Source organism: Thamnophis sirtalis, unplaced genomic scaffold (assembly GCF_051295495.1).
Source record: "Thamnophis sirtalis isolate CommonGarterSnake01/CBP01778 unplaced genomic scaffold, rThaSir2_p1.2 scaffold_2, whole genome shotgun sequence".
In the NCBI taxonomy this organism is placed as follows: domain Eukaryota; kingdom Metazoa; phylum Chordata; class Lepidosauria; order Squamata; family Natricidae; genus Thamnophis; species Thamnophis sirtalis.
Window position 1 is genome coordinate 108,935,341 of NW_028261382.1, and position 276,413 is coordinate 109,211,753.

Here is a 276,413-nt window from a genome sequence, read left to right on the forward strand (position 1 = left end):
CCTGTTCTAATAGGTCAGCCTTTTAGTCTCAGCAATCTATTCGCTTGGATAGAATAGACTAGGAATTTATAGACCTTTGTAATCATAGTAGTTAGGTGATCTTATAGCAATAGCAATAGCAGTTAGACTTATATACCGCTTCATAGGGCTTTCAGCCCTCTCTAAGCGGTTTACAGAGTCAGCATCTTGCCCCCAACAACAATCCGGGTCCTCATTTTACCCACCTCAGAAGGATGGAAGGCTGAGTCAACCTTGAGCCGGTGAGATTTGAACAGCCGAACTGCAGAACTGCAGTCAGCTGAAGTAGCCTGCAGTACTCCATTTAACCACTGCGCCACCTCGGCTCTTATCTTAGATAGGAAGCTAAGCAGCCATAGCCCTGGTTGTTATTTGGATGGGAGACTTCCAATGAGTATCCCTACACTTACAAGGTCTAAGGGGCGCAGTGGTTTAGCCGTTAAAGAGATTGTCAGCAGGAGAGATGACAGGTTCGAGACCCAAGCACCATGTGCCCACATGTGTCCCACCCCCATGCATGCATAGCAGAGACTAGAAAATCAGCTGGCCAGCGGGAGGCTCGCGGGCATGCATGGTGGACAGAACTGGGCAATGGCTTATGTGCTCACAGAAAGGGCTCTGCATATCACCTGTGGCACTTGTGTGATAGGTTCGCCATCACAGCCTTATAGTATTGTGCCTCCTTATTTTACTATAGGTGTTGTTTTTCCCAAACTTCTCTCCCTTTACCTACATATTCCTTTCTCTTTAACTTCCATCTTATTCTGTTCTGTTCTGTTTTCTTTTCTTTTCTATTTTCTGTTCTATTCTATTCCTATTCTACTCTACCCTACCCTATCCTTCTAATCAACAGAGGTAACTAAACTTCCTTTTCTTTCTTTCTGTAGCTACATAAGAAAGAATAGATCTGGACAATCAATTTTAGTTTGTTTAATGGTCATCAAATTAAATAAAAACAATTACAAAGAGGAATGTCCAGATTTGCATTGGCTTCTGCTTCGTTTTTATTGTGTCCACAGAACATTCAGTCATCACACAGGGGATTGTTTCATTCCTGAGAAAAGCTTGTGCGTTTGATAATCTACCCTTCTTTAGAAATGATGCTGAAAGAATAAAATATAGCTATTCTTTATATTCCTATAAAAGTCACGATAATGTAGGGGTTCGCTTTTGGTCTCCCCAAATAACTTTGGCTAATACAATTTTAAAATCATTGGATAAGCTTAACTCTGAAAAATACTTCTCTCAGCCTAAGGAGGTTTAAACATTTTGCTACTTCCCAAATATCCTTTTCTAGCAAAGTTCTGCTCCTTTGAGTCAATCAGTTGACTTCAGTCTGATGTTCCATATCATTTAATCCTCCAGAGAATGTTTGTTTGGCGTGTTCTCATCCCAAAGTCATTAGAAAATGTTGCTGACGCTGGGATATTTTTTCCCCTACTGCAGCATTTTACGTTGAAGAGTAATTGTCAAGAAAAGCTAGAAAGAATCATCCCATTGGGAAGAGCTGGATCTTCAGCCAGTAGCTAACCATCAATCATACCAACTATCACCCATATCTCAGTTAAAATCCACGGCAAAGCACGCTAAGACTGTGGAGCTAGCAAATTTTCTCATAGCGAAATTACACTATCTCTTCCATAGATATGAGTAAAATATATGAGGAAATGGGGAAATGTTCAGTTGGGGGGGGCTACACCTTGCCAGAGGTGAGTAGGAGGGCAACATGCTTCAGAAAGAAGAAAGAGACAGATAGGAAAATGGGGGGACAGAGACAGAGAGAGGCAGAGGCAGAGAGAGATAGAGACAGAGAGAGACAGAAAGAGACAGAGAGTTGGAGACAGAGACAGGAAGAGACAGAGAGAGGCAAAGAGATAGAGAGAGACAGAGACAGGGAGAAAATAGCATTTGGGGTTAAGTGATAAGAATACATACATGAAACCCTAGTGTTGCAGAAAATGACAGGCTTTAGACTTCTCAGGATACAGGAAAAGTTTATTTGGCAGCCAGGTTCAGAAAGTTAGCGAAATGGCTAACATTGCAAATTCTGAACAACCTTCATTATCGAAGCACGCGTTCTTATACATTCTCAAAAGCCTTGCAACATGGAAATAACTCATTTCCTATTGGTTATTTAGGAGGAAAAGCCTTATAAGTAGATGAGGGTCTTACTTCTCCTTTTGTTACAGGTATGGACCACATGCCATTAACAAACTTTATCTGAACCTTGTGGTTTGGACTTTTGACATAGGGACGTTGGCTAGAACATCTTGTGGTTAGAGGCTGATGACATTTCCTTTAAGCAAGCTTCTAGCTGCCCCATTTATACCACGTCTTCATTCTTCATTTTTAATCCATATTTTATTCTACTTTATTAGAATTAGAATTAGAATTAGAATAAGTTTATTTATAGGCCGCCCTTTTCCCTGAGGGGACTCAGGGCGGCTAACAACTTATATGGGAGGGGATACATACAATGACATATAACATAACATGTAATTAAAAAAATAAGCAACATTCATTCAGCATTCGGGTGGGGGCGAATTATAATCTTTACCCCCAGGCCTGACGGGATAGCCAGCTCTTGAGGGCTGTGCGGAAGGTCTGAAGGGTGGTGAGGGTACGAATCTCAACGGGGAGATCGTTCCAAAGGGTCGGAGCTGCTACTGAAAAGGCTCTCCTCAGCATAGTGGCCAGCCGGCACTGGCTGGCAGATGGCACTCGGAGGAGGCCTAATCTATGAGATCTAATGGGTCTCGAGGAGGTAATTGGCAGAAGGCGGCCTCTCAAGTACCCAGTATTAGTACAGGAGGCAAAGTGTCACTTAATTCCAGTAGCCAAGTACACTCCCCTCCTCAATTTTGTAGATGCAATTATGGGACTCATGGAACTCCATAAAAGCTTGTACTCCAGTACTCCTAAATTGTCTCCTCCTTAGATAAATACATGAGACAATAATCCTCCATTTCTGAGGAAGGAAAAGTGAGTTTTGCAGATGGCCTAGTACTACCAGTAGTCTGCTCAAGAATATCACACAAAAGAGAACCACTTGCTTTGTTTCTTCAGAGGGAAGGGAGGGAGAGAGAAGAGAAGGAAAAAAGAAAGAGAAGTAAAGTTATGGGGCTGAAGTTTGTCTTCTCTAGAGGAAAACCAGTGTGTTAGACGTGGAGCTTCCGCAACTCAAAACATAATTTTGGGTGAATGCACTGTTCTCGTCAGTGAAGTTCTTTTGGCAGCAATGTGGAAACAGTTTGTTAAAGAAAAAGCAAGCTGCACAAGTGAATGTTTTGGTTCTTTCAAAATTTCATAGCCACTTTTAAAAAGACTGGAGAAAGAATTGCTTGAAACACGATATGCAAGAAACGGTTCACCGACAAATGCGCGCTCGACAAAAGCGCGGCTGACAAAACCGCGGTGAGAAAACCGTGAGGTCGAAATCGTGCCCACAGAAGGGCACCGACAAATGCGCGCTGACAAAATCGTGCTATCAAGAAACAACGCGAAAACAACATAATAACCCTAACCCTAAACCTAACCCTAAACCTAACCCTAAACCTAACCCTTACCCTAACCCTTACCTTAACCCTAATCGCGCTTTTTTCGGTGCGCATTTGTCGTCGCCCTTTTGTGGGCGCGATTTCGAACTCACGGTTTTCTCGCCAAGGTTTTGTCTGCGCGCTATTGTCGAGCGTGCATTTGACGGGTCACGGCACAGCAAGAAACATATAAGAATTCAACGATCACCAATATTGTGCTTCTAAGGCTGCCATCCTCCCTTTTTCATACTACATTTTTAATCACTATTTTCATCATCTTTTGAAGATTCTACATTTTCCACCGTCTTTTGAGGACTTCATTTTTCACCAGAATTGGAGAATTCTTGATGAAACTCTAACAAGAGCTGTTAAGAAATTTGTATCAGCTGTCTAAACTGTGGAGTCTTCTTGGGGTTGTGTAGGATTAGAGCAAACTGGATTTCATTTACCCCCTCTCCTCAACCTCATCCCTGTGGATGGTATCCAAGAGTTGCAGCCAATAAATACTCTGCTTACAATCTTACATTGTTCTTCACAAGATGCAAACAAGTTGCTTCATTGTTCCTACGTTGTGACACATTTGTGTATCTTTTAGGAATCTGTCTTGAACATTGACCACGGAAATCTACTCTTCTTATGGCTCCAAAGACTTAGCTTGACAGGCCTATAGAAAAAAACTACTTGATATTTTCCTATTTTGTCTCTTAGTTTTGGATGAAAATGTATTTTGTTCATGTTACTTCAATCCATCCAATTTCCAAATCTATCAATAATAACACAATAGATGTATGTTTAGAGTTCTTGATGCTGTTTGAACGTTCTCTTTGTAAAATAAGCTTGTATTTTGGAACAAAATAGACAGAAGTAACCATACCTTCAATTGGGAAACTGTGACCATTCTAAACCAAGCCAAGTCCGAAAATGCTAGACAATTTTTAGAAGCCTGGTACTCTGACGAATTAACCAACAATAGACACATAAACATGAACAATATTTATATACTGTGCAAAAGAGACAATTAGCAAGTCAAAAGAAGGAACCAAAACGTCTCCCCACCAGTAATCACCCCGCACCCAGATGAACATAGATTAACTCCCAGATTACCATATTTTTCAGACTATAAAATGCACCGTAGTATAAGATGCACCTAGATTTCGAAGTGGAAAACAAGAAAAAAAATAGTTTTTGCCCTCCCTGGCCCCCTGGAGCACTCTGCAGGCCCCCCAAACCTTCTGCATGTCCCACTTTCACCCCAAAAGGGCCAGTTTTTGTGGAAAATGGGTCCATTTTTGGCCTCCTGAACCGCCCATTCATCCTGTTTTTGTCATCCTCAGCCCCCAGGAGCACTCTGCAGGCCGCCCAAAACCTTCATGTGTCCCGTTTTTGCCACAAACAGGCCTGTTTTTGGCAAAAACGGGACCCGGGGGGGGGGCCTCAGGAGGTCAAAAGCAGGGCCGTATTCGGTCTATAAGACGCACAGACAAGGGGTGGGTTCCAGCTTCTGTTACTGCCAGTTCGCTGAAAGATGTGCTTCACATGCGTAAGCGAGCTACGCGTGCATGAACAATAGTAAAAAAATGAGATGGCGGCGCTGATAGAACTGGTTCAGGGGGGTGGCCAGCTGACTTACTACCTACTCGGTCAAACCGGGCTGAACTGGTAGGAACCCATCTCTAACACAGAGATTTCCACCCACATTTTTTGGAGGGGGGGAATGCGTCTTATAGTCTGAAAAATACAGTAATATCAGACCAACAACCAAGAAGTAAACAATACCCCAATCAAGGATCTGCCAAATAAGCTAACAGTAAAAAAAACCAAACCAAAGACCACTCTCACCAATCCTGACAAGGAAAGCCACTAGAGTATAACCTGAGAGCAAATCCCTCTCCCTCCTAACACTGATGATGTTACCTAGTTGGGTAATGAAATGTCTGCAAGCTCAGAGAGAACACCAAGGGCTCCCTGCTTCTATTTTGTTCTTCATTTTTTTCCATTTGTATATTTCTGGTGGACTCTGTGAATTTTGCAGTTTCGTCTGTGGTGCTCGGATTGAGTCAGATGGAAAAGGTTAACATTCTTGCTCTCGCTATTAAATTAACAATTAGTACCAGATGATCTCCACAATCTTTTGTCACTGAATTGTTTTTCAAAACCATTTTACCAGCTTTGGGGAGGCTCGATCTGTGGCATCATCTCACATATTTACAAGTGGCCACACACAATCTTCACGGCATGTTTTACACACTCATTGCTTCTGCACATCATTAGACAACAGGGCTGTACAGGTTTGTTTGTTTTTTAAAAAAAGATGAAACAAGATTTCAATCAGCCTTGGAACTGGGTGTTGATGATCACACTGAAACTGTAGTGGGAGGCACAGGACAAAAATAAAATTTGATTTCATTCCATTAATATTTAAAAATCAAAATTAGGGTTAAGATGCCATAATTTAATAATAGAACAGAATAAAATGTTCTCCAATAAATGCTCTCCTAACTTCACCAAACCTTGGATCCATTTCCTTTTAAGAGATCCCTGAGTCGTTACGATCCCAGAAGCTGGCCGGCAGGAGGCATGCATGTATGTGCAGTGGAACTGAGCTGGGGTGACAGCTGTTGTGCCCGCAGAGAAGGCTCTGTGTGCCACCTGTGGCATGCGTGCCATAGCTTTGCCATCATGGTCCTGGAACATGGGGGTGCGGTGGCTCATGTGATAAGACGCTGACCCTGTGCTCCACTGAGGTCCGCAGCTTGGCGGCTCGATTCCCGTGAGCGAATAATAGCAATATAGCAATAGCAGTAGACTTATATACCGCTTCATAGGCCTTTCAGGCCTCTCTAAGCGGTTTACAGAGAGTCAGCATATTGCCCCCAACAATCTGGGTCCTCATTTTACCCACCTCGGAAGGATGGAAGGCTGAGTCAACCCTGAGCCGGTGAGATTTGAACCGCTGACCTGCTGATCTAGCAGTAGCCTGCAGTGCTGCATTTAACCACTGCGCCACCTTGGCTCTTAATAAACCATGTAGGGATAGGAAAGGAGCTTCCCCTGATTGCCTACTGGCATTCAGGCATCCCACAGGCAAGATAATACCGCCTTTCACGGAGGCAGCCAGCCACTTCGGTGATCCCTGGCTAGCATGCTCTACGCTAAAAAATAAAAAATAAAATCCTAGAATGTATATATTTGCCTTCAACCTCAGAAGATCAGCCATTTGCAAGAAATCTCAAGAAAGATTAGAGAAGAGTTTGGGGTTAGGGACAGAGCGTTGCTGATCTCCATCTTTAAATCTTGATGAAGGAGGCTTCCGAACAATTCTGGAATGGAACAATGGAAGAATTCTGTTCCATTGGTTGATTAGTTAGTTTATTAGTTAGTTTACTTTATTGTCATTGCACATGGTACAACGAAATTAAATGCCGTCTTCAGTGTACATTGTAGCTATAAAAATTAAAACACAAACACACATACTTCACATGCTATATAATTGAAATTGAAAAGCCGATATTGCACAGAATTCAAGATGGTTACTGCTCGGGGTTAGAAGCTGTTTTTCAGCCTATTTCTCCTTGTTTTTATTATCCTGTACCGTCTGCCAGATGGTAATGGTTTAAAAAAAAATGTTGCCCAAGATGAGATGGATCTTTAGGAATGTTTGAACTTTCTTAAGGCAGCGGGAACTATAAAGCTCTTCCAAAGAGTGGAGAGGGCAACCCATGATCCTCTGGGCAATGGCGTTAACCCTCTGGAGTGCTGTCCTATGTGCCACTTTGCAGTTGGCAAACCATATACAGGTGCAGTCAGTTGAGATACTCTCTGGTATCTTATCTACCGCTATGGTGCAGTGGTAGAAGGTCATGAAGGTTTGAAGGTTTTTCATTCAGTTGTTATTTCCTGAGAAGTCTCAGGTAGCATAATCTCTGCTGGGCCCTTTTGACCAGTGCTGCAATGTAAGTGCTCCAGGTCAGGTTCTCTTTTATGGTAACACTCAGAAACTTAAAACTGGCCACTTGCTCCACTCGGTCTCCACTCGGTCTCACTCCGTGATTGTTCTCACTGTCAGAGAATTTCTCCTTATTCCTAGGTTGATCATGAAGGTGCCTTCACATGGGATCTGAACACGCATCAGTCTTTTCCTTGTATGGACTCGCTGCCCCACTTCGAATGGTATGACTGTTGTGCTTTTTTTTAAACTATGTATGGCTTTATGTTTTCTGTAACTTTGTTTGTTTTTCCCTCCCTTTAAGTTTTGAGCCGCCCTGAGTCCCCTTAGAAGGGCGGCATACAAATAAATTAAAATGAAAAATGAAATGAAATGGTCAAGTGGTGGTTAAGTTTGGGAGATACATTCATCCATTTGTTCCTTCATTCCTGTCTTGGCAGCAGCCTTGGTGAAATCTTAAACGAGCTGGCCTTTTTGTTTCACTCAGAGTAGCTCTGCAAAGCTTGTGTGTGGTTCAAAACATTGCCTGCCCTGTCTTCCCTCTCTGTTCAGCTAGAGTAGGGTTGCTCCTGGTTTTACTACGGGTTCACTTTGTGCGTGCTTCGCATGCATGCCTTCGCCTGCACAGAACAATTTACAGTGAACTGCACACATGCGCACACTAACAACATGCCAGCAACGGCAGCACCGATTGAGCAACCAGTTCTGGGGCGTGGCCAGCCTGGGTCACTGGCAACCCAGGCGACCCAGGCCAAAATACCACTACCGGTTCAGCCAAACTGAGCCAAACTGGTAACAACCCACCTCTGGTTCAGCTGCCATGAGGTTCTTCTTAGCATCTTGGGGTCAATGATAGGGAACATAATGTTTAGCTACCATCCAGCTGAGACATTTGGGGTGCACATTCCACAGAGCAATTCACAGAGCTAACTCTACAGCAGGAAAAGAGAAGCTCTTAGGCAGTGGTGGGATTCAATTTTTTTTTGCTACCAGTTCTGTGGCTTGGTAGGCGTGGTGTGGCTTGGTGGGCGTGGCTTGGTGGGCATGGCAGGGGAAGGATACTGCAAAATCCCCATTCCCTTCCCACCCCACTAACCTGCTCTCCAGCTCCGTTCTCCTGCACAGGGCATCAAAAGAAGACCCAGCCAATCAGCTGAGACTCGGGAGATAGTAATAGACCAACCACGCCAATCAGCTGGGATGGGGGCAAGACCATCCAGAAGTTATATTTGCTGATTCTCCGAACTACTCAAAATTTCTGCTCTTGGTTTGCCAGAACCAGTCAGAACTGGCTGAATATCACCTCTTCTCTTAGAGGCCAAGAGCTTCGGAGGGCAATGATAGCAAACCCACGGTGGAGGTTATGACAAAATCTTTGGGTTGTCTTCTCCAATGGAGAGATGCAGCAGAACAGTTTGTTTCGGTGAGAAAGTAAATTAGACGAGCTCAGGAACTTGGAGACAGAATGTACTTATTTTGTTTTCCATTCCTACAGCTAAGTTGAAAAATTGCCCCGTCAAATGCTGGCAGTGGGCTAGGAAGGAGAGGGAAGTGGAAACAGACTGAAAGTTGCATGCCAATGGCAAAGATTCCTCTGTGTGTCTGTGTGTGCACACGCACATACAAGAGTGGGCGGCATACAAGACAAATAAATAAATAAATAAATAAATAAATAAATAAATAAATAAATTTTATGCTCTTCAAAGGAGAAGGGTTCTGTTCCCCCTTTCTTTCTTTCTTTCTTTCTTTCTTTCTTTCTTTCTTTCTTTCTTTCTTTCTTTCTTCCTTCCTTCCTTCCTTTCTCTCTCTCTCTTTCTTTCTCTGCCAAAATAATTCTCAGAGGAACGTGTGAAAACAATTCGTGCCCTTGGCTCTTTATCAGTTTCTGTAAACAAGTTGCAAACCCTTCAGCTGCAAAGTTATGAAGTCAAATAAAGAAAGAGATACATTGTTTCAAAAAAACTCCAACTGGCAATTAATTTTCACCTTCTGTAGGAAAAAAAGTTCTTTAGATTGCTTTTGGTGTGATTTAATAACAAGTAGTAGGAAGAATTGTTAAAATAAAAAGGAAGGTTTTAATCCAGAAGTTAAAAAATAAAGCAACAAGAAGCAGAAGGAAAAAAAATCAATCCGTTCACTTTACGAGGAGAAATGGAGAACGTGATGAGCATTCCAATCCACAAAAAATAGTTACAATGACAAAGGAAAAAAAAACCTTTCCACAGCGATCCAATTAGGATAATTTTCACCGCTCAGTTCTTTTGTTTAAGGATCAATTTGGCTTTAAAGAAACATTTCTTTGGGCAGTCTTTAGCAAAATAGAAAAAATACCTCACCAGATGGACTCACTTTCTCTTTTCACTTCCTTCCTTCCGGAGCATCCCTACTTCATCAGCCTAGGGGCTGTCTGTTCACCGCGGGCTTGAAACACTTCCCTTGGGACTATCAGGGATTTTGCAAAATCCCTGAGTCCAGCAAGGCTTTGTCTTCCTGATCACCATCTCTACGGGATGGTTTAGGTCTCAATGGACCCCCCAGCGGCAAAAGTGTCAATGGCAGTCTCAGAGTATTGAGACCGCATGTTGTAACATCGTGATATGGCTCCTCCTTCCGTCTTTCCTGTTTCTTAAGGTGTTATGAAAGAAAGGTTAGAGTCATTAACAAAAATGTGAAATACTCAGGGGTGGACTGCTACAGGTTCACCCAGGTTTGGGAGAACCCATAGCTAACATTATGACCAGTTCAGAGAATCTCCAAATCCCATCCCCGGCTGACCCCTCCCACCTTTCCATCAATAGGGAAGCTCAGATTCACTTAACAACCATGTTACTAATTGAACAACTGCATTGATTCGCTTAACAACCATGGCAAGAAAGATCATAATATGGGGCAAAACTCACTTAGCAAAGTGTCTCATTTAGCAACAGAAATTTTGGGCACAGTTGTGGTTGTAAGTCAAGTGTTACCTGTACAGTCAGAATTTCATTTGCTGGCGCTTCCGAATCATGTTGAATTTTATATCAGCTGAAGTTCCCCACTGCTTGGGATTTTTTAAAAATGTTCTTATTTTTCTGCAAACTTAAATATTTGTTCCCACCCCTGTGCTTCTCAGCAGCCCCATTTTGGCCTCAGTTCTGCTCGCTATCAGAGGAAATGATAAATGTCTGGAAGACATTAATCTCTTCTGGCCAAGGGTTCTGTTTCAATTGTACAAATGAAATCCATCGCATTTGCAAACAGTGAAAGGCTTAACGTTCACTTGGAATTCCCTCTTACATCTGTTGGTTCAAGCTTGTTATCCTGGGAGCCACAGAAAAAGAGGTTTACTCTGTTATTTACATGTCTGCCTTTCGAATCCTAGAAATGGATGTCATTTTCTTGTACCTGATTAAGATCGCCTGGAACCTAGTTTTCTTTTCTAAAGTGTTGATTAAACCACCTTTTTGATGTCATTTGAAAATCTGGGGACCATCTGTTCTATGGGGTTTTCTTTTCACCTGAAATGACTTCTGTCTGCTTAAAATAAAATAAATGACCTTTTAGTCTCTTGGCTCCATCATTAAAGGGGAAAATGGCAGGGAAGGGAAGGAGGAAGAGAGAAGAGGAGAGGAGAGGAAAAGAAGGGAAGAAGGGGAGAAGAGGAGAGAAAGAGAAGAAGAGAAGGGAAGTAGGGGAGAAGAGGAGAGGAGGAGAGGAGAAAGAAAAGAGAGAGAGAAAAAAAGATGAAAAGAAAGACAGAGAGATTGGAAGGAAGGAAGGAAGGAAGGAAGAAAGAAAGGAAGAAAGAAAGAAAGATGGAGGGAAGGAAAGGAAGAAAAGGAAGGGAAAGGAAGAAAAGGAAGGAAGGAAGAAGGAAGGAAAGAAGAAAAAAGAAAGAAATGGAAGAAAGAAAAGGAAGGAAAGAAGAGGGAGGGAAGGAAGAAAGAAGGAAAGAAAAAAAGACAATTCAAGTTACTTTTCAACTGCAAGAAAAATATTTCCTGGAAATGTACTTCTGTAACTTGGAAATCTTCTTTCTGCTATATGAGACGTTCACAAACTCTTAATTACGCTGCCAAGAGGCAGAACAACAATTTTAGGTTAAGCATGAAGGGGATATTTCCAAAATTGGCTGGTGGAAATTGGTCTGCAACATCGTAATCCAAACCTCATATTTTAAACAGCTCCAGTTTGCAATCTAGGTGTTCACCCCTTTGGTGACATTTTGGAATGCAATATATCAATGCAAAACAAAACAAAAAAAATCAACGATAAATAAAGTGTTTTTTTTTTTTAAAAAAACACTCACTCCCTATCCTTAAAATCTTAAGAGAAAGCACAGCTTTCATGGCTTCAAGGGCAATGATGGTGAGAAATATTTCTTTCCAAGGAAAATAGAGAAAAATAAAAATCAGACCTGTTCTACTAACGGTTAAATATACAGTAGATGCTCATCAAGACCGTCAAATAGTATCTTATGAAGGTCGTGCTTCATAATGAAGGATGAAATCTAATTATTAAAAGCTTCGCTGCAAATTCTTCGCTGCAAATATACATACATCCATCTTCAGGCTGGTGTTTTGGGCTTAAAGCATGGTTGGAGCTGCCGTCTTTCTATAAATCTTGGTGGTGGGGGTGTATGGAGTGCTGGCTTTGTTTCAGTAAGTGGATTGATTGGTTGTGTGGTTGTATCATGATTGGTAGATTGATGCTGATTGGTGCTGGCTGTGTGTCCGTTGTTGTTTTGTGTTGTAACGGCCTGGGTGGTGGGTAGGGCTCGTTTGTTGACTAGGGCTGGTTTCCAGATGTCTGGTAGGCGGAAGGTATCGTCCTATGTATGTTGCAGGGCAGATTTTGCATGGTATTTCGTAGACTCCTTGATTTTCTAGCTGGATTTGGATTTTGTCTTTGGGGTTTGAAACACTGAACTCCATGGGTGGACTTTCACATTGGATTTGAATTCACGCAATATTCCTTGAGAAGAATCATACTACACCCCTTGTTCACAACCAATGTCAATTTCTAGGGCATTTGAGGAATTAGATTTTTGCATATTATTAACTGTATATTAGCAGTGCACTTCTTAAAATGAAAGTTACTCTCCTCACATCCCATGCAATTCTATTTAGATGGGACTCTGTAAGTCTGATGTAATTGAGTCCATCAATGGTCCTGGAACTCAGTTCAAATGGATGAATAGATAAACAGAATAAAACAGAATAAAATAAGGAGAAACAGGGACCTGGGAAGTCTTCTAATCCAGCTGCCTGCTCAATAGCAATAGCACTTAGACTTATATACTGCTTCATAATGCTATTTGTTGTTTACAGAGTCAGCATCTTTCCCCCAATAATCTGGGTCCGCATTTTACCAATCTCAGAAGGATGGAAAGGTGAGTCAACCTTGAGCCAGTGAGAATCGAACTGCTGGCAGTGAGCTGTAAGTGGTTGTAAGTGTGAAAAATGATCGTAAGTTACTTTTTTCAGTTCCGTTGTAACTTCAAAACGCTCCCTAAATGAACAGTTGTAAATCCAAGACAACCTGTAAAGTAGGAGCTGATTGGCAATCTGTCAAGAGTGATGAAGCTAATAACCCGCCCATCCACTGACCCCCACCCTTTGGCCTCTGCCTCCCACCAATTTGTCCCCTTGCAGCAAACAGCAAACAGCCTGTTTCAGTTTCAGCTTTAGCACAGTCTGCTTAGCACAAGTAGCTGGTTTTCGGTTGGATCGGCCTCCCGTCCATCAGCTGTTTCAGGCTGCAGGGATTGCCATTACCTATTACTGCTTGCCCCATTTTCAGCCTCCACATCCCATTTTGGGTTCTGTGTGCCCCATTATTGGCCTCTATGTGCCCCATTTTCCACCCATTCCAATCCCCGTCACCCAGAACAGGCGGAAAATGGTGGCAATAGTCTATAGCAATCCCTGCAGCCTGAAACAGCTGATTGTTGGGAGACCCAAGAAACAGCTGAATGTGCTAAGCAGGCTGTGCTGAAACTGAAATGGGCTGTTTGCTACAAAGAGGCAAATTGATGGGAGGCTGAGACAGATTTTTTTTTTCTTGTTTTCCTCCCCAAAAGCTAGGCGCGGCTTATATTTTGAAGCGTCTTATACTCTGAAAAATACTGTAACTTAGTTTTAGCTTAACTGTCTATTATCTAATGGAGACAGGATTCTCATTCCATTGTGGATTCGGTTAATGTTTAAGGGAAGATGGAGACAGTATAAGAAATAAAACATATTTTGATATAAATCTTCCCACCCGTGAATAGGAAGATTGGCTTTGCACTTCTTGCAATAGAAGTGTATGAATTGTGTGGATACTTCACTTGAGTGTGTGTGAATCAGGCTAAATCTCCAATTAATGTATGGATCCTTTCTGCTTTTCCACTGAAATATGGAAATTTGGATTGGACTTAGATGATTTTCTATCACTTTTTCAGATGGCTTTCTTCATCAGATCTTACTCCATGTAGCAGCCAGATTCTACTACAAAAACCATAGGGGAATTTGAACTGGCAGCTTAATTTTGGAGGAGGAGAAGGTTGAGGATTCCAGTTTTCTAAGTCACGATACACTTTTTGGAACATTTATGAAAAAAGCCTCAATAAAATAGTTTTGGCTTGGAGACACAATCCTAGATGACTTGTCTACACAATGAATAAAACATGCCAAGGGAAGAAAACTCGTATCCCGCTGTTTGCTGGGTCAAAGGGTTGGTGGGAGTGTGGAATTTCACAAGTTAGCAAAGCAGAAGAGATTTTTTTTTTATTAGAAAACCAGGAAGGAAAACAAGGGAGGCTGAAGCCAAACTAAAGGCTACTTAAATTACCTTTTACAAGTAAGTCCTCGACTTACGACTACAATTCAGCCCAAAATTTCTGTTGCTAAATGAGACAGTGGTTAAGTGAGTTTTGCCTCTCATTTTACGGCCTTTCTTGCCACCGTAGTTAAGCGAACCGCTGTAATTGTTAAGTTAGTAGCACCGTTGTTAAGTGAATCTGGCTTCTCCATTGATTTCGCTTGTCAGAAGGTCGCAAAAAAGAATCACTTGAGCCCGAGACACTTCAAGCGTCATAAATATGAGTCAATTGCCAAGTGGCTGGATTCTGATCATGTAACCATGATGCTGCAGTGATTGGAATAGAATAGAGTAGAGTAGAGTAGAGTAGAGTAGAGTAGAGTAGAGTAGAGTAGAGTAGAGTAGAGTAGAGTAGAGTAGAGTAGAGTAGAGTAGAGTAGAGTAGAGTAGAATAGAATAGAATTCTTTATTGGCCGAGTGTCAGAAGGTCACAAAAGGTGATCACATGATCCCAGGAAATACAGCGGTGAAATGCTACCGGTTCGCACCTGTTCGCACAAAACGGTAGGGACGATTGTTGTTGGTTCTGTGCAACGGTAGTTAAAAAAAAAAAAAAAGCTTCCAAGGATCGTGTGGCTGAGCTGGGAGCCGTGTGATCGTGGAAACCTTTTTTTTCTTCATTTTTTAAAGATTTTTTTTTCCTGCCTATTCGCCCAAACAGGCAGGAACAAATGCTTTAAAAAGTGGGGGGGAAAGGTTCCATGACAATCAGCTGTTTTGCCCCATTTTAGGCACGTTCCAACCAGGGTTGTTAAGTGAATCACTGCAGTTGTTAAGTTAGGAACACAGTTGTTTAAAGTGAATCTGGCTTCCCCATTGACTTTCCCTGACAGACGGTCGCAGAAGGAGGGAATCACGTGACTCCAGGACACTCCAACTGTCGCAAATATTTTATCCCAAGAGGAAATATTAGATGGGGTTTTCTCCAGTGAAACTTAGAATAGAATAGAAATAGAGAATTGAACAGAGATAGAAATAGATAATAGACTAGAAATAGAGAATAGAATAGAATTAAAAATAGAAATGGAGAATATATTAGAAATAGAGAATATATTAGAAATAGAGAATAGAATAGAATTAGAAATAGAAATAGAGAATAGACTAGAAATAGAAATAGAATAGAAATAGAGAATAGAATAGAAATAGAGAATAGAATAGAATAGAAATAGAGAATAGAATAGAATTAGAATAGAAATGGAGAATATATTAGAAATAGAGAATAGAATAGAATTAGAAATAGAAATAGAGAATAGAATAGAAATAGAGAATAGAGAATAGAGAATAGAATACAAATAGAGAATAGAATAGAATTAAAAATAGAAATAGAGAATAGAATAGAAGTAGAAAATAGAATAGAATGGAATAGAATTAGAAATAGAAATAGAGAATAGACTAGAAATAGAGAATAGAATAGAAATAGAAATAGAGAATAGAATAGAATAGAAATAGAGAATAGAATAGAATAGAATTAGAATAGACTAGAAATAGATAATAAAATAGAATAGAAATAGAGAATAGAGTAGAATAGAATTAGAATAGACTAGAAATAGAGAATAGAATAGACTAGAAATAGAGAATAGAGTAGAATAGAATTGGAATAGATAAGAAATAGAGAATAGACTAGAAATAGAGAATAGACTAGAAATAGAGAATAGACTAGAAATAGAGAATAGAATAGAATAGAAATAGAAATAGAGACTAGAATAGAAATAGAGACTAGAATAGAAATAGAGAATAGAATAGAATAGAATCTGGAAGGAACCTTGGAGGTCTTCTAGTCCAGCCCCCTTCTCAAGCAGGAGAACCTATACCATTTCAGGCAATTTGTGTGCACAAAGGAACTGCTCACCATGGAAAAGTTCACTGTAACGTCTCATTTCCCCCCCCCCTTCTTCTTTTAAATTGAATGGTAATGTTAAAAAAGGGGGCAGATGAATTTTTCAGCCCGCTGCTAGTTTTCTTTATCTATGAAAATATTTCAGTGTTTCCAAAAGCTGCCTTGAAGCCAATACTGAAGTCAGGAAACATGAATTTAATTGGTGCAATGCTTTAAGTAACCTCAATCCCATCTCAAAGGGGGAGTGGGGAAAAATAAATGCTTGCAACAACAGTTTTTTTTTTCTGGGTTAGCACGATCATAATTTCATTTGGATGAAAAATGTCTCCTCTGTGCTTAAAAAGAAATAAACAGACTGGGTTGTTTCAGATTATTCATAGTACAGACTCTTTTGATCCCTGCAAACTTGGCCTCCCCAAATATTCATTGAGATTGTTGTGTATTGCTGGGAAAATATAAATCTTGCAGGATAACTGGCATTGCAAAAATGTATCTACAGTGCAATTAAGTTGTTCTAGTAAATGGCACTCTAAAGCAAAAGTTTCCAAGTTCACATCATTTTAATAAAATGCAAACATCATTTAGCAAACTTTTTTTAACTGTACTACTGCAAAGTTTTCATGTTTGCAACTTTGCAAATGTAAATATTCACTCAAAGCACATTCGAATCGGAAACTCATAGTCTTTTATTAACAGGCTAGAGTGTGAATGCTAGTCCTGCCTTAGCCATAAAAGCTGGCTGGGTGACTTTAAGCCAATCACCAGGAGACTGTGAGTTCTAGTTCCGCCTTAAGAATGAAAGTCAGCTAGATGACTTCGAGCAAATCATCAGGAGACTATGAATTCTAGATCCACCTTAGCCATGAAAGCTGGCTGGGTGATTTTAGGCCAATCACCAGGAGACGGTGAGTTCTAGTCCTGCCTTAGGCACGAAAGATGGTTGGATGGCTTTGGGCCAATCACCAGGAGACTGTGAGTTCTAGTTCGGTCTTAAGAATGAAAGCCAGCTAGGTAACTTTGAGCCAATCACCAAGAGACTGTAAATTTTAGGTCCACCTTAGACATGAAAGCTGACTGGGTGATTTTAGGCCAGGAGACACCAGGAAAGTGTGAGTTCTAGTCCTGCCTTAATCATGAAAGACGGCTGCATGACTTTAGACCAGTAACTCTCTCTCAACCCAAATCCCCTCACAGGATTGGTATTGTGGTATGAAGTATTACATATGAAGGAGTGGAACATCTGCCAGTTTGAACTGAGGTAACAGAATGTGAGGCAACTGGCAGTTGGAACAGAGTTCTTTTCAGGTGGGGAGGGGAGTAGAACTCCTTAGCATCAGAGCGTGTTAATTACTGTATAAGAAATACTAATGATCTGATGGTCATGTCAAAAAATCCTTTCTTAGCGAGCACTTCGAAGCCAAGAGGTACACACGTGCCAAATTTCAAATTTGTAGGCTTTACGATTCTGGAGATTTGGTGATGAGTGAGTGGTATTTCCCTTTGATAGATAGATGATAGATAGATAGATAGATAGATAGATAGATAGATAGATAGATAGATAGATAGATGATAGATAGATAGATAGATAGATAGATAGATAGATAGATGATAGATAGATAGATAGATAGATGATAGATAGATAGATGATAGATGATAGATAGATGATAGATAGACAGACAGACAGACAGACAGATGTAGAGGAGAGAGACAGAGAGAGACAGAGAAAGATACGATAGATAGATAGATAGATAGATAGATAGATAGATAGATAGATAGATAGATAGATAGTTAGATAGTTAGATAGTTAGATAGTTAGATAGTTAGATAGTTAGATAGTTAGATAGTTAGATAGTTAGATAGTTAGATAGATAGATAGATAGATAGATAGATAGATAGATAGATAGATAGATAGATAGATAGATAGATAGATAGATAGATAGATAGATGATAGATAGATTGAGTAAAGGCAGGATAAAAATCAAATAAATAAACCGACAATGCTATAATTCATAACAGGTTTCTATTTGGTATAAATTAGTCTTGGGCATTGCTAACAGGCAGAGAAATTGGATGAGCAGTTTTTCTGTTTTTTAAAAAAGAAACTTGGTGGGCCCGAAGGAAATTTTATTAATATCTTTCAGGTGCTCACAGAATGTAAGGTAGTTTTCTCTGTTCTTCTCCCCTACAAGAAGCTCCATATCAGCCCAATATATTTGTCCTTTCTTCACAGGAGGCACTGGTGGACAGCTGCCTTTTCTTTTTAAAAGAACGCCCACATTTTGTCAACATTCTTGGGAAATTAACATGAAGTGGGAGGCTAACGCTCTGCAGTGTGTCAACTTCCTATCTGTTGCAATCAAACTGTTCCTTTCAAACAAATAAAAATGTCAAATGGGACAGGAAGCCAGGCAAACATCCAAAGGGACGTTTGAAGCCCCAAGAAGACTCTCTGGTACTGTGTTGAGGGCCAGAGGTGGGTTTCAGCAGGCATTACTGCCGGTTTGCTCATGCGCGTGGTGCACGCGTATGCACAGTTCAATGGAAATTGTTGTGCGCATGCACAGAACTACAAAAAAAGGTGGTGATGGCGGCAACCGGGGAACTGGTTCAAGGGCGTGGCCAGCCTGCCAGTTCTACGACCCAGGCCAGCACACCACTGCCAGTTCGGCCAAACCAGGACGAACCGGTAGGAACCCACCTCTGTTGAGGGCTACTGGCAAAAACAAACACCGCTGATTTGAAGACATACCATTTTAATAACTAGAAGGCTCCAAGCTTGATTTATCAATCTTTTCCAAAATTTATTCGGTAATTTGCATACAAGTCAATGCATCAAAATTCATTCTTTCATCCCCTAAGATGTTCATCCCCTGTTTATAGTATTTTAACTGTTGAACCTAGCATACTATTACTACTCATCGCCTATTACAGAGACGCCACTACAACATAGCAAAGCCAGTTCTTCCCTCAGATGCGTAGAAGATTCTGATTTCACCACTTCAGTGTAACGTAGAGCAAAACGGTCTGCTCTATTTGCTGTAGGCTGCCTTGTCTTCCAGCAACTTCATTGTGGTGGTCTTAGAGATGGGCGTCACAGCCGGTCCTTGCGTGGGTCTACTCGAGGCAGGTTGCTCTCTTTGGCCTGAAAACGTAACAAAGAAGTTGCATCATTGTCACAAAGTAAAACTCATGCCAGTGAACCAATAGGGTTCCATTGTTATGGTTGGTGGCACAGGAAACAGAGGTTAAATTTGATTTGCAATTTTTGTCAACCTCCAAGTCCTTTCGAAACACTTATTAAGTGCTTACGAGTATCATTGTTATCTTCATTTGTAAGACACCAACTTCTATATTGACTTTGGGCAGCTTATAACTAAAAATCTTTATATCTCTTTCTCTGTCTATCATCTATCTAGTATCCCCCACCTCTCTTATTTATCTCTATCTAAAATATTATCTATTTAACTTCTTTCTATGTATCTATGTATAGTTGGTCTGTCTATCATCTATCTCTATCTATCTATCTATCTATCTATCTATCTATCTATCTATCTATCTATCTATCTATCTATCTATCTATCTAGAATATTATCAACTTATCCTCTTTCTATATAGCTCTAGCTGTCTGTCTATCTATCAACCTGTCTACCTATCTACCTATCCACCTATCTATCTATCTATCTATCTATCTATCTATCTATCTATCTATCTATCTATCTATCTATCCTACCTACCTACCTACCTACCTACCTACCTACCTACCTACCTACCTACCTACCTACCAGTATCTATCTATCTATCTATCTATCTATCTATCTATCTATCTATCTATCTATCTATCTATCTACCTACCTACCTACCTACCTACCTACCTACCTCCATCCATCCATCCATCCATCCATCCATCCATCCATCCATCTATCTATCTATCTATCTATCTATCTATCTATCTATCCATCATCTACTGTATCTATCATCTATCTATTTATCTCTGCCATCTATCTATGGCCTTTATAAATAGATACCAGCACCTCAAATTGTACTCGGAAGTCAACTGGTATCCAGTAGAGCTTGCAAAACAGAGAATCACATTTATTTAAGGCTGCTTCCCATCACTCCCTGTCTTGTTGCATTCTGGACCTGCTGTAGATTCTAAATCTGGGGTATCTAAAGCATGGCTAGCTGGGGAATTCTGGGAGTTGAAGTCCACAGGTCTTAAAGTTGCCAAGGTTAGACACACCTGTTCTAGACAGTCTTCAAAGGCAGCCCAAAGTAGATACTATTTTGATACTATTTTGTCATTGTACCACTATATTTTTACTTATCAAATTTATACACCGCTCATCTCACAGTACACAGCAACACTGAGTGGCTTAGAAATTATTCTTGCATTGTCTTAATCATTTTGCTCGGAGCAGATGGTGCTTAGAGTCAATCTGCAAATGAAGGAGCATATAAGCAAGCCTAAGTAAATAATTGAAATCAACAAGATGGACTTACAACTTGTCAAAGTTTTTACAGTTTTGATGTAATCCCAAAAGGAGCATTCAGATTTTTTCAGTCCTTTGTAATTTGGTAAAGATGCAGTGAACTCTTTATAATTATCTCCACCCGCGTCTGCACGAAACATAGGCCAAGCCGAGAGTCCTTCTAGCTTCTTTCTTGAAAATTCATAAGGGCTATTTGGATTTCTGCAGAAAAGAACAAATATAAGTCTCCAGACTGCAACACAAACATGAAAACTGCCTGAAATTGCAAGGGAAGGGGAAAGAGAAGGAGGAGAAGGAGGAAGAGAAGGAGAAGGAGGAGGTGGAAGGAGGAGGAGAAGCAAGAAGGAAGGAGAAAGAAAAGGAGGGAAAGGAGAAGAAGGAGGAAGAGGAGGAAGAGGGAAGGGGAAAGAGAAGGAGGAGGAGGAAGAGAAGGAGAAAAAGAAGGAAGAGAAGGAGAAGGAGGAGGGGGAAGGAGGAGGAAGAGGGAAGGGGAAAGAGAAGGAGGGGAAGGAGAAAGAGAAGGAAGGAGGAGGAGGAAGAGGGAAGGGGAATGGGAAAGAGAAGCGGGGGGAGGAGGAGGAGGAGGAGGAGGAGGAGGAGGAGGAGGAGGAGGAGGAGGAGGAGGAGGAGGAGGAATGAATGAATTTCCAGGGACATCTCACTGGCTTTTGTAGAACATGAGATCACATAAGTATTAATATGCTAAATAAACGCCTATGTTCTTCTGACTGACAAAGGACTTTACTATCATTTTCCACCCTTGCAGTAATGGCTGAGGTTGAGTCATCATATTCTTTTTCCAGTCAGAGAACATAGACCGATAGAGCTAATTCTCATGATGAGATTGTCGGCCATGGCTTTGATATCTCAAGGATCAAGACTCCCAAATTACAGTAGCATACAGAGATTCAGAGTGCTTCCTGATTGTATCAGCATAATCTAAATCATGCACAGCCAAATTATACGACATTAGCTGAACCACAGGAGACGCCACAATCATCTGCTCTCATTCATCTATTGCTCATGACATTTTAGTTCCCGTTAACATGGGAACAGAACTAAACCAGAACCCGTTGTTTGCTTCTTGTTTCCAGGAAAAACCATCCCATAGTAATCAATGGGTTCATTTAACTGTGATGTTTGCTTAAGAATCACGGCGTTTGCTTTACAATCATCATGTTCACTTAACAACAACCACAAAGAAGGCTCCTGTGGTGACCTGTTTTACAGCCATCCCGACTTACGATCAAAATCACAATACGGTCATAACTTGAGGACTACCTGCATGTACCGTAGAGTTGCATTCAAAAGCAGAGCTCAAACTCTTTATTAACAATCTCATCCTTCAACTTTCAGTGATCAACGCTCTTAGCAGCTACCCAGATTTTATAAAGTTGGACATAAAAACTCTTAGCACATACCCAGATTTTATAAACTTGGACATAAACATGCTTAGCACATACCCAGATTGTATAAAGTTGGACATAAAAACTCTTAGCACATACCCAGATTTTATAAACTTGGACATAAACATGCTTAGCACATACCCAGATTGTATAAAGTTGGACATAAACACGCTTAGCACATACCCAGATTGTATAAAGTTGGACATAAACACACTTAGCACATACCCAGATTTTATAAAGTTGGACAGGTATTGCATAATGACTAAGGAGAGAGTCTTCTCTTCCTGCGTATATCGGTTTTTATACTGAGGATAAAAGGGTAGGCCAAACGCAAGCTGAATATCAGGAACGTATTCCACGCTTGAGCTGAAAACAGAAAGCAAGAGAGTGAGCAAAAACATTATAATTTTACTTAATTTACTAACCACTTCCATTAAAAAAAATGAGGGGGGACAGATATCCCCACAGATTTTGTTTATTTAGTTATCATATTTATGATATGAGCATTTCATGATACATTTGTTAATCTTCAAAATAAACTACAAGACTCTGAATCAAACTAACATAAATATTTCCCTGGGGATGAACGAACAGTTATTGGAGGTGAACATACAATGCTAAATCACAAATCATCATGACATAGATGCAACACTGTGCAATAAACCAAGATTTACAGTTCACCATAGTTACACTTTCACGCCGGCTGATGTTTATTATATTTATGTTTGGGAATAGTTGGAATGCTTAACAAAATTCATTATATACTTTTTAATCTCTTACAGACCACGGATCTTAAAACTTTATTTCACCCTGAGAGTTGGCATTCAGATGTTTTAAAAAATGACTTTTTTTTTAGTGAATGCAACATGGTTGTGTAACCCATAAACTTTCCTCCTTTTTCCACAGCACATTTCCAAACCTCACTGTTTAACATTGAATGATCTCATTAGAAGGCATTCATCTTCTGCCTATTTAACTGCCTTTGTGAATAGTTTGGTTTTAGCTCTTCAAAAAAGAAAGAAAAATACATTGGGAAGCAGTAGAATTGGATGTAAATTATCTTGCGGCTCAAAAGCAGCAAGCCCCAAATTTTGATTTACAATCAAATTTTATGTGTGTGTCAGCATGTGTGTGTGTGTGTGTGAGTCAGGGCGGGGTCTTTTCTGTAGAAACAAAAACTGCTATAATTCATTTCTAATTCAAGAAAGACTAGAAATGCAGTTAAAAATAGAAGCGGGGATCTGGCATACACCTCGTCTTTTTTTGCCTAATTCCCTGAAAATGTCTATTTCTGCCTGTTTTCAAGATCGCGGATACTTTCAGCTAAAATGATGTGTGAATGGCTGAAGAGGATTTAATTTTAAAAACAATGCTGGGAAGTTGAGTAGGCTTTGAATTAGAAATGTCCACAGAGTATGGTACCAAAAACAACAACAACAAGATGGCATCCACAAGGGAGTGAGCAAATCTCCAAGTGGTTGTTAGTCATTTTCCAGATAAATTTGCTTTGCCACTTTATCTGCTGCTGAATTGTGACGCAACGTTAAGTCCACCATTTTGCAATTCTTTGCTACTCCTATGAATTTTCACACTGTTACAACATACACTATATTGCCAAAAGTATTCGCTCCTCCATCCAAATAATCAGAATCAGGTATTCCAATCCCTTCCATGGCCACAGGTGTATAAAATCAAGTACCTAGGCATGCAGTCTGTTTTTACAAACATTTGTGAAAGAATGGGTCGCTCTCAGGAGCTCAGTGAATCCCAGCGTGGAACTGTGATAGGATGCCACCTGTGCAACAAATCCAGTCGTGACATTTCCTCGCTCCTAAATATTCCACAGTCAACTGTCAGCTGTATTATAAGAACGTGGAAGTGTTTGGGAACGATAGCAACTCAGCCACAAAGTGGTAGGCCACGTAAACTCGTCCAACATCAGTGTGTGATCTCACAAATGCGCTTCTGGAAGAATGGTCAAAAATTCCCATAAACACACTCCTGAACCTTGTGGACAGCCTTCCCAGAAGAGTTGAAGCTGTTATAGCTGTGAAAGGTGGACCGACGTCATATTGAACCCCATGGATTAGGAATGGGAAGTCACTTACAGTAAGTTCATAGGCGAGTAAAGGCAGGTGAGCGAATACTTTTGGCAATATAGTGTATCTACAAATATTAAAATTAACTCGGGTACAGCTAATGGGATAATTCTCTCTATTATCTTCAAATCACCGGAGGCAGAATGAGCAAACTGCCTCCCAGAATTCTTAACTTTGAGACTTAAATCATTTAAAAAGAATGTTTGGACAAGACGTGAGTCAATATTTGTGTTTGTACAAAAATTTAAAAAAAGCTCACATCAAACAGAAATTTGAAAGGCTCGATGTAAACAGAAATTTGACTAAATCAGACACTGTGCCAGATTCAAAAGAAAGTTAACTGCCTCCAATGTGATTTCCATTTGCTCACCAAAAAACGCTCACAAACCCTAGTTTTCCCCCCCGCATTTGTTGCAAAACCAGCACAGATGTCACTAAATAAACACTGTATGCGCACATATACCTAAATTGAGATTTAAACTTCGCTGGAGATGTTTCAGTTTTCATTTCATTACTCCGGATTTTAGTCTCTCAACTCAATCCAAAACCTCTTATGAAAATAAAGGAATCCTGGAATTTCGTACAGCTTTCCTAATGACCGCTAGCTAGTTTAGTCTAGGAACCGAAGTCGAGAAATCGTGGAGACAAAAACTTAGATTAAGTTCTCACAGCTGTCAAGGCTGGTGGTCCACAGAGATCTCGTTAATTTAAGTGCAGCTCCGTTTTAGTAATATAAATGTGATAGCTGGCTAGACAGGGAAGTCAAAAATACATCTAAAAAAAAAGGCAGTGATTATTTATTTTGATAGTCTTCAACTTAGTCTTCAAGAAGACTTTTTAGTCTTCTCATCGTTCTTATCACCCATCTCGTCCCACTTGTGACTGCATGACTGTAACTTTGTGGCTTGTATCCTTACGATTAACATTGATTGTTTCCTAGTATGATTTGATGGGCGGGCAAGGATAGTTGATGCGCAAAATATACATTGCAACGCTTATTGCAAAGCCTCTCAACTATCAAACGACAACCCGGCCTTCACGTGGTGCCCCCCGTTCCCACCAATCGGGCTCTGTCGACCCTTGAGACTGGCGTCCCCTTGGGTATATCCAGCCGAAACAGCTTCCATGGATCGCCGTATCCATTCCTTTTTAGGGCTAAACAATATCGGTTGCCTCAATGTGCAAACATTGCTACAAACAGGGAAGCAGGCCCTTCTCGCTATAGAACTTAGACGCTGGCGCTGGCTAGGCCATACATTGAGAAACGGAAAGCGGAAGATATAGTCATGCGCCCATTCAATCTTAGCCGAAAATCATATAATAGCGACTGGCTGCACCACCTGACAACCCTAGCCCAGGACCGAAAACAGTGGCGTCAAATTTCCATGGAAGTCACCTATACCCACGATGGGTGAAGAGGCGTCAAGTGAAGTGAAGGGAAGTATGATTTGATTGCTTATTTGTACCCTATGACTATCATTAAGTGTTGTGCCTTATGATTCTTGACGAATGTATCTTGTCTTTTTATGTACAGTGAGAGCATATGCACCAAAGACAAATTCCTTGTGTGTCCAATCACACTTGGCCAATAAAGAATTCCATTCCATTCCATTCTATTCTATTCTTACTGTCAACTCCTAAAGTTGCCATAGGGAGAGAAGGGGGGAGCGCATTCCACACATACTTTCGGCGAAAGTTGGATCTCAGATTACTGCAGAAGGCTTGGGAAGGGTGCACCTCATTGGGGAATGTGATTTATGATACAGACTGAGGGGAGGGAAGGAACAAGGGTAAATTTCAGCTATAACTCAAACAAAGCTCAGATCTGACTGCGAAAAGGCTTTGCCTAATGGTGCTCCTAATAAATGACTAGTTTTGCATTGAAACTTGGCTCAATACTCATGAATCAATTAGGGCATTTTTAGGAAACCTGACACTTACAACATTTCATTGAGTGGTCATTTGAAGTTACAAAGGCAATGAAAAAAAGTGACATGACCATTTTTCACACTTACAACCGTTACAGCATCCCCATGGTCATGTGATCAGAATTCAGGCGCTGGGCAATTGACTTGCATTTATGACGGTTGCAGTGACCCAGGGTGACATGGTCATTTTTTGCAAACTTTCTGACAATAGGGTAGCCAGGTTCACCTAACAACAGTGTTATGAATTTAACTACTGCAGTGATTCACTTAACATCTGGGGCAAGAAATGTTGTGAAATGGGGTACAATTCACTTACCGTCTCACTTACCAACAAAGTTTTGTGTTCAATTGTGGTCATAAATGAAATACTACCTGTACTACTATGAAACCTGCATGGATGCACTAACCTGGATAGAATTATCTTAAATTTTAATTAACAGAATAGCAGAGTAAAAGAGATCTTGTGCCAGGGTTCCAAATAGCATCCAATATAAAATCAAAGTCCGAGGCAAGAGATTCCTCAACGTTCCAATTTATTACAAGAGCCATGTTGGCACATCTGGGAAAACCTGAATCTGAAAGCTTCCAGGTTTTCCCACCCTGTTAAAAGTTCAAGATCCTGCCCCAATACCCACAAGTCCATTACGTGGTCCAATCTTTCACTGTCACAAAGGCAGATTCCACCCATCCAGTTCCTGCCGGGTGCAGAGATAAAGATGACCTTGACTTTCTAAGAAGAATGTTATTATGGCTACACATCACCCAACTCCGTATAATCTCCCCTCCCATTTTCCCACAGTAGAAAGTGTGGCAGACCTGAAACCTAAAAAAGGAAAAAATGGCTTGCAGGCCTGACACCTTGGAGGTCTTCTAGTCCAACCGCCAGCAGGAAACCCTATACCATTTCCGATGAATTTCTTCTTTAAAACTTCCAGTGCTGCTGGAGCATCCACAACTTCTGGAGGCAAGCCCTTCCACTGTTAGGAAATTTTTCATTAGTTCTAGACTTCTTCTCTCTTTGGTTAGTTTCCATCCATTTCCTCTTAGCCTTCCTTCAGGTGCTTGGCAATTAGGTTGACTCCCTCTTCTTTATGGCAACCCCTTAGATATTGGAACACTGCTCTCATGTCTCCCCTAGTCCTTCTTTTCATTACATTAGACATACTCAACATTAGACATACTCAGCTGTTCTTCATATGTTTTGGACTCCAGTCCCGTAATCACCGGGACCATATGAGCCAGCAGTGTGCAGCAGTTGCCAAAAAAGCCAACACAGTTCTAGGCTGCATAAACAGAGGGATAGAATCAAGATCACGTGAAGTGTTAATAACCACTTTATAATGCCTTGGTAAGGCCACACTTGGAATACTGCATTCAATTTTGGTCGCCACGATGTAGAAAAGATGTGGAGACTCTGGAAAGAGTGCAGACAAGAGCAACAAAGATGATTAGGGGACTGGAGATTAAAACATGTGAAGAACGGTTGCAGGAACTGGGTATGTCTAGTTTAATGAAAAGAAGGACTAGGGGAGACATGATAGCAGTGTTCCAATATCTCAGGGGCTGCCACAAAGAAGAGGGAGTCAAAATATTCTCCAAAGCACCTGAGGGTAGAACAAGAAGCAATGGGTGGAAACTATTCAAGGAGAGAAGCAACTTAGAACTGAGGAGAAATTTCCTGACAGTTAGAACAATTAATCAGTGGAACAGAAGTTGCCTCCAGAAGTTGTGAATGTCCCAACACTGGAAGTCTTTAAGAAGATGTTGGATAGCCTTTTGTCTGAAACGGTATAGGGTTTCCTGCCTAGGCAGGGGGTTGGACTAGAAGACCTCCAAGGTCCCTTCCAACTCTGCTATTGTACTGTATTGTATTGTATAAAGATTGATCCGAATAAAACCTTTACTCTTATCGAAATCATTTTACAAATAAGGTCAAAAGATTGTCCTTACCTGCTCAAGGAATTGCTGTCTGGCACGTGGTACATGAAAATATTTCCTCTCTTGTTGTTAGCCCATTCCTTTGCCATATCTATAGTTGGGCAAATGATGAAGTGGTCTCTAAAAACAGCAAAGAAAGCATCCTTACAATCTGGAAACAATTAACTTTCAAACACAAATAGTTCTGAAGTCTCCGCCTTTCTGTTACAATTCCATATTCACACATTCAGGATCAATTAAAAATAAGAAGACTCAAATTCTCCATAGTTATCCGTTACCCTGTTTCTCTGAAAATAAGACACCCCCGGCTAATAAGCCTAACTGGGCTTTTGAGTGCATGCACAAAAATAAGCCCCCCCCAAAAATAAGCCCTCCCTGAAAACATTGCAACACAGCAGCAGCCATGAAGTGACCACGCTCACCGCCTCCTTTACCTCAAAAATAATAAGACCTCACCAAAAATAAGCCTAGCTCTTATTTCGGGGATCAAAGACGCTATCTTATTTTTGTGGAAAATACGGTATGCAAGGTGGTAATGTAACCAAATGTAACCAAAAGGGATGAGGTGGCTCAGTGCCTAAGACTCTGAGCTTGTCGATCAGAAAGGTTGGCAGTTCAGAGGTTCGAATCCCTAGCACCACGTAACAGAGTGAGCTCCCATTACTTGTCCCAGGCCAGTTCTTGAATACAGCTCATCTGCCTGGAATCCACACTGTATATCAGACATTAATATGATTGAGCAGGTCCAGGTTTCATGAGAAGAGTCCTCCACTCCTCTACTCGAGAGACCGCCTGCTGCCAATTACCTCCCAAAGACCTGTTAGATCACACAGGGTCGGCCTCCTCCGGGTTCTGTCCACCAGCCAATGCCACCTGGCTACCACCCCGGGGGAGGGCCTTCTCTGTGGCAGCCCCAGCCCTTTGGAACGAACTCCCCGCGGAGATTCGGACCCTCACCACTCTCCAGGCCTACCGTCAAAACCTGGCTGTGCCGGCAGGCCTGGGGTTGATGAGTTCCCCTCCCCTCTCGACCTGGGTGGCTGTATGATTCTTGGTTATTTTAATCACGTGTATTGTGTTCTATGTTCCCTTTCCCCCTTTGAGTTGTTCGCCGCCCTGAGTCCCTCCCGGAAAAGGGCGGCATACAAATAAAATAAATCTAATCTAATCTAATCTACTCACAATAGAATTCCCTTATGCCACCAGGCTCGAAATTTTGGGCTTGGACAATCTGGAACTGCGCCGCCTGCAGTCCGATCTAAGCATAGTACCCAAAATTGTCTGCTACAACATCCTACCTGCCAATGACTACTTCAGCTTCAACCACAATAACACACGGGCAAACAATTGATACAAACTCAAGGTAAACCGCTCCAAACTCGATTGCAGAAAATACGACTTCAGCAACAGAGTGGTCAATGCCTGGAATGCTCCACCTGACTCCGTTGTTACATCCTCAAACCCTCACAGCTTCAAACTTCCACTGTCTACTTGTGGACCTCACCCCATTCCTAAGAGGTCTGTAAAGGGGGCATGCATAAGTGCACCAGCGTGCCTACCCTCCCCATTTCTTTGTATTCATTTCCTTTGTTCATGTCCATGTCCATACTCCTACCTGCTATCTTGTACATGTTTGGCAAACTAATAAATAAATAAAGAACTCCCATTTTTCATCTAGGTTGCAACATCGACCAGTAAACAACTGGTCGTAAATAAAAAAATGACTTGTTGATGTTTGGACTCAACCGATGTTTGCAGCTCAAATGACTCTCTTGATCAAATCCATAGTCCCTTTCTTACCAGGCTCTCCATATTGGGAAAAAATATATAGAAGTTTTTGGCTTTGTTCATGCTGCTTAAGAGATCTTTGTGGTTGGATAACAACTTCCGTCATCCAGGTTTCGTTTTTGTTTTGTTTTCGTTTTGTTTTTGTTTCGTTTCGTTTTCGTTTCGTTTTCGTTTTGTTTTTGTTTCGTTTTGTTTTCGTTTTGGTTTCGTTTTGGTTTCGTTTCGTTTTGGTTTCGTTTTCGTTTCATTTTCGTTTTATTGAGCTTGTATGCCGCCCACTCCCGAAGGACTCCGGGCGGCTTACAATAAAACAAGGGAGGGGGATAATACACAAGACAACATATTAAAATATACAACAGTCACAGTTTTCGAGGGGCTGGATATTTCGAAAGCCCCCGGCCTGCTGGAGCAGCCAGGACTTAACGGCTTTGCGGAAGGCCGGGAGGGTAGTGAGGGTCCGGATCTCCACGGGGAGATCGTTCCAGAGGGCTGGAGCTGCGACAGAGAAGGCTCTCCCCCGGGGAGTCGCCAGCCAACACTGGCTGGCAGATGGGATCTGGAGAAGGCCTAACCTGTGTGATCTAATCGGTCTATGGGAGGTAATCGGCAGGAGGCGGTCTCTCAGGTACCCAGGTCCAATGCCATGAAGGGCTTTATAGGTAACGACCAGCGCCTTGAAGCGGATCTGGAGACTAATGGGTAACCAGTGCAGCTCGCGGAGGATAGGTGTGACGTGGGTGTACCTGGGTGCACCCACAATCGCTCGCGCGGCTGCGTTCTGGACCAACTGGAGTCTTCGAACACTCTTCAAGGGCAGCCCCATGTAGAGTGCGTTACAGTAACATTACAGGTTGACTAAAGTGGATGAGATCTGCAGTTCAAATACATCCCGAGTGTTAAGGGATCATCTACATTCCAACATCTACTATTTCCCCCTCTTTATAAAGTTGGAAGAAAATACTCTCCAAAATACGTGTGTGCCTACACCCTGGTTTTCCTGAGAATTCTTAAGAAGTTATTTTAGAGTACAAAAAAATAAATCCTCATTTACTGGAGGCCACAAATCCACAGAGTTGATTGAACCCACACTGATATTTAGCAGTGGCACAGAGCAAATGCTCACGTTACAAACAGATGTTCTCTGTGCTTCCGGAGGTTCAATTTGTTAAAGCTGAAGGTGAGTGAAGATGTAAAAAAAAAATAGCTTTGAAGTCAGACTTCCAACGCTTAAACCTCTGAGGGGTTCTGCATGCCAAGCGCATAAGAGAAAGCCCAAACCACCATTTTGCTTTAGAAATTGAAATACAGATAAAAGTTCTCAATGTAGAAAGAAGAGTGAGTGACAAGAACCAGCACTGGAAGTCTTTAAGAAGATGTTGGAATAAATAAAATTAATTAATTTAAGTATGGGAATGGCTGAAGAGGAACCCTAAAATAACACATGCAGTGGTATGAGCCACGGTGGCACAGTGGTTAGAGTGCAGTACTGCAGGCTGCTTCTGCTGACTGCCGGCTGCCTGCAGTTTGGCAGATCGAATCTCACCACACTCAAGGTCAGTGTTTCTCAACCTTGGCAACTTGAAGATGTCTGGACTTCAACTCCCAGAATTCCCCAGCCAGCGATGCTCTTCCCTTTCGTGGTTGGCTAGCAATGTTGGCTGGGGAAAAGACATATCGTAACAGCTAGCAGTGTTTCTCAACCTTGGCCACTTGAAGATGTCCGGACTTCAACTCCCAGAATTCCCCAGCCAGCGAATGCTGGCTGGGGAATTCTGGGAGTTGAAGTCCGGACATCTTCAAGTGGCCAAGGTTGAGAAACACTGCTCAAGGTTGACTTAGCCTTCCATCCTTCCAAGGTGGGTAAAATGAGGAGCCGGATTGTTGGGGGTGATAGGCTGACTCTGTAAACTGCTTAGAGAGGGCTGTAAAAGCACTATGAAGCAGTATATAAGACTAAGCGATATTGCTATTGCTATCGTACTCCTTCTAACCAGAGAAAAGGGGAAAACATTCATCACAGGGAATCAACAAGAATTGATATCCAGAGGAGCAGATGGAAGTTGGTTCCTTATTTTTAGTCCAATGTGGTAAAGCTGCCAAATTTAAAACTCGAAGAAAAGACATATGAGGAGCCAAAAAAAATGAAAGCAATACTTTTCAACTGCAAAAGACTGCATTTGAACGTTACAGCCTTCTTGCTCAAAATGGGTTTCTTGAATGTGTTGGAAGGTCTGCAGCCCATAATTTAAAACTGAACCCAACTTGATATATTTATCCAAGGGTTCGGTTTTGACTGCTTCTCTTTTCTGTCCATAGACACCTCTGCAGGGTGCGTCGAAGTTAGCATCTCATCCGTGATGCGCTATGACTCTCGTGTTTATCCTGACACCCATGCACGCTAAGCCACAATTTTGATAAGCCACATGTGTCAGAGCACTGAGAAATACAACATGTTTGCCTTGGATGGCTGAGTGGGTGGAGCTGGTGTTTTTCTACAGCAGAAAAGGTGCATTTATTATGACTATAGCACTGGAGATGCAATTTAATATTTTGATACTTAAAAGAAACTCATTTTCAGTACTTCCAACCCACTTTCAGCCACACAGACCCAGAACATGGAACAACAGTGAAAGAATTAACTTCATTTATTTTTATTGATTGATTGAATGATTGGATTGGATTAGATTTGATTTAACCCATCTTTATTACTTCATAGGCTAACTCAAGGAGATGAACATACATAATATTCCTTCCTCCTTCTATTTCCCCACAACTACTACTCTGTGGAGGTGGGTTGGACTGAGATGGAGTCACTGGCACAAAGTCACCCAGCCAGCTTTCATGCCTAAGGCAGGACTAGAACTCACAGTCTCCTGGCAATTGGCCCAAAGGCACCCAACTGCTTTTCATGCCCAAGGGGAAAACTAGAACTCATAGTCTGATGATCGATCCAAAGTCACCCAGCCACGTTTCATGCCTAAAGTGGGACTAGAATTCACCATCCCCTAGTTTCTAAGACCCGTACCTAAGGCAGGACTAGAACTCACAGCCTCCTGGTGATTGGCTCAAAGTTGGCTTTCATGACTAAGGTGCAACTAGAATTTACCATCTCCTGGTTTCTAAGCCAGCATCTTAACCAGATATGAGAACTGTATCCTAGAAGTCACAATTGCTCGTCAGAATAGTAAAATACAATAACCCTTCACTAAGCCCTTATTCATATATAAGAAATCATCTTTTGCTTGTCCTTCCATTCTCCCCCCCCCCAAAAAATGCTTTTCTTTCATGATGATTTCTCTCCAACCTTAACAAAAAAAGGGGAGAAACTTACCGAGTGGCATTTTCTAATGCCCTGGAGAAGGAAGCATACTCAGTGGATGAATGTTCTAGGGAATAAAACCACGTAGCTGCATCCTGGATGAGAAGATTGGACTCCTCGCCACCCAAGGAGTTTTGGAGGGCCTGATAAAAAGCGGTTTTGCTACTGCCCCGGCCTTGTCTTTCTTCAAAACGCTAATAAGAGAGGAAATGTGGTATGGGTGTATTTGCATCAGAGGTGGGTTCCTGCCAGTTCTAGTGCCGTTTAGAAACGGTTCCAGCTCCCTCCCCCTGCCCGTCCACACTTCATCAAGATGAAGAGCAAGAGGAGGAATTCTGGGAGTTGAAGTCCACAAGTCTTAAAGCTGTCAAGTTTGAACACCCCCGGGGTTTTTTTTCTAAAGGGTTAGGGGTGCAAGGGTCTTGTAACTTGACAGCTTTAAGACTTGCATCCTTCAAATGCCAGAGTTTCTGAGCCAACATTTTGGTTGCTAAGCAAGAGCGTTGTTAAGTGAGTTTCACCACATTTTACAAGTTGGCCATGCCCACCCAGTCACATATTTGCCAAGCCACTCCCACTCAGTCACATGGCTGGCAGGCCACTCCCACTCAGTCACACGGCTGGCAAACCACTCCCACTCAGTCACATGGCCAGCAAGCCACTCCCACAAAGCAGGCCACATCCACAGAAGTTCTAAAAATTCTTGAAACCCACCACTGATTTGTGTGTACACGTACACACACACACACACACATATCCCACACAGATGCGCACACACAACCTTCTCTTTTTAAAGACTGTATTGCTTCCATCCCCAGATTATTTTTTCCCACTCCTGCGCTGGCTTACAGAACAATTTCCTGAAAAGCTGGGAATCTAAGAGTTCCCGATGGACACCAACTGCTGATGGTTATTCGCTTAAAAACTCCGTTTGAATCATCCTTTTTCCAAATCGTTTCAGAGTTGACATCTGATCATATATTTTCAAAACTTTCTTAGTGTTGGACTAACTCAGTTTTTTTTCTTTTTTTTTTAAAGGTTCTGGTTTTTCACACTAAAAATGATTATGGACACGTAGGCCCAGGTTTAATTACTACCAGACCTCTTGAAGTCTATTTGCACTTTGATTGAACTCTATAGGCTGATGATGGGATATTAATACAGGAAGTCCTCGACCTTACAACAGTTCATTTTGTGACCTTTCGAAGCCACTGGGAAAAATGTGTGTGTTTGTGCGATTTCTACGGCTGCCGCTCTCAGTCAATGACTCCGAGTGACTTACAATTCAGAATTTTGCTCGTTAAGGAAGGCGGCTGTAACCTGAGTCTAACTATTAAGGCTGGTTCCTGTAATGCAGTGGTGGGTTTCAAAAATTGTTCGAACCTACTCTGTGGGTGTGGCCTCCTTTGTGGGAGTGGCTTGCTACCCATGTGACCGGATGGGAGTGGCTTGCCGCCCATGTGACCGGATATGAAATTATGAATTAGTACTTAGGTCGGTCCAAGTAGCTGTTCAGAAACTCTGGCATTGAAGCATGCAGGTCTTAAAGCTGTCAAGTTACAAGATCCTTGCACCCCTAACCCTTTAGAAAAAAAAATTAGGGGTCTTCAAACCTGACAGCTTTAAGACTTGTGGACTTCAACTCCCAGAATTCCTCCTCCAGTCATGTTGGCTCAGAAACTCTGGCATTGAAGCATGCAAGTCAGTGGTGGGTTTCAAAAAAATTTGGAACCTCTTCTGTAGGTGTGGCCTCCTTTCCGGGTCCACTGGTGGAACCTCTTCTAACCGGTTCGGTAGATTTGACGAACCGGTTCTACCGAATAGGTGCGAACTGGTAGGAACCCACCTCTGCTGTAATGATATTGCCAGCAAAATGTGTACCACAGGTGCTTACACACACTAAAGGTACTTACAAACACACTAAATGTGTAAGTGCCTCGTCTTACAACAGTTCACTTAACAAACGCTTCATTTAGCAACAGATATTTTGGGTCTGGCGTTTCTACTTACCTTAATAGCCTTCGCACGATTAATGAGCCCATCCTGTTGTGCACTTCCAATGAGTAGGTCCAACTTTGAAAGTCGGGACTGTTGCAAAGCAGTTGGAAAAGATTCCTGCAGGTAGGATCCATCAACAACTGGACCCCAATACTGGAATGGCCCACTTATGGCAAGGAGCTACACAAAGAACCACAAAAGGGTTAGCATAGGAGTGGGGAAAAAAACATGGAGTAAACCCTATTAATGCCAGAATGAGTAAGAAGTGGAAAGGCCACTGGTAACTGAGAAGAAAGAAAACACCATTATAATCTTACCGTGACCCGACAAAAGCGCGAACGTCATAAGCGCGCCGACAAAACCGCGGCGCTAAAACCGCGATGTCAAAAGCGTGCCGACAACAGCGCGCCGACAACAGCGCGCCGACAACAGCGCGCCGACAGAAGCGCGATTTAAGTTAAGGTAAGGTTTAGGGTTAGGTTTAGGGTTAGGTTTAGGGTTAGGGTTAGGGTTAGGGTTAGGTTACAGCGCGCTTCTGTCGGCGCGCTTTTGTCGGCGCGCTTCAGGGCTAATTCATCGCTCATTCGTCGCGCGGTTTTGTCACCGCGGTTTAGTCAGGCACGCTTTTGTTGTTCGCGCATTTGTGGTGGAACCAATCTTACTAGTAGCTTTTGCTAGCAGCAGACAAACTAGGGAATTACTTGTGCAAATCACGATTGTATATTAATAGTTCATGCCTAGTTGCACCTACAACAGTTCAAGAACAAGTTCCTTTGTCCTTCACTGCCAGTGTATAGGCCCAGATAAACCATTCAGTGCCTTTAGAAAGTTATTTTTGATAAAAAGAATGGCTTCCCTCCATTCTCAGTTGTTGTTCAGGGGTCTCTCACTCTCTCTCTCCCTCCCTCCCTCCCCCCCCTCTCTCCTTATCAGCTAGCATCCTAACAAAGTTTTTGATAATTTGCATCTTTCTGACCCATCTTCAGCGGCATAAGTACTGTATAATTGAATTGTTCAGACCGGAACTTCTATAATAAACAACAATCCTAAGTTTTAAAGAGACAGCTCTTCCTTCCTTCTTGAGAAAAGCATCCTCTTCTTCGCAACCAATGTTTCTCAACCTAGGCAACTTTAAGATGTATGAACTCCAATTCCTAGAATTCTCCAGCCAACCGTGCTCAAAAGATATCTACCAAAGAACATCCGATGATGAGCTAAATAAATTGCAGCCTGAACGGTTTTCTTTTTCACAAAGGTGAAAGAAAGAAAGAAAGAAAGAAAGAAAGAAAGAAAGAAAGAAAGAAAGAAAGAAAGAAAGAAAGAAAGAAAGAAAGGGGGGAGGAAGGAAGGAAGGAAGGAAGGAAGGAGGATGGGAAGGAGGAAGGGAAGGAAGGAAGAAAAGAAAGAAAGAAAGAAAGAAAGAAAGAAAGAAAGAAAGAAAGAAAGAAGGAAGGAAGGAAGGAAGGAAGGAAGAAAGAAAGAAGGAAGGAAGAAAGAAAGAAGGAAGGAAGGGAGAGAGAGAGAAGGAAGGAAGGAAAGAAGGAAGGAAGGAAGGAGAATGGGAGGGAGGGAAGGAAGGAAGTTAGAAAGAGAAAGAAAGAGAAAGAAAAAAAGAAAGGAGATAGAAGGAAGGAAGGATGGAAAGAAGGAAGGAAGGAGGAAGGAGGATGGGAGGGAGGGAGGGAAGGAAGGAAAGAAAGAAAAAAGAAGAAAGGAAGAAAGGAAAAATAATTTCACGTTCCTTTCCTTTACCTATTGAGACCTTTCTCTAACATTCAACCAGAAGCTGCCTCCTACAACTCAAGACCCATTATCCTGTGCCCTTCCATGCCTGTTCAAAGGTGCACAAGGGAGCTCTTATGACAACAAGGAGTGACACTTTACCACTTTGGCATGTGCACAGCGGTGCATATATGAAAGACATAATTCTCTCCCTTTTCTCTTTTTCTCCTGGAGGAAGTGGAATTAACTTTGTCCAAAATATGAATTGCTTGCTTGCAGAGGGCCTGTGGACCTACAGCTATTGCAGGCCTCGGATTCATTTCCCATTCTCATTTGTTGGTGGGTTTGAGGTTGCGCACAGTTTTCAGGCAACAGACAGTTCTCAACTAATTCATCAAACGTACAGTGCTAGTTTTATTTTTATTTTTTGTTCCACTTCCTTCCGAGCCAAGAGAGAGATTCCTCTAACGAGAAGACATTTATCCCACGTACCAGATGGACTTTTTCCGGCCCCGCTAGATTTGTACACCCGTGGCTTTAAACAGTAGCTCTGAAAATCAACGCACCTTGGTTTGTGCATCGTTAAGTGTTTTGGCAGGCAACTGACGAAGGCACGAGACAATTTCACGACTGCTGGTTGATGGGCAGCCCACTTCGCGAGCCAAAACGGCAGCTTGTGATTGTGCTTTCTCTTTGCTGAGAGTTATGGCTGGAGAGAAAGCAGATCCGCCCTAAGAAAAGAAAAAGGGAGAATTACGTTGGTGGTGGATCTGTTTATATCCTGAATGCATGCTTTTAAAAGGGACATCAAGAATCTAGAAAGGAAGAAAAAAAAACACTCAAAGGGAGTCCAGCAACTTCATTTCACTTCAACCACAGGCCAGAAGCATTAAAAAATAGATATAAAATATAAAATATTGGTAAGCCCACACTTGGAATCCTGTATTCAGTTTTGGTTGCCACGATGTAGAAAAGATGTGGAGACTCTAGAAAGAGTGCAGAGAAGAGCAACAAAGAGGATTAGGGGACTGGAGGCTAAAACATATGAAGAACGGTTGCAGGAACTGGGTATGTCTAGTTTGATTAAAAGAAGGACTAGGGGAGACATGATAGCAGTGTTCCAGTATCTCAGGGGCTGCCACAAAGAAGAGGGAGTCAAACTATTCACCAAATCATCTGAGAGCAGGACAAGAAGCAATGGGTGGAAACTAAACAAGGAGAGAAGCAACTTAGAACTACGGAGAAATTTCCTAACAGTGAGAACAATTAATCAGTGGAATCACTTGCCTCCAGAAGTTGTGAATGCTCCATCCAACTCTGGAAGTTTTTAAGAAGAGATTGGATAACCATTTGTCTGAAATGGTATAGGACCTCCTGCCTACGCAGGGAGTTGGACTAGAAGACCTCCAAAGTCCCTTCCAACTCTATACCAAAAATGCATTATTTTAGCAATTTCCACGAAGGGACGGGTCAAGGTTGACTCAGCCTTCCATCCTTCCGAGGTGGGTGAAATGAGGACCCGGATTGTTGTTGGGGGCAATATGCTGACTCTGTAAACCGCTTAGAGAGGGCTGAAAGCCCTATGAAGCGGTATATAAGTCTAACTGCTATTGCTATAACATGCCCTCATATTGATAGAAGCCAGTCACAAATAATCATATGAACACTGCAACTGTCATAAATACATACCAAGTACCTACATTCTGATTACATGATGGCAGGGATTCTGCAGTGGTCATAAGCATGAGGACTGGCCATTAGTCACTTTTTTTCAGTGCCACCCTAATTTTGAACATTGGCTAAATGAATGGCCATAAGTGGAGGACTACCTGAAAACTGAAAGCATGGGATATCAATAGTCTATAATTCTATGCTTTGAATGGACGAGTGTAGCATTTTTTAAAAAAAATGTCAAGAAAGCCAACTGGGTCAACAATTGGTAAGAGTCCCTCATTTCATCTGGATTTAGTCTTGAGTTAATTTTTTTAAAATCATGTTTGGATTGCATTGTCCACAAAGATAGTATTTGCAAACGAATAAAAGCTTCTCGTGTTGTCTTGCATTTTGCTTCTCCTTTTCTTCATGTTCTTATCTTACTTCCCCATTTTGGCAGCTAGAATTTTGTAAAGTTCATTAGAAGGATGTATTCGCCTTAGATAAAGACTGTGTAATTTTCTTTTGAAAGAAAAAGGAAATATAATCTGAGATATATGGGCTTTGGGACAGCAAGGCTAAACTAGCAAAACTCTAGTTGCAGAAATGATTAAATCAAAGTTTGGAACAAGGGCTAACACAAAAAGTTACTGAAAGTTCTTTTTTTTTTAAAAAAAATGACTCCCTCTCCATCCATCCCAGTCCCACCAACCCTTAATCCATGCAGAGAAATATGACTGGCTACATGGAAAATATCTTTTTCATTGACACCTGGCGTACAGATTTATTGCGCGCAACACAGCTATTGCTACATGCAATCTGGAAAAATAAAGATATGTTCCAAAACTGTTTGACACACAATTTGCTCAACAACTCTTCAATTTAACAAATGCACTTCTGGAAAAAAAAAATATGTTGATAAGTAAAATTTTGGAAAACAAATTTGAAGGTTAAACTGGAACTAGTGGAGCTGATTCCTGACCAGGCATCAACACAGTTAATACAGGTTGTCCTTAACTTACAACAGTTCATTTACTAGTCATTTGAAGTTACAGCAGCGCTGAAAAAAGTGACTTATGACTAGTTTTCACCCTTATGACCATTGCCGCACCCCCGTGGTCACATGATCAAAATTCAGACACTTGGCAACTGACTCATATTTATGACGATTGCATAATTGCGACCTTCTGACAAGCAAAGTCAGATTCACTTAACAACCATGTTACTATCTTAACAACTGCAGGGATTCACTTAAAAGCTGTGGCAAGAAAGGTCGTAAAGCCCACTTAACTAGTTTCTCGCTTAGCAACAGAAATTGCTGTTATATGTTGAGGACTAGCTGCCCAGGGTATTGGTCTTCTGTCCACTAAAGTAAAGTCAATAGCTCTCCTCGCCCCATAACAAAATCAGAATTTTTGCTTCAGGGCTCCAAGTGCTAAAAGTAGACAGACACGTTGTTTTTTCTTTTTTTTTCTAGCAGCAAATTTTCAAGGTCCTTGATATTACACATATTCTACTGGTTTCTGTATTGCTTCCTCCAACTGGTTGGTCTCCAGCAGAGGTGGGTTCCTACCAGTTCGCACCAGTTTGGTAGAACCGGTTCGTGAAATCTACCGAACCGGTTAGAAGAGGTTCCACCAGTGGACCCGGAAAGCAGGCCACACCTACAGAAGAGGTTCCAAAATTCTTTGAAACCCACAACTGATACACACACACACACACACACACACACACACACACACATGCACACACGCACAGACAGACAGACTCACACAGAGAGAGAAAGAGAAAGAAAGGAAGAAAGAAAGAAAGAAAAAAAAGAAAAAAAAAGAAAAAGTGACAGAGAGATGAAAGAAAAAAATGAAAAAGGGACAGAGAGACAAAAGGAAGGGAAGAGAGAGAGAGAGAGAACACATGGCTGGCAAGCCACTCCCACAAAGGAGGCCACACCCACAGAGTAGGTTCGAAAAAATTTTGAAACCCACCACTGGTCTCCAGCAAAGTCTCACAGTTTGCGTTTAAAAGAGTGATACATAGAGAAAACGTCAGAGTAATAAGGAATCTGGGGACATCCGTTTCCCCGCAGGTCTAGTTCCTATACAAAGAGGTTGTGTAGACTAATGTGGCCTAGGATAACCAGGTTGATTGGCGCAAACAAACTTGGGTTGAGCTGAAGAAGCAAATGTACAGCATTAGCGGTTCCAACAATTTCTGTTCCCCCCCTGTAGAAGAACGGAAGCGAGTTCTTCAAATACTCACTGTGGTACAGCAGCAATTACTTGGCAAGAAGTCAGGAACAGATCTTCACCCTAATGAATTGAACTAATGGTCTCCTGCAAATTCCCTCCCCTTTCGCTCCTCTTTATTCCCTCTGGGAGGGGCCATTCACCGTCCACCTGTGGCCTTTCTCCCCAGTCAACCCTTGTTCCTTAGCTATTCCCTTCTCCTTGCAGCTCTGTGCATGTGCACATTGGGAACAGGTTCTAGGTGTTCTTCTGCCCCACTGATATCTGACTCCGAAGGCAGGTGATAACTCTCAGAGGGCCCTGGTCCCATCTCTGCCTCCGACGCAGAGTCTTCTCCAGGCTCCAGGACTGGCCCCCAACCTCCTCACTATCCAAGCCTGCCACCAGCTCCATGGCCTCTGGTGGGCCACAACAGTTACTAAACAACCACATGGATTCCCTTAACAACTGTGAAAAGAAAGGTCATAAAATGGGGCAGGGCTCACTTAACAAATGTTTCGCTTAGCGAAAGAAATTTTCGGCTCTATTATGGCTATAAGTCGAGGGCTTCCTGTATGAATAAGCCAAAAGATATTTTTTAAAACACGATGGATGTAGCCTGAAATATTTGGAAGATATCAGGTTCCTTATCCTATTCTATAGAAGCTGCCTGACATTGTCTCAAGTTCAAAATATTTATTCGAAAGTAGGGTTACAGTAGACATCCAATATGGATTCAGTCTCTAGAAAATTTGGAATATTTGATAATAAAGTGGACTTACAGCAGCATAAAATAGGAGGAGGAAGGCGTAATGTTGGACATGTTTGCTGCCTTGAGTTATTTATAAAAATAACAAAGGAAGGACACAAGCAAACAGTACAACAATTCAGCTCTGTGAAGAAAATATGAATTTTTCCCTAGTGCAAATCACCAAAAATCCCTTTACCGTTTGAGTCAGTTGGTTAGCACTACAATACCTGGTGTATTTTCTATTTTACATATTATTTGCAAGCTTGCAGAACATTTTGGAACACTACACAGCTCACAAGTTCCCTAACACACAGGGCCTTCCTACACATCTTCCTCTAATGTATTTAACTCTTCATGTGACTTGCCCAGTATTGATGGATACCTCGGTTTATACAATACAATACAATACAATACAATACAATACAATACAATACAATACAATACAATACAATACAATACAATACAATACAATACAATACAATACAATACAATAGCAGAATTGGAAGGGACCTTGGAGGTCTTCTAGTCCAACCCCCTGCCTAGACCCTATACTGTTTCAGACAAATGGCTATCCAACATCTTAAAGACTTCCAGTGTTGGGGCATTCACAACTTCTGGAGGCAAGCTGTATTGCTCTATAGCAGTGGTTCTTAACCTGTAGGTCAGGACCCCTTTGGGGGTCGAACAACCCTTTCACAGGGTTATCTAAGACCATCAGAAAACGCATATTTTTGAAAAAATATATTTTGAAAAAAACATAAAATAATTTTATGGTTGGGTGGGGGGGTCGCCACAACATGAGGAACTGTATTAAAGGGTCACGGCATTGGGAAGGTTGAGACCCACTGCTCTATAGAAAAGAAGTTCTAGCAGATGCTGCCCTTATGTTCACCCCTTACTTGTAGACATGATCTCTGCACACTTGAGTTTTTAAGCTATGCAATTGCAGCTGCAGGTCTATGAATCAATGCTGAAGGAGTTATGGAAGTGTAGAACTCACACAGCTTCCCTCTCATCTTATCTGTAGTTCCCCTGTTGAGTTGGCGTCATGTTTCCCCCATCACATTCACTTCCATCATTTTAATCACTTGCATCACTGAGAAATTTCCTTAGGATCTTCCAGAAGAGGTGACGAACCAGACAAAGATTTACGGTACAGAGTCTTAAATGTTGGATGCCGTAAGTTAAAAATATCTATTTCTGAGTTACATACCAGCTTACTTACATAGTCGGTTCTTCTATCATCTGGACAACCAGATGTTGCAACAACATACCTTCCTTCTACCCATCCTTACTCCTGCCGCACAAAAAGCCACATCAGCTGGTAAGATACATTTTCCACATTCTCCCAATTCCTACGACCTGGTGGTGGGGTCACTCCTGGGGGAGGCTCCAAAAATTTTAGCAAAGGGTTCTCTGCTCGGTTTCTGGGTGGGTGTGGCCATGATGGGCGTGGCCTAGTCGGCCTCCTGCACCCCAGGCTCCAGAGATATATCCAATTTCCGCAACTATTTTTCATATGTTTTAGCCTCCAGACCATTAATCCTCCATGGGGCTCTTTTAGAATAGAGAAATATTGATTGATGAACAGATTAAACACACAGAGAGAGAGAGAGAGAGAGAGAGAGAGAGTGAGAGACAATTCTCCATCCATCCACCGCCTCCAATTTCTTGGAGGGGAGGGTTCCTGTAACATGAGCCAAGGTGGCGCAGTGGTTAAAAGCAGCACTGCAGGCTACTGCTAGATCAGCAGGTCAGCGGTTCAAATCTCACCGGCTCAGGGTTGACTCAGCCTTCCATCCTTCCGAGGTGGGTAAAATGAGGACCCAGATTGTTGGGGGCAATATGCTGACTCTCTGTAAACCGCTTAGAGAGGCCTGAAAGGCCTATGAAGCGGTATATAAGTCTACTGCTATTGCTATTGCTATTGCTATTGCTTTCCTGTCATACAATTAGGCAACTTCCCATACAGGAACTACAATTCCCATTATTTCTAATCAGCTCCCTTCTGATCATGCTGGCTGGAAGATGACCCCGGCTGAATTGAGCAAGTTCTCCGAGCCACAAAGTTCTCTAGATTTCTCATAATTTCTAAACTTCTTGTACAGGATTTCAAAAGAACAGATTGTTACCAACCCTGAAATAACAGAAGAAGACTTCATACTGAAGAGAGTTCTCGGACAGAGAGTGCACTACAAACCACCTTTGATGTTCCAAAATGGAAGTCAGCCTCTACCATTGAAACCGGTTTTAATCTCGGTCGTACGTGTCTTCTTGACTTCTTCGGTGGAGACTTTTGGGTCCAAGGCCTTGTCCCCTATGGCTACTTGGAATCTGCTTATCAGTCAACATTCTGATGTTACAGGCCACATGGAGCTATCAAGTGGTAACCAAACAACTTTATAAATACATCAGCAACATAAACAAGAGATGACCATCTGTGGCTCATTCTATAGGAAGCACAAACTCCGCTTTTCTCACAGCCACGTCTGTCACTCACCACACAGACACCCATAACTACATGAAAAGGCCTCATCAACAGTTTCGCCCTCCTCCAAAACCAACTCCCTTTTAGCCATCGTCCTCCGTTGCAAGCGACAGGAACCACATCTCTTGCAAGTACGCAGAAGCCTTCCGTATTTCTAAAAGGAAGTGTGTGGTCTGCTTAACCAATGCTGCACTACAAGATAGACCGAACTTCCCCAAAGTCCTATTTTGGGGTCAGCTGCTGTCAGCTCTGAAGCTGCAGTTCCTTCTGAGTAGACTTCTCACACTGAGGGACAGCTGTTTCCCAGCGGTATAGAGAGACAGAATAAAAACATCGAGAGGAGGACACCATGGTTGACATCTGAAGACAAGGTAAGGATCCATTTTACCCATCTCCAGGTAGAAAGATTCCCTCCCTCTACTCATAACATAAAGATCTCTGGCTTAAATCCAAAGATGTTGGAAAAGATTTATCTCTAACAAGAGTTCAGAGCTTAAGTAACCGTTTCGCGTTTTGCAAAGAGTTTTGGATCTGAGATACTTCGGTAGAAGGTCCTACTCATTAAAAGCAACCAGAGATGTGGGAATGTGGTGTTTTTTTTTTCATCCAAATGGGTTCCACAGATGAAGAGAACAGAATTCTGTTCCATCTCCATCATTCCTTTAAGTCCCCACTTGTTCCCAGTAAAAAGGATTGCAATACTACAGAGCAGAAGAGGAAAGGCAGCTACCTACATACCTTTTTTCACTGTGGACACCAAGAGATGCTATCTCCAGATACTTGCCTACTTTGACACATCAGCTACGGGAATACCACAGATTCTTCCTGGACCACCTCTCCTTCTTCTGACTGCTAGGATCTGTTCACCTATCCTCCTTGAACAGTTATCCACAGAAGAGAAATCAAGCACAAAATTTGTCACCTTGGTTGCTGTTCTCCCATTGGGAGATGATTCGATTGGATTCAGAGGACAAGTGATCTGTACTTGTGGAAGATCTTCCACCCTTGCTTGGAAGAGGGGCATTGTCTTTTTAGACAAAAGTCAGCAAAGAAACTGTGATAGAAATATCAAAGAGAAGATGGACTTGCTTGGAGGAAGGAATACTGTGTTGAATAACAGAATAACAGAGTTGGAAGGGACCTTGGAGGTCTTCTAGTCCAACCCGCTGCTCAAGCAGGAAACCCTATAGCATTTCAGACAAACGGTTGTCCAATCTCTTCTTAAAAACCTCCAGTGTTGGAGCACCCACAACTTCTGAAACCAAAGCAACTTTCAAAGGCCTACCCAAATATGTTGTAGATAGTTGACCTCTATGTGGATTGAGAGCCAACTTGGTCAAGTGGTCAAGGCATCCGGTTAGAAATCAGGAAATTGTGCCTTCTAGTTCTGCCCTAGGCATAAAGTAAGCTGGGTGGACCTTGGGCCAGCCACTTTCTCTCAGCCCTAGGAAGGAGGCAATGGCAAATCATTTCTGAAACTTGACCAAGAAACTCTAAGGAATTGACTGGGAAGTCACCAGAGGTCACCAGTGACTTGAACACACTCCAAAAGAAATGTGTATTACGTTTGGACTGGGTGAAAAATTTCATGCATAATTTGTCCCTAACACAGAGCAGAAAATGTTTGGGGGTGGAATGGCAAGGCGGCTTCTATTTCAGAGGCAGAAAGGAATAAAAACACATTCACGCCCACTTCGTATTCTCATGGAAAAAAAACGCAATTCAGCCCCTGTCACACCTGCTTCTCAGCAGCAAAATCGGGGTGAAGTTCGCAGACATCACAACACCCCCCCCCCAAATTCTCTTTGGAATTGCCTTCCATGCTGTCTTTAGGCTACTTCAGAACAATTGTGGGAATTCACTGAGATTGTGGGGAAAATGAGCCCAAATGAATTACCGATCTGATGTTGGAATTGACACATACGTAGTTAACACCTATCGGTGTGAAGGAGCCGGAAAACACACTCAAATAGAAAAGTGAGTGTGCTCATTTCCGTTTCAAAACTAAATTAAGAAGCGCTTCAATACATCTGCTAAACCAAATAAACACACACCTCTCTTAGCAAGGCCGGTATCCATCCAGGATCACAGACCAACAGACTTTAGATGAGGACAATTTCATTTCACAGCCTTGACTTTTAGAGATTTTATTTTTCTCTTTTATTCCCCCTCCTATTTCCCCAAGAAAAGGAGGTCAATATTAAACCTTACTTTTTTTTTCTGTACCACAACGTAATTTGGATTAACCCTGCACAGAGTTTTAAAAGAAATATTAAATGGAAAGAGCATAAGCTGTAGCATAAGCATAAGGATAAGGGTGTGCTTAAGCGCACCAGCGTGGCTACCATCCCTGTCCTACTGTCCCCATTTATTTGTACTCATTTCCTTTCTTCATGTCCATGTTTATACTTACACCTGTTATCTTGTACATGTTTGGCAAATGAAAGAAAATAAATAAAAGAAAATAAAAATAAATAAAAGAAGAGTTGAAGAAGACAAACTAAACAAGCTTATTTAGAAATACAGTTGTTCTTGGGACCTCTTTACGATTTTTAAATATCTGGAACTGGAGAAGCAGGTTTAATTTGGGTTAAAAACTCCTGCAGGATTCTAGGCCCTTGATCTATTTCATGGATTTCTCAGAGATCCTAGAGTTGGAAGAAGGCCATTTGGATGATAAGATTCAATTCCTTGCTTAGTGCACAACGCCAATAAATACTTATCAAGTCCTGGCTAAAAAAACAGCAAAGGTGATCTCATCTATTCCTTCAATGGTTGATTTCCACCTGCTCTTATTTCGATTTCCCCCTCTATCGTTTCATCAGAATTCTTCCTGTATCAAGACCAATATTTCATCTCCTTCAGACTGGGAAAATAGAGCATAGACATTGAATTTTGTCAGGTATCCCTCAACGGATATCTCTTCTGGGTGTATTTTACAGGGGGTCTCGTGGTCCTGAGAAGTTAGAAGGGTCTTGTTCAAAATAGAATGTTTACAAAAGTTGGCATATGGAGAATGCGTTCATCATTATTCAGATTGTTGTAATATCACAGTTGAGAGCCAGTTGATGTACTGATTAAGACACCAGGCTAGAAAAGGGGGAACTTTGGTTTTATTTTCACATTGGACACAAAGTTAGCTGGGCGTCACTCTCCCTTAGTCCTAAGAAGAAAGCAATTGCAAATGATTTCTGAAAATCATTGCCAAGAAAACTGGGGACAGCCTCCTACAACTGGACGTGATTGAACAGAAGAAAGAAAGATTACAATTGTTTTGTAAACTTAAAACACTCCAGTGCGTGTATATATGTATGGAATAGAATAACAGAGTTGGAAGGGACCTTGGAGGTCTTCTAGTCCAACCCCCTGTAGATAAATATTGGACCACAAGTTCTCATCAAGCTTTCTATCTATCCTACAAAATAATAAATACCTTCTTCATATGCCAAGTTTGGGAAAAAAACTACCTTTAAAAAAAATCTGATGTGATTGAACTTTTCATGTTTGTTTTCCCTAGTTCTGCGGTGGGGGAAATCACTTGGAAGGAACAGAAAAACAATGGGGAACGCTATCAAAATACTGAAAACGACACCTGAAGTGAAGAATACACCTTGGCAATCAGGTAGGTGATCTTTTTTTAAAAAACTATGATTCAGGAGGACATAGGAAAGGAAGAAAAAGCACAGAAATGGAATGATAACTAGAAACATATTCCTGCAGACAACTACTCTACAATGTCCCATGACATCATAGTTGGCATCGATGCTTGGTAGCCCACCAAATGTTGGGGTCCCAGTGGCCGAATATTGGCCTTTGCCCCAGGGTCCCCTTCAGCTGGTATTTCAGACTTTTGAATTTAGAATTTTAAATAAATACCTAGGCAACGCCGGGTTATCGGCTAGTCTCAAATGAAATACTGCTTTATAATAATACAATAGCAGAGTTGGAAGGGACCTTGAAGGTCTTCTAGTCCAACCCCCTGCCTAGGCAGGAAACCCTACACCACTTCAGACAAATGGCTATCCAACATCTTCTTAAAGACTTCCAGTGTTGGAGCATTCACAACTTCTGGAGGAAAATTGTTCCACTAATTAATTGTTCTCACTGTCAGGAAATTTCTCCTCAGTTCTAAGTTGCTTCTCTCCTTGATTAGTTTCCATCCTGCCATCATGTAATCAGAATGTAGGTGCTTGGTATGTATTTATGACAGTTGCAGTGTTCCAGGTTCATGTGATTATTTGTGACTGGCTTCTATCAATATGAGGGCATGTTATTCCCTTCATGGAAATTGCTAAAATAATGCATTTTTGCTTATAGAGTTGGAAGGACTTTGGAAGTCTTCTAGTCCAACTCCCTGCCTAGGCAGAAAGTCCTATACCATTTCAGACAAATGGTTATCCAATCTCTTCTTAAAAACTTCCAGAGTTGGATGGAGCATTCACAACTTCCGGAGGCAAGTGATTCCACTGATTAATTGTTCCCACTGTCAGGAAATTTCTCCTTAGTTCTAAGTTGCTTCTCTCCTTGTTTAGTTTCCACCCATTGCTTCTTGTCCTACCCTCAGGTGCCTTGGAGAATAGTTTGACTCCCTCTTCTTTGTGGCAACCCCTGAGATATTGGAACACTGCTATCATGTCTCCCCTGGTCCTTCTTTTCATTGAACTAGACATATTCAGTTCCTGGAACCGTTCTTCATATGTTTCAGCCTCCAGTCCCCTAATCCTCTTTGTTGCTCTTCTCTGCACTCTTTCTAAAGTCTCCACATTTTGGGTGATAGGTAGTTGAATCAGAAAGCTGTTGTTTTAATTCTGCACAATTCCCTTCTGTGTAGTTCTCCTTTTCTACCAAATAGGCCTATGTTTGATGTTCCCTTGCTCGGGTGAGGGTTCTTCTGAGAAATGGCTTCCTTTTTTAAAAAAATTGGGGAAGAAGGAGAAAGCACCAAAGCTCTCTTATGTTCTTCCAGTTTGAACTGGTTGCATGCCATATTCCCCAATTGCAAAGGCTTACCTTTCAACCTACAGCCAACCTCGCTTCTGATAGGATTTCTCTCTACATCTCTGGCCCACCAGAACCCACCAGTTTACCCCAAGCATAGGTAGGCCTTGCCTTATAACCATTTGTTGAGTGACTGTGTGACGTTACAATGACACCGAAAAAAATGACTTATGACCGTTTTTCACACTTATGACCCCGCGGTCTCGTGATCAAAATTTGGATGCTTTGCCACCTGATTTGTGTTTATGACCGTTGCAGTGGCCTGGGGTCACGTAATCCCCTTTTGCGGCCTTCTGACAAGCGAAGTCCATGGGGAAGTGTCAGCCTCTGCTTCGCTTGCTTGCTATCGGCTGCCATAGAAACGGGGAGGGTGGGGGCATAGTATTGCATAAGGGGAATGATATGGTACTGGAGGAGTTAGGTAGAAGGGAGTTCTGTTCTCACCCTCTTCTGCGCATGCTGAAGGCTGATGTTTAGACTTGGTCAAGGCCAACCATCTCGCATACCAACCTGATGAGGCCTTTTTGGAATTGAATTGAATTGAATTTTATTATTTGTATGCCGCCCTTCTCCGGGAGGGACTCAGGGCGGCGAACAACTCAAAAGGGGGAAAAGGGGAACATAGAACAAAATGCAAGTAATTAAAATAACCAAGAATCGCACAACCATACAAGTCGAGAGGGGAGGGGAACTCATCAATCCCAGGCCTGCCGGCAAAGCCAGATTTTGAGGCCTGGAGAGAGGTGAGGGTCCGAATCCCTGCGGGGAGTTCGTTCCAGAGGACCAGAGCTGCCACAGAGAAGGCCCTCCCCCGGGTAGTAGCCAGATGGCATTGGCTGGTAGACGGAACCCGGAGGAGGCCAACCCTGTGTGATCTAATGGGTCTTTGGGAGGTAATTGGCAGCAGGCGGTCTCTCTTTTGAAAATGTACCCCACGTGATACCTTAGGGAGTTGCAGATTGGACTCTGGGCTGGGGTAACTGGAGGGAGGGTGCTCGGCAATCATTTGATATGTACTTGTTTGCGCCTTTTTGGCTCAGATCTTGCTTTCCTTTTCATTGCTTTCAATGCATATCTCGTAAAAGTACTTTATCTCTATTCAAATGGAGTTGAGGTTTTTCTTTCTTGGATATTGAAGGAGGCACGCCTGACAGGAAGCCAGATTCACTTAACAAACATGTTTCTAATTTAACAGCGATTTACTTAATAACTGGGGCAAGAAAGGTTGAAGAACTCATTTTGCGACTGCCTCAGCAACAAAAAATTTGTGGCTGAATTGTGGCCATAAATTCAAGGACTCCCTTGAATGTTAGATGCTCCCCTTTGGTTTCAATTCTCTTACTAGAATTCAAATTTTGTTCAACCGCACCATTTGTATACTTCCATTTAGTTGCATTTTATTGCTTTCTTTCACCGAAAGTATGGCTGGTTATGTTAAGCCTTTAGCTGAATGGAAGGGAAGAGTGTCAAAATGAATGAATGGAAAGGTTAATGAATAAGAGGATGCTGTTTTAGAAGGCTGTTTTTTATTTTTTGACTCAAACTGTGAGGAGTCAAAAATGATGAACAGGCTAAAAGACGACGCAATTTAACTTTGTTCTTTCCCGTACTTTTAATCTTGATGAACATTCATATCTCTTTGTGTTATTTTTCCTTAAATGGGAGCTCCATCACTGGATGTTTCTAAGAAGAGACTAGACCAGTGTTTCTCAACCTTGGCAACTTGAAGATGTCTGGACTTCAACTCCCAGAATTCCCCAGCCAGCGAATGCTGGCTGGGGAATTCTGGGAGTTGAAGTCCAGACATCTTCAAGTTGCCAAGGTTGAGAAACACTGGACTAGACAGTCACTTATCTGAAATACTACAGATTCTCCTGCTTGAGCAGAGGGCTGGACTAGAAGACCTCTAAGGTCCCTTTCAGCTCATTTATTCTATTCTATAAGTAAGCATATTTGAAAGAAGTTTTCAAATATTATAAACTTGTGCAATTTCTACTACACGCAGTTCTCAACTTATGACCACAATTGAGCCCAGAATTTCTGTTGCTAAGTGAGAAATTGAGTTTTGCTCCATTTTATGATTTTTCTGACCACATTTGTTAGGTGAATCACAGCAGTTCTTAAATTAGCAACACGGTTGTTAAGTGAATCTGTTTCCACCATTCACTTAGTTTGTCAAGAGGTCGCAAAAGGAGATCACATAACTCCAGGACATTGCAACCGTCATAAATGTGAGTCGGCTGTCAAGCATCCGAATGTAAATCACGTGATCGTGGGGATGTCACTGTAATGGTTGTAAGTGTGAAACATGGTCATAAGTGTGAAGCGTGGTCATAAGTCTTTTTTTTTCAGCACTATTGTAACTTTGAACAGCCACTAAATGAATTGTTGTAAGTTGAGGACTACTGTACTGCATATATTTATGCACAAGTTCCCCCTAAACTAAGGATTTGGTATTCGATTTTTAAATTGCACTTAAAATGAACAAAAATGCAGTTTTCAGCAAATAACTCTTTCAATTTACATGAAGTAGTTGAACATTTCTTGGAATGAATTATGGGGCTTACTTACTTTCCCCTCCTCGCTAATTTTCCACTATTAAAACTACATCGACTTTGACTGCAGCTGTTTATCTGTCCATCATTTCATGTTCTAAAATTAAAGCCTTTTTAAAAAAAAAAAAAGTCAACTCTGAAGTCTGTTGATTCTTGATAAGACTATTACAGATTGTTCTTTTAAAACATGTCTTCAGTCAAAGGAACAAAGATCTTTTTTAAAAAAAATTCTAATGAGATGATCATTATCAGTTTGTATTTAGCTTTTCTTGGCTATTTAACTATGTAAGGTCAGATTGATACTTTCCTTCCTGTCTTTCTTCTAACATCTCCATAAACACGCAATCCATCTAGCAACCTGTTGTAGCTATTTAAGTTATGGATTGATTTATAAGATTCTACTTGTACAACAGCGAGGGAAAATAGTGCTCTCTTTCTCCGCAAGTTTTAATTCATTCACAGACTTAATGACCATAGCTTATTTTTTGTAGCAAAGGGACCGAAAGAGCCTAAGGATGGAGTCAAAAGAGGAATTAGCCTGGAGTCGTTGTGTTCCCATAAGTGATCCAAGTCAAAACCAGGGGTGGGTTCCTGCCAGTTCTAACCTCTTCTATAGAAGAGGTTCCACAAATCTACAGTGCCATTTAGATTTAGAACCGGTTCCAGCTCCCTCTTCCCGCCCGTCCACACATCATCAAGATGAAGAGTGAGAGGAGGAATTCTGGGAGTTGAAGTCCACAAGTCTTAAAGCTGTCAAGTTTGAACACCCCTGGGGTTTTTTTTTTCTAAAGGGTTAGAGGTGCAAGGGTCTTGTAACTTGACAGCTTTAAGACTTGCGTGCTTCAAATGCCAGAGTTTCTGAGCCAACATTTTGGCTGCTAAGCAAGAGTTAAGTGAGTTTCACCACATTTTACAAGTTGGCCACACCAATCCAGTCACATGGCTGGCAAGCCACTTCCACCCGGTCACATGGCCAGCAAGCCACTCCCACAAAGCAGGTGACACCTACAGAAGAGGTTCTAAAAAAATTTGAAACCCACCACTGGTTGAAACCCTCTTGAATTCCACAGACTCTTATGTAGAATCAATTTAGTGCTGGCCATTAGTAACTAGATTTTTGTGTACAAGCTTCAGCAATAAATCAATTTAACTAGAACTTAACCTGTGGCCCTGATTCTTCGTGCATGACATTTTTCTTGATTAAAATGTCAATGCCAACTCTTTTTTTTTTCCACCATGCAGCACTGTGGGAAGGCCCCTCTCCCAGACTAAAATATTCTACGGAATATTCATCATAGAGTTCATCATAGAATAACAGAGTTGGAAGGGCCCTTTGAGGGCTTCTAGTCCAACCCCCTGCTTAGGCAGGAAGCCCTATACCACCAAGTCCACAACCAAAAGAAGCTTAACATTGCCACTGCCTCTCATAAGTAGTTGCATGAGTTTTCCACCTATTATCTTGCAGCTGAAGAGGAGAAGCCCACAGTTACTTTGGTAGTAGTGGAGGAGGAAGTGTGCACATTTATGAAATCTTGCACCCCTCCGTTGCCAAATGGAAACATATAATTGGGAAATAGAGTGGCTCTACTTCTGGTGACAGAATAACAGAGCTGGAAGGGCCCTTGGAGGTCTTCTAGTCCAAAGCTTGCTTAAGCAGAAGGCCCTGTACCATTTCAGACAAATGGTTATCCAATCTCTTCTGAAAAACATCCAGTGTTGGAGCATTTACAACTTCTGGAGGCAAGTTGTTCCACAGATTAATTGTTCTATCAAGACATTTCTCCTTATTTCCAAGTTGCTTCTCTCCTTGATTAGTTTCCACCCATTGCTTCTTGTCCTGCCTTCAGTTTAGATGCTTTGGAGAATAAGTTGACCCCCTCTTCTTTCTGGCAGCTATCACTGCTATCATGTCACTCCTGATCCTTCTTTACATTAAACTAGACAAACCCAATTCCAACAACTGTTATTTATATGGAAACTAATCCAGGAGAGAAGCAACTTAGAACTGGGGAGAAATTTCCGGACAGAACAATTAATCAGTGGGACAAATTGCCTCCAGAAGTTGTAAATGCTCCAACACTAGAAGTTTTTAAGTATTTCCTTCCTTTTTTCCTTCCTTCCTTCCTTCCTTCCTTCCTTCCTTCCTTCCTTCCTTCCTTTTTTCTTTCTTTCTTTCTTTCTTTCTTTCTTTCTTCCTTCCTTTCTTCCTTCCTTCCTTCTGTCCTTCTTTCTTTCTTTCTTTCTTTCTTTCTTTCTTTCTTTCTTTCTTTCTTTCTTTTATCAGACCAGAGGATCTTGACTTAACACTTTCCCTGAAAGAGAAGATGATCTTTTTTTATTAGGAATTATGTCAGTGAAATACAAAAAAGAAATCCAGTATTTAATACTACATATACTTTACAGCGGCAAGGATTGCCTTTGCCCAGAAATGGAAAAACAAATTAACCCCAAATGAAGATGAAATAATAAGAAAGATTATGGACTGGATGCCGAAATGGATGAACTAACTAAAGAAATCCAGGGAAAGGAAGAATCAGAATTCTACCAGATATGGGATAAATGGTATAGGTGGATGGAGGAAAGAAACAAAAATCAATGAAAGAATATAACACTCAAAATAATAGTTATGAGTAAAATAAGAGGGTTAAGAATGGTGAAATCTAAATGAAATACAATAGAAGGGGAAATAATATAAGGTGAGCGATATCGATTGATGATTGCTAATATAAAAAACAGGAAGTTCCTGTTCACACTGTATTGTATAAATGTGGTGCACGTCTAATTTTTGTGGTGTGTATTTTACATGTTTGTTAATAAAAATCTTTTTTTAAAAAAGAAGAAGATGATCTTGATTTTTCTGCCTTCTTATATAGTTTTCTGATATGGTTTTCTTTTCTTATATAGTTTCCTGGCTTCTTCTACTTTTCGATTTCCCGTGGCACTGTTGTTAAATCTAAATTTAATCTTACACCCTTAGCAAGACCACAATATGCTGTTTAAGCAGTATAATAAAATCAGTTTGCTATCTTGTGATTGTAATCGTACAGGTTAACACAACATTCTCTATAAACGCAATCTCTTTTAGTGCGACTATCAAATTTCCTAACGATGCCTTAATTAATTCATAATTACCAAGTCAAGTTTTTTTAATACAAAATCAGTAATTTATTAGGCACTTCTTTAGGCAATATCTATTCGCAGTCAAGTCTGTGCTTTATTTGATTTTTCTTCTGAATTTTACCCCTCTTCCTTCCCTCCCCTCAGTCTGGTCACGATCACATTCCCCTGTAAGATGCACCCCTTTCAAGCCAGCTGCAGTAACCTGAAGTTCTGACTTCAGCCGGCAGTATGCGTGGAATATACTCCCTCTCCTTTCTACTATGACAAAGGAGATTAAAGAAAAAAGAAAGAAAGTCAATAAGATCTCTACGTTGAACTCAGCTTCTTGCTGTTACCCAAACTTTAAGCAGTTTAAAGAAGGATAAAATTCACTCCTCAGCTATTTTTACTAGGTATATGTACTGACTTTACAGCGGTAGAGACCAATTTGGTTCTGCACCTAATAACGGCAGCAAGACTGTTGGTGGCGCAATATTGGAAGAAGGAAGACGTGCCTACAATCCAAGAATGGACATTGAAAGTTACAAACTTAGCCGAGATGGCTAAAATATCAGCATATCTTAAAGACCACTCAAATGAGAGATATAAACGAGACTGGAAAAAGTGGATTGACTATACACAAAACAAATATGGGACTAAGAAATTCCAGATAGCCTATGCTTAAGATTAGGAATAAGTTAAACTCCTTTCTACTATGACAACGTGGGAGAGTTGACAGTGACTTAATCACATTTACTATTCTACTAATATATAACTGCTAAGTAGTTGCAATGAAACAAGGACACAAATTAACGGAATGAATGCTAATTGCACAATAACAAGAGGACAATTCCCGCCAATCCTTGTGAGGTCCTTGAATGCATCTGGGTGGCCATCACAATTCACAAACATTGACTAGATGTCTCCTCTAACACCTGGCACTTCAGGGACTTTAAACTTTTGTTTTGTAGAGCATGTTAATCAGACTCGAGCAACTATACCTTACATTGTATTAACTGACTGACTGATTGATTGATTCTGCAGGCCAGAGAAGTGATTTTCTCGCTGTCCTCTATGATTACCCCACGCCGGATGTAAGCCAGCCTATATTTCAAGTTGGGGAAAAACTGCGTGTGCTATCAGAGTAAGTATGCAAATTTTTTTTGTGTTATAAAAGTTGTGGCTATGGAGATTCTCAGTCATCTAGGTCATGGTTGTCCCAAAGGTGCTTTTTCAAGAGGCAACAGGGTTTTCTTGGTTTTTCTTTGAAAATATTTCACTTCTCCTCCAAGAATGAGTCCCCTTCGGGGGGGAAAAGGGCAGCATATAAATATAATCAAATCAAATCAGAATCTTCCTGGATGATCTGAAGAAGCTTCTTGGATAAGAAGCTGGCATCTTCAAAGAAAAACCAGAAAGTCCCACTTCCTCTTGGAAAAGCACCTTTGGGATTATAAAAGTTGTGTTTTCATTTGTATTTTTCTTATATGGTTTGGCTACGTTGTGTTAATGTTATATATATATATTTAGAGCAGATGTTATCTTTGGAGAAACAGATTTCTAACTGTTTAAGGTTTTCTTCCATCCATCCCCACCAAAAAGAGGTGGGAAAAGTCCTCCCCCCCCCTCAATTGCAATAAAGGTCAAGAATTTTGTAGATTCAATTTTACCATCCTTCCATATCATTTTAATAATATAGTATAGACTTTATTGTCATTGTGCAAAATAAATAGAATGAAATTGGTTAATAGTATTGTTAAAGGCAAATTTTACTCCACTTTTGTTCTTTGCTTAACTAATAATTTGAATGGCTGTTTTTTTTTGAACTCAAGAATTACAGCAGCATAATTTCCCACACATTTTGATAGGTGTTTCGTAAAGTATTTCCATACTTTATCCCTGACTTATTTTATTTATTGGTTAGTTTGTTTTGTCGTGTTTATGCAATGTGTATTGGAGGTGATGACCCTTTGAAAGTTGCATGCAATGAAAATTTCATTTTAATGTATGTCGATTGATGTACATTTAAAGCGACAATAAAGTTATTCTAAGTTCTAAGTGATTGTTGACAAAATGGACAAATTAGGCAACTATTCTCAACTGATTAGAGCATCTCACAATCACGTGACTATGACCCGCAACGTTTTTTGCCAGTTTACAGCAAAAAAAATAATAATAATGCTCATTCAGAATAGCGGGTTCAGACTTACGACTGCATGGTTCATTTAACAACCATTGTAAAAAATGGTCATAAAATCCAGTCTGATCATGCGGGTGCCTCAATTTACTGCCATGTCTTACAACTAAAATTCCAGCCCAATTGTGGTTCTAATTCTAAGATTAACTGTATGGGCTACAGAAGCCAGCTGAAGAAGACACTTGAAAGCAAGAAGAATGGATGAAAACAGAATATTAGCACTGGGTGGGTAGGGATGCTGAGCTTGTCGATCAGAAAGGTCAGCAATTTGGTGGTTTGAATCCCTAGCGTCGAGTAATGTGAGTGAGCTCCCGTTACATGTCCCAGCTTCTGCCAACCTAGCAGTTCGAAAGCATGTGAAAAATGTAAGTAGAAAAATAGGCACCACCTTTGGTGGGAAGGTAACAGCATTCTGTGTGCCTTCGGCATTTAGTCATGCTGGCCACATGACCACGGAAACGTCTACAGACAGCGCTGGCTCTTTGGCTTTGAAATGGAGGTGTGCACCGCACCCTAGATTCAGGAACAACTGCCACATATGTGGGAGGGGAGCCTTTACCTTTTAATCACTACGTGTTTTTTTTCAAAAAAGGAATTAAACCATACATTGATGGAAAAACCATATAGATTCTTTAGTCTATAAATTACGGAAGGAAATTCTTGCCTTTCCTGCCATCACAAATGACAATCAATATGGATTGTTTCCAACCAATGTCCCTTCTCTTTCCTTCGACCTTAAAAAACAAAACCACGAAGATGAAAGAATCCGCCTTTTGTGTGTGCAAAAAGGAAAACAGCCCATCGTCACCCTTGTGTAAATTGTCAAGAAAGTAGCTATTTGCCTCCACCCAGGTCTTTCAAACCAGGTGATCAGGCGTGTTGATGGTGGACAGTTTTAAACCAGGCCCAAAAATAAACATTTTTTTCCCCTTGCAATGTACCTTTCGTGTACCAGTCAAGCCTTTGAGCTCACAACTGACAAGTGTGGCAGCCGAGACTGGATGGAACTTTCCTCTTCCTGTTATGACACTGCTGGCCACACAAACAAATGTCATGAAAGCTTTCAGAATAGGCTAAGACAGTGTTTCTCAACCTTGGCAACTTGAAGATGTCTGGACTTCAACTCCCAGAATTCCCCAGCCAGCATTCGCTGGCTGGGGAATTCTGGGAGTTGAAGTCCAGACATCTTCAAGTTGCCAAGGTTGAGAAACACTGGGCTAAGAGCTGTGGGTCCCTTTAATAGTAGGGCACCCACAGGGCAAATAGTTGTTTCCTATCAGGAAATTATACAGAAGTAGGGTCCATTGACTTTTAAGTGCCTGCTCTTAAAATTCCATGATGGCGTTATGGGTCAAAGCACTCAGACTAATGCATACAAAGCCCACCGTTTTGGAATCTGCTAAAATTAGCATGTTCCTTCCGTGAATACCTTTCTTTAAATCTCAGCCTGAACATGAACTTCACTCTATCCAATCCCACATAAGCAATAGCAATAGCAATAGCAGTAGACTTATATACCGCTTCATAGGGCTTTCAGCCCTCTCTAAGCGGTTTACAGAGAGTCAGCATATTGCCCCCAACAATCTGGGTCCTCATTTTACCCACCTCGGAAGGATGGAAGGCTGAGTCAACCCTGAGCCGGTGAGATTTGAACCGCTGACCTGCTGATCTAGCAGTAGCCTGCAGTGCTGCATTTAACCACTGCGCCACCTTGGTAGTACATTAAATTATCTACCTGTCAATGACTACTTCAGCTTCACCTACAACAATACAGGAGCTCACAGTAGATACAAACTTATGGTCAACCGTTCCAAATGGTTTTGGAATTTTCATTTCAGCGGCCCACGTGTTCCAGAGTTATGCTAGAGCGCACACACACACACACACACACACACACACACACACACACCCTGAGGGGTGTTAGTGGTGTCTTACCCCCACAGTATTTTTTCTCAGAGAGTAAGTCATCTCTGTACCAAGTTTGGTTGAAATTGCTCGAGGCGTTCCAGAGTTATGCTGGAACACACACACACACGGAAGGACGGATGGACGGACAGACAGACAGACAGAGACACAACTATGAGATAATAGGTCTGTCTTGGTCATTTTAAGGCAGTGGTTCCCAAACTTGGCAACTTTAAGACTTGTGGAGTTCAACTCCCAGAATTCTCCAGCCAGCAGAGAATTCTGGGAGTTGAAGTCCACAAGTCCTAAAGTTGCCAGGTTTGGGAACCACTGTTTTAAGGTAACTGGATAGGTTTTCCAGGAAAAAAATAATCAAATCGCAGGATATATTCTATTTCTAGCTTCTGGGATTAGATGTCCTTCAAAATCCTTTGTAATGCTATGAGAGCACGAAGGACCCCTCAGTTCAACCCGGAGCTGCAAATATTCTGTATTATTGAGACCAATTTTAATTCTCGACTGTTTTCACCATGCCTTTGACAGCAACTTCCTCTTTTCACTTTTACAGCGAGGGTGTCTGGTGGAAAGCTTGCTCCCTGACTACAGGAAAAGAAAATTATATTCCGGAAAATTGTGTTGCCAGAGTTTACCACGGGTAAGGAATTTCCTTATGTGTATCTATATGTACCCACGCTGTTGAAAATGCCCATTTCTGTACTCATATATGACTAGCTGATAACTTGGCATTGTCCAGGTATTTATTTATAGGGAGGGAAATGACGAGACCAAACATAATTTCTAATGTTGGATTTTCTCCCTTACCAGAGGGAGCCTCCTTTTGGAGTACTGTGAAGCCATTACCATGGCAACTACACTACACTGTACAGTAGAAGCCATTTTATGGCATTACAGTAGAAGCCATTTTAAGGCACAACAGGCTGTATCATAACAGAACACATACCCGAGGGGTGTTAGGGGTGTCTTACCCCCACAATATTTGTTTCCAGAGAGTAAGTCATCCATGTACCAGGTTTGGTTGAAATTGCTCGAGGCGTTCCAGAGTTATGCTGGAACACACACGCACACACACAGAGAGAGCCATGTATGAGAGTGTGTGTGTGTATGTATTTGTGTGTGTGTGTGTGTGTGTGTGTGTGTATCTCTGTAGCTATATCTATATCTATATCTTATATATAAGATATGCCCATCAATTACATTTTCCACTCTCTAATGTGTGTATGTATTTGTGTTTGTGTGTGTGTGTGTGTGTGTGTGTGTGTGTGTGTGTGTGTGTGTATCTGTGTATCTATATCTATATCTATATCTTATATATAAGATATGCCCATCAATTACATTTTCCACTCTCTAATAACTTACAATCAGCAACCGGCGGGAAAATCCAGATGTGTACAAATTAGAATATTTCATGAGACATCTTACTTAGACTTCCTGAGCCTGTTGTGAACTTTGCTGAGCAAAATTATCTTCTCTTTTCCCCTCTGCATAAACCTGACCTATTTCTCTTTTGCTTTTCCTGCAGCTGGTTATTTGAAGGCATCGGTAGAGAAAAAGCTGAAGAACTCCTGCTCCTTCCAAGTAACAGAATCGGCTCTTTCATGATTAGAAAAAGTGAGACCACAAATGGTAAGCAAAAGCTGGTTAGGTAACCCTGGTCTATTTCCTCACAAACCAGTAAGCGCATGATTGACTCCATGCTCTTGGGCTGCTATCCTGATTGATGGCTAGACTGCCTAGGGTAGAAAGGAATTGAGTTCAGCATCTAAAGCAGCGTTTCTTCACCTTGGCAACTTGAAGATCGGTGGACTCCAACTCCCAGAATTCCCCAGCCAGCCTTGCTGAGAGTTAAAGTCCAAACATCTTCAAGCTGCCAAGTCTGAGAAATGTTGCCCTAGAGCCATGACGGCGAACCTATGGCATGCGTGCCACAGGTGGCACATGGAGCCATTTGTCAGGGCACGCAAGGCCTTGCCCTGTCAGCTGGCTAGCGTGCATGCGCGCAGTGGCCAGCTGACTTTGGCCTTCTTTTGAGGCCATTTTGCACCCTCCGGAGGCTTCAGCCTCCAGCAGGCACAAAATGGCCTCAAAAGAAGCCTCCAGTGTGCGAAAAACTAGCCCTACAGTTCAGTTCAGGAACGGACTTCAGGTTTGCACGTAGGACTGTTTTTCACCTTCCGTAGCCTTCAGGGAAGCCTCCTGAAGGTCCCTGAAGGCTCCGGAGGTCGAAAATCAGCTCTATGGACAAACCGGAAGTCACCATTCCTGAACCTCCAGTTCCCTGTAGGTCTGTTTTTTGCTCTCCAGAGGCTTTAGGGAAGCTAGAAAGCCTCTGGAGCCTGGGGAGAATGAAAAAGTCATGGCAAAAGCAGGGGGATCACACACATAGCATTATGGGTGTGGCACGCCAGTGCACGACCCCCCTGTTCCTCCCCCTGCTTTTGGCACAGGAGCCAAAAAAGGTTCACCATCACTGCCCTAGAGTATAAACGCTATAGACAAATTCGTTGGACGAGATTAGGGGTGGGATTCAGCCGGTTTGGACCGGTTCGAGTGAACCGGATGCTAATTTTACATCTAGTTCACTGATCTGGTAGTTACAAGGACTGGCTGGCCCCACCCAGGGAAACAATATAGTAACCCTAGATATCTCTTTTTCCAATTAGAGATATCTAGCTGACGGAAAGGGCAAACATGAGCATCACACTCAAGAATGAGAAACTGTGTGAAACAGATGTTAAGAAGGATTGAGTCTGGTGAGGAATTCTGGGAGTTGAAGTCCACACATCTTCAAACTGACAAGGTTGAGGAACAGTGATCCAGGGAATATATAAGGGATACAAAGGAATATTAGGATAGGGACAGTGGGCACTCTGGTGCACTTATCCATGCCCCTTAAAGACCTCTTAGGAATGGGGTGAGATCGACAGTAGACAGTCTTAAGGTTAAAGTTTTGGGGGTTTGGGGAAGAAACCACAGAGTCATGCAGTGCATTCCAGGCATTGACCCCTCTGTTTCTAAAGTCGTATTTTCTGCAATCAAGTTTGGAGCGATTTACCATAGGTTTGTATCTATTGTGAGCTTGTGGGTTGTTGTTGTTGCAGCTGAAGTATAAATGGGGACTCTTATTATAGCAACTTTGCTTTCCCTCCAGGTTTTTATTCGCTGTCAGTCCGGCACGCGAATGTGAAACATTACCGGATCTTCCGCTTGCCAAACAATTGGTATTACATCTCCCCTCGGCAAACGTTTCAGTGTCTTGAGGACCTCGTAAACCACTATTCTGGTAAGAGAAAGCTCCAACCACCTTCTTTTCCAAGATCACAAATACAACATGTCAAGTTATCCTGGCTAGAATTTATACTTTCTGTCCCTGCAATGTTCAGTTATACCTAGGATGTAGAAATGAATCAGCTGTCCCCCTAGAGTCAGTCTAATGTGCTTGTAGCACACAAACAAATGTTTTAGACAATATGGGGAAGTGGGATCCTTGGTGCTCTCTGATGCTTGGTTGTTTCCTTGCAGACGTTTTATTACCCAACTAGGTAACATCATCAGTGCTAGGAAGGAATGGGGTTGGCTCTCTGTTTATATACAAGCAAAACCCACTCGCTTCTAGCACTGATATAAAAAAAAAATATTGCTTAAGTCTGATGTCACTATGTTGTAGTTTAAGGCAGTGCATGTGTAATATTTGCGCACGGCTACCAGTGGCAACAAATCTCATCAGGCTCAAGGTTGACTCCGCTTTCCATCCTTCCAAGATGGATAAAATGGGGACTCAGATTGTTGAGGGCAAGACGCTGCCTCTGTAAACTGCTTAGAGAGGGCTGTGAAAGCCATGTGAAGCGGTATATAAGTCTAAGTGCTATTGCTATTTCAATGGAGCCATGCAATTTCAGTACATCGTAGTCCCTGACTTACCACAATTCGTTTAACCTCAGTTCAAAGCTACAACAGCCTCGGAAGAAAATTACTTACAAACTGTAGAGTTGAAAAGCATTTCCACTGCTACGTTCCCTGAACACATATTAAGACTGTGCTATGGCAACAATTTATTTGTCGTTAATCAAATTCATACTGACGTCTATCTCTCCAAAAGCCACTCTGCATTGTTGTCCAGCAACAGACAAAACAATCGATAGAAAAAACAATATGGATTGGATTGGATTTATTATATTTATATGCCTCCCTTTCCCCTGGAGGGGACTCAGGGCGGCTCACAATTCAGTCAGGGAAGGGGGTACAGACAGGGGATAAAAAAACGAACATAACAATACACAATTTAAAACACACAAACAACCATACCATTCGAGGGGGGGGGGGGCAAAAGCTCTTTAGCCCCAGGCCTGTCAGAACAGCCAGGTTTTAAGGGCTTTGCGGAAGGCCTGGAGGGTGGTGAGGGTTCGAATCTCCACGGGGAGTTCGTTCCAGAGGGTCAGAGCAGCCACAGAGAAGGCTCTCCTACGGGTAGTCGCCAGTCGGCATTGGCCGGCGGATGGAATTCGGAGGAGGCCTAATCTGTGGGATCTAATCGGTCTATTGGAGGTAATTTTTTATGGGTAGATAAAATTTTTTAAAAGCAACAGTAATAAATACTAGAAAAAGTACGAAGGGGCCACAATTTTGCCTGCATTGTCCTTATCATCTGAGATTATTGATGATGGTTTTAGCCTTCTCACACGCAATCCTAGCTGCAAGTGGGATCTTGGAGTCCTAGTGGACAATCACTTAAATATCAGCTGTGTGCAGCAACAACTAAAAAAGCCAACACAATCCTAGGCTGCATTAACAGGAGGATAGAATCAAGATAATGTGAAATTCTAATACCGCTTTACAAAGCCTTAGTAAGACCACACCTGGATCCAGTATACTGCATCCAGTTCTGGTTACCACAACACACACACACACACCCTCTGGAAAGAGTGCAGAGAACAGCACAAGAATGATTAGGGGTATAGTAAAGCAACATGTTGATTTAAAACCAGAAATATTCCTGTTGGGTATTTTACCAGAACAGTACAATAAAGGGAATACATATTTAATTTTACATGTGTTAACAGCAGTGAGAATTGCTTTTGCACAACAATGGAAAAATGAAGTGATTAACTATGTGAAGTGAAGACTTATTAGTATGGCTAAGCAAATATTATTATTGCTACGTGATTATTATCAATGATATGAATATTACTGTTATTACTATTATTACTTTTCAAAGCTAACTGTGCTCAGACAATACACTGTTCATGTAGATATTGAGTTTTTGTGTTTACTAAAGAAAAATGTATAAATAAAACTAAAAAAAAAGAATGATTAGCGCACTGGAGGCTAAAACTTACAAAGAGCAGTTATAGGAACAGAGGAGGTCTGTTCTAATGAAAAGAAGGATTGGGAGAACATGATATCACTGTTCCAATATTTGAGGGGCACCTACAAAGATGGGGGGGGTCAAACTACTTCCCAAATCACCAAAAGGCAAGACGAGAAACAATGGGTGGAAACTCACCAAGGAGAGAAGTAACCTAGGAGAAATTTCCTAACGGTGAGAGGAATCAGCTAATGGAACAGCTTGTCTTCAAACGTTGCGGGTACTCCAGTGGTGGGTTTCAAAAAAATTTAGAACCTACTCTGTGGGTGTGGCCTCCTTTGTGGGAGTGGCTTGCCACCCATGTGACCTGGTGGGAGTGGCTTGGCAGCCATGTGCTCTCTCTCTCTCTCTCTCTCTCTCTCTCTTCCTTTTGTCTCTCTGTCCATTTTTCCTTTTTTTCTTTCATATCTCTCTCACTTTTTCTTTCTTTTTTCTTTTTTTATTTATTTCTTCCTTTCTTTCTCTTTCTCTCTCTGTGTGAGTCTGTGTGTGTGTGTGTGTGTGTGTGTCAGTCAGTGGTGGGTTTCAAAAATTTTTGGAACCTCTTCTGTAGGTGTGGCCTGCTTTCTGGTGGAATTCGGTAGATTTGACGAACCGGTTCTACCGAACTGGTGCGAACTGGTAGGAACCCACCTCTGGGGTACTCCATCGCTTTCAAAAAGACACTGGACAATCGTTTGTCTGAAATTATATTGGGCAGTGATGGCTAACCTTTTTTGGCTCGCAGGGGGGGGGGGTCATGCACACCCATAATGTTATGCGCATGGACCCAGCGCACATGTGTGCACTCCCTCCCCCCCTCACTTTTTGCATGCTTTTTTCACCCTCCCCAGGCTCCAGGGGCTTTCTAGGAGCCTGGAGAGGGTGAAGAAAAGCCTCCTCGCACGAAAAGCACAAAAAAACTGGTCCTATGGGCAAACCAGAAGTTCAGGAACAGTTTTTGCCCTCTGGAGCTTTCAGGGGCCTTCAGGAGGCTTCCCTGAAGGCTCCAGAGGGCAAAAAACTTCTGATTTGCTCATAGGGTCGTTTTTTGCCCTCTGGAGCCTTCAGGGAAGGCTTCCGAAGTCTCCTGAATGTTCTGGAGGGCAAAAAACGGTCCTATGAGCAAACTGGAAGCCCTTTCCTGAAGTTCTGCTTTGCCTGTAGAACCGTTTTTTCACACTCCGGAGGCTTCAAAAAAGACTCTGGAGGGCAAAAAACGGCCTCAAAAGGAGGCCGAAGTTAGCTGGGCAGCGTGCATGTGCACTCTGGAGCAGACAGGGCAATGCCTCATGTGTCCTAACAAATGGCTCTGCATGTCACCTGTGGCACACTTGCTATTCATTCGCCATCATGGCCATACGTTCGCCATCATTCGAGGAGGGGGTTGGACTAGAAGACCTCCGAAGTCCCTTCCAACTGTATAATTCTATGTTCTAATTAAAGTGAATATCTCATGCATTTTCAATGGTGTGAAACCACAACTTCCCTAACAACAACCAAGCCACTTCTCTCACAAACCAAGCTAGCTGAAGATTCATTCACAACAGGAAACCATGGTTTGACACCCAGTGATAGATAAATCTCAGGGCTCTGTGCTTATATTTCAAACTGCTTCGGTGGATTGGAATGATGTCATGTCCTAATCTCTTTCTCCATCACTCATCTCAAAACATTTTGCTTTTTTTTAAAAAAAAAAGCATTTAAAATAGAGGATGTGAAAGTGGAAGTCATATGATAACCAGCAACTAATTTTAGCCTCAGTCTGTTTTGCACAGCTAGTGTTTTTTTTTCCATACTCACCCTCACAAACTCATTACCTAAACGGAGTTGATTCAAATGTGCACCTGAAACTATCATTTGGAAATTGTTTGAAGCTTTGGGTGTTTTATTTTTTTTAAAAAAAAAATCTCAATGGAAACCATTTCCTCCTATTTGCAGATGTGCTTAAAATAAAATAACATTAGGGAAAAGAAAGAAATAAAAGTCATCCTTTCGCATAGGAGGAGGTGCTAAAACTATAGCTGTTAATCTTCAATGTTGCAGAGAATTTCACTGTGCACTTTAAAATAGTCCAGAGATTTTCCTGCAAACCGATTAGAAAAGAATGCCCAGTTCTAAAGCATATTGGAAAGCCTGGAATTGTTGTTCTTTCTTTCTGTTAGTCTGTTGGTCTGTACATCTGCTTTTATTTTAAATTCACCTTCTGCTATTTCAGTGTTGGATTTGACTTATATAAAGAAAGAAATTCTAAAGAAATGTAAAGAGTTTAAAATGTACTCCTTCAATCGAAGTAGAGCTGGAAGGGACCTTGGAGGTCTTCTAGTCCAATCCCCTGCTGAAACAGGAGACCCTATACCAGGGATGTCAAACGGGCAACAAGACATTGCCATCACGTGACGTATAGCAATTTTTCCCCCTTCGCTACACCGGAGGTGGCGTGAGTTTGACACCCCTGCTCTATACCAGTTCAGATAGGTGGCTGGCCAGTCTTTTCTTAAAAACCTCCAGTAATGGAGCCCCATTTCCAAAGGCAAGTTGTTCCACTGGTTAATTGTCCTCACTGTTAGGAAGTTGCTCTTTAATTTCAGGTTGCTTTTCTCCTTGATTAGTTTCCATCCATTGTTTCTTGTCCTGCCTTCTGATGCTTTGAAAAATAAGTTGACCCCCCCCCCTCTTCTTTGTAGCAGCCCCTCAAATACTGGAATGCTGCTATCATGTCACCCCTAATTCTTCTTTTCTTTACACTAGCTAGACCCAAAACCTGCAGCCGTTCTTCATATGGTTTAGTCTCCAGGCCTTGGATTTTAAGAACTTCTCCTTAAAATATTCAGATGTATATAGTGGAGCTCCATCTACCCATTAAATAAGAGACGTAGCTTGTATTGTTTTGCTTCCAAATCTATCCATCTATCTATTTATATAGTGTGTGTTCTGTTAAGATACAGCCTGTTGTGCCTTAAAATGGCTTCTACTGTATTGCTGTAAAATGGATTCTACCTTACAGTGCAGTGGAGATGCCATGGTAACGGCTTCACAGTACTCCACAAGGGGGCTCCCTCTGGTAAGGGGGAAAATCCAACAGAAATTACATTTGGCCCGGGCATTTTCCACTTATAAATAAATATCCAGGCAATGCCGGGTTATGGGCTAGTTCAACATATATACACACACATAGACACACAGACACACACACACATATATATATACATACATACATTTCTGGAATTTATAGTATTGTAAAGTCATTTGGAACATCAATGTATCAGTGGACAGCCTAAAATGAGGTTGATTGCATGCATTTTGCCTTTCTTTCAATCTGCAGAGGTGGCTGATGGCTTGTGCTGTATCCTCACAACTCCTTGCCTCACCCAACTCACCCCCATCCAGGAAGTAAGGACTCAAGAGCCCCCCGTGGTGATGCGCAACAAAACCTTCAAGTGGAATCATATGCAAAGGTACTCCTTGTTTAAGATAAGACTCTTGAGATATAGTCAATTCCAAAACTGGAAGTGAAACAAAAGTCTGAGAAGGAACAGCCCTAAATTCTCAATTTTGCAATGGAAATAAATTATTCGGTACAGGTAGCCCTTGATTTACGATCCCAGCTGGGCCCGAAACTCCTGCCGCTAAAAGCAGGACCGTTATTAAGTGACTTTTGCCCCCCATTTAATGACCTTTCTTGCCACTGTTGTTAATCACTGCGCCTGTTAAGGTAGTAACATGGTTGTAAAATGAATCTGGCTTCCCCATTGACTTTGCTCATCAGAAGGTCACAAAGGGTCCCAGAACTCTGCAACCATCATAAATACGAGTCAGTTGCCAAACATTTGAATTTTAGCCATGCTGCAATGGTCATAAGTATGAAAAATGGTCATAAGTCACTTTCTTCAGTGACATAACTTTGAACGGTTACTAAACCAATGCTTGTAAGTTGAGGGCTGCCTGTGTATAATAAACGCAAGCTTGTTTACTACACGGTCTTACACAATGCTTTGGAGCCAGACATAAGTTCAGGGATGAGCTACTGGAGGTTTGCAGGGGGTCGGGAGAACCTCTAGCTAAGATTAGCAATAGCAATAGCAGTTAGACTTATATACCGCTTCATAGGGCTTTCAGCCCTCTCTAAGCGGTTTACAGAGTCAGCGTATTGCCCCCAACAATCCGGGTCCTCATTTTACCCACCTCGGAAGGATGGAAGGCTGAGTCAACCTTGAGCCTGGTGGGATTTGAACAGCCGAACTGCTGAACTGCAGTCAGCTGAAGTAGCCTGCAGTGCTGCACTCTAACCACTGCGCCACCTCAGCTCATCTGATTCTGTACAGTTCGGAGAACCCCCAAATCCCACTCCTGGCTGGCCTCGCCCATCCTGCCCCTCCCCTCCCAGGAGTCCCCACACGGCCCGTTTTGGATGCAGGTAAGTGCAGCGGGTGCACAGAGGCTCGGGGAGAGCAAAAAATGGGCATACCGGAAATTCAGGAAGGCCGGAAACAGGCCCGTTTTCAGCCTCCAGAGGGCCTCCAGAGCCTGGGGAAGCCGTTTTCGTCCTCCCGGAGGCTGGGGAGGGATAAAACGCCCCCGCTGTGGTGCAGGAGGCTGACTGACTAGGCCATGGCCCCACCACTCAGCAACCGGTCAGAGAACCTCTTGCTACAACTTTAGAATAGCAATAGCAATAGCAGTTAGACTTATATACCGCTTCATAGGACTTTCAGCCCTCTCTAAGCGGTTTACAGAGTCAGCGTATTGCCCCCACAGTCTGGGTCCTCATTTCACCCACCTCGGAAGGATGGAAGGCTGAGTCAACCCTGAGCCAGTGAGATTTGAACCGCCGAACTGCAGCTTAGCAGTCAGCTGAAGTGGCTGCAGTTCTGCACTCTAACCACTGCACCACCTCGGCTCTAGACCACCCCTGTACAAATATTCTCTCCTATAACCATGAAAGTTTTTAAGCCCCTTTTCTTTTCTCCCAAGGTCCAAGGAGTGCGACGATGACATTGCAGACATGCTCAGATTGGAAGATTCTGGCCTCAGCTACGGTCTCCGAAACAGCATCGCCTCTTACCTTGCCCTAACTATGGACGACAATTCTTCTCTCGTGAGAAAGAAAGCCAAAAAGACGCAGTCTATGATCTGTCGGAGCAACCACCAATCCCAACCTGGTTTCCTGTATCATGAGGACTGAATCTGAGAAAAGCCAACTTGGGAGTTACCAAGACGGATGCGAATTAGCACTTTGAGTTGATGTTGCCTGCACTCTTGGAAAGCTCATCGACATCATTCCTAGATAACTGAGATCTCATCTCCAATCTCACAGATGCCCTAAATATACCCATATTTATATTTATTTATGCCGGGGGGGGGGGGTTCCCTTGTAAAATATGGACTTTATTCACGCATGATCCTTGGACAGAGCTGAAAACTATGCACATGTGTGCATCTTTATGTATATACATCTCCTGTGATATTAAAATATTTTAAACAATTCAACACCTGTTTTACACTCAACTGGAATCTTATTTTTTCATGTACGTCTCAGTTGTTGTTCAGTTGCTAAGTCATGTCCGATCCTCTACGACTCCATGGGCCATAGCATTCCAGGTCCTCCTGTCCTCCAGTGTCTCCCACAGTTTGCCCAAATTCATGTTCATTGCATTGGTGACACTATCTAACCATCTCATCCTCTGCTATCCCTTTCTCCTTTTGCCTTCAATCATTCCCAATCTTTTCTAATGAAGCTTTTTTTCTCTCATTAGGTGGCCAAAGTTTATGAGCTTCAGTACCTGTCCTTATGTTGGAATTCATTGTTGGAATGTATCTTTATGAAGCCATTACAGTACTATTCAGCCAGTAGATGGCAGTGCTTGCAAGTTTGGATCTATGGTATACAACTCTATGCTCTTTTGTTCTGAGTTTCCTGTTACAGTCAAATAGTTGAGCAGTAAAGCACATGGTGACTGTGTTCTTTGCTTTCTCTGTGGTGCTGTATATAAACAGAATTTCTAAGACTTTACTCATCTGAAAATAAATAGGACTTACCATCAGTAGTGCCCTCTTGAACAGGATTGGATTCGAAGTTCTCTTAAGGAGGTGAAGGCTGATAATATCTGCTCCCCTGTCAGGGGCTCCAATTGTTATCTGTCCCGCGTCTCCCCCAAACCTTGCAATGTTCCTCCTTATCCATTGTAGAGCCATGTCTTGATCCAAAAGGCCCCAATTTCCACTTGCAACACTAGAACCTACACAAATAAATAAACAAAGGGTGGGTTGTACATTGGCACAAGAGATCAAAACAACTTACAGCGTTTCAAATATCTGGAAAGAAAGAATGTCGCATAGAAGATCAAGACTTTCCAGGAGGACAATTAGTTGAAAAAAGACTGTCTTAGCTCCTACCCTGTCCTTAGATATTTATAAGCCTGCATGTTTTGGACAACTATGATCACAACATATGATCATAGTTGTCCAAAACATGCAGGCTTAGAAGGAATAATATTTCGAAGTTATGCAAAGGTAAATTGTGACTGAACATTAGGAAAAGCTTTTTAAAGACAATAAGGAACAGTGTGCCAAATATGGATTTGAATAGCCAACCTAATCTTGAGCAGCAACAGATTTTTTTGCCAACGGTGACTAGCTAGAACGACCTTTACTACAGATACAAGAACAGAAGTAGCACAATCATTATCATGTAGTAAAAAGCATTTTTCACTTTCGGAGAAGCTGCTCACAGTCAATGTGGACCAAGGATTCCAACAGAAGAAAGTGCTCAGGATTGAACTGTGGTGTCCTTGGTCCTCTCGGAGTTTGGTGGCTTTTCTTGCAGATGTTTCATTACCAAACTGGGTGACATCATCAGTGCTAGTAAGTAGTGAGGTTTACTCTCATTATCCACTACCTACTCGCACTGATGGTACTACCTAGGTTGGTAAATGAAATTTAACCAAACTAAGTAGCAAGAAAACCATCAAACTCACAGAGCACCAAGGACCTTATTGAAGATGGACAATTTATGGAGGCTCTATGACAGTGATGGTGAACCTTTTTGGCACCGAGTGCCCGAACAGGAACGTGTGTGCATGCACATGCATGTGTGCGCACCAGAGCACCGGAAACCCGAAGGCCAGTTGGCCAGTGCACAGTGCCAGCTGGTCTTCAGGTTTCCATCACGTGCTGACCAGATAGACTTCGTGTATACTTGAGCATCGGAAACCCAAAAACTAGCTGGCCTGTGTGCTATGCTTGCTTTTTGGGCCCTTCTCAGGCTGTTTTCAGGCCGTTTTTGGCCTGAAAATGCCCCCCAAACAGCCTGAAAATGGCCTAAAAATGGGCTGGAAAATGACCTGTTTTTTGCCCATTTATGGGCCATTTTCTGGTGCTCTGGTGTCCGTGAAGACCAGCTGCACACTAGAAACAGGAAGAGTAGCTGGCAACAGTGCAAGTGCCCATGGAGAGGGCTGTGTGTGCCACCTCTGGCACTCATGCCATAGGTTCACCATCTATGGCCTCCACTATTATGTTTATGAGCTCCAGGTCTTCTCACAAATTCATATTATCTCAAATGGCTGACACACCATTGATTTATGTTCATTTTTCATTTTTTTCCGGGGGGGAGGATTAAAATACATTGCATTGTGTTTTAGCCTCCAATCCCCTAATCCTCTTGGTTGCTCTTCTCTGAACTTTTTCTAGAGTCTCAACCAGGGGTGGGTTTCTGCCAGTTCTAACCTCTTCTATAGAAGAAGTTTCACAAATCTACAGTGCCATTTAGAACCGGTTCCAGCTCCCTCCCCCAGCCATCCGCACATCATCAAGATGAAGAGCGAGAGGGGGAATTCTGGGAGTTGAAGTCCACAAGTCTTAAAGCTGTCAAGTTTGAACACCCCCTGGGAGTTTTTTTTTAAAGGGTTAGGAGTGCAAGGGCCTTGTAACTTGACAGCTTTAAGACTTGCAGGCTTCAAATGCCAGAGTTTTTGAGCCAACATTTTGGTTGCTAAACAAGAGCATCGTTAAGTGAGTTTCACCACATTTTACAAGTTGGCCACGCCCACCCAGTCACATGGTCGGCAAGCCACTCCCACAAAGCAGGCCACACCTATAGAAGAGGTTCTAAAAAATTTTTAAACCCACCACTGGTCTCAACATCTTTTTTATAGTGTGGTGACCAAAGCTGGATGCAGTATTCTAGCTGTGGTCTTACTAAGGCTTTATAGAGTGGTATTAGTACCTCACTTGATTGTATCCTTCTGTTAATACAATTTAGGCTGGTTCTTACCAAAAAATTCACAATATTTTTTTTAGCGGCCGATTTCCCCTTCTACGCCATTTTTTTTTTTTTTTGTAATCGCCAAATTTACAAAATTAGGTTCAGGTCACAACCAAATGGCATTGCCACCAAAGTTATGGAACAAAATATGGTCGTGACCAGAGATTCTCCCCAAATCATTGATCTGATATTTGCTTCTTGTTTTTTTTTTTTAAAGTCCATATAAAGTTTCCAATCGATCAAAAAGTTATTTGTCCATTTTTATCTGAGCAAGATGGTCAGTTTTCTCATTTCTGCAAACTCAATTAACTTTTTAATCCAATCCAATCCACTGGGGCTTTGTCATTGCTTTTCCAATTTTGTGCAAACATTAATCTCATTGCAGTTTCCAATACAGTATTAAATTCCATATTTCTTTCCTAATTCCATTTCCTTAAGACCCAGCTGGAATAATTCTGGTTTTATCATTAAAAGTCCTATTTTCAAACTGAGATACAACTCACCAGTGCTTAAAAAGCCAAAAACTCCTACACGGTAATTTGCAGTTACGACAATGAGATTTCCAACTCCGGCTAAGTAGGCTCCATCAAGGGCTGCCTTTTTGTCTTGATCATCAGCATTTAGGCTGTTGTGGAAGAAAACCAGCACTGGTAGATTCCCTCCCTGCCACAATAAATGATAGGTTTGTTGTTATTGTTGTTAATTGAAATATACAGTATTATAGTTGCTGCCCTCTCCCACATACTCTACGTTGCCACAAATACAAATTAATAAAAAGTAGTTTAAAACATACAGTCCTGTAGACAGCTCAGAATAAAACAATTAAACATTAACATCAATTAACAACTGAAACAGTTAAAGAAGCTGTGGATTGAGAACTAAGGTCAGCCATAAATAATATTCATTAATGTTGCCCTTATCTTAGCATTGCTAACTTGTCATCCTCATTGCAGCCAAAGTTGACCAGGGCCAAAAATATCTACTGTGGGGGAGTTGTAATTTTAACTGAAAATAGCAGAGGTTCCTAGTTTTCTAAGATGATCTAGTATACTTTATGATTCATGAGTAATTAATGATAATTTGGAAAAGTGAAACTTCTGGGACATTCTGGATCCTCCATACTCACAAGATCTTTCACTCCAAATCACTGACACCTCCATATTGTGTCATTTCAGTAAACAGAATACTGAAATCTTGCAAGAAGAATTATGCAAGAACATGGAATTCTCCTTCCCTCCCTCCTTCCCTCCTTCCTTCTTCCTTCCCTCCTTTCTCTCGCTCTTCCCTCCTTCTTTTTCTTTTTCTTTCTTTCTTGTTCTGTCCTTTTCTCTTTCCACTCAGATCATCACATTCAACATTGCATGGTGAACCCCAGCCTCTGAAAAAATTGCTGATCTATACGTTTCACTGAATTCTGAAGGGGCTACTAGATAAAGATGCAAAATTTTGTTCTGAGATGGATCTGCTAGGAAACACACTAATTCATGGCCAAGGACTTGCATTTGTGTGAAATTTAAACGTATCCTGGTTGTTTCCACAGATGAAGAATTTCCATTTGAAGTCACATAATTATGCCCCAGTAAAGTTGGTTAATTCTGAAGGGATTACTCTATTGTTTCAAAAACATAGTTCTCTCCAAAACCTCTTCATCTGATTAAATTGGAGAAAAAGCACAACAGACAGTTAACACCTCCCTCTTTTGTTTCTCCACAACCACTTCAGGGTTCAGAACTGAAACCCTTAAACGCCTGATTATGAACAACAGGAAAAGCAGAAAAACTGAGCAGGGCCTCGAGAGCTTTTTGAAGGCATGAATAAGGGGTGGTAGAGAGAACAGAGGCAGGAATGTAGCACCTGTCTGTGGCTTCTTATACCCAACCTATCTTTTCCTGAGATCATGGGATACATGACATGGGGCAATCATATAATGCTGGGGAAAGATGCAGCTGCTTTAAAGAGTCACAGACAGGTACAGTACCCATGTACGTTCTGACCCTCCTTTTGGTTTTTAAATCGAAAGGATCACATCCAGTGGTGGAACTTCCCCACTGCATTAAAAATCTAAAGCGTTTCCCAATAAGTCAGGGTCATCTTTGTCAGAATTTCTTGCAGAAATCAAATCCAGAAAGCGCACACAGGTAACTGATTCAGCAGGATTCATTAACTTCTCTTTATATGCCGAGGTGGCGCAGTGGGTAGAGTGCAGTACTGAAGGCCACTTCAGCTGAATTCAGCTGACTGTTATCTGCAGTTCAGCGGTTCAAATCTCACCGGCTCAGGGTTGACTCAGCCTTCCATCCTTCCGAGGTGGGTAAAATGAGGACCCAGATTGTGGGGGCGATATGCTGACTCTGTAAACCACTTAGAGAGGGCTGAAAGCCCTATGAAGCAGTATATAAGTCTAACTGCCATTGCTATTGCTATATATAATATAACACATGAGACACATATACAATACCAAGAATGGTTCTTCCAACGTGGTTTTCAGTTTAGTTCGGAGCTGCAGCCCAGTTCTTAGCTTTTTGCACAGATTCACAGCTACAGAGCTAAGCCACGCCCAGGCTCCAAAGGGTTTTAGTTCCCATTGGCTGACCTTCTTACTATGCCCTATTCCAGTTCATGAATATACTCTGACAATCTTTCATTGCATCCAGGTACAGGAATATCCTAATATCAGTTTCCATTCATCTGAAGTGCAGTTCAAAGTGTCTGAAGTTTGAGGAACATGAAATCATTGAGTCTGAAGCCACTTGATCACCCTCCCACTCTCTTCCTGCTCCCAAGTTCTCAGAACTGCTTTGAAAACAAACTATTCTGTTTTCTTGCAATGATACATAAGTCATGTGTATTTGCCTCCTTTCATTGTTTGTAGGAGAAGAGCAGGCACAGCTGGGGAAGGTAGCGTTAAGTGCATTATCAGCCTAGAGTCATTACATTGCCGCAAACGTCCAAGTCCAACTCCTCCTGAATTCTGTTGACCCTTATTTGGCACCAATTTAGTCTTGAACTTGTGTAGTCTAGTTCTTGTGTACGGTGTTAAGCAATAAATCTTGGAACTGCAACTTAACTCTGGTCTCGATCCTTTGAAGTAAAAATTTTTAACCTCCTGGCGCAATTTACACCTCTTTGTTTTTTCTATATTTTTCTGGTGGTCTTCCAACCTAATATTATTTATGTTAGGTTATTGCTTATGATATCATTTATGTGCAAAGGGAACTTTGATGATACCATTGCGGTGTCCATCTTGGCATTTTGACCACACTGTGTGGACACCCCTGTCTCCAAGATATTAGCCAGTCGAAAAGAGCTTCATAACGTGACACATGGACTTCTACACAATCAAAATCCCTAATGTTCAGGACTCCTAATTGCATCAACTGCTCACCCCCAAACTTCCTTTGTCTAAAGACGACCGTGACATTCCATGAGTATCTAAGCATAGACCCCAAAAGATCCCATCGTCAATGGGTTTAGCAACCTCATCTCTTGCTTCTTTCCTCAAAGTAGATTCCTGGAGTTCAGTACTTACATTGTTCTGCTGGACAAAGATGTTCAAAAACAAGCAATCTTCACTGACTGAAGAGAGGCTGTCATCGCCTGGCTGCCAGCAGCTCGCTCTAAAGATACAATAAAGTGCTTTATGATTTCTTTGAAGTCCTAGTGATCACGAAGAAACAAGGGAATAAGGTTGTGGATGTCATGCAAGATCAGTTTTACATGTAGAGCAACTTTAAGAAGTGTAGACTTCAACTCCCAGGATTCTCCCGATGTGAAGATGGGTGGAATTCTGGGGGTTGAAGTCCACACATCTTACAGTTGCCACGGTTGAGAAAAAACTGAAGTAGAGCAACCCACCCACCCCCATCTGAGTACCTTCCAAATGCATGACTTTAATTCCCAGAATTCCCTAGTCAGTGTGGTCAATGCTGATGATGCAGGAGGGGGTGCACAGGTAAACCCACCAGTGGCTGGCCAGGTTAGGTGGTCTTAATAGAATGGACCTTATAAATTCATATTAGCTTGGCTTTTTCATTCTAGTGCCCTGGAGTTCCAAAGTTGACTTGTAGCTGGAGTGAAAACTGGAGTTCAGATTTTGGCGTGTGAACACGCTGAACTCGATGCATCGAATAAACCTGTTTCTCTCACCTTCGTGGTCTCAAGTCCTGGTCTTTCGTAAGTAGATTACAAACCTCAATCTGCTGCAACACTGAGAATTCTGGGAACAGACATCCTTTCCTTTGGAGAACATGCCAAGCAGAGATTCGTTGAATTCCTATTTTTTTTTAACCATGTGTTCTGACCTAGGTTTCCCCAGAAGCACTTCAGCTTCAACCACAACAATACACAGGCAAACAATAGATACAAACTCAAGGTAAACATCTCCAAACCCGAATGCAGAAAATACGACTTCAGCAACTGAGTGTTCAATGCCTGGAATGCTCTACCTGTTGTTACATCCCCAAAACCCCTAATGTTAATGTAAGACTGTCTCTTACGTTGACCTCACCCCATTCCTAAGAGGTCTGTAAGGGGCATTCATAAGGGCACCAGCCTGCCTACCATCCCTATCCCACTGTCTCCATTCATTCGTACCTATTTGCTGTGTTCATATTTATGTTTATACTTATACCTGTTATCTTTTACTTGTTTGACAAACTGCATAAAATAAATAAATGAATAAAATAAATCATAAGTCCACAGACTGAAGCATTATTAACAAAGCATTATATGATTAAACGGTGAAAGCATTATTAATTTAGTAAAGACATAACAAAGAATGAAGTGCGGCAGATTACAGCAATATTACAGGTAGGTCAGGGGTGGGTTTCTCGCCCCGTTCCAACCGGTTCAGTTGGAACGGGGCCGAGGGCGTCCTCGTGCATGCGCACGGCGCACGCATGCGTACTAGCGTCTGTGCGATGCTCCAGCTGCTCCTGGAGAATCGTGTAGGCGCTGTATGCGTCCTGCGCATGCGTGGAAGCGCAGAACTCGTCAAAACCGGGTAAGGAGCGCGGGCGGGCAGGTGGGCCCGTCGCCGTAAGTAACTTCTGGGTTTGCCGACCAATCGGTTCGCAGGGACCACCGCGAACCGGTTGAAACCCACCCCTGAAGTAGGTCCTTTCAGTATCTTTTTAAAATTTGATTTCTTGCATGAACAACTCCAGAATTATCAGTTTCAAGTAGTTTTTCATCAAGAAGGAAGGCTTCTCATTTATATCTAATCAAGGGCTGATCTCTGAAAAATCCTGCACCATTACCGAAAAAAAATAAAGAAGAAGAAAAAGGAAGACACCTGTCAGTTCACATCTCGCTTCTAAAGACCATAACAATAGACCCCTTTTTTTTTCTGAAGCAAAGGAATAGAATAAAGAATGACAATGTGGCTCAAGAGAACATACACCACTGTTGTGGGTCTTAACTGCAAGGCACTGCGCACCTGGATGAGCAAGATGTGGCCTCTTTTGTGGTAAACTGTAAGCACAAACTGGTTGAGTTAATGCAACCCACACATCTCAGGTGCTTAAGAAATTAGGTCACCCAAAGCGAGAGTAACCATCCAATCATACAAGGCAAGGCCTAATGGAAAAAAAAATATTAAAAAAAGATTACTGCCATTTTTGTGAATATTTTAACGTCAAGCTTGAGAATTTGGTACAATTGCTTTCCATCTAGGGAAACTCCAACACAGGCTGAACCATGTCCTTGCCATGTCTCTTAAGTAAAATAGTGCAGTTGTTAGGTAAATCGTGTAGCTATTTAAAAAAATCCGGCTTCCTCAGTAGAGGGATTCAAAAATGTTAGCAACCCGTTCTCTGCCCGGTTGCTAGGCGGGCATAGCCATGGTGGGGGTAGCCTACTCAGCCTCTTGCACCAGGGTGGGGGGCATTTTTGCCTTCCCCAGGCTCTGGAGGCTTTGTCTGAGCCTCCAGGAGGTCAAAAACGGCCTCCCCTGGGCTCCAGAGGCTCTCCGGAAGGCGAAAACGAGCCTGCTTTCGGACTTCTGGTAGATCTGTCTTTCACCCTCCAGAGTCTTCCCCGAACCTCTGGGAGGGTGAAAACAGTCTCCCCTGAGCTCCAGAAGCCAGAAATGGGCTCGTTTCCATACTTTTTGTACTTCCAGTAGGTCCATTTTTCACCCTCTGGAGTCTCCAGAGGCTTCCCTGAGCCTCCAGGAGGGCAAAAACGACCTACCCCAGACTCCAGAGGCCCTCTGGAGGCTGGAAACAGGCCTGTTTTGGACTTCCAGAACTTCTGGTAGGCCCATTTTTCATCTTCCCAGACCCTCCACGCGGGCCCTGTAATTACCTGTCATGATGAACAGGCTGCGTGGAGACTCCTGGGAGGGAGGGGAGGGGTGGGCAGATCCAGACAGTGTTTGTAACAACTGGTTCGGCAAACCAGATGTAAAATTAGCATCCGGTTCACTCAAACCAGTCCGAACTGGCTGAATCCAACCCCTGGGCTTCCCGCATTGGCTTGGCTTGTCAGAAGCCATCTTGAAAAGTCATACATGACCCTGGGATGCTGCAACCATCATAGATACTTTCTGGTTGGCGAGCACCCAAATTTTGATCATGTAACCTAACAATCATGTCACTTAATAACTGTGGCAGGAAAGGTCGTAAAACAGGACAAAATTCACTTTGTCTCACCTAGAAACAAAAAGCCTGGGCTCAATTGTGGCCATAAATACTTTACAATATCTAAGAAAGTGAATATTGGCTATTCAGGTGGTTCTTGGTCTTCTCACCGGGTTGTGGTGGCATTCCAGAAGTCTATCCAGGTGAAAGGCTGTGGAGGATGGAACCGATTCTCTCCCACCGGAGGTGCTGCATATGGAACCCCAAGGAAGCTTCCAATGCTCTTCCATTCAGAACCCACTTGAATTACTTGAGAGATGCCCAACATGGTCCCTTGTGATGGGATCACTACTGAAGGCTCATAGTTTCCTTCACCAGTGGCTAGGATCACACCTGCACAGAGATGGGGGGAAAAACCTCTTTGAGCTCTAAGCCTAATGATGCAGGTTTCAATCTGGGGTCTATTTGTTGGACTAAAATTCATCATGGCCAAACCTGCTTATAATCCAAGAGATGCAATGACTATTACAGAGACTCTTCTATAGGTGTGGCCTGCTTTCCAGGTCCACTGGTGGAACCTCTTCTAACCGGTTCGGTAGATTTGACGAACCGGTTCTACCGAACCGGTGTGAACCGGTAGGAACCCACCTCTGGTCCAGCCCATACATTGTTCAGGATGCTCCTAACAAGAAAACATCTACTTTGTTGTGTTGTTCAGTGTATGCAGTTCCTGCCTTCCTCTGTGGTTTTCATCCATCTCTTTGATTGGGGCCAGCTTTACTGTATGTATTCACTTTTAGTCTTCTATTCTTAACCAAACTTGGCATTGTTCAACAGCTTCTAAGATCCACTGCCATGCCTGGTTTATTTCCACTGTGTCTCCTGGTTTTGTGTTTCAGGGAAAGCAAAGATTAGCAAATCAAGTCTCCTTAATCTTTTGCCACCTACGCACCTTGTTTTCGATAGATGTAAGTAGCCGGCTCCTTGAGCAAAATACGACAGCGGTGGCCTTGTAGACTCAAGGTACAACTCTGGGTTTCTGGGTAGAATACACATCGTACTGCTGATGGCAACGTTTCAAGTGTGGTCACTCGGCACAGGTTGTCCTTTGAACAGACTGTAAAGAAAGAAATGGCCAACTGTGAATTGCACAGGCGGATAAAACAAAGGGCAGGTGAAAAGTGATGTTTTGGAGATTGAAATGGAGAATACAATCCATAATGGATCCAACCAGATTGGGAAATTTTCAGGCGGGCGGGCGGGAGGGAGGGAGGGAGGGAGGGAGGGAGGAGTGAGTAGTGGATGGATAGGGAGGATGGAAGTAGGGGTATGGAAGGAAGGAAGGAAGGAAGGAAGGAAGGAAGGAAGGAAGGAAGGAGTAGGGGATGGATGGATGGATGGATGGATGGATGGATGAGGAGGATGGAAGGAGTGGTGTGGGAGAAAGGAAGGAAAGGAAGGAAAGGAAGGAAGGAGTGAGTAGGGGATGGATGGGGAAAGAGGGGTGTGGGGGAAGGAAGGAAAGAAGTTAGGTAGGAAGGAAGGAATAGGGGATGGATGGATGGGGAGGATGGAAAGAGGGGTGTGGGGGGAAGGAAGGAAGTTAGGAAGGAAGGAAGGAAGGGAGGGAGGGAGGGAGGGAGGGAGGGATGGATGGATGGATGGATGGGGAGGATGGAAGGAGCGGTGCAGGAGGGAGGAAGGAAGGAAGGAATCATTTTGGAAAATAAGCCATCTTACCTGAGAGACAAAAATCTTGGATGGCAGCAAAGTCACTGGAAAGATCTCTGCTGATCTGAATGACATCAAATTTAGAAATGGAAGGATCTAGAATAGTGGAGGTCCTGTCCAAACTCTGCCATTTGTCCAAGGTCACTAAAAAGAAACACAATGCAGAAATTCAATAGGAGGCTTCTTGAGAAGCATAATTTATATTTGTTGGAATACAAGATGAAATAATGGATCAAAGGAGCCAAACAATCAGCGGAATATGCGAGTCGCAACTAAGTAAAATCATAGGAAATTGTTGTCAAGAAATATGTCTGAATGTTCTACTGAAGGTTATAATTATTGTTATGATTAATTACCATCTCTCTAATGGTCTGTAACCTCCCTTGGTTCTCATCCTTTTATTCAATCCTTTTGATTTAATGAGCCCATAATCCCTTGCTGTGCGGAGTCTGGGCAATTGAATGGAGCTAGCAGTTTGTTTTAATGGCCAGATGCCTTTCCTGTCACCAATGCAGAGTTGTGTCCAGCAGATATATTTTTCAGGGTGCCGAGAGAGAGAAATGTATCTGCCTCTACCTAGGATCGAACTCACCATCCTTTTATTCAAAGTCTGGGGGAAATTCCTCCCACACAGAGGTCTTTCAATACAGACAATCCTCAACTTACAAACCATTCATTTAGTGACCATTTGAAGTTAACAGTGACACTGAAGAAAGGGATCTTTTTAACACTAATGACTGTTGCAGCATCCCCATGGTCATGTGATTAAAATTCAGACACTTGACAACTGACTCATATTTACGACGGTTGTAGTGTCCCGCAATCATGTGAATCACTTTTTGTGACTTTCTCCCAAAAAGCTACGGAGGAAGCCAGATTCACTTAACAACTGGGTTACTCAGCTGAAGGTGGCTCAGTGGCTAAGACGCTGAGCTTGTCAATCAGAAAGGTCAGCAGTTTGGCAGTTCGAATCCCTAGCGCCACATAATGGAGTGAGCTCCCGTGACTTGTCCCAGCTTCTGCCAACCTAGCAGTTCAAAAGCATGTAAAAAATGCAAGTAGAAAAATAGGAACCACCTTTGGTGGGAAGGTAACAGTGCCCCTTCGCTGTTTAGTCATGCCAGCCACATGACCACGGAGATGTCTTCGGACAGCGCTGGCTCTTGGGCTTAGAAACGGAGATAAGCACTGCCCCTTAGAGTCAGGAACGACTCAGTGCAGGGGGAACCGAACCTTACTCACTTAACAATTGCAGTGATTCACTGAACGTCTGTGTCAAGAAAGGTCACGAAATGGGGCAAAAAAAAATCACTTAACCACTGTCTTGTTTAGCAACAGAAATTTTGAGCTTGGTTGAAATCATAAGTCAAGGACCATCTGTCATCTAGTCACCAAGAAACGGGACTTCTGCCTTTGTGAAATAGTTAAGAGACTTTCTCATTCTGCTAGAAAGAGTTTAAAAGGGCTGCCCATCCAATCTCTTTTGACTTCCCATTTGGTAGAACATTTCACGAAAGGCTGCTTCTTCCGGCTATCGGCATGATTTCAAGGAAAGTAAATCACGGTTCACATCAGATCCAATCAACTGTCTTCCCTGGAATGTACAAAAATTGAACAGCCCCCTTGGTTTTATTTCTCGTTGTATATTTGTTTTTCAAAAGCCACACTTTAATAATTAGATTTAAAAATAAAAACAGAAGGAGTATTTTACAGACTCTGGGGGCGAGGAGGGGGGGGGGCGGTTGCCATAAAAACAACAACAGAAGTGGAGCCTTCCCAAGGATAGGAATTTAAGAAAAACAGTTTGAACAATAATTACACATCAATTTTCCGCAGTCTGAGTTGCCAGTTCCAACAGCGCAGAAGTTATTTGTCTAGCTCCAGACCCAAATCTGAAAATGACTACTTATGCTCTTGAAAAGAAAAAAAAAACCCGAAAAGACAGACAACCTTTATTTTGGATCTAATGTCAGCCAAGGATGTCTGGACTATCTTGCTGATTTTAAAGTATGTTTGGTTTCGGATAATAAGTCACTCACAGTCACTTGTGCTGACACCATCAACCTACCAGGATTTCGTCACAAGAGTCCATCCAGACAGAAACCCAATATTTTTACTGTTGCCTTTGTTATATTTGTGTTTTTATTTGTGCTGATAAATAAATAAAGGAAGACTAGTATAGATCTATTTCAAGCTATTTAGCTCTCATCAGCTAGCCATATCCTTACTGGGATTCGAACCTGTGCTCTATTGCCTCCCAGGCAGGGAGTTAACCATTTGAGCTACAGAGAACGACTCCTTTTATCAGCCAGCCAGGGTGGGAGGTATATACTTAAAGTCACAACCCCTGGTATGCCCAAGTGTGGGAGGAAGGTCACACTTCCACTCTCTGTCATTAGGCTCGTCACAAGAGTCCATCCAGACAGAAACCCAATATTTTTACTGTTGCCTTTGTTATATTTGTGTTTTTATTTGTGCTGATAAATAAATAAAGGAAGACTAGTATAGATCTATTTCAAGCTATTTAGCTCTCATCAGCTAGCCATATCCTTACTGGGATTCGAACCTGTGCTCTATTGCCTCCCAGGCAGGGAGTTAACCAGTGGAAGTGTGACCTTCCTCCCACACTTGGGCATACCAGGGGTTGTGACTTTAAGTATATACCTCCCACCCTGGCTGGCTGATAAAAGGAGTCGTTCTCTGTAGCTCAAATGGTTAACTATATATCTGAGGTTTTCGCGGGTGTTAGGCAGCTGATAACTGGTATACGGCTCTGGCCCCTCTCTGCCTCCGAACCAGATCCCTCATCAGAGCCTTCCCCAGACTCCAGGACTGGCCCATGTTTCTCCCCAACCTCCTCACTGTCCGAATCTGCTGCCATCTCCATTGGCCACTGGCGGGCCACAACACCAATTAGATCTTTGTGATCCCACTGTGAACAGTGATACCTCTCTTGGTGTCTATCGTATTTCACTAGATTTTCCATTTTAAAAAAATGAAAAGCTAGCATGCTACAACGTGCCTAGTGGCTGAAGGACTAACTTCGGATACTATATTTACTCTCTGTAATTCTTCCAAGCCACAGGCATCTTAAACAACATAAAAGTGCTGGGTGGCTGGAACTCAGTGCTTTTTTAAAGAATGGTGTCCATCTGTCTCCAATAAAAGACGCAGTGAAGTTGGGATAGAATTCTGAGGAATTAAAGGGAAAAGAAGAAAGCAACATCCCAATTTTCCTTCTGGTAGATGAAATCTCGAGAGAGTTTTCCAAATTTCTCAAAGGCATCCACCAAGCCAAAAAGATGGGAGTTCCCCAAATAGAATTTTGGCGAACTTAAATGGATCAGAAGTCAATGTTATTGCTCATCACCTGATGGTAATAGGAATATCAGCCCCGTATCTTCTAGCTGGGCCAGCACTAAACTTCTAATGTTGACTAGAACTTTTGGAAGTTGAGAAGATCTGAAGGACTATAGAGATTCTCCGTCATCCAGGTCATGGTTATCCCAAAAAGTGCTTTTTCAAGAGACAACTGGACTTCTTGGTTTTTCTTTGGAGTCGTTTTGCTTCTCATCCAAGAAGTTTCTTCAGCTCTGACTGGATGGTGAGGAATGGAAGGATTTATATTCCTTGCAGACAGCTGGTCATTTGGTTTGAAAGAGGGGTCAAAAAGGCCATCTATTTCAAAATTGAACAGCCCTCTCTCAACAGAATACAATAGCTATTGTCACTTTGAATGTACACTAATTGGCACACATTAAAATGAAATTTTGTTGCATACAGAGAGGGAGGGATACGGCATCATCTATCTTCAGTCTACAACACAATCCTTTCAATAGTTCCAAGAAGGCTCCACATTCATTTGCACTACTCAGGTGACCCCGAGATGACCCAGATTAACTTCCAGGTGGCCTCTACAACTCTGGATGCAAATGACAAGCGGTCTGCAAGGCATATAAAATATTTCCATTCCTAACCATCCAGCCAGAGTTGGAGAAGCTTCTTGGATGAGAAGTGAAACGTCTTCAGAGAAAAAAACAAGACAGACCAGTTGCCTCCTGAAAAAAGCACCTTTGGGACAAGACGTGAAGGAGTATCACTTTGGAGAACACTGCTGTACAAGATGATTTGCAAACACCTATACCTGTCAAGATGAGATGTCTTATGCAGTCCTCTATGGGCTTACAGAGAAGATTCTTCCACTGAATTTTCTGGACTTTGAGCCAGGAATTCATCTCTGGAATTTACGTTCTGGGTAATGTGGATTTTAACTCCCAGAACCTTCAAGTGCCAAGGTTGAGAAACACTGCTAGAGGGACAATAAACTGAACTGAAATATCAACTGCTTTTAACCATAGCAATAGCACTTAGACTTATATACCGCTTTACAGTTCACCGACAAATGCGCGCTCGACAAAAGCGCGCTGACGAAACTGCAGCGACAAAACCGCAAGGTCAAAATCGCGGCGATGAATGCGCGCAGAAGCACGCCTTCAAGAAACAACTAATAACAACCTAATAACCCTACCCTAACCCTAATCCTAATCCTAACCCTAACCCTAACCCTAACCCTAACCCTAACCCTAACCCTAACCCTAACCCTAACCCTAACCCTAACCCTAAACCTAAACCTAAACCTAACCCTGAACCTAACCCTAGCCCAAACCCTTACCCTATCCCTTACCTTAACTTAAATCGCACCTTTGTGGGCGTGGTTTTGTCGGCGTGTTGTTGTGGGCGCGTTTATGACATCGCGGTTTTGTCAGCACGCTTTTGTCGGGACACACCACTTTACAGTGCTTTACAGCCCTCTCTAAGCAGTTTAACAGAGTCAGCATGTTGCCTCCAACAATTTGGGTCCTCATTTTACCCACCTTGGAAGGATGGAAGGCTGAGTCAACCGTAAGCCTGGTGGGATTTTGAACTGCTAAATTTCAGGCATCCAGCAGGCAGCAGAAGTAGCCTGCAGTACTGCACTCTAACCACTGCGCCACCGTGGCTTTTCCATTTTATCTGGCATTGCCATGCAGAACAGAGATGAGATCGCTATTGTTCATCACATTTTCATAAAAGGAGGCAGGGAAGCAACTAGCTTTCAGAGATCTAACCGTAGGAGCACTATAGCAAAGGATTTTCCTGGAGGAAATCCTAGCAGATCGTATTTACTTTCCTGAACCTGTTACACGCCAGGATTTCTGCCAGTCTTGCTGGAGACGTGAGAATACTGTATGACAATACGTATGTACCACTTTCCTGAAATCTTTGGCGAGTAATAACTATAATCAGACCTCGGCACTTTACCCACCAAGCTGTCATTTGAAAGAAAGAAGAAACCAGCCAACATTGACATGAAAGCAGACTAGATGTTTATCTGGACGCTAAAATAGGTGGCTTCTAAATAGGGCGAAGCCTTCCCCTTCCAAATCAGTAGTTCCAAACCACAGCAATCCCATAATAAGTCTCCACTGCTCCACATTCCATGGTCCATTTGAGATTGTAGACCTGGGGAACTTCCGCTGAATGAATGTCAAAGATGCAATTATTGCTAATTGGAAAGTTTTCCCAGATGACCCCAAAGATGCTTTTTCAGGAGGCAACTGGACTTTCTGGTTTTTCTTTGAAGAGGTTTCGCTTCTCATCCAAGAAGCTTCTTCAGCTCTGACTGGATGGTGGGGAAGCCAAGGATTTATACTCCTTGCAGACAGCTGGCCAGTTGCAGTCTTTTAGAGAATCACTGAGGCCACCTGGAGGTTTATCTGTGTCCTCAGAGTCACCTGAGCAGTGAAACTAAGTAGTTTCAACAGTTCCAAGAAGGCTCCACACCAATCTGCACTACTAAGGACACAGATAAACCTCCAAGTGATTCAATGACCCTCTAAAATGATGCAAATGACTAGTTGTCTGCAAGGGATATAAATCCCTTCCATTCCACACCATCCAAACGGAGCTGAAGAAGCTTTTTGGATGAGGAGTGTCATGTCTTCAAAAAAAACAACAAAAAGTCCAGTTGCCTTTTGAAAAATCACCTTTGGGACCACCGCATCCTGGATGACTGAGAATCTCCACAGGCATTTTCCTAGTTGAATTTCCAAGTTGCAGAGGACAAGAGCTGTGTTAGCTCAACAGGAAGTCCTGCACTTCCATTCATTGAGGACTGTTGGAAGTCACATCAGTGTGGACAAAAGTTAGTTATGAGCCGTCCTTCCACTTACAATCTTCACAGATCCTCACAATTATGGGATCATGATTCTGGTGCTTAACAACTGGCATGTATTTATGATGGTTGCAGCACATGCGAACACTAGTGGTCCCTTTCCCAGCAGGCTTCCAGCAAACAAAGTCAAGGGGAGAAGGCCAGTTTCCCTTAGTGGCGCAGTGGTTAAATGCAGCACTGCAGGCTGACTGCTAGATCAGCAGTTCAGCGGTTCAAATCTCACCGGCTCAGGGTTGACTCAGCCTTCCATCCTTCCGAGGTGGGTAAAATGAGGACCCGGATTGTTGTTGGGGGCAATATGCTGACTCTGTAAACCGCTTAGAGAGGCCTGAAAGGCCTATGAAGCGGTCTATAAGTCTACTGTTATTATTATTATTAACGACTGCATGATTCAGGTAGCAACTGCAATGATTTGCTTAATGACCAGGGTGAAAGAGGTAATAAAATCAGGTGTGACTCGCTTAATGACCATATCGCTTAGCTATGGACGTTCCAATCCCAATTGTGGTCATAAGTCATGCACTTCTTGCACCCATCCTTCTCCTGGATCCCAGGAACCTGAAGCTCAATGATCTTCCATTGACTCAAGGTCCGTTTTCCTTACCGTTTTCTTGATTTTCTGGTAAAGGAACAGGTGGACACACGCGGGGCAGAATTGCTGTGGGAAGAAGAAGAAGAAAGAGAGATCACTTTCATTAATAGAAACAAGGATTCACGGAACACTTAAAAGAACAGATCTAGTGGATCTTCCTCCTATTCTACAAGCCTTACACCTACACCTTCTCTTTCTACAAGACAGATAGTCCTCAATTTACAACAGCAGGCTGAATGGCCGTTCAACATCACAACGGCACTGACAAAATTGACCTGACTATTTTTCACACAAATGTTGCGGCATTCCCATGGTCACATGATCAAAATTCAGATGCTTAGCCACTGGCTCATATTTATGATGGTTCTGGAGTCAGGTGATTACTTTTTGTCAATGAGGAAGCCAGATTAACTTAACAACCATGCTACTAACTTAACAACTGCCGGGATTCACTTAACAACGGTGGCAGGAAAGGTCATAAAACGGGGCAAAGGTCACTTAGGAAACGTTTCACTTAGCAAATGTTTCACTTAGCGGCATAAATTTTCGGCTCAATTGTGGTTTGTAAGTCAAGGACTATCCGTAGAATGATTTCTCTTGCTTTAGAAGAGGCTCTAAAGCAGTGGTGGCAAACCTTTTCAACACCGAGTGCCCAAACCGGAACACATGTGCATATTCATGCGCCAGAGTGCTGAAAACCCAAAGACCAGCTGGCCGGCATGCATACGCCCGTCTTTTGGGCATTTTTGGGGCGTTTCCGGCTGTTTTTCAGGCTGTTTTCAGGTTTTTCAGGCCATTGCTGCCCTGAAAACAGCCCACAAACATCTGGAAAATGGCCTGGAAAACAGCTCAAAACCTGACTGCAGTTTTTGGGCATTTTTCGATTCGTATTTCGGGCCATTTTTCCAGATGTTTTCCAGATACTGCAGCACCTACAACAACCAGCACTGGAAACCAGAACAGCAGCTGGCGATGGTGCACATGCCCACGGAGATGGCTCTGTGTGCCACAAGTTCACCATCACAACTCTAAAGTAATTAACCCTTAGTAGTTCAGAATGACTCTATCCCTCGCAGATAGGATTTGCTTACTTTTTATTTTATTTTATTTCATCAAATAAGAATTAGATAACAGATATAAGTATAGACATGATTATGAATACATTGAAATGAATATGAATACAAGGGAATTGTCAAGCCTGCAGCCATATTCCTTTTAGGATCTTTGGCCTGCCATACTCTCTCTATTATTTTACTCTGCTGTTTCATTAGTGGGGTAACTGGGAGTGGGAATAGTAAGGAGTAGAATTGTAGAATGTGTTCTTGTCAAAATAAAACATTTCTTTCCCTCAGTTATTTTTACTAGGTATAAGTATTGACTTTACAGTGGTAGAGACTAACTTGATTCTGCACCTAATAACAGCAGCAAGACTGTTGGTGGCGCAATACTGGAAGAAGGAAGACTTGCCTACAATTCAAGAATGGACATTGAAAGTTACAAACTTAGCCGAGATGGCTAAAATATCGGCATATCTTAAAGATCACTCAAATGAGAGATATAAACGAGACTGGAAAAAATGGATTGACTATATACAAAATAAATATGGGACCAAGAAATTCCAGTTAGCCTATGCTTAAGATCAGAAATGATTTAAATTGTTTAAAGTTAGCTCAGCAAGAAGAAGCTAAGGTCAATGTAGAATGTCATTAATTTCTTTATTTCTTTTTTCTCAATAGATTTTAGACTGTGTTTGTTAAAAATCCATACCGTGTACGGGTTCTGGGAAGTCGGGGGGGGGAAGGAGGAGGGGGCTTGGGGGGAGGGGGGAGGGAGGGAGGGGTATACATTAGGCTAGACAAGAATTTGGTGGTAAACTAGAACTATTTTGACACACACACAAATTGTACTCCGATGTCTCACTGATTGAGGAATGATGAAATGTTTGTTTTAAAAGAAAATAAAACTTTTGAAAAAAATAAAATAAAATAAAACATTCCTTTCTAGAAGCCCAAGGTCATCCTTTGTCTCCGCACCTCTGCACCTGACCTGAAGTGGATGGGTGGAAATGCCAACGTGCCAGAGGAAGATTGGACCATGTGATGGACTTGTGGGTACAGGGGCAAGATCATGAACTTTCAACTGGGTGGAAATAGCAGTAGACTTATAGCAATAGCAGTAGACTTATATACCGCTTCACAGGCCTTTCAGGTCTCTCTAAGCGGTTTACAGAGAGTCAGCATATTGCCCCCAACAATCTGGGTCCTCATTTTACCCACCTCGGAAGGATGGAAGGCTGAGTCAACCCTGAGCCGGTGAGATTTGAACCGCTGACCTGCTGATCTAGCAGTAGCCTGCTGTGCTGCATTTAACCACTGCGCCACCTTGGCCCAGGAAGCTTTCAGATTCGGGTTTTCCACAGATTGTACCAACATGTCTCTCTTAATAAATTGGAAGTTTGAGGAAAGTTCTGCCTTGGACTCTGATTTAATTCTGGATGATATTTGGAACGCTGACAGGAATATTAGGACAGGGATGGTAGGCATTTATTTATTTATTTATTTGATAATAGCTTGCTACTTAATCAGAACAAAGTCTTATTGCTCAACACAGCTAACCAGTTCACAAGAAGATGAAGGAACGATAAACATTATTTCAGTTAATATACTGATGCCTGTTGAAAAAAAAAGCCATCTGCAGACTGAATTCGCACTCCCTGGGCAAGAGTTCAGCAGAGTTCAGAATTTAAAACTTCTTTACGTTCCAGATGGCGTGTGCGTTTTGGGACTGTAAGTATTTACCGTCTCTGCTTAAATAATCGGTTGCATATGTACACAACGCAGTGTGAAATAATTTCCTGCAGACTCCAGCAGAAACTAACCTGCTATTAAACTGGATTAGATTTTCTTCTAGTACAACTTTTAAAAAATAAGAAAACCTCGTAGATTTTCTAACACCCTTAACGTTTGAGCTACGGATACGTGCATATTATGCAGCTATATAGGAACGTATGCTATACGGAAGTGTAATTCAGATTCTTTTTGGCTCAAGTGCCACCAAAAATGGCAATCTGTCTAGGATCACATCTGGCAATCTGTTCAAAACACACATTGGAGAAAAGATGAAACATCTGGAAGGCATTTATCTTACATCTGAACCCTCTACCTATTTTGGCTAGAGTTCTTATTCCTCGTTCTCTCTCCTTCTCTCTCTCTCTCTCTCTCTTTCCCTCCCTTCCCCCTCCCTCCCTCCCTCCCTCCCTCTCTCTCTCTCTCCCTCCTTAAAGTAAGGAAGCATGTGGGAAAGATGTGAAGGATTTTCCAGGCAGGATAAATAAGAATATGTGGCTTTCATTACTGAAAATAAAAGACTGCCTTGAATTCTAAAACAAGAAAAGCAGAACTCTGGCAAATGTTTTCTGGCAAATGTCTTAAGGATAGGTGGATTGGGCAAATTTCTGCCATCTCCTCCATAAAGTTTCCCTCTCCAGTCTTATCCAACACAGGGGCCAGTGCTAACCTCTGTTTTTTACCTGAGGAAATTAGCATTATCTGAAGACCCTTCCATGGTCATCAGGTTAGCTTGTTTGCACGTCTAGGCACACAGTAGTCTTGTTACCTACCTACTGAAGGGGTACCTATTTTTCTACTCACATTTGCATGCTTTCAAACTGCTATGGCTATGGTTTTCCCAGTTCCAATATATGGCTGTCAAGATTGGACCATAAGAAAGGCTGAGCGCCAAAGAATGGAGGCCTTTGAACTCTGGTGCTGGAGAAGACTCCTGCGAGTCCCTTGGACTGCAAGGCGATCCAACTGGTCAGTCCTAGAGGAGATCAACCCTGACTGCTCTTTAGAAGGCCAGATCCTGAAGAGGAAACTCAAATAATATGGCCACCTAATGAGAAGGAAGAACTCAGTGGAGAAGAGCCTCATGCTGGGAATGATTGAGTGGAAAAGAAGAAGGGAACAGCAGAGAATGAGGTGGCTGGATGGAGTCACCAAAGTAGTAGGTGTGAGCTTAAATGGACTCCAGAGGATGGTAGAGGACAGGAAGGCCTGGAGGAACATTGTCCATGGGGTTGTGATGGGTCGAACACGACCTGGCAACTAACAACAACAACAAAACTGCTAGGTGACAGGAGCTGAGGCAAGAACAGGAGCTCACCCATTGTGCAGCACTCAGGGTCTCAAATCCGGACTATCAGCTTCTGACAAGCTCAGTGCCTTTAATTGCTGAGCCATCAGTGGCTTCATTTTTTCCCCATACTCTTCAGCTAGCCATTGAAAGAGATCTATGCATGGAAAGACCCTGACAGATGATGATGAATGGACACGGATATGTACATTCTCAATTTCAGTCCAACATGGTTATTTATTTTATTGTATTCTATTTACTTGTTAAGTTTATTTGCCTTCTGCGTCACCCCACCCTGGGGCTATTCTAGGCAGCTTGCAATAATAGAAAGGAAGAAAAACGACAGGAGTGTAAACAGAACAGAAGTAAAATAAGAACACAATAAAATAAACCATGACAAGGGAACGCAGCAAGAATAAATAAAGCCCTGGTGGTGCAGTGGTTAGAATGCAGTATTGCAGGCTAACTCTGCCCACAGTCTGGAGTTCGATCCTGACGGGCTCAAGCTTGACCCAGTCTTATCTCCTTCTGAGATTGGTGTTCCGACCGAGGCGTCCTAAGAGCATGAAGAAAACTCCTTGTCCCGACAAAAAAACCTTTTATTAATTTACTGTGAATTCTGCTCATTCAGATGCAACCAAGATTTTCAAGGGAGGATTTACAGTCACAGACCTTATCTGGCTTGGAGAGCTGACAGGCCGATATCTGCAAAACTTGGCAAGGAGTCTCCTGCAAACTCCTGCAAACTCCACTTCCCCTTCGCTCCTCTTTTATTTCCTCTGGGAGGAAATTCATCATTCACCTGTGACCTTACTTCCAAGTTGACCCCAGTTGTATAGCTGTTCCCTTCGTCTGCGCATGCGCACACTGGGAACAGGCTCCAGCTGTTCATCTGCCTCACTGATGCCTGACTCTGAAGGCAGCTGATAACTGGCATACGGCTCTGGCCCCCTCTCTGCTTCCAACACAAAGCCCTCATCAGAGCCTTCCCCAGACTCCAGGACTGGCCCATGTTCCTCCCCAACCTCCTCCCTGTTCGAATCTGCTGCCAGCTCCGCTGGCCATTAGTGGACCACAACAATTGGTAAAAATCAAGAACCAGATTGTTGGGGGAAATATTCCCGTATTTGAGAGGCTGCATAAAGAGGAGGGGGTAAACCTATTTATCAAAGCGCCAGAGGGCAAGACAAGAAACAATGCATGGAAACCAATCAAGGAGAGATTTGCTACTCACAGGATTTCTGGTACCAGCCAAAGGGGTGCACCCTGGCCTCAGTTCCCAGAGACGTACAAGGAGAAATCTGCCAATCACTTCTTAATTCATTGCTGCAGGTTTGAATTCCCAGACTGCCCAGAGTCAAACACAAGATCTTGCTTTCTGAAATGAGAAAACCGTGGTAGGTTATCATTATTTTTCTATACATCTCTACAGGCGCTTGGCGTTTTTTAAATAATCCATCCACAAATGTATCACTGAAGAAATAAAAACACTATTCAGGCCCGTTTCCGGCCTCAGGAGCCCTGGGGAGGCAGTTTTTGCCCTCTTAGAGGCTCAAGGAAAGCCTCCGGAGCAGGAATGGATTCCGGCTTCTGTTACTACTGGTTTACTCAGGGATGCACTTCGCACGCATGCACGCTTGATGCTCAGCTAATAGAACCAGTTCGGGGGTGTGACCAGCCGAGTTATTATCTACTGCCGAGGTGGCGCAGTGGGTAGAGTGCAGTACTGCAGGCCACTTCAGCTGACTGCTAGTTCAGCAGTTCAGCGGTTCAAATCTCACCGGCTCAGGATTGACTCAGCCTTCCATCCTTCCGAGGTGGGTAAAATGAGGACCCGGATTGTTGTTGGGGGCGATATGCTGACTCTGTAAACCGCTTAGAGAGGGCTGAAAGCCCTATGAAGCGGTATATAAGTCTAACTGCTAATTGCTAAATGCAGCACTGCAGGCTACTTCAGCTGACTGCGGTTCTGCTGTTCAAATCTCACCGGCTCAGGGTTGACTCAGCCTTCCATCCTTCCGAGGTGGGTAAAATGAGGACCCAGATTGTTGTTGGGGGCAATATGCTGACTCTGTAAACCGCTTAGAGAGGGCTGAAAGCCGTATGAAGCGGCATATAAGTCTAACTGCTATTGCTATTGCTACTCGGCCGAACCAGGCCATACCGGAAGGAACCCGCCTCTGCTCCGGAGCCTGGGGAAGGGAAACCCTTCCCCACTGTGGAGTAGGAGGCTGACGAATTCCCGGCCACCATGGCCACGCCCACCCAGCAACTGGGCAGAAAACCCTTTCCTGAATTTTTTTGAAGCCCAACCCTGCTACTAAATGAATGGTTGTATATCAAGGACTGCAGGGGTGGGTTTCTCGCCCCGTTCCAACCGGTTCGGTTGGAACGGGGCCGGCGGTGTCCTCGTGCACGTGCGCAGCGCACGCATGCGTACTAGCGGCTGTGCGATGCTCCAGCTGCTCCTGGAGGATCGCACAGGCGCTGTATGCATCCTGCGCAGGCGTGGAAGCGCAGAACTTGTCAAAACCGGGTAAGGAACGCGGGTGGCCAGGTGGGCCCTTCGCCGTTCCCGGAAGTTACTTACTTCCGGGTTCGCCGACCAACCGGTTCGCGGGGACCACCGCGAACCAGTTGAAACCCACCCCTGAAGGACTGCTTATATACATTCGTTCTTTGTTCTTGTGCAAAGCGCAGTGCTGACCAGAAAGAAACAGCCTGCTCCTCTGTCTTCTCCTTGTCATTTCCAAAGAACATAAATTAACTAGCAAGAGAAGCAGTGGGAGTAGGAGATAAGTTGCTGGCTACATAACCAGCCCTTTCCGTGGAAGCTTCTACAGGGCCTGAATTTTGGCTGCAGGTTCTTAGAGACATAAATCCGCTTTTCCAGTTCCTCCCTTATCCAGAATCATCACAGGGCACACAGCTCAAACAAGGACGCAGGGGTTTGTTTATACGCTGCGAACCAGAATGAAATAGATTCCAGATTACCTAGGGGAAAAGAGGGGGAAAAAACCCAAACAATTCTACAAGGTTATAATGAATGAATTTTTTAAAAAAGTACCTGTGTCTTGGGAAGCATTTAGAAGCCCAAAACCTGAGCAGCAAATATCAGCATCGCAAAGCCGTTCACAGTCAAAAAATCTGAATGGAAAAAGAAAGAAAGAAAGAAAGAAAGAAAGAAAGAAAGAAAGAAAGAAAGAAAGAAAGAAAGAAAGAAAGAAAGAAAGAGGGAGGGAGGAAAGAAGGAAGGAAGAAAGAAAGAAAGAAAGAAAGAAAGAAAGAAAGAAAGAAAGAAAGAAAGAAAGAAAGAAAGAAAGAAAGAAAGAGAAAAAGAAAAGAAAATGAACACATATCACATCTTAATTCCTGAGAAATCAACAGGAAACTCCTACACTTTGTTAAGAGAGATAAATTGGTTTTGGAACTCAGCACTCTGAGTGAAACTTGAATTCCAAACCAGAAGCAAATAACAAGAATATCAATTTATATTAAGGCCACTGGGATTTTTTTTAAACTTCTGTAAAGCAGTTAAACCCCCTCAGCCTTCCATCCTTCCGAAGGGGGTAAAATTAGGACCCAGATTGTTGGGGGAAAGAGGCTGACTGTGTAAACTGCTTAGAGAGGGCTGTAAAGCACTGTGAAGTGGTATATAAGTCTAACTGCATTTTCTATCTCCTTGGATGATAGAGGTCCATGATGGCAAACCTATGGCACACATGTGGGCACGCGAGCCATCGCCCAACTCAGCTCCACCGCAGATGTGTGAGCGCTTCCCACCAGCCAGCTGATTTTCAAGTCTCTGCCGTGCATGCGGGAGACGTGCACGCTTGCACAGAAGGGTTATACACGTGTACGCGGGGGGCAGGTGCTCATGCGCGCATGTGGGGGGAGTCACATGCACAGGGGGTGTGGTGGGGCACAGGGGGTGTCGTGTGCCTCCTCTGCAGCCCATGCTTTGTTTCAGGAGGCTTCAGAGAGGCCTGCTAGGCCCAAAACAGGCCGCGGGGGGGGGGGATGGTGTGGCCCAAAACAGGGCAGGGGGATCGTGCGCATGTGCAGGGTCAGGGGGAGCATGGGGGATCATGCACGCATGCACAGGGGGTGGGGCACATTGCATTATGGGTGTGGGCAGGCATGTTGTGTTGTCACATGCATGTGCGTGATTTTGGCACACGAGGACAAAAAGGTTAGCGATCACTACAGGGGTGGGTTCCTGCCAGTTCTAACCTCTTCTATAGAAGAGGTTCCACAAATCTACAGTGCCGTTTAGAACCGGTTCCAGCTCCCCCCCCACCTGCCCCTCCGCACATCATCAAGATGAAGAGCGAGAGGAGGAATTCTGGGAGTTGAAGTCCACAAGTCTTAAAGCTGTCAAGTTTGAACACCCCTTGGGGGGGGTTAAAGGATTAGGAGTGCAAGGGTATTGTAACTTGACAGCTTTAAGACTTGCGTGCTTCAAATGCCAGAGTTTCTGAGCCAACATTTTGGTTGCTAAGCAAGAGCATTGTTAAGTGAGTTTCACCACATTTTACAAGTTGGCCACGCCCACCCAGTCACATGGCTGTCAAGCCACTCCTACCCAGTCACATGGCCAGCAAGCCACTCCCACAAAGCAGGCCACACCTACAGAAGAGGTTCTAAAAAAATTTGAAACCCACCACTGGATCACTAATATAGGTAGATACGTAGTGGTGGGAAAATAGACAGACAGAACTGGAAAAGGCAACCTAGTTCAAATTCTACAATATCCCATAGGACAGTCTCAAAATCTCACAAGATTTTCTCAAAAGGTTTCAGACTTTGAAAGCAGAACCCAAAATAAGAAAGATTGCTAATCACAGTGATAGAGTACACACATTTCGCAATGTTTTTCCCACGGGCATTTGCCTTTGAGTCATCTCCCGACCATTTTTGTGGCTAATACTATTTTTCTGTACTTATCGCTAAGCCATTACGCAACTGTCCCAAAGTCTTTCCGTCCTTTTATTTACTTATTTTAAATGCATTTTATGAAACTGAAATGTCTTCAGTTCGTTTCCTGGTTTATCCAGTTGTTAGTAAACATGTAGCTGTGGAATTCTGGGAGTTGAAGCCCAATCATCTTAAAGGGTTGAGAAACATCGGTGTATGGACTTTATCAGGCCTGTTCAAACTTGGCAGCTTTAAGACTTGTGGACTTCAACTCCCAGAATTCCCCTGCTCCAAGCCTTAAAGTTGCCAAGTTTGGAGACCCCTTGACCAAAGGTTGTAGCCTTTTTAAGTTGTTGAAAAAAGGGGGAAAGGGTCATAGATGGAACACAACAGGAAGAAAACCTACCCCTTCGACACTGTTTTCCTAGTCATATCCATCTTGTTTCTCACAGAGACTCCTGATATTTTACGGAATGGTAGACGGGTGTAAAAATTTTTGACGCTTCCTTCAAGAGACACTGCAAAATCAAGCATTAAAAAAAGGCAGCAGTTTTAGTCCCAACGTTTAATCCCCACGCAATCCAGTTCTTACAATCAAGAAATCTCTCCCTCATTTCTTCCTTAATATATCTTCTTCTTCTTCTCTCTCTATATATAAAAATAGGGGTGGGGGGGTTCCAGCATAACTCTGGAATTCCTGGAGCAACTTCAACCAAACTTGGTACACAGATAACTTACTCTCTAAAAACAAATACTGTGGGGGGTAAGACAGCCCTAAAACCACTCAGGGTGTGTGTTCTGTTAAGATACAGCCTTTTGTGCCTTAAAATGGCTTCTACTGTGCAATGCAGTGGAGTTGCCATGGTAATGGCTTCATAGTTCTCCACAAGGGGGCTCCCTCTGGTGAGGGGAAAAATCCAACATTAGAAATTACATTTGATCCGGACATTTCCCCCCTATAAATAAATATTATTGGCTTGTAGGGAATGAGTTAGCAAGTCAATTAGCCTCACCTGTCTTCCGATATAAAAGTTGGGGCTTTTGAGGTAACACAAACTTGCAGTTGTTGGGGACATTGTTAATGGAAGTGTTACAGACTTGGGCTGCTGGGTAGAGGGTACAAGGAAAGAAGGCTGTGTCTGTGTTATTTGGGATATCGGCCAGTAGACAAAACTCATCCTCTCTACAACCTGAAAAAGAGGACAAACAATTCATGGTTACCATTTTTATAACAGGTAGTCCTCAACTTAAGATCACAATTGAGCCCAACGTGTACGTTGCTAAGTGAGAAATTTGCCCCATTGTACGACTTTTCTTACCGCATTTGTTAAGCGAATCCCTGCAGTTGTTAAATTAGTAACCCAGTTGTTAAGTGAATCTAGTTTCCCCCTTGACCTGGTTGTTAAATGAATCTGGTTTCCCCATGGGTTGCAAAAGGGGATCACGTGACCCAGGGTCACTGAAACACAGGCTGGAATTTTTGAAGCTCACCCCTGCCCAAAATCCTAAAACAAATATTCTTTTCCTAGGCATGAATCAATGGAAGTTTCCTCCTCCAGCTTTGCATGACTAAAAACCATGCTGAAAGAAACAGATGTTACGAAACTCAACCTTTTTAGAAGTTTCCCCAGAAAATTTGGAATTTTTATTTGTGGTCAAAGATGATGGGGACAACAGAGCAAAATATCTGGGAAGCATCAAGATAAGAAGGCTGACTCTTTTCTCAGTCAAGGAATTCAACCTAACCTTTTCACACAATGCTATATTTTACTGCTTTCCTCCCTTAACAAGTTAAGATTTCATTTCTTAATACGCTGGTGAGATTTTTCCTGACAGGAGACTGAGATCGCTTAATGAAAATGAATGTGCTTTGCAAGAAATAAAGAAGACTTTTATTCTCAAAGTCTCAGCCGGCTACCAGTTTTCTAATTTAGTTTTAGTTTAGATTTGTTTAGTTTATTGTCATTACACCTCATACAACAAAATTAAATGCCATCTTCAGTGTTCATTAAAGGTTCCCCTCACACATATGTGCTACTTGTTCCCGACTCTAGGGGGCAGTGCTCATCTCCGTTTCAAATCCATCCCCTCACACATATGTGTTACTTGTTCCCGACTCTAGGGGGCGGTGCTCATCTCATTTCAAAGCCGAAGAGCCAGTGCTGTCTGAAGACGTCTCCGTGGCCATGGCTGGCATGAATAAACACCGAAGGCGCACGGAACACTGTTACCTTCCCACCAAAGGTGGTCCCTATTTTTCTACTTGCATTTTTTACGTGCTTTCAAACTACTAGGTTGGCAGAAACTGGGACAAGTAAAGGGAGCTCGCTCCATTATGCGGTGCTAGGGATTCAAACCTCCAAACTGTCGACCTTTCTCATCGACAAGCTCAGCATCTTAGCCCCTGAGCCACCGTGTCCTCTCAGTGTACATTATAACTATCATAAAACACAAACACCCATCCTTCACATTCTATACAATTGAAAATCCCTGATATTGCATTAATATTGCACTATACAGGTAGAATTCAATATGGTTACTGCCCTGGGATAGAAGCCGTTTTTCAGTCTATCTGTTTTTATTATCCTGTACCGTCTGCCAGATGGTAATAGTTCAAAAAAAAAGGGTGCCCAAAATGAGATGGATCTTTAAGAATGTTTTGAACTTTCTTAAGGCAGCGGGAGCTATAAAGCTCTTCGAAAGAGAGGAGAGGGCAACCCATGATCCTTTGGGCAATGGCGTTAACCCTCTGGAGCGCTGTCCTATCTGCCACTGTGCAATTGGCAAACCATACACAGGTGCAGTAAGTTAAAATACTGTCACGTCAACTTTAGGGTCAACTTTTTTTAAAATTAGCTTTTGGGTTTTTATTCTCTATTGAAATGCTTAGAGAACATGGTAAACATTCTAGAAAGAGTACAGCATGTCCAGGACCTTGATTAATTCATAGTATGACCATTTCCCCATACACTTAAAGTTTCTTACGTGTGAGGCACCAGAGAGCAGCCTCTTCAGCTGTGTAGCTCTGCTTGAAAAGCCAGTATTTTTGAGATGGCAGAGAACGATTCGGTTCGATCACTATTTGGTCGCTTTCCACTATAGAAAAGAGCTTCTTGGTCGACGCTAATGAACACAAAGCGATGAGAACACACACGAGGTTTCAATACATCGTTTTCATACAATAGAGAAAACAACCCCGCCCTATTATAATTAGCCCTTCCATATTTCTGTTCCAATAAATAAAATACAATAAATCAGAAACTTTCTCAGAAAGACACAACGGTTCCATTCACACAAAACCATGTGAGTCTAACTGTGATAGTTTAAAGGGGCACATCGACTAAAAGAGTAGTCCTTGTGTAACCAGCTACAGTTAAAATTGTGTCTTAGAGTTCTCTCAAGTTTATAGGGAATAGAATAGAATAGAATAGAATAGAATAGAATAGAATAGAATAGAAAAGAGTAGAGTAGAGTAGAGTAGAGTAGAATAGAATAAGGAATAGAATAGAATAGAACACAGGACAGGAAAGGAAAGGAAAGGAAAGGAAAGGAAAGGAAAGGAAAGGAAAGGAAAGGAAAGGAAAGGAAAGGAAAGGAAAGGAAAGGAAAGGAAAGGAAAGGAATAGAATAGAATAGAATAGAATAGAATAGAATAGAATAAGGAATAGAGTAGAGTAGAGTAGAGTAGAATAGAATAAGGAATAGAATAGAATAGAACAGAACAGAACACAGCAAAGGAAAGGAAAGGAATGGAATGGAATAGAATAGAATAGAATAGAATAAGGAATAGAGTAGAGTAGAGTAGAGTAGAGTAGAGTAGAGTAGAGTAGAGTAGAGTAGAGTAGAGTAGAGTAGAGTAGAGGAAAGAATAGAATAGAGTACAATAGAGTAGAGTAGAAGAAAGAATAGAGTAGAATAGAGTAGAGTAGAGTTGAGTAGAGTAGAGTTGAGTAGAGCTGAGTAGAGTTGAGTAGAATATAATAGAATTGTATTGAATTCCTTATTGGCCAAGTCTGACTGGACTCTCAATGTACATAATAGGTATAAGTGGTAAATCATGATTATAGTCATCATAAACATTTTATGATGGATTTATTATTTACTATGAACTTGGAATATGACACGGTTCCTTTATGGAGGACAGCCCAATGTTTGAAGGTTACATTTTAACATTGTCTCTTAAGGGACAAAGTTAAAATGCGCCAGAGGAACAGAGAAGAAGACCAAGCAAGACACTTGCTCACTATTGGCTTCCTTCTATCTGGCATCCTCCAGGTGGATTGCATCTACAAATCCCCACATCCCAGGTTCAGGCTGCCCTTGGATAGGATAAACCTTCTAATCTGAACACATTCAGAGAAGAACAGATTGAGAAGAGCAGTTCTTTTATTGCAAAGAGTCTACTTCTACAAATTCAGATGCCCGGCCCATACCTACCTGATAGAAGAGACTTAGACTGTGGTGGAACAAGAGTAGCATCACACATAGAAGATCCAATGCGAGTCATCATGTCAGAATCTAGAGGCAAACAAGCAAAAATCCGGTAAATGTAAAGGTTTGATCAGTCTGTGGGCAAAAGCGAGAGGGGTGAGGAATTAAGTTGGCAGCACAATTGAAGCTGGGCTCTATGGAGGGGAGACTGCCCGCAAGGGTGGGTTCCTGCTGGCATGACTACCGGTTCGGTGCCAGAAAATTCTTGTGTGCGTGCGCATTTTCACTTTAAAAAGCCTGCGCATGCGCACACCATTTAATAAGGGGAGAAAAATCACATATTTTTTCAATGAAGATTGTTCTGCGCATGTGCAGAACAGAAAATAAAGATGGCGGCACTCAGGATAGAACCGGTCCAGTCACGTGTTCGGCAGAGTTACTACCTTTTCGGCTGAACCAGTCTGAACCAGTAGGATCCCACCTCCGACTATGGGGTTAGTTTAGCCAGGGAAATTATTACCACCCCCTGCTATCAAAGTGGATCCTGGGCGCTGCGCTGTAATGGAGAAATGGGCAATGGAGCAGCTGGCATGAGGGAAGGAGGAAAGAGGGAAGGCGGCCTTCTCCTTCCCTCATGCCAGCCGCTCCGTTGCCCATTTCTCCATTTCAGTGCAACACCCAGAATTCCCTTTGATAGTGGGGGTGGGTGGGTGGGATGTAATTTAACAGCTGGTTCATCTGAACCGGTGCAAACTAGCTGAATCCCACCACTGGCTGAGGGACATAGAATGCAGTTATCTTCTCACCAAAGTGGTACCTATTAATCTACTTGCATTTGCATGCTTTCAAACTGCTACGTGGGCAGGAGCTGAGGCAAGTAATGGGGAGGCTCACTCCATCGTCCCCACACTTGGGTCTCAAACCCAGCCAGACAGCCTGACAAGCTCAGCTTCTTTAACAACTGAGTCTTTGTGCCCCCTAAGCAGAAAATACGCCACATTTTAATACTGTTATTCTCTTGGACCGGAAGGCCGTTAAAAACCAAATTACCATACAGGTGAAATTCTCAGGATCAACCAATGGAGGGGGTGAAATTACAATCTGGGAGGAGATTGAGAATGAAACACCCTAACCTGAAATAGGACATGGTTCCTTTATGGCGGAAAGCCGAACCTTTGAACGCATGACAGCCTAGTCTGGTTTTAGGAAGGTCTGCCTTGTCAAGTCCAGTTTAAAAACAAATTAACATTAATTTTAGGTCTTCAGCTTTAGGTCTTCAAGGTTCTCTTGGGTGTGGACCTTTCTGAGCCATTCAAATGCCAGGGACAGGTCTTAGTGTGCAATCTTTCACAAAAAAACAGCAACATCAATTGCATTTCTATTTAAATTAGAAGGATTCTGTCTAACAGCTGTCCATACATCTACTTCAGCTGAGTGTTGAAGCAGTATGGAGACAGACAGACAGACAGATGTATAGATTAGGAAGGTGGGTAGGTAGGAAGGTAGCAAGGGTAGGTTGCTGCCAGTTTTACTACTGGTTCGCAATCCCCGCCTGCGCACCAGACACACGCTGTGCGCGCATGCACTGTTCAGTATAAATTGTTTTTCACACATGCGCAGAACAATTTACAGGCAATTTACAGTCGCAGGCAAGTATAACACATGCGCACACCGTGCGCTTCCATCTGGGTGACACCCGGGGCCCTTCCAACTGTACCGGTTGGAACAGAATCCGGAACCCACCACTGGTAGGTAGGTAGATAGGTAGGTAGGTAGGTAGGTAGGCAGGCAGGCAGGCAGGCAGGCAGGCAGGCAGACAGACAGACAGACAGACAGACAGACAGACATGGTTGGTTAGTTGGTTGGTTGGTTGGTTGGTTGGTTGGTTGGTTGGTTGGTTGGTTGGTTGGCTGGCTGGCAGGCAGGCAGGCAGGCAGGCAGGCAGGCAGGCAGGCAGGCAGGCAGACAGGGTTGGTTGGTTGGTTGGTTGGTTGGTTGGTTGGTTGGTTGGTTGGTAGGTAGGTAGGTAGGTAGGTAGGTAGGTAGACAGACAGACAGACAGACAGGGGGAGAGAGAGAGAGAGAGAGAGAGAGAGAGAGAGAGAGAGAGAGAGAGAGAGAGAGAGAGAGAGAGAGCAGGCAGGCAGGCAGGCAGGCAGGCAGGCAGGCAGGCAGGCAGGCCGACAAGGCTATGGACCTGACTGCACTTCCAAGCTAAAGGAAGTTTCCAAGTCAGATTGGAACATCTAAACAAGCCTGAAAAACAATTCAAGTGTTTTACAACTTTTATGCATGCATCAAATAGGCTTATTCGTTTATTAAATGTATCTACCACCCATCTTGCAATCTGTCAGCTCTAGGAGGCTTACAGCAAAGTAACAACAAGAGGGTAAAGCATTAAGAAAATAAATATTCAGATTAAAAAGCCACAAAGGCAACAAGGAAGGGAGAAGGATGAGATAGTATCAAAAAACATGAATCAGCAAGCCTCAACTCCTCCTAAATACATGAATATACCCTTACAGTTCAATTGGCAACAAACTGAAGATTTCCTGGTTTGTTACCCATAAACATAATACTGAAATCTACCCCTATTTAGCCTTCTGGGATAAGCCAAATGTAACTAGGTGCTGCCATCTAGTTGGCCATCTGCATATAAATGTGCATTTCTATACATGTATGCATGTGTACATTTATTTATATATGTGTAATAAAATTATATAATAGACCCTTCTGTATATTCTGCCCATAAAAAACATAACTGACCACCCCCTTCTACTGAGACACATATTTGGACATCTTTTTTCCACATTTGACACCTGGCAAATCACCCCCAAATAACCTACCTTTCCAGAAATAAACACGCTGAAAGGTGGTGAAGAATTTTTCTGGGTCTTCTGCAAGCTCAGAAGCTTAAAAAAAAGAGAAAACACAAATTTTGGTTTCCTTTTCTAAGGAGTCAGCACTGGCATCCGTCTTGAGCATCAGATGGCAGAATAAAAAAATAAAATAATGCAGCCAATCTGCTGATTTTGAAATACAGATGAATGCGGGATTAAAGACTCAAGGTCTGGTCTAGAATGGGGAACCATAAGGTAAAGGTTCCCCTCGCACATATGTGCTAGTCGTTCCTGACTCTAGGGGGCGGTGCTCATCTCCGTTTCAAAGTCGAAGAGCCAGCGCTGTCTGCTCGCAAAGCTGCAATTTGTATCAACTGAAGCTTCCAGAAACATTTTAAGGGTAACCCCATGTAGAGTGTGTGGCATAATCCAAATAGTAGGTGACCAGGGCTTGAGTGACAAGGTTGTGGGAGTTTCATCACTGAAAATTTTCAAGAAGAGACTGGACTGACATTTGTCAGAAAGGATCAGGGCTGGGTTCTTGCCAGTTCTAACCTCTTCTATAGAAGAGGTTCCACAAATCTACAGTGCTCTTTAGAACCGGTTCCAGCTCCCTCCCCCTGCCCGTCTGCATATCATCAAGATGAAGAGCGAGAGGGGGAATTCTGGGAGTTGAAGTCCACAAGTCTTAAAGCTGTCAAGTTTGAACACCACCCTCCAGCCCTTCCGCAAAGCCCTCAAAACCTGGTTGTTCCGACAGGCCTGGGGCTAAAGAGCTGTTGCCCCCGTCTCGAATGGTATGACTGTTGTGAGTTTTAAATTATATATTGTTATGTTGTTGTTTTTAAATCTTTTGTCTGTATCCCCCTCCCCAGTTCGAGTTGTGAGCCGCCCTGAGTCCCCTTCGGGGGAAAAGGGCGGCATATAAATTTAATAAACTGAACTGAAACTGAACTGAACAACCCTGGGTTTTTTTTTCTCTAAAGGTTAGGGGTGCAAGGGTCTTGTAACTTGAGAGCTTTAAGAGTTGCACACTTCAATGCCAGAGTTCCTGAACCAACATTTTGGTTGCTAAGCAAGAGCGTTGTTAAGTGAGTTTCACCACATTTTACCACGCCCACCCAGTCACATGGCTGGCAAGCCACTCCCACAAGCAGGCCACACCTATAGAAGAGGTTTTTAAAAAATTTGAAACCCACCACTGGAAAGGGTGTAGGGTCTCCTGTTTGGGCAGGGTGTGTGTGTGTGTGTTTGGACTAGTTGACCTACAAAGTCCCTTCCACCTCTGTTAATCTGTTCATTACACCATCCTAGTCAAATGATTCGGCCAGTCTATTAAATTACTCGCTTACCTCCAGCAAGCACTTGGTCTCCAATTCTGACTGTGTATTGGCTCTTCCCTTCATTATACTTTGTGCGTTGACATATCGCGCCTTGTCGACGTGTTGAGCTCCCATCCCAGTCATTAAGGTTGCAGATCAATGCGCTTGGGGAACTCAGCAGGCTACATGCAATACTGCCTGGATGCAAGGAAGAAAATATTTACAGGGTTCAGCTCTGTTTAACAATAGTTTGATCTTGGCAGTGAAAAACTTGGAAAAGTGTTCCATTGGCCTTTTCAGTAATTCTGCTGTAGAAATCTTGCTTGGCCCTTCTTAGGAAGTATAAAAGAATCCATTCCATTGAACTCATCTTGGAAACTGCTTGAGGAGACACAGGACAACCCTAATTCTTCAGAAATATCCTCTGTTTCACAGATTACAACTTGAGCACAGTCCAAGGGAAGCAGAGACTGAAATATTGTGCAGTTACATGGTCAGTCCAAGGAGTATCAAAAAGAGAGCGAGAGATAAATGCCTCTGGATCAGCGGTAGGATTCAGCCGGTTCGCACCTATTCGGGAGAACCGGTTATTAACTTTCTAAGCAGTTCGGAGAACCGGTTTTTGGAAGAAATCTTATTTTGTTTTTTCCCACTTTACAGGGCTAATCCTGTAAGGAAGGCAGGAAGGAAACATTCTGGTGTTGTTTCTAGCCTCATCTTTATTGCCCTGCTTACAAAAACTGCCTCTCTGGTTAACCCTCATTACATTGTAACAGCTAAGGCGAAGCATCCATCGACCTGAGTGATGTTGAGTTGGTTATGCCCACATGGTCCTATGACCATCGAGCCAGGTCTACCCAGCTGGTCATTAGGGCAGAGAACCGGTTGTTAAATTATTTGAATCCCACCACTGCTCTGGACATATACCTCACACTACAGAGGAACACCTCTGTTGTCACAGAATAGATCTAAAACTTCAGCACGGTCCAAGGGAAGCCAGAGATTGAAATATTGTTCAGATACTTGGTCATTCCAAGGAGTGTCAAAAAAATATGTACCTCACATTCCAGTGATTCTCACTCCCTTTGTTTATTCCACTCCAATCAGAGGTGGTATTCAGCTGGTTCGGGCTGGTTCAGGTGAAAATTTTGAGTAGTTCAGAGAACTGGCAAATACAACCTCGGGTTGGCTCCGCCCTCCCGCTCCCGCCGTTCCCTGTCCTATAATATCTTGTTTTTAGCTCAGCTGATTCGCATGGCGGAGTGGATTGCCACGCTTCAGCTGAGCTAAAAAATACAGTTCAGCTCACCAGCGCTGACACCGAGGGCAGCCTTTGAGTGCTGCGCAGGAAGCGCGAGCTCCCCCATGAAACGCGAGTTCATACACAAACATGCTCTCATAGAATCAATAGGAAAAGATTTGGAATCCCACCACTGACTTCAACTCTGATATAATCCTAATTAGTCTGGAAAAAATTGTCTATGAGTAAATGGAGCAAAGTATGGTCCATTCATCCCTTATCTGAACTTCTGGATTCGATTCCGAAATCGTCTATCGGGATATATTTTCAGTTAGGCTATTTGAAGGATTCTTGACTGTAAGGGTATTCTATTTTTCAACATTTTCTTACTTTGCTCAGCTTACATCCTGCCTTTTCTATAGTGGCAGCCAGCATGGTCCTTCTCAGTGGTGGGTTTCAAAAATTGTTCGAACCTACTCTGTGGGTGTGGCCTCCTTTGTGGGAGTGGTTTGCCGCCCATGTGACCGGATGGGAGTGGCTTGCCGCCCATGTGGCCGGATGGGAGTGGCTTGCCACCCATGTGACCGGATGGGAGTGGCTTGCCACCCATGTGGCCGGATATGAAGATGCCGACGACACTTGTCAGAACCACCTTAAATTACCTCACGCACAGCACTGGCGTGCATAAGAATATGATGTAAACTTGTTTTTTAGAAGGCATCTTTGGTTTGCGCTAAAACAATTTCAACACACACAATGTTCTGATTGCACCACAAACGCAGTAGTCATCCTTACCTTTCACAGAGGCACTGAGTTTTATAAATATGAGCATGATAGTGTAGAATAATCATATCAAAGGACCAGTGGTGGGTTTCAAAAATTTTTGGAACCTCTTCTGTAGGTGTGGCCTGCTTTCCGGGTCCACTGGTGGAACCTCTTCTAACCGGTTCGGTAGATTTGACGAACCGGTTCTACCGAATAGATGCGAACTGGTAGGAACCCACCTCTGGTCCTTCTTCCACCACATTTCAAGCTCACAACAACACTGAGAAATTCAGATTGGCCTAATATCACCATTAGTTGGCTTCACAGCTGTGAGGATTTAGACTTGTTTCTCCCTAATCCTAGTTTGGCTAGAAATATATTTTCAGAGTCACTGACATATTGATGAACATTTAAAAGAACAACAGGAAAAAAACTGTAATGGAGGAAGAAATTGTAATTCTTCATTTTTTTTTTCCAATTACGCTTACATGCCAGAAAGTTTGCACACCATTTCCTGAATTATAAACGATAACATCTGCAAGCCTAACCATTATCACTGATTAATAAAATGTCGTAACAAGTTACCCTGTCTTAAAATTTATCATCTAGAGCTTTATCATCTACATTCTCATGTACGAAGTTAGCACCCAGTCCCTCTCTTAGGAGAAAGAAATATTCTAGGAAATATTAAAAAGGCAGAATATTATATTTCCCTGGAGGAGAAATGGAGAAACATGTTTTTTTAAGACAGGAAGCGGGCTCACTCTTAATAGCCCCCACCCTCCTCAATAGCCCACAGCAGATGTCTGCACTTAAGAGATAAAGAGATAGCTAGGTCTATTCATAGGCAAATGCCCTCACCCAGGATCCAACAAAGGTAGGATTAGCCCTCTACCCATCTAGCAACAGAACTCACCACATGGCACCTGCAAAGATTACATCACCCAGCAAGACTCAACCAAGCTTGGGACACAGATAGCCTAAGTCAGTGTTTCCCAACCTTGGCAACTTGAAGATGTCTGGACCTCAACTCCCAGAATTCCCCAGCCAGCATTCGCTGGCTGGGGAATCCTGGGAGTTGAAGTCCGGACATCTTCAAGTTGCCAAGGTTGGGAAACACTGACCTAAGTTATCCCTGCATGGCCCCATGGGAGTCTGACAACCAATCAGAACACAAGCTCAAATTCAAAGCCCAACAGAGGGCATAACACCGAGGCTCTCTCAGCATCTCTTCCCATTTTTGCCCAGGATCTCAAACCATGTGATCCTGTCCACCATTAAACCATCTTTCCAACCAGCCTCCATGTTTCCAGTGTCTCTTTCCCCCCACTTGGAACTGAACTCAGGTGGACATTTCTGCCAACAGTTGTAAGATAAACAAAGCTAGATTTCTGCTCCAGTGGGCTTATTCCTAAGCACATGGCGTAAAAGGAAAGGCGGCCTTCTCATCCACAGCTGTAGCCTAAACAGTTACCTCCATCAAGTATGAGCTGGCTTAAGATAAAGCCATCACAGCAAGCATCTTGGTGACAGGCTTGGCGGCAGAAGAGATGAACATCTGTCAAAGATGTACCAGATGCTGATACAACCGAAATGCTGTACACGCCAGAAACAACATCCTGAAAATCAGTCTTCTCAAATGTCTTGACTCCCACTGTAGTGAAATCTTGTCCTGGAAAACAAAGAGGCAACTGTTTCTATTAGCCTACTCCCTCGGTTGGAAGGACTTTGTGAAAATGTCCACAACACACTGTCAAAATTCCAACAATCCTTTTTTTTTTTTTTTAAAGTAACTTGCTCCTGGCTTGAAGTAAGGTAGAACTTTTTAACTGCTCTCTGTTGTAGCAGAGGTGATATTCAGCAGGTTCTGACCAGTTCTGGAGAACCGGTAGCAGAAATTTTGAGTAGTTCAGAGAACTGGTAAATACCACCTCTGACTGGCCCTGCCCCCATCTCTTCTCTGCCTCCCGCGTCCCAGCTGATCAGGAGGGAATGGGGATTTTGCAGTAACCTTCTTCTGGACAGTGGTGGGAATGGGGATTTCACAGTATCCTTCCCCTGGAGTGTGGTGGGAATGGGGATTTTCAAGTATCCTTCCCCTGGAGTGGGTAGGGAATGGGGATTTTGCAGTATCCTTCCCCTGGAGTGGGGTGGGAATGGAGATTTTGTAGTATCCTTCCCCTGGAGTGTGGTGGGAATGGCGATTTTGCAGTATCCTTCCGCTGGAGTGGGTAGGGAATGGAGATTTCACAGTATCCTTCCCCTGGAGTGTGGTGGGAATGGCGATTTTGCAGTATCCTTCCCCTGGAGTGGGGTGGGAATGGAGATTTTACAGTATCTTTCCCCTGGAATGGGGAGGAAATGGGGATTTTACAGTATCCTTCCCCTGGAGTGGGGAGGGAATGGGGATTTTGCAGTATCCTTCCCCTGGAGTGGGTAGGGAATGGAGATTTCACAGTATCTTTCCCCTGGAGTGGGGAGGAAATGGGGATTTCACAGTATCCTTCCCCTGGAGTGGGGAGGAAATGGGGATTTTACAGTATCCTTCCCCTGGAGTGGGGAGGAAATGGGGATTTTACAGTATCCTTCCCCTGGAGTGGGGAGGGAATGGGGATTTTGCAGTATCCTTCCCCTGGAGTGGGTAGGGAATGGAGATTTCACAGTATCTTTCCCCTGGAGTGGGTAGGGAATGGAGATTTCACAGTATCTTTCCCCTGGAGTGGGGAGGAAATGGGGATTTTACAGTATCCTTCCCCTGGAGTGGGGAGGGAATGGGGATTTTGCAGTATCCTTCCCCTGGAGTGGGGAGGGAATGGAGATTTCACAGTATCTTTCCCCTGGAGTGGGTAGGGAATGGAGATTTCACAGTATCCTTCCCCTGGAGTGTGGTGGGAATGGGGATTTTGCAGTATCCTTCCCCTGGAGTGGGGAGGAAATGGGGATTTTACAGTATCCTTTCCCTGCCATCCCACCAAGCCACACCCACCAAGCCACACCCCACACACCAGTGGTGGGTTTCAAAAATTTTCGGAACCTCTTCTGTAAGTGTGGCCTGCTTTCCGGGTCCACTGGTGGAACCTCTTCTAACCGGTTCGGTAGATTTCACGAACCGGTTCTACCGAATAGGTGCGAACTGGTAGGAACCCACTTCTGCCACACACACCACCACTCCGAAAGAATTGGTAGTAAAAAAAATTGAATCCTACCACTGTGTTGTACACGTAGTGCTCAAGGTTATGACCGTGAATGAAGCCTGCCCATCGTGTTCGCAACTTGTGATGATTGTAAGTGCAAGAATAGATCGTCAATCACTTTTTGAGGCCATCGTAGCTTTGAACCATTGTTAAACGAATGGTTGCAAGTTGAAAACTACTTATAGTGATATTGTTACTCGCATTGAACTGTAGGCTTCCTTGCGACAATTAATTCATTTTTAACCATTTATTTGTTTTCACAAACAAACTGATCAGCAGCAAACACAGGTGGTGAGCAACGACTGGCCAGCTTTAGTGGATTATCTAGTGCTGGGGTCACAAATCGGTGAGCCGAGGCCACTAGTGGGATGTGATGGGTTTGCAACCGTTGTGTGGCATTTCCACTTGCACGAGCAGTGGGCGAGCACATGCGCACACGCTTCATTGAAGTGAGCGTGTTGTGGCCTGTCGCCCATCGGCCCCTCAAGTAGCCGAATCAGAGGAGGAGGAGGAGAATCTAAGAGCTCTGAGGGGGGGAGAGGGAATGGAGCTGTCAGAGAGAGAGGGGGGGGAGCCTGGCCTGTCTGTCAGCCCCTATTCTGACCGAGGCTTCCCAAGAGCATGAAGCAAACTCCTTGTCCTGACAAAAAAAAATCCTTTTATTAATTTGCTGTGAATTCTGCTCATTCACATCCAGCAAAGTCTTTCAAAGGAGGATTTGCAGTCACAGACCTCATCTGGCTTGGAGAGTTGCCAGGCCAATATCTGCAAAACCTGGCAAGGAGTCTCGGAAAGTCACAAACCAATTAAGCGAACTATTTGTCTTCTGCAAACTCCACTCCTCTTTCGCAGCTCTTTTATTTCCTCTGGGAGGGGCCATTCATCATCCCCCTGTGGCCTTACTCCCAAGTTGCTCCCTGTCCTTTAGCTGTTCCCTTCATCTGGCAACTCTGCCCATGCACACACTGGGAACAGGCTCCAACTGTTCGTCTGCCTCACTGATGTTTGACTCTGAAGGCAGCTGATAACTGGCATATGGCTCAGAGCCCTCATCAGAGCCTTCCCCAGACTCCAAGACTGGCCCATGCTCCTCCCCAACCGCCTCACTGTCCGAATCTGCTGCCATATCTACTGGCCACTGGCAGGACACAACAGGCCTCAGATGGAGAGAGTCAACAGCCCGCAGGTCTGGAAGTGGCTGATGAGGAAGAGGAGGAACAGCTGGGTCCAGTGCCTGATGTGAGGATGCACAGAAGGCAGAGGAGAGGAGTGGAAATCTATGAGCCGGTCCTTGGGATGGAAGAGCCACTGCTGCTAGAGAAGCCCCAACCTAGCTCTGGAGATAAAAGGCAGTGGGCAGAGATGAATAGATGTGACAGACAATTGTTGTGGCCCAGCAAGAGCCGTTGGAGCTGCTAACAGACTCCGCCAGCGAGGGGCCTTGTGAGTCGGCTCTGGAAGAAGTGGAGGACCCTGGACAGGGTTCCGACTCCGAGCAGGGCGCAGAGAGGCTGGTTGGCCACCAGGAGGTGCCTGAGGCATGGAGCAGTGGTAAAAGCTGAAGGGAGTGTGCTCCTGATGTCAGGCCTTGGAGCAGTGATGAGGAGACAAGGGAAGTGGTCCTGGATGCCCGGCAACGGCAAGCAGATCGACGTAGAGAGCAGCTACGCAGATACAAAAGATAATTGGACCCAGGTAGTTGTAATTAGGCTCCTCTCAAGATTGTATTTAAGGAGAGCCTTTGTCAGGAGTCTGGTTGCAGGATTCAACCTATTTCTTAACGCGGGAGAAGCTGTTATCTGTATCTGTTGAAATCTGAATTGCTGCCAAAGTTCTTATCTGTTTGTCTGCTTGGGCTTTCAGCCAACGAGGTTTATGTTTCCTGTTAATAAAGTGTTGTGGCATTCCAGCTAAGCTTGTCTCGGCATTCATTACTGGATGGAGGAGGGGGTCAGAACAGACAACTATTCATCTTCCGGGGTGGACAGACTTGTTAGCTTGAGAAAGAGAAACTTTTTGTTGGGGCTGCCAAGACTCCTAATGAAGGCACCTTTTGAGTTCCCTTCAGAGGGTTTGTTATGTGTGGGGAGCTGAATCAGAACAGAGTGGCAGTTGTATGTGCAAGCCACATGCACAAATGGAGCTGTGCATGCACACTTGCTGGCCACTTGTATAGAACCGTCCCCTCTTCTGCCCCCCCCTCACTCCAAGTCCGCAAAGCCGAAAATGTTGGGAAACTCTGATCTAGTGGATGTCCAAGCCCCACCAACATCTTCTAACCCTCAACCTAAGCAAACATCACAGCTCTAAACAGGGGTGGGTTTCAGGTGGTTCGTGGCGGTCCCCGCGAACCGGTTGGTCGGTGAACCCAGAAGTAAGTAACTTCTGGGAACGCCGAAGGGTCCACCTGCCTGCCTGGGTTTCTTACCTGGTTTTGACGAGTTCTGCACTTCCACGCATGCGCAGGACGCATACAGCACCTGCGCGATCCTCCAGGAGCAGCTGGAGCATCGCACAGACGCTAGTACGCATGCGTGCACTGCACGCGTGCACGAGGACGCCGCCGGCCCCGTTCCAACTGAACCGGTTGGAACGGGGCGAGAAACCCACCCCTGGCTCTAAAACATAAAATTGTTGGTGGGCCTCTCTTGCACGCACCCTGAGAGTAATCAAAGCTCTTCTGTACATACCTTTTTTCAGGTATACGCTCAACGAATCTTTCTTCTCTGGGCTTCTCACTTTAATTAGGCAGCTGAGATTGGCAATGCTGGTGGCAAGAGAATTCTCCCAAGCACCTTGGACCTAGGATAACGAAAGGTTCAGAGAAAGCTAATTAGTAGTCAATGAGTTGCAGGCTTGCAGAAAAGGGGAACAAAGGGTCGTGGCCCACCAGTGGCCAGAGGAGATGGCAGCAGATTTGGATGGTGAGGAGGTTGGGGAGGAACATGGGCCAGTCCTGGACTCTGGGGAAGGATCTGACAAGGGCTCTGTGTCGGAGGCAGAGATGGGGCCAGGGCCAAATGCCAGTTATCAGCTGCCTTCAGAGTCAGACATCAGTGAGGCAGACGAACAGCTGGAGCCTGTTCCCAGTGTGCGCATGTGCAGAGTTGCCAGATGAAGGGAACAGCTAAAGAACAGGGGTCGACTTGGGAGTAAGGCCACAGGTGGACGATGAACGGCCCCTCTCAGAGGAAAAAAAGAGGAGCGAAAGGGGAGTGGAGTTTGCAGGAGACAATTAGTTCATTCCTGCATTCTTGCCAAATATTGCGGTGTCTAAAAGATATTGGCCTGGCCATTCTCCAAGCCCGATAAAGGTCAGTAATTGTGAATTATCTTGAAAGACTGTGGGAGAGGAAAGACGTTGCTGGAGAGGAATTCACTGTAAATCAATTAAAAGGGTTTATTAATGGGGCTGCCCTTGAGGAGCATCCGGCGACTTCAGTTAGTGCAGAACGCGGCCGCGCGAGTGATCGCGGGTGCACCCCGATTCACCCGCATAACACCTATCCTCCGCGAGCTGCGCTGGCTACCTGTCGATCTCCGGATGCGCTTCAAGGTGCTTTTACTCACCCATAAAGCCCTACATGGCAGTGGATCTGGATACTTGAGAGACCGCCTTCTGCCGATTACCTCCCTACGACCTATAAGATCGCATAGACTGGGCCTCCTCCGCATTCCATCGGCCAGCCAGTGTCGGCTGGCAACTACAAGGAGGAGGGCCTTTTCAGCAGTCGCCCCGACCCTTTGGAACGAGCTCCCCGTGGAGATTCGTACCCTCTCCACCGTCCAAGCCTTCCGCACAGCCTTGAAGAACTGGCTCGCCCGTCAGGCCTGGGGATAAGGACCGTTACCCCGCCCGAATATTGAATGTATGGTGTTGATTTTATTATATGTTGTCGTCTTAATGTTGTATTCCCCCTCCCTTGGTTTCTGTGAGCCGCCCTGAGTCCCCTCAGGGAAAAGGGCGGCCTACAAATGTCAATAAAACCTATAAAACCTTTATTGGGACGAGGGCTCGGCTTGCGCTGCTGGGGAAGCCTAGGTCAGAACATAAAGTCTTAGCGGAGCCCCATTTGATGGATCTCAAAGCGCCCTTAAAGGGAGAAGGCATTGCTTTGAGTTCCCCATTTTAATCATCATAAAACAAATGTAGGTAGTTTACCAGTCCAGAAGTGGAGCAGTTATAATGGCTCTCCCGAGCACTGTACAGCTCGCACAACGTTTCCGAGCCCACGGCTGACATGGTGAGAAATCCACAGGACTCGTCCTTCTCACACTCTGTAAACATCAGAAGACGGTGTCACATGAGCTCCGGAATCAATGCCACTGCCTTTGCTTGGGCAATGAATGCAACCAGAAGTAAATACACTGAATGGTCATCTTTTAGATAAGGTCCTCTGTTCCATTGGACAGCATTTGACTTTGTATCTTGAGCCTCTACGGATGCCACAGGTGCCACATAGAGCCATCTCTGAGGGCACGCAAGCCGTTGCCCTAGCTCAGGGGTCGGCAAACTTAAACACTCAAAGAGCCACTTGGACCTGTTTCCCACAGAAAAGAAAACACCGGGAGCCACAAAGGTCCTAACTGGAAGCCCCTTGTTTAATTCTGGAGTTGACCGGAAGTTCAGTTCCCACACCATAGAGTCTCCTCCTAGTGCGGCGTACTTTTTCCTCTACCTGTCATAACCGAAAGCCCTATCAATTGTGGAGACAACTGGAAAACCCTCCCCTTGCCATAGAGTCTTCTCCTGGAGCACTGTGCTTCTTCCCCTCCACCCCCACCGGAAGCTCCTCTCAAAATTGTGGCGCCGACCGGTGACGGAGCTGCAGCAGAGGGAGGAAAGAGCCACATGCGGCTCCAGAGCCACAGTTTGCTGACCCTTGCCCTAGGTCAGCTGCAGTGTGCATGTGCACGCTGACCAACTGACTTTCAGCCCTTGAAGAGCCTCTGGAGAGCCAGAGAAGGCCGTTTTTTTTCAAGAGGCAAATGGACTTTCTGTCTTTTCTTTGAAGACGTTTCGCTTCTCATCCAAGAAGCTTCTTCAGCTCTGACTGGATGGTGGGGAAGGGAAGGATTTATACTCCTTGCAGACAGCTACTGTAGCTATGCACTTTGGGGTGAACACCCTTCAAATGGAGCAGGACAGTGGTGGGATTCAATTTTTTTATTACCGGTTCTGTGGGCGTGGCTTGGTGAGCGTGCCATGGCTTGGTGGGCATGGCAGGGGAAGGATACTGCAAAATCTCCATTCCCTCCCTGCTCCAGGGGAAGGATACTGCAAAATCTCCATTTCCTCCCTCCGCCAGGGGAAGGATACTGCAAAATCTCTATTCCCTCCTTACTCCAGGGGAAGGATACTGCAAAAATCTCCATTCCCTCCTTGCTCCAGGGGAAGGATACTACAAAAATCTCCATTTCCTCCCTGCTCTAGGGGAAGGATACTGCAAAATCTCCATTCCCTCCTTGCTCCAGGGGAAGGATACTGCAAAATCTCCATTCCCTCCCTGCTCCAGGGGAAGGATACTGCAAAATCTCCATTCCCTCCTTGCTCCAGGGGAAGGATACTGCAAAATCTCCATTCCCTCCCTGCTCCAGGGGAAGGATACTGCAAAATCCCCATTCCCTCCTGATCAGCTGGGACTCGGGAGGCAGAGAATAAATGGGGGTGGGGCCAGTCCGGAGTCCCCCGAGCTACTCAAAATTTCCACTACTGGTTCTCCAGAGCTTGTCAGAACCTGCTGAATACCACCTCTAGTGACCACCCTTCAAATGGTGCAGGAGTATGAACATCCTTCCAGAAAAAAAAAATGTAGACTACAGGAACCATTTGCGTTTCAGTTCGAGACGCAGACAATACAGGCTCATCCCCAATGGCCTGCCCCTGTCTTCAATGGCAAAGGAACACAGGGCAGAAAAATATCCTTCAGCCAAGAAGGCTCCACACCCATTTGCACCACTCAGATAAACCTCCAGGTGGCCTCAACAACTCTCTAAAAGGATGCAAATGACCAGCTGTCTGCAAGGAATATAAATCCTTCCATTCCCCACCATCCAGTCAGAGCTGAAGAAGCTTCTGGGATGAGATGCGAAACGTCTTCAAAAGTCCCCTTGGGACTTTTATCTTGTATGACTTTTAATTCAGATGACTGTGTTTCCAGCCCACCTTGCTAAGAAGACTTTAGATTTGGAAAATGGAAACATTGGAAACCTTCTGACCTGCAACGCATTGCTGAAGGGTGTTCATAGGTATTCCTCGGAGTGCTTTAGTTCCAATTGTTCCCAATTCTTCTGTGGTGAAGATAAGATTGGAAGGAGGAACCTTCTCGAAACGCTGGAGGACTGAAAAGAAACAGAGGTTGGGATGAAGTACGGTATTTTTTGGAGTATAAGACACACCGAATTATAAGACACACCAAGGTTTTGAAGAGGCAATTTTTTTAAAAAAAGGTTTTGCACTCTGCAAAACTCCCCAAAGTGACTGTTTTTTGCGAAAACGAGCCTGTTTTTTTTTATTTTAAAAAAAGGGCATGACTAGCCTTTAGGAGGCTTGTAGAGTGCTCCGGGGGGGGGGGAGGCAAAAATGAGCAAAAAACGGGCTGTTGTTTGCAAAAATTGGCCCATTTTATGTCAAAAAAGGGAGTGGATAGCCTTTAGGAGGCTTATAGAGTACTGCTCAGGGTTGGGGGGGGCAAAATTGAGCAAAAAAAGGACAGTTTTTTGCTCATTTCTGCCCTCTCCAGTCCCCAGCAGCTCTCTGAAAGCCTCCATAAGGCTATGCATGGCCATTTTGGTGAAGGGGGTGGGGTTTCGGGAGGCAAAAAATGCTGTATTCAGTGTATAAGACGCATCCAGTGTATAAGATGCACTCAAATTTTGGACCAATGGGGAAGCACCTGATGGATTTGGGGCAAAGTGCCAGGATTGTAGAGACGGCGGGAAAGAGGAGTGCATGGGAGGGGAAAGGGAGAGGGCAGGGATGATGGGCATGGGAGTAGGGGGAAGAACGGTCCTTCTCAATGGCTCTCTGTCAGACAAACGCTTCGATGTCTATAAATACCTGGGCAACGCTGGGTTATCACCTTCTTAAGGGTAAAAACTACAGATGAAGATGCTAATTAAGATTATTATTATTATTACAACTGAAGGCTATCATTATGGCAATCGCTATTATTTTGAAAACAGGTTTATCTTTTCCCTGGGATACACGATACCTCAAGGTACCTCAAGTACAGTTGTGTAACTGCACACCAGCCAATCCGCCCCAAGGGATGTGCCTCGTCTTACAACCTCTCTGAAATGAATGCCAAGGGTTGCCTTCGGGATCAATTTAAGGGACCACAAGTGCCAATTTCATCCCCAAGGATTATGGAGAGAAGATGAAACAATTATTTCTCGCTGAAACAATTAAGTCCTATTACAGCTGAGCCCAAAGGGAGTACTCAGCTTTCCAAATCTAATAGTTCTAATTAGAAAGAATGGAGGGAAGGGAAGGGACGGGAAGAAGGAAAACAAGGGAGTTCACTTTGAGACGCATTCATGGATGCATCCTCTTTTGTTGGAGTTGTCTTATGAAGACAGGTCATGGTTGTTTCTCCAAAAGGTAACTGGATGTCTCATTTTTTTTCCTTGAAAATGTTTTTCTTCTCATCCAAGAAGTTTCTTAAAAACGTCTTATTCAAAACATTTGTTAAAGACGACATTTTCAAATGAAAGAAACTGGACAAGAAAATCCAGATGCCTTTTGGAGAAGCAGAGTAGAGTAGAGTAGAGTAGAGTAGAGTAGAGTAGAGTAGAGTAGAGTAGAGTAGAGTAGAGTAGAGTAGAGTAGAAGAAAGAATAGAGTAGAGTAGAGTAGAGTAGAAGAAAGAATAGAGTAGAGTAGAGTAGAGTAGAGTAGAGTAGAATAGAATAGAATAGAATAGAATAGAATAGAATAGAATAGAATAGAATAGAATAGAATAGAATAGAATAGAATAACAGAGTTGGAAGGGATCTTGGAGATCTTCTAGTATAACCTTGTGCCTAGGCAGGAAACCCTTCACCACTTCATACAAATGATTACCCAACATCTTCTTAAAATCTTCCAGTGTTGGGTTATGTCTAAGTTCTATGTTCATGAAGAACCTCTGTGTCTACTCACCTAAACACTGGGAATCCGTCAAAGGACCATCTGTCTCTGTCCAGTCTATCCTCTTTCCATTGCTGTCAACACAAAATGACTTTTGGGTGGATGGATCTTGGTAAGAAGGTCTATAATGGCCATTTTCATCACACCGTCCAGCTTCCTCATTCCTCTGGCAATCAGTAATACCTATCGGATGGGCATAAATTTAAAAAAAAACACCTGTGGGGCAGAATTCCATCGGATAGAAGATAATATTTGCAGCTCAGTGGAGTCCTTGTTGCTAGCTGAGTTTGGTTGCTTGCTTGCAGACATTTCATTACCAAACTAGGTAACATCATCAGTGCTACTGATAATGTCACCTAGTTTGGTAAGGAAACATCTGCAAGAAAAGAACCAAGTTCAGAGACCCTCAAGGACTCCAGAATTCCATTTGTTTATGATTCTCCAGCCAAAGACCTTTCTGAGTGAATCAGACCATAAGTTGAAGTTTATATCATCTAATTTTCAATGAATATTTACTTCTCTGGGCTAGATGTGAATTCTATACAAAACTATAAGGTGGATTTTTAGCTTTGGCTTAGCACAATGTGCAAATATTATGTTGCAACTATTGCATCTTATTCAACAAGCCATAATTAAGAGAAGCAAATACAAACTCAGATACAACCCAGAATTCTACCATCTTGCTCTCCCATTATTTGTTGACCCAGCCAGATCCAAGACAGATGATATAAACATTGTATAAAGGTAAAGGTTCCCCTTGCACATATGTGCTAGTCGTTTCTGACTCTAGGGGGCGGTGCTAATCTCCATTTCAAAGCCGAAGAGCCAGCACTGTCCAAAGACGCCTCCGTGGTCCTGTGGCTGGCATGACTCAATACCAAAGCAATAGCAATAGCAATAGCAGTAGACTTATATACCGCTTCATAGGCCTTTCAGGCCTCTCTAAGCGGTTTACAGAGAGTCAGCATATTGCCCCCAACAATCTGGGTCCTCATTTTACCCACCTCGGAAGGATGGAAGCCTGAGTCAACCCTGAGCCGGTGAGATTTGAACCGCTGACCTGCTGATCTAGCAGTAGCCTGCAGTGCTGCATTTAACCACTGCGCCACCTTGGCTCTTAAAGGCACATGGAACGCTGTTACCTTCCCACCAAAGGTGGTTCCTATTTTTTTACTTGCATTTTTACATGCTTTCGAACTGCTAGGTTGGCAGAAGCTGGGACAAGGAACGGGAGCTCACTCCGTTAGACGGTGCTGGGGATTCGAACCACCGAACTGCAGACCTTTCTGATTGACAAGCTCAGCGTCTTAGCCACTGAGCTACCGTGTCCTTTTTCAACATTGTACAGGATACCATATTCTAACCTATAATGTTGCTTGGTTTGCTTCAGTATGTTGTGTAAGCCCACCCATTCTGCGTCTTAAACCAGAATTTATGACAGCGTTACATAAGAACTCAGATAACGATAGTTCACTTAACCAAACCAGATAACTGTGATTTATCCAATAACCAGTCCTTGGTTTAGGACAGTGGTTCCCAAACTTGGCAACTTTAAGACTTGTGGACTTCAACTCCCAGAATTCTCCAGCCAGCAATTCTGGGAGTTGAAGTCCACAAGTCTTAAAGTTGCCAAGTTTGGGAACCACTGGTTTAGGATAATGTATGAAACTATATGATTGGATAAGGGAAACCTTTACGTTTCTTTACTTTATTAAACTACTGGAAACCAGTCTACAGAACATAAAATAATAGGGTTGGAAAGGACCTTGGAGGTCTTCTACTCCAATTCCCTGCTCAAGCAGAAGACCCTGTATCATCTGGACAAATGACCATCCAGTCTTTTTCTGAAAACCTCCAGTGATGGAGCACTAGGGGTGAAATTCAGCAGGTTCTGACAGGTTCTGGAGAACCGCTAGCGGAAACTTTGAGTAGTTCAGAGAACCAGCAAATGCCACCTCTGACTGGCCCCAGAGTGGAGAGGGAATGGAGATGTTGCATTATCCTTCCCCTGCTATGCCTACCAAGCCACACCCACAGAACTGGTAGTAAAAAAATTTGAATTTCACCAATGTGGAGCACCCATAGCAACATCTGCAACATCGAACAGAAAATACATCGGGCATTTCTCTAAGACTCTTACAGTGATCGGCTCTGAAAGCTCCAGGAGAGATGGACAGTGTCCCCAGAGGACATTTCACACAGAAGTCACTTCCTGCTTGGTCTTGATAGAATCCAGAAGGGCATGGAATGCACCTCTCGTTCTGGAAGGAGGAACCTGGAGGACAGATAGCTGGAAATGGAGAAAAAGGTTTATTAGTCCATGAAATTCCAATTCAGCATGAATTCTTCCAGGAGAAAGCTCCTTGAGCCGTCAAAAGTCCTCTTCTCATAGCATGGGAGAGAAATTTTGGCTATGAGATTGAAATGGGCAAATGGTGGGATCTATGGAGTAAGACTATTAAACTTACAATGTCTACAGCATTTAAAGAAAACATATACAAGATGGCTTATAGATGGCACTTCCCCCCAACGAGGTTAGCCAAAATGTTTCCTGGGTTATCTCCACTGTGTTGGAAATGTGGAAGAAGGGATGGCACATTCTACCATACTTGGTGGTCTTGTACTGAGGCCACGAAATACTGGAGAAGGATTCAAAAATGGCTAAAAGAGGTTACCGGGGCAAGCATGGAATGGAAACCCGAGACTATTTACTAAGCATAAAACCAGAAAACACGAGTAAATCTATATGGCATTTGAGCCTACATATAATTGTGGCCGCAAGAATAACATATGCACAATTTTTGAAATCTACTACCATACCATCGGAAGATGCCATAATTAAAAAGATTTATGAATGTGCAGAAATGGACAGAATGACGGGTTGACTGAGGGACAAAGGAGAAACGGAACATTATCTTAGCTGGAACCTATGGTATATGTGGGCGACAAGGAGAACAGCAGGGACTTAAAACGGGGAAAGTTAAATAGCAGTTGTTAACAATGGGAACTAAAAGTGAACATGGGTATTGTAATAGATCCCTGAACTTTGTAACGAGAAGATGTTGGTTAGAGACTAAACAATGAGGAAGGGGAAAAAAAGTTGGGCTGTGAATGACTGTCACCGCGGGGGGGGAGGGTGTTCTATGTTTAAAGTTGTATTTGTATTTGTATGTCTTATTCTTAAAAAAAATGTACAACCAATAAAGATTATTTTAAAAAAAGAGGCCTCTTTTCAAAGCAGAAAGATATTTATACCATATAACTGTCCCCAGGCAGCAAAGGGATTAATTTTAGCATGCTACAATGTGCTCCCCTCAGCAGTCTTGAAGGGATGATATAAAAATAATATCTATATGAGCTGAGACTATACCTTTGTGGACAAGGGGCTATCAAAACTACAGGTCCTACTATACTGCACCTTCTAAAACAGGGGTGTCAAACTCAATTTCATTGAAGGCCGCATCAGGGTTGTCTTTGACTTCAATAGCAATAGCAATAGCAATAGCAGTAGACTTATATACCGCTTCATAGGCCTTTCAGGCCTCTCTAAGCGGTTTACAGAGAGTCAGCATATTGCCCCCAACAATCTGGGTCCTCATTTTACCCACCTCGGAAGGATGGAAGGCTGAGTCAACCCTGAGCCGGTGAGATTTGAACCGCTGACCTGCTGATCTAGCAGTAGCCTGCAGTGCTGCATTTAACCACTGCGCCACCTTGGCTCTTCAGGGTGTGTGTGTGCTGTGGGTGTGGCCAGAGTGGGCATGGCCAGCTCGACGTTACTCATGTCAGGGGTGCCTGTGGCAGCCCAAACGGTCTGCCAGAGAAAACGGGCTCCCGAGCTCCGTTTTTGGCTGCGACTGTCTCCTGCAATCCTCTGTCAGCGAAAATGGAGCTTGGGAGGGCTGGTCCTTCGCTGTTTCCAGGGTGGCCCAGTGGGCTAGATCTACTATATTTTTCGGACTATAACACACACCGGAGTATAAGATGCACCAAGATTTTGAAGAGGCAAATTTTAAAAAAAGTTTTTGCACTCTGCAGACCTCCCCAAGACAGCCCAATTTTCACAAAAACAGGCCTGTTTTTTGCCAAAGAAAGAGGCATGCACAGCCTTTAGGAGGCTTCCAGAGTGCTCCTGGGGGCTGGGGAGGGCACAAATGAGGAAAAAAACAGCCCTTTTTGCTCATTTCTGCCCTCCCCAGCCCCCAGGAGCACTCTGGAAGCCTCCTAAAGGCTATGCATGGCCATTTTTGGAAAGGGGGTGGGGTTTCGGGAGGCCAAAAATGCTGTGTATAAGACCCGCCCAGATTTTTACCCTCATTTTTTGAAGGGGGGGGAAGGTGCATCTTATACTCCGAAAAATATGGTAAGTACCCTGTAGGCTGGATCCAGCCTGTGGGCCTTGAGTTTGACACCCATGTTCTAAACAGACTCATGGACCCATCTTATAACACCTCACCAGATAAAATATCTGGAAAACACAGATCCTTTTTTAATGTACAATTGCCATTATTGGATCAGTCCGATGTAATCTCCTTGAATAAACTAAATTTTGTTATACCACTTGCAAAATTACGCAGACTTTGACTGCTCACTGACAATCCACCACTAATTGAATAATTAAATATTATCTTGTATTTTATTTTATTTTATTAATGCTTCTTATTTCTAATGCTGGTCTGTGACTGTAATAGAATTACCACTTCCAGAAAAAAGAGAGAAAGAGAAGAGATGCACAAATATATTGATCCAAACGATGGAACTAAATTGTTACTTCAAATTATCTCTAGGTCAAAATACTGAAATATAAGGTTTCCATTTCTGCCCGGTAGCACATTTAACCAGATTTTTTTTCCGTGTCAAAGATTAACTAAATGTGTTATTAATAGTGCTGTAGGTATAGAGTGGGGATAAAACATTTCAACCCGTTATATTCTCTCAAATTGTTCCGTGAAGCAAGAATATATTGTCCCTTTCAGCAAAAAACTGAAATAGACTTATCACTTCACGCAATAAAAACGGCAGCATACTACGTTAAACACGTTATATTTGCTTGGCCTTTTACAAAGATCTAAATGAAGCTTCTTCCTCTATTTATAAGCCATCAGGGTCACCTATGTGTGAGTTGAGCAGCTGTATAAATTTGTTTAATAAAATAAAAACCGATAAAATAATTCATTCTTGTCTTCAGAGAGATGTTCAGTAAGGCTAAGCTAAATCCAAAACCCTTCTCTTTCCAAGTATCAAATTAAAACAAGCAAATGTCACTACCGAAATGATTGACAGACTCAAAAGACCAGGCCCATATGAAAAAGTCTAATTAAACTGATTTATGACTAAACAATAAATTATAAATAGTGGGACATAGTGCCTCAGTGGCTAAGATGCTGAGCTTGTCCATCAAAAGGTTGGCAGTTCGGTGGTTCAAATCCGCAGCGCCGCATAACTGAGTGAGCTCCCGTTACTTGTTCCAGCTTCTGCCAACCTAGCAGTTCGAAAGCACGTAAAAAATTCAAGTAGAAAAATAGGAACCACCTTTGGTGGGAAGGTAATAGCGTTCTGTGCACCTTAGGCATTTAGTCATGCCAGCCACATGACCACGGAGATGTCTTTGGACAGTGCTGACTCTTCGGCTTTGAAACGGAGATTAGCACTACCCCCTAGAGTCGGGAACAATCAGCACGTATGTGTGAGGAGAACCTTTACCTTTATTGCTAAACAGCCTATGTGCAGGAATCTTCTCAACTAACTTGTTAACACCGGCTTAGAATTAGATAAGGCTCAAAGGAATTCAAGGGAAGTTGGACTTTATTCACTTGTGCCTACGTAGGGATTCTAGGCAAATCCTTCTTTTAACTCCCCCCATGCACCCAGGTTCTGCCACTCCTTATCCTACGTTGATACCTACCACATCCTTGTGAATTTGGTATCACTTCTCCAGTGGTTAAGACTTTGTGGAAACCATCCTTGCATCCCAAGGAAACTTGAGGAGACATGCCAGAATTTCCTCTTCCAGGAACACGGATGGAAGTGTCTGCTTGGAATTGCTTGTTGTCCAAGTAAAGGACAAATCCACCACTCTTGATCAGCTCTTCAAAACGCCCAAGGAGATCCTCACCAACCATGGCTTTCTCTATCAGAAAATGATAGAAATCAGGGAACTAAGTAGAAGAATTGCAGCGGGAAAACACAGAGATACATCCTGTGGACACCTTCCATTGAAATGAGCAGAAGATTCAAAGAGAAGAGACTCCCCACCTCTAAGGACTTATTACTTTGATGATCAGACTAGCAATTATTCATAAGATGTAAGACATATATGCATAAGACATTTCATCTGGGAGCAGACCCAACAGAAAGGTTTTCTGCATGAATGCACCAAGAAGATTAACATTAGACCAACAACCAAGAAGTCAACAATACCTCAATCAAGGAACCACCCATGTAGACAAAGAAGCTAGCAGTAGACATCAACCCAATCAACAAACCACTAAGACCTCTCCCACCAGGCAAGCCACCAATATGTAAAATGGGAGCAAATCCCAACCACTGTTCATGTTGTCTAGTTGGGTAACTTCGCAAGAAAACAGCCAAGCTCAGAGGACACCGAGCACCTCACCAACCAGAAGACCTGGAAGTGGCTGTGCAAAGGTTTCAGGAGGATAGAATTTAGTGATTCAAACAGAGGTCCTCAGATCAGATGAAGGGCCTCCATCTGTCCGAGCTCCTTAACGGTCTTTTAAGTCTTCGGCGCTTCCACACGTGGCACATACAGCGCCTGCGCGACACTCCGCTGAGTAGCTGGAGCATCACGGAGGCTCGCGGAGGTGCTAAAATGCACACACGCACTGTGCGCGTCCATGTGGTACGGCTGGAATAGGATCCGGAACCCGCCACTGGTATCTTACCAGGAAATATAGTAAAGAAATGTATATTTGATTTTTCATGCAATAACTGCGGCTAGAATTATATTTGCACAAAATTGGAAAGCTGAAGAAATTCCTAAAGAGGAAAACGTAATTAAGAAAATATTAGATTGTGCAGAAATGAGTAGATTAACACTAGCAATTGAAGGAAAGGAAGAATCTGATTATTGTGACATGTGGGAGTTATTTTATCATTGGTTGGAAAATGAATATGGATAAAAAGTATAAAATTAAATAATTTAGGAAGAGAAATGTTTATAACAGGAGATACTTTAAGTTGTAGTGTTAAAATAAGAATAGATGCGTATAAAGAATTCGGTGGTAAGCTATAACTATTATGAAACAAAATAAATTGTACTCAGATGACACATTGATTAATGAATGATGAAATGTTTGTTTTAAAGGGGAAAAAATAAAAAAAAACTTTTACAAAAAAAAAAGAACAAAGTATTTTCTCCCGCTTCAACAGCGGACCTGAGTGAAAACTGTAGCAACTATCTTCAGCTACTCATTTCAATTAATAACAGATGCAAATACAAATAGCTTTCAAAACTGGTGCCCGCGTAAGCATTCTCCTCACAGAGCAGCTTCTGGAGGTGGTTACGATTTGGCCTTTCTTAGAGTAATGACAGATCGATACAGTCAGAGTTTAGGAATTCCAAATTGGACAATGGCAGCTTGCAAGAATGTTTGCGGCTGAATTATGAATCCATTAATGGAAACTGCACAACCTCACCTAAATTTTAGATGATAATATTAATACAAAGGAAATTCGAGCTTGATATTCATGGTATACGTTTGGGCTGGGGTGTTATTCAATTTTTTTTAAGGGGGAAAATAATAAAATTTCAAGGATTGAAATAGAAAATCAAGCAATAATCCCTTCCTTCCTTCCTTCCCTTCCCCTCTCTCTCCCACTTTCTCTCTCCTCTTCTCTTCCTCCTGGGGTGAAATGTTCTGAAGTCTGCTGCTGATTCACTTGCACATATGCATGCATAACAAACTTTTCAAAAAAACTTTTTCTTAGCATTTTTTTACTACCGGTTTCTCCCGACCCAATAATTTAAAAATTCTAAAAAAAAAAGTTTTTTTTTTTTAAAAAAAAGTTCTAACGATTGTGCGGCACAGGTGATTATCGCACAGCTGATTGTTGGAACTTTATAAAAACTTTTTAAAGCATTTTTTAACTATCAGTTCTCCCAAACCGGTACTTTAAAAATGCTAAAAAAAAGTTTTAAAAAAGTTCCGAAGATCGCGCAGCACAGCTGGTTGTCGCACAGCTGACAATTTTTAAAACTTTTTTAAAACATTTTTTTTAGCATTTTTTTACTACCGGTTCCGGTAGTACCGGTGAACCATCCCAAACTGGTAGCATTTCAGCCCTGCCTTCCTCTTTTCCTTCCTCCCTCCCTCTTTTGCTCTCCCCTTCCCCTCCTTTCTCTTCCTTTCTCTTCCTTTCCCTTCCCTTCCTCTTTTGTTTTCTGTGACAAATATATTTAGGTATGATTCCAATACAAAGCACAGTTAAAGCCTATAGGCTCTTGTGGTGATGGTAGAGCTCCTGTGAACTTTCAAGGAGTTAAAGCAAAATATATATTTTTTTGAATTTACAATAATTTCTGGCAGGCTTTTTCATTAAATCTCCAGTACACTGCCATATTTGAAGAGGATGGGGGCCAATAATATTTCAGTCCAAACAGACACATTACGCTAGAAATAATAAACTAACCAATGTCGTATAAATCAGGAAGTGCAGTAGCTGGCACATTGTTGAGCATAGCTTGCCATGTGACGTTCACTCCCAGACGGTCAGCAGCTGCACACGCAACCAGGACAGCAGAATCTCCACAGACTGGAACAGATACCAAGTTCTCCAAAGTATTGACCTTAAAAAAAATAAATCATATTCTGCTATCGTTGGCAGCGGTGGCGGCTTCAATTCAGCCAGAACTCTTGTTGAAGGATTTGCTTAAACAAACATTCTATCTTATCCTATTCCATTCCAATTTCATTCTATTCCTTATTCTATTCTATTCTATTCTATTCTATTCTATCCTATTCCATTCTATTCTATTCTATTCCTTATTCCATTCTATTCTATCCTATTCCATTCCATTCTGTTCTATTCCTTATTCTATTCTAGCCTAGCCTAGCCTATTCCATTCCAATTCCAATTCCAATTCCATTCTATTCTTATTCTATTCTATCCTATCCTATCCTATCCTATTCCATTCCAATTCTATTCTATTCCTTATTCTATTCTATCCTATTCCATTCTATTCCTTATTCTATTCTATTCTAGCGTAGTCTAGCCTATTCCATTCCAATTCCATTCCATTCCATTCCATTCTATTCTATTCTATTCCGTTCTATTATTCTAGCCTATCCTATCCTGCCCTGTCCTATCCTATTCCATTCCATTCCATTCCATTCCTTATTCTATTCTATCCTATCCTATCCTATCCTATTCTATTCTTTCCGTTCCATTCCATTCCCTATTCTATATTCTATCCTACTCTTACTCTTTATATCCTCCCCACAAAAATAACGCTGTGAGATAAGTTGAGTTGAGAGAGAGCAATTGGCTCAAACTCACCCAGCCAGTTTTCATGCCTAAAGTAGGACTAGAACTCATATTCTCTGGAGGATTAGCCCCAAGTCATCCAGCTGGCTTTCATGTCTGAGGCGGGATTAGAGCTCCCAGTCTCCTGATAATTGGCCCAAAATCACCCAACTAGCTTTCATGCCTAAGGCGGGACTAGAACTCACAAACTCCTGGTGATTGGTCCAAAGTCATCCAGTCGGCTTTCATGCCTAAGGCGGGATGAGAACTCACAGCCCCCTCCTGGTTTCTAACCTGAGGCTTTAGCTACTAGACCAAACTGACTTTTAATAATATAATTGCCTTGGATACAGAAGATGAACTTAGCCCAACTATCAATGAATACTTTCTGAATCAACTCAGTTTAATACTATATAAAGTGGGGGCAGGTTGGCTCATGAGGTTAGGATGCTGAGTCCAAAAACCATTGAGAAGTTGACAACTCAGCTGTTCTAAACCTATAAGCACCAGCTGTGTTATGGAATGAGCTCCCATCAATTTGTCCCAGCTCCTGCCCACCTAGCAGTTTGAAAGTATGAAAATGCAAGTAGATAAATAGGTACCACTCTGGTGGGAAAATATCAGGAATGTGAAGGGAGCCCCTTTGAGCATCCCCTGGGCAGCGGTGATGTCGCCAGCTAGTCCTTTCAATCCAGAAGCCCCTTGGTAAATGTTTCTGACATTTACTTCACTTACATTCATTTAGTGAACATTCAAAGTTACAACGGCACTGAAAAATGTGACTTATGATCATTGTTCAAACTTATGACCTTTGCAAGCATCCCCATGATCCCTTAATCAAAATTCAGATGCACGGCAGCTGGTTCATACTTATGACTTTTGCTATGTCCTATGTCATGGGATCATTGCTTGCGAGCTCCCGACAAGCAAAGTCAACGGGGAAACCGGATTCACTTCGCAACTGAGTTACTAACTTAGCAACTGCAGTGATTCACTTAACAACCGCGGCAAGAAAATAGGGCAAACCTCACTTAACAAATGTCCCCCCTTAACAAGCTTCATGGATGGATGAGAAGCGAAACATCTTCAAGGAAAAACGAAATCCAGTTGCCTCTTGAAAAAAGCACCCTTGGGACAACCATGACCTGGATGTCTGAGGATCTCCACAGGGATCTCCCTCAACAGAAGCTTTGGGTGCAACTGCCGTCGTTAGTCGAGGACTACATAGAGCAGTAATACCATGATCAGTGTCTTCCTATTGGTTGGCCAAATCATACCCAGGGATGGCCTTGCACAATCCACGATAGAGCTGTTTCATTCACTTTTGCAGAGATTCACCATTAGAATACCTGGATGTGGCAAAAGCCACGAGACTTCAGCTCATCCAGAATGAAGGTCTGGAATGTCTCCAGCAACCCGGAATAGTCAGGGCTGCAGGTCTTCTCGGGAGGCAAGATGAGCTGGAAATGGGTTTGAATCCGGACACTCTGGAATGGCTGCAGTCCTAAACATAAAGGGAAACAAAATCAGGCTTAGACCAAGGATCCAACAACATTAGTAGATGATCAGAATTGGAAGGAAGCTTGTAGGTCATCTAGTCCAATTCCTCCAAGCAGGAGACCCTACACCATTTCTGACAATTGTGCTGATAAATAAATAAAGGGAGACTAGTATAGACCTATTTCAAGCTATTTAGCTCTCATCAGCTAGCCATACGCTTACTGGGAACCTGGGCTGTATTACATATTAGGCAGTTATATTAGCCACTAAGCCACAGGCTCTCCTCCTTTATCAGCTAAGCCAGGGAAATAGGTATGTATTGTGTCACAACCCCTGGTATACCCAAATACAGCCTAGGTTCAATTCCCAGCCAGGGTATGGCTAGCTGATGAGAGCTGAATAGCTTGAAATAGATCTATACTAGCCTCCCTTTATTCATTTATCAGCACAAATGCAACACAAATGTAACTAAGGCAACATTAAAAAAATGGCTTTCTGCCTGGATGGCTCCCAGAGTGAGCCGATTTATTATCTAATCATTGGTAAAAAAAAATAATCCCAATTTAAAAAAATATTCTGTGTCTTCTTTATCTTTAATATTAACCTATCCCTGTTATCAACCCTATTAAGTTATTGATAACAGTTATTAACCTATCCTTGTCAACCCTGACTGCTCTTTAGAAGGCCAGATCCTGAAGAGGAAACTCAAATACCTTGGCTACCTTATGAGAAGGAAGGACTCACTGGAGAAGAGCCTAATGCTGGGACAGATGGAGGGCAAAAGAAGAAGGGGACGGCAGAGAATAAGGTGGCTGGATGGAGTCACCGAAGCAGTAGATGTGAGCTTAAATGGACTCCAGAGGACGGTAGAGAACAGGAAGGCCTGGAGGAATGTTGTCCATGGGGTCGTGATGGGTCAGACATGACTTCACAACTAACAACAATCCCTATTATACTCACTCTGACAGGCATGAGAATGAGGTGGGTTTGTGAGCCAGAGGAGATTCTGGGTATCACACTGAAGAAATTCTCCTTGAGAAAAGACATCTTGATAGCCCGGAGAACAAATCACTTGACATTGCTGAATCTTCAAGTTTGCAGTGGTGATGTTGCAAAAAACCCCACCGTGGGGCAGGTTAGAAGCACCATAAGACAGAGGGCACCGTGGGCCTGAAAGAACATGATGAGCAAAGGTCATTCCAAGAAATGGTCTTAGGTATCAAATCAGCTCTGGGAAGGAAACATTATATGTAGGTTATTGGTAGAAGAACAGAGGTGGGTTCCTACCAGTTTGCACCTATTCGGTAGAACCGGTTCGTCAAATCTACCGAACAGGTTAGAAGAGGTTCCACCAGTGGACCCGGAAAGCAGGCCACACCTACAGAAGAGGTTCCAAATTTTTTTTGAAACCCACCACTGACACACACAGAGAGACAGACTCACACACAGACAGACTTACACACAGACAGACTCACACAGAGAGAGAAAGAGAAAGAAAGGAAGAAATAAAGAAAAAAGAAAGAAAAAGTGAGAGAGATGAAAGAAAAAAAGGAAAAAGGGACAGAGAGACAAAAGGAAGGAAAGAGAGAGAGAGAATGAGAGAGAGAGAGGGAGGGAGAGACACATGGCCGGCAAGCCACTCCCACCAGGTCACATAGCCAGCAAGCCACTCCCACAGAGTAGGTTCGAAAAATTTTTGAAACCCACCACTGTAGAAGAAGTATTGGAAGTCCAGTTGCCTCCTGAAAAAAGCACCTTTGGTACAACCGTGACTCCGAAGACTGAGAATATCTACAGACAGATTTGTGCTTGTAGAAATCCTATCCTAACAAACTGCCATCTAAACATTAAGATCCCCCTTGGTTCTGGGCGGGTCGCTTACGTTCACAGGCAGGCCTCTGGCCTTTAACTCTCGTCCCGGGAGCCTCCTGGCCATCGTCAAAGACACACCAACAGCTTTCTTGGTCTTCACTGCACTGCGTTGGAGAGAAGACTTGACGGTTCTCGTCACATTCCGGGATGTAACCTCTACCGATTTCCCGCACCAGAGCCTTCGACTTCACCAGACTGCAGTAGCTGGGGCCTTCAAAAGAAGAATGAGATGGGGAAGGACAAGCATGGTCTGAAACAATAGCAATAGCGCTTGGACTTATATGCCGCTTCACAGTGCTTTTACAGCCCTTCCTAAGTTTACAGAGTCAGCCTCTTGCCCCCAACAATCTGGGTCCTCATTTTATCGACCTCGGAAAGATGGAAGGCTGAACTGGTCAGGATCGAACTGCTGGCAGTTGGCAGAGTTAGTCCGCAATACTGCATTCTAATCACAGGGAAGGAGGGAGGGAGGGAGGGAGGGAGGGAGGGAGGGAGGGAGGGAGGAAGGAAGGAAGGAAGGAAGGAAGGAAGGAAGGAAGGAAGGAAGGAAGGAAGGAAGGAAGGAAGGAAGGAAGGGCAATAACCCAGTGATGGGTTCCTACCGGTTCGGACTGGTTCGGCTGAATTGGTAGTAGTTTGGCAGCCTGGGTCGCTGGAACCATCAGTGACCCAGGCCTGCCACACCCCCGAGCCAGTTCTCACACACACACACACACACACACACACACACACACACACACACACAATTGCACATGCACCGAACCGGTTATAATGTAGCAACCCACCCCTGCAATAGCCATACCCCTTAGACTTATATATAGCTTCACAGTGCTTTCCAGCCCTTTCTAAGCCGTTTACAGAGTCAGCCTCTTGCCCGCCAACAATCTGGGTCCTCATTTTACCGACCTCAGAGGATTGAAGGCTGAGTCAACCTTGAGCTGGTCAGGATCGAACTGCTGGCAATCAGCAGAATTAGCCTGCAATACTGCCTTCTCACCACTGTGCCACCATTAATTGCAACCATTTTTTACCCACTGAAGTGTTATTCATTCAGGCCTGTAAGCAAGGAAGAACGAAGACTGCTTCATTCTTGCCTGATCCGTCTTCCTAGCCATCTTTTATATTACAGATGGTCCTCCTATTACGACCACAATTGAGCCCAATACTTCTGTTGTTAAGTAAGACATCTGCTAAGGCAGTTTTGCCCCATTTTATGACCTTCCTTCCCACAGCTGTTAAGCGAATCGCGGCAGCTGATGAGCTAGGAATCCAGTTGTTAAATGAATCTGACTTCTTCATTGACTTTGCTCGTGAGAAAGTCCCCAAGGGGAATCACATGACCCCCCCAGGACACAGCAACAGTCATAAATATGAACCAATCACAATGCATTTGAATTTTGATCACATGATCCTGGGGATGCTGCAAAGGTCGTAACTGTGAAAACCAGTTATAAGTCACATTTTTCACTGCCGCTGTAACTTTGATTGTCCACTAAAGGAACGGTTATAAGTTGAGCACTATCTGTGTTACAGTTGACTGCATAGTCTGCCAGATGTTTAGACTGGATTTGGCTTTTTTTTATCAATTTCATATATACATTCACAATTATATGATCTCATAACTGTTATTAATAATATGTATTTATAACAATTTTTCCCTACAGTTGACAATATACTTGAAGATTGCTTTCTTAACATCCCATAGATCCATCTTATCTTACAACGGTCCTACTTCTTCTTCCCTCCCTCCCTCTTTCCTTCCCTCATTTCTTCTCTCCTACTCTCCTTCCTTCCCTCCTTCCTTCCCTCCCTCCTTCCCCTTCCCTCCTTCTCTCCTTCCCTCCTTCCTTCCCTCCTTCCTTCCTTCCTTCCTTCCTTCCTTCCTTCCCACCTTTCTTTTCTCCTTCTCCCCTTCCTTTCCCCCTTCCTTTCCTCCTTCCTTCTCTCCTACATTCCCTTCTTCCTTCCCTCCTTTCTTCTCTCCTTCTCTCCTTCCTTCCCTCCTTCCTTCCCTCCTTGCTTCCCTCCCTCCTTCCCTCCCTCCTTCCTACCCCCCGTTCTTCTCTTTCTTCTCTCCTTCCTTCCTTCCTCCTCTCCTTTCCCTTCTCTCATTCCTCTTCCTCCCCTTTACCCTTCCCCTCTTCTTCCCATTCCTCCCCTCTTTCCTACTCTTACATTCCCTCCCATTCTTCCTCTGTGGATTTGGCATTTTTATCCACCGATCAAGTCCTTCCCAAGAAACTGGGAAAGGCAGATGTTGTTATCTGATAGTAGAAAAGCATCATCACGAGATGAAGGCCATTCCAAGTAAAACTGCCTTTTGCAATTGACTGAGGGTGAGGGGCCCTCTCTGAGCTTGCTAGTTTTCTTGCAGATGTTTCATTATCCAACTAGGCAACTATCGGTCTAGCATGGATGATGTTACCTAGTTTGGGTAATGAAACATCCGCAAGAAAACCAGCAGGGTCAGAGAGCATCAAGGACCCCTCATGTCACCCCTGAGCTACAAATATTCTTCTTTATGAGTGACTGATGGTGGGTTTGTCACTGCTGAAGGTGTTACTCCAGATGATTGAGGGCTTGATTACCATTGGTACAATCTTTGCTTTCTTTTGCCACAGTCTTTCTACTTCTCTTTCAGGGGTGAAATCCAGCAGGTTCTGACAGGTTCCGGAGAACCGGTAGCGGAAATTTTGAATAGTTTGGAGAACCAGCAAATGCCACCTCTGGATGGCCCCAGAGTGGGGTGGGAATGGAGATTTTGCAGTATCCTTCCCCCAGGAGTGGGGTGGAAATGGAGATTTTGCAGTATCCTTCCCCTGGAGTGGGGAGGAAATGGACATTTTGCAGTATCCTTCCCCTGGAGTGGGGAGGAAATGGACATTTTGCAGTATCCTTCCCCTGGAGCGGGGTGGGAATGGAGATTTTGCAGTATCCTTCCCCCAGGAGTGGGGTGGAAATGGAGATTTTGCAGTATCCTTCCCCTGGAGTGGGGAGGGAATGGGGATTTTGCAGTATCCTTCCCCTGGAGTGGGGTGGGAATGGACATTTTGCAGTATCCTTCCCCTGGAGCGGGGTGGGAATGGAGATTTTGCAGTATCCTTTCCCTGGAGTGGGGAAGGATGGGGATTTTGCAGTATCCTTCCCCTGGAGCGGGGAGGGAATGGAGATTTTGCAGTATCCTTCCCCTGGAGTGAGAATGGGGATTTTGCAGTATCCTTCCCCTGGAGTGGGGAGGGAATGGAGATTTTGCAGTATCCTTTCCCTGGAGTGGGGAAGGAATGGGGATTTTGCAGTATCCTTCCCCTGCCACACCACCAAACCACGCCCACCAAGCCACTCTATGCCCACCAAGCCACACCCAAAGAACCGGTGGTAAAAATAATTGAATTTCACCACTGTTCTATTTATATAACTTTGTACAGGTAATCCTCAACATACAACAGTTCATTTAGTGCTTGTTCAACACTACGATTGAAAAAAGTGACAATTTTTCACACTTACGATCATGGGTGCACCCCCAAGATCCAAATTCAAACGCTTGGCAACTGATTCAAATGTACGACAGTCACAGTGCCCCAGGGTCATGTGATCACCTTTTGGGACCTTCTGACAATGGGAAAGCCAGATTCACTTAACAACCATGAGGCTAACTTAACAACTGCAGTCATTCACTTAACAATTGTGGCAAGAAAGGTCGTAAAATGGGGCAAAACTCACCTAACAAATTCCTCACTTAGCCACAGAAATGTTGGGCTTAATTGTGGTCTTAAGTCGAGGACTACCTGTATTTTGTGATATATTTTTTCTCCAGTTCTTTCTGTTCTGTTCTGTTGTCTTCAGAAAAGGCAACATCCACTATCCAGGTTTGGTCTTTTATTAGTATTTTTAACTGGCTATTATTGTATTTCCTTGTTTTCGTTGTTGTGAGCCGTCCAAAGTCATAGGCAGTCAGGCAGCATAAAAATTAGATTAATGTACAAACAAATATTTCCTGTGGTCACACCTATGTAGTAAAATCTGATATTTTCTTCCCCTGAGGAAAGTCTTTTCTTATTCCTTTTTTATTGCCATTTAAAAATACAGCTTCAATCAGTTTAATAGGAACAAAAGTTTTCCACTGGTGAAAGCTGAGAACACGGCAAGAGAATTCCTGTAGAGTCAAGCCAAAATTCCAACAAGAATATTTTGGAAAGTATTTGCACACTCAGCCCTTCTTTAGATATTTTTTTGGGGGGTGGGATCATGCAGGAACTATGTTATCTTAGGAAAACAGGTAATTCCTATCTGACTTTTCACGCTATTATTGAGACTCTAGAAAGAATGCAGAGAAGAGCAACAAAGATGATTAGGGGACCGGAGGCTAAAACAGGGCCATTTTGGGGGCATTTTGGGCCATTTTCTTGGGCCAAAAACAGCCCAAAATTACCCCCAAAACAGGCATGTGCACGCTGAGTTTCTGGCGCTCTGGCAAATGCGCCCGCACAGATGCACAGCCATGCGCGCGCATTCCAGTTTGGGCACGGTGCCAAAAAGGTTTGCCATCACTGGGTTAAGGCACCAGGCTAAAAAGGAGGAGGCCCTGAGTTCAAGTCCCACCTTAGCCATGAAATCCAGCTGGGTTGATGCGGGAAGACAGGAGAAGGAAGCTGGATATGTTTGCAGCCCTGAGTTATGTTTGTGAAAATATTAAAAGGTGTGATAGACAGACAGAAAGACAGACAGATTTATATGCTGTATATACAGTACTGTAACATATACATATGTTCACCACTTAGGAACATTGAAATGTAATTTTTAATGATATTTTCCTAATTGCTGATTACTTGGTAACCGGAAAATGGCATTCTCTTGTCACTAACATTATTGCTGCTACACGAACACTCCATTCTTGTCACCAAATCATCTCCTTCACTTTAGAAAAAGGGATTAGCTAAACTTCTGCAGATTCCCTAAATAGGAATCAACAGTTAAATTAGATAGCAATCGGTGGCACTTACAAGGAATCTCGCCGTTAGAATCAATTTCTCTCTCTTGCATTACTTCTCCCGACACTGGGTTGACACACCAGGCCTGTGAATCTGATTTCTGAAAATTCGCATACTCTCCATTCTAAAGTAGGATGGAGGTGAGAAAAGCATATAAATTATAGATAGATAAGAAAAGCTCTCAAAGACATCTAAAATCCCCAAAAGTCACTCTAGGCATTAGGGAATGCATCTGTAATGGCTCCTCTCCTAACTTGAGAAAGTAAAGACCCTTGAAACGGATTATTTCAAAAGGAACCTTTAATCTGGCAGGATGGAAACCATTAGAAGCAAAGCAGCATCTGAAAACCTTTAGGCCATGCAAATGGGATTAAGCTGATAATGACCCCTCCCCTTTGTCCGAATGCAGATTCTGACCAATACACAAGTGTGAAGATGCTTCCTTAACTCTTCTGCCCTGGGAGTCAATAAAGCAGACATTCCCATGGCTATCTCTATTTAGACATCAAAGTTATATATCCCACATGGCTACCAAAAACATCCCTCCAGAGATGTTGGGACCTTCAGCCTCCCGGTGACAGGAAACCAGTTGTAAAGTTGTAAAACTCAGTTGTTTCAGATGTAGCTAATGATTTAACTCTGAGGCTCCCCTCCTCCCAATTGAACGGCAGTATCACTTTTAGGGATCTGACAGCACCAATCATCCTGTTTCCTGTAGATTTAGGAATTACAGAATCTAGCATGTCCTCATGCAAAGCGACATAATTGGATGGGAGAGGGAGAAAGAGTCATATTCCTTCTGGAATTATGTAATATTTTCCTTCTGTAAGGCTGGAATTAGCCACATTTCTCCCTGAAAGGAAAGGTTCCCCCTATCTAGTCTCTAGGAGGCTGTGTTCATCTCCCTGTCCTACTCAAGGGAGCCAGCAGACACCTTCATGATCATGGTTCGGCATGACTACATCCTGAGGCCCACAGAATGCCGTTACCTTTCCACAAAGTGGTACCTATTTATCTGCTTGCATTTGCGTGTTTTCGAACTGCTAGGTGGGCAGGAGCAGAAGCAAGGGATGGGATGGGAGCTCACTCCATCATGCAGTACTCTGCCTCGATCTGCCAGCCTTCTGGTCGATACGCCCAGCATTTTAACCGCTAGGCCACCATGCCCCCTTTCTCCCCCCCCCCCCCGAAAACAAAATACAAATATCCCAACCTTCAAAAAGGAAAAGTGTCATAACGTAATCATCAAAATACAATTTTTCAGCTTTATACAACTTGCCTCCTGACAGGACGGAGTAAAGAGAGCCGCTGAAGTTGCGTTCTGCGTCAGTCCATTCATTCTCCAGCTGGCAATCTGGGCATTCACTTGGGAACGTTGACATGACGTCTGACCTGCATTCAGATCATTTTTTTTTCCAGAGTAATACGTATTCCAGCTAGCAAACAAGTCTGCCGACCCACTTATTCCTCCTTCACCCCCGGTTAATTAAAGACAGTTGCAGAAACTGAGGGAACCAGATTTTTGAAACCACCAAGTGTTCACTCCAGCCAAAGACATTAGTAGTTAAGACACAGCTGAAGAAATCCATCCCCGGAATCACTTCATCAATCCAAATAACTAAGCCTAGGACAGAATTCAATACTACAATACAATACAATAGCAGAGTTGGAAGGGACCTTGGAGGTCTTCTAGTCCAACCCCCTGCCTAGGCAGGAAACCCTATACCAGTGGTAGTCAACCTGGTTCCTAGCGCCCACTAGTGGGCGTTCCAGCTTTCATGGTGGGCGGTAGGGGTTTGCTGTAACTCTGCTTTATAAATTTTCTAAAGTAAAGTTACTTCCCTACTTTATAAATCACCATTACTGTGGAACCGGTGGGCGATTATAAAATTTTACTACTAACATTTTTTTTTTTTACTTTTATTAAACATTTATAGGCCGCCCTTTTTCCTGAGGGGACTCAGGGCGGCTTACAATAATAGGGGAGGGGAGTGCAGGACAAAACACAAAAAGAAAGTATGAGTAAAAATAATTAGCGGTAAAACACAACATTCACTCAACATTCGGGAGGGGCGAAGTAAAGTCTTATCCCCATGCCTGACGGGATAGCCAGATCTTGAGGGCTGTGCGGAAGGCCTGGACGGTGGTGAGGGTGCGGATCTCCACGGGGAGATTGTTCCATAGCGTCGGAGCTGCAACTGAGAAGGCTCTCCTCCGCGTAGTCGCCAGTCGGCACTGACTGGCGGATGGAATTCGGAGGAGGCCTACTCTATGCGATCTGATGGGACGAAGGGAGGTAATTGGCAGAAGGCGGTCTCTCACAGAGATACAAAAGTGGGCGGTAGGTATAAAAAGGTTGACTACCCCTGCCCTATACCATTTCAGACAAATGGCTATCCAACATCTTCTTAAAGACTTCCAGTGTTGGGGCATTCACAACTTCTGGAGGCAAGCTGTTCCACTGATTAATTGTTCTAACTGTCAGGACATTTCTCCTCAGTGCTAAGTTGCTTCTCTCCTTGATTAGTTTCCACCCATTGCTTCTTGTTCTACCCTCAGGTGCCTCGGAGAATAGTTTGACTCCCTCTTCTTTGCGTCCTTCTCCAAGGACACCTATAAAAATTTCTCACACCAGACTGAGGAACAAAATATAAGTGTTCTTAGATCTAAGGAGTAAGATCATCAAGTAAGGAGTGTCAACCAGGGGTGAAGTCCACGTACCTTTCCGCGCATGTGCAGAGCATCAAAAACGGACGTGATGACGTCTGAGCGGGTGGGAGGAGCCTGCTACTGAGAGCGCTATTGAGGTAAGCGAACAGCGAGGGGGGGGAATTCACTGTGCCACGCAATTTAGATTACTGTATATACTCAAGTATAAGCCTAGTTTTTCAGCCCACTTTTTGAGCTGAAAAAAGCCGCCTCGGCTTATACTCGAGTCAGTGAAAAATTTGCCCGAAATGGAGGAGAAAAAGGGGCGGGGCCATGCCGCTGGGTGACGCTCGTGAATGGCCCAGCGCCCCTGAGTTTCCCCTCCCTCTGTGTCAGTTTGCCGCGCAGCGTGCACCGCACCATCCCCCCTCCTCACGTTCTAATGTAATGCAGGGCTATCTTACGATTCCCCTTCCTCCCCCTCCTGCCGCTCTGCAATGATGTCCCACCTCCTCCTTGTTATGGCAAGCAGCCACATAGCGATGTCCCACCTCCTCTGGTACAGCGATCCAATGATAGGAATCACTGTGCCGTGTGTCATAGGAGGCGGGACATCATCATCACAGCGGGACATCAGCATCATGAGGTGAGTGAAGTATTTCATTGAATACACCGGTATTGTGTGATAATAATTTGTTATGCAGAGCAAATTTTTACAATGGCTACTGTATATTTAATGGGCACAGGCAGGCTGTATATGTTATTCAATGGGCAATGGCATTATTGGTATCTATTTTTATTTTTGAAATTTATCGGTAGCTGCTGCATTTCCCACCCTAGGCTTATACTCGAGTCAATAACTTTTCCAGTTTTTGTGGTGAAATTAGGTGCCTCGGCTTATATTCGGGTCGGCCTATACTCGAGTATATACGGTAGCTAGAAAGCAGGAAATCTGATGATTCTGGCTAATATAAACTCTGCATCACAGCTGATCATCAGAAAAACCAGTTCGCCCAAACCAGTAGCAATTTTTTTACTAGCAGTGCAGGCGAACCAGAAGCATTTTTACTACCAATTCGGGCTAACTGGTCTGAACTGGTAGCATTTCACCCCTGGGGTCAACCTATTCTCCAAAGCACCTGGAGACAGGACAGGAAACAATGGATGGAAATTAATCAAGAGAGAACCAACCTAGAACCAAGGAGAAATTCCCTAACAATAAGAACAATTAATCAAAGGAAAAACCTGCCTCCAGAAGTTGTGAATGCTCCATCACTGGAAGTTTTTAAGAAGAGGTTGGATAACCATTTATCTGAAATGGTCTAAGGTTTCCTGCCTAAGCACGGGGTTGGACTAGAAGACCTCCAAGGTCCCTTCCTATTCTGCTATTCTGTTAAATACAGGTAGTCCTCAATTACAACTATCTACACTGAATTTTTATTTTGGCACTAGACTTTGCGGTACTCAAATCCAGAGCCCATTAGGATAGGGGCAGGTTATCAATATATCTATTTTATTTTTTCCTGGAAATATATTTTCCTGAATAGGAAGTTATTTATGATGTTCTAAGTAGAATTAATGTACACATGAGTTAAGAAGTCAAACTCAACCAAAAGAAATGTTAGCTTAACCCCATATGTCATCTCTAATATAGAAATCTCCATGTATGGCATAAAAGAATTTCATCTTAGATCCAAGATGTTAAGGGAATAAAACACAAAGGAATAAACAAGGGATTTATAAATGCCATGAAAGCTATAGTATATAACACTGAAATTAAAAGATAAAGAAGAGTCGGAATATTATGAAATTTGGAACAATTGGTACAAATGGCTGCAAAACAAGAATAAAATTAATTAAGCCAAAAAACTATATATAAATATATATAGAACTGTGTATAAAGGTGTGTAAATATAGAAGCGAAATATTATATACATGTACAGGTATGATGACATAACAATGTTGATGTAATGACTGTAAGGTGTTGTAGAAGGGAAAAATAATTTTAAAAATCTGCAAAAAAAAAGAAAGCTATAGTTTTCCAATCCATCTTTAATTAATTGTGAACAATGATATACATTGTTTTAAAAGATGAAAGCTGTCACTAAACTCAGCCAAAAATTAATATCAATAGCCACAATCCAAATATAATAAATCACCAATCGGCAAATCAGTATTATTCGTAATGCTAAAAATCTGTTGTGATTTAGACTTCTTGTATTTTCACTCATCTGTATTCCTAAAGAATCTATGTTACAGATGTTGTATGAGATTATTTAAACAAATAAGATCTTTTCAATATTTCTGTAATAGCCATATCATTCCAACTGACTGAAGCAACGTCCTATCTCCATTCCAAGCAAAGCCGAGCTTCGGTACTCTAAAATGATTACCGTAATATTTTTTATTAAAGAGTTGGACATCTCAACCAGAATTGACACTCCTACAATTTTATATTGAGGTTAGTTGCGAAGTGGTGTCTGACCCATCGCAACTCCAAGGACAACATTCCTCCAGGCCTTCCTGTCCTCTACCATCCTCTGGAGTCCATTTAAGCTCAGTGACTCCATCCAGCCACCTCATTATCTATCGTCCCCTTCTTCTTTTGCCCTCAATCCTTCCCAGCATGAGGCTCTTCTCCAGTGAGTCCTTCCTTCTCATTAGGTGGCCAAAGTCTTTGAGTTTCCCCTTCAGGATCTGGCCTTCTAAAGAGCAGTCAGGTTTGATCTCCTCTAGGACTGACCGCTTTGATCGCCTTGCAGTCCAAGGGACTTGCAGGAATCTTCTCCAGCACATAGTTCAAAGGCCTCCATTCTTTGGTGCTCAGTCTTTCTTATGGACCAACTTTCACAGCCATACTTTCACAATTTTAAAAACTTACGCTATTCCCCTGCTTATCTGTATTGCTTGTTTAGGAGAAACAGCCCAACTTTGATGAATAAGACTTACACTGCAGCAGTTGTGTTGAGCGTGTCACTAAGGAATCTGAAACATAACGTCCCATCTCATCTACACACCAGCAGTGACCTGAGACAAAGAGCAAAAATATGCATTTTGGAACCACTTCACATCGCAAAGAGTTGCTCCTTACAATACATAGTAATAGTACTTAGACTTATATACTGCTTCACAGTGCTTCACAGCCCTCTCTAAGCCCTCTCTAAGCAGTTTACAGAGTCAGCATCTTGCCCCCAAGAAGACCATCTTGCATGGGTCCTCATGAGGAGGAAAAAGGAGAATGAATGTAAGGGGGAGGAGAAGAAGAGGAAAAATAAGAACAGAAGGAGGAAGACAAGGAGGAAGGAAAGAGGTAGACAAGGAGGAGGGAGGAGAAGGAAAAAAGAGGAGGAAGGCAAGGAGGAGGAAGAAGAGGAGGAGAAAGGAGGAGGAAGAGGAAGGAGGAAGAGGAAAGAAGAGGAAGAAAAGCAGGGAAGGAGGTAGAGGAAAACAAGGAGGTAGAAGGAGAAGGAGAGGAAGAGGAAGAGGAAGAAGAATGGGAGAAGAAGAGGAAGAAGAGAAAAGAGGAGGAAGAGAGGAAGAGGTGGGAGGAAGAAGGAGAAGGAGAGGATGAGTAAGGGGAAATAGAGGAAGAGGAAGAGGAGGAGGAAGGAGGAGGAGAGGAAGAGGAACATTACTGTATGTAATTGCTAGTATCTACAGCCATGGAAAGACCATCAATGTTTACTCAGGCAAATATCTTCCTAAATATCTCTCACCTGTGCTCTCATAGCACTGGATGGCCTCCCAGTTCCCTTGTCCATCACACTGGGGGATATAAGGTTGAAATGCCAAGCGCCGAGCCTCCCCAGGAGAGTCCATGGATGCAAGGAGACTCTTCCGATAAAATTGCAATGCTACAACAAAACAAACCTGGCTTAAGCAACGAAGGCAACCACAAAGATGTAGAATAGACTAGAAAGCATGGAACTCTTCTGCTACTGATTCATAAGTAGCTATTATGTGGAGCATTCAAAAGTAAGATCTGATATATAAAAAAAGAGGCAGAAGGGCGCCTCTTCTTCTTCTCCCTGCTCATCATTATTAACATCTCCAAGCCTCCTTCTCTCTCTATTTCTACAATTGATGCAATCCTGCTTTGTCCCTAGACCTCATGTGGCTTTCTCCCTACCTATAGCATCTTTTCCCCCAGGAAGAGAATATGAAAAAAGAACCACACTTGAACCTCCACTCTGTATGTTTCCTGAAGGCAGGGGTGGGATTGAAAACTTTTAGCAACTGGTTCTCTGCCCGGTTGCTGGGTGGGCATGACCATGGGGGCGTGGCTTAGTCAGCTTCTTGCACCAGGAGGGGGGCCTTTTCGCCCTCCTCAGGCTCTGAAGGCCTTCCTCAAGTCTCCGGGAGGGTGAAAATGGCCTTCCCCCATTCCTCCAGCCCTCTGGAGGCTGGAAATGGGCCCCTTTCCAGACTTCCTGTACTTCTGGTTGGCCCATTTTTCGCCCTCCCAGGGCCTCCATGCAGACCCTGCACTTACCTCCAAAATGGGCCACATGGAGAATCCTGGGAGGGGAGGGGTAGGTTGGGCGTGGCCAGCCAGTCCTTGCAAGTACCGGTTCTGTGTCCTTGCAACTACCAGTTTGGTCCTTGCTACTACAGGTTCGGTATCCTTGCAACTATCGGTTTGGCAACTACCTAACCCCACGCATGTGCCCCCCGCACACATCTCACCCCCCTGCATGCATGAGCGCCCCCCATACGCACCCCCTCTCCCCCACATGCACATGCATATGTGCATGCGTGGCAGACACCTGAAGACCAGTTGGCCAGCAGGAGGCGCATGTGCATGCACAGCAGAGCTGAACTGGGGCGACGGCTGTGTGCCACCTCTGTCTTGCGTGCCATAGGTTTGCCATTGCAGGTATAGGTTCCCCTGCTTGAGCAGGGGGCTGTACTAGAAGTCCTCCGAGGCCCCTTCCAGCTCATTCATTCTATTCTATCTCTGGTTACTGGAGAGGAGCATTTTTTCAAATTGAGCAGCTCTTAAGGTATGTGCACTTCAGCTCCCATAATTACCCAGCCATCATTAAGTCTACACATCTTAGAGGTGTTAAGGTTGAGAAACAATGCCATACACTAACATGGTTCTCCTCCCATAATATCTATTAAGAGAACCAAACGAAGCTGTCCAAGGGGCTGTCAAGAAAGTGAAGACGGTGGCCACAATCGTGGGATCAATACCCAGGTCTTCAGTCATGTAGTTTTGATCACCATTGTGACTTTGGATACTCTTCCTGTAGACACCTGTTGGAAGGAATGTCCATCTGGGTTCAGTTCCAAGTGTGGGAAAAGACACTGGAAACGTTGGAGACTGCTTGAAAAGATGGTTTTGCGCTCTACATGGGGCTACCCTTGAAAAGCGTTCGGAGACTGCAACTAGTCCAGAACGCAGCCGTGCGAGCAATATTGGGTGTACCTAGGTACACCCATGTTACACCTATCCTCCGCGAGCTGCTACCCATTGATCTCCGGACGCAATTCAAGGTGTTGGTCATTACCTTTAAAGCCCTACATGGCTTAGGACCAGCATACCTGCGAGACCGCCTACTGCCACACTCCTCCCAACGGCCGGTAAGATCCCACAGGGTGGGCCTCCTTCAGATGCCATCAGCCAGACAATGTCGGCTGGCGGCTCCCCGGAGGAGAGCCTTCTCTGTGGCTGCCCCGACCCTTTGGAATGAACTACCCTTAGAAATCCGGACCTCGCCCACTCTCATGGCCTTCAGAAAAGCTGTCAAGACCTGGCTTTTCCGGCAGGCCTGGGGGTGTTGACCTCATTGTTGAGGTCCACCTCGACTGAAATGAATGTATTTGTGTTGTTTTTAACTTGTCTTATCTTATTTTTATTTTTTTTCATTTCCTTTCTTTCCCCTTCTGTAAGCTGCCTGGAGTCCTTTGGGATTGCGCAGCCTACAAATAAAATCAAACTTACAAACTTACTTTTAATGGTGGACAGGATCACATGCCTTGAAGATGTTGGGTGAAGGAGAAAAAAAGGGCAGAGATGCTGAGAGTTTTATGCCCTCTCTGGGCTTTTGAAGTTGAGCTTGTATTCTGATTGGTTGTCAGACTCCCACAGGGCCATGCAAGAGCAACTCTGTAGGCTGTCCTGAGTCCCAAGCTTGGTTGACTCTTACTGGGTGATGATGTAATGAAAGGGCTTTGGGATTCCTATTATGGCTCTGCCTGAAGGAAGTCGATCTTTGTTAGGACCAATAGACTGGCTCAGTCCTTAATGGCCCATTAACAAAGTGGGGGGCGGGTGAGTTTCTGCCTCCTTTTTAGGGGAAATATTCTGTCCTTTTAATATTTCCTAAAATATTTCATTTTTCTAGCAGAGGGGTGGGTGCTAACTTCCTACACACTCTCGCATATTCTGCAATGCTAATTCTTCCTTCAGTAATTGAAAGTATACCTGACCACCGTTTGACGGTCCTTTAAAAAATAATCATTTTTTTAAAATTAACTTACTGGATTGTGCAGCCAACTGGATGGCATAATCGTTATCTGCCAACAGAATTTCTGCAAAAGAGCTCTCCAGCTGAGAAAAATTACTCCAAAGCTCTCGGCCTCTTAACATGGACACTTGGCTCATCAAGAAGCTTTGTCCGAAAGGAAAATGAGAGCTGTTTGACTCCTGAATAAGTTGTTCCACCTTGTTAACAAATTCCACAGCTTCTTGCTTTGCAGCTTCACACGTTCCAAGACCTGCAAGAAGACAAAAGGTTTGCTCAGAGTAGGATGAATTTGTATAAAGGGGAGAAAGAGGAGGAGGAGATGGCAAGGGAGAAGGGGAAATGGAAGAGGGAGGAGGAGGAGGAGGAGGAGGAGGAGGAGGAGGAGGAGGAGGAGGCGGCAAGGAGAAGAGGAAAAGGAAATGGAATGGGAAAAGGAAGAGGATGTGGCAAGGGAGAAGGAGAAAGAGAAGAGGAAAGGGAAGGCAAGGGAGAAGAGAAAGAGGAAAGAGGAGGAGGAGGTGGTGGCAAGGGAGAAGGGGAAATGGAAGAGGAAAGAGGAGGAGGAGGAGAAGGCAAGGAGAAGAGAAAAGGAACAGGAAAAGGAAGAGGATATGGCAAGGGAGAAGGAGAAAGAGAAGAGGAAGGGGAAGACAAAGGAGAAGAGAAAGAGGAGGAGGAGGTGGTGGCACGGGAGAAGGGGAAATAGAAGAGGAAGGAGGAGGAGGAGGCAAGGAGAAGAGGAAAAGGAATGGGAAAAGGAAGATGATGTGGCAAGGGAGAAGGAGAAAGAGAAGAGGAAGGTGAAGACAAGGGAGAAGAGAAAGAGGAAAGAGGAGGGAGTGGCAAGGAAGAAGAAGAAAGAGAAAGAGGAAAGAGGAGGAGGAGGAGGCAAGGAGAAGAGAAAGAGGAGAAGGTGGTGGCAAGGGAGAAGGGGGAAATGGAAGAGGAAAGAGAAGGGGAAGGGGAAGGGAGAAGGGGAAGGATTCAAATAAAATAAGATGAATTTGATTTTTACTTTGCCTGCATATTAATTGTGGGCAACAAAGACATAATTTTTGCCTTCTCCCAACTTTGGACAGTCATTTGTCTGAAATGGTATAGGGCCCCCTGCTTGGTGGTGGGGTGGACATGAGGACCTCTAGGGTTCCTTCCAACTCTTATTCTATTGTGTTATTCTTTCTATGATTCTATCAAGCCCCAAGAAATTCCAGAATAGAATAGGACCGTGATGGCGAACCTATGGCACGCATGCCACTGGTGGCACGCGGAGCCATTTCTGAGGGCATGCAAGGCGTTGCCCTATCAGCTCTAGCACGCATGCGTGCACTGGCCAGCTGATTTTCGGCCTTGATTTTTGGCCAATTTTCGGGCATGGACTACCGGTTTGCCCTCTGGAGGGAGAAAAATGGCCCAACGGGTAACCCAAAAGTCTGTTCCCGAACTTTTCATTTGCATGGTGGGCCGTTTTTGCCTTCCCCAGGCTCCTAGAAAGCCTCGGGAGCCTGGGGAGGATGAAAAACGAACCTACCAGGCCCACCGGAAGTCAGAAAACGGGCCATTTCCAGCTTCCGGAAGGCCTTCAGGGGACAGAGGAGGCTGTTTTCGCCCTCCCCAGGCTCCAATAAAAGCCGTGTGCACATGCACGGGGCAGTGGGGGGTGTCACACGTGCATACACAGGGCACGGCGCAAGAGTCATTAAATTATGGGGTGGGCATTGTGGCAGGTTCGCCATCACTGGTATAGGATTTCCTGCCATGGGCAGAGGGTTGACTAGGAGACCTCTAAGGTCCCTTCCAACCCTATTGTTCTATGTTCTAATGTTTTATCACAGGAAGATCTGGTGAGTGGCCCAAGCAGGGGTGGGTTCCTGCCAGTTCTAACCTCTTCTATAGAAGAGGTTCCACAAATCTACCGTGATGTTTAGAACTGGTTCCAGCTCCCTCCTTCCGCCGCTCCGGACTACGCTTGCCCCGCCCACTGCTCACTGATTGGCTGGCTCACCAATCACCCCGCCTGCCTCTAAGAGTCCCATCTAAACCTTAAAGCCTTAAAGCTGTCAAGTTTGAACATCCCTGGGTTTTTTTTTCTAAAGGGTTAGGGGTGCAAGGGTCTTGTAACTTGACAGCTTTAAGACTTGCACACTTCAATGCCAGAGTTTCTGAGCCAACATGACTGGAGGAGGAATTCTGGGAGTTGAAGTCCACAAGTCTTAAAGCTGTCAAGTTTGAACACCCCTGGGTTTTTTTTCTAAAGGGTTAGGGGTGCAAGGGTCTTGCAGCCTGACAGCTTTAAGACTTGCACACTTCAATGCCAGAGTTCCTGAGCCAACATGACTGGAGGAGGAATTCTGGGAGTTGAAGTCCACAGGTCTTAAAGCTGTCAAGTTTGAACACCCCTGGGGTTTTTTTTCTAAAGGGTTAGGGGTGCAAGGGTCTTGTAACTTGACAGCTTTAAGACTTGCGTGCTTCAAATGCCAGAGTTTCTGAGCCAACATTTTGGTTGCTAAGCAAGAGCGTTGTTAAGTGAGTTTCACCACATTTTACAAGTTGGTCATGCCCACCCAGTCACCTGACTGCCAAGCCACTCACACTTGGTCATATTACGGGCAAGCAACTCCCACAATGCAGGCCACACCTACAGAAGAAGTTCTAAAAAAGTTTTGAAACCCACCACTGGGCTCAAGTTACTTACAAGTCGGAACTTGGTTTACGCTGCCTTGACTTCCTTGCGGGCGTCCCTTTTCATCCACACACCAACAGTTGCGAAGATCAAAATGTCCCAAGGGGATACTAAAATCACTGTAGGATCCTGGATAATAGTTCAGGCGACCTTGAAGAAGCTGCCAGAAGGTGAACGGGTCGAATAAAAGATTCTCAGATGACTGCGATGGGTTGCCCTCCAGCAGCTCTCGGGGAACAGCTTCAAAAGATGAATATCTGGAGAATTCTGGGAAAATATTCTGGTGGCCCGCTGCGTAGAGAACCTTGATGAAATCTCCAAAGCTTTGCTGAGATCTTGCCTTGTAGTCTAGGAGTACGTTAGCCAACTCAGCTATTGTAAGCCGATTGTTGTTATTGTTCTGAGTGTTCCATCTTTGGTACCATTCAAAGGCTTGTTCAGGTGGACCATTGCATTGGACTGGCCTCCATTGACCATCCAGACCACACTGAGGTATATAAACGCTGGACAGTTGCGTCAGAGAAGTGGGACTCAATAGAAACTGCTTGGCGGATCTTAGAAACGCTTGACCAGCTGCGAGATGGCAGTCACTTGGACCTAAGAAAGAACCAACTTGATAAACACGACGTCCGTAGAACAGGTGTTTTAAGATTTTCACCCGAGCCCAAGAATAGCTGAAATGGTTTAGGTTTAGGTTTCGTTTTATTTATATGCCGCCCTATTCCCAGCGGGACTCAGGGCAGCGCACAAACCCAAGGAGGGAAAGGGAAACACAAAAACTACAAATACAAGGCATTTAAAAACAACCAACAGCCACACGAATCGAGAGGGGAGGGGAACTCATCGACCCCAGGCCTGCCGACACAGCCAGGTTTTAATGGCTTTTCGGAAGGCCTGGAGAGAGGTGAGGGTCCGAATCTCTGTGGGGAGTTCGTTCCAAAGGGCCGGAGCTGCCACAGAGAAGGCCCTCCCCCGGGTAGTAGCCAGATGGCATTGGCTGGTAGACAGAACCCGGAGGAGGCCTAATCTGTGTGATATAATGGGTCTTTGGGAGGTAATTGGCAGCAGGCGGTCTCTCAAGTACCCAGGTCCAATACCATGAAGGGCTTTATAAGTGACGACTAGCACCTTGAAGCGTATCCGGAGACCAATCGGTAACCAGTGCAGCTCGCGGAGGATAGGTGTAACGTGGGTGTACCGAGGTGCACCCACAATCGCTCGCGCGGCTGCATTCTGGACGAGTTGTAGTCTCCGAATACTCTTCAAAGGCTGCCCCATGTAGAGCGCATTGCAGTAGTAATGGCCGACTTTGATTCATTTTAATTAATCTAATCAAATCAGGTTTCATTACAGTCAGAGACCAGGACAAATAAAAACACCCAATTAATATCCAGTTGAAAATCCTAGAATAAAATAATAAGTAATGGATAAAATCTATATTAAAATCACAATTTAGCATCCTGTCTGTCAGTATCAAGCCGCCCGGAGTCCTCCGGGATTGGGCGGCCTATAAATTTAATAAACAGTAAACAATAAACAGCCTCCCTCAGCAACCAAGAAAGAAATCACTTAACTCCATTTTGCAGAATTAAGAGTACTTTTACTGGTTATGAGTAGATAGCAGCTAAGCAAAGCAAGATCTGAGGCAAAAGCGCGCGTAATCATAGATATCAATATGTGACTCAACTCCCTCCCCCTGGTAATCCAAGGTGGCGCAGTGGTTAAATGCAGCACTGCAGGCTACTGCTAGATCAGCAGGTCAGCGGTTCAAATCTCACCGGCTCAGGGTTGACTCAGCCTTCCATCCTTCCGAGGTGGGTAAAATGAGGACCCAGATTGTTGGGGGCAATATGCTGACTCTCTGTAAACCGCTTAGAGAGGCCTGAAAGGCCTATGAAGCGGTATATAAGTCTACTGCTATTGCTATTGCTATCCAATCCCATCCCATAGTCCAATCCGCACATCCCTCAGGTGTCACGTGGGTTCCATCTTCAAAAAGCATCCTCAGGTTGGTATGCCGGACAGTTGGCCTTGGCGGGCAAATTCACTATCTGCAGCATGCGCAGTAGATGGTGAGAACAAAACTCCCTTTTTTACAATCCCTCCTGTACTTAAGACTTCCCCTCCCAAATACCATGCCTCCCCCTCCTCCCCGTTTCAAGGACAGCCTAAAGCAAGTAGCGAAGTAGAGACTGACAGTCGCCTAATTGTACTATAATAGCAATCCATAAATTGTGAGGCCTATAGTCATTAAATACTAAAATGCAAAACAAAATAGTAATGCAAAAAGGTTTGGTAACAGCAGTTGTGTAAAATGGCTAAAGTGGATTAATCACATGTTTCCAACGAATCCGCAGTGCAGACTCTAGCCACCTGAGCTGTAATCACAATTTGTTTGTCCTTAAAACAGGACTGTGAAAATATCTACAGGCCTCTCACATCTTGGGCATAAATTGTTTCAAGGACAATGCACACCAGAACAACTAGACACAAGGACAGTAGCCATCACTCTGCTAAACAACTAAGTCATACAACACTATCAAACTATTTACTAAGATCATATTACTATTCTTTTTCTCATCCTTCCTATTACCTATCTCATTTTCCACACCTGACTACAGTATAACTTCTAGCTTGTATCTTTGCAATTTATATTGTTTTATTTTGTTTCCTAGTATGATTTATGTTGATTGCTTATTTAGTATCCTATGACTATCAATGAAGGTTGCATCTTATGATTCATGATGAATTTACGAAGACTATATTCATGATTTATCACTTTTATGTACACTGAGCTTATGCACCGAAGACGAATTCCTTGTGTGTCCAAACACACTTGGCCAATAAAGAATTCTATGCTATGCTACGCTACTCTACTCTACTCTACTCTACTCTACGCTACGCTACTCTACGCTACTCTACTCTACTCTACTCTACCCTACCCTACGCTACGCTACTCTACTCTACGCTACGCTACTCTACTCTACGCTACTCTACTCTACTCTACTCTACTCTACTCTACTCTACTCTATTCTATTCTATTCTATTCTACTCTATTCTACTCTATTCTATTCAGCAACCACTGGAGATAAGCAGTGTCAGAAGAGCCAGGATACCTGTAGATTATTGGGAATATATGTGTTTTTAAAAAATATCTTTATAGAAAGAGCATCAAAGGTGTTTATTCATTTTGATTATTTCATTAATTGCTCAGCTAAATTTATTCCATTTTAAATCCTCACTTAAAAGATAAACCTGGTCAATTAAACTTAAAAAAAAATGACCGTGTTTATATTAAATGCAATTATACAAATTATGTCTTGGGACAGCGAAGGGGATTAACAAGCAAGTCCTGGAAGAGCTCACAACAGTCATGTCACCACCGGAAGGCAAAAGTCACAAAATTGGGTCTCATTTATTTTGGCCACGTCATGTGGAGGAATTCTATGGAGAAAGCAATTATGCTTGGAGGAGCTATCGGAAAAAGGGAACCAGGCCTCCAAAGAACACGATGGCTGGACACCATCAAAGATGACACCAGCCAGAGCATGGAACAACTCAAAGAAGTAGTTATGAAACACAAGGCATAAGGCATTATACAATTATAAACGGCACAATTGTAGAAGCTTTTCCTTTTTCTCAAACCCGCATGAAAATAGTTCCTATTTATGACAGTTGCGGTGTCCTGGGGTGATAGGATCACCTTTGGAGACCTTCTGACATGCAAAGTCAATAATTAAGTCCGATTCACTTAACAACCATTGTTAGGAATATAATTATAATGGTTGGGTTGGAAATATATAAATCATGTAACAATGTTGTATCCGTTTCTTTAAATCATACTGTAAAATGTGATTGGGTGCTGTTTTCCTCAATCGGCCATCAGGGGGAGCCAGAATGCCTGTTAGCTCTCTCTCTGTTTGTTAGATGCTAGGCTGATCTGATCTGAGTGCCGTGAGCTATTGTAAGTTTTGCAGCTGATAGCAAACTTTGATTACTGGACTGATTATATGTTACTGGACTATGTTATTTGGATTATCCCTTAACTGAAAGACATTGATGACTGACTGTCTTATCCGTGTATGATTGGATTGTTTGATGGACTCTGATACCTCTATTTCCACGAAAGTAAAAGCCTATTTAAACTGCAGTGCCTCTGTATGCTGGTTTGTGTGTTCTCCAACACAACTCTCACAACGCTTTGCTGAACGTACTCGCTCTCCCAACAGGGAGTTTACCTAACAACCATGTTATTAACTTAATATAAAAGAGCCCTGATGGCACAGCGGTTAAAACACAGCATTGCAGGCTAATTCTGCCCACAGCCTAGAGTTTAATTTTGATGGGCTCAAGATTGACTCACAACCTTCCAATCCTTCCGAGGTTGGTAAAATGAGGACCCAGATTGTTGGGGCAATAGGCTGACATTGTAAATCACCCAGAGAGAGCTGTAAAACATTGTAGGGTAGTATAGAAAATGAGCTTATGGTTTTCGGTGCGCACATGCACACCGTCCAGCAAGTTCTCCGTTTTAGTGCCATCCATGCGCACGCACCAATCAGATGGCCAGCATGCATGCTCGCCCTGTAAAACAAGACCAGCTCTTCCAGTTTCTGGTGCTGCCATATGCACAAAGGCTAGCTGATCCTCACGTGCGCATGTGCGTCAGAAACCCGGAAGATGGAAAGTTGGAGGGGGGCGGAAGAAAGAGGTGTATGGAGAGTGGAAGAGGTATATTGGGTTTCTATTTTGGGGGGTATTGTTGACAAGAGGAATTGCTGTGATTATTATTTAATGTTGTATGGCCCTGGCTATGCACAGTATATATGTGACTGTATGAAAATGGAAAATGGAAAATAAAAACATTACACTGTCAAAAAAAAAGAAACCCGGAAGAGGAATGGGCAATGCCACACATGCCTGACAACACGGCTCTGCGTGCCACTTTGGGCACGCATGCCACAGGTTCGTCATCATCACGGGTCTAGAGAGAGCAAACTTCTACGAAGTTCTTCCATGACTAGCTTCACATTCTAAGCTCTGTGTAGTCGTATCATCAGCATCACTCAACATTAGGAGCATCTCACAAACACACCCACCCACCCAAATAATGCATGTGAACATGTGAAACTTACATTGTATGGGGTCTCCAGAATTGGTACGTATCCCTGGGACAGGTGTGCCTTCTGAATTGACGCAGAAACAGTTTTTCCCATGGCACTGGACTGGCAGGAATGTCCCTTCTTTGGTACATGAAGGAACGAACATCTGAGATCCTGCAGGCTGGTCTCTAATTAAGAGTTGCAGACTGGCCCTTTGCTTTTCACACGTTGTAGGGCACCGCGGTTTTGTCCCTCGTACTTTGGATCCAGGGATTTCTTTCCCCCTTAAATCTACGCACCAACACTCCCCTCTCTTACACTGGATCTCCTTGTAGTTCCCATCTTCCGTGCAGTCTGGCACGAAGGCATCGTTGTCCTCTTCCGTGCAGTCTCTTGCTTTCAACAGAATCTTCACCACGTCGCCTAAATCTTTGGTGACACTTTCTGGGACAGAAATCACATGCTGCAGAAAAGTGAAAAACTCGGGGGCCTCAAGAAGAGAAGCAAGGAATTTGACGGCATTCTGGTTGTCCTCTAAATTAACCGTACGTCCAAAGCCGTCAACAAGAGATTGGCTCAGGTTGAACTTCTCCTGGGAGCTTCCCTGCAACAGTTGATCAGCCAGTTCACTGAATCCGCTTCTCATCCCAACCTGCTGGAAATACTTGTCCAAATTAAATTTGCTGTTGGGGCCAAAAGCTCCTGTCAGGTTAAATTGGGCCAGGTTCTTCAAGAACATCCCACCAAAAAGGTTTTCTTGGAATCGCTTTGGGTTGTTGGTGAACCGTAGAGCAACTTGAGCAAGTTCTCGGGAAGGAAACATCCCACCAACCGCTTCGCCGAGGAGCGTTTCGTATGTGAAGAGCTGAGCGGCGCTGTTACCCCCTGAGATGGAAGATGGCTCCGTGGAGCCCACCAAAAAGTCTCTGAATAGAAAGGGACAAAATCTTGAGGAGCCAACAATCTTCCGTGGCTCTTGAGGAGCAGAAAATAAATTGTTATGACTGAAATGTCCAACGGGGCCATAGAAAAGCCTGGAGAGAGATACTAGTCTCTCCGAGACACAGGTGGGCTCCTTGTCTAGACAAAGGAAAGGATAACAGGAGGTTAATTATTATGAAGAACAGAAGAAGATGCCAAGCACCAGGCCCATACGATCATCTGTGATGGACATGTGTGAAAACAAAGAATTATTGGATAAGAATACATAGATGGTTAGAAAAGAAAATGTTAAAACTGCATTTAGATTATAAGCCAGACGTATTTTTGTTAGGTATAGTACCTGAAAAATATAATAAGGGGAATTTGTGTTTAATATTGCATGTTTTGACGACTGCAAGAATGTAAAATGTGATTGGGTGCTGTTTTCCTCAATCGGCCATCAGGGGAAGAAGTTTTATTGTAGGAGAAAAGCAGGCAGAGGTGGGGCGGAGTTAAATGAGTCATCAGTCTAGAATCATTACAGTCCCACAAATGGTCTAAGTCAGGTGTGGAATTCAGTAGAATTTGGACTGGTTTGGGTGAACCGAATGCTAATTTTACAGTAGTTGCCAGGACTGGCTGGCCCTGCCCACCCTGCCCCACCCCTCCCAGGAGTCTACATGTGGGACTGTAATGATTCTAGACTGATGACCCATTTAACTCCGCCCCACCTCTGTCTGCTTTTCTCCTACAATGAAACTTCTTTCAGTTGATGCAGCCCAGCACCTAATATTTAAAGTAAATTACTTGTGATCAAGGAGGTGATGATCCATTAAGATTAGCAGCCATTAATGACCTATCCTCCTTGAAGTGTTTTGTTCTCTTCGAAAACCCTCCAAACTGGAGGTCGCCCCTAAAGATGGCCCAAAATTCCACAAATTAAATCTGCATCGTATTACATAGAACAGCTTTCCTTTCTTGGAGCTTTGTTTCAATACTCTCATCAAACTAATGAGAAGAGGAGGGGGGAAAACCTTTATCTCTGTGTATTTTAAGAACATAAGAGTAACTCTGCTGGATCAGCCAAGGTCCAGCATTTGTTTATCCTTATGAACAGTTAAATCAGGGGTGTCAAACTCAAGGCCCAAGGGCTGCATCTGGCCCCGCAGGTTGCTTAGATCTGGCTCGTGGGACCACCCGGAAAAATGGGGGGGGGGAGGACCAGACCATGGTGCTTCTGCCAGTGAAAATGGAGCTTGTGGCCATCCCAAGGTCTGTTTTTGCTGGCAGAGGGTTGCAGGAGGCTGTCACAGCCAAAAACGGAGCTTGGGAGTCTGTTTTCTCTGACAGAGCGCTTGGGCCACCACGGGCAACCCTGACACAAGTGACGTCGAGCTGGCCATGCCCACTCTGGCCACGGCCACCCCAAGGTCAAACACAACCCTGATGTGGCCCTCAATGAAATTGAGTTTGACATCCCTGGTTAGATGTTTCTGGGGAATTCAGAAAGAAGAAATTCACTGCTATTGCATTGCAATTGATATTTGGAGGATTTTGTCTACAGTTTTGAGATAACATTAAGTTAGGGATGACAATCCTTGATGAGCATGTTTCTGGCTTAACCTACCACACATCGGTTTCTGTCCTCTCCTTCTTGTTCCGGGGATCTCCTGTCCTCTGCTGTCGACACACCAACATTCTCCATTCAGTTGACATTGTGTTGGCTTGTAGGCACCATTATCTTCACACAATGGTTTATAATCCTCCTCAAAACGAGTGGCAGTGAAATACTCTATTTCACACTTGGAGGGGCCTTCAAAAGAAAAGAACTACAAAGTGTAAGAGAACCAATTTTTCATTCACGTGGACATTTGTTCCTGTGTCTGAAAAATATCCTGAAAAAAATCGGTCTAATGGAAAAATTCAGGAAGAAGAAAACTTGAGCCAGTGGACTTTAGGATTTTAATTACACCAGTATTGATTTGGCTGTGCTCTGCATTCTGCATTTTTACTGTTGAACACACACACACGCACACACACACACCACAGTTAGATATAAATATAACTGTGTGTGTGGTGTGTCTATCTCTATCTCTATCTCTACCTACCTACCTACCTACCTACCTACCTACCTACATACATACATACATACATACATACATACACAGAGGGAGGAGGGAGAGAGAGAGAGAGAGAGAGAGGAGAGAAATGTAACAATAAATCAATAAAAATAAGAACAGTCCTCTGTTCAACTACTATGGGTGGAATAGGAGGAGAACCATCTCATCCCACAAAGAACGACACAGGTAGTCCTTGACTTATGACCACAACTGAGCCCAAAATTCCCATCGCTAAGCAAGACAGTTGTTAAATGTGTTTTGCCCCCATTTTACAACCTTTATTGCCACCGTTGCTAAGTGAACAACTGCAGTTGTTAGTGACACGGTCATAAAGTGAATCTGCCTTCCCCATTCACTTTGCTTGTCAGAAGGTTCCCAAAGGGGACACTGCAACCGTCATAAATATGAGACAGTTGCCAAGTGTCCGAATTTTGATCATGTGACCATGGGGATATTGCAACGGCTGTAAGTGTAAAAACCAGTCATAAGTCATTTTTTTCAGTGCCGTTGAAACTTTGAATGGTGACTAAACAAATGGTTATAAGTCGAGGATTAGCTGTAGATGTTGACCTGCTGTTCTGTCCCAAGCCTCTAATATATACTGACGCAGACTTGGCTGTCTGCCACAACTAAGGAGGGAGATAAGCAACCCCTTGGCTAGGAGCCCAGAAAATTATCTCTATGAAAACAAGGCTTGAACTCACAGAATTCTCCCCATCTTTCACTACGCCTGGATTAGTAAAGTGTTGTTTCCTGCAAAATTCCCCTCCCGTCGCCCCACCTATAAGCTCTCCGGGAGGGGACAATCAGTAGCCACCTGTTCCTATTTCCTTCTGTGAGCCTTTTTCCAAAGCTGCTCCCTCCTCCTCTCAGCCCTACGCATACGTACGTCAGGGACAGCCTCCCTCTGTTCTTCCTCACTGCTCCCTGACTCAGACACCACCTGGTGGCCAACAGGCCTCTCTAATCCCTGCTCTGACTCCGAACACCCCCCCCCCGAGTCTTCCTCAGCCTCCAGGGCAGTCCCATCGTGTTCATTGCTGTCAGATTCCACCAACAGCTCAGCCAGCTGCTGTTGGGTCACAACACCTGCCTTCTTCGGATTTGTGTTTTCTAAACTCACAGAACTTTTTGCTACATACTGTCAAGCTTCAAAATTTGCTTTTGCTGTTTCAGCCATTTTCGATTCTCAGCTTGCCAACCACCCCGAGGGGGAAGGGAGGAGCAGAATGGAATGTACACTCTCAGCAACGAGAGAACAGCCATGGGAACCAAGGACACTTCAACAGGTGTTTGCCAGAGCCAAAGAGACTTTCTCACAACAATAGTACGAAACACAATTGGACAATGTGACCTGGCCTAAATAGGGGGAGGGAGAATTGAATTGAATTGAATTGAATTTATTGCACTTATATGCTGCCCTTTTCCCCGAAGGGGACTCAGGGCGGCTCACAATCCAAGTCAGGGAAGGGGATACAGATAAGGGATAAAAAGACGAACAAATTTAAAAGCACACAACAACCATACCATTCGAGGAGGGGGGCAAAAACTCTTTAGCCCCAGGCCTGTCGGAACAGCCAGGTTTTAAGGGCTTTGCGGAAGGCCTGGAGGGTGGTGAGGGTTTGAATCTCCACGGGGAGCTCGTTCCAGAGGGTCGGAGCAGCCACAGAGAAGGCTCTCCTCCAGGTAATCGCCAGCCGGCATTGGCTGGCGGATGGAATTCGGAGGAGGCCTAATCTGTGGGATCTAATCGGTCTATTGGAGGTAATTGGCAGCAGGCGGTCTCTCAAGTACCCAGGTCCAATACCATGAAGGGCTTTAAATAGGGGGAGGGAGAATCTATACTTGAACTGTACAGGTTAGCGTGGGAAATAGCTCGATCTGGTTTTGCTTTCGTATGTGCCAAAATGATGTACTCAATAAAGCCCTGCATAAGAAGATCAGATCATCTCTGTCATACTCAGCTGGAACCTTGACACGTACATCTGAATCTGCCCGTTGTTGCCAGCTGTACTCCCAGGAAACGTCTCTGTAGGATCCTGTACATGCTACTTTCAGCAAAGGTGGGAACTGGTTCCAGCGACGCAAAAACAGTGTCGTACACATTTTCGAGCAACATTTCCAGGCCTGGGAAAGGAGAGAACGTTTTAGAAGAGCACCTTCAAGAGAAGCTTCCCCTTCCGCTGCTCAAACCTCTTTTCTTTTTTATTTGATTAGGATACATCAAATCAGGGGTGGGTTTCAACCGGTTCGCGGCGGTCCCTGCAAACCGGTTGGTCGGCGAACCCGGAAGTAAGTAACTTCCGGGAACGGCAAAGGGCGCGCCCACCCACCCGCGGTCCTTACCCGGTTTTGACGAGTTCTGCGCTTCCACGCATGCGCAGGACGCATACAGCACCTGCGCGATCCTCCAGGAGCAGCTGGAGCATCGCGCAGACACTAGTACGCATGCGTGCACCGCGCGCGTGCACAAGGATGCCGCCGGCCCCGTTCCAACCGAACCGGTTGGAATGGGGCAAGAAACCCACCCCTGCATCAAATGGATCCTAGGACAGCAAAGATGACCAATCAGCAAGTACTGGAGGGCATAACCACAGATAGGACATTAGAAGGCAAAGATTACAAAGCTGCATCTCATTTACTATGGCCATATCAGGCGGTGTGGGTGAGAGGGGGAAGCAATTATGTCGGGAAGAATCCATTTTAAACAGGGGTGGGATTGAAAAGTGTTAGCAACCGGTTCTCTGCACGGTTGCTGGGTGGGCGTGGCCTTGGAGGCGTTGCCTAGTTGGCTTCCTGCTACAAGGGGTGGGGCGGGATTTTCACCCTCCCCAGGCTCCGGAGGCTTTCCTCAAGCAAAAACTTTTTTTTTAATTTACCTTTTCAAAATCTTGGTGCGTCTTATACTCCAAAAATACGGTACCTTTTGCTAGGCAAAAGGTGTTCACCTACTAAGTTTTCACTTTTAGAAGGCTCTTGCAGGTAGACTCACCTGTATCTTCTAGTTCTCTCCCAAGGCTGTCTGTACAGTGACAGTATCCGTTGATTTCAGGGAACAAATTTCTGAAGGAACTAAATGTTAAGAACGCTTTGGGGAACCTGAAAAAGAAATCCAGCCATTAGAAAATCCAATATAGATTTTTGCTGGGTATAATGATGGTGGGTTATGATAAAGGGACTATATATTTAGCTTTGCAGGCACTGACAGCAGCAAGGATTGTATTTGCACAATATTGGAAAAATGAGAACACTCCATCAGAGGAGGATGTAATTCAGGAAATATTAGACTGTGCAGAGATGGATAGATTGGCTTTAAAAATAAAAGGCAAAGAAGACACAGAATATTACTTGACATGGAATAGATTTTATGAGTGGTTAGAGATAAGAGGTAGAAATTAGATGATGAAAGATTATTGCTATGCATGAATTAAATATAAAGATGGTTTATAATTATAAATATCCCAATATAATTAACAGAATTATGAATAAGCTAATATAAAGAGAAATTGAGCTAAACCTATTCTGATATATTATTACTATTGTTACCAGTATATGTGTTAATATTACATTTTGTTCTCTCTTTGTTTTTCTTTTGTAACTGATATGCCCTGACAATACACTCTATTCAAAATGTTTAGGGATTAAAAAAGAAAGAAAATTCAATATAGATTTGAGATTTTCCATGATGTAGCAAGAGACATTATGGCCACTCCTTTGATATATGATTAGCATATTATTGTTTATATTCTCATGAACAGACCAGAGAATGATCCTTTCAAGAAACAGCTTTTCATGCTTCAGGAATTAAGCTGTAACAGGACGCTCTTTGTTTTATTCACAGATTGTCTTCAACTTATTTTTGAGGGATGGGAAATGGAAGTGATAATAATATGGGTGTTAACCCTGAAGTGAGCCTGGCTGAGGCTATCTTGGAGGCTTCAGGGTTTCCAGAAGGAAGATGAAGAGATAGGGAAGGGGGAAATAAATAGCTGGGGTTTTATAATCAAAGCAAAACGTTTTCCTGTGGGAACCAAGGACATGCCAACAAGTAGCTGGGGAAAGGAGGAGCAAAGTTACCAGGCAACCAGCCAGCACCTCAATTGGACAATGTGACTGATGACTTGTGGAAAGGGGGGGGGGATTCTCATTTTTTTTAATTAGGTGAAAACAGTGGAAACATTCCCAGTCGGTTTTCACCAGTTGTGCCAATATGATGTATCCAATAAATTGTTCTTTGATTAATCTACCTGCCTCAAAGTTCTGCTTTCCATGGTTGCATTACTTGGAATGCTGACAATGGGTCTTAGATCATTATTCCCTCCTATTAAACATGAGAAAATATCAGCTTTGAATCAGGGTATTTCACTTGGAACTATGTTCAAGTCTCCTTCCAAACATATCACCACCGATAGTCCAGATTACCTCAACTCATGGTGCTTTTGCTAGGTCTAGAATGTCTTTCTATCTTCCTCAATGGCAGGACTAGGCACTAAGCATTGCCAAAAGTCCTTCCTACCTGTTAAAATGATGGATGAGATCAAAGACCATCCTATCGGTTGTGTTGACAAACTTGCATTGGACAGGCAGGAATTCTCCATCAGTTGAGCACTGAGGAGGGGTCTTTTCCCCAACGCCATGCAGAATGCGGCGGTCTCGGATCTCACACCGGCCAGGACCTGACAAGCAAAAATATTTTGTTTATTCTGACTTCTTTCTTCTCAAAATATCAGTTGTCAAACTTTTCAAAGAGATTTCAGAAGAGATTTCCTCCCCATCCTGTATCCATTGCTCATTCTCATCTCTTTATCAAGAAGGTTGGTTTATTCCCATCTATTTCTCACTGCTTTTCTAACTTTGAGAAGAGAAAGGATGACTGACAGGTTAAAAAGATAATGATGACAAGGAAGGAAGAGGAAGGGAGGGAGGGAGGGAGGGAGGGAAAGGAAAGGAAAATGGAAGGGAAAGAAAGGAAAGGAATGGAGGGAGGGAAGGATGGAGGAAGGGAGGAAGGAAGGGAAAGAAGGAAGGGAAACAAGAAGGAAGAAAGGAAGGAGGGAGGGGAGGAGGGAGGGAGGGAGGAAGGATGGGAAGCAAGAAGGAAGGAAGGGAGGGAGGGAGGGAGGAGGGAGGAAGGAAGGAAAAGAAGGAAGGGAAGGAAAATGGAAGGGAAAGAAAGGAAAGGAATGGAGGGAGGGAGGAAGAAGGGAGGGAGGGAGGGAGGAAGGAAGAAAAGGGAAGGGAAAGGAAGGAAGGAGGGGAAGCAAGAAGGAAGAAAGGAAGGAGGGAGGGAGGAAGGAAGGAAGGAAAAGAAGGAAGGAAAATGGAAGGGAAAGAAAGGAAAGGAATGGAAGGAGGGAGGAAGAAGGGAGGGAGGGAGGGAGGGAGGAAGGGAGGAAGGAAGAAAAGGGAAGGGAAGAAAGGAAGGGAAGGAAGGGAGGGGGGAGGGAGGGAGGAAGGATGGGAAGCAAGAAGGAAGGAGGAAGGAGGGAGGGAGAGAGGGAGGAAGGAAGGAAGAAGGAAGGAAGGAAGGAAGGAAGGAGGGAGGGAGGAAGGAAGGAAGGAAGGAAGGAAGGAAGGAAGGAAGGAAGGAAGGAAGGAAGGAAGGAAGGAAAAACAGACACTGGAACTTGAAATAAAACCGTATTTTGTATTTAGCTCTTCAGCTCTTCAACTATTTTTGCAGAACACTTAACCAATTTTCTGCATTTTGCAGTACTTCAAAGTAAGAATTCCTTGAAATGACTTGGCTTGAAGATTGCACTAAGCCAGAAAAGGGAAGCCTGGTTAAAACTAATTAGGTTGAGGAAGTTCTGCAAATGCAACCTTGGTATTTAAAGGCCTTGGTTTCAGCATGTTGTGAAAACAGACTGCCTCTGAATATGATCACCCCTTTCAAATGTGCCTCTGAAGACTTTGTTGAGGAAAGAAACCTGCCTTCTGGATCGGTCAATGGGGAATGAGCTTGGTTAGGAAAGGAACGGAATCTCGCATGACTACCTCTGGTTTAAATGCCCAATTATGTTTTGACTAATGACTTACATTGCCTTGGTTTCCCTTTCTGTCTGGTCCCGTAAATCTCCATCCCTTCGCTGTCCACGCACCAGCATTCTTCCAGAGCCAAGTCACACTGTACGGGGTCAAAGTCACCCGAATCCAGACACTGTGGGATGTAGGCAGTTTCACTGCTGTTGATGTAGCGGCTGACCAGAATCTGCTGTTTTTGAAGCTGGCAGAAGGACAAACCTACAGCAGGAAAAAACACAAAGTCAGCTGCCAACCTACTCTTGCTTGTGTTTCGCTACCAGGCAGTGAGGATCTTCTGCAGTGGTGGGTTTCAAAAATTGTTCGAACCTACTCTGTGGGTGTGGCCTCCTTTGTGGGAGTGGCTTGCCGCCCATGTGACCGGATATGAAGATGCCGACTACACTTGTCAGAACCACCTTAAATTACCTCACACACAGCACTGGCATGCAAAAGAATATGATGTAAACTTGTTTTTTAAAAGGCATCTTTGGTTTGCGTTAAAACAACTTCAACACTCGCAATGTTCTGATTGCACCACAAACGCAGGAGTCATCCTTACTTTTCACAGAGGCACTGAGTTTTAGAAATATGAGCATGATAGTGTAGAATAATCATATCCAAGGACCAGTGGTGGGTTTCCAAAAAATTTGGAACCTCTTTGGAACCTGTAGGTTCCACTGGTGGAACCTCTTCTAACCGAGTCGGTAGATTTGACGAACCGGTTCTACCAAATAGGTGCAAACTGGTAGGAAACCACCTCTGGTCTGCTGTGAACTCTCGGGAGAGTAGATGGGAGCAGGATATTTGAGAGAAAGCAAAAGTAGCTTCTGTATCTCCCCAAGATGCTGCTTCAAGGTTACCCGGCTGGGAGAAGAAGACAGCTGCATACCAAGCTATGCTTGAAGTGACCATTTTGAAAACTTCTTGCTTGAACCTGATTGCTCATGAAGTGGTCAGAGATAGGAGGCAGTTATTGATATCCAACACCGAAGGCAGATGATAACTGTTGGATGGCCCTGGCCCTATCTCTACCTCTGATGCAGAGCCCTCATCAGAGCCTTCCCCAAACTCCAGGACTGGCCCGTGTTCCTCCCCAAACTCCTCACTGTCCGAATCTGCCACCAGCTCTGCTGGCCGCTGGCGGGCCACAATATTAACATCCCACTGTGTTGTGGCCCGGCAGGAGCCATTGGAGCTGCCGCCAGACTCCGACAGCGAGGGGTCTTATGAGTCGGCCCTGGAGGAGGTGGAGGACCCTGGACAGGGTGCCGACTCCGAGCAGGGCAAGGAGAGACTGGTTGGCCACCAGGTGGCGCCGGAGCCTTGGATCAATGGGGAGGAGACAAGAGGGAGTGATCCGGAAAACACCTGTGAGTTGTTTCGGGATGCACACCGTCGAAGGGCTACTCGGTGGCAAGAACAACTGCGTAATAATAGGAGATGATTACGCTCAGCTGATGCTTATTAAGATCCTCTCCTGATTATAAAAGAGACTGCTTGTGCCACGCCCTTTTGCAGAAGTCAACGTTCATGTTAAGGACTAACAAGAAACAAACTTGGCAGGCTGGATTGCTGCCAGAGTTTGTTTGCATTGCTCCCAAGTTTTGTAGGACTTGCTGCCAGAGTACTTATCTCTTTGTTTATGTGGCTGGCAGCCAACAAGAGTCTGGACTGATTAAAAGAAACATTCTCCTTTACGTTGGTTTCGGCTTTCGTTCCTGGACGGAGAAGGCAGGGTCAGAACACCACTATATATCCCAAAATGTATCTTGAATGCAGGAAAGAAATATATCTGAGAGGTGAGTCTCTCTCTCTCTATCTCTCATACACAAACACAAATGCAGACCACAATTCTTTGTGTTTTGAAACAAAAGTTCAGAACAAGGAGGAACTTACAAGTCAGAGACGATCCAGACTGCCTAGTGCCTGTGACCTCAATGCCTTTTTCATCGACACACCAGCAGGAAATCCCATTTTTATTGCATTGTATGTTCCTGGTGGACAAAATAGTGATTTCCAACATTATTACGCTTTTTAGACATGCATTAAGACTGACAAGCCTTTGTAAGAAGTATCAGATGTTATTTTCCAAACATTAGCTCATTGCTTTGATCCTCTGGGCCACTGTAAGGAAGGAAGTGAGCCAATGCCTTTTTGCAGTGACGTGCGGTGGGGTTTATGGTTTGGTGAGGCATTCTTCTCCCCCGACATCCCTCTGTCTAAAGCACTTTCTTTCTTTCGCCCACCTGAGCTCTGATACTTTTTTATAGCTTTTTTTAAACAGCTAAGCACTAAGCAGAGTCATCCATGGTGACTCTGGCAGCAACTAGCTCAGCCTGATCTCAGCTCTTGCCTTTTTCCTTTTACATTTGTTTTTCTTTTCATGATGACAGTGGTGAGGCTCCGCCTCCTCTGCCTCCCCTGACTGCACGTCGCTGCCTTTTTGAGCTGATACCGTCCATAAAAATTAAATCAGTGTTTCTCAACCTCGACAGTTTTGAAATGTGTGGACTTCCAACTACCAGAATTCCTGACTGGTTTGTTTATATTTCCAGATAAGAAGTATCTCAGATAGCATTTTAATGCAGGGGGCCCCAAACATGGCTACTTTAAGATTTATGGACTTCAACTTAAAGAATTCCCCAGCCAGTACCGGTTGCAGTGGGGCCCAGCACCAACTACATGAATGTGTGCAGCGCACACATGTGTCCTTATCTCTTGTGATGCCTCCATGAGGCTCCACGACACTCGAGCTGCTCGGTGGAGCATCGTGCAGGCGCCGTGCACTCTGTGCGTGGAAGCACTGAAGAGCTCAAATACAGGTAAGGAGCTTGAGCAGATGGGTGGGCCCTCCGGAGCACCATACCAGAATGGTACCTGGTGCTCCGGGCAGGCACCGGTACGCCCGTACCAGGGTGTACCGGCTGCAACTCACCACTGCCCTGGTTATATCTGGTTTCTCTTAGGTGGTCATGGTGATAGGCAAATTAGGCAGGGGTGACATTTAATTTTTTTCCCTACCAGTTCTGTGGCGGAGGGATCCTGTGACTGAGTGGGCATGGCCAACTCGATGTCACTCATACCCACTCAGTCATATGACCCACACACACACCAAGCCACGCCCACAGAACCCGATAGGAAAAAATGTGTGCATGGGCACAAGAAAACTCGTAGTGAATGTTGTGGCAGAGAGAAGGTGAACATTTCTCCCACCATTCACAGCTCCCTTTATGGTCCCTTCCCCCCGGCCCCCTCCCTCCCAGGGACTACCTTAATGGGGCAGGCTGCAGCAGCTCTGCTGTGAATGGAGAGAGAAATATTCGGATTGGGTGGGCGGGTTGAGCAGCCGGAAGGGTGGAGCGAGCAGCCGGAAGGGTGAATGGCGAGCAGGTGAGCAAGTGGGTAACCAAGCAGGTGACTAAGAGGGTGTGGGTGGGGCCAACCAGAGGTGATTTTTACCGGTTCAGTGAACTGATTCAAATAGTCCCTACCAGTTCGCCAGAGCCAATCTAATCCGGCTGAATGTCACCCCTGAAACTAGGACACTGCAGATGTGCTGAACCAAAATCCCCCATCTTTCTCCCCTTGCAGTTAACCGTTCTTCCAAGAAATTGGAAATTGTGCCAACGTTACCTAAACTGTCCATCTTCTGAGCATTGAGGGATGTAGTCTTCTCCATCACGAAAGGCCTTCTCCCTCTGAAGTTCACATGGACGAAGAGGCTGGGTTTCAGCCTCATACTCTACATTCAGAAGAAGGCAAAGTTATGGTAGCAAATCCCTTCCTCGTATCCTAACCTCTTTTTGATCTTTTCCACTTTTTATCCCAAGGACTGAAGAAAGACACACGAAGGAGTGGGCTGCTATGGGTTTCCTTCTGAGCCAGGGCTGAGAGCAGTCAAAACTGTGGAATCGTTGCAAATTTCCGGGTGTGTGTGTGTTATAGTTTCTCAAACAAGACCTGTTACTCAGAAAGCCCACTTCTAAGGGTGCAGAAGGTGACTCTGCTTAACAGGTGGACCCAGAGCACATCCAATTTAGCTGATCTGACTGGACAGGTGTAAATATTTGAAGACAGATGATCCCACAAGTAAAACAAGCCTTCTGCCATGCTGGGCTTCCTACGTAGATGATAGCCAGTATCTTGAATTGCACTCAGAAGCCAACCGGCCACCAGTACGGCTGGCAAACTAATAAATAATTAGAGAAATATATTTAACATACTGCAAATAGTCCTTGACTTACGACCACAAGCCTAAAATTCATGATGTAAAGTGAGGCAGTTAAGTGGATTTTGCTGCATTTTATGACCTTTCCTGCCCGAGTTGTTAATTAAATCATTACAGTTTTAACTTAGTGACATGAATCTGAACTCTCCATTGACTTAGCTTGTCAGATGGCCACAAAAGGGGATCACAGGATCGTCATAAATATGAGTACGTTGCTAAGCCTCTGAAGGTCATGTGACTATGGGGATGCTGCCACGGTCGTAAGTGTGAAAAATGACCATGAGCCTTTTTTTTTAGTGCTGTTGTAACTTTGAGTGGTCGATAAATGAATTGTTGTGAGTTTAAGACAAGCTGTATATACTGTAGGTATGTCATGCAGGGAAAAAAAACAACAATGTTGGTATTTTAAGCCAACTCTCATTCAACTGGAGAAAGGATACATTGGTAGTCTTCCTTCCTCCTCCACCCCCACCCCACCCCCAAAAGAGAAAAGGATAACCAGAGGTGAGATTCAGCAGGCTCCCCCAAAAGATTTCTCAAGTGATGAGTGTTGTATTCTTATATTAATTGGGTATTAATCACAAAATATGCTTATCAAGAGGCTGGACCAGATAATAAGTAAGTGTTGTGGCCCATCAGAAGCCAGAAGAGCTGGCAGCAGATTCGGATAGTGAAGAGGTTGGGGAGGAACATGGGCCAATCCTGGAGTCCTTGGAAGGCTCTGATGAAGGCTCTGCGTCGGAGGCAGAGAGGGGGCCAGGGCCATCTGACAGTTATCAGCTGCCTTTGGAGTCAGACACCAGTGAGGCAGACGAACAGCTGGAGCTGTTCCCAGTGTGCGCATGTGCAGAGTTGCCAGATGAAGGGAACAGCTAAAGAATAGGGGTTAATTGGAAGTAAGGCCACAGATGGACACTGAATGGCCCCTCCCAGAGGGAATAAAAGAGGAACAAAAGGGGAGTGGAGTTTGCAGGAGACAATTAATTCATTCTTGCATTCTTGCCAAGTATTGGGGCATCTGAAAGATATCGGCCTGGCCGCTCTCCAAGCCTGATAAAGGTCGGTAATTGTGAACCATCTTGAAAGACTGTGGGAGGGGAAAGACTTTGCTGGAGAGGAATTCACTGTAAATTAATTAAAGGGGTTTATTGGGACGAGGGCTCGGCTTGTGCTGCTGGGGAAGCCTTGGTCAGAACACAAAGATGATAAAAGGATCTGGAGGCTAAATCGTGCGATTAATGGCTGAGGGAGCTAGCTAATAGCAATAGCAATTAGACTTATATACCGCTTCATAGGGCTTTCAGCCCTCTCTAAGCGATTTGCAGAGTCAGCATATTGCCCCCAACAACAATCCGGGGTCCTCATTTTACCCACCTCGGAAGGATGGAAGGCTGAGTCAACCCTGAGCCGGTGAGATTTGAACAGTCGAACTGCAGAACTGCAGTCAGCTGAAGTAGCCTGCAGTGCTGCATTTAACCACTGCGCAACCTCGGCTCTTGAACTATCTTGAAGGACTGTGGGAGAGGAAAGAGTTTGCTGGAGAGAAATTCGCTGTAAATTAAATAAAAGGGGTTTATCGAGATGAGGACTTGGCTTCGTGCTGCTGGGGAAGTTTAGGTCAGAACACTTAGGTCCCTTCCAATGCTAAGCTTCCATTAGTTTTATTCTAAAGGTAAGGCACCTGCGAAGAAAGAGGTATCTCTTTACTTACCAAAGATGCTGGCCAGCGCTCTATCGGTAAGGCAGAGAAAGACGGTGAACAGCAAGGACCTCATTTTGGGATGCAGGAGGATTGTCTCCCTCGCGAGGGAAAGGCCTCCAACCTGCTACGCTCTGGGGAAGTTCTCCACCAGTGTTTTATAGCTGCCGCCCCTCAAATCACTTCACTTATGAAATGGAAGACTGGGCTCTCGAGGGGGTCGGTGACGCAGACCATTTCAAGAGCCATCAAGTTGGGTCACGCAATTAGCCCCGTTTCAATGTCTTTGCTTTTTTCTTTCTCCGTTGCCCTTCTAAACACTTTACGGAATGAAAGGCGAGATCAGATTTTTTTTTTTTTTTTTAAACTCAGACGGTATAAAGGAAACCATCGACTTAACGACTGCCATTGGGGGGATGTGTGTCCAAAATTTCCATGGCTAAGCGAGGTTGTTGTGAAGGGGAGGGTTGCCCCATTTTATGACCTTTCGTTTGCCACAGTTGTTAAGCGAATGGCTGCGGCTGTTAAATTAGTAACACATTTGTTAAGTTAATTTGGCTTCCCCTTTGACTTTGCTCATCTCTGTCAAGGGTTTCAAAAAACCGCTGCCATCGAAATAAGGTCTGACAGTCTCAAGGTTATAAAAGGGGATTACGTGACTGTGGGACACTGTAACCGGAGGTGGGATTCAGCAGGTTCTGACCAGTTCTGGAGAACCGGTAGCGGATATTTTGAGTAGTTTGGAGAACTGGTAAATACCACCTCTGGCTGGCCTCGCCCCCATCTATTCTCTGCCTCCTGAGTCCCAGCTGATTAGGAGGGAATGGGGATTTTGCAGTATCCTTCCCCAGCCACGCCACGCCCACAGAACCAGTAGTAAAAAAATTGTAACTATCATAAGTACATGAACAGTTTCTGAGGTATAAATTGTGATTAAGTGACCATGAAGCTGCAGTGGTCGTGAAGTATAAAAAAATGGTCCTCACTTTTTCATTAACTTTGAACAGTCACTAAATGAATGGTGTAAGTTGAAGGACTACCTGTACATGTAAGACCAAGAAATACATATTTACTTATATAGGCAGAGTGACAGAAATGGGGGCTGGAATTAAACCAGGGATTAGTCTAGAATCCCTACATAATCACAAGTGATCTAAGTCCAATCTCCCTTGAATTCTATGGACCCAAACAGGTGCTGATCATTGGTTGAGAAGAGTCCTGTGCATAGACATAATTAGCAATACATTAATTTAATTCAGGGATGTCAAACAATTTCACTGAGGGACGCATCAGGGTTGTCTTTGACCTGGGGGCGGGGCAGTAAACGTAGCTGGGGTGGGCATGGCCAGCTTGATGTCCTGCAGCCCTCTGCCAGAGAAAAGGAGACTCTCCCGGGCTCCGTTTTATACAATAGCAGAGTTGGAAGGGACCTTGGAGGTCTTGTAGTCCAACCCCCTGCCTAGGCAGGAAACCCTATACCGTTTCAGACAAATGGCTATCCAACATCTTCTTAAACACTTCCAGTGTTGGGGCATTCACAACTTCTGAAGGCAACTTCTGTTCCACTGATTGATTGTTCTAACTGTCAGGAAATATCTCCTCAGTTCTAAGTTGCTTCTCTCCTTGGTTAGTTTCCACTCATTGCTTCTTGTTCTACCCTCAGGTGCCTTGGAGAATAGTTTGACTCCCCCTTCTTTGTGGCAACCCCTGAGATATTGGAAGACTGCTATCATGTCTCCCCTAGTCCTTCTTTTCATTAAACTAGACATACCCAGTTCCTGCAACAGTTCTTCATGTTTTAGTCTCCAGGCCCCTAACCATCTTTGTTGCTCTTCTCTGCACTCTTTCTAGAGATAGATAGATATAGATAGATAGAGATAATAGATTATAGATAGATTATAGATAGGTTATACAGACAGAATAGAAAGACTGATAGAAAGGTAGATATAGATATGAAGTAGAAATAGAGATAGAGATAGAAGATAGATAAATAAGAGATAGAGGATAATGATAGAGAGAGAGAAATGGATGATATAGAAATAGAAATAAGTGAAGATGATAGATGAGAGAGAGAGAGAGAGAGAGAGAGAGAGAGAGAGAGAGAGAGAGAGAGAGAGAGAGAGACGATTTAGATTTGAATTTAGATTTAGACTTAGATTTAAATTGATAAAATGATAGATAAACTTTGAAGCATTCTATACCTTACCCAGCTTGGCATTTTATAAATGCAAAGTTTTGATATGGTCAAAAAGATATTCTTCAGCTAGGAAGACTCTGAAGAGACAGACTATTTTTGCACCTCAAGGGAAAGTTGGTTCCCCACAGACCAAGGTCTCCCCAGCAGGAAGGTTCTGCAAGGGATTTTTTTCCCCAGCGTGAACACATATGAGCTAACAGTAGAATACCATGAAAATGCAGCAGGGGGAAGATGACAGGAAAGAAATCGAGACCCAGAGAATAGAAATTTTGATTTTGTGACTCCAGGGAAAAGGAGAGAAAACGTTTCCATTGTCATTCAAAACCAGATTATTCTACTCTCTCAAACTTTCCCATTCTCCAGCGTGAAACGTATTTGTTCCCTTACAACTGCTGAAGAAAACTCTCTTTTCAGCAAATATGATTAGGCTTAATATAACTAACGTTCGCGTCATGTGCAATCCTTTTAAATCCTGAACTGGTTCAGATAAAGTTGTGAATTTTTTTGTGGGGAGGAGGAACCCCCACCAATCCAGATATTTTAGAGGACAATGCCTACCAAACTTGGCCGCTGAATGAAAAGAGAATAAAAGTTCAAAGCATAAGGAGGTCAACTTCTCTCGGAAAAAGAATAAGCAAATGAGGTGGGAGTCCTATTTTTGTGTGAAAACACAAAAAAATACCCAGCTCAGGAAAAACCATACAGCTAGCCTTCAACGTATAACCAGGGGTGAGGTTACAGCTGCTTCTGCTGCCGGTTTGCTCAGGGATGCACTGCATCAGTGGTGGGTTTCAAAAATTGTTCGAACCTACCCTGTGGGTGTGGCCTCCTTTGTGGGAGTGGCTTGCCACCCATGTGACCGGATGGGAGTGGCTTGCCACGCATGTGACCGGATATGAAGATGCCGACGACACTTGTCAGAACCCCCTTAAATTACCTCACACTCAGCACTGGCATGCATAAGAATAGGATGTAAACTTGTTTTTTAAAAGGCATCTTTGGTTTGCGTTAAAACAACTTCAACACACGCAATGTTCTGATTGCACCACAAACGCAGTAGTCATCCTTACCTTTCACAGAGGCACTGAGTTTTATAAACATGAGCATGATAGTGTAGAATAATCATATCCAAGGACCAGGGGTGAGTTTCAAAAAAATTTGGAACCTCTTCTGTAGGTGTGGCCTGCTTTCCGGGTCCACTGGTGGAACCTCTTCTAACCGGTTCGGTAGATTTGACGAACGGGTTCTACCGAATAGGTGTGAACTGGTAGGAACCCACCTCTGCACCGCATCTAACCTTCAGTTAAATCTTGCTCCGTATCCAGAAGAAACTAGTGTAACTTTATACCATGTGAACCTCCCTTTAGAACATTAAGGACTTTTATTTCCACTTGGCAGACCGCTTCTGAAATTCATGCTTAAAGTGGAAAAGAATGAAACTTTGATTTTGGGTTTTACCAAGTAGATTGATAGACCTTTACAGAAAAGGCTTGTTCATATAATGATGAAAAAACAAAAAGCTGTGATTTGATGTTAACACCTTATTTTACTGCAGCAGAGTCGGAAGTCAATGTTTTTTCTTTCTTTCTTATCCTTCCTTACTTCTTTTCCCCCTCCCCCTCCCCTTGCTTTTCTACTTACTTGTATTTTGTTATTTTACAATATTTTTTCCCCTTCTACAATACCTTACAGTCATTACATCAACATTATGTCATCATAGTTGTACATGTATATAATATTTTACTTCTATAGTTACACACCTTTATACACAGTTCTATATATATTTATATATAGTTTTTTTGGCTTAATTAGTTTTATTCTTGTTTTGCAGCCATTTGTACCAATTGTTCCAAATTTCATAATATTCCGACTCTTCTTTATCTTTTAATTTCAGTGTTAATTTCTCCATCTCTGCACAATCCAAAGGTTTTTTTATCACTAATTCATCCGAGGGGGTATTATTTTGTTTCCAGCATTGGGCAAATGCTATTCCAACTGTAGTTAGCAGATGTATTAATATGTACTTAATTTTCTTTGTATATTTCCCTTTGATTATTCCCAGTAGACAGATTTTGGGCTTGTATTTTATCTGTTCTGTAATTTCTTGCACCCATTTCCAAATTTTTGTCCAATATTTTTGTGTTTCCGGGCAGGTCCACCATATGTGATAATAGGTCCGTTGTACTTTTTTACACTTCCAACAGGTCGGCTTCATGTTTGGTACATTTTAGCCAATCTTGTTGGTGATAAGTGCCAACAATAAAACATGTTGTAGATATTTTCTTTAAGTGCTACTGATCGTGTTCGTTTATAATTTGTGTTCCAAATTCTTTCCCAATCCACTAGATCTATGATGTAACCAAACTTCGGGTTTTTATTTTATAAATGGCAAACTGAAAAAAAAAATGCTGTAAAATCAGGTTGGTTGAACGACGGACCCATTTTGAGACGGTAATGGACAAACTTACATTACAGTCACACACCGAGGACTTCCTTTAATCCTAGTACCTAATTACGGTGGTGTACTCTTACTTCTTATATTCTTATACAAGAATATTCTTGTATTCTTACAGGGACATGGTGGCTCAGTGGCTAAGACGCTGAGCTTGTCGATCAGAAAGGTGGGCAGTTCGAATCCCTAGTGCCGTGTAACGGAATGGCCTCCCGTTACTCATCCCAGCTTCTGCCAACCTAGCAGTTTGAAAGCATGTAAAAATGCGAGTAGAAAAATAGGGACCATTTGGTGGGAAGGTCACAGCGTTCTGCGCACCTTCAGCATTTAGTCATGCTGCCCACATGATCACGGAGACGTCTTTGGACAGTGCTGGCTCTTCAGCTTTGAGCACTGCCCCCTAGAGTTGGAAATGACTAGCACATATGTGCGAGGGGAACCTTTACCTTTATTCTTGCTTTCCAACAAAACCCCAGAGGGTGGTCTTCAAAGCCCTCCCCCCCAGTGGCCAGTGGCAGCACATCTGCCCAACACCCGCCTTGAAATGCTCAGGATTTATTCAATACTCTGAAAAGCAAATTGATGAGACAGAAAGTGTGTGTGGTATGCAGAATAGTTTAATAAACAGCTTTACATACAGTACCTTACATATAGACAGTGTATTTGCAAATTTAAATACATTTTAATGTACAGTGGCTTGTACTCTTATCCCGTGGAGGTTCAAGTTTATTGTCCTTCATGTATGTAGTTCTCACACTTTTATACATATTGCCAGCGTTGAAACAATCTGGGAGGCCTTTAAGCTTGATATTCTCTTGCTACCCTCAATAATGCAGCCTCTCTTGAAGAGTTAGTATTTTTTTTAAAAAAGTAGTATTATTTTTTACAAATTTCTGTACATAGATTGTTTTTCTTTAATCTTCTCTCTTTCTCCCTCTCTCCGTCTCCCCCATTTTAAGAAACAGCTCGTTAAAAGGTAACATTTTAAATATTTTTGTCACTAAGGTCCTTTTTATTGTAAGAAAACTGGACTTGTCAATATAAATATAAATATGTCCCGAGAATGCAACATGTGTATGAGCATGCCCATACACAATATATGTGTGTATATGTATACACACACATATGCACGCACACAAAGACATATGGGCATACCTCAAGAGGTATACTATAGCACTGGGTGCAGCGATAATGCAGATAAAACTAAAAGTAACTGGACTTGGCCCAGAATTTTATTTAAAAACCCAGCTAACTAGGCGGACTTTGGTTTCGTTAACAATTTGCCAAATCATAAGTGAATCCTTTAACAGGTGATGTATTTGCACTGTACCCCATCGAGAAGGGGAGCTCCTAACTTATATTTGGGGTTCTGTATAGCTGAGAGACTATACAGAACATGGCATGTTTTGCAAATTGCTCAACTATTCCAAGATTTTTGGCGTGCATAAGTTTATCTCCCTGGAATAAAACAGCATCAACTTTTGTATTTCATATTTCCTTTCATGTTAGAGTAAAAAGGTAGGAAGTAGACCCATTTCACAGCCAATCACTGGTGTTTTGGATGTTCTTTTGATTTCTCAAGACAGCTGAGGAAGGTGGGTATTGCAGCCCAGATCCAGCCATTGTAGACACAACATCCCTCAATACTTTTTCATTGTAGCTTGCCCAAATATGGATTTGATGCCATCCTGGTTGATGCTGGCAATATGGAGGACTCGATATGAGAAGTCTTCCCGGGGGGGGGGGGGGGGAGAGGCCCCCTTCAACTGACACTCCCGTTTCAATGTTGTTGTTTCTTTAAAAACTTTTTTTTGGCACTTTTTGACCATGACTTTCCCAAGGTTTGGTTTTCTAAAAACGGAGCATAAGATTCAATATGCAAAGAAGGCTCGGCTTAAAAAAATATTCATAGAGAGGCTACCATTTTTTAAAAAACAACAACAAGAGTTTCTCCTGAAAAGGAAAGCTAGAATTTTATATTTTTCTTTTCTCATTTTCCTGGATCTCTACAGTACTATGAAAAACAGGCATTTGTTCAATGACCAACTGGGCCTCAATATCCTCCTCCTACCGTCTGGACTCAAGTTGTGTAAAATTTGTTCCTTCTCCCACTGCCGATTGCTTTGGCCGGCTGCTTACTTTTGCGATGACGTTTTTAACAGTTTGTGGGCTTCTCCCGTGATATTTTGCGTGTGAAAAGGTAGGAAAAACATGCCTGGGGTTTGAGGATCCCGAAACCCTCATAAGTGGGAAGAAAAACACAAACCTTCTTTTATTCCCCTGCTTTTCAGACCAAACCTGTACGAATCTTTCCTTGAGGAGGGAGGTTTCTCCCTTTATACCCTATCATACCGCATGTTGTTTTCAGCCTAATGAGAGAATTGGCAGAGAATAAGGAGCAGCGTTCAGGCTTCGTGTGTTTTTTTGTGTATTTGTTTTAAAAGGTACCCTTTTGTGAGTCTTGTCAATCAGAGGAAACCCATCGTCGGAGCCTGGATGCCTGTGTGTATTCCTTCATCTTTCCTTTCGTCATACGGAGCAGAGGGTGGCAATTTGTTGAACTTTACTCATGTCGGAGATGAGCTGTTTAATGCGGCGCTTGAGCTGAGGCAGACGGGCGAGGGGGTCGGGGGGCTCCAATTCTCCGGTGAAATCAAGCCAACTTTCTAAAACTGTAATGGGGGCAAAAAAAGAGAAAGAAAAGAAAGAAAAAGATATGAAAAGCCTATTATGCACGGTGATCTCTTGATCGACTCCGGGACTTAGAACAGGGGTGTCAAACTCAAGAGCCGTGGGCCAGATCCGGCCTGTGGGGTGCTTAGATCTGGCCCATGGGGCTGCCCTGGAAACAGCAAAGGACCGGCCCCCGGTGCCTCGGCCAGCGAAAATGGAGCTCCAGAGGGTCGCAGGAGGCCATCACAGCCTCCCGAGCTCCATTTTTGCTGGCAGAGTGCTCGGGCCACAGGCACCCCCAAGCCTACTAAGTAACCTTGGGACAATCACCAGGAGACAGTGAGTTCTAGTCCCGCTTAAGCCATGTAAGCCTGCTGGGTGGCTTCCTAGTCACTCTCTCAGAGCCCAAACCGCCTCACAAGACTGTTGTTTTGGGGAAAATAGGAAGAGGAATGTGTGTTGGATATGTTCGCCAACGTTATTTATGAAAAACAATAAAGATGGGATCAAAATCGAATGAGACATTTTATAGCTAGACGTTTTTAAATGTAAAAGTCAGGTGGGATAGGGAACTTGGCAAACCCCCGGTACCAACACCCGTGTCTTTGGCTCTTGAGCTAAAAATCCCAAATGTATTTTGTCCAGCACATTTTATACCTCTTTTTTGCTACCCAAGTAAAAGAGTTTGGGAAAGAGAGAATGTCAGCATTTAAGCTGAGCCTTAAAAACAGTTACCGTCGACTTCCTTCTCAATCAGGTCCATTCTACTAGTGACTTCGTTCTGGGTGTTTTCTATGTGGGTAAGGAGGTTTAGCTGCCACTGAAGACGGGCGTCCACATGTTCCTCGGCGCCTCTTTTTTCGTTGAATACAAACACGGTGTTCCCTTCGGCTGAATGCTTCTGTGCAGTGACCGCAAAAGAGAACCAGGTTATCAAAACAATTCTACAACATCGGTGACCCTCAAAGTGGCCTTTGCAGGGAGACAAAAAAGAAAATTGCTGCTTCCGAATGACTCGGCAGAAACGGAGAGTCAACTAAGGCAATTCCTCCATTGCAAAGAGAATCAGTTAATGGCATTGATAATAAAAATGATAAAGCACAGTACAGGAAGTCCTCAACTTACAACCATTCATTTAGAGAATGGCCCTACAAAAACTGACACAATAGAATTGGATAGGGATAGGGATGGGATAGGATAAGATAGAACAGAATAACAGAATTGGAAGGGACCTTGGAGGTCTTCTAGTCCAACTCCCTGCTTTAACAGGAAACCCTACACCAGTGTTTCTCAACCTTGGCAACTTGAAGATGTCTGGACTTCAACTCCCAGAATTCCCCAGCCAGCGAATGCTGGCTGGGGAATTCTGGGAGTTGAAGTCCGGACATCTTCAAGTTGCCAAGGTTGAGAAACACTGCCCTACACCACTTCAGACAAATGGCTATCCAACATCTTCTTAAAAACTTCCAGTGTTGGAGCATTCACAACTTCTGGAGTCAAGTTGTTCCACTGATTAATTGTTCTAAAGGTCAGGAAATTTCTCCTTGGTTCTAGGTTGCTTCTCTTCTTGATTAGTTTCCACCCATTGCTTCTTGTCCTGCCCTCGGGTGCTTTGGAGAATAGCATGACTCTTCTTTGGGGCAGCCCCTGAGATATCGGAACACTGCTATCATGTCACCCCAAAAGTCCTTCTTTTCATCAAACTAGACATACCCAATTCCTGCAACTGTTCTTTATGTGTTTTTTAGCCTCCAGTCCCCTAATCATTTTTGTTGCTCTTCTCTGCACTCTTTCTATAATCTAGTCTAGTCTTGTCTCATCTCAAATAGAATAGAATAGCATAGCATAGCTTAGCTTTATTGGCCTGGTGTAATTAGAAACACAAGGAATTTGTCTCCTCTGCATAAGCTCTCAGTGTACATACAACAATAGCAATAGATTATTACCATTTTTCACACTTATGATTGTTGCAGCATCCCCGTGGTCATGTGATCAAAATTGGGGACAGCTTAGCAGCTGGCATTTATGACAGTTTCAGTGTCCTGGGGTCACGTCATCACCTTTTGTGATTATGAAGATTCCCAGTCATCCAGGTCACGGTTGTCCCGCAAATGTTTTTTTCCAAAAGGCAGCTGGGCTTTTTTAGTGTGTTATTTTTTCCCCTTTCAAAATGAGTCTCAACCAAGAAGCTTCTTCAGTCAGAACTGAAGAATGAAAGAATCTCCTTGGATGAGAAGTGAAACATTTTCAAAGGAAAAAAGCACAAGAAAATCCAGTTGTCTTTTTTTGGAGGGGGGGGACCCCACCCTTGGGACATTTTTGCCACCTTTTGACAAGCAAAGTCAATGGAGAATCCAAATTCATTTAACAACTTGCTACTAACTTCACAACTGCTGTGGTTTGCTTAATGACTGTGGGAAGAAAGATCATACAATGGGATAAAAATCACTTAACAACTCCCTTTGGTTAGCAACGGAAAGTTTGGGCTCAATTGTGGTCATAAGTGGAGAACTACTTATAGTACTTGACAGAAATCCTAAGATTCAAGATCCCGGGGATTTCTCAGCAAATTGGGTTGACAACCAAAACTCTGAATACATTCTAGGAAAAATGAATCCTCTGCCAATTTTGATATTTCCTGAAGTCATGCAGATGCTTAATTGAAGACCAACTCGCTTATTTAACGTTCGCCACATGTATGGATATTTTTTAATACAATACAATAGCAGAGTTGGAAGGGACCTTGGAGGTCTTCTAGTCCAACCCCCTGCCTAGGCAGGAAACCCTATAACATTCAGACAAATGGCTATCCAACATCTTCTTAAAGGCTTCTAGTGTTAGAACATTCACAACTTCTGAAGGCAACTTCTGTTCCACTGATTAATTGTTCTAACTGTCAGGACATTTCTCCTCAGTTCTAAGTTGCTTCTCTCCTTGATTAGTTTCCACCCATTGCTTCTTGTCCTGCCTTCAGGTGCCTTGGAGAAGAGTTTGACTCCCTCTTCTTTGTGGCAGCCCCTGAAATATTGGAACACTGCTATCATGTCTCCCCTAATCCTTCTTTCTCTTAAACTAGACATACCCAGTTCCTGCAACCATTCTTCATATGTTTTAGTCTCCAGTCCCCTAATCGTCTTTGTTGCTCTTCTCTACACTTTTTCTAGAGTCTCCACATCTTTTCTACATCGTGGCGACCAAAACTGAATGCAGTACTCCAAGTGTGGCCTTACCAAGGCCTTATAAAGTGGTATTAACACTTCATGTGATCTTGATTCTATCCCTCTCTTTATGTAGCCTAGAACTGTGTTGGCTTTTTTGGCAGCTGCTTTTGGGGTCCTTTTTTTAAAGCTGCGGCCTATATGCCAATAGAAAGGGAGAAGAAGATGGTTTTTGCACAGTTCCGGTTATTCAGAAATATTAGCTCAAGAATTTCTTGCTGACTGTAAAGGTTCTTCACATACCAGTGAACAGTGACAGAAATAAGAAATCCATCCAAGGTTTTGCTAATTCAGATTTCCAACCATGTGGAAACAACACAATGGGAGCAGTGTGATTGTCAAGGCTCATGAAGTGGTCCCTCTCAACCTTCTGAGTTACATAAAAATTGATGGCCCAAATGCATAGCAATCCTCAAGCTTTCCACTAAATTCTGTAATGCCCGATCTAATGTAGAGAGTCAATCGTTCTTTGATTCATATTTCTCTCTCTCTCTCTCTCTCTCTCTCTTTTTCTCCTTCCGATACTCCCCCATTCCAAGGCCTGATTCATGAATCAAAGAAGGCTTGTTTGTACCAATTCCATAACGTAACTGCTCCCGCCAGTTGCCTGGAGGGATTGAGAGGGAAGAAAAACTTAGAATGTGCATTTTTGTAGTCATAACTTTATTTACACGGGCCACACAGATATGACTACAAATGCATATCCTATATCAGGGCTGTCCAAACTTGGGAACTTTAAGACTTGTGGATTTCAACTCCCAGAATTCCCCAGCCAGCATGACTGGCTGGGGAATTCTGGGAGTTGAAGTCCACAAGTCTTAAAAGTTCCCAATTTTGGACACCCCTGTCATATATGATCAAAAAGAACATACAAGGAGGACCTTGTAGACCAGAATGGATGCAAGAGGAACAACAGAGGTACGTGGGCCACAAAATGAATCATCTAAAAGAGGGGTGTCAAACTCAAGGCCTGGAAGCCGGATCTGGCTCGCGGGGTGCTTAGAATTGGTCTGTGGGGCCACCCTGGAAACAGTGAAGGACCAGCCCATGGTGCTTCTGTCAGCAAAAACTGCATGCAACCCTAAGTGAAACATGCTCCATTCTACGACCTTTCTTGCTACAATTGTTAAGTGAATCACTGCACTTGTTAAGTTAGTAACACGGTTGTTAAGCCAATCTGGCTTCCCCATTGGCTCTTGTTTGTTGGATGGTTGCAAAAGGGGATTCCCAGGACCCCACCCTAAATATTGGCCGGGGCCAAACCTCTGAATTTTGATCACATGACTGTGGGTATGCTGCAATGAGAAGAGTGGGGGAAAAATGACCATAAATCACTTTTTCCAGTGCCAAGTTGTAACTTCAAATGGCCACTTAAAAGAATGGTTGTAAATCAAGGACTACTTTACAGGCTAAATTGCCCTATTTGGACTATATTCCTTTTGCCCCAGAGTGACACAATCTTTCTTCTTGGATAGTTCTTCCCCCACCCCACCCCCCAGGATAAACCAGAAGCACCGTTAAAACTCTTCCTCCAACCTTCCAAGACGAGAAATTTCTAACCTTGTTTATAAATCTTTCCAAAGTTAAGAAAGTGATTCCTCACATCTATCTACATTGAACACATTTCTTTGCGCAAGAAAATTTCTGATTTTTATTGTACCCTGGGTAGACATCAGGGAGCATAATTTCAGTTCTTCTTTCCAAGGTCATTTTGTCTATCAGCACATTTCCTGCAACTAGTGTGCAAAAACAAGGAACCAAAAAAATTGGGGGGAAAATAGGACTGATGATGTTTCTTAAAAAAAGAAATTAGTACTGGTGATATTATGGAATTTGGGTTATGAAACATCTGCAAGAAAACAACCAAACTCAGAAAGCACTAAGTATGTATGTATGTATGTATGTATGTGTGTTATATTTGTGCTGATAAATAAATAAAGGGAGACTAGTATAGATCTATTTCAAGCTATTTAGGAAGTGTGATCTTCCTCCCATATTTGGGCATACCAGGGGTTGTGACTTTAAATATATATATATAACTTTTATAAATCTAAGTAGACTTAAGTTCCGTTTATCAGATGCATGAATGTGTTCATTGGTATTTAAGTGGTCGAAGGCACAGGGAACAGGGAGATAAATGTCATTTTGTCATGGAATTATCACATAAATGATGCAAATCCCACAATGTGCTTCGTTTAGCATGATAATGCCATGTCACACACAATGTGAATGGGGCTTCTTCTGGGCTTCCCTGGGTTAGAAGCAGAGGTGGTATTCAGCAGGTTCTCACCGGTTGTGGAGAACCCGTAGGGGAAATTTTGAGTAGTTCGAAGAACCGGTAAGTACCGCCTCTGACTAGGCCCGCCTCCCCCATCTATTCTCTGCCTCCTGAGTCCCAGTTGATTGGGAAGAAATGGGGATTTTGCAGTATCCTTTCCCTGCCACACCTACCAAGCCACGCCCACAGAACCGGTAGTAAAAAAAATTGAATCCCACCACTGGTTGAGACTCTCTCTCTTTTTTTTTTTTGGTCTTTGTAATTCTAAAAGGTGCCACAGATGAACAGGTTGATTTACCTGATGGCCCAAACCATCTTCCGTGGATGAATGTTGTAAACAGTTTCTCTCTTCTAAGAGACACTCCTGGTTCAGTTCAAAACTGCTGGCATCATCATCCTCCGAGCTGGTGGGATCAACCACCGGTTTGCAATCCAGACCAAAACTCGGTTTCTGGTAACTGTGTTCACTTCTGATGTATGTTTCTTCTATCTTTGGAGCTAAGCGAGGAGGCTCTTTATGATTTTGACTATGACACGTCCTTCCCGAAGGATTAACGGCTTCGGGCACAGTTACAACCCTTCTTTCTATTCCAACGGTGATTTGCTCGTGATCCTTTCGCACACCTGTGCAAGCCCAGAGGTGAAGATCGGGGTGGTGCTTATTTCTGAGGTAAATAAAATTTAAAAAATATATTAATGCAGGCAATACTAATAAAAGCACCAAGTCGTACAAGCCAGGGGTTCTCCAACCTTGGCAAGTTTAAGACTTGTGGAGGTAAGCAAGTGATCCAATGCTTTTTTGAACTGATACCATCCATAAAAATTAAATCAGTGTTTCTCAACCGCGACAGCTTTGAAATATGTGGACTTCCAACCCCTAGAATTCCTGACTGGTTTGTTTATTTCCAGATCAGAATTATCTCAGGTAACAGTTTAATGCGGGGGTCTCCAAACATGGCTACTTTAAGACTCGTGGTCTTCAACTTCCAGAATTCCCCAGCCAGCCATGCAAGTTGAAGACCACCAAGTCTTATAGTAGCCATGTTTGAAGACCCCTGGTTTAATGGATCAACATCACATAAGCTTGGAGACCCCAGATATAAGCATTGTCTGAATAGAAAAGAAGCCTCGCCCCCCCAAAATATACCTAATATTTCAGTTTTAAAAATGAAATGCAGATTACAGTGAGATTTCCCTGCTGAAACATCTGAAGCAGTGTTTCTCAACCATGGCAATTTTAATTCTCTGCACTGGATGCAGAATCCTGGGAGTTGAATCCGCACATCTCAAAGGCACTAAGATTGAAAAACATTGATCTAAAGAGGCCATATACTGTTCAGATTGAATAGTTTCAGTCATTAATAGAAGTAATTGACTGATAGGAAAGCCTCCGGAGCTTGGGGAGGGCAAAAAGTGGCCCAACGGGCAAACTGGAAGTTCATTTCTGAATGTCCAGTAGGCCCACTGGGCCTGTTTTTCACCATCCACAGGCACCGGAGGCTTTCCTGAAGCCTGGGGAGGGCAAAAACGGCTTCCCCCCGCCCTCCGAAAGGTTGAAAATCAGCTGGCCAGCACGCGCATGCACAATGGAGCTGATATCGGGCAATGCCTTGCATGCCCTCCGATATGGCGTCCGCATGCCACCTGTGGCATGCATGCCATCACGGGTATAAATAATCTTCAGAATTACCATAGTTTTGGAGTATAAGATGCACCCTCCCCCCTAAAAAGTGGATGGAAATGTCTGTGCATCTTATACAGCTAATGTTGCCAAAGCCCGGCCTCCCACTGGCCCACATCCTTTGGCTGTTTTCAGCCTCCGCGTGTCGTGTTTTCAGCCTCCACACGCTCCATTTTAGACCTGTTCCAGGCAGCAGGGATCGCCACAGCACATCACCACTGATCGCTGCCTCCGTGTGTCATGTTTATACCTCTGTATGTTGCATTTTTGGCCTCCACATGTTCCATTTTTGGCCAGTTCCAGGCGGCGCCGATTACCACCGGCGCCGATCTCCACTGTCTGGAACCACGCAAAAATGTGACACATGGAGCCTGGAACGGGTCTAAAATGGAGCGTGCGGAGGCCGAAAACACAACACACGGAGGCGGTGATGGGCTGTGGCGGTTCCCACAGGCTGGAACAGCTGATTGGGTGTATTCTGGGAGGCCGATACAACTGCCAATCAGCTGCTCAGGCTGAATCAGGCTGCAATAACATGCTGAAGCTGACCAGGCTTTTTGTTGTTTGCTGCAAGGATGCTAGCCAGATGAATATCAATGGATGCCGAGGCAGAATTTTTTTCTTGTTTTCCTCCCCAAAACCTAATGTGTGTCTTATACTCCAGAGCATCATATACTCTGAAAAATACGGTGCATAGAAATTACAGAAACACAGGAGACACTCACTTTAGTATTCCAATCTTCAGCTGTAGTCCATGTAATATTTCTGTAACACCATAGACGTCGGCCAGAAGGCGATGCGTTGACACAATCTTTTTGGCATTTAAATGAGAATAATTCTCTTTTAAAAATGACAAGCCACACATGTGGCCATTATTCAACCAGTCTTTGTCACAGAGATATTTGGCACTCCATCTCTGACCTGGAGAAAAAGTGAAAGTGAGGTTTTGATTACATTACCAAAATTCCCAGAAAATTATGCTGGACCTATGAGTCAAAAGAGATCGAATTCTAGTAGGAAAAATGTGCGAGTGGAAGGTAAGCATTGATTTAACAAACTGTCCAAAGCTGTTAAAACAATGGTAAGTTCTCTTGTTTATCAGAATTTAAAACACCCGTAAGTACATTCACACATTCATGATACATTCGTTCAATGTTTAAAATCCAGAGGAAACCCTCAATACAAAGGCAGGCAGGGGGGGCAGAGCAGAGTCGCACAAAGAGTCCAAAAAACATATTCAAAAAATTATAACCACGAATTTTGGACAAAAGGATGCAGTGTAAATAATATATGCACATATACAATGCAAAACACACACACCACACAGAACATGTACCGATGTTTGAAAAGCTTGAGAAATATGTTCTCTTTCAAAAACAGATACAGGTAATCTTCAACTTACAACCACACGTTTAATGACCATCCAAAGTTACAACGGCAGTGAAAAAAGTGGCTTATGACTGGTTCTCACACGTACGACCATTGCAGCATCTTCACAATCACGTGATCAGTGTTCAGGGGCTTGGCAACCAGAATGTATTTATTATGGCTCAGTGATTGTCTTTTTTTTTTTTAAACAAAATTGTATGGCCGTAGGCACCACTGATTCTGATGACTTCATCATGGCGCCTCCCTATTTTTTAAAAGTGAAATAATTTCCATCTAGGACTCCAGAGGGCATGAGAAATCAAAGTCGAGCTAAGAGAGGAAGTGGGATTTTCCTACTGCACATTGATTCCGCTTCAGTGGCACAGTTACGTTTTAAAGCTTAGCCCAATCTTCAAATTACACTGGGAATTATAAATACCACCAAGAATACAAACGCTTATCTTATTGGCACCTGGTGGCAGGATACAGTAATTAGAGGCTTGTAAGACTGGTAGGTGAGGGAAAGGTTGTACATGAGTCGCCAAACTATTTTGCAAGTGCACCCGGGAAAACGATAATAAAAGTAGGCTTAACTGTCTAAGCACACTCTAGGTTCATTTGTGGACAGTGATCTTTATTTGTATTTTATTATTTGTATGCCGCCCTTCTCCGGGAGGACTCAGGGCGGCGAACAATTCAAGGGGGAAAAAAGGGGGAACATAAAAAGACAAAATACAAATAATAAAAGTAGACAACAGTCGCACAACCATACATGTCGAGAGGGGAGGGAACTCATCATCCCCAGGCCTGCCGGCAAAGCCAGGTTTTGACGGCTTTTCGGAAGGCCTGGAGAGAGGTGAGGGTCCGAATCCCTGCGGGGAGTTCATTCCAAAGGGCCGGAGCTGCCACAGAGAAGGCCCTCCCCCGGGTAATAGCCAGTGGCATTGGCTGGTAGATGGCACCCGGAGGAGGCCAACCCTCTGAGATCTAATGGGTCTGTGGGAGGTAATTGGCAGCAGGCGGTCTCTCAAGTACCCAGATCCAATACCATGAAGGGCTTTATAAGTTACGACTAGCACCTTGAAGTGTATCCAGAGACTGATCGGTAACCAGTGCAGCTCGCGGAGGATAGGTGTAACGTGGGTGTACCGAGGTGCACCCACAATCGCTCGCGCGGCTGCGTTCTGGAGGAGTTGAATATCCCTAATATTAACATGAAATGCAAAGCTTGTACATCAGTTTGAAAAGGACTTCAAAACAGGTCCTTACCAGGTGGATCCCTGCAAATGTAGCAGATATATTGCTCGGGAATGCTGTCTTCCAACAACCCCATACACGCACTGTGTTGCCAACACAAGCACTCTTCACACTGTCGGGATGATAAACACAAGCAGAGAAGTGAATGCAGGGGATTGAAAGACATATACAAGCACCAATTAAGATTTAAACTCCATCACGCACATACAAAATTGTAGTTCTTCCTCTCAAGTGTTCTTTTAGCGCAGATACTCCACAGCTGGTGACCATTTGTTGAACAATAGTTCAATGACCTTGGGAAACGTGCTTTATGATCTGTATTCAAGCTTATAACTGCTGCGCAACATGTTGTAGCCCGCCAGAGGCCAGCAGAGCTGGCAGCAGATTTGGATAGTGAGAAGGTTGGAGAGGAACATGGGCCTTAGTCTGAGGAAGGCTATGACGAGTGCTCTGTGTCGGAGGCGGGGGGGGGGGGGGGTCAAGGCCGCCTGGCAGTTCTCAGCTGCCTTCAGAGTTGGAGAGCAGTGAAGCAGAAGAACAGCTGGAGCCTATTCCCAGTGTGCACGTTCAGAGAGTTGCCAGACAAAGGGAACAGCTAAGGAACAAGGGTCGACTTGGGAGTGAGGCCATAGGTAGACAGTGAATGGCCCCTTCCCTTAGGGAATAAAAGAGGAGAGGGATGTTTGCAGGAGACAATTAGGTCATTCCTGCATTCATTCCTGCCAAGTATTGCGGCGTCTGAAAGATATCGGCCTGGCCACTCTCCAAGCCTGATAAAGGTCGGTAATTGTGAACTATCTTGAAAGACTGTGGGAGAAGAAAGACTTCGCTGGAGAGGAATTCAGTGTAAATTAAATAAAAAGGGTTTATCGGGAGGAGGACTTGGCTTCGTGCTGCTGGGGAAGCCTAGGTCAGAACACAACGTTTGTGGTGCCCTGAATACAATACGGGGTGCTTGGCCAGTGGCCTGCATTTATGCCTGGCTGAATGACAAGATTTGGCTTCCCTAACCTCACAGTAACAAGCAAACAAGTTCATTCATAATACTTTTTTTGCAGCCACAGTCTGAACCGTGACTGTTTTAGCAATGACATTTGTGAGCAGACTGGAAATCTGCTGGATCGATCCAGCCTAGAATTCATCCTACAAACAAGGGCAGAATACTGTAAATCAGGGGTCTCCAATCTTGGGAACTTTAAGACTTGTGGACTTCAACTCCCAGAATTCCTCAGTCAGCTTTGCTGCCTGAGGAATTCTGGGAGTTGAAGTCCACAAGTCTTAAAGTTCCCAAGGTTGGAGACCCCTGTCATAAATTAACTGGGTGAAAATTTTCTGCAACGAAAATTTAACAGCAAACAGCAGAGTTCTTGCCTGAATCATGAAGCCTTTTTCCTCATCCATTTCGCAGATGCACCTAACTATTTCATTCAGGGCATCCTCTTCATCTTGGGACTCTTCAAAATTGATCGAATCAAAATCCTGATTATATTCATCGCCGCTCAGCAGCAAGCTCTCGGTGGAAGAGTCATCCAAAAACTCCATGTCAGAAAGGTCTGCAAGACGATTTGGAGGGAAGGGGGGGGGGGTTGGATGAACAGGTGTTAAAAAAATAAATATGGTCTTTAAAAAAATATTAGATAAATATTAGGACATGGGGATGACATGATAGCAGTCTTCCAATATTTGAGAAGGTCTCATGAAGAAGAAAGGGACAACCTGTTCTCCAAAGCAGGCAGGAAAGGAAGCAATGATGGAAACTAGAGTATTTTTCTGAGTATAAAACAAACCTTTTTCCCTCAAAAAAGGGACCGAAAATCTGGATGCGTCTTATACACTGAATAGAGCATTTTTTTTGTCTCCTGAAACCCTGCCCCTTCACCAAAATGGCCGTGCATAGCTTGTAGGCGGCTTTCAGAGAGCTCCTGGGGGCTGGGGAGGGCAGAAATGAGCAAAAAATGGGGCGTTTTTTGCTCAATTTTGCCACCCTCCCCCACGTGCCCAGGAGCACTCTATAAACTTCCTAATGCTCTTTTTTTTTAAAATAAAAAAACAGGACTTTTTTTCTTTGTTTTGCCCCCCCGCCCCCTCCAGGAACACTCTACAAGCCTCCTAAGGGCTATTCGTGCCCTTTTGGTGGGGGGGAAACCGGGCCCGTTTTCATGAAAAACTGGCCGTTTTGGGGAGATTTGCAGAGTGCAAAAACTTTTTTTTTATTTGCCTCTTCAAAACCTTGGTGCGTCTTATACTCCGAAAAATACGGTAATCAAGGAGCGAAGCAATTTAGATCTAAGGAGAAATTTCCTAACAGTGAGAAAATTAACTATTGGAAGTTGTGAGTTCTCCATCACTGGAGGCTTTCAAAAATAGATTAGACAGCCATTTGTCCTAATTTAGTGGTTTCTAAATGAGGACTACCTGCATTACAGATAAGAGCTGAAAAACCATGGGATCAGTATGACACCGAATTTATCGGATGAGCTTCTGCAACTTAGTGCCCAGAGCAGAGGTGGGTTCCTACCAGTTCGCACCAGTTTGGTAGAACCGGTTCATCAAATCTACCAAACCAGTTAGAAGAGGTTCCACCAGTGGACCCAGAAAGCAGGCCACATCTACAGAAGAAGTTCCAAAATGTTTTGAAACCCACCACTCACACACACACACACACACACACACACACAGACTCACAGAGAGAGAGAGAGAGAGAGAGAGAGAGAGAGAGAGAGAGAGAGAGAGAGAAAGAAAGAAAGAAAGAAAGAAAGAAAAAAGAAAGAAAGAAAGAAAAAAGAAAGAAAGAGAGAGATGAAAGAAGAAAAAAGGAATAAAGGAAAAAGGGACAGACAAAAGGAAGGAAAGAGAGAAAGAGAGGGAGGGAGGGAGAGAGAGAGAGAGAGAACACATGGCCGGCAAGCCACTCCCACCAGGTCACATGGCCGGCAAGCCACAAAGGAGGCCACACCCACATAGTAGGTTCGAAAAATTTTTGAAACCCACCACTGGCCCAGAGATGGAAAAATGGCTACTTGATGGCTCAGGTTAAAACCAAAACTTCTTAACAAGCGTATTTTGATTAAGTGCCATCAAGTCCTGTTGAATTTTAGCGACCACATAAATAAAATAAAACATTTCTCTGTTCAAACGAGTATTAAAGAAGGGAAAATCTATTCACAGTCCTTAGGGGCATGGAAAACCTTTCAGAAAGCTCTACATTCGTTCGGGAGACCGAAGTCTGCAGGAAGCACGATGGACTTTGGAAACCATTTGGTTTGGAATGTGGAATGATTACATTAACAGGAAAGCATCTATTTCAAGAGTATCCCAGAGCAAAGCAGACCTACTTTCCCCGCTGAGATCGACAGACAGAATAGCCCTCGGGTACTGATAGGAGGTGCTCTTTTCCGTTGTGGTGCTGCGGAGCGTCAGCGAGCTGCCAGAAGACCGAGTGAAGGGGGAGGAGCACCTATCGAAGTAGTCAAGGGAACTATCCTCGAAGTCGGAGTAATCTGCAAAGGAAACCACAGGGATGCAGCTGTAGAGGGATGGTACACGGAACAAAATATACAACTTTCAATGTTTTACACCTGAATGTTCAAACGCCCAAGATATTGCATCGGTTTTGGCTTTGGAAGTTATTTATCGAGCAAAATATAGGGCAGGAAGTCGGCTAACTTCCCACTGACTGGCAACCCAGATTATGATAGGCTAAACCAAACTAGGCCCGAATCCTGGCCTTATACTGGCACAGTAAGCAATTTCCAGCCATAGAACGAAGGCGAATATACTTGTCCCAGGATAATGTTGCAGGATCTAATCTGGGTCGGTCACTGGGACCAGAGGTTTAGTCTTCTGAGCTTTTGGACTCGTGCTGGAGCCCATCTTCTCTCGGTTAGAGAGGAGTTCCCTAAGAATGGGCTCCAGCACAAGTCCGAAAGCTCAGAAGACAAAGCTTCTGGTCCCGGTGACTGACCCAGATTGGATCCCATCTGCCATAGCTTCCCAGTTTTCCTTCCTGGTGGCCATCTTGGCAAGGGGTGACTCCTTTCCTTCCTCCCTCCCTCCCGCCTTCAAAATTGTACTGAAAAATAGTGACAACATCTGTAGTGGTCCACAATCAGGGCCACCATTCATGGAGAAATCTGGGTCTCTTCTTCTCTTGCTGTTCTAATTTCCCGATTGTGCACAACTGCAAGAGAAACATTCCTCAGTTCTGAAGAAACTTCTTGGATGAGAAGTGAAATCTCTTCAAACAAAAGCAAAGGAAGTCCAGTTGCCTTTTAACAAAGCACCTTTGGGACAACCATGACCGGATGACGAAGAATCTCCATAGACAACCGCAAGGAAAGTTCTTCTTAAATTTTTTTTTAAAAAGGCATAGTGGCTTTGTGATATAGAAGTCTCATTTTGCAGACATGTCTATCGCCTGCCTCTGGGTCCAGAAACTGTAAAAAGGAAGTTAATATCAGGAAAATCTCAATCCCCGTCATACACAAAGTTCTACAAACATTGGGTAACAATTGAAGAGTTCTGTCTTTTAAGCTCCATTTTAAACTGTGGCTAGGTCTTGTCAAATCATAGTTTAGCCTGTCTTGGGATTATATTCAAAGAACTAATGGTGGAAGTTTGAATCGATTCTCGCTTCCCTGTTCATGATTTTCAAATAACACAGACTGCTGGGACATGCCAACTGCCATTTTGCTGTTCAAAGTTTACATGTTATAAGCTTCTTACAGAGAAGATGTCAAGAGAACGTTGGATATAATAAATATCCGGGTTTCAGGAGAGAAGCACAAGAGGCCCTTTACATACTGCATAACCAGTCAAGTAAATCATACATTCTTTCGCTTTTATGAGTGCCCAGAAAAAAAAATGTCTCAAGCATTTCCGATAAACATCAAATACCATATTTTTTCGGAGTATACGACGCACCATTTTTCCTCAGAAAAGAGGCTGGAAATCTGGGTGCATCGTATACATCAAATATAGCATTTTTGCCTCCCAGAGTCCCGCCCCCTTCATCAAAATGGCCGTGCATACCCTTATGGAGGCTTTCGGAGAATTCCTGGGGTCTGGAGAGGGCAGAATTGAGCAAAGAACAGGACTCACCCCCCACCCCCCCGGCAGTACTCTATAAGCTTCCATAAGGCTATGCATGCATATTTTTTGACAAAAAACAGGCCCATTTTCATGAAAAACGGGCTGTTCCGCCCCCCAGAGCACTCTGCAAGCCCCCGCAAAGCTATTCATGCCCCTTTTTTTGAAGAAAAAAAAACGGGCCGTTTTTGGGAGGTTTGCAGAGTGCAAAAACTTTTTTTTTCCCCTTTTGGAAAGTTCTTTAACTGATTGATGCGAATTACATTGATCAAGTGTTGTACCGGGAGAAACAAAGTCTTAGGTGCTGCAGATTGTCAATGATTTCCTTCTCCAGCACATGGATAAATACACCTGAAACATCTACCTACCTACCCTCTCTCCCTGCCTATCTACTGTATTTCTCTCTCTATATATCCTTCTACCTACCTACCTACCTACCTACCCTCTCCTCCTCCCTCCCTCCTGTATTTCTCTCTACCTACCTACCTACCTACCTACTCTCTCTCCCTACCTACGTACCTTCTATTTCTCTCTCGCTATCCCTTTATCTACCTACTGTATCTACCTAACTACTCTCTCTCCCTACCTACCTATGCATTTCTCTCTCTTTCTCTCCCTCTCTATCCCTCTATCTACCTACCTTCTTTTTTTGAAAAAGTGCACCTCATCAAAACCTTGGTGCGTCTTATACTCCGGTGCATCTTATACTCCGAAAAATATGCTACATGGAGGACTTAGCAGGGATGACATGGAGCACCCATTGCTATTCAGAGAAAAAATGTGAAAAGCACAAGGTGCTCACTGGAAAACAGGTAAAACTAGTCAGCAGGTTGCACTTGAAAAGAGCCAACAAGCACATTTTAAAGCAGTGGTTGGCAAACCTTTTTGGCACCGAGTGCTAAAATGGGAGCACACGTGCGTGTTGGGGAGCACCGGCGGACACGCGCGGGAGTGCTGGAAACTGGAAGAGCAGTTCTGAACTCCCAGCATGTGCGCCAGTCACCTGATCTTCCAGCTTCTGACATGTATGCGCATGGGAAGACCAGATGGCAGGCGGGCATGCTGGAACCCAGAAGAGCAATGGGCAACGGCTGAAGTGCCCAGAGAGATGGCTCTGTGTGCCACTTACACCACACATGCTATAGGTTTGCCATCACGGTTTTAAAGCAATGTTTGGGCGATTTTATGAGCACCTGCTTTAAAATCTAATGCATCATCCTATGAGAGCAACCGCAGGGATACGTTTTGCTCATTTGTTTATATGTTGGGTATACCATGCTGTTTCGATTTCTTCTTTTTCTTCTTCTGTTTTGACTTCAGATCTTTTTCCTTCTTCTCTTTCCTCTCCTTCTCCTTCTTTTTACCTGAGTTGCAAATGAAGGATGGTTTTAATTTGAAAGTACCTAAACTCACTTAAAACAACTGTCATCTAGTATCAATATCCTGCCGGAGCGGGGGAGTGGAACCTAATTGATCAAGTGGAGAAAAGTGGATTTAAACAGTAGAGACACTGAGAAAAGGGAAATGTGAAATTTTAAACTAGGAACCAAGATTTATAGCGCAGTAAAATATAGTCAAGTATGAAAGTAGCCCAATGTATATATATATATATATATACAGCACTAACCTGTAATGTGGTTTGTTAATTTTTTCCCTTAGCATCATATACGTTTGCACAAAACAGGCACTTTTTTAAACTGTTAGGGTGAATGAGTTCAATATGAAAAACATAATTTCAGTGGCTATTAAAGTCTATTAAATAGTAATCATATCTGTTTAGCAACTGAACTAATTTTGGAATTACAAAATAATCCCAGTTATTATATTTTTCCCTTTAATATGATTCAACGCCTCAAAAATAACTTGAAGAAACAAAACTATCAAATCATGCCACCAATCATTAAAACAGGTCATTTATAAGTGATACAGATAAATTTTTAAAAGAAAAGATAAAAAAGATTACCATGAAAGCTCTTAATTTTATGTTCATACCAAGTAAAGATGAGGCTCTTTCTTCCAATTTTGATTTCCTCTCAATTTTCAGTGTTCCTGTAGAGTCAAAGATGGAACAGGTGCATCTAAATTTTAGCCATATTATTTCCAAAAATAAATGTAGTTTCTGTTCAATGATTATTTTTTTCCTGGAAAAAATGGCAATGATTCCTTGCTATCTCATAAGAAGTTGACACATTAAGACATACTTTCATGATTTGAGTTAAAACATGCCAAACCATAAAATATCGTTTATAAACAAACAAAGTTGTGTGAAAGCATAAGCATGTTAAACCCAAACCAACCTTTAAATGTGACTCTAATCTATATCTTCTGATTAGGTCATTTATTCATCTTGGACCTGAAAGGTGCATTATTAACTCTAGAAAAATCTACATAAAATCAAAGATCAAAAAGGTTGAAAACAGTCTAAAGACTGTTACTTCCACATAGACCCGAACACAGTAGCATAATGAAGGCTAGTTACAACAGAGTTGTCCAATCTTAATTATAAAGGTACATGTTCCCCTCGCACATATGTGCTAGTCGTTCCCGATTCTAAGAGACGATCCTCATCTCCGTTTCAAAGCCGAAGAGCCAGCACTGTCCGAAGATGTCTCCGTGGTCATGTGGCTGGCATGACTAATAGCAATAGCAATAGCAGTAGACTTATATACCGCTTCATAGGCCTTTCAGGCCTCTCTAAGCAGTTTACAGAGAGTCAGCATATTGCCCCCAACAATCTGGGTCCTCATTTTACCCACCTCGGAAGGATGGAAGGCTGAGTCAACCCTGAGCCGGTGAGATTTGAACCGCTGACCTGCTGATCTAGCAGTAGCCTGCAGTGCTGCATTTAACCACTGCGCCACCTTGGCTCTAAACGCCAAAGATGCACGGAGCACTGATACCTTCCCACCAAAGGTGGTTACTATTTTTCTACTTGCGTTTTTTACGTGCTCTCAAACTGCTAGGTTGGCAGAAGATGGGACAAGTCATGGGAAGCTCACTCCGTTAAGCGGCGCTAGGGATTCAAACCACCAAACTTGCCAACCTTTCTGATCGACAAGCTCAGCGCCTTAGCCACTCAGCCCACCATGTCCCGAATCTCAATTATAATTGCCAATTAAAATAACTATCCTTTTCTTACAGAGCACTATACAAGGATTTTACACCAATATCCTATCAAACTGTTTCTGTTTCCTGGGGAACGAACTGGACATAGACAGACGTTTGCAAGCACACACTGCATTTTCTAGATATGCGTCGGAAGCATCGATAGATATCGAAGAGCCCGTGAAAATGCACACGCATGTTTAATACACTTGTAAAAAAGAGGTTGACAAGATATTTTACCTGGGGCCACTGGAGCTATTCTGCCATCGGTCCCTGTTTTGGAAAGATGGCATCTAATAATCTTGTTCTCTTCCTTCTCCTGACTGGGCTGTTTGCTATAGAGGGCGGCCTCCCCAGGGAAGAGAGCTGAAATGTCCAAGTTACTGCTTAAGTCAAGAGGAAGACTTAGTCCATGCTTCTCAAGGGAGACATGAGCAAGATTGGCAACTATACAAAAGAAAGAATTCAGTATTAACGGATGAGCAGGTGTTCCAGTTGTTAAGTTATACCCCTAGCGTGGCAAAGGCCTGGCTTACTAGCCAGGCAGCTCTTGTTAGACAGGCAACTTCTTGTGAAGGTATTATCTTAAAGGCTTGGTTCCTGTCTGGTTCTGTATTAACAGAGAAAATACATTACCCTCCAGTAATGAGACTGGGTTCATTTGGGGGAAGGATGGAGAACCCATTACCACGAATGACCGGAGGATGTTTTCCTAGAGAATCAGGAAGCAATGAAATCTTGTCTCTAAGTGCTGTGATCTTCGTCTCCCGTGGCTATTTTTTTGAAGGATCTAAGGTTCTTCACTGGCTGCGATCCACCTCGAGAGAGACTTTGCAATTTTGTTGCTTGAACTAGGTGTCTCCTGGTATCATCTTTTTTAAGGGCATCATCATCAAGCCGTTGTTTGGAATAGTTCTGGTCTATCTATAAATCACGTCTTTAACCAAAAAAAAAAAAAAAAGTGGCGGGAAAGAAAAGCTGGCTAGGAAGGTTTTTTGAGAGCAACAGCACAGGAGCAATCGCTAAAAAAAAAAATTGTGAAAATAAATCACGGGAAAATAAGATTATCTGAAGCTGGGTTGACACAAAGGGCCAGGAGTTGTAGGAAGACATCTAATCTAGTTGGCTTATATAATGTCTTCTCTTTTTAACTCTTGAGTGAAACTGAAGGATGCTGTAAAAACAATGCATACCCTTTTTTGTACCAGCATAACAAATCAAGGACAGAATGATACACATCCAGATCCAAAACATTTTTAAAAAACAATGTATGCTGAATACAGGGCTTCTATAAGCTCTCTCTCTCGCGCGCGCCCGTGTGTGCTGTGTGTGTGTGTGTGTGTGTGTGTGTGTGTGTGCGTGTGAATCAATCATTTTACTGACAGACTGTAGATAGTCTAGGCTGTTAGCTGTCAATAAGGTTATTACTGTTATATTACTTAAATCTATATTATGGATATTAGATGGCTTAATCGTTGCTTTTCACTGCTCTGTTGCATTCAGTGTCTATTTTGATGAATTGCCTCCAATCTGCTTTAGCTATATTTAACAAATTAAGTTATTTAGCTGTAACCTGATGGTTACCTTCAGCTTTTAAGCAGCTGGCATCTTTTGCAATGACTAAACCACTACCAGCAAAATCAATTCTTGGGACTGCTGGCTATGGTATTTTTTAGTATTTGGTCTTTCGTAGTGTAGCTGTGAGCTGTCGCAACATTTAATGCCTACTAAAATTTTTGATATGTTCTTGTACAGGTAGTCCTTGACTTACAACAGTTCATTTAGTGACTGTTCAAAGTTGCAATGCCACTGAAAAAAAGTGACCTATGACTTTTTTTTCCGTTATGAGCTTTTCAGCATCCCAATAGTCACATGATCAAAATTTAGATGTTTGGCAATTGGTTCAGACTTATGACCGCTGCTGTATCTCAAGGTCACGTGACCCCCTTTTGCAACCTTTTGACAAGCAAAGTCAATGGGGAAGTCAGATTCACTTAACAACCGACTTACACTGATTCACTTAACAACTATGGTAAGAAAGGTCGTAAAATGGGTCAAACCTCACTTAACGGATGTCTCACTTAACAACAGAGATTTTGGGCTGAATTGTGCTTGTAAGTCGAGGACCACCAGTATTTATAAGTAAAATTTATTTATGCAATCATTCATAAGTTCTTTCCCCCATAGAGACAGACAACACATTTCTGGAACTTGCCTATGGGGAGGAAGAAATTATGATTGCGGTTAAGTTTCATCCAAACAAAATTAAACATGACAAAATCACATTCATTTTAGTCGGAAAAGGTTTGCCCCTTCTACTAAATATAATTGGACCTCAAGCTTTTGGAGAGACTCAAAGCAAAGTAGTTAATTTTCATGCATGTGCAGTCATGAAAATCACTCCAGAGCTGTACCTTACAATCCCTAATGGCTGAAGCTAAGATATTTTATTATTTAAAAGGGCATACAGAGCATCCCATTTCAAATTGTTTGAAGCATAAAGCACACTTGGCAAAGCGCTCCAAATAAGGGTGTTTTTTTTTTCTTAATGAAATATGGTCCATAAAGTTTCACTCCGGAAACTTATTTAAAAATGATCTGGACTTCAAAACAAAACCACAAAAAAAAAAAAAAATCAAAGGGAGGAAGCAGTGGAAACCATCCAATGCAAAACAAGTTTTAGGTATTAATTGGGTTTTTTTTTAAATCATTCCCTTTCCCTATTTAAAATAGACTCAAATCATCCTCAGGAAAGGTAACCCTACAGATTTATGTGGTTTGTATCTACTGGGGATGTGATGGTCAAATGAATGTTTTCTCATATTTTGGGGGGATAACTTTTGTTTAGGTTATCTGTTTCTTATTCCCTACCCTGTTCAATGAAAATATTCTCTCCAAATCAATTGGATTTGTGCATACTTCTGTTTGGATCACATCCTGAGTTTTCTTTCAGTGCGTGCCAATTAGAAGGCAGCCCAAGGAAACAGCTCTTCTGATTCTTCATTTTACCATTTGGGGGGGGGAGCAAAGTAAAAGGTTTAGGCTGATATTTCACAAAACCAAAAACACTCCCCCTTCCAACATCCTGTAATCTATAGATGAGGAAGAATTAAACCTTTGGACAAGGGAAGATGTGCTGAAGTTGGACACGAGGAAGGGAACCAAAAAAAAATATATCCTTTTTTTTTGTTGATGCTGAACATGCTTAGATATCTTCTAAAATGGCCGAGATTTCAAGGGATACATTCCTGGGGTCTCCTTCTCAGAAGGCAACTTTTGGATCTTTATCTCAAAAGCAGAATACTGCTGCCTGTTAACCAGTAATGGAGAAAATAAGAGTTGGCTTGTCATGCTAGAAGAATATAGGATGGGGTACAAAAAGGTATGAAAAGCTCTCCTTCTCCTCTTTCTTTAATCAGATGCTCACGAAATCGTTGCTGTTCTGTGCAGTTTGAGGCATTGTGTCTCTGCAGAGAATTCTCCCTGCAGTTTCATACTGTGTGTTCAACAGGAACAAAGGCAAAAATCAGTCTTGAATCAGTCACCTGGTATAATTTGAGAAAAACTGAGGGGGAAGAGAGGAGAAAGAGGGGAGAGAGGGAAGGGGAAGAGAGGGGGGTAGGAAGGGAGAGACAGGGTAGGGTGAAGGAAAGGAGGGGCGGGGAGACAAGGTAGGGTAGGAGGGTAGAGGAGAGATTCCGGGCAACAGGATAAGGAAATCTTTACAAGAGCAGTTGATTGCTTTAAATTTTCTTCTGTTCCTTGGATGTTAAATGTAAAAGAAATCTCTATTTCTTGCATTTTTTTTTTCTGGTGAATTGAATTACAATACTGTTAAGACTCCATGACATACCTTCCTTGAAGTCCTGTTTCTTTCTTTCTTTCTTTTTTCAAAAAAAAATCTACTTATGATCAACAAAGCCATATTCAAACAAAACAACCACCACCCGCCAATGATGACTTCTCAATTACGGTTATGTTTTAAAATGTCTGTGCTCACTAGTTTTATTTATCCCAGAAGAAGGAAGCTGGGAGACCAGGGTCAAATCCTCCACTTGTATTAACTCTGGGGAAAATGGTGTTTTAAGGGGCTTTAGACACCCTGCAGAATCTCCAGATTCTTGTTTGCACTTCTTGCTGCGGGATTTTCCTGAAGACAAGTTGGAGGGCAGCAGTGCCGATTTCTGAATGTTGGCAGAACTGCTAATATCAGCTTCATTTTTTTTCTGACTTTGAGGCTTAGGTGATATCTCCTGAATAAATAATAAGAAATTGATACTTTTATTGCATTTTCTTCATTGCAGCTCTTGCATTCTATTTTTGATTTTTTTTTAAAGCAACTTTAGCATTTAAACATTTTTTTTCAGAAGGAAAGAAAAATTTAAATTAAGCGTTTTAGTATTTTAAAAAAGGGACTCGGCCAAAGACCATCATCCCAATCCAGTGATCTCCTCCAAGCTGGAGAAATGTGACATGTTGCAGGCTTCTTCTGTCAACATCTCCCCCCTTCATTTCGCAGAGAAATAATGTTCTTGTACATCAGCAGGTGGAAAAGAAAAGGGGATTTCTTCCATGTCTGAAGAAAGCCCTTCCATCTGCAATTTATACTTTATGTTGATCTCTGGATCAGGATGTGAAGCCAAACACCTCTCTTCATTCTTACTGACTGAGCACCATAATTCTTCCAAACATACTAATTATCTGTTTGACTTGACCAAATTTGCCATATTTCCATGTCAGGAATTTCTACAATATTTCTTTAAAAGCCCATCAAGCTTTTGCAATTAGAAATCTCTGGTGTGTTGCAAAATCTTCCTGATTCCCAGATTTGAAATCTTAGTATTAAAGGAGTGATGATTAAAATCCACAAATTCCCACATATGTAGGTCAGTCTGTACACAAGACATGAAGAGGCTGGCAGGGTCCCTTTAGTTGATTTTTTTCAAACAAATCATTGACTATATTCTGTATTTTAGCACATAATCTGGATATCATGTATACATGAGTTTTCATAAGCACCTTAAAATTTTGTCAATTAAAAGCAATAACAAAATAAGTGTCATCAAGTGGGAAAAGCAAAGCATGTATTTTCACAATGTTAATGCCCCCACATCCATTTTGTTCAACGCACATAATGAATCGTCATATCAACATGACCTCAATTTACAAATACCAGCATTTGACATACATGTCTAGAGAGCTCTCCCCCACCCCCCGACACTTTCATCTAGCAGAGGTAAATATTGTGCCAGTAAGCATTTCATTAAAGCGTTGGGGAAAATTCAGGAAGCATTTGGGCTTTTTTTGTTAAAAACAAAACAAGCAAACTTTTCATAATAAGATTCAAATTCAGGACCAAAACCGTGTTCTCCAGGCTGGACACTTTTGCATCAAAAGATGGATGTTAGGCACGGGTGACTAGATAAACAAGGCAAAGCAGCCCTAGCCATGTGCATGGATTATGCAAAGAAACTGCCCCAATCACAATAGGATTAGTGTTGTGCTTGAGAAAGACAGGATGTGCTTCTGGTTTGAATGTCCTTGCTACGTTCAATGTAATGGAAATATGATGTAAAGACTGGTGGAGCAAACATTCCATTCAAGGGTCACCCATGCTATCCCATGTCCACTGAGCATCATTTGTTCATGTGAAACAACTGGAAGACTCTAGAACCATAGCTAAAGCTTGGTAAGAAAATTGCCAGAAATTAATTAGAGCCATAGCTTGTAAATAAATGATTTTATTGTTTCATCTTCACGTGTGAAAGACATCACTACAGAAACCATTACTTTCAAAGTTACAAAATTATTTAAAACAAGGTTTTGAAAACTTGTTCTAATAAGGTGCTTAAACCTCTTTTAACAAGGACAAAATTAAACATGAGAAAGAACCTTAACGAAAATTAGTTAATCTAAGCAGATATTCTTCAAAAGTAAACACAAGGCCGGATCCTAACAACACAATTAAGTGACTACTATATCTGTGACATGTAACCTGAGGGTTTAGGTTTAAGATATTGTAAACCAGAAGGCGGGAAGAGAAATTAACAACCAGAGGAGACAATCTGAAGTTCTTTTCATTACGTCTTTTTAACCATCAATGTTTAGCTGTAGGCAGGCTGGCATCATGAAGCCACTGATTCCTAAAAAAATTATTTATGCCTTAGAAAACAAATTTTGAGCCCATATTTTGGGTCCTCCCAGAATAAACCATGATTTGGGCTCTAAACACACCGGTATTAACCAAATGTATTTTCTTTATAACCATCATTTGAAAACCCACTTAAATTATGGTTACAACTTCAAGTTTAAAAATAGATAAGTGTGTATAACTTAAAAGACCTATAACTGATACTTGGATGGAGCCATGCCATGGTTGGCTAAAAGCTAAAAAAAATGTTAAATTTTTCTGACTTCTCATTAATCAACTATTATTTCTTTCATTCAGGTAAATGAATTTCTTTCCATTTCAAATTCCAATTTTTTCTGTATCAATTTTCTCTATCTTTGGTTATATGTTTTATATCAAAGGTTTTCAAATTCATATTTTATAGGCTGTTAAATCTCTAGTATTAATAACAGTCTACAGGTTAGAATCTAAGAAAGCCAGCCACGTTTAATTTTAATTTTTTTAAAAAAAATTTTTTTTTACATCATGTGGCTTATAGAACGAGATCTCCAAAACTCACATTTCAACATTGGTGTGATTTCCTGAGAACCACTCCAATGTACTGAGAGTAGCAAACTATCCTCTTAGTATACTCAACCCATCTAGCCCTGTTCTTAGGAAGTCATAGTTATGCCTTAAATGCAAGGCAGGAGAAAAATCCAACGGAGCAGAAAAATGAAAGAGCGCAGGCTCTCTGCTTTAGATGTGAACTAAAACCAAATCCCCAAGAGGTTTTTAATGTGTTTCCTTTTTTAAATATTTATTTAAAAATCTAGAGATTAACCCAAGGAGGAGAAGGTGGAGGAGGAGGAGGAGGGTTAGTAATATGGCTCATCGAACAGTTCCATAAACACATATACGTTCACAACCACCAATTCTTACAACAGAAAGGAAACTTCTCTATGTAGAAGAAATTCTGGGAGATGTCAAAACCCCTGTGTGGAAAGCACAACTTCAATTTGCCTCAAGGGTCTTTTAAGTCACTTGTTGGCACTATTTCAGCTATAGTGTAACAGTATTTGGGACATCCAGTTTTTTGTCTGTTTGTTTTGATTCTCGGAATGCTTTGCTAATGAAAATTAAAAATAAAGTCCCTGTGGTACTTTTTTCAAAAGGCAACTGGACTTTTTTTTGGGGGGGGGGGGGTTGGTTGAAGAGTTTCTCTTTTCATCCAAGAAGCATCTTCTGTCCTTCATGAACTGAAGATGCTTCTTGGATGAGAAGCGAAATGTCTTCAAGAAGGGGAAAAACCCTTCAAGATAGTCCAGTCTCCTTTTTTGGGGGGGGAAGCGCCTTTGGGACAACCATGACTGGATGACTGAGAATCTCCATAGACCAGGGCTGTCAAACTCCCGGCCCGTGGGCCGGATGCGTCATGCGCTGGCCACACCCACGCCCGGTTTAGCGAAGGGGGGGAGAGGTCCCGATACGTCACATAATGCCACTATGACGACGTGAGTTTGACACCCCTGCCATGGACAATAAAAAGAAGGTAACCATAAATTAAGACATCCAACTCTCTGACCTAAAAGGCAAACGGCAGAAGTCCAGTCCGGACAGAATCTCAAACTGGCCTCTTGAGTTAGGCGCCCTTAGGAGCAACAGATTTACTTTCGTGACCTTCATTTATGCAGAGGTATATTATATACATACACACACACATCGTTCTTTAGCGCCCCTCCTCTTGGGATTCTGCCTATCAAGACAATATTCACATCACAGATCTGGTAATTTCCCATAGTACGTTCCAGAATGGCCCTCGGAAAAGAATCAACTCTACAATTTCATACCTGCTCCAAGACTGGAGCTGCTTCTTTGCGGTCTTCTTTCTTTTCAGCACCATCAGCCCAGACAGCTTTGGATGCCAACAATCCTGTACAAGAAAAAAAAAAGAAAAGAAAATAGCACCAAAAATAAGGACTCTTTTGAAATGACCGCCGGGGCATTTGGCCAAGGAGGATCATCCTAGGGGTACATCCGAGCACTTGTTCTCAGCACAGGTGGTTCCCCACTTACCCCCCCATTCGTTGAGAGGCCGTTCAAAATGACAGCGGCACTGGGGGGGGGGGGAGTGACTTATGACCTTTATTCACACTTATGACCGTTGCAGCATCCCCATAGTCACATGATCAAAATTCATATGCTTGGCAACTGGCATGCACTTATGATGGCTCTGAATTTTTTTTTTTTCCTCTCTTTTGGTTTAATGGAACGCCACTTGGTTTGCTGCCGAGAGTTTCTAGGACAGGTGGGCAACCATGCAAATGAGATTAAAAACCACAAGGCCAACCACAAATCTGTCAGATGAGTTGGGCTGAGAACGAGTGGCTCAGAGTCATCCAGTTGGGTTTTTTGCACTTAAGGGGGGGACCAGAACGCATGCTCTCCTAGTTTCTAGGTTTAGAGATTTAACCTCTAAACCAAACTGGCTCTTGTTGATTTTATAAATGCAGAGAGTTACATAGTTTGTATTTCTTCTTAAGTAGAGAGTTAACAGAGCAGAATAACAGAGTCGGGAGGGACCTTGGAGGTCTTCTAGTCCAGGGTTGTCAAACTCAAGGCCCATGTGCCGGAGTCGGACCACAGGGTGCTTAGATCTGGCCCGCAAGGCCACCCTGGAAACAGTGAAGGACCAACCCACGGTGCCTCTGCTAGCAAAACTGGAGCTTGGGAGAGGCATGTGTCCCCCCACCCCCAGCTGACCTCTCTTTTCTGCTGCGATGGCCTCTTGCAACCCTCGGGCAGCGAAAATGTAGCTGGGTTCACCCCAGGACCTCATGTCAAGCTGGCCATGCTCAACCTGGCCATGCCCCATGCCTCACCCCCTGATGTGGCCCTCAATAAAAAACCAAGTTTGACACCCCAAATTCTAGTCCAACCCCCTGCTCAGACAGGAGTTCCTATGCCATTTCAGACCAATCTCTTCTTAAAAACTTCCAGTGTTGCAGCATCCACAACTTCTGGAGGCAAGTTGTTCCACCGGTCAATTGCTCAGGAAATTTCCCTTTATTTCTAGATTGCTTCTCTCTTTTATTAGTTTCCCTCCATTGCTTCTTGTCCTGCCTTTCAGAGTGCTTGGGAGAAGACTAGACTAGACATTCCTAGTTCCTGCAACTGTTCAGATGGGAGCAAGATTAAACAACCATCATAGCTGATCTGAAATGGCGACTTACCGGTGATCTTGTTCAGACGAGCCCTCTTTGCTTGAAATGAGTTGCCTAGACTGTTTTTCCTCTTGTGTGCTAATGCGTTCTCCGCCTGTACAAAGGCAATCTTTGGGACATCCACCAGAGGAAATCCTACATAAAAGAAGGAGAAATCATATATAAGCACCTTGTTTGAAAAGCTCCTCTGGGTAAATACAATATAAAAGGTATCGGTAAAGGTTCCCCTTGCACATATGTGCTAGTCGTTCCAACTCTATGGGGCAGTGTTCATCTCAGTTTCAAAGCCGAAGAGCCAGCGCTGTCCGAAGACGTCTCCGTGGTCATGTGGCCAGCATGATTAAATGCCGAAGGAGCACGGAGCGCTGTTACCTTCCCACCAAAGGTGGTTCCTATTTTTCTACTTGCATTTTTACATGCTCTCGAACTGCTAGGTTGGCAGAAACTGAGACAAGTAACGGGAGCTCACTCACATTACGTGGCGCTAGGGATTCGAACCGCCGAACTGCCAATCTTTCTGATCGACAAGATCAGCTTCTTAGCCACTGAGCCACCATGTCCCCTCACTTACAACAGAATTACCTCCATATACTATTACGAGATAACATTAGAAATCATAATTAAATTTCTGGAGATAATTTTTTTATTAGGGTTTAGCAAAAGAGATTGTTCTCCGACACTAAAATCTAGAGAGCTCTGGAAGGTTCTGTTGTTCTCCTCAGAGGAATTCTAATCCAGCTATTCCAAGGACTAGCTGCAATTTCTGGATGGTCATCTAGGAGTGCCTGAAGACTGAAGAGCATCAACAGTGCACCACAATAATCCAACTTTGCAGTGCATGGCAAAACCAGGGCTCTCTCTTATACGTAGAGAACCACCAGGTTTAACAGCCAAAGCTGACTGAAAGTTCCATTTGATCCAGATGTTTTGTGACTGTACAATGTCAACATGGTACATGGAGACCCACAGAACCTCCAAATTGCCAACGTATTCCTTAAACTTAGGTGCAATCCTCTACAAAAACTGCACATCTCCCAAATTGAGGACATGACGTGGGTACGTTCTAAAACCATCTGCATGAAGTCAGTGGAAGCCATAAAATCCTGAACTGCACCCATTAGAAGGACCTCAGCAAGAACAACAAATTTCCCAGGAGTAAAGCACTGGGGACCCCCCCTCCCCCAAACCATCTCGTATCAGTTATAGGTTCTGCAGAGCCTCCATCTTCATCTAAGTCTTCTGAAGAGGTACACAGCTTAATAAGAGGCTTGGGCAGGGAGATGGTCTCTTAAGCTACACAACACATACTCTCTTGACACACAATTACGCTTAGGGATGATTCACACCCTGGCCAGTGTCTCTTTTCACTTTCACCACCAGGCATAAGACACTGAAGTATAAGCTGGACAAACACGTTTAAAAACAGCTTCTACCCGTAGGCTGTCAGGCTCCTAAACACAATCGCAATCACTCCACATGCATAATGGAAACGTATGACTAGTCCCCCCCCCCCAAATTACTTGCATAAGGATTATTCTCTATACCAGTGATGGCCCTTTGGAGGCCCTTCAACGGCCGAAAATCAGCTGGCTGCCGTGCGCATGCACACTGAAGCTAACCATGGGCAACGGCTCGCGTGGCCTTAGAGATGGCTCCGTGTGCCACCTGTGGCACGTATGCCATAGGTTTGTCATCACAGCTCTATACAATTCATGCTGTCTTGTCTTTTCTGTTGTGGATTGCACCAGTAGAGGCTAGACCAATTTTGTTGTATGCATGATGTACAATGACAATAACGGCTGCTGTTGTCATTATTATTCTTGTTTTTATTGCTGTTATTATTCAGCTGTTATTATTCAGCGCAGCCACTCGACAGTAAATGGGGCCAAAGAAGGTCCTTTGTTACTTCTGTCGTGTCTCTTACATGGACCAGTTCAGTCCCTTAATAGCAACAGCAACAGCACTTAAGACTTATAAACTGCCCCAGTGTTTCATAGCACTCTCTGAGTCAGGTTACAGATTCGGCCTCTTGCCCCCAACAATCTGAGTCCTCATTTTACCAAACTTAGAAGGATGGAAAGCTGAGTCAACCTTGAGCCTGCTGGGATCGAACTCCAGGCGGTGGGCAGAGCCTGCCTGCAATGCTGCATTCTAACCACTGTGCCACCAGGGTTCCTTAATCTAATGTGTCAGCCCCAGCGCTCTCAGCGGCTCAGTGCTGCCATTCTGCTGATGGGGAGATTTGTGACGGGGGCGTTTCGTAACTCGGATCACTGCTGTACCACACTTGTTTCCCTGCCACGCCAAGAGCTTGAAGGACCTTCGGATCCTGCAGTGACTTTCATACGGAACGGCACCAGCGTAGGCGTAGCAATCGTAAACCAACATGGTTTGTCACGTCATTGGAGCATATTGCACGCGCGTAGGAGAGGGCGGGCCACAGGCGGGTTTAAATGGTGGAGGGAAGCACGGAATTACAGGCCTGGCTTTAATTCACCCGTGTTTTGCACTGTGTGTTTGTTGGGAGTACCGGAACAGGCTTATAAAGATTACGTTTACCACGAACTACCCACTTAGTCGTCTTGTTTTTCTCTGCCTAAACGGAATCCGACAGTAAGTAGATAAGTCCGGCTCCTTTAGAGGAGTACAGAATTGGCCTTGAAGAAAACATGTGGGAATGCTTAGTAAAACAGGAGATTACCCAGAAAAATCCTGAGAGTGCAAGAAAGAAACTCAAGACTGCCCAGCTTTTGGCTTTCTTTAGAATAAGAAGGGAATGGGAAGCATAGCAGACTTTCCAGATTCTGTGATTATAACCCGGATCAACTCGGGTTCCGGGATTTCTTGTGAAATCTGTTTTTTTGACTTGATCTACCTTGAGGGAGTGACAGTCATTGCCCATATATCCCTTTTAGTCCCTATTGAGTTTCCCTACAATCTGCGCTGTTTTATCCAGACCGTGGTATTCCTACAAATCCGCATACAATGTAGAATGGGACTGAAATAATGGGACTAAAGCAGTTAAGAAAAGCAGAAGGGTTTTTTTTGGGGGGGGGGATAAATCCTTCTTCATATGAATTACCAATGATTTTGAGAACTGAAGGCCTTTATTGTCAAGACAGTTGCAAATTGGAAGAAAGGCCTGGAGAACTTGCCTATAGAAACACCCACAGCTCCGTGCACCCAGCTAGCTGTCCCTAGTATCATTGCTTCTTTTGGATGAGTAAGAGGTGTGGTTGATTTTCCCCCGTATCTGGCTATTTTTACATTAATGCAATCACTTTTTATGGTGCCAGTAACCATTTTGGTTAGATTTTACACATTGCTTTTATTCTTTGCTTTATAACAAGCAAAGACAGGTTACTCGGAAATTTGCCAAGGCATCCACAGATTGAATGGGAAATGAATATTTGGCTATAGATAAGGATAAGCATTAAATGAAAAAATATATGGGATTAAAAAAAACAGAGGGGGAATTTGAAATATACTCCTAATGAGGAAAAATAACTGAGATCATAAGAAGAGATTTAAAATTTGGGGTGTGCAATGATGTATAACTATGTAACATTATGAGAATAGCTGGAAACTTGAACCGGGCCCACAGTTCTCCCAAAAAATATGCTTTTTTGGGGGGGAGGATAACAATGGATTTGCTATATATGTATACCTTTAAAAGGAGGATGTATGTGAAAGTTATTAATATGAAAGATAATTATTAATACCATCAATATTAAATGGAGTTTGCTCAGATGCTGAAATACACCATGCAAGCTAAATGGAGAGAGCGGAAGAGAGAAAGGGAGAGACGAGGAGGAAGAGAGGGGTTAGGAGAGAGGGAGTAGAAGGGAAGAAAAGAGTAGGAGAGAGAGGAGTGGAAAGAGGAGAGAGAAGGCAAAGGGAAGTAGAGAAGAGAGGGATGGTAGAGGGAAGAGAGGAGGTAGGGAGGAGGAGAGAGGGAGAGGAAGCAGGATGGCGGTGGATAGGGTATAATATGGTTTATGGAAAGCAGAAGAGCAAATGGTAGTAAGAGGAACTGAGATAATATTGGATAACACAAAATAGTGCTGGTTAAGATGTAATGATATGCCTGTGGTTACTTGTATGGGAAAAAAAAAAAGAAATTCCCCAAGGAAATACATGACATTATCAGCTATTCCGATGTACAGGATGGATGACGAGTGCCTTGATGCTACCCTCACTCTCCTGGTCTTTCAGAAAGGTGTGTAAACATGGTTCTGTGGTCTTTCTCAGAGAGAACAGATGAATATGCAGCCATGGGGGCTGGTTAGCCCTCCCTTCGCCTTTCCATTCATATTCAATTCTAATTTTTAATCTACCTTGCCTCTTTTGAAATTTTAATTATTTATACTGTTTTTTTTGTTTTTCTCTTTTATTGTACACCACCCAGAGTCCTTCTATGAGGTAAGATGGGCAGTTTTTAAAATTTGATAAATTGTACAAAAGCCTCAGAACAATCACAAGAGCAGCAGTGGCAACAGTATGGTATAACTCAAACGAATAGCTACTGGCATGAATGCAGCAACATTTCCTTTGTCCTCCTTGCCACAGTAGCCTTAATTAATGCTCCCCTCCCTGCTCTTTCATAAGACAAGCAGGAGATAAAAATATGAATTCAAGCAGCTCGCCCAAATGCCTATCTTTGTGCCTTCACAGGTCTTAAAGGGAGCATGGTAATATTTCACAAAGACAGAAATAAAATCTCCTTGTCACATCATGCCTGGAACTTCATATAGATTCATCCAAGCACTTCTCAAAAGCCCAGTTAACATGAGGTGGTATCAGGCAAAACAGATGGGTTTTTTTTTTCTGCTTGCAACCTGCTATTAAACAACTACAAACAAGCATATAAACAACCACCGTTATAGGATCACAGACCATTGGCAATGCGTTATTCATTACAACAGGTAGTCCTCAACCTACAACCACTCATTTAGTGACTGCTTGAAGGAACAAGGGCACTGATTTATGTCCAGTTTTTACCCTTATGACTATTGCAGCAGCCCCACAGTCACGTGATTCAAATTCGGCCATTTGGCAACTGGTATATATTGATAAGAGTTGCCCAATCCTGGGGAGGGGTGTGGGTCACTATTTGTAGCCTTCCCAGCTGCCTTCTGACAAACAAAGTCAATTAAGGTGGCAAGAAAGGATGTGAAATGGGGCAAAACTCCTTTAACTGTCTTGCTGAGCAACATAAATTATGGCCCAATTGTAGTCGTAAGGCAAAGACTACCTGTAGTTTACACGCCACCCAGAGTTGCTTCAACAATAAGATGGGCGGCTGTGTTGTCTCCTTTGGACAACTCCTCAGATTCTTCCTGCGAGGTTGGCTCAAGGGAGGATGAGCTCATTCCTGGCACATCTGAACAGCCGGCCAAAAGAGATTTACAGGGGGCCTCGGCTGGGACAGCTTGCAGGGACAGACGGTCAGGGAAGAGGAGGAAAAGGAGCTGCCTTCCATGGTGACTCAAGAGAGCACATAGGGAAGAGAAAAGACAAAAGCAATGGAGATCTGCCATATTACTCGGGAGAAGGCCCCACCCACCTTGATGGAATGCACCAGAAAGCTATTTATCACAGCAGGCAGAGGGAGGCGTTGCTGGGAACAACATGTCTGGTTTCTGGATGTGTGTGTTTGTTCCTCGTGCTTCCAGCTGGACTATGGAGACTCTGAACTTCTTCTCTTGCCAAGTGAGCTCTTGTGGGTGTATTTCAGTTTGGCCTGGTGGGTTAAGTTTGTGTGGTGGACTTAGGAGTGAGGAGAAATTTTCTGACAGTGAGAACAATTAATCAGTGGAACAGCTTGCCTCCAGAAGTTGTGAATGCCCCAACACTGGAAGTCTTTAAGATGTTGGATAGCCATTTGTCTGAAACGGTATAGGGTTTCTATAAGACCTCCAAGGTCCCTTCCAACTCTGCTATTGTATTGCACTGTATTGTATTCGTTGGAGCAACTTTCCATTGTTTTATGGATTATTTGGCCATTGCCTTGTGGACTAACCTTGGCCGGCTTGTGGCTGGATTTATTTGGAACAGTTCTGAAGGAATTCCTGGGGAACATTAATAAACCCTCTAAACTCCACTGACATGCATGTGTGTGAATGAGTGGAGTACCACACAGCAGCATATAAATTTAATGAACAAACGAATCAATACATATTTTAAAAGGAAAACCACGTATATAATAAATTGTACTTATATATACCAAATGTCTCGCTGGATGTGGGCTGCTCTTCTTTCTTCTGGACTTTCTGGACAATTGCTGAGGTTGAGGTCTCTTCCTTCTTTGAAGGTACTTTAAACCACTTTCTGTCCTCTTTGTCTTTATTACTGTTTGCGCTTGTCCGTGGCTTAACTCCTGTTTTGTTTTTCGCGGCTGCCACTGCGGCGGCTTTGACCAAAGCTATCCAATCCTTTGAAAAGGGAAGAAAAGAAAACAACCACCTCAAATTAAAATCCAGGTATGAAGAAAACTGATTTTTTTTAAAGGTATCATAAAGGGGAAATTGTTCATGCTGAATAACATCTGTTTTGAATTTCTATTCTTTCTTGTAAATTGATACATACATATATATATATATATATATATATATATATATATATATATATATATATATATATATATATATATATATATATATGGCACAAAAAAAGAAAGAAACTAGGATTTTGATGACAGGTTAGTTAATCCTGGGTGCCCAAACTTCCATTCTAGGAATTAAATGCTGTTAAAAAGTCTAGAATGTTCTATGTCTCATTTGGGCCATGCTAATTGTCATGTTTTAGACTAAATAGCTGTTGCTGACGTGTTTAGATCTGTCAAATTGACTTCTAGAAAACCACCGAGAGACAGTGTGATCTAGAGAGAAAACAGAACATTGTAGTTTTCTGAAACTTTCCATTTCTGTATGATAGCTTTCCATACCCCCATTTATTTGTCCTAACAGTTTAAGGTTTGGCAGTGAAAATGTTAGCAATAGCATCAAATGCCTAGAAGGTACTTGTATAAAACTGTCCAGGAAACCTCTATGCCAGATTTGACTATCTCTGTATCAATCTCGATGGCTTTGTTTTGAATCAGGCGGCATTTAGGTTGACTAAATAAATAGAATTATCTATTTAATCAACCCTGCTTTACTTCTTGGGCAGAAATCTTTCCCATTTTTTGAAATGGAAATTGTGGCAACTCTTTGATTCCAAATATTAACAAATATTTTGCTTGCCAAGGTTAACCTTCATGCCAGGAAAAAAAAAATCCTATTAAGATAACTGTATAATCCTTATAGCACTACTAAACCCATTACTAATTTAGCCCAGATTCTTTGGATGTCTTTCAAAGGAAAATGTCCAGCTGTTTTCCATTATCTTATAAACTTTTATACCCCAAGAAGACTTTAAATTGTCTTAACTGCTTTAAAATAGCTACAGAAATCTGAGAATATCTATTGTAATTAAAAATCAAGTCAGAGTTACCCTAATATGTATCGGGTTCTGTTGTTTTGACACCTATGGCTGCTTAAGGACGAACCGTCCATAACTACAGTCCAGGTGGCTAGATTCTGCAGAGCAGCACTGGGAATTCATCAAAAAGACGAATCCTCCCTAGCTATTTTACACCACAAATATGGCAAACCCTTTGCACTGCTTATTCCTTTTAGTGTTAAACTGACTACAGGCCACATTAGTTAGTTTATGGATTGCAATTTTAGCATAATTAGACCATGTATAATTGACAGCCTGGATTTTATCATAGATTTTAGCTGGTATTTATTATTTTATACTAGAGTTTTTAATTGCATTTTTACTGAGTGTTTGGATTTGTTCTGGTCTATGACTGTAATAAACTGAATTGGGACACCATGCTGACAAAGATAGACTTTATGGTGATGTAAAGTATATCACAAGTTATGTGAATTCTAATGCACCTTTTAGGATGTTGGTTCTGAAATGCTACATAGATAACACCTGCAGAGATGTCCGTACAACACACATAGCTGTCACTCTGACATATATTGGTACATTCTACAACACGTCAAAAAGTGAACAATAATAATTAGGGACCATGGACATTGACAGAGATCAATATTGTGGATGTGTCAGATGGACATTTGGCCAGATTTTCTTAAGTATGCATATTTTACGAAGCAAAAATTATATTCTATTTTAACTCTGGTCAACAGTTACTCTTCAAGTCAGCCTAGCAGGAGATTTTTCTCATTTGAATGTGCTTTCTGAAGTGTTTGTCCTGCTTTGTCCAAAAGCAAGACTCTTCAAACAATTCATTAGAATGGGATAAAATGGTAAATGAAGAGAAACCCCATATTTGCAGATGACATGAAATTGAGAGGGAGCACTAAGAAGGCAAAAAACAAAACGATGACCTTGATGGGCTGGAAAAAAGGGTTGGAAGATAATGCAATGTAATCAAGAACAAATGAAGACCCCTACATAGAGGGGGGGGGGAACATGAATCAAATGCACAATTAGAAGGTGGAGGACGCAAGGCCGATGATAAGGTTTTGCGTAAAATGTTTTGAAAATGTAATTAATCACTAAATCAATAGGAGTCCCTATGATCTGGATGCAAAAAAAATTCAAAGCCAGGCTGTAATATGTTAACAGTTTCCAAATCATGTAACACAATCACCATATTCAAATACTTGGTCCACTTCTGGACATTTAAGAAAAAGGATTTAGAGACTCTAGAAGAATGATGCTGGGGCAGGGATCTAAGTCTAACAAGGAAACACTCAGAAAATTTAAGTATTCTCAGACTTGATCAAAGATGACAGAAGGGAACATGGCAGCAGAACCAGAAGAGGGAACAGTAGATCAAGAACTTTTCTCTATCATCCTAGAATATATAGCACAGAATTACAGCATTAAACAAAACAAAATTAGTTTCTAGTGGGATGCTAAGAAAACTTTCTGTGATGTGACAATGGAATCCATTACCAAAACAGGTAACTTGATAGTGAAATCAGTTATAAAGAAGGGAATGACTTCTCTTTCATTAGAATGGTGCGGTGGCCTAGAGGTGGAGCTCTTGCCTCACCACCAGGAGGCTGGGAGTTCGATCCTAGGTAGAGGCAGATATGTTTCTCTGTAGGCACAATGAGAATTTATCTGCTGAATAAAGCTCCACATTGACAACAAGAAGGGCATCTGGCCATTAAAACACTCTGCTAGCTCCATTCAGCTGCCCAGATTCCACCCCGCAAGGGATTTATGGGGTGGTTAAAGGATGACGATGAATGACTTCTCTTTCATTGGATGTTTTCAAATACAGGCAGGGGAGACATCTGTCATGGAAGCTTTATTCAGAATTCCTGTACCAAGCAAATGTTTGAACTGGCTTAACTAAAAAATTCCAACCACAAGATTCTATCATATGTGCATTAAAATCCACACGCGTGTAAAGATATGAACTGCAGGTCTATATTTGCACTCAAGAGTCTGACAAATCTGTATGCATGAAGGAAGAAAATGCATTTTATCTTCTATGGTAAAAGCAATCTTACACAAAGGTTCAGAAAGAAGGAAACTTTTTAATTTCTTCTACATTAACATACAAAGTTATGCCTTCCTAGAAGAAATATTCATCAAACTTGGATGATGGGTCTACTGAATTTCACCTTCTACTTTCTACTATTATCCCATCTATTTTAATCAAGCCAGTAGGACAATGTCTTCTGTGTGTATATAAAACTGCAGATTTACATCCCAAAAACTACATGTATTATAGATTGATTCTCTATTGTTAATGTTAGACTCTGTTAAAATAAGTTGTTTTCACTTTGAAGAACTGATGTCTCAGACTTCAAACGATCCAAACGGTTATCTCAGAACTGTATGAGCTATTGCCCAAACCCTCAACTGCTCTGCAACATTTGTTTTCACTGGATAGAATGTATTAGAGCCATACCTTATAATTTTACAGCTTTAAACATGAGGAAACAAAGCTAAGATATCATTCCGCCACCTCTTAAGTTGCTAACTCCGCTGATGACTTCTTTAGCAGCAACTACAGGTACTCCTTGACTTACAATTATTCATTTGGTGACCAAAGTTACAACAGCACTGAATAAAAGTGACATGACCATTTTCCCCGCAGTTGTGACTACTGCAGCGTTCCCTTGGTCACGTGATTAAAATTCAGAGGTTTGGCAACTTCGATGGTTGCAATTTCCCAGGGTCATGTGGTCAACATGGGACTTTCTGAGTTTCAGAAGGGAAGCCAGATTCACGTAGCAAACTGTGCTACTAACTTAACGACTGCAGTGATTCACTGTAACAACTGCGGCAAGAAACGTTGTAAAATGCAGGCAGACTCCATTTAACAACTGTCTCACTTAGCAGCAGAAACTTTGGGCTCAACTGTGGTCGTAGATCAAGGACTACCTGTATAAACTGCTCGTGTTCAGTTGAGATCTTTGTCCGGTATACAGACAGCCCACCTGAAGCATCCTTATTCACTCTAATGGACTGATGCTCTCACCTTCCACGGCTCTACCACAGTTCTGCCCCTCTCTCTCAAGAGCTCTTCCACCTATTGTCACACCTCTTCTGCTGGTCTTGGCCACATCAGGTTTTCGTGGTTTTTTTCTCTCTCCTCAGCTTCTGCTTCCTGTGTGCCAAGAACCCTCCCTCGCCTCCTTCCACAATCCCACAAAACTCACTTCACGTGGCTCGTTATCCGTCACTAATCTCAGCTCCGGTGCTATCTGTTGCCTCTCGCGCGCCTAATCGTATCGAAGATAAAACACAAACATGGAAACAAAAAGACAAGTTATCACGACATGCCTCTCAGTTGGATGACTCCCTTCACCAGCCTTCCGCAATTTCTTGCCCTCCCAAAGGCAACCGTTTTTAGGGAACAACAACAACCTGAGACCCGCAAAACTATTGCGGCCGAGATCGCGTTGGTACCATCCTCTGCCTTGTCTCTGCTTACAGTCAAGATTTAGTCAGCCAAGTTGAAGAAAGACTACCTCAGGGCTAGGAAGCAGACACATATAAAACAACTGCTCGTCACTACAAATTAAGGAACCTGCTATAATGTCTAAGACAGGCGTGTCAAACTCAAAGCCCGTGGGCCAAATCTGGCCTGCACAGTGCCTTAGATCCGGCCCACGGAGCTGCCGTGGAAACAGCAAAGGACCAGCCCGTGGTGCCCTCCTGAGACGGCCTGCCCAAGCTCCGTTTTCGCTAGCAGAGGGTTGCAGGAGGCTGGCAGAGGTGAAAATGGAACTCGTGAGCCCATTTCCACTGGCAAAGCTCTTGGGCCACCACAAGCACCCATGACACAAGTGACATTGAGCTGGCCACGCCCCCCCACCCCACCCCAAGGTCAAACACAATCCTGATGTGGCCCTCAATGAAATCGAGTTTGACACCTCTGGTCTAAGATAAAGGAGATAAGTGTTAGCACCTTTTTTTTTTTACGCTGATTTGTGTGTAATTTTCCATTCATTACACAACACTAAACTGCCTGATATCTCTGGAGCTCAAATAAGAGTATCTACAGATTTCTTTTTTTTAAAGAAACCTACCTTAAGTAAGCATGCGTTGTAAAGACTAAACAATCCCATGTGCACATGCACACACATACACTAAGTATGTTTCGAAAATAAATTTCTATACCACTCACCATATTCTGCAGGATACAAATGTATCTAGTACATCTAGGCAAAAGTATATTTGACAGTTAATTAGCATATTCCATCTAAATGGGAAAAAAGTTAACTTCTCTTCTGAAAAATCTCACTGATTATGTTCATAGCTCCGGCTAAAATTCAGAGATAAAAGCCACACGTAGTTTCTTTGCAGCATAACAATTGCTAAATGGCAAACTTTGTAGTCTTATTTCTATAATTTTGCAAATATGTTAAATATTTTGTTATTTTAGAGATATTGTGATTTGCCCCCAAAGCTTACAAAATGTCCCATATAGACTTTTCAAGTATGTCAATAAGCATTTTTACATTCATATTTTATTCTACAGGTAGTCCTCGACCTGTGACCACAGCTGAGCCCAAAATTTATGTTGCTAAGCGAGATAGTTAAGTGAATTTTGTCCCATTTTACGACCTTCCTTGCCACAGTTGTAAAGTGAAACACTGCAGTTGTTAAGTTAGCAAAATGGCTGCTAAGTGAACCTGGCTTTCCCACTGACGGTCGCAAAAGGTGATCACATGAGCCCGGGACACTACAACCGTCATAAATGAGTTAGTTGCCAAGCATTTGAATTTTGATCATGTGACTATGCAACTGTTGATCACTAATGTGAAAAATGGTCATAAGTCACTTTTTTCCCGTGCCGTTGTAACTTTGAATGGTCACTAAATAAACTGTTGTAATGCAAGGACTGCCTGTATCATATTGTAGAACAGAAAGTCTTATGTGGGATTTTTCAGGTTAAGTGGCCCATTTCTAGATACGGTTTCCTGAATCAGTATGGGGTTTTTTCTGTTCATTATACGCATTATACATTTTTTTCCTTAAATTACATGGCGAATGGTGCGGTGGCTTAGAGGTGAAGCTCCCTCCTCACAAGCTGTGAGTTCGATCCTAGATAGAGGCAGACAGTTCTCTCTCTGGGCCCACTGAGAATATATCTGCTGAACAAAACCCCACCTTGGTGACCGGAAGGGCATCCGGCCATTAAACTCTACTAGCTCCATTCAGTTGCCCAGACTCAACCTCGCAAAAGATTATGGGATTATATTATGGGACTCCCCCTCGTTAAAAGATTATGATGATGATTACATTATATGTGGTAGCAACCTTTTTTTTTAACTTATCAAGTGCAAGTAACCCTTTTTTCACTCTCTTCAAGCAACCCATTTCATATTTTAAACAATGTCGTGCTTGAAGATTGCAAAACTGTGTTATTGATAGCAGTTAGACTTATATACCGCTTCATAGGGCTTTCAGCCCTCTCTAAGCGGTTTACAGAGTCAGCATATTGCCCCCAACAACAATCCGGGTCCGGATAACTGCGTTATCATCAAGAAATAGTATCTGAGCTTCTAAGCCATTTTTAGAATCGTAAATTCTTGCCCTCTGGGGTAACACAGGATCTTCTCTGAGAAGCACTGGCCAAAACTATGGCTACTAAGGGAGTACAAGTAACCCACCTAGCTATAATATTCCTCCTAGGGAGTGTGGTCTTCTAAGAGCCAAGGTGGCGCAGTGGTTAAATGCAGCACTGCAGGCTACTGCTAGATCAGCAGGTCAGCGGTTCAAATCTCACCGGCTCAGGGTTGACTCAGCCTTCCATCCTTCCGAGGTGGGTAAAATGAGGACCCAGATTGTTGGGGGCAATATGCTGACTCTCTGTAAACCGCTTAGAGAGGGCTGAAAGCCCTATGAAGCGGTATATAAGTCTACTGCTATTGCTATTCCATTTCACACCTTAATGGGTTTGGATTTCTTTCAAAAAGTTACTTTTAGATCAGCTTTATTTTGACTTTTTTTTTTTTTTGCTGCTCTTCCTTTTATACATCTAACCAGGCTAAGAGCATATAGGCAGTCCTCGACTTACAACAGTTCGTTTAGCGACTGATCAAAGTTAACAATGGCACTGAAAAAAGTGACTTAAAAGTGACTTAAGTCTATTCTATTTTATTCTATTCTAAATTCTAACTCTAACTCTACACTGTGAATATTTTTCAGGGTAAATAGCTGTCTCTTCTTATCTCTTTGGCAGAGCTTATAATAATCTTGTGGAAATCAGAGTTTATTTCAGCAGTCATATGACACAATGCCATAAATCTTAAGAACACAATAAACTCTGCAAAGAAATACAGCTGGGAATACTAAGCCTCCAAGTGTTTTCTTTTAAAAAGCACGTGCCAAAACCTACCAACTCTGAAATACTCCTGGAAATTTCTTCTCTGCTACGTGCAAAGGCTTATCATGTAGCATAGGCATCCCGAACCCCCAGTTTGTGGCATGTCAGAAACCAGGCGCTGCAAACAAGCAAAGCCCCATCATCCGTAGGATGTAGGCATTACGCGAAACCACTCCCACACCGGTCTGCAGAAAATCCTCTCTCTATTGAACCGGTCACTGATGCCCAAAAGGTTGAGAGCCGCTGATATAGCAGGAGGACATTTATCTCTCTGTTTTTTATAAATGTTCTGACCGAGGCTTCCCAAGAGCATGAAGCAAACTCCTTGTCTTGACAAAAAACCCATTTTATTAATCTACTGTGAATTCTGCTCATTCACATCCAGCAAAGTCTTTCAAGGGAGGATTTACAGTCACAGACCTTATCTGGGTTGGAGAGCTGCCAGGCCAATAGCTGTAAAACTTGGCAAGGAGTCTCGGAGTGTCATAATCGAACTAATTGTCTCCTGCAAACTCCACTCCCCTTTCGCTCCTCTTTGATTTCCTCTGGGAGGGGCCATTGACCATTCCACCTGTGGCCTTGCTCCCAGGTTGACCCCTGTTCTCTTTGTCTGCACATGCGCACACTGGGAACAGGCTCCAACTGTTTGTCTGCCTGATGTCTGACTCTGAAGGCAGCTGATAACTGGCAGACGGCTCTGCCCCCCCCCCTTTCTGCCTCCGACACAGAGCCCTCATCAAAGCCTTCCCCAGACTCCAGGACTGGCCCATGTTCCTCCCCAACCTCCTCATTGTCCGAATCTGCTGCCAGATCCGTTGGCAGGCCACAACAATAGAAAACATGAGTATATTTGCAAAATCAGGAGCTTATCCTAACTTACAAAAACGTTTCTCAGAAACTTTCCTAAGAAAATGTCCTCCAGAGTTACTTAGTATCACATACCATGTAAATTAACAACAGCAAGTTTTCCATTTTAAAATGTTATCTATGAAGTCCTCAGCTTACAACTTTGATAGAGATTGGCCATCATGGTTGTAAGTTATGACGGTAGCAAGCTGGGTCACCCATGTGGCTGACCTGATTTTACGCCGTAAAGTGTAATCAACTGTTAGGGCTAGGATCTTAATCCTCTTGTTCTCGGTAAGCACTGTCTGAAAAAGAAGCAACTACTATTGCTAACATCAGCTGATCTACTCTGCAGGCTTACTAGTTTGTTTAGTGTCTGTTAAAAGTTACAACAGCACTAAAAAAAAGTGACGTACGAGCAGTTCTCACACTTACGACCTCTGCAGCATCCCCATGGTCATGTGATCAAAATCCAGACACTTGGAAATTGATTCATATTTATGAGGCTTGCAGTGTCCTGGGTTCACCTGATTCCCCTTTTGCAACTTTCTGACAAAAGCAAAGTCAGTTGGGGGGAAGGCAGAGTCACAACAATTTGACCAATTTAACAACTGCAGTGATTCACTTAACAACAATGGCAAGAAAGGTCATAAAATGGGGCAAATTCACTTAACAAAAAAAAATGTTGGGCTCAGTTGTGGTCATAAAATGAGAACTACCTGTATTACACCCTGCAAAATTTAACAAGTGAAAAGTCTACTTTGTAAGCCAAGTTTCTGCAATGCCTGGATTGCACATTGTGTTAAGACCTGGTTTGTTTTCCTATTTGTCACCCAATTTCACAAATCATGTTAAGCAAAAACCACATAAGCCACAATGAAGCTCAGCACCAATTCTAGTGAGCACACACTAGGTTTCTGAGTCCATTTAAGAATGGAGTCTCAAAATCTAAATATGAAATTACTGCAAAACCTTGATTTAATAGACTTAATGTAAAGGACATCAGAGGGAAATTCCCATCTGAACATCCTTAGGAAACAGTGGATAGATCTGGATGAAGCAGTAACAGTTTTGTTTATTTTATGACATCTATGGTGATTTACATCGTTTGCATAACAACCATTAAACAAAGGATGAAAATTGCCATAAGGACATTATTTAAATATCCATAGCTTAAAATAACAGGTTCCATCCCCACCAGCAAAGCTGACTGAGGAACTTTGGGAGTTGAAGTCCACAAGTCTTAAAGTTGAGAGACCGCCTACTGCCAATTACCTCCACTAGGCTGATAAGATCCCATAGATTAGGCCTCCTCCGAATTCCATCGGCCGGCCAATGTCGGCTGGCAACTACCCGGAGGAGAGCCTTCTCGGTGGCTGCTCCGACCCTCTGGAACGAACTCCCCGTGGAGATTCGTACCCTCACCACCCTCCAGACCTTCCGCATAGCCCTTAAAACCTGGCTGTCCCGACAGGCCTGGGGCTAGAGACCTTAACCCCACTCGAATTGTATGACTGTTGCGTTTTTAATGATGTATTGTTTTATGTTTGTAACTTGTTTGTTCCCCCTCCCCCTGAAATTGTGAGCCGCCCTGAGTCCCCCCAGGGAAAAGGGCGGCATACAAATAAAGCAAGTACAATTACAATTACAAAGTTGCCAAGGTTGAAGACCCCTGATCTAGAGAGCCAGTTTGGCCTAGAAGTCAAGGCTAGAAAACAGGAGACTGTGACTTTGAGTCCCACTTTAGCCATGAAAGCTGGCTGGGTGACCTTGGGCCAATCACTCTCTCTCAGTCCAACTCATCTGACAGGGGTTGTTGTTGTTGTGGGGAAAATAGAAGGAGAAAGGTGTTGGGTATATTTGCTTATTTGTAAAAATAATAAAGGCAGGATATAAATAATAAATAAATAGTCAGCACAGAATTGGTGCTGGATAAGAGTCAAAGGAATTCAAGGGAGGGCTGCACTTGGATTTTGGCAATGTAAAGACTCTAAACTGATGACATGTTTAACTCCACCCCCATCTCTGCCTAATTGTCTCTTACAGGGCCACACCTAATTCTGAAACCCGATTTCTGTGGCCCCAGAAGCCTCTTCCCCAACTATAATTGCTGAAAAATAGCTGCATACTTTCCCATCAATCTGAAACCAAACATCCCAACGTATACCGTAAGGCCAAAAGACTCAAAATAATTTCCAAAACCACAGAACTGGAAGGAGTCATTTACATGTGCAGAAACTGTTCCAGGTAGATGTCCAACATAAACTTGAAAGCCTTGATTATTAAGGAGCTCCCCTAATAACATTTTCCACTGTGAAACTACTCTCTTAGTATTTTTTGCCTAATATCCAACTATGATCAAGTAGTTTTGAAAAGCAAAGACGTTCAATAAATACTTTGCTAAGGCCAAAAGCATGACTCTGCAGTATCACACCCACAACGGTCTCAAATAAGCTGCAAATGCAGACCTCCTGCGCCAATCCCAGCCACCAAAAAGCTGACTCCTGGACCAAAACTGTATGAAAAGACTGGCCTGCCTGCAGAGTTATAATCCAGATGTGCCCAAGTCATTGCCTTTATATAATGACAAAACTTTATCACACATTGCTTATACAGTGAGTCTCTTAGCAATAATTAAAATTTAAGAGCCTAGATCTAACATGGAAGGCATAGGAAAGGCCAAAGAGATTGGCTCAGTGATGGTGAACCTTTTCAGCACCGAGTGCCGAAAAGGTCGTGCGGAAGCGCCAGGTGAGCGTGTATGCGCTCGTCGGGACCACGCTCTAGAAAAGCTGAACTTCCAGGTTCTAGCGCACATGAGCACCCAACAACCAGCTGACCGGCACGCATGCGCACACCCATTTTCGACATTGCTGCGTGCGCGAAGAACAGCTGATCATGCGCACCAGAAACCTGGAAGGCAAACAGATAAGGCCACGTGTACCAGGCGACATAGCTTCGTGTGCCACTTTGGGCACGCGTGGCATAGGTTTGCCATCACGGGATTAGACACTGAATCCTCCTCCTCCTCCTGCTATTCTTCCATTAGCATAATGCCTTGGTTTTGAATTTTCTATCTTTTTTTCTTTCAGGGAAACAAACAAGAGCAGTGGCGTTGACCACCATGTATGCTTATTAAAGTGTATCTGCTTGATCCCTCAGTCTGAATGGATTGAGTGTGTGGATGTGAATTATGTAACACAAACTGGAATGCAGATGAATTAAATTAAGGAGGAATTACGAGGTGCAACTTAGCATGGAAACTAACTGGAACTTTGCTTACCTGCCCCTTGGCATCCTCTGGCATGGATTTGATATGTATTCTTTTGAGACACCGAATCACTCCATCATAAAACTGTACAGTGAAGGTTCCTAGGACACCAACCCCAAAAAGAAAAATGTTATTTATTGAAATGATGCTTTAGTCCTACAAATGGAAAACACATCAGCTCAGGTATTTCATGTCACCCAAAGCCTGCAAATTTCTTCCAAATTCATGCAACATTTTGAGAGATATAGGGAATATATATTGAGAACTACTTAGTAGTTAAGCCACCAGGCTGAAACTATGAGGTCTAGTCCCACCTTACGTATAAAAGCTGACTGGGTGACTTTGGGCCAATCACTAGGAGACTGTGAGTTCTAATCCTGCCTTAAGCATGAAAGATGGCTGGATGACTTTGGGTCAGTTACTCTCTCTCAGCCCAACACACCTCACAGCACGGTTGTTGTGAGGAAAATGGAAGGAGGAGGAAGAAGTATCAGATATGTTTGTCACCTTGAGCTATTCATAAAAATAATAAAGGCAGGATTTTTTAAAAAAATCTAAATTTAAATAAATATCAATTTTAAAACTGCATTTTTTTTTCCAAATTAATGTTGCACACAGTTTAACATACACAGAATTCATTTTTAAGGGAATAAATGGTTGAAAAGCTCAATCAGCGCATTGAAAAACATCTAGTTGTTTCAAGCAACCTAAATGCTCAAGCAAGACACTTATGTTAAAGCTTTTACACATGTTATTTATTTGATGTAGACTTATATCTTCTGTTTTAAGAACTACTCAAGATACTTAACACATGAAACATAGTAGAAACCTAACATATAAATATAAAAGGAAGGTGATACTAATACCTACAATGATAAACCTGTCATTAAAAATGCATATTAAAGAGGTTTCAAGACTGTGAGCCAAAGTTCCTTTTGGGAGTATATTGGGCTTTTCATAAAAATCTTATCAGATGGAGACGCTCGTGCTGGGAGAGGCTCAGATCATAAACTATTTAAGGTTTTGCAAATTAATACCAACGCCTTAAATGGTGTTAAATGGCCAAGGTGGCGCAGTGGTTAAATGCAGCACTGCAGGCTACTGCTAGATCAGCAGGTCAGCGGTTCAAATCTCACCGGCTCAGGGTTGACTCAGCCTTCCATCCTTCCGAGGTGGGTAAAATGAGGACCCAGATTGTTGGGGGCAATATGCTGACTCTGTAAACCGCTTAGAGAGGCCTGAAAGGCCTATGAAGCGGTATATAAGTCTACTGCTATTGCTATTGCTATTGTTTGGTAAGCAGCTGCCAATCCATGCAGATCTTAAGCTATGGAATGATTTTGCACAAATGGCAACTTCAAGGCATTTTTAAGGATAACAAAGTGGAATGCAGTAATCAAATGATGGCAATATTGCCTTTTTTTTAAAGCTATTTCATACACATTTTTATTGTGTTTCATACTGCAGAGGGATTAACCTAAGTTAATTGTTGTTTGACTAACTGAGTTTATATACTGTATATAATGTTCGAACTGATGATTTCTGGCTTCAGAGTCTCATCTTGACTAAATTATGCTGTCCCTTAGGCTTTGAAAGCAGAGCCTTGTGTATATTTTTTGAGCATTAAATTCAGCATTTGATTTTAAATGTTTCTAGTATATAGCTTTAAAACCATTTTAAAATGAACTGCTCAATGGAGTTCCACATATTACTTGTAGTTTGGTTCATATAAAAACATTTCAAGACCACACTTGGAATTGATTTAACAACTGGATTTGGGTCTTACATATGGTACATGTTTCACTGCTGTAACTATTTGGGAAGAACAGTTGGTTTCCTAAAAGTTTTAGCTAGAAATGTTTTCCACTCTCCAAAACACTGGAATACAACCATGAATATCTAGCCCTTCACTTCCAAAATAGAACGACTGTAATTGTATGCCACGGGTAGAAAGGATCTTGGAGGTCTTCTACTCCTTCTCAAGGCAGAAGTCCTTAGATCATCCCAGACAAATAGATGTCCAAACTTTTCTTGAGAACCTCAAGCAATAAAGTACCCACAACTCCAGGAGACAAGCTATCCCCCTGATGAATCATTCTTGCTGATGAGAAATTCCCCCTTATTTCCAAGTGGATCAGGCTCGGATGAGCTTCCACCCATTTTTTCTTGTCCTGCCCTCAGGTACTTTGGAGAACAAACTATCACTCTCTTTCCTGTGACAGGGACACAGTGGCTCAATGGCTAAGATGCTGAACTTGTCAGTCAGAAAGGTCGGCAGTTTGAATCCCTAGCGCTGCATAACAGAGTGAGCTCCCGTTACCTGTCCCAGCTTCTGCCAACCTAGCAGTTCGGAAGCACGTAAAAATGCAAGTAGAAAAATAGGAACCACCTTTGGTGGGAAGGAAACAGCGTTCTGTGCGCCTTCGGCGTTTAGTCATGCTGGCCACATGACCACGGAAACGTCACCAGCTTTGAAATGGATATGAGCACCACCCCCATTGGGAACAACTAGCACATATGTGCGAGGGGAACCTTTACCTTTACTTTCCTGTGACAGCCCTTCAAGTATTGGAAGAGACTATCATGTCACCCCCTGAGTATTTTGTCCCAAGTACAAAATAAGCTCCCGATACTAACATTTTATTTATTAGGTTTATACTCCAGCTTTTGTTATGGTCTCTTCTCCAACTTATTCCTACAACAGCAGTCCTGGACTGGGAAAAATGACCTGCCCAAAGCCACCTACAAATGAAGATGGACTAGAATCTAGTCCAACACCTTAATCACGAAGCTACTTTAACCCTCCATTTGTGCAATGAAAAACCTTGACTGTATATGACAGTTGCCAAAAAACAACTGAGAAAATAGATCTATCTACAATTATTAAGCCGTAACAATTTAAGTGAAGCTTCATTATTTATATACTTCTAAGGAAGTAGAGAGAAAAGCTGCTGTCTTTGTATCCAGCTCATCTGCTTCTCTGAAGAGTCTACCTTAATTGCTCTTACAAGAAACCACTAGACTGAATGGATTCCTGGTGTTTCAGCAGAAACACCATGACTAAAAAAGATGTTGTGACTCTATAAAAAGTGCAAAGAAGAGCAATCAAGAGGATTAGGAGCCTGGAGGTTAAAACATATGAAGAACGGTTACACAAACTGGGCATAGCTGGTCTAGTGAAGAGAAAAGCCAGGGAAGACATGACAGCAGTGTTCCAATGTTTGAGGGGCTGCCACAGAGAGAATGGGGTGAAGCTATTTTCCAAAGCACCTGAAGGCCAGACAAGGAATAATGGATGGAAGCAGATCAAGGAGAGATTCAAATGGGAAATAAGGAGACATTTTCTGACAGAGAGCAATCAACCCATGGAACAGAAGTTGCCTTTGGAAGTTGTGGGAGCTTCATCACTGGAAGCTTTCAAGAAGAGACTGGATTGCCATCTGTCAGAAATGATATAGGGTCTCCTACTTGGGCGGGGGGGGGGGGGGGTTGGACTAGATCCTACAAGGTCCCTTCCAACTGTTAATCTGTATTTGTTACTTGATACAAACCTTCTTTGTTAATTGCTTCAATTTTTGCAGGGTAGTATCGGCAATCTGTCCAACGAGCCAGAACCTCTTCTCCTGGTTTAAAATCCTGTTTTAAAAAAACAAAGTGAGGGAATGTTAAGTAAGTTCAAGCATAGCTTTGAAACAAAAATCTAACTATCCAAACATTACTAGTAGTCCCGAACTTGCAACTATTTGAAATTACAATGGCATGGGGCGAAAGTGACTTACAACTGGTCCTCGCACTTACAACCATCACAGCATCCCTATGGTCACATGGTCAAAATTCAGGTGTTTGGCAACGGGCATGTAATTACAATGGTTGCAGCATCCCCAGGGTCATGTGATCGCCATTGGTGACTTTCCCAGCCAACCTCCCGACAAACAAAGTCAATGAGGGAAGCTGGATTAAGCCAGGGGTTTCCAACCTTGGCAACTTTAAACCTGGTGGACTTCAACTCCCAGAATTGCCCCGCCAGCAAAACCTTTCTGGCCGGGGAATTCTGGGAGTTGAAGTCCACCAGGTTTAAAGTTACCAAGGTTGGAGACCCCCACATTAAGCCACACTATGTGATAAACTGCAGTGATTTTGCTTAACAACCGTGACAAAAAAGGATTGTCAAGTCATGGGCACCTGACTTAACAACCTTATTTAGCGACTGAAATGCCGGTCCTGATTTGCGTAGGGGATGAAAAGGGTTTCATTTTTCTCTGCTCTCGGCTACTGTTTGTGCTTGCGATCATGGCCCGTGACTTCCACTTAAAGCCATTATTCGTGAGGACTGGAGAAAAACGCTTACAATGAATTCGTCATCTTTTAGGCCCTCTTTCCTCAGCGAAGGCCGCTCGAGCGGGCGCAACCGATTGCTATCCCAGTAAATCCATTCATCGTAACGATGACTCCAGCGTTCAAAATGGACAAGCATCTTTCCTTCCTCATAGTCTATCTTCTCAATGCGTGAGGGATACCTTTGGAAGACAAACAGAAAAAGGATAGTTCAACGGCTTCCTCTCTACAATAGGATAGAGTAACAGAGTTGGAACGGACCTTGGAGGTCTTCTAGTCCAACCCACTGCTTAAAAGCAGGAAACCCTATGCCATTTCAGACAAATGGTTATCCAATCCCCTAGAGCCGTGATGGCAAACCTGTGGCACGCGTGCCGGAAGTGGCATGCAGAGCCATCTCTACGTGCACGCAAGCTGTCGCCTGTTGCTGTTCTGGGTTCAGTTGCGCCGGCCAGCTGGTCTACTCGCGCACAGGAAACCAGAAGAGCATCCACCTGGCGCGGATGCACATGCTGGGAAGATGATCGTCTAGTTTCTGGCGCGCACATAAGCACCGGCCAGCTAGTTTTTGCATGCGCATGTGCACAGGAAACCGGAAGACCAGGTGGCTGGTGCACATGCACACGCCGGAAACCGGATGATCACCTTCCCAGAACACGCATCCACACCGGGCAGATGCTCTTCCGATTTCCGGCACACCGAATATGCGTGCGCATGCCCCCTTTTTGGTACTCCGTGCCAAAAAGGTTCGCTAACATTGCCCTAGAGTAAAGTTTATGTGAATTACTAATCCTGAAGTACTGTGAATTAAAAGGCTAAGAGGAGGAAGGGATGGTTTTCTACTTGCTCAGAAATAGCCTGAATTCCTGCACCGTCGTATGATGGGATCATACAGGTAGTCCTCAACTTACGACCACAACTGGGTACCATAATTCCTGTCGCTAAGCAAGGCAGCTGTGAAGTGAGTCGTGCCCAATGTCATGACCTGTTGGAGCCATGTTTATTAAGTGACTCACTGCAGTTGTTAAGAGGATCCTATGGTTGTTAAGTGAATCCAGCTTCCCTGTTGACTTGGGTTGTCATAAGCAGCTGGGAAGGTTGCAAATGGAGATCATATGACCCTGGGATGCTGCAACCACTATAAACACATGCCGGTTGCCAGGCGCCCAAATTTGATCATATGGTCGTAGGGATGCTGCAATGGTGTAAAAGTGCAAGAGCAAGTCGGAAGTCATTTGTCTTCAGTGCAAACTTTGAATAGTGTCTAAGTGAACTGTAAGTGGAGGACTACCTGTATTACATTTGTGCATACTAGAATTAGTAATAGAATAGAGCTGGAAGGGACCTTGGGGGTCTTCTAGGCCAGCCCCCTGCTCAAGCAGGAGAACCTATATTAGATAAGTGACTTCTTAAAATTATTTATTTTTTAAATTATTCATTATATATAATTCACACCCTTTATCGGTTTGTATGTTTTCCATAAGACTTTGTTCAAAACACTCTGTTGTGGATCCAAAATCCATGAGCAATCAAAAGTATATGTAATTTAAATAAACTACTAACTGGAAGTGAAAACAAAGCACGGTGAACTCACACGGACATAGAACTGGATAGGTCAAACTGGGGTTTACTTTTGAATGGATCTGTGCACGATCATAGCGTAATAGCAAAACAAAAACAAAAAACACAGAATATTAGCTATTCCCAACATCTTGTCTTTAAGAATTAAAACTCTTATAATAGCTTTGCTAGCTAGGGAATTCAAGTATATCCAACCAGAAAGTTCAAAGCTGGGAAATGCATCAGTGTATAAAACAAGATATTAGTTGCTGCCCCAAATTAAGACTCTCCCACTTAGTTCTTCTATCAACTGAGAAGATATGGATTGGCAATTTTCTTTGAAGCCACATAGAAACAACCCAGGTATTTCTTACTCCAAACACCCTACGATTAACTGTTTTCAAAACTGGACAGCTTTTAATCAGTTCCTTGGCTAATAACGTGAATACCAAAGGTAAAAATACTCAACCTCTAAATCTTATTGGCACAGCATCTAACATGAGGTGTTATCATAAATCCTCTGAAGTCACTGGTAAGAATGCAAGGGGGGAAAGCTGTGGTTTTTGTGCTAGGATTAATCAACAGAAGATATCAATTCATAATAAAACTACTGTATATTTCCTACTGCATGCTTAAATTAATAAACTAGGGGGAAAGTATCCAGTGCAAATATTTTATATTGCTGATAAACAGTTATAGGAACAGCTATTTAGAAGCCCAACGTAATGTCAAAAGTCTCGAGACGTGCATAGGTTAGTGTAGTATAGTATAATATAGTACTTTCATTTCAATAACCAATATATTTAATATTTGATGTTAAACATGTGTGACCCACTTCAGGATCAAATGCTACCATTAAATCATCTCGGGGTTGCTTATTATTCTCTGCTCCTTATATGGCCATCCAATTTGCTTGATTTGAGTCATGTGTATATATTTCAAGAATATATTCTGATTTTACTTGTTAGCTGATTCAATATTTAATGGAGTTCTACTGTTTTCTTTCCAAAATAACCACACACAAAAATAAATTTTCACCTCCACATTTTTCCGTAAGTGCTGCATTTTATTTTCCCTATCATACACGGCTTGTCAATGACAGTCCAATTTGTAATTAGGATTATTATCATGGTAGAGCCAATCCAACGTTCTCCTGTTTCCTTTATTTTTAAAGAGCAAGATATGGGCAGAGATTCTATTAATTAAATCTGAAATATTCAATTTAACATAGCTTTTAGCTATACATTCAGGGGAATTGCTATACTGTTTGTCTTATCTAGAACCAGAATGCTGTAGAAAACTAGTTTGTTCTAGTAAATAAGGCCCCAAGCTAACAATTAGGAGACTGTAACTTCTAGTCCCACCTTAGCACAAATCCAGTTGAGTGACCTTCAGCCCGTCACTCTCCTCAGCACTCAAGAGAAGGAAATGGCAAACCACTTCTGAAAATCTTATAAAGAAAACTGGAGGGTCTACTCCTAAGAGTTGCCAGGAGTCAAGGCTAACTCAAAGGTGAGTGCACCATTCATTCATCCTTCCTTCCTTCTTTCCTTCCTCTCTCTCTCTCTCTCTCTCTCTCTCTCTCTCTCTCTCTCTCTCTCTGTCTCTCTCTCTCTCTCTCACACACACACACACTCACACTTGGACTCTGGGAAGATGGAACAGGATTAAGTTTGGCATAGTCATAGAACAATGCTGGTTGTTTCCCATCTTTTTTGATCATTGTAACATTTCTGCATATTACTTTTCAGATAATAAGATATGTTATCATGAAAGGGATGGATACTTGTATGTCACACAGCTTGGCTAAAAATATGAAAGAAGCCTTACACCTCTGGTCATAAACTGGACCACAGATATTTTATCAAGGAAGAAGCATGAGAATTTCCAAACCGGCTCTTATTAGACAACATTAAGTTGCCATTTCAGATCATCCGTTGCTATCAACTATCACTACTCTCAAAAAGAATTTTTAGGATTAATCTTACAAAGTGAAGATAATAAAAGTGAAAAATTCCAGTGGCAGCAGCTCTCCCGCCTGGGTGTTCCATCTGCTTCACAATTACAGTGCTTTTAATTTTTCTAAAATGAAATTTTATTTCTACATTGTGGAAAGCAAAGACCATAAAGCCACATCTATTTGGAGCCACAAACATGCCAAAGAAAGCATTAGGTCGGAATCAGATCTAAGCACTGTTGCCTATTATAAGGCTAAAACATTGAAGAGGAACAGTGAAATCGATACAGCAATAGAGAAAGGATATTAATTATATAAGATGCTTTATCTGGAGCTATTAAAGATACTCTTTAAAAACGTTTGGGTCAGTTATTTTAAAATAACACATTCAAGGTAAGTTTTAACAAAATGAAGTATTTCCAAACTGTTCACATTCAACAAGTTGCCCAAACAAGCCGAGCTATTTAACAAAATAACCCCTTTGTATGCTCCCCCCGCCCCCCTGCCCCAGCTGCATATTTTAACTTTACAGTAAAGATTATCAACAATTCTTCCTCATTCCTGGTGTTATCAATACTCCAGTCCTAGGAAACACATTCAAAAGGTAGTAAAACACCCTCCAGAGAAGTACTTGCCCAAAGGAGAGGAAAAGAATTGGCAGAACTCTTAAATAAGTTTGATAAGACTGACTCATAGCTCCTCCTTGTAGTATTGATCATATTCCTTAAGTGAGAACCATTTGTTTAGCAAACGTGCAGTTACAATGGCACTAAAAAAAAGGGACTTACAACTGGCCCTTGCCTTTAGAATCGTGGTGGCAGAGGGGTTAGAATGCAGTATGGCAGGCTAATTCTGCCGACTGCCAGGAGTTCGATCCTGACTGGCTCAAGGTTGACTCAGCCTTCCATCCTTCCGAAGTCAGTAAAATAAGGACCTAAACTGTTGGGGGCAATATGCTGACTCTGCAAACCGCTTAGAGGGTAGGAAAGCACTACGAAGCAGTATATAAGTCTAAGTGCTATTACCATTGCTACAAGACGAATTCAGATAACCTAATCATTTTCAGAAAACTGAATCCAAGACTGATATCAGTATGTACGTTTAGGGGTTCATTATGCTACTCCGTTTACATTGCTAGAATAAGTGAATCAGAATCAGGAAGGGGATGATAGGTGCTTCAGTCCACAGGTCACAAAAAAACAACAACAAGGAAAACATGTCAATTCCCATATGATGAGCCCTGGTGGCACAGTGCTTAGAATGCAGACTAATTCTGCTGACTGCCAGCAGTTCGATTCTCACGGGCTCACGGCTGACTCAGCCTTTTACACAGTGTAAAAGCACAGGGAAGCAGTATATAAGTCTTAGTGTTATTGCTATTATGAGCATTGCAGCACCCCCAGGATCAAAATTCAGGTGCTTGCTAACCAGCATATACTAATTATGGTTTCGGAGTCCACGGTCCATTTACAACCTTCCCAGCTAGTTTTCTGACAAACACAGTGAATTTGGGGAGGGTGGGGGCATTCACTTAATGACCATGTGATTCACTTAATAATGGCAGGGATTCACTTTACAAGTGAATTGGCAAAATTGTGGTAAAAAAGTTCGTAAAATCAGACATGCCTCACTTAACAACTGTCTTGCATGGCAATGAAAATTCGTAAGTCATGGATGCCTGTACTACAGTTAACAGATGTCTCAAATGTGGCTGGAATGAGAACTACCAAAAGTTTACAATCTCTAACAGTTTAGATGGCATCTTTTTTTTAAAAAAAAAAAGCCTCGGCAAGAAAGCAGCTGCTTTACATACTTTTGTTTTCAAAATGTAACAACCTTATAAATCAGCACGGAGGCCTTGATGTTTCTACATTACCTGCAAAATCCCTGATGGGAGAAATGTTTGCAAGGAAAAATGGAAAGGAATACTTTCATTTTTTAATTCCAGGGAATACTGCAATCCAAGAATCTGCAACAAAAGTTCCTTGTCAGGGCAACAATTTCCCATGAAAATATATAGCAGGGAATTCTATGCTAGCAACCCTATCAAATATCCTTATCCCATATTTAAAAAGTATTTTCTCCACAATAGGTAGAACAGATATTTCCTATATTAATGGAATATCCACAAAAGTGGAGGATATATACTACACTAAAACCTGAATTTGCTCAAAGGTAATCAGACAGGTATATCTATAGCTGATTAGGTGTTAAGAGTGAGTGACTTCCATTTTGTTACAGCAATATCCTGAATTATAACTTTGGATAATTCCCAAACTAAACAATATTATCTTTTGCTCTATTAATTGGTGAACAGAAGAAAAAGTTTCCTGTGCACTGGTGTTGATTGTGGAATACAAAATCATTTTTTTCAAGTGGAAAGAGATACTTATTATCGTTAATCAATTTAAATTCTGAACATTCCCCTTTTTAAAAAATACAAGAAACTTGTGTATTTCCAAAGGAGAAGAATCTCTTAATTTGGGTGTCCATTGGTGACTTTTATATACCTTACAAAGACTATATTTTTCCTGATCCAAATCAGATTTGGTCTCAAAGATTGGACTAGAAAATCTCAAAGGTCTCTTCCATCTCTGATTCGGTTCTATTCTATTCCTTTTTCTATTCTATTCTATTCCTTTTTCTATTCTATTCTTATTCCTATTCTACCAATTTATGTTCTCATATTACAATCCTTAATTAGTGTAATATAGGTACTATTTCATGTATTTATGATAGTTATTTGGATGCTGCCCACTCACTGGTCTATCTTGGATCATGCCTGAATAAAAGGTATTACAAGTACCACCCTATTTTCTCTAAATTGTATTTAAATGTGGCATTATGAAAGGATCCGGTTTTTTTTTCAAAACAAATGACTTTTTCCCCTTATAAAAAGATATTCTGTGAATCAGTGGATGTCTAGGAATCACAGATAACCGTCATGTGCAAAGTTCATGATTTTTTTTTTAAAGGAAGAAAAACTGAGGAAGAAATTTAAAAAACTTTTAAGCACAAACACAAGACCATCTGCATCAAAATTATATAAAACTATTACAGTATAAAGGTTTTTTAAAAAGAAATTTATTCCCACTGTGCATCTGAAGCAAATTAATCAACGGAATCATACAAAACACAGATAATGGGAGGAAAATGAAGCACCTGCCAATTACCTCCAATTACCTCCACCCGACCGATTAGATCCCACAGATTAGGCCTCCTCCGAATTCCATCCGCCGGCCAGTGTCGACTGGCGACTACCCGGAGGAGAGCCTTCTCTGTGGCTGCTCCGACCCTCTGGAACGAACTCCCCGTGGAGATTCGAACCCTCACCACCCTCCAGGCCTTCCACAAAGCCCTTAAAACCTGGCTGTTCCGACAGGCCTGGGGCTAAGGAACCGTTGCCCCCGTCTCGAATGGTATGACTGCTGTGTGTTTTAAACTATGTATTGTTTTGTGTCGTTTTTAATTTTGTCTGTATCCCCCCCTTCCCTGGTTGAGTTGTGAGCCGCCCTGAGTCCCCTCAGGGGAAAAGGGCGGCATATAAATAAAATCAACATTCAACATTATGAGTCTTTCAAGTGAAATACTTGCAACTATTTATTTATTTCAAGCATTTATAAGCCCAACAAAAGAAATGTGACCCTAGGCAGTGTGCAACACAAATGAACATTAAGAACACATGCCATATTTCATTAAAATAATACTAACTCAGTCCTTAAAATTGGAAACAAAACAGGATAATTAAAATAGTCACAAGAGGCCTCTCCCTGACTTCTGACACAACCCAAGGACCTAGAGAAAAAGCCAGTTTTTAACTATTTTTTGAAAAGTAAAAAGTATTGGGGCTAGTCCTGTATCGGGCAGGAGATCCATTCAGATAACATTGTGTGTTCTGTTAAGGCTACCCACAGTAATGTGTATGGTTCTGACTCATTAAGTTAGAAATTTCATTCTTGGTTATGTAATACAAAATCGACTGTAGTTACTGAATGTTTTCTGTGTGATTACATCTGTCTGCCTGTCTATGTCTACATACAGAAACAGGAACAGCTTCCAGACTTAATTAGTTATATTGAAAGTGGTTTATGGTGTTTGCTGAATTCTTTACTTCAATACAGGCATTCCTCAACTTATGACTGTAACTGAACTTGGAATTAGGTTCATGTCATTAGGCAGGTCATCACATGACCATGTCCAATTTTACTACCTCTTTAAAGAGGTTATAAAGCAAACACAGCAGTCGTTAAGGGAACCCATTGTCCCCAAAGGGTGTTTTTTTTTTTGCTGGAAAAAAGAAATGAATGCCAGTTTCCAGCAAAAAAAAAAAAGGTTTAAATCAAGACACGATTGCGGGATCCTGCAAATGGTCATAAATGTGAGCCAGTTGCTAAGCAACCAAAATACTATTAGGTGATTGGAAGGGGCTTGGCCATTGGAATGCTGAATCCATCTTATAATTTTTTGTGTGGTCTGCTTTAATTTCAACCGATTGTAAATTGAGGATTACCTGTACTGCTGGAGATCTAAAATGCCTTTTTAAATAAAACGTTTCAAATCTTTCAGTGAGACTTAAGACAGTCTCAGTGATCTAGAGCTTGCTGACCATGAAAGCCATTCACAAGTTACCTGGTTAAATGTTGTTTCAAAAAGACTGACAGAAGCCATGTCAGTTATTTGCCAGAACACTAGAGCAAAGAATTGGATTATCATGTATTAAACAAAGAAAATGTTAAGAATCCTAAAACTGTTAAGTCCGCTTCTTATGATTATAAGATGGCATATTCAACAAAACAATTTAATATTAATTGGATGCCCGGGAGAATACTTAAAAAGTGAGGATGTCAGCTCAGTATGTTGGAAGCATACAATGGGGAAGGGAATAAATTACTCATCTGATATAGGCTACTGTCTATTCTCATATTTTGATTTAAATTTTGTAAATTTGTTCATATGATATCATTGATATCATTTAAAGATGTAAATGTAAAGCATGGGGGCATAGCAATAAATTGTATTTTTCAATGTTAAAATGATTTATAATCTTGTAAGTTCATATTCTGTTTATGAATTGACTCAACTCTTGTAGTAAAGGCTGCATTATTACACAGACAAGGTTTCACAACGTATTTAAAAATTCAGCTTAATTACATTCTTTATTTTCATTTTATTTCTTTTTAATCCCACCTTTATTATTTTTATAAATAACTCAAGGTTGCAAACATATCTGATACACCTTCTTCTTCTTCCTATTTTCCCCACAACAAAAATTGAGAGATGAGTATGGCTGAGAAAAGTTACCCTGATGGTTTTCAGACTTAAGACGGTTAGAAATCACTGTTGCCTGGTTCCTAGCCTCATGCCTTAATCACTACATTCTTTTCTTGGAATATATTGTTTCTTGTATTTTTCTACTCTCGTTTTGTTCATTTTCTTTTTTCTTTTTTGTGTATCAAAGTGATATTTCTCAATTTTAAAAAGTTATTTTTTGGACAAGGTCTTTTAACTGCTAAGCTTTTTAAGTATTTTTAGAAACTATTTCAATGTACTGGCGTGGAGCTATCATGCATCATATGAAGATGTCCTCTACTAAGCCAGCAATATACAAGTAGTACTCGATTTACAACAGTTCATTTAGTAACCATTTGAAGTTACAACAGCACTGAAAAAAGTGACTTATTATAGTTTTCCATGCTTACAACTGTTGCAGCATCCCTACAGGATCAAAATTCAGAGGCTTGGCAACTGGCATGTATTTATGTCAGTTGCAGTGTCCTGGGGTCATGTGATCACCTTTTGTGAACCTCTGACAACCAAAGTCAATGGGGAAGCCAGATTCACTTAACAACAGTGTGACTAATTGAACACCTGCTGTGATTCACTTAACAACTGTGGCAAGAGAGGTCATAAAATGGGGCAGAATTCACTTAGCAAATGTCTCTTAGCAACATAAATTTTGGGCTCAAATGTGGTCATAAATTGAGGCTCAGCTGTAATCAGGCTTCATACCATTTTTGTAGATAATCCAGAGCTTCCAGGCGAGCACCAATTTCAAATGTGATCCCGGGACGATGTGGAGGCTTCCTGCTCATTTTGATAATCTTCAATTTATCCTTCTTGTTTGCTACCCAAAGAAAGAGAAAAAAAATTCCTGGAATTAAAGAAAACTTTCAAATGTGTCCATGCATACACAAAATGTCACAAATCCAATAACCGCATTTCCATGGCATGCTAACATAAAACCAAAAATTGCATTATGATGCAATATGAGCACCCAAAAAATGAAAGATGTATGGTGGCTCAACTAATACTGCTTGTTAACTTTATGATTGTTCATTTACAACCATAATGCCATATTCATGTTTATCGGTTGATTAAAGAAAACAGCATTAGCGTAGATATAGGAAACAAGGGGGACTGCCTATTACTGAAAAATGTTATGAATTCAAACAGGATTTATCCCAGATTAACACCTACAGTACAGAGAATTCTCAGATTGCGGCCAATCTAATTGATTCGTGTCCCTGTGTTGATTTTCATCTGTGGAGTAATTCTGTTGGGTTCATTTCAATTATGAATTTCCAAGCAGGTCCCCAACCTATAGGTCACTACACCTATATCAAATATAAATGTCATATCAAGCCAATAATGAAATTGAAGCATGTGTCATGTTGCTGTAATTTAATAGACCATCAACATACTCCAGGACAAAGAGATTTTCCTATGGGCTGAATACAGGTTGTCCTCGACTTACAATGGTTTACTTATTGACCGTTTGAAGTTATGATACTGAAAAAAATGAGTTATGTCCCTTTTTCACACCTACAACCATTGCAGCTTCCCCGCGTGATCACAATGCAGATGCTTGACAACTGACTCATATTTATGATGGTTGCAGCGTCCTGGAGTTATGCGATCAACTTTCTGATAAGCAAAATCTAGGGGGAAGCCATATTCACTTAACAACTTTGTCACTAACTTAAAAACTGCAGTGATTCACTCAACAACTATATAGAAGTTGTAAAATGGAGCAAAATCCACTTAACACCTGCCTCACTTAGCAGCAGAAATTTGGGACTCAATTGTGGTCGTAAGTCGAGGGCTACCTGCAGACTAATTCATACTGTTAAAATTCAACATAATGAGAGGGGGTTAAGGAAAGGGAAACTCGCTGATCTGACAAGATTTTAAGTCACTTTCGTGTGACACTACGCTCTATACAACCATGAAACGTGAAGGAGGTTAGCGATTTCTTCCAGGAATACTTTCCCCACTTTGCCTTAAAGGTAATGGTTCCCCGTGCATATATGTGCTAGTTGTTCCTGACTCTAGGGGGCAGTGCTCATCTCCGTTCAAAGCTGAAGAGCCAGAGCTATCCAAAAACGTTTCCGTGGTCATGTAGCCGGCATGACTAAATGCCGAAGGTGCACGAAACAGTTACCTTCCCACCAAAGGTGGTTCCTATTTTTCTACTCACATTTTTACATGCTTTCGAACTGCTAGGTTGCAGAAGCTGGGACAAGTAATGGGAGCTCACTCTGTTAAGCGACGCTAGGGATTCGAACCGCGGACCTTGCTGATCGGCAAGCACAGCGTCTTAGCCACTGTGTCTGCTTTACCTCTAGGTTTTATTTAGAATAAAAGCTCTTCAAAAAATCCACCCTCCCATCTAAGGGACTCTGATATTCCCCCCCCCGCAAAAAAAGCATCCTTAGAGCTCGATTTTTGGGAGAATACAAGGAGCCTTCGAGCAACTTTCCATGAAAAGCGAGAGCAGCCTTTCTAACTCCCCATCCAAGCCGTCTTCCCGGGATCTCTCCGTGGTCTCCCATCCCAACCCAACCGCCACCCACCCTACTGAGCTCGTCCCCATTCAGGCCTGGACGTCCGTGTTTTAGACCCTTCGGGCAAAAGCCCTTCAAGCGGGGACTCGGCCACCCCAGCCGAGATGGAGGTCCCTCATAACTTCTGCCCCATCCAACGACCCAATAAATCACTATCATTCTTTATTTTAAGGGGAGGGGAATTCCGTTCTGCCCCCCCCACCCCCCACAGCCCTTCTCGGCCCCACTTTCGACCTCGAGGCCTTCCAGGGGTATTTTCGAAACGGGACAAGGCGGCATTCCGGTCTCGGGCCTCTTCCACAAGCCGGCCAGGCCCGCCTAGGCAGACGGTCGGCGGAGGAGGCCGCTGAGGGTCGCTTCCCCCCCCCTTCCCTCAGTCGGGCCTAGAAAGAGGCCTGTTCCCCTTCACGGTCCGCCCTTACCCGCCGCTGCTCCCAGCCCTGTCGGGACCGCAGGCCTCCCCTTCCCCGCTCGCTTCCCCACGGAGGGTCAGCAGCCGCGAAGCCGCCGTCCGCCCGCTTCTTCCTCCTCAGCGAGCCCCATCGCCGTCGACCCCCCGCGGCCCCGCCTCTCGCCCCCAGCGCCCGGATATGACGTCATCGTGCTGCGACGCGCGAGCGAGGCCGCCATGTCGTTCCCGCCTGTCACGTGACACGGGAGGGAGAGAGGATGGGGGAACCAAACCCGGCTGCTGCAAAGAGGAAAAGCCGGCGGGCAGCATGGACGCATGCGCTTCTCCAAGGGCGGGGTTGGGAGGGAGACAATGGAACCAATCCAAACAGGACTGAGCTGAATGCACCTGCTGATGCAGGGCGTCCTCGACTTACGACCGCAACAGATTTCTCCCTTCCTCCGCCCGCCCCCCCCCCCAATTTCTGTTGTTAAGTGAGACGTTTGTGTTTTTTTGCCCCATTTTGCCATCTTTCTTGCCTCGGTTAAAAGAAGCATGTTTTTTAAAAATAATAACAGAGTTGGAAGGGACCTTGAAGGTCTTCTAGTCCAACCCCCTGCTTAGGCAGGAGACCCAGTTAAGTGAAACACTGCAGTAGATAATTTAGTAACCCAGTTGTTCAGTGAATCTGGCTTCCTCATTGACTTTGCTGGTCAGAAAGTTGCAAAAGGGAATCGTGTGACATACAGTGCACCGCAACGGTCATAAGTACAAATAACTTGCTGAGCATCCAAATTTTGCTCACATGTTGGAAGTATTTCTAGCAAGACTACCACATTCTGCAACAGCTTTGTTCCCTAGGCCCTCCGTCTGGCAAACTAGCATTTTTCTCGCCATGTACATGCATATACCCGAACTAGACGGTTGTTTCTGTGTCATATATGTGGGTACATGCATAATTCTGTATTTATTTATTTCCTCATGTTTATGTAGTGTATATTGGAGGTGGAGACCCTTTGAGAGCTGGATGCTACGAAATTTCATTTTAATGCATGCCGATTAGTGTACATATGAAGCACATAGGAAGAATGGTTGCAGGAACTGGGCATGTCTAGTTTAATGAAAAGAAGGACTAAGGGATGTCATGATAGCAGTGTTCCAATATCTCAGGGGTAGTCACAAAGAAGAGGGAGTCAAACTATTCTCCAAAGCACCTGAGGATAGGACAAGAAGCAATGGGTACAAACTAATCAAGGAGAGAAGCAACCTACAACTAAGGAGAACTATCCTGGCAGATAACAATTAATCAGTGGAACAACTTGCCTCCAGAAGTTGTGAAAGCTCCAATACTGGAAGTTTTTAAGAAGATGTTGGATAACCCTTTGTCTGAAGTGGTTTAGGGTTTCCTGCCTGAGCAGGGGGTTGAACTAGAAGACCTCCAAGGTCCCTTCCAACTCTGTTATTCTATTCTATTCTACTTGTTGAAAGAAATGTCCTTCTGGGTTCAGCTCCAAGTGGGGAAGAAGGCACTGGAGACATGGAGGCTGCTTGGAAAGATGGTTTATTGTTGGACAGGGCCACATGGCTTGAGCCCTGAACAGAAAAGGTGATCACATGTTTCAAGTTGATGGAGAAGAAGAGAAGGCTGAGGACAGGACTTGCTAGGCTTTCTATACCCTGTTTAGTCCCACCTCTCTGTTTCCTGTTCCTGTGTAAGAAATGTATTCTGATTGGTTGTCAGACTCCCATGGTGCCATGCAGGGGGCTACTCTCTAGGCTGTTTTGAATCCATAGATTAGTTCTCAGAAGCTATGTGGAGAGTTGAGTAAAAGGCCAATCATGCCTTTCTGTAGGTGCTGCTGAAGTCTTTATTATGTAAAGTGGGCTAGCCTGGCTAGTCTTAATGTGCCTATTGACAAAGTGGGGGTGGGCAAGAAGCTACAGGGAACTATTCTGTCTTTTAAAACATGTTTCTTTCTTTTCACATCCAGAGAAATATTCTGCCTTTTCAATATTTCCTAGGATATTTCATTTTTCTGGGAGAGGGCTGGGTGATAATTTCCTACAACTGATTGCTTATTTAGTATCCTATGACTATCATTAAGTGTTGTATCTTATGATTCATGATGAATGTATTTATGATGACTATGATCATAATTTATCACTTATATATTTTATGTACTCCGAGAGCTTATGCCCTAAAGACAAATTCCTTGTATGTTCAATCACATGTGGCCAATAAAGAATTCTGTTCTGTTCTGTTCTATTCTATTCTATTCTATTAACTTTTTTATTTCAGCCACTAAATGGATTATCATGTTTTTTTTTAGGTAAAACTGGCCTCTCTATGACTTGTCGGATGCTGACTGGGAAGGTTGCAATGGTGATACATGACCCTAGAACATTGCAGGTATCATAAATATAAGCCAGTGGCCAAGTGCTTGAAGTTGGGTCATGACCCCAGGGACGTTGCAATGGGGATAATTTCGTGAACAGGTTGTAAGTCAATTTTTCAGCACCCTATAACTCTGAACAATCTGTAAAATAACAATAACAAATTGAGGACTACTTGTATGTATTAAATATACCAAAGCACTATTCACAACTAAGTCAATATTGATTGCAATGTGTTATACCCTCCACATAATTTTCCGAAGATGTAGTATTTCAGTGCTACAGCTACACTGGATGCAGTATAATTATAACATGTTGGAATATCTTCTTGTTATTTCTATACACTCTTCCATAAGATCCTGAAAAGGACAATTAGGTCCTGTCAGCCTCTGTCTACATCTTAAACTATGCAGCCCAACTCTTTGCAAAGGCTAAACAGGGTCCTACTACTATGTTCATAGACTGGAATAGACATGGCAACAGGTCAGCCAATGGGGACTGTTTGGAAACTGAAACATAATATTTGTTTGTATGGGGCCATAAGAGATAATTTGAAGTCTGCTTAGACTTGCTGAACTGTATATAAGAGTTGTTTGGGCCTCTGTAACTTTTCTCAGCCTCTGTACAATATTAGACTCTGTATCCCTCTACTCTGTAATGACTTGCTTCGATGAATTTTGCTTCTGTGTTCCTGATTTTGTATGCTGAATTCTGCTGTTCGGTATTGTATACAAAAGAAGTTTCTTATATATAATTGAACCCTGCTGAAATTCACTTACTTGTGTGTGTGCTTCCTGGGTGTGCTGCTGCAAAACAACAACTCTGACATACTTACCTGCTGCGCCTATTGTTGGGTCATAATTTTTGTACCTCATCTTTCTCTCCTGAACTTTCATGAAAACCCAGACGGAGCTAAAAAAAAAAATCAACCCAGGCAGGTAAAAGGAAAGTAGGATCCTCTTGACTCTCCAGTAGAGAAAATTACCAAAACCTCAGGTGAGCAGGTGGGAGGGTGATGTTGATTTAGTGATGGTGATAAATCTTTGGTATGTTGAATACATAGAGAAACAGTCCTCAATTCACGACTGTTCTTTTGGTGACAGTTATACAGTGTTACAGTTCTGAGAAAAGGTGCTGCAAAAAGATTACTGTGTCGCTTACTTGCTATCGGCTGCCATAGCAATGGGGAGGAAGGGGGCTCATAGTATTTGGGAGGGGAATTGGCATTGTATACAATAGGACCCGGATACCTGCGAGACCGTCTTCTGCCACATACCTCCCTTAGACCAATAAGATCGCACAGGATGGGCCTTCTCCGGGTGCCTTCAGCGGGACAATGCCGGCTGGCGACACCTAGGAGTAGGGCCTTCTCTGTTGCCACTCCGGCCCTATGGAATGAGCTGCCCCCAGAGATCCAGGCCCTGCCCACTCTCATGGCCTTCCGCAAAGCTATTAAAACCTGGCTTTTCCGGCAGGCCTGGGGCTGTTGACCTCTTGATTGAGGTCCAGCCCCCCCACCCCCGATTGGGTGTATGTTGTGCTTCTTCTTAACTTTGTTGTGTCTTATTGTTTTTAATTCTTTTTTTAATATTTTTCATTTCTGTAAGCCGCCCGGAGTCCTTCGGGATTGGGCGGCCTAGAAATTCAATAAATGAAATGAAATTCAATTCAATAAATGAAATTGTGCGGGTGGAGATATCTCGAAGAAGGGAGTTTTATTCTCTCCATCTTTTGCACATGCTGAAGGTCCGTGTTTGGGTTTGGTCAAGGCCAGAGGTGGGTTCCTACCAGTTCACACCTATTTGGTAGAACCGGTTCGTCAAATCTACCGAACCGGTTAGAAGAGGTTCCACCAGTGGACCCGGAAAGCAGGCCACACCTACAGAAGAGGTTCCAAAAAATTTTGAAACCCACCACTGGTCCTTGGATATGATTATTCTACACTATCATGCTCATATTTATAAAGCTCAGTGCCTCTGTGAAAGGTAAGGATGACTCCTGCGTTTGTGGTGCAATCAGAACATTGCGTGTGTTGAAGTTGTTTTAACGCAAACCAAAGATGCCTTTTAAAAAACAAGTTTACATCATATTCTTATGCATGCCAGTGCTGTGTGTGAGAGGTAATTTAAGGTGGTTCTGACAAGTGTCGCCGGCATCTTCATAGCTGGTCACATGGGCGGCAAGCCACTCCCATCCGGTCACATGGGGCGGCAAGCCACTCCCACAAAGGTTCGAACATTTTTTGAAACCCCCCACTGGTCAAGGCTAACCTTCTCTGCATATCAACTGAATGAAGCCACTTGAAGATGCACCCCACGTGACACCTTTGGGGGGGTTGGAGATTGGAGATTGGGCCTGGTTAATTAGGAGGGATTTGGATAACTTTTGATATGTACAAGTTTGCACCTTTTTGCTTCAGATCTTGCTTCACTTTCGCTGAAGAGCCAAGGTGGCGCAGTGGTTAAATGCAGCACTGCAGGCTACTGCTAGATCAGCAGTTCAGCGGTTCAAATCCCACCGGCTCAGGGTTGACTCAGCCTTCCATCCTTCCGAGGTGGGTAAAATGAGGACCCAGATTGTTGGGGGCAATATGCTGACTCTCTGTAAACTGCTTAGAGAGGGCTGAAAGCCCTATGAAGCGGTATATAAGTCTAACTGCTATTGTTTTCATTTCATATTCAGTAAAAGTGCCTTTTCTCTAACTAATTGGAGTTGGGTTTTTTTCCTTTCTTGGATGTTGAATGAGGCACGCCTGACAGATTACAACCAATCCTCGCAGTTACACCCATTATAACACCACTGGCGTTATATGATTTAAATTCAGGTGATTGCCAACTGGCACATACTTACAACGAATGCAATGTCCCAGGGTTTTGTGATCACCGTTTGCAACCTTCCCAGATGGCTGCGGGCGAGTTATGGAGAAGCCAAATTTCCTTTAAAAAAAAAATGGTGATCCACTTAGTGGCTGCAGGAAAAAAAGCTCATAAAATCAAATGCAACACACTTAATGACTACACGTCTCAGCAATGGAAGCCCTAGCCCAATTGTGGTCTTATGTCAAGGACTACCTATAGAGAGAGAATTTTAAAAAACCCTTATTAAGCCATAGAGGGCAGAGTTATGCTTAGCTTAGTCACATCCACCTGGTGGAAAAGAGGCAGATGTATGTCGTAGTAGCATTAAACAAGACTTTACTCCTTACAGACTTCCATGCAGTGCAAGGCAAATATGAAAGGACAACGCATTCACTGTGGTGTCCTAATGCACTTTTGCTTATTTGTAATCATGATGGACAGGTGTGAATACATCTGGTTTTAGGGTTTCTATCATGACAGTGAAAAAAGGGATGTTTCGGTTCTGAACAAAGATTGAATGCAAGGGTGGGTTGCTGCCAGCATTACTGCCGGTTCAGCACGCAAAAATATTTGCGCACGCTTGCTTCACTGATGCGCACATCAAACACATGTTCCTCACACATGGGCATTTGTGCCTAAAAAGGTCTGCGCATGCACACAACGTTAGAAAATTCTATTTCTATTCTATTTATTGAATTTATAGGCCGCCCAATCCCGAAGGACTCCAGGCGGCTTACAGAAATAAGAAATATGAAGAAAAGATTTTTAAAAAATGAAATTAAAACAAATAAGACACAGCAGGTTAAAAGAACACAACATGCACCCAGTCTAAGCGGGGCTGGACCTCAATCAAGAGGCCTGCCGGAGAAGCCAGGTTTTAATAGCTTTTCAGAAGGCCATGAGAGTGGGTAGGGAAATGGGGAAAAAATTAAATTTCTGCAATGGAGATTGTTTTGCACATGCGCAGAGCTGAAAATCAAGATGGCGGCGCCGCTGGTAGAACTGGTTCAGGGCCATGGCAGGCCGAGTTATTACCTACTTGGGGAAACCAGTCCCAACTGATAGGAGCCCACCTCTGATTGAATGAAAATTAATACTTCCTCCTCCCTTCCCTTCCATTCTAGTTTGAATTCGGATGTTTTAGCCATTGAAACAGAAAAATAATCCTTGGGCTACCACCCTTTTGTAACCTGTATTTCATTCCCTACCTAGCTCATCGCTATCTTCCGCTACGCATTTTTGTGGGCAATGGACATGCTGCTTAAAATCATTGGCACACTTTTGCCACCCTCTTCAACCAGATCCAGATATATTGGTGTTTTTCAACTCTGACCATTTTAGGTTGTGTGAACTTCAACTCCCAGGGACACTGCAACCGGCAAAAATAGGCGTCAATTGCCAAGCTTCTGAATTTGGATCACAGGAACATGAGGATGCTGTGAAGGTTGTAAGTGTAAAAAAATGGTTGTAATTCATTTTTTTTCCCCATTTTTGAACAGTCACTAAATGATTGGTTGTAAGTTGAGGGCTACCAGTATTTTATTAAACTTGTAGTCAACTTCATGATTTGTTCCTTTGGTTTTGGCATGCTGCCTTGAGTCCAGTGATTCTGGATTGAAAACTATGGGTTTTTAATGAGCCGAGGTGGCGCAGTGGTTAAGTGCAGCACTGCAGGCTACTTCAGCTGACTGCAGTTCTGCAGTTCGGCTGTTCAAATCTCACCGGCTCAGCCTTCCATCCTTCCGAGGTGGGTAAAATGAGGACTCAGATTGTTGTTGTGGGCAATATGCTGACTCTGTAAACCGCTTAGAGAGGGCTGAAAGCCCTATGAAGCGGTATATAAGTCTAACTGCTATTGCTATTGCTATTAATAGAATAAGAGGGTTGGGAGAGATCTTGAAGGTCTTCTAGTCCAACCCCCTGGTCATCAGCAGCAACTGTGTGATCCCAACCATTCAAATTCCAAATTAACTGGGGAGTTTATTTGCAAAAAATAAAGCTGCGTTCCATTCTCTCTTTTTAACCTTGCTTAGCTCTGTCCCTTTAATATTTGTTATTCTCAAATCTTCAGTAAGCAAACCTGGCTCCCCATTTTAGCCAAGGAAGAATAGATCAACACAAGGACATTCTCTAAAGGTTTTATAATGCAGGGATGGACGGCTATTAAGACCAAACAGTATATTGTTGTCCACCTCCTCCACCTGATTCAAAGTAAATGAAATCAAGGAGGAAACCAGCCGCGAGCATCACTGCTTTCATTTTAACGTCAAGATCAAGAGGGAAGGAGATTCCAAGAAAATCCACATCCGTGAAGAACTCCTGGAGAACACCTCCCCATTGCTTAGAAATCTTCCCAACGCTGATCTGTTCATCCAGCGACTTCACCTCAAATACCACATCGCCAAAGCAGGCGGATGTAATGCAAGGTCCAATGATTTTCAGGACATCTCGGTGGGCTTCGTTTTGGAGGACAAATTTGGGCAGGCAGGGGTGCCACAGCTGTTGGATGTAGCCGATGGGTAAGCCCGGCGGGGCCTGGATTTCCAATTCTTGCAGGCAGCACGGGCAGCAGCAGCCATCGCAACGGAAAGGGCGCGCGAGTTGCATGACCTGTTGCCCCACGTGGTTGGAGATCACCATGGTGAAAGGCCTCAAGGTGCCGAGGCAATTCCTCACGAGGCAGTTGTTCTCTTCGGTGGCGAAATACACCATTTCCCCCAGCCTGTTTCTCACTTCGTACTTGTTGGCTGTTTCGAAAGATGTGATCAGCTCCAGGATTTCATATTTCTGGTGGATTAACAACCAATCAAGGTAGGATAAATATTCCAGCCCGGGAGGACAGAGGGAAAATGATGGTGGTAATGGCATCCACATGTCATTGCTGCTGAAGCCATATGGTGTTATAGCGGTAGGAGGTGGGTTCATTTTTGCAAGTCCATACAGTTTTGGTCCAGAAATTCTTCCATGCTCACCTGGTAGATCTTTGTAATCACTAGCTTAGCTTGTTCCTCTGCATTGGAGATGTGACTGTATTCTGAAAAGGACAAATGGGTCCCATCAGCCTCTCTCTGTATCTGAAACTAAACAGCCCAACTCTTTGCAAAGGCTAAAGAGGGTGCTACTTACCTGTTGGGCCTATTGTTGTGTCACAATTTTTGTGCCTCAACTTTCTCTCCTGAACTTTCATGAAAACCCAGACGGACCTAAAAAAATCCACCCAGGTACTTGAGAGACCGCCTGCTGCCAATTACCTCCCACAGACCCATTAGATCTCACAGGGTTGGCCTCCTCCGGGTGCCATCCACCAGCCAATGCCACCTGGCTGTTACCCGGGGAAGGGCCTTCTCTGTGGCAGCTCCGGCCCTCTGGAATGAACTCCCCGCAGGGATTCGGACCTTCACCTCTCTCCAGGCCTTCCGAAAAGCCGTCAAAACCTGGCTTTGCCGGCAGGCCTGGGGGTGATGAGTTCCCTCCCCTCTCGACATGTATGGTTGTGCGACTGTTGCCTATTTTTATTATTTGTATTTCGTTTTTATGTTCCCCCTTTCCCCCTTTTGAATTGTTCGCCGCCCTGAGTCCTCCCGGAGAAGGGCGGCATACAAATAATAAAATACAATACAATACAATACAAAAGAAAAGTAGGATCCTCCTGTATGGCTGTCTTGACTCTCCAGTAGAGGAAATTACCAATACTTCAGGTGAGCAGATGGGAGGGTGAGCAACAGCAGGCAGCCCTCCTGGATCAGGTCAGACATTGTGAGAGCTGTTTCAGCCGCTTCGAAGTCTCAAAAGGGTCCGATTTAGGAACAAGAGAGTGTCTCGCTTTTTGGTGATGGTCTATTGGTGGACTTCAGAAACCTTTTTGGTGGCCCACCAAGTCCTACCTAATAGTCTGTCTAGATGGCTAACCTTTTTCTCCTCCTCGCGTGCCAACATTGCACGCGCGCGTGCGACAACACGCCTGTACCTGCCCACGCCTACACCCATAATGCAATGCATCCTGCCCCCCTGTGCATGCATGCACACTCTCCCACGCTCCTCCCGCGCATGTGCATGACCCAGGGGTGGGTTTCTCGCCCCGTTCCAACCGGTTCGGTTGGAACGGGGCCGGCGGCGTCCTCGTGCACGCGCGCAGTGCGCGCATGCGTACTAGCGTCTGTGCGATGCTCCAGCTGCTCCTGGAGGATCGCGCAGGCGCTGTATGCGTCCTGCGCATGCGTGGAAGTGCAGAACTCGTCAAAACCGGGTAAGAAACGCGGGCGGGCGGGTGGACCCTTCGGCGTTCCCGGAAGTTACTTACTTCCGGGTTCGCCGACCAACCGGTTCGCGGGGACCGCTGCGAGCCGCCTGAAACCCACCCCTGGCATGACCCCTTCCCCCCCCCCCCTTCCTGGCACCACATTTCGGGCCTAGCAGGCCTCCCTGAAGTCTTCTGGGATTAAAAATAGGCTACGGGGGGGGGGAGGTGCGCACACGCCCCTGCGCCCCATTTTGGGCCTAGCAGGCCTCCCTGAAGACACCTGGGGCAAAAATAGGCTGCGGGGGGGGGGGGCAATCCCCACACCCTAATTTTGGGCCTAGCAGGCCTCCCTGAAGCCTCCCGAAACCACAAAACCACAGAGTGTGCCCCATTGCCCACCTCCTCCCACCACTGCTTGACCCCTTAACCACGGCCCATGAATCAGCTAAGCCAGCAAGGGCCATGCGCGAGAGACCTCCAGGTGCCGCACTCTCGATAGCCCTAGCCCTGACTATGACGCCAGGCCACCTTGCAGCCGAGAGCCCCTCTCTTCCTCAGCACAGTTTGTGGCTCTGGAGCAGGCGGCAACCATGGTTTGCATTCCACCAGGCCTGGGGCTCGGGTGTTAGTCAGGCTGCTGCTATGATGAGGCAGAAAGCCCTGCTGTGGCCCATTGAAATCGCCCCCCTTCACCCCAGCGGCTTGAGGAAAAGACAATTGTGGTGTAGGAAGTTATCACCCAGCCCTCTCCCAGAAAAAATGAAATATCCTAGGAAATATTGAAAAGGCAGAATATTTCTCTGGATGTGAGAAAGGAAGAAACATGTTTTAAAAGGCAGAATAGCTTCCTGCAGCTTCCTGCCCACCCCCGCTTTGTCAATGAGCCATTAAAGCCTGAGCTAGTCCACTTTACATAATAAAGAGCTCTCCCCTTCAGATCCAGAGTGATGGGATTAAGGCATGATAATATTGGCCCTTTTACCCAACTCGCCACATGGCATCTGAGAACTCAACCAAACCTGGGTTCAAAACGCAGCCTCGAGAGTTGCCCCTGCCTGGCCCCATGGGAGTCTGACAACCAAACAGAATACAAGATCAAGATCAAAGGCCAGAGAGGGTATAAAACCAGGGACTCAGCATCTCTGTCCTTCCTTCTCTTTTTCTCCACCAACATTGAAGCATGTGATCACCTTTTCTGTTCAGGGCTCAAGCCATGTAGTCCTGTCCACCATTAAAACCATCTTTCCAAGCAGCCTCCATGTCTCCAGTGTCTTTTTCCCCACTTGGAGCCGAACCCAGAAGGACATTTCTTCCAACAGTGGGAAGCGTGTGCTTATGGTAGAAGTAAGAATTCCCAGCCCTCACTGGCTCAGCTGATCCACGGGCTGAGGATAAGGGGCCACAAAGCCATGAGGTGATTGTGCTCGCCGCCTTCTGCACCTCAAAAACCATAAAACCTCCCCAAAAATAAGCCCAAGTGCTTATTTTCAATCCTAAAACAAAATAAGGCCCCGGGGAAACATGGTAATAAAAACATTAAAAATGCAAACAATGTCCAGATTTTTCTGCAGACCACCACAATTTTCCCATGGACCACCGGTGGCCCACGGACCACCAGTTGGTGACCGCTGGACTAGAAGACCTCTACGATCCCTTCCAACCCTGTTATTCTAACTTCTATTAAAGACCATAGCTTTCAAACCAGAACACGTCCCTTTCTGAAGATGTAGCATTTCAGTCCTACAGCTACACTGGGGGCAGTATAATTATAAAATGTTGGAATATCCTCTTTGTGTTATTTCTATGCACTCTTCCCTAAGATCTCAAAAATTACGATGAACAAATTGTAAGGTTCCAGCTGTTTCCCCGAGCCACTGAAATGCCAAAGAGAGTCAGACTCGAGAAAAGGCTCGCAAAAAATATCAGTTTTTATTTATGGCCATAGCAAAAGCTGGGTGACAAAAAACTATATCCAAAACATACAAACGAATGCATGTAAGGAATAGCTACACACTGTAAGAGTGGCTCAGAGTAATATATATATATATGTATAATACATACATACGTACATACATACATACATACATACATATATATATATCAGATAAAACAAAGTTTATGCAACTAGAGACAAAGAGTAGTTACCAACGTGATCTTTAAAGCATTCTTTTGTTCTTTTGCTTTAAGGATTTATGAGCCAGGAAAACTCTCTAGTTTGGTTCCTTTATCTATGCGGCCTGATATTCCTGTGTAACAATTTCTTCTATGTTTTCAAGAATGTGCCTAGCTTTGAAGCCAAGAATAGAAGCGAGACTTAGCAGTGAGATAACATTTGCAGTAATGCCATCCAGTATTAAGGTTACAATTTGCTAGGCTAGAAAACAACTAATTTCTGACAGTATACAATAATACAAGCAGAAGCCAATAACAAAGCTTAATTCTTAATAAATGATTTCTAGCGGTATATAATATCAGAAGCAAACAGCAAATATTGGTTTAATAAGTAACAATTATATAGTAACATAAGCAATTCATAATAAAAGCAAATAGCCCATATTGATTCACATATTCCTTCAAAATGAAGGGAACCTTTAAAAAAACATCCAAGATTTCTTAACCAAACTGTAAGCGAAAGAAAACTTATTTTCTTTCGGTTTGAATTCCTAAAATACAGTCACGTCCTGAAATAATTCTTCTCCTACAAGTGCAGGAAAGGTTTACGGACCAAATAATATCAAAGATAAGCGTTAATATTTGTTATCCTAAAACAATCTCTAGTAAGGAAACCCGACTCTCCATTTTAGCCAAGCAAGACTAGAAAAGCACAAGGACTTTCTCTAAAGGTTTTATAGTTCAGGGACAGTCAGCTTTTAACACCAAACACAACATCTTCCCCCCCCTCCGCCCCCTCCTTCAAAGTAAATGAAATCAAGGAGGAAACCAGCCGCGAGCATCACTGCTTTCATTTTAACGTCAAGATCAAGAGGGAAGGAGATTCCAAGAAAATCCACATCTGTGAAGAACTCCTGGAGGACACCTCCCCATTGCTTAGAAATCTCCCCAACTCTGGTCTGTTCATCCAGCGACTTCACCTCAAATACCACATTGCCAAAGCAGGTGGACGTAATGCAAGGTCCAATGATTTTCAGGACATCTTGGTGAGCTTCGTTTTGGAGGGCAAATTTGGGCAGGAAGGGGTGCCACAGCTGCTGGATGTAGCCGATGGGTAAGCCCGGCGGGGCCTGGACTTCCAATTCTTGCAGGCAGCACGGGCAGCAGCAGCCGTCGCAACGGAAAGGGCGCGCGAGTTGCATGACCTGTTGCCCCACGTGGTTGGAGATCACCATAGTGAAAGGCCTCAAGGTCCCGAGGCAATTCCTCACGAGGCAGTTGTTCTCTTCGGTGGCGAAATACACCATTTCCCCCAGCCTGTTTCTCACTTCGTACTTGTTGGCTGTTTCGAAAGTCGTGAGGATTTCCAGGATTTCGTATTTCTGGTGGATTAACAACCAATCAAGTTGGGATAAATATTCCAGCCCGGGAGGACAGAGGGCAAATGATGATGGTAACGGCATCCATGTCCCAAACTGGTTGGAGGCATATGTTGCAGGAGCTTGGTTCATTTTTGCAGTTCCGTAGAGTTTTGGTCCAGAAATTCTTCCATGCTCACCTGGTAGATCTTTGTAGTCACTGGCTGAGCTTGTTCTTCTGCATTGGTGAAGCGGCTGTATCCTGTGAAGGACAGTTGGGACCTATCAGCTTCTCTCTGTATCTGAAACTACACAGCCCAACCCTTTGCAAAGGCTAAACAGAGTGCTACTTACCTGTTGGGCCTATTGTTGTGTCACAATTTTTGTACCACAGCCTTGTCCCCTGTCAGCTGTACCTAAAATAGCCACTTGGGCAGGTAAAGGGAAAGCAGGATCCTCCGGTATGGCTGTCTTGACTCCCTGGTAGAGAAAAATTACCAAAACTCTAGGTGAGCAGATGGGAGGGCGAGCAACAGCTGGCAACCCTCCTGGAACAGGTCAGACATTGTGAGAGCTGTTTCGGCTGCTCTGAAGTCTCAAAGCCCTACATGGCCTAGGACCCGGATATCTGCGAGACCCGTCTTCTGCCACATACCTCCCAACGGCTGATAAGATCTCACAGGATGGGCCTTCTCCGGGTGCCGTCGACCGGACAATGCCGACTGGCGACTCCTTGGTGGAGGGCCTTCTCTGTAGCTGCTCCGACCCTATGGAACGATCTAACCCCAGAAATCCGGACCCTTCCCACTCTCTCGGCCTTCCGAAAGGCTACTAAAACCTGGCTATTCCGGCAGGCCTGGGGCTGTTGACCTCATGAATGAGGTCCAGCCCCATTTAGTTTGAGTGCATGACGTGTTTCTTTTTTAACCTGTTTCTCTTCCCTATTTTTTAATTCTTATCCTTTTAGAGCTGTATGCTGTAAACCGCCCGGAGTCCTTCGGGATTAGGCGGCATATAAATTCATTAAATTTGAATTTCAAAGGGTCCTATTTAGGTATAAAAGGTGTACCTCTTTTTTCTTGGTGGACCTCAGAAATCTTGTTGGTAGCCCACCAAGTCCTACTCAACAGTCTGTCTAGAATATTGAAAAGAAGAGAGTGCAAATTCCTCCCCTTGTCGGTGAGATTCTTTTAAAGAGCTGTATAAATCTTCCTTTATACGTAATAATTGATCTAAGTAATCTGTCTGGATTCTGAGCTGAAATCCCAGCAGCTTTCATGTCTAGAACACACCATTTCCTTGTTGTGGTCTGCCAGCTCCTGATTTTGCAAATATACTCATGTCTTCTATTGTTGTGGCCCGCCAAGGGCCAGCAGAGCTGGCAGCAGATTCGGACAGTGAGGAGGTTGGGGAGGAACATGGGCCAGTCCTGGAGTCTGGGAAAGGCTCTGATGAGGGCTCTGTGTCGGAGGCAGAGAGGGGACCAGAGCCGTATGCCAGTTATCAGCTGCCTTCAGAGTCAGACATTAGTCAGGCAGATGAACAAAATGGGCCTGTTTTCACAAAAAATGAGCCGTTTTGGGGAGGTCTGCAGAGTGTAAAAACTTTTAAAAAAAAAAAAATTACCTGGTGCGTCTTATACTCTGAAAAATGCGGTAAATTTCCAGGATAGTAAATAGAAATGGCCAACAGAGGCACTCGCGGGCCTTTGGTATTAACAGGCACGGCCGCAGGCCAAATCTGGACCACTGGCCTTGAATTTGACACCTCCGCTCTACAGCAACTGGTATCTTTCTGGCTTATTAGTGCAGATATTAGTCAGGAAATACTGTATATGTGCAATTCAATTCAAGAGTGTAAGGTACTGTAGGACGTTAGCACCCATCCCTCTCCCAGAAAAAAGAAATATTTTAGGAAATATTAAAAGGGCAGGCATTTCTTCCAACAGCACTGTATAATTTGCCCTCACTGTGAGCATTAAGCTACATTTAATTTTCCTATAGCAAAAAGCAATTCCTGTTTGATGCTGCTCTGCTGAAGAATGCATCTTAGAGCTAATAATAAACCTAGGTGTATCAAAAATGAATACAGCTAGTCCTTGAGTTAAAACCATTAGTTTAGTGACTGTTTGAAGCTACAACACTGAAAAAAGTGACATGACTATTTTTCACACTTATAACCCTTATATCTCCCCCATGGCCATATGATCAAAATTCAGATGTTGGCAACTGACTCATATTTATGAGGGTTGCAATGCCTCAGGGATCATTTAATCCCCTTTTGCCCCCTTCTGGCAAGCAAAGTCAATGGGCAAGCCAGATTCATTTAACAACCATGTTACTAATTTAACAACTGCAGCAGTGGTGGATTTCAAAAATTGTGGGAACCTACTCTGTGGGTGTGGCCTCCTTTGTGGGTGTGGCTTGCCACCCATGTGACCAGATGGGAGTGGCTTGCCATCCATGTGACCGGATATGAAATTATGAATTAGTACTTAGGTCGGTCCAAGTAGCTATTCAGAAACTCTGGCATTGAAGCATGCAAGTCTTAAAGCTGTCAAGTTACAAGATCCTTGCCAGTGGTGAGTTTCAAAATTTTTTGGAACCTCTTCTGTAGGTGTGGCCTGCTTTCTGGGTCCACTGGTGGAACCTCTTCTTACTGGTTCGGTAGATTTGACGAACCGGTTCTACCGAATAGGTGCGAACTGGTAGGAACCCACCTCTGAACTGCAGTGATTCACCTAACTGCGGCAAGAAAGGTTGTACAATGGGACAAAACTCACTTAAATGTCTCACTTAGCAACATAAATTTTGGCCTCAATTGCAGTTGTAACCCGAGGACTTCCTGTATACATAGATTTTAAGGATGGAACTGAGCCAAGGCTGGAGACTAAATCATATGAAGAATGGTTACAGGAACTGGGCATAGCTAGTTTAGAGACGAGAAGGACCAGGGGGAGACATGATAGCAGTGTGCCAATATGTGAGGGGCTGCCAAAGAGTGGAGGGGGTCCACCTATTCTCCAAAGCAACCTGAAGGAGAGACAAGGAATCATGGATGGAAACTGACAAAGGAGATTCATCCTGGAAATAAGGAGGAACTTTCTGACAGTGAGAACAATCAACCAATGGAACTGAAGTTGCCTTCGGAAGTTGTGGGAACTTCATCACTGGAGGCTTTCAAGAAGAGATTGGACTGCCATTTGTCAGAAACGGTGTACGGTCTTCTGCGTGAGTGGGGGGTTGGGCTAGATGACCTACTAGGTCCCTTCCAACTCTGTTAATCTGTTAAAAAAGACAGAATACAAGGCAGGAGGATACCCAGTCTTTTACAAATAAGCCCATCAGTTAATTTAAACTTTGAATAGTTTGGGTCACAAAATTGCGTTGTTATTAAAAGTCATACCTTTCAAACTACAATCAATGAGCTAAGTTACCATATCAAAATCAAAGAAACTTATTGAGGACAAGTTTAATAAATATGGGTAGCCCTTAACTCACAACCATTCCTTTTAGTGACTCTTCAAAGTTATAAAAACACAGAAAAAAAAATGAATGATGACCATTTTTCACATTGATGACTGTTGCAATCACGTGATCAACATTCAGAAGCACAGCAACCGATTCATATTTATGACGGGTTGTAGGGGTCACATCATCCCCTTTGGAGACTTTCTGACAAAGTCAATGGGGGAACCAGATTCGCTTAACAACTGCAGTGGTTTGCTTAACAATGGTGGCAAGAAAGGTCGTAAAGTGGAGCAGAACTCACTTCACAGAACACTGTCTCGCTTAGCCCCAGAAATTTGTGGCTCAATTGTGGTCGTAAGTCAAGGACTATCCGTAATAATAAGAAGGGTCTATGAATTTTCCCATCATTTAAAATCTCTGCCAAATGCTAAAGGGAAAGGCGGCGCTTCTCATCCGTCCCTATCTCAATGGAAGCGACTCCCCGCCCCGATATTTCAACAATTCCGGTATCCGAGCGACTTCTCTTTAGTTTATTTTCCACGCAAATCCAAGAAACAGGTTGGAAGGGGAAGAAAAATTCTTCACTTCCAGATTATCTGCAAAGGATTTGCTTTTCCCAAACGGCTGCAGCCCATTGATCAAATTTATTGACAGCCTTTACCCATTTTACAGGAGTCGGAGTGGGTGTGTGTGGCGATAATGGAAGGGCGGGGGGTTGGGCTAGATGACCTACAAGATCCCTTCCAACTCTGTTAAATTGACTAATCTGATTAATCTGAAATTGTAGTCTTCCCCGGCTAGAGGACACCGCATCGGGACAGCCACTCGGAGAACGCAGCGCTCGCTGCAGTACCCGAACTGTGGGTAGATTGGGTCCTTTTTCTAATCTCTTGAGTTGCTTTCTCCGCCCGGGTGGGCGTGTCTAGCGAGGTGCGTGATCCCGCCTTATCTGGTTGCCGTGGCGACCGCAAAGCGGCGTCCCCGCCAGCGCCCTGCAGGAGCTGCCGAGGGAGGCGAGGGCGGCGGCGGCGGCCATGGGGCGGAGTGAGTAGCCGCTCCTCAGCCGCGGTGGCATGGGAGGGACGGGGGGGACTCCAAGTTTGCTACGCAGGCCTTCGGGAGACCACTTGCAAGCCGGCCTCGTCCGGAAAGGGCGGACTACAACTCCCATCGGCTGCGCCGCGATGGGCTTTGTAGTCTCTTCCCACCCCCCCGCCCCCCGAGTCAGGAAAGGCAAAGCAGCTTCCTACCTACCCGAAGCCCGGGTGTCCTTCGAACCAGGCTCCCTCAGTCCTGGCATCCGGAGGGTGTAGGGGTTAGACTACAAGTCCCATCAGCCCCATCCCCTGATTTATTATTATTAATAGAAGAATGTGTGTATGTGTGTGTGTGTGTATTTGCATATAATTTTAATTCTCATATATATATATATATATATATATATATATATATATATGTGTGTGTGTGTGTGTGTGTGTGTGTGTGTGTGTGTGTATGTGTGTGTGTGTGTATGTATGTATGTGTATATGTATGTATGTGTGTGTATGTATGTATGTGTATGTATGTATGTATGTGTGTATACATATACATATACATATACATATACATATACATATACATATACATATACATATACATATACATATGATAACAGATAAGAGCCTGTGGCCTAATGGCTAAGATCTCTGCCTAGTATGTAATATAGCCCAGGTTCAAATCCCAGTAAGGGTATGGCTAGCTGATGAGACTAAATAGCTTGAAATAGATCTATACTAGTCTCCCTTTATTTATTTATCAGCACAAATAAAACACACACACACACACACACACACATATATATTGTGAAATACAGTGCGTGCATGTATGTATGTATAACATAGTGTTTTATATATTTATATAAATATATATTTAACATGTAAAAAAATAATTCACTTAAATATTACCTGTAATTTAAATACTTTCTCTTAAAAGTAATATAAATTAAATATATCAGTTAATATCAAATATTATCAATTTGATATAAATCAAGTTGTAAAGTTTATCTAAAAATAAAATATACACATTCACTTAAATATGAACTATTACTTTCTATTCAATGTAAATTACACCTATAAGCTAAATTTCAAATATTATAAACGTAATATAAATCAAGTTCTAAAGTGCGTCTAAAAATAAAATATACAAAATAATTCCCTTAAATATGAACGATTTTATTTCTATTCAATGTAAATTAAATTTGCAAGTTAAATCTCAAATATACATTTAATAATATAAATCAGGTTCTAAAGCTTAACTGGATAAATCATACACATTTTTAAATCTCTCACTCCATTAGTTCCTCTCTCTTGTTTTCTCTCATGCGAGGTGGGCTGGAACGGGTGAGAGGAACTGACATCCCTCCCCCTGAGGGTTGATCTATACCCCCATGGGGTGAATCTCAACTTCAAGGTTCTTGCATGTAAATTCTTTTATCTTTTCGATACCCCCATCAAGAAGGATTTATTCCATATACTGATTATCTGATACTAGTGTATTCACATTTAAAATGCAGGTTTTCTAAAATGTCTCTTACTGATTTTAGGGAGGGATCATCTTTCAAAGAAACGTGTGTTCTGACCAAGGTTTCCCAAGAGCATGAAGCAAACTCCTTGTCCTGACAAAAACTCCTTTTTTATTAATTTGCTGTGAATTCTGCTCATTCCCATCCAGCAAAGTCTTTCAAGGGAGGATTTACAGTCACAGACCTTATCTGGCTTGGAGAGGTGACAGGCCGATATGTGCAAAACCTGGGAAGCAATCTCGGAGAGTCACGAACCAATTAAGTGAACTAATTGTCTCCTGCAAACTCCACTCCCTTTTCGTTCCTCTTTTATTTCCTTTGGGAGGGGCCATTCATTGTCCACCTGTGGCCTTACTCCCAAGTCGACCCCTGTTCTTTAGCTGTTCCCTTCGTCTGGCAACTCTGCACATGCTCACACTGGGAACAAGCTCCAGCTGCTCATCTGCCTCATTGATGTCTGACTCCGAGGGCAGCTGATAATTGTCAGATGGCCCTGGCCCTATCTCTGCCTCTGACACAGAGCCATCATCAGAGCCTTCCCCAGACTCCAGGACTGGCCCAGGTTCCTCCCCTACCTCCTCACTGTCCAACTCTGCTGCCAGCTCTGCTGGCTGCTTGCAGGCCACAACACTTGTACAATGGAGCAATAGGGTTGAAATGTCATATTTTGAGTCACTTAAAATCCCCATGTGGGTATAATGGGATGGAAGAACACTATTTATTTTGGCTGTGGGAGACTGGTACTGTGGCCCATTAGGAGCTAGGCTGCATAATTGGAGCTAAGTGGGGGGTGAGCGAATGAAACTGAAACCATCTTTCATCCCCATCCATGAAAAAATTATCTTCCATGAAATCAGTCCCTGGTGCCAAAAGGCTTGACTGCTGCTCTAAACTCCTCCTGCCATTTTCTTTTATTGATGAATATAAGGTTGAGCTTTTCTCTGCATAAAAGGCATTGATTGCAAAATAATGAAGTGTTGAAGGTTCATTAGTGCCTGGTTAAACGTTGAGTGAGATTGTTCCACTGGGTCATTTATTCTTCATTTGACAAGGAAAATCTTTGCTCTGCTAAGATCCATTTCTCAACCGCATGCATTTGATGGAACAAGATAGGCCAGTGATGGCTAATCTTTTTGGCACGGAGTGCCAAAATTGCACGCACGAACCCATAATGCAATGCACATGTGGCCCCTGTTTCTGTGCCCGTAACCCCCCCATGTGCGCCTCAGTCCCCACGCATGTGCACGCGACCTTCCTGCATGTGCCCTTACACCATACCCATGTGCATGTGATCTCCGCTCCTCCTACATGTGCATGCATCTTATGATTGCGCACCGTCCACTGTGCATGCCCGGCAGAGACCTGAAAACCGGCAGGCCGGCATGTACACATAGGAAGCGCTGAGCTGGGGTGGTGACTCGCATGCCCGCAGAGAGAGCTCTGCGTACCACCTGTGGCACATGTGCCATAGGTTTGCCATCATGGCAATAGACAATGCCAATCAAAGCACATTGTGCCACATGTTACAAGACATTTGCCATTCTTATTGTGGGTTTTTTGAAAAAAATCCCGCTCGCTTTTATGAAGCTCCTGTATATGAATGAATGAATGAATGAATTTAGTTTATTTCCAAGGAACAATCTGCATCCTTTCTGCTGTACGAAAGAAACAGGTTCTCTGTTTTATGATATGTCCTCCAGTCACGGAAGAATTGGTGAGACAGCGGGCAGAGCATAACAACTGTGAACTCTTCTCTTTGGAAGAAGTTTCCCTGCATCAACAGGACATAGAGAAAATTGAACATCTGGACAAATGGTGCCGAAATTTAAAAATTCTCTATCTCCAAAACAACTTGATCTCCAAAATTGGTTGGTATATTTCTCAGTGAAGTGAACTGATGTACATAGTGATGTACTGGGCAACGAAAAAGATATATGATAACTTAAGGGAAAAGATATACGATAACTTAAGGAAGAAAAATCATTTAAAATGGGGAAAAACTGAAATAAAAAACAGCTGGTGACCTATGTTGCACCATAGAGAGTATTTTAACTGACTGCACCTTTGTATGGTTTGCCAATTGCCCAGTGGCACATAGGACAGCACTCCAGAGGGTTAATGTCATTGCCCAGAGGATTATGGGTTGCCCCCTCCCCTCTTTGGAAGAGCTTTATAGCTCCCGCTGCCTTAAAAAAGTTCAAAACATTCCTAAAGATCCATCTCTTCCTGGGCACCTTTTTTTTTTGAACTATTACCATCTGGCAGATGGTACAGGACAATAAAAACAAGGATAAACAGGCTGAAAAACAGCTTCTATCCCAGGGCAGTAACTATATTGTGTATAGTGCAACATTAATGCAATATCAGGGGTTTTCAACTCAATTGTATAGAATGTGAAGGATATGTGTTTTTGTTTTATTTTTATAGTTATAATGTACCCTGAAGACGGCATTTAATTTCATTGTACAATGTGCAATGACAATAAAGTAAATTAAATTAAACTAAAAAGAAAATAGACCTCAGACATAGAACATGGAATCATAGGGTGGGAAGGGACCTTTGAGTCAACCCTGATACAATCTGTGTGTTTTATTCAAATTAATCCAGTCAACAATCCTTTGGATTTTTCAAAAGTTTAAAAAAAAACTGGGCAGTTTAATTTAATCCTCCAAATACTTGCAGTGAAGAGGAATGTCATTTGAATAAGAAGATCCTTAATTTATGCCATGCTTCTCTTTTTCTGACACAAACATTCTGTGTATTTAATTAATTCATCATTTTGCTCAAGTAATCTTTTTGTTATTTGAAGACGTCTTTTCCCCCTCTTTCAATGTCTGTCTGGATGCTCTTTTTTTAAGGATTAACTGCTGAACCTATTGGCACTGCTAAGTGTATCCCAGCAAAACTGACACATGTAATAATTATGTTTCAGAAAATGTGAGCCGACTGAAGAAACTTGAATATTTAAATCTGGCTTTAAACAACATCGAAAAATTTGAAAATTTGGAAGGTAAGATATTTGTCTTTCAAATAATGTTTCTATGGGGAATGCTTGTTCATACATACGCATCTATTTCTGGAAAAAAGGCAGGCGCATCTCAATTGTTGTGTCTTTATTTGTCAAACTGTGACATCCTCATACAATGTTACTTTCGTACTCAACTTCTTTGAAACTCATTGGATTTGGCACTCAATGCACAAAACTTTTGACCCGGTACTTGTGCTTGCTTGGTACTTGATACTAGAATCTAGAACTTGTCGATGTCAGCTGCCTTGTGACTCCCTACATCAGGGGTGTCAAACTCAAGGCCCGCGGGCTGAATTCAGCCTGCGGGATGCTTAGATCTCGCCCGCAGGGCCGTCCTGTAAATTGCAAAAGACCAGCCCGTGGTGCCTCTGCCAGTGAAAGTGGAGCTGGGGAGGGCGCAGTGGTCCTTTTCGCTAGGAGAGGGTTGCAGGAGGCCGTCAAGCCAAAAATGGAGCCAGGGGAAGGTGCACGCAGAACCCCCTGAGCTCCGTTTTTGCTGGCAGAGTATTAGCAAAACAAACTATTAGCAAAAGTGAATCTCCCCCCCACCAGCTCCGCCCGGGCCACCACAAGTGCCCCTGGCACGAGTGACATCGAGCTGGCTATGCCCACCATGGCCATGCCCATGCCGGACACACCCACCTGCCCCCCCCCCCCAAGGTAAAACACAACCCTGATGCAGCCCTAAATGAAATTGAGTTTGACAACCCTGCCCTACATTATGTCCTATTGGGAAAAATTTGTTTACTACTCATCCTTTTTGGTACGTATTGTACCTCCCGGAACCAATTAATGATGAGTACCGAGGTACCCCTGTATACAATTATAAATGATTTCACGAGTGGACCCAAAGTTTTAAGAGGCCACTTGCAGTCCTGGAGCAGTAAAATAATAGTATCCCAAGTCCTTGGGAAGAACTCGATAGCTGGATCAAAATGCCAAATCCAGCATTAAACATCTGGCTGACTGCGCAATCAGTGGTAATATATTTAATTTATATATTGCCTGATTCCCAGTGATTCTGTGCAGTTCTAGTTAACCATCCATTCTGAATGTGTGCGTCCTGGACCATTATATTTTAAAATCAGAAACAAGTATTTTGTCAGCATTCCTGAAATATTTAATGACATATTTTTGAATGGCATAAAAAAAAACAGGTTGGGAAGAAACTGCGGTTTCTGATCACATATTATTAATTTATGAAATGTATTGACTACCCAAATCCCAAGGGACTCTAGGCAGGTCACGTATAAGTAAGATGATAAAGTGATATGTAAAATTACATAATAAAATATAATAATACACTGCAGTTCAATAATAATACAAATATGATTGATAGTTATTGTCTTGAAATCTGAAAGTTATAAATTGCTTTCCTGATTTTGCACTTATAAATGTTTAAACATTTACATCTCCTGTTTTATGAGAAAATGTTTTATGACTTGAGAAACAAATTTTAATCATTTTTAAAATAATCTTGGTCAACCTTTTTAGCATCTGATATTTACTTTTATAAAGGTAAAGGTTCCCTTCGCACCTATGTGCTAGTTGTTCCCGACTCTAGGGGGCGGTGCTCATCTCCGTTTCAAAGTTAAAGAGCCAGCACTGTCTGAAGACGTCTCCATGGTCATGTGGCTGGTATGGCTAAACGCCGAAGGCGCATGGAACGCTGTTACCTTCCCACCAAAGGTGGTCCCTAGTTTTCTACTTGCATTTTTACGTCCTTTCGAACTGTTAGGTTGGCAGAAGCTGGGACAAGTAATTGGAGCTCACTCCATTACGTGGTGCTAGAGATTCGAACCGCTGAACTGCTGACCTTTCTAATCGACAACCTCAGTGTTGTAGCCACTGAGTTACCACATCCGACCTTGTCAATCAGAAAGGTCAGCAGTTCGGTGGTTCGAGTCCTTAGCGCCGTGTAACAGAATGAGCTCCCATTACTATTCTCAGCTTCTGCCAACCTAGCAGTTCGAAAGCAGGTAAAAAACTGCAAGTAGAAAAAATAGGAACCACCTTTGGTGAGACGGTAACAGCATTTCATGCACCTTCGGCGTTTAGCCATGCCGGCCACATGACCACGGAGACGTCTTCGGACAGCGCTGGCTCTTCAGCTTTGAAACGGAGATGAGCACGGTCCCCTAGAGTCGGTAACGACTAGCACATATGTGCGAGGGGAACATTTATCTTTACCTTGTTTACTTTCATAAAAAGGATGAATGAGGAAGGGAGTCAGCACGATGACTTTGAGATAGGAGTGTGTGTTAATTCAAGGTAGAGTCGATCATTCTATTTTAAAAGTACTTTTTCAAACAGGTTGTGAAGATCTGCAGAAGCTGGACCTGACAGCAAATTTCATTGGAGAATTGTCTAGTGTCAAAACGCTGAAAAACAATATACATCTCGAAGAGCTCTTCCTCGTAGGAAATCCATGCACTGATTTCGAAGGCTATAGGCAGTTCGTGGTTGCTACCCTACAACAACTCAGAGTATGTCTAATCGATTAAAATAAAAATTAATTTAAATAACAATAGCCCGCATTTGGTTCAAAGGGAGAAATCTCTAATTGATCACATTTGTGGCAATTTTCAGTCATCCAGGTTTTGGTTGTCCCAAAAGTGCTTTTTCAAATGGCAACTGGACTTTCTGGTTTTTCTTTGAAGGCAGTTCGATTCTCATCCAAGAAGTTTTTTTTTCCCCAATCTATTTTTTTATTTTTAAATATAAAAAAAACAATATTTTTTAAAAAAGATCTCATCCATTACATACAGCATGTCGTTTGGTTACAAGTGTTTTTGTGTCCAAAAGCGGTATATAAGTCTAACTGCTATTGCTATTTCACATCCAGAGAAATATTCTGCCTTTTCAATATTTCCTAGGATATTTCATTTTTCTGGGAGAGGGCTGGGTGATACCTTCCTACAGTACTTTAGAAAAAGTAGTAAAATCAGGAAGGTAACATCAATTAAGAACAATGTACGGGACTATGGTCCTTTGTTAGGGAATTCATTATATTTTACTTAAAGAGATTTATGGCTGTAGCGATACATATAGGATTGCGTTGTCTGGGGAGTTCTGGGAGTTGACATCCACAAGTCTTCAAGTTGCCAAGGTAGAACAAGGCAAGAGATCTTGTCATGCCTACCAACCCATTGGTCCTCTCCTGCAGATCTTACCAACCAGAAACATTCCTAATAAGAGAGGCGGCTGGTATATGCAGGAGCTCATGCCGGTTGGACAACTTTTGAATTAAAGGAGTAAGTGACAGTAGGGTTATACACGAAGTCCTTGACTTAACGACCACAATTGAGCCTCACATTTCTGCTGCTAAGCGAGAGACACTTGTTAAGTGAGTTTCGCCCCATTTTTACAACCTTTCTTGCCACAATTGTTCATAGAATCAATGCATTAGTGAATCAGGGCTAGTCACACAATCGTTAAGTAAATTTGGCTTTTCCGTCAACTTTGCTTGCAAAGTCGCGACAGGAGATCACATGACCCCGAGACAATTGCAACCATCGTAAATAAATACATTCCAGTTGCCAAGCATCCAAATTCTTACCTTGTGAGCACGAGGGCGGCCGCAATGGTCATAAATGTGAAAAATGGTCATAAGCCACTTTTTTCAGTATTATAACTTCGAGTGGTCACTAAAACAAAAGGTTGTAAGTCGAGGACGATCTGTATGTCAGTTATGCCATGCAAATAGGTAGAAACAATATTTTCATACCTTTAGGAATTTTGCCTTTTGTTTTTCTAGAAATGGGGACGGGAAATCATGCCTCAAGATTTGATGATTCAATATTAAATCTTGGTGGATCCCACCTAATGAATTCCACTAAAATTCCACTAAAAAGAGGTTTCAGGGTCTCCTAAGAAGAATATGTCTCAGGTTTTATTTTTTTTCTACATCTGTTTTAGGATGTGTAACTAAGGGGGAAAAAAATAACAGAAGGTAGATTTGCTCGTCAGTTACCAGTTTTATTTTATCCCTAAAATTATGTGAAAATATTCTTCACCCTCACTTGCAAACCATCAGTAAACATCATCCTGCCTGCCATTGGCTCATTTTCCCCATAATATTTATTTTCAAAGTTGTCCGTCCTTGCAATACACTTGATTTATGATAATCGGAACTGGAGGAAATTGGAATTTAATCATTTAAATTTAACAAAAAGAATAAGTTAATAAAAACAAAGAGGGATCGATTTCTTGATTTTGGTGTATTGGAGTATCATTTCCTCCTCTCACCTCCCGACTTTCTTTTGAAAGTTTTTGGATGGCAAAGAGATAACGCGGTCAGAAAGGATTCAGGCTTCCCAGAACTATCCTGAGCTGGAAAGGAAAATCCACGGGCAGGAGCAAACCTATCTCCTGAAAAGAGAAAAAGAAAAAAAAGAGGCAGAAAGACGGATGCAAGAAAAGCAGAAGGAAAGGAAGGAGAAGAAGAAGAAAGGACAGCATCTGGGGTTTGATCAACCACCACGCACAGATATGAAGACACCCACGTAGGTGCCTCTTTAATTCATTTGGGGCCGAGAAAACGGAATATATACGGATAGGATTTTATTTATTCAGTTCTCAGTGATTTAATTTGTACAGCCAGTCATCTCACCAAATGACTCTGAGCGGTGTACAAAATTAAAAATAAATAGAAAAATTGTAAATCACCCATCAGAAAACACGAAATTAACCATGAAATAGATCCCTGCACACACTCAGGGTGCCAAATCCGAGCACTGAATCTGGTATTGAAGGACTTAGAAAAAGTCAACAAGGTTGGTGCCATCTTGATCTCCAGAGGGAAAATAGTGGACGCTGTGGCAGAACAGACACAACTCCTAGGTGCTTCCCAACCAGCATTCCCTAGTTGATGGGACCCAAACTGTAGCCATTCTGTCCGAACAGATTGGGCAGGAATTCAGATCAGGAGAGTTTGTTGTATAAATGCTAGTGTATCCTCTGTTCTCCCATGAAAATCAGATCTCAATGGAATGGAATGGAAGAGAAATTAGTCCCTGGCTAATGCAAATCCAGAGCTTCTAGATCAGGGCTGTCAAACTCGTTTTCATTGAGAGCCACATCCGGGTTGGGTTTGGAATGGGCGTGGCCAGGGTGGGCATGGCCAGCTCGACATCATTTGTGTCTTGGGCATCTGTGGTGGCACGAGTACTCGGCAAGTGAAAACGGGCTCCAAGCTCCATTTTCAGCTGTGACGGCCTCCTGCAACCGTCTACCAGCGAAAACAGAGCTCGGGAGAACTGCCTGCAGCCCTCACAACAGTGGTGGGATTCAGTCAGTTCGCACTTATTCGGGAGAACCGGTTGTTGGAAGAAATCTCCTTTTGTTTTTTTCCCACTTTACAGGGCTAATCCTGTAAGGAAGGCAAGAAGGAAACATAATGGTGTTTCTAACCTCATTTTTACTGCCCTGCTTATAGAAACCGCCTCTCCGCTTAACCCTTATTGCACTGCAAAAGCGCCCATAGACCTGAGTGACGTTGAGTGGGCTACGCCCACACAGTCACATGACCATTGAGCCACACCTACCTCCCCCCCCTGTTCATTAGGGCAGAGAACTGGTTGTTAAATTATTTGAATCCCACCACTGCCTCACAAGCTCCGTTTTTGGCTGCAACAGCCTCCTGCAACCGTCTGCCAGCAAAAGCAGAACTCAGGAGGAACGCCCGCAGCCCTCGCGAGCTCCATTTTCACTTGCAGAAGCACCACCAGCTAGTCATTCGCTGTTCCTAGGGCGGCTCCGCGGGCCAGATCTAATAACAGCCAGGTCAGATCCTGCCCACAGGCCTTGAGTTTGACATCCCTCTTCTTGATTGTCTCTGTAAGATTAATTTTGGTTTGGTTTTATAATTTTATTTTATTATTATATTTTATTATTTATTTTGAATATTATAATAAACTCGTTCTTCTAGATAGCCCAGAGATTCACTGGACAGAAAGATGCGATAATCCCAACAATCATATAGAACTTAGTTACATTTTTATTGCTACCTAATCTATTTATTTATTTATTTTTGCACTTGGGAGACAATTTGGAATTTTGGAAGTAGGTTGCAAGCTGTCTCTCAGGATAGCTGACATGGAGAGATATGAGCCATCAAGGGGGCGGAGGGGGGGGAGGGAATGGAATACACCACAGGTTGAATGGAAGAGAAAGCTCTCTTTTGTTATCTCCACTGTTTCTGGGCAAGGAGGCACACCTCCCAGAAAAGCACCGAGATGCTTTGTTTTATTTTATAAGAACGTTCCTTGTAGAGTCCAAAATCATTCTTGCAAATAAAAGTGATGCTGGGAATTAACACTTTGCGACAGACTAAATTCCTCAGTCGTTCACATGGAACTGGTAGGGCTGCTCTCCTACTGGTCTAGACACGTGACTGGAGAGCAGGATTTGAAGTGGATGAATAAATCAAATGCCCCAAGATTTTCTTTTGCACATTGCATTCCAGCTACTACTCCACAGAAGGAGCAGGGAACCACCGAAATTGTGAAGAAGGAGATGGAGATTTTCGTAAATTAATACTTGAGGATGACGATGAAGACAGGGAGTTTTGGGATGAACCAGTGGCTCATACCCCAGAAGCCAGGTTAGAGATTCACCAGTATCTCGAGGAGAAAAGGAAAGAAAGAGAAAATAGGTATGCATAATTTTTTATTTCATTTATCTATTTGTTTGTCAAATATGTACAAGGTAACAGGTATAATATAAACTTGAACAAAGGAAGCAGATGCAGATAAGTGGGGACAGTAAGACAGGGATGCTGGTGCGCTTATGCACAGCCCCTTCAAGGACCTCTTAGGAATTTAGGTGGTTTTTTTTATTTTTTAGGTATTTTATTAAGATTTATAGGCCGCCCTTTTCCCTGAGGGGACTCAGGGCGGCTTACAACCATTAGGGAGGGGGTACAATACAAAATAAACAATATATAAACAAAATAAGTAGTAAAAACACAACATGCATTCTACATTCAACACTCGGGTGGGGCAAATTAAGGACTTATCCCCAGGCCTGTTGGGAGAGCCAGGTCTTGAGGGCTGCGCGGAAGGCCTGGACGGTGGTGAGGGTGCGTATCTCAACGGGGAGATCGTTCCACAGGGTCGGAGCTGCAACAGAAAAGGCTCTCCTCCGTGTAGTCGCCAGTCGACATTGACTGGCGGATGGAATTCGGAGGAGGCCCAGTCTGTGCGATCTTATCGGTCGGAGGGAGGTAATCGGCAGAAGGCGGTCTCTCAAGTACTCAGATCCACTACCATGAAGGGCTTTAAAGGTGGTCAACAGCACCCTGAAGCGCACCCGGAGATCAACAGGTAGCCAGTGCAGCTCGCGGAGGATGGGTGTTATGTGGGCGAACCGCGGTGCGCCCACTATCACTCGCGCGGCCGCATTCTGAACTAACTGCAGTCGCCGGATGCACTTCAGGGGCAGCCCCATGTAGAGCACATTGCAGTATTCCAGCCTAGAGATCACAAGGGCTCGAGTGACTGTTGTGAGAGCCTCCCGATTCAGGTAGGGTCGTAACTGGCGGACCAGGCGGACCTGGGCAAATGCCCCCCTGGTCACAGCCGACAGATGATGATCGAGAGTCAGCTGTGGATCCAGGAGGACTCCTAAGTTACTAACCCTATCTGAGGGGTATAAATGGGGTGAGGTCCATGGTAGACAGTTTAAGGTTGAAGCTGTGAGGGTTTAGGGTGAGGGTATACATGATGAATGGATGGATGGATAGTGGGTGGATGGATGGATGGATAGAGATGGGTGGGTGGATAGATGGATAGATAGATCTAGATGGACGGACAGACGGCTAGATAGATGGATAGACAGATCTAGACAGACAGACAGATAAATAAATAGACAGAGATGATAGATCTAATCCAATGTCTTATTTTAATATTTATTTCTTGAGAAGCAGGGCAATTGTGAATTACCGCAAAGTCATATTACCTGAAGCCTTATCTTTAACATCTTTTCTGAAATGGCCCATTCCCCCCCTAAGATGTTAATGACTGCATCTGCAGCTTGTACTAAGTTGTTCAATTATGGTTTATTGCATGCACTGCAGTGGCCAGGATTCACATAACCCACTAAGCCTTATTTTAGCTTCAGTTCTGTTATGGACCAGACTTCAGTCACATCAGCATCTGGTTTTATTAAAAGATCGAAATGGATCCCACATCGCAGAAATCATTTTTCCCCCAATTGTCCAGTAACATTAGAATCAAGCAGGAGGCTTTTGTTACAATAGCATCCATAGAGCAAGTTTTTGTGGATTTTATATTGTAAATATGTGTTTACAATATACTGTATATTTGTACAAATATTGTAAAAACAAGGTTTCAAACAGGCTGATTATTTTAGAAATGAATTAAAACTACACCTTTAAAGTAGCAAACATTAGAGAGACGTTGCAAGGGATGAGAAAGCATCTCTTTTCAGATAGGAATTTGGTACCCAAGGATCAAACAAGCCGAAGGAGCCATCATCATTGTCTTGATTATATTTGATTTGCTTCCTTAAAATAAGGCATCGCATCAGGGTTCTTTCAACGCATTAAAGCAAATGGGATTTTTTTGTGTTCTGTCTTAATCAAGAATTAAATGAAGGCTTTGTCATCTTTCTGCTGCTGTCTTTGCTAAGTGGCAGAAGGGATGAGAAAATATATTTTTAAAAAACTTTTTTTTCCTTTTCCTTTTAAACAGAGAACAAGGAAACAAAGAGAAACCTCTGCGGACTTTGATCACGCCAGAAGGAAGAGTTCTGAATGTAAATGAAGCCAAGTATGTAAAAAAGATACAATTCATGAACCATTTTGAGCATTCAAATTGGTTAAATAAAGGGTGGGCGGCCCAATTTCCTTTCATAGGCTAAATGAGGAACCAAATGTGACATTTTTTTTCCAGTTCCCTCCCCAAGTTTAGATACTGGACCTTTGTTTCAGAGTCTGCCCTATGAGAACAGAAGTCCAAAATAATCAAGATATCTGATCCAAGCCTGAACCCTTTTGTGTAGGTGTGACAACTTTGCACATAGGTTCAAGAGGCAGGACTTTTGAGGATCTACCCTTGACCACTTTGATCATAAGCCCTGGACTGCTTCTCAACCCTGGGTGCTACTGAACTTCACATACATGCTTCTCTGTTCCCTAAAAAGTAAAATTAGATATAAGTTGTTCTCCTCCCTTCTGGTCTCTATGTAGCCCAAATTAATTATTAAAAATAAAAAGCCTGTGAAGTAATCTGGATTCAAAGGGCAAAAGGTGATAGACATCATATGTACTGTATTTGTCAGAGTATAAGACGCACCTCTTTGCCTCAAAAAAGAGGCTGAAAATCTGGGTGCGTCTTATACACTGAATACAGCATTTTGTTTGCCTCCCGAAACCCCGCCCCCTTCACCAAAATGGCTGTGCAGAGCCTTATGGAGGCTTTCAGAGAACTCTTGGGGGCTGGGGAGGGCAGAAATGAGCAAAAAATGGGCTGTTTTTGCTCCCCACGGCCCCCAGCAGCACTCTATAAGCTTCTAAAGGCTATTCATGCAATTTTTTTGACAAAAAGGGCCCGTTTTTGCAAAAATTGGGGCTTTTTTGTTCGTTTTTGCCTCCCCCACACCCTCCCAGGAGTACTCTGCAAGCCCCCTAAAGGCTATTCATGCCTTTAAAAAAAAACTGAGCCCATTTTTGCGAAAAACGGGCCATTTTGGGGGTGGTTTGCAGAGTACAAAAACTTTCTTCCCCCCTTTTGGAAAGCTCTTTAGTTAAAGTGATTGATGAGAATTAAATCGATCAAGTGCTGTGCCAGCAGAAACAAAGTCTTAGGTGCTGCAGATTGTCAGCGATCTCCTTCTCCAGCACATGGATAAATATACCTGGAAACATCTACCTACCTATCTACCTACTCTCTCTCTCTCCCTACGTACCTACTGTATTTCGCTCTCTTTCTCTCCCTCTCTATCCCTCTATCTACCTACCTACTTTTTTTTTAATTTGCCTCTTCAAAATCTTGGTGCGTCTTATACTCAGGTGTGTCTTATACTCTGAAAAAAACTGTAATTGTATTTATTTATTTACTTATTACATTTATTTGCCAACTGTCTTGAGTGACTCTGTACAATAGTATAAAACCATAGATATCTCCCTTTTTACAACCCTACAAACCCTTAATTCGGGGTAGACTTGGTGGTGGTGGTGGTGGAGCTGAGCGTTTACTGGCCAGATGCCCTTCCTGATGCCTATCCAGAGTTCGCAGCAGATATTTTTCTCTTTTTGCATTAGGAGAAAAATATCTACCGTTACCTTGGATTGAACTCTCAACCTTGCAAGTGGGAGGCAAGCATCTTCTCCACTAGGCTACCACGCTGCTCTATAAAACCATAGATATAAAAAGCTGGCAGAGCCAGGGTTTAAGGCTCTTTTGGAAGGCCAGGAGTATGGGGGTGAACCTCACCTCCAGCAGGAGAATATTTTAGGGGGCGGGGGCCACAGCAGAGAAGGCTCTTCTCCTTGATCCCACTAGCTGAAATCCTTTGACCAACGGGGTCCAGAGAGGGCCTCTTCTGCCGGTGTGAATGGGCTGAGCCAATCCGATTGCAGGAAGACGGTGCCTCATATAACCTGATCGATACACACATAGGCTTGGTCAGGAGGGCCTTGAAGCAGATAATGCTTTTTCCTGTAGAGACTCTCAGTCATCCAAGTCCTGGTTGTCCCAAAGTGGTTTTTCCAGAAGGCAACTGGACTTTCTTCTTTTTATCGTTTTGCCACTCATCCAGGAAGCCTCTTCAGCTCCGACAGGATAGTGAGGAAAGAGAAGGATCCATATTCCTTGCAGAAAGATGGACAACCATGATGTGGATGACTGAGAGTCTCTACAGACTTTTAGCTGTACCGTTTGGGATGAACACCCTTTGAATGGTCTGGGAATAAGGAATGGATTTCCAGAGAGGAGAATTGCAGATTGCAGGGGCCGGGAGCACTGCTAGGGTGACCCTGGGGATGCGGATGGACCTCCAGCTTATTTGGCAACCCTCTAGAACAGGGGTGTCAAACTCGATTTCGTTGAGCGCCGCATCAGGGTTGTGTTTGACCTCGGGGCCAGATGGGCATGGCCAGTTCGATATAACTCGTGTCGCAATGGCCTCCTGCAGCCCTCCGCCAGCGGAAACGGAGCTCAGAGTGGCCTGCAGGTGCCCCCTCCCCCAGAGGTCCATTTTTGCTGGCATGCAGGAGGCTGTTGGGGCCGAAAACGGAGCTCAGGATGGCCATGTGCAGCCCCCCTGAGCTTCATTTTCGCTGACAGAGGGCTGCAGGAGGCCAGCATGGCCAAAAAAGGACACTTGGGACCTCCTGAGCTTCATTTTCGCTGGCAGAAGGCAGTAGGAGGTCATTGTGGCTGAAAACAGCTGGGGGCGGACACGTGCAGCCCCCCTCCAGCTTTATTTTTGATGGCAGAGGCACCGCGGATCGGTTTGCTATTTTCAGAGCGGCCCTGCAGATCAAATCTAAGCATCCTGTGGGCCGGATCTCGCGCACAGGCCTTGAGTTCGACACCCCTGTTCTAGGAGGATGCAAATGACCAGTTGTCTGCAAGGAATATGGATCCTTCTGTTCCCACCGTCCTGTCAGAGCTGAAGAAGCTTCTTGGCTGAGAGGCAAAACGTCTTCAAAAGGAAAAAAAAACAAGAAAGTCCAGTTGCCTCATGAAAAAAGCGCCTTTGGGACTTTTTTTCCTGTAATTGTGTGACATCCAAGGGAAGCTATTGCAAAAGGAGAGAAAAGACAAGCGTTTCCAGCAAGTATCATGTATGCATCTGTGGGCCCTTGAAATCACACATCACCTTTTGAATCCGAGTTGTTGGCCGGCATTAAAATACACAACCCTTCACTTTACTGCCACTTCAGTCTCGCAAAGGAAAGGATGACAACTTCTCTAAGTGGGGAATGAAGAAGGGCGACAGGAAAGAGACATTGCTGTTCTGTCTTGCTGGAAGTCTCAGGGAACGGAGCATTTTATCAACTACTACTCCCTGTGCTGGAGAAAAAATAATAATCTAGTGACGGTTGCACCAAATAGAGTTGCAATGCAATGGCTCAAAACTTGATGTTGACAGATGAGAATTACAGTGGTGAGAACTAAAAACATAGCCAAAAAAGCTCCAATGATTTGAGTAGCCAATAAGGCTACCTTTTCTTATGTCGTTAAAAATATCCCGATAAAGGATTTACAACCTAAATGTTGGAGATGTGACTGTGTTGATGCTACGTATTATCATATATGGTGGACTTGTAAAAAGGTCAAAGCATTTTGGATAAAAATATGGTGGATTATGCAAAATATTCTTAAAAAGAGGATAAAGTTTACTCCTCAGTTATTCTTGCTAGGTATAATTACTGACTGTACAGTTATAGAGACTAATTTGATTTTGAACTTAACAACAGCAGCAAGACTGCTGGTGGCGCAGTACTGGAAGAAGGAAAATTTGCCTACTATTCAAGAATGTATGTTAAAAGTAAAAAATTTAGCAGAGATGGCTAAAATATCAGCATACCTCAAGGATCATTCAGATGAGAAATACAAGCTGGAATGGAGAAGATGGATTGACTACATTCAAAATAAATATGGGACTAAGAAAAGCCAGATAGCTTATGAATGAATGAGCAAGGAATGTTACAACTTGTTTAAAGTTAGCTTTACAGAAGGGGAGTTAAGAGTACAAGCGAGGGATGATGCTAAAGTTAGTTAGTTTATTTTAGAATATGGTTGTTAAATGTTTATACCCTGTATTTGCTCTGGGAGGTTGTGGGGGAGTGGGGGGTGGGTGGGAGGGGATGTGGGGTCGGTGAGGGGAAAGGAAGGTATATATTTGTAAAACTCTTTAAAACTTTCAATAAGAAAAATATCCCGATAAAAAACCAAGGGAAACCACAAGCAATAAACCTTACTTCAAGATCAGAGGTTTATTAAGATGGAAAGTTGGAAGGGGTGGTGGTGAAAGAAAGGGTATATGGAGGGTCGAAGAGGTACATTGGGTTTTTATTTTGGGGGGTACTGCTGATAAGAGGAATGGCTGTGTTTATTGTTTAATGTTATAAGGCCCCAGTTATGCACAGTATATATGTGACTGTACGAAATGAAAATGGAAAATAAAAACACATTTACAACAACAACAACAACAACAACAACAACAACAAAAGATCAGAGGTTTATTGTTTCATGAACAATTTTGAACATGAATCGCAACCTAGCATTACTTACATTAACAACTTATTGCAATAAGGGCCACTGGTATAGCTGAATCCGGCAAGGATTAACTACAGCCAGTGGCCCTGAACTCTTCCCAATGAATTCTTTTTATACTATACTGCACACCTTTCACAACTCACTTCCTTGTTCCATTTTACTGACAGATAGTCTCCACATACACCCGTGTACATTTGAAGGGTTGAAACACTTGTTACTTTCCTCATTTCCCACCATCTCATTCTTCCTGCTCTAAATATATCCATGCGAGTACAAACTTTGCAGAAAATGCAGACGCACAAATCAGACACAATTCAGCACATTTGGGATAAGTCCGGTATATTTTGCAATTACCGGGATGTTAGTTTGAAACTTTGGTTCAGTGAGGCCTGTGAGCTCACTCCTAGGCCTACTAAAAAAAAGGTGATCACATGCTTCCAGATGTGGGGAAGGATACTTTGGCAGTCCTCTAGAACAGGGGTGTCAAATTTGATTTCGTTGAGTGCCGCATCAGGGTTGTGTTTGACCTTGGGGCCGGATGGGCATGGTCAGCTCGACATAACTCGTGTCACAATGGCCTCCTGCAGCCCTCCGCCAGCGGAAACGGAGCTCAGAGTGGGCTGCATGTGCCCCCCCCCCCCAGCTCCTTTTTTGCTGGCATGCAGGAGGCTGTTGGGACCAAAAACAGAGCTCAGGATGGCCATGAGCCGAGAGTGGCGCAGTGGATAAATGCAGCACTGCAGGCTACTTCAGCTGACTGCAGTTCTGCAGTTCGGCTGTTCAAATCTCACCGGCTCAGGGTTGACTCAGCCTTCCATCCTTCCGAGGTGGGTAAAATGAGGACCCGGATTGCTGTTGGGGGCAATATGCTGACTCTGTAAACCGCTTAGAGAGGGCTGAAAGCCCTATGAAGCAGTATATAAGTCTAACTGCTATAACTGCTATGTGCAGCCCCCCCCCCCCCCCTGAGCTTTATTTTCGCTGACAGGGGGCTGCAGGAGGCCAGCATGGCCAGAAAAGGACACTTGGGACCCACTGAGCTTCATTTATAGGCCTACTACCTGCAACTTTCCAATGGATATTTTTCTCCCCTCACCCTTAATACAGGGAGGAGCACCTTTTGAGAGGTCAGAGGCCTCCCTTCAGCCTCCTCTTCCCTCCAGAGAGGCTCAAAGTCATTCTTGTGAAAATGTCACTGGCTGTGTGAGACGGATATTTTTAGTGGGTAGAAACTGCGAATGGATTTGAACCGAGGACAGATTGTGGTGTAAAGCACCAGGCCCTGATTTCATTTGGCTGTTTCCGAGGCTTTAAGAAGGGAAAGCGGAGCTGCTGAGGCTATCCTGAATTTGAAACAGTAGTTGCTTCTCCCAACAGTACAAATAAACAGATAGATAGTACAAATAAACAGATAGAGTAAATACATTTTAAAACATCGTAGCATCAAGAAGAAACACGCCAACCGATTAAGTGGAAAATAAGAAAAGAAAAAATTGGTGTGTTGGAAGAAATGTCCTTCTGGGTTCAGTTCCAAGTGGGGAAAAAGACACTGGAAACATGGAGGCTGCTTGGAAAGATGGTTTTTAAGGGTGGACAGGACCTCATGGTTTGAGGTCCTGGGGAAAAAGGTGATCACATGCTTCCAGATGTTGGGTGAAGAAGAAAAGAGGGAAAAGGGGGGCTTGCTGAGAGTTACTGAGTTTTTTATACTCTCTGTTCGTCCCCACCTCTCTGTTTCCTGTTCCTGTGTAAGAAATGTATTCTGATTGGTTGTCAAACTCCCAGGAGCGGAGTGTGGGTGGGGTCTTAGTTAACGTTGTAGGTTGTGTGTCTTTTGAGTTCCAAGCTTGGTTGAGTTATCAGATGCCATGTGGTGAGTTTCTGTTTCAGGCTAATCCTACCTTTGCTATGTAGAATAGGCTGGCTCAGGCCATTTTAATGGCCCATTGACAAAGGTGGGGGCTATTAAGAGTGAGTCTGTTTCCTGCCTAAAAGCATGTTTCTCCATTTCTTATCCAGGGAAATATAATATTCTGCCTTTTCAATATTTACTAGGATATTTCATTCTCCTAGGAGAGGGGTGGGTGCTAACTTCCTACAAGATAAAAATGCATTATTTGTTATAACTAAAGTATTTTTCTGAGTAATGTATTTATATATATGTCTGTCTGTCTGTCCGTCTCAGATATCTTTGAAATTTGCCCAATTACTGTCATTTTTTTCATGTTGATGTTTGCCCAGCCAAGGATCATAGTTTAACTGCATAAGAAATTAAACAAATACAGTACATTCTGAAAATTCAAATGGATAACAGGAGCTGTCAGAAAGGGTCTGTTCTTATAAATAGGAACTTTAAATTTCATTCCTAATTGGTGATGCAGGACAATAGGGCTCTCGTCTAGGAACTAGAACAGCTCCGATTTAGTGCAGGGTTGGATAATTAAAAAAAATAATCTCCAAAAATATTAGGTATTATTTACATAACTCCAGACATCCATCCACAAGGGGTGGGGTGGGGGAGAGGGAGAGGGAGAGAGAGAGAGAAGGAAAGAGAAAGAAGGAGAGGGGGAGAGGAGGAGAAGGAGAGAGAAGGGGAGAGGGAGAGGAGAGAGAAAGAGAAGGAGGGAGAGAGAGAAGGAGAGGGAGAGGGGAGAGAGGGAGAGGAGGAGAAGGAGAGAGAAGGGGAGAGGGAGAGGAGAGAGAAAGAGGAGGAGAGAGAGAGAGAGAGAAGGAGAGGGAGAGGGGGAGAGAGGGGGAGAGGAGGAGAAGGAGAGAGAAGGGGAGAGGGAGAGGAGAGAGAAAGAAGGAGGGAGAGAGAAGGAGAGGGAGAGGGGGAGAGAGAGGGAGAGGAGGAGAAGGGGAGAGAAGGGGAGAGGGAGAGGAAGAGAGAAAGAGAAGGAGGGAGAGAAGAAGAGAGAGAGAAGGAGAGGGGGAGAGAGAGGGAGAGGAGGAGGAGAGAGAAGGGGAGAGGGAGAGGACAGAGAGAGAGAGAGAGAGAGAGAGAGAAGGATAATATATGCATGGATAACAATATAAAGATTAGTTCACTTAATTAAGGTGTTGGGTTTTTTGCCAGTAGATGTCTCTCTTTCAGCACAAATGTGTAGGTTGAATTATGTGGAACTTAGGTCACACATCCCATCCTGTTTCAACTGAAAAACAGGCCTGGGCTTTATAACATTAGCAAGTTTTTAGATTTTGCCAATCGGTTTGGGGAAGGATGTGTATTTTGCTAACTGCTAGATTGTCCCATCTTGAATACAAAACCACAACAATTGAAGTTTTGACCCTGCCCTTCATCCAGTCATGCCCAGATCTTGCTTCTCTTATATCTAGGCTTCCTTTCTCTTTGGAAGATGACGATGAAAACAACCGGTTCATCTTGGATCTTGGTGTTTACAGGTCAGAAGGATTTGTTTTATTGGCTCTTTCTTCTGAGACTGCTAAGGGAGGCGGCGGATTATGATTTGGCTTTTTGTTCACAGCTGGAGAGAAGAAGAAGAAAATAGTAACTCTGCATTAAATAAAAGGTTGTATTGGAAGCAGGTTGCACACCATCTTTTGAACTATGTAGCTGTACGTCACTCTGCTTTTCATGGGACCTCAGGGAACAGACATCTATGGAGATTCTGAGTCATCCAGGTCATGGTTGTCCCAAAAGGTGCTTTTTTCAAGATGTCACTGCACTTTCTGGGTTTTTTTTCTTTGAGCAATAGCAGTAGTAGACTAGCAATAGCAGTAGACTTATATACCACTTCATAGGGCTTTCAGCCCTCTCTAAGCGGTTTACAGAGAGTCAGCATATTGCCCCCAACAATCTGGGTCCTCATTTTACCCACCTCGGAAGGATGGAAGGCTGAGTCAACCCTGAGCCGGTGAGATTAGAACCACTGAACTGCTGATCTAGCAGTAGCCTGCAGTGCTGCATTTAACCACTGCGCCACCTCGGCTCATTGAGACATTTCGTTTCTCATCCAAGAAGCTTCTTGAGCTCTGACTGAACAGTGGGGAAGAGCTGAAGAAGCTTATCAGATGAGAAGCGAAACATCTTCAACGAAAAACCAGAAAGTCTAGTGGCCTCTCTCTCAAAAAAAAACCACACTTTTGGGACGTGGGGAACAGAGAACTGCTAAGCTAAATGGTCTTCTCCCTTTCTCTTTTAGACATTTGGACATCTCCTTCCTTAACGTTGACGTACAGCCTACTTATGTC

The 276,413-nt window shown here is 43.1% G+C and overlaps 5 protein-coding genes and 1 pseudogene across 8 annotated transcripts in view; 2 read left to right on the forward strand and 4 right to left on the reverse strand.

Annotated features, from left to right (window-relative positions):
* Nucleotides 1-19,232: 19,232 nt before the first annotated feature.
* TG (thyroglobulin) lies at nucleotides 19,233-160,798 on the reverse strand. The gene is made up of 43 exons (XM_087706664.1): nucleotides 160,767-160,798; nucleotides 159,243-159,349; nucleotides 158,234-158,377; nucleotides 155,758-155,943; nucleotides 153,243-154,289; nucleotides 148,120-148,704; nucleotides 145,441-145,677; nucleotides 142,671-142,808; nucleotides 141,904-141,981; nucleotides 137,585-137,697; nucleotides 136,318-136,429; nucleotides 131,328-131,528; nucleotides 130,406-130,615; nucleotides 129,295-129,449; nucleotides 127,112-127,268; nucleotides 124,365-124,589; nucleotides 120,600-120,749; nucleotides 118,472-118,642; nucleotides 116,548-116,670; nucleotides 114,491-114,606; nucleotides 113,019-113,130; nucleotides 108,609-108,806; nucleotides 105,160-105,327; nucleotides 103,814-103,879; nucleotides 100,974-101,054; nucleotides 99,522-99,659; nucleotides 97,550-97,726; nucleotides 96,943-97,054; nucleotides 94,687-94,766; nucleotides 92,854-92,997; nucleotides 87,498-87,551; nucleotides 80,689-80,823; nucleotides 79,901-80,065; nucleotides 79,119-79,341; nucleotides 75,897-75,984; nucleotides 72,871-73,030; nucleotides 70,141-70,340; nucleotides 37,435-37,599; nucleotides 35,159-35,326; nucleotides 33,161-33,342; nucleotides 28,054-28,161; nucleotides 22,302-22,442; nucleotides 19,233-19,322 (listed from the first exon to the last, which is right to left on the reverse strand). Exons 1-43 carry the CDS (start codon nucleotides 160,796-160,798, stop codon nucleotides 19,295-19,297), a joined length of 7,380 nt encoding a protein of 2,459 aa, XP_087562790.1. The 3' UTR covers nucleotides 19,233-19,294.
* On the forward strand, nucleotides 47,505-69,456 carry SLA (Src like adaptor). The gene is made up of 7 exons (XM_087703844.1): nucleotides 47,505-47,607; nucleotides 55,682-55,781; nucleotides 59,308-59,394; nucleotides 60,280-60,383; nucleotides 61,909-62,040; nucleotides 67,427-67,559; nucleotides 69,076-69,456. The coding sequence occupies exons 1-7, from the start codon at nucleotides 47,544-47,546 to the stop codon at nucleotides 69,284-69,286; spliced, it is 831 nt and encodes a 276-aa protein (XP_087559970.1). The 5' UTR covers nucleotides 47,505-47,543; the 3' UTR covers nucleotides 69,287-69,456.
* A 12,651-nt stretch (nucleotides 160,799-173,449) lies between the features above and the next one.
* On the reverse strand, nucleotides 173,450-237,101 carry PHF20L1 (PHD finger protein 20 like 1). 4 transcript variants are annotated; one of them, XM_087706665.1, is made up of 20 exons: nucleotides 236,963-237,101; nucleotides 234,706-234,820; nucleotides 225,193-225,361; nucleotides 224,396-224,480; nucleotides 220,857-220,945; nucleotides 213,552-213,614; nucleotides 209,078-209,285; nucleotides 202,861-202,986; nucleotides 201,478-201,560; nucleotides 197,519-197,771; nucleotides 193,759-193,965; nucleotides 192,406-192,462; nucleotides 191,688-191,777; nucleotides 188,661-188,825; nucleotides 186,697-186,878; nucleotides 185,338-185,437; nucleotides 183,426-183,621; nucleotides 181,318-181,684; nucleotides 176,259-176,424; nucleotides 173,450-175,522 (listed from the first exon to the last, which is right to left on the reverse strand). In XM_087706665.1, the coding sequence occupies exons 2-20, from the start codon at nucleotides 234,786-234,788 to the stop codon at nucleotides 175,380-175,382; spliced, it is 2,832 nt and encodes a 943-aa protein (XP_087562791.1). In that variant the 5' UTR covers nucleotides 234,789-234,820; nucleotides 236,963-237,101; the 3' UTR covers nucleotides 173,450-175,379. The 4 variants fall into 4 exon arrangements, with proteins under 4 accessions (XP_087562791.1, XP_087562793.1, XP_087562794.1 ...); XM_087706667.1 differs by lacking the exon at nucleotides 213,552-213,614; XM_087706668.1 differs by lacking the exon at nucleotides 191,688-191,777.
* Nucleotides 237,102-244,346: 7,245 nt separating this feature from the next.
* LOC148049122 (phospholipid scramblase 1-like) lies at nucleotides 244,347-245,057 on the reverse strand. The gene has a single exon (XM_087703565.1). The coding sequence runs from the start codon at nucleotides 245,055-245,057 to the stop codon at nucleotides 244,347-244,349; it is 711 nt and encodes a 236-aa protein (XP_087559691.1).
* A 47-nt stretch (nucleotides 245,058-245,104) lies between these two features.
* On the reverse strand, nucleotides 245,105-250,046 carry LOC148049123 (phospholipid scramblase 1 pseudogene; annotated as a pseudogene).
* A 4,257-nt stretch (nucleotides 250,047-254,303) lies between these two features.
* The window catches only part of DNAAF11 (dynein axonemal assembly factor 11), a 44,487-nt gene continuing 22,377 nt past the window's right edge, over nucleotides 254,304-276,413 (forward strand). The window contains exons 1-9 of the mRNA XM_087703845.1: nucleotides 254,304-254,407; nucleotides 257,624-257,791; nucleotides 258,856-258,933; nucleotides 261,265-261,437; nucleotides 263,221-263,456; nucleotides 265,418-265,606; nucleotides 267,666-267,743; nucleotides 275,538-275,603; nucleotides 276,365-276,413. The exon at nucleotides 276,365-276,413 is cut by the window's right edge and continues 21 nt beyond it. Of these exons, the coding sequence (XP_087559971.1) occupies nucleotides 254,398-254,407; nucleotides 257,624-257,791; nucleotides 258,856-258,933; nucleotides 261,265-261,437; nucleotides 263,221-263,456; nucleotides 265,418-265,606; nucleotides 267,666-267,743; nucleotides 275,538-275,603; nucleotides 276,365-276,413 (1,047 nt within the window). The 5' untranslated portion in view covers nucleotides 254,304-254,397. The remainder of the gene's footprint in view (nucleotides 254,408-257,623; nucleotides 257,792-258,855; nucleotides 258,934-261,264; nucleotides 261,438-263,220; nucleotides 263,457-265,417; nucleotides 265,607-267,665; nucleotides 267,744-275,537; nucleotides 275,604-276,364) is intronic.

What these genes read in the sequence shown, in the direction of transcription:
- PHF20L1 (XM_087706665.1), bottom strand. Translation starts at nt 234,788, where the DNA reads ATGAGCAGGAAGCCTCCACATCGTCCCGGGATCACATTTGAAATTGGT. An exon ending in CAGCTCCAGTCTTGGAGCAG is followed by an intron (nt 197,772 to 201,477) that starts GTATGAAATTGT and finishes TTATTTATTCAG; the next exon opens with GAGATATCACCTAAGCCTCA. An exon ending in AAAAAGGCTTCATGATTCAG is followed by an intron (nt 185,438 to 186,696) that starts GCAAGAACTCTG and finishes TCATCCCGACAG; the next exon opens with TGTGAAGAGTGCTTGTGTTG.
- TG (XM_087706664.1), bottom strand. Translation starts at nt 160,798, where the DNA reads ATGGTCTTTGATCTCATCCATCATTTTAACAG. An exon ending in AAATGCTTCCCAAGACACAG is followed by an intron (nt 92,998 to 94,686) that starts GTACTTTTTTAA and finishes TTCTCATTTCAG; the next exon opens with AAAGCAAGATCTTGTGTTTG. An exon ending in TCTTTGTCCAGCAGAACAAT is followed by an intron (nt 73,031 to 75,896) that starts GTAAGTACTGAA and finishes TTATTGTGGCAG; the next exon opens with GGAGGGAATCTACCAGTGCT.
- LOC148049122 (XM_087703565.1), bottom strand. Translation starts at nt 245,057, where the DNA reads ATGTGGATGCCATTACCACCATCATTTTCCCTCTGTCCTCCCGGGCTG.
- SLA (XM_087703844.1), top strand. Translation starts at nt 47,544, where the DNA reads ATGGGGAACGCTATCAAAATACTGAAAACGACACCTGAAGTGAAGAAT. An exon ending in AAAAAGTGAGACCACAAATG is followed by an intron (nt 60,384 to 61,908) that starts GTAAGCAAAAGC and finishes CTTTCCCTCCAG; the next exon opens with GTTTTTATTCGCTGTCAGTC. An exon ending in CCTCGTAAACCACTATTCTG is followed by an intron (nt 62,041 to 67,426) that starts GTAAGAGAAAGC and finishes TTCAATCTGCAG; the next exon opens with AGGTGGCTGATGGCTTGTGC.